The following is a 247,013-nucleotide window of genomic DNA, read 5'->3' on the forward strand; positions in this document are numbered from 1 at the left end:
GGAAGCCTGGGAATATACAGTAGGAACACTGAGCACCACAGGCAAAAAGAACATTCAAAGGAAACTACTTGAATTGCTCACTACCCTCACAAGCAAGTGTGAGATGAATTAAATGAGGAAGTCTATATGGAAAAAATAGCGTAATTAAAGGAACAGAATGATTGACTGCTGCTGATTATAAAGTTACAAAAATCTGAATTTATATAAGGAGATCAGATTTTATTTCCTTTAAAGTGTGGGCAGGAGGCATTCGGTCCTCATGCTGATTAGAAGCTTTGCCTAGAGGACAGTAAGACTAATTTCACAGGCAAAAGTAGCTTCTCATCGGGCTTTTCCAAATCCGCAACTTCTGACATATGTCACTACCAATCTGTTCAGTGAAATCACTTCTTTCTGACATAACCTGTCAGTGCTGTATAGAAGGCTACTGAACACAGAAAGAGATCTGCATGGGTGCTACCCATGCCCTGCTAATTGGTGTTTCTACAATAACACCATCTGTTCTCGAAGAAGTCCGCAGTTCTCCAGAAAGACATTGTACCTACTGAAGAACATTAACCAGGAAACAAAGCAACTCTCCCAGCAGCAAAAATAGATTGCTGATGATATCTTCAGGGTAAAGTAGATATAAATCTTTGCTTGTCTTGACAAAATACTGTAAGGCAGAATTAAAAGTCACTTTAGACGTTCTGTTTCTGTAGTTGAAATGGGTTGTGGCAATTTTATTTGCATATATCCCATAATGCACCACTATACTGAGTACAGTTCTATGGTTCGTTTAATCATCTTATAAGTTTAAAACAATGTTAAATATTTTAATATGCTATCGAAATCCATTTGGACTTTGTTTCCGTTTAGATCTCGAGAAACAGCTTGGCTTAGAATGTCTTGTGTCATTTGCATTCAACAGTTATTAGCAAGAGAAAAACTATCCAGCAGTGTGGAGTAGCAGGCAGAGCTTGGCACTCTGGACAGAGGGTCTGGATGCTGAAATCCCAGGTGGAACAGTGCTGTTGGGGCCTTGAGTAAGATCTGCTTCCAAATCCTCTAGCAGCCTTCTGTATTAATGGATACTCTCCAGCTTATCACTATCAACAGGAATTTCATCTCAATTGCCCCATCTGGTTAACTAAAAGATTTAATAAATAAAATCATAATCATCCACTGAAAAAGCTACCTGCATGAAGGTATAAACAGAAAAGAAAACAGTCCTTAAAAGACAAACTAAAAGAGTCACTGACCAGTTATTTAAACCTTTATAAGGAGAACACACTACAGCGCGCAAGTGTATAGAAGCAATTACAGCAATGTGATTTCCACAGAAAACATATCAAGATTTTTTAAATGTAAGAATGTTTTCAAGATGTTTTTTACAAAACGTGTTTCATTTTGATGCAATACATTTCTCATTGAAAAGCCATACTATCTTATATAAACACAAAACGTTTCTTGTTTAAATGCATGAGATATTCTTTCTTTGTGGCACTAATAAGCTTCTACAGAAATTCAGCTATTGTGGTTTAAAAAAAGTATTGTGTGAAACTGCAGAATTTAAATGTACATTAAATACTCTATAGTGAAAACATTCTCAGGTATTAAGATATTAATTTTGAACAGCTTTTTTAGCTTTTTTAACATCGTCCTTTCTGTTTATTGAACAAACAATAGATTGTCTATATAAACTCTTTTTAACAGTAAATCTATGTTTAAGATTTGGCACTTTGCATATTGTAAATGTAATTTCTAGGAATATAAATTCTAGAAATAACTGCAAATGATGTGCTTCAAAACTAAACACCTTCATTTTGCAGGAAAATATGCAGACCCCCTACTTTTAGTTCATATCTCTATAATAAAAAAGTCGAAAGATTCGTTTTTCAAACTTTGCAGTATTTATAACATTATGCGTGTTGCAGTATTTGGAACTGACAATATGTTAAGATGTTATTGAGGCATTTGTTATACTACAGTAAACAGTTAACTCGTAGACAACAAGCCTGACGAAAATTTTGATTTTAACAAAAATAGTACAAACCTGCCCCCAACTGGATTAGAAGTGTAAGTACATGTTTTAGATTTTTCAGCATAGTTATTTTTGTTCAGGCAATTTACAGTATGCTTGCTTCTCAGTAATTCTTTGGTTTGCTTTGAGTATAAAGATTGCAATGTGTAACAGCTGTTATTATCAACTTTAAAAACACAATCTGGATTTTATAGTTTACTTCTATCTTTATTTGAATACAGTTTAATAATTGAAGTACAGTGTTAATGTACAGTATTTGATAAACACTTAAACATCATTTGCTTAATCACAGCTGGCAAGTGTAACATTATGTCTGAATATTTTATATTGCTGGAGGTTTGGTTGTACTGCTCATCGATTTGTATATAGCTACCTGAATGTAAATAAGTTCTATAAAATCTAATTGTGATCAATCTAATTGTAATAGAACTCATTTGTATTTCATAATTGTGGCTGCCAAACCAGGAGAGTCTGTACAGGAAAATGAAGAAAACTATGGATTCCTTTGGCTTTCCTTTATGAAAGATATAGTAGGCAATGAACATTTTAAATGTTCGTATTTTATTCTTCTGCGGACTGTTCACTGTGGTGTAAATGTGCAAGAAAAGGATTTTAGCCGCTGTAGAAGAAAAACTTGATTAGTGACTAGAATGTGCTGGGCATTCATGGATTTCAGCAACGAATCTTAAATATAACCCTTCTTAATCATCCCCTTTCACTCTAACCTCCCCAATGCATGGCAGAAATAGCAGCAAAGCTTTGGTGAGGTGAAATAGGGTGGAGTGGTGGCTCTGTGGCTCAGGATCTGCGCCTGTGCCTGGAAGGTTGCCGGTTCAAATCCCACAGCCGGCAGAGGAATCCTACTCCGTTGGGCCCCTGAGCAAGGCCCTTAACCCTTAACCCTTAACCAGGGGCACTGTAAAATGGCAGACCCTGAGCTCTGACCCCAGGCTTCTCTCCCTGTCTGTGTCTCCATGGAGAAAAAAAGCTGGGGTCTGTGAAAAGATGAATTCCTAATGCAAGAAATTGTAGAGGGCTAATAAAGAAACATTATCAAATAAGCCACACATCCATATTTCAATTCTGAATTAAGTCAATTTAGCTTAGTTGTATACTGTACTTCAGTCAGCGGCATGGTGGTGCAGGGGTTAGGGGTTGGAGTCCTTGGTTTAATTCGGTATTGGCTACAGAGTATATAGTGTACATAATAAATGAGGCTACACATGAAAGGAACCAAGGTATTTATACAGGTACCATTTCTTCATCATCAAAATGTAGGAAAACAATAAAAATGCAAACTGAATGCTGCAGTACATACTGAAGTGCAGAGTGTTCAATTTAAATCAAGAGATGCTTTGCTCAGTCTTTGTTGCGCATTGGTAAATAAGGAAGCTCGCTGCTTTCTATTTTGTGTCTAGAATGTATGTTTTTGTTATCTGCATGAAAAATTCTGCCCTTGTCTACAGTTAAACATAACCTGCCAGGTGTCTGCCCAGTTTTGAGGTCTAAAGGTTTTCTCATTTTCTTTGTAGCATCTATAGTATTTGCTCACCTTCCTATTTTAGTACTGTCTGCAAACTTTGCTAAAGTCCTGATATAAATTAGGAATAGGTGTAATTGTAATACAGATCCACATGGTGCTCTGCTAATAGCTTCGTCCTAATTTACCTTCCTATTTTAAATTCAATCAAGATAGTTAAAAATTAATCCATGTTGACTATTCCTTAGGATCCTATGTCCATATAGAAAATCCTCTAATTTATTTCTAATTATCATTTACTTACCCTAACATATAATAAAATTAAGGTTACTTGGCTGTAATTACCTGACTCAGCTTTCTCACAATTTTCTATTGATGGGCACTGCATAAGCAATTTTCCAGTTGCTCCTGCTTTGAGTGACTGTTGCAAAAGTTTCGTTAAAGTCCTATGAATAACATCTCTCTTCCATTAGTAGAACTGTTAGAATACCATCCAGCCCTGAATGCCGTATGTATTATAGATTCACTGTAGTTAACTGTAACACCCATGCCTAATGTTATAGCACTTTGTGCTTGCTCAGTTTAAGGCATGTTGTTCCTTTTGAATACCTGAATGAAATACTTCTTTTGTACCTCAGCAATTTTACTTTAATTGTCTAATAGCTTCCCACTATTATCCTGGGGACTGTTGTAGTAGTACTGAAAAATATTAGTTATAGTTGTTGTAGTACTGAAACGTTAATTATTTATTATAGTCTCCACTGCAATATTCTTTTCTTGGCTTCAAGTCCAAGATACTCCTTATTTCTAATTGGATCGTTTTTGTTAATTTTATAAAGTGCTCTCTTTCTCCTTAGATTTTCTTTTATTGATTTATTGATTTATTAAACCATTTGGACTATTGCTTTGTAGCTCGTGATACTCTACTGAACACCATATCGTAATTAACTTCATAAATATGTGGATGTGTTAAATCTATATGCTGAGACCAAACTTTTTTTCCAGTGGATGCCAAGTTACAGGAAAGTCAAGGTTAAATCAAAGAGACAATGAATACAAGACAAAACGTGGAAACAAAATAGAAAATCTGGCAACAACAGGCTTCCTAATGACTTCTCACAGCAGAAAATTTAATACATAGATCCATTCCCTTACAAAATAAATGTTGAAATTCAAAATTACATTACTCTAGCCGTTGACCATGAGGAGAGAGAGGAATCAAGCAACAAAAAAAAAAATAAAGCCAGGAAACACATTCATTTTTATTATAGAGATATGAACTTAAAGAGACTTGGGAAAATGAGTCCATCTGTTCAAGTCAGCATCTCATTGTTATTAAAGCTGTCTGCTACAATGGCATGTAAAGAATAGTAAATCTCAATACGAAGGTATCTGAAGTGTAAAACTTTGTGGCGACAATGCAAATTCATTGAAAAAAAAACATTTGGCAGTTGAGGTAGGGACTGGGACTCATTTTCTACTAATAAAAATAAACAAGTACTGTATCTTCTGCAGAGAGCTATGCACAATGTTGAATATTACTAACGGGCATAGAGATAGAAGTTGGAGGTTGATGAATGGTCTGAGCTAGAAGGTACGAAAGCAAGGCAAACACCAAAGGCGAGAGAAGGCAAGAACATTATTCTTGCTTAGGAAAACAGTAGCTATTTGTGAAGTACGTGAGGAAATAAAAACCAAACCTCCAGTCTATTCCATGCTGCTAAATACATTTGCGTTGGTTTACACTGGCAATCTGTTTCAGTAGAAAATTCCCCCCACCCTTTTTCCATGGAAGATTACCCATGATAATTAAAGGTTTTGGAATAAAATCAAGTTGCACAGAAGCAGATATGGCAGCTGGTGAAATTCATGCCTTTGAAATTAAAAAAAAGTGGCTGTAGATTCCCATTAATTACAGTAAACAAAATTTTTAGCCATTAACAAAACGCGGATGTACTACAAAAGGACAATTCGGTGCACTTTACACGCAAAACGTAAAATCCTAATTCCCTATGCTGAGTGACTTTAAAAATGCCGCTCTGGATTGCCAAAATTGATCATGTTTTATGTTGAAATACTGAATGTATTACGTTTGTTAGGTTAACGTGTCTGTAACTACTCGGAGGGACGCTTCGGTCATTAGAAAATAAGAAAACCCGTGCTTTAAGAAAAAAATATGTGGTGTAATACTTTAGTACCTTATGATTTAAATACAGTTACCTATTTTATTTATGCCTTTTTTATACTAATACTGTACTGATTCTTTAATTCGTCATTTTCTCACTGAGGTGTTGTCATTTCTTTCCTAAACCATCTTTGGTAGTTTTGGATCCCACTTTGCTGTGTTTGCATTTTAGACAAATTTACTGCGTTTAACAAATAAACGTGTAATGCCTCTTCCCTCTTTTTTTCCCTCCGCGTCCCGGAAGTAATTGACCGATACGTCACGGTCGTCATCACCTCAACTCCATGGAAACGGCGTGCAGGTCTATGATGTTCTGGGGAGGAAGGTGATAAATAATATACCAATATCGGTGTGCGAGTAAGAGAGGTCTTCATTATTCTGTGATGCTTTTGCATTGGTGCTCTGGTCAAAACAGCAAGAATCATGAGTCGCACTCCTGATGCAAGGGCCAGGTAAGCGTAAGATCTTTAACCGTCTCTTAAGAGTGCAGAGAAAGATTTTTTTCCGCTCCTAGCTGGAGTTAGTTGCTGAAGAAATGTCGAGGATGCAGAAGTAGGCCTTTTTTGCTGCAGTTATCATGGATGCCTGTAAAACAGATGTTGATGTGGAGTCACATTACGAAGTTTTGTGTAACGGGGGATGTTTTGGTCTTGACACGCCGAGATATTGCTGCAATCGAAGAAATTTCGATCAAAGCAGATACAGCAGATAGTTTAGTAGCTATATGCATCTATGTTTTAAACTTCAGTTTTCAGACCTCGATTAACATGTTATTACAGCATAAAGTTCTACGACTTCTGAAGATAAACATCTAAGCAGTACGGAGCGTGCTTTTTAAATCAAAGTCATGATATATATTTGAAGATCCGTGTAAACTTAGAATTGAAAAATTCTGGTGCTATTTTGAATTACGCAGTTTATGTATAGAATTTAATCTGTACAGCATAGAGGAAAAGGTGGAGAAAATCTAATCTATTTTAAAATGGAGTTGAGGATTGGCGTTACGACGCCTTTCGATATCAGTGCTAATGGTCAAACAACAGATTGTGTGTTACTCTCTGGAAGCTTCTGATACTATACGAAAAAAATCATTTCAGTCCTGATCACATATTACTGTTACCCAGGAAAATTGTTCAGTTAGCTTAAGCAGAATCTGATATAAAGTTTTTTATTCTGTGTCTGTTTGGAGTTGAGAATTGTTTAACATCGCAGTTCTCTCAGAGGAAGCCTCTGTTTGTTATTATAGACTGCTAACATTACTCTTAATGCCAAAATCCCATGTCATTTGGGTTTCCTAAACTGCCTCAATTGTCTAATAAAACGTTTTGACCAAGGTATTGATTGGATATGTAACCTACGTATTACAGGAAAAGCTCTCAAATGAAATGGACTGTACCTAATACAGGTTTGTGGTAGGTTTTCAAAATTATTTAACTTATTTTCAATAAAGTTGGCTAGAAGCAGGTTTCAAGAAGTGATTTCTGGAGAAAGAGAATAATTTTTGGGTTGAGGGTTTTTTTTTATTTAGTGTATTTTTCTACAGCAGCAAGCAGACCTTTCTCATGTAAAAAGAAGTGCAATCATTTGTGTTACTTTCTAAAATACTTTCCTAGTATGCAGCAGATCACACAGAGTTTTGCAGGCATGCAAAACAATGTTCACTTTTTTTACTAGCCAATTTTTCCTGTTGTATGATTGGTACACCAATCATGGCCTCCTAATAATCCCCCACGTAAGAACTGGCTTCATCACTCTGTTCACATCCCCACTGATAACTGGTGTGTGGTGAGCTGGTGCACTATGGCTGCTGTCGCATCATCCAGGTGGGGTCTTCACATTGGTGGTGGAGGGGAGTGTACATTACCTGTAAAGTGCTTTGAGTGGAGAGTCCAGAAAAGTGCTACAGTATATAAGTGTAAGGAACTGTAATATGTAAGGAATACACAAAAAAAGAGAAAAAATGTAGGTGTTGGTCAACATGTGGGAGGCTCTCCTGCCTCTGGACCATAATTCCAAACCATTGCCACAGCGTGGTAGCAGGGGACGTTGTGCTACAGGACATCCTGACTATCTGCTGATTAATGATCCCACCACGACTGTTTGAAAGAGTAAGGGGTGTCAACACTCTTCCGTTTACGCCCTAAGTAAATTCTAAGGTCATGTCTCCACCTGACGTGCTATGTAGTGAGACTGGGTTGTGTCATCCAGAAGGGTGGGGTGTTGCTGTGGTGGATTTCCTGTTAGGGGTCCTTCTTCATTCTGCTGGCAAAGAAAGTGTTCTACAAATGCAACCAATTCCTACTTTGTATGTATAAAGTATTGTGAAAATAAGACAAAATAGAAAGGATAATGTGCATCCTTGGTCCACAAAACTGTGAAATCAATAGCAGACTTCAGAGGTTAGAATTTTTCTGAATATTGCTCCAAAGAGTGTGGTTATTGGATTTAGTTCAGCGAGAACTAAAGCAGAAGTACTATATAATTTTTTTAAGGACCAGCTTTGCAATGGTTTTAGGAAGATGTGCGAGGATGCATTTTTTTGTGTGTTTGCATTTTCTGTAGACAGGTGTGCTGATGGCATTTGAATTTAGGAAGCATAACGGGTAGCAGAGAGACTGCACCAAACCCCTGGGAGACACTGTGCCTCTGTTTTGCAGGGATAATCAGACAAGGCAGATTCAGGAGAGTATCACAAATGTTGAGAAGCACTTTGGGGAGCTGTGCCAGCTGTTTGCTGCCTATGTACGCAAGACTGCTCGATTGCGGGACAAGGCAGACCTCCTAGTTAGAGAAGTGAGCCTTTATGCTGACACTGAGACTCCAAACCTAAAGAATGGTTTGAAAAATTTTGCTGACCAGCTTGCCAAAATTCAGGATTATCGTCAAGCAGAGGTATGGAGTTTAATGTGCTTTTAAATTGTGGTAATGAATGTGATGTACTGAAACTGTTTAAGTGAGGTGAGTTTACCTTGAAAAAATAATACAGAAATATCATGAAGTAGCATGGAAAAGACATTTAGCTGCTTCTCCTGATGAAAGTAATAGCAACGTTTGGAAATAACATGTGAGAAATTGAACCAGGGAATAAAAGTGCTAAAAAAATATCACCTGCATTTGTTTGTACTCGTATAACATGCAGTGAATAAAATGCATTTAAGTAATGCATTATGTGTCCTTCTGCAGACAAACAAGAAATTTGTCTTTTTTTGAAAGGTATTATTAAAACAAAATAAATAAAATTGCTAAGTCTTCTTATTTATTAAGAAATTCAACTTACTTTGCTCAGACTCCTTGTCCAAATGTTTCATTATTTTTCTTTTGCAGGTAGAAAGACTCGAAGCTAAAGTAATAGAGCCTTTGAAATGCTATGGAACGCTTGTAAAACTCAAAAGGGTAAGCAGAGAGGTCCAAAAAAGATACTTCAGAAATGGAAAAATCCCAGTAAAAATACAGCATGACCTCCTTCAGTTCCAAGTTGTGTTCAGTACAGTTTGCAGGTATTTACTGTATAGTGAACGTCAGCAAAATAGTGTCTTAGAATGCACTGAAAGCCCATATGAGGGAAATGTCACATTGCACTCTGGCTTTGCTCTTTTCTAGAGTCTGGTTAACGGACAGCAGGATATCAGCATGTCCTATATCATATCTTGTCTGTATTTCTCACTTGTGTTGCACAGGACGATCTCAAAACAACTCAGAGTGCCAGGAATCGAGAAGCCAAACAAATGCAACAGCTGGAAAGAATGAGACAGCGTAGTCCCTCAGATCGCCAGATTATTGTATCCTTCATTTTGTTCATCAAAGTTTCTAGTTATATCTCCTGCACACTGAATATACAGAATATCTAAACATTTGATTATTTGAGTTGTTTTACCTTAACTAAAGCTCAGTCTCAGGTTGGTGTTGGAAGAATCACGTCTTCAGTTGTCTGTATGGTGATGTGTGGTGATATCTATCATATGTGTTCATCTTAATAGAATGGCAATAAAACAATGCTAAAGGACATATAAAATAAAAAACAAACTTGACATGTGAAATGCCAGCCTCAGTACTAGTCCAGTTTCAGTAGGTGGTGCTTATTTTTCTTGATTTGCATTGTACATCGAATAAGATTAATCCATCCATTTTCTAAATTGTTTTTTCCAGTACAGGTCCGTGGGGGGAGCTGGGATAGTGGTTGGGGTGGGGGAGCAAGGTGGGCTACAACCTGGAAGGTTATAAATGGACACCTAATGAAATTAATAGTGGCAGTTCTATGTCTTTTAATACTTTTAGCTGAAAGTGAAAATTAGAAATGTATGAGTACTCTAAAACTCTTTGCATGGTGTCTTGGTGTAGGCAAATTTCTTAATGTAACCCCAGAGTAAAACAGATTTGATCAAGACAGATGTCTTTAGAGCAGTGTTTTTCAACCTTTTCCATGCCAAGGCACACCTACATAAGTAGAAGAATTTCAAGCACGTTATTATTAATATTATAAACAAAACCTACTTCAGAGAGGTCTTGTCCTGGCAGGAACTGATGACAGGTTAATTGTTCAACCTGCCTGAATAATTTTTTCTGTATGTGTAGTGAACTCGAAACCATCATTCGCACCCCCTGCAGTTCCCACAGGTACAGTCTTAGACTGTGGCCCCGGTCTCGTGTGTATGCCAAACATGCAACCTAACACTTTGGTTACTCCAAAAAGCAAGCGTACTGTATATAAACAATATTTACTTCATTTTTTAATGTTAAACAGGCTGAGAGTGAACTCCAGAGAGCAACGATGGATGCTACTCGCACAACACGACAGCTGGAGGAAACCATCGATGAATTTGAAAAGCAAAAAATAAGGGACATCAAGGTCTGCACGGCTCATATCTTGTGTCTGCTGCTTTTGGATTTCTGTAGTTGGTCGCTTTGCCTGATTGTATGTTAACATGAGGCAAAATAGAAAATATATGACAAAATAGCTTAGTTTCAGTTAGATAATTTTTTCCTGCTTCCAATTAAAAGAAAGTCAGGAGTCCGTCTCAGAAGTTAAAATACGTTTTTATTTCATGCGCATGGGAATGAAAACCCACAGAGATGCTCAGTGTATTTTTCTCAAAATAATTAAACTAGAACAGTCCAGAAATAAATCTCTGTTATCTGTCACACTTCCCTGTGCTGATCAGATTGAGTGTTCCAGGATCACACACATCTTCCTCTTCCCTGTTTGCCAAAGATCACTTCTTTTAACACAATTGGTTCTTAGTTTCGTAGCACAGCATTCCTATAGAACACAGTATAGAATTACATAGTGGCCCTTGTGTCCAGCGTTTTTCTGTTCCAGTTCCAGTTCAAGCCAGTTCTGTATGTGCTCCTTGTAAAATACTGCAGCTACAGCAGAAAAGGTGTGTACAAAGTGCACAGAGACCCTCTCGTCAGTTCTAAATGTAAATTAATGCATTTTAATTTGGTGAGGTTTTGGTTTGTACATTGCCTTGTGAAAGAATTCACCCCCTTCCAGTGAAGTGTCAAAATACAAAGGAAATCAGCTTTTTAAAGTAAATATTTTAAATCAAAACATGAATGCTCAAAGTGAACACCTGTTGTGGGTGAAATAAGTTAAATGTCAGCAGAAATTCAAAAACTAAAAAATGGTTGATTCCATGAGTATTCCTCATGTATCCCTTTAGTATGGCAAACCCAAATAAGTTTGAGAACACAAAATTGTTCAACTATTAGGAGACTGGCCACTGTGTGTTATAATAGTGGTTTACGCTGTATACACCCATCTCCTTAAAGTCCCTCAGTCAGTTATGATAAAACCACATACAAAGCAGGGTGACCGCACTATATATATATCAACATAGCAAAAACATTCTTTTAGGTTATGTGTGATGTCTTTTTTTGCAGAAAATATTTGGTGAATTTGTGACTATTGAAATGACATTCCATGCTAAGGCTTTGGAAGTTTACACTACTGCCTTCCAGCACATACAGAATGTGGATGAGGAAGAAGATCTCGAGGTGAGTTCTGACATATATGATAGAAATCTGGTGTCACTCAATGCTACCTACTGGGTGCTCTGGGACAGCTGGGTGACATAACCTGGTGCATTTAATTTCATAGTTACAGGTACGAGAAGGTGTAGGGTACCACTTACATGATTTGGGGGTGATTTCTGCTTTTGACACAATAGATTTAAAATATTACTTCTTGTTTGGCATCTTTTTCATATAACTCACAACAGATAATTTATCAACTCTAAATACTGATCTGTAGGATGCTGAAAAAGACTTTTATTATTTGAATTATATAAATATAATTATTTTTCATAATTGCAATATTTTTCTGTAGATAGTGGTTTTTCCGATGATTTGTGGTAGGAAGTTTTCTGAAGTAAAGGCAATGTAAAAATTGTAGTTTATTGTGATTAAAAATTCAGTTACCTTGTGAATTTATATTAATGTCAATGTACTTGTCACTATTCACAGTAGCAGACATTTCAGTTTTGTTTCTTTAAGAAAAGATTGAGTATGTCATCACATTTTCCAGTTACAGGATTTTTCTGATGAAACATTTGTGCATATCATTGTTTTTAAATAATTTACTATTATTTATTAAAGTATAATTCATGAATGGCTTGCATGTTTTAAGTTTTAATGAGTTTTATTCCCACATGAAGGTGGGGAATTGTAAATAAAATATAGTATTTCCCAGCTCAAGCTTAAATAATGCTGATGGCTCCAGCTGCATTTTGTGACATAGTTTCTGTCAAGATGTATCATTTGAATGAAAGGTCTTCAAAAATTGATTGTAGTTAGATAATGTGAAGAGATAAGCACATAAGAACTCCTTTAGAATATCTATTACAGTACACAAATGTGTGAAGCTGGTCTGTTGGGCACGCAAGGGAAGTGTCAATCCATTTATATCAGTAGAGCTTGTGACTTTTTTACAATAAACAGAAAACATAAGAACAGTTAAAAACTAGAGGATGCAATTTGGCCCGTCTGGCTTGTTAGCAGTAGTAATTAATCCAAGGGTCTCTCATCCAGTCATTTCTTAAGAAGAACCCAAGGTATTTGGCTCTACAACATGACCAAGTAGTTTGTTTCATACAATCTTCTAGGTAAAGAAGGGTTATGTGTTCACATATTTTTTTTAATTGATTCTTAAATTGTAACACAATGTGGACACAAAATATACTTAACGTTATTTCATGTACAATACAATCTGAAACCACTGTCATTGAATAAAAAAGTAAGGACAAGTGTTGTTCAAGGAACGAATGTACTCAAGTTAAATTTGTATTTCTTCCTGCTTCTTAGTTACCTAATTGGTAACCATAAATGATGAGACTTTTTTAAATTAAAAAAATAATAGGATTACTAATTATCCTTGATACCCAATTTCCCTTTACATCTCAGCTGAGATGCTTATCATTTGACCTGGTGCAAGCTCTCTTGACATACAGTAGGATAAGGGCCAATGTCTCTCACTGACATCACAACACTGTAGGAACTGTAGGCTAGCAATTCTCTGGCCCTGGTGTGACCGAGCCAGCTGTGCGTCACAGGAAGGGAGAGAGATCTATTTGGCTTAAAATGAGTTAAATCAACTGATTTGGAAGAATTCTCTAATTAAACATGATTCTTAAATTCCTAACACTGTGATTTTATTAGTAAGCACAGAATTTGACAGTGACTGGAACTTGTGTGTAATGAACTAATCTGCATGTATACTTTGCTGTAAATTGGTGGTGGTGTTTACCAGAGTTCACTGAGATAGAGAGTTAGTGAAATGAATACTTGGAAGTAATAGGATGTAGGTTTACGTTTAATTGTACTAAAAGGGGGAAGCCACAATGACTTCCTTTGGAATAATGTTTGCTTTGGTTTGGAAGGTATCAGTATAGCAATGTCTCTACAGAAAGATTATTTGACATTCATGCAGTGGATTATTTTTGACTAGAATAGGTCCACGTTATTTGCACTGGTATGCTATTTCATTACTCTCTTTCCTGCTCCATGCAAAGTAAACTTTATTTGCCCCAAAGCCTTTTTAGTTAAATGTTTCTAAAGAAAGCATTTATGCCTAAACCTTACACCTCTCTTCAGCTTAGATGTAGTCATGTTATTTTGCAAGAGTATAGTACCTCATACTTTTTTGTCAGGTTTTCAGGAGTTCTCTGCGCCCACCAGACTACCAGTCTCGCTTAGAAATAGTCCGTGCTAATTCCAAAACATCACTGAGCCGGACTGGGTCAACAAAGACTAAGTCAGGGACATTGCAGGTAAGAGCTTGCAGAGATGTTTAGCATTAAGTAAGCTTTTATCACGCTGTTAAAGTAGGCCAATTAATTTGGGTTTAAATGGTCCCAGTATGCCCTAAGGGGGGACATCATCGTAATAGCCAAACTGTAGTGAAAACAGAAACAATATACAATCTTCAAACCAATTCAGCTTAAGCCTTGGTCCAGTTTTAGTTTTAGCTAGTTAATACAGGCTTCTTATTTAGTGGGCTATGCAAATGTGAAAACACTCAATAAAAGGAAAAGCTGATCAAGTTAGTTGCTAGCTACAGTATGTTAATATAGATTCATAGCGCAGTATCTTAAGATTTAAATATCTAATTTGACTGAGTGTTGGAATCAGGTCTCTTTACAAAAAATGTACAATTACTTATCCATTTGTTAAATTTAGTAGTTATTGATTTAGGTAAACCAAGTTCTTTCTTTAGTGTATAATCTCTATAAAGTGAACAGGAAATTCTAGAACCTAGTAAATGAGCTTTGCATGACAGCAGAATTATTATAATCTATTGCCAGTTTGTCTTTGCTTAAAAGGACCTGCTAGTTGCCTTAAAAAACCTTGGAACATATATTTATAAAATGTTTTCTTGTAACTGTAAATATGCCTTAAATCAGCTTGAGTGACTTGTGGTTTATACTTTAACATTTAACATATACTTTAACATATATGGTAATTCTGGTATTTAAAAACACCTTTCACTCATATTTTCAATACTAATTTTGTTAATCTACTAATCTGTAGATATTTTAGGAAAAGATCAATTGGTATTGGTTTCCCAAATTGTGTTTGGAAAGTTGGGATAACATGGGATCTCATGCAATTTGAATTATCCTACATCAATGGACATTTCTGAGACATTTCGATGTACAAATTTTTTTTTTTAACTAGGGCAGTTTTTTTGTAAAAAAAAATTGTAATTAGTAAAAAGCCATCTTGACTGGCTTGTGTTTCTTGGACACATTAGCTAAATTATTATTCTTTCTTTCTAAACCAAATCATTAGATCCGTTTCCAGGTCTCTCTGCAACTGTGCCAGGCTTTTGATTGCAGGTTACATGCTCTGATAAACAGAATCATTCTTTCTTTGAATGTTTAATGAGCTGAAGAATGTTGTTTTGCCTTTAGAAGTCTGTGCTCTCACCTCTCATTTTGTTCACTGGTGCAACACTTTCTTGTAACATTACCAAAACAGTTTAACAGTTCTCCTTGCTTCAATACAAATTAGTCACGTGAACTTTCTTACCACCTATTCTTTGTTAGTTCTCCGTCATCTTGCATTTCTTTAATGTTTGCAATGCCAACTTGTATGCTCAGTCACATTTAGACTGGCCTTAAAATGAATAGTACACAGCAGAACTGTAAACAAGCGCTGTAGTAGCCCACCTCCTAATCCCCCCTGGACATGTTTTCTTATGATGCATTTCTTGCCCAAGATGTTTAAGGCATCTACTCAGAATTGTTTTGCAATGCTCATAGCAAATGAATATTATCTAAATTTAAACAAAACCAAACATAACTCTTGCTAGAGATTATTGCAAATAAGGGATCCATCTTATCAGAGGTCATTTATAAACTAGGGATTTGAGGTGTAGAAGTTCAAGGTGTGCCTACTGTCCTAAAGCTTACAAATTCTGGTTAGTGGCATTTTTACACTCCTGCTACCAATATCAGTTTATCCAGTTTTTTCATACAAAGGAAATCAAAATACTGTACCTGTTAAGTTTCTTCAGTGCCTTATCAGCATTGGCCTTGTACCTCTTTTAACTGCTTTCAGTAACAGCCATTATCTGGGTTCTGTATAAACATTAACCACTTGTCTGTTTTATTTGCAGACACCGACCCCAATTAGCCAGCGGAAAAGACTAGTAGAGGATGAGGAGGATGAAGAAGACGAGGATCTTGAAGATGTAACCGAGGATGAAAACTAACTAGCTCTGTCTAGCTCTAACTAGCTGTCTTGAAGCCTTAAATTTTGTATCGCTGTAATTTTTGTCAGTATTTTTTAAGTATTAAATACTACTATTTCACTTCTATTTCACTTTAATGTGAAATGAAAACATCAAATCACTGTCACACTTTTGAGTGATGAGAATCGTTATCTTGTGTAAATGTAATTTTTTACCTGTTTAAAAGTCAAATTTAGTTTGCTGCATTAAGAACATAAGAAAGGGCACGAGTGAGAGCCTTGGACCTATCTAGCTTGTTTGGTTGCCAGTAGCTAAGTTATTCAAGGATCTTATAAGGCACTTTCCTGAAAAAAAATCAGAATATCAGCTTCAGCATCACAGCAGGGGAGCTTGTTCCTCAGGCACTTCCTCTTTTATCAGCTTTTATCTTCAAATAGAAAAGGAATTTATTAACATTAATGGAATTCTGTTTAATGTTATTGTGAAAAAGACACTTGAATTGTGGAATCATGGCAATCATCATCAGAATTGTTTAGCCGTAGACTTTAACTACATTTATGGAACTGGCATTTCTGTTTTTCACATGGTTCGTAATCCCAGATTATGGAATTGAACATGACTGAAATGAATAAACTTGTTGAAAGAAAAAGAGTTACACCGACAGTACATAGACCTTGACTCACATCTGGATTCAAATAATCCATGTATAAAACTTAAACCTGGGTGTATGTGCATCTCAAATTACAACTGAGTTTTGTGAAGGGTTGGTGTAAGAATTAGTCTCTGGTACAATTCTGATTATTATACTGAAGTGGCAATTGACAGAATTACAGGACTGATTCTTTCCATGTTTTCAATGATGGAATTATTAAGTAACTGTCATTACTACCCTTGCAGAATATGACCCCTGACAAAATTCTTTAAACTACATTAATAAATTAAGCTCCTGAAAAATATGCTTTCTTTTTTATTCAAAGAAATATTACAAATTATTTAAGTGGGTAAGGAAGAAAACAATTTACTATGGTAACATTTACAATAACAGGATTGCTCACTCCACCCTAAAGAACTTTTCCAACACAGATGAGGAACTATACTATCAACCCCTTTTTAGAATGTCCTTGATCACAACTTGACTAGTTCCTGAATTCACACAGACATGGGTGTCTTCACAGGAGATACAATGGGTGGATGAACAGCGGATAGTGTCTGAATCTTACCTCTAATATAAATACATCAAGATATGCTTAGTGTTTCAACAAAGGCTACCATCAGATGAACTAGCAGTAAACTATAATCATTTCATGAGAGAAGTTAAACACAGGTTGTATGTCATTTAACATTCCTAAAAAGCACACTGAAATAATATAGATATAAATATACAATTTAAACAATCAACTCTGACAAAATATTAGGCACAGTTACCACTAGCGACCAATATCAATACTTCTGTACACGCTGCATCTCATCTCATGTTGACACAGAAACGTCCTTCCATGTAATCTGCTTTGTCTTGTCAGTTACAACATTTTTCTGGGTACCATTATGGTGTGTTGTATCTTAGTGTCACTCTGAAAGGTTTCCTTATTTCCTTATTCTGTGCATTCATTATTTTACCTTAATCCATCAATTTAAAGTTATGGAGAATCTGGAAAATGGAAGCAACAAAGCAGAAGCTGTGTACACTCTTATTCTCAAGATAAATCTTCCATACAGAAAAAAATGACATTAAACAAAACAAGGTTAAAACTTTTCCAATAATCCTACAAATGTTTATTTTTTGTTACAGAATTGTTGCAAAACAAGGATCTTACATTTGAAACACAAATCCCGTTCATGTCAACTTGTTACTTACGCCTGTTTTAAAAGTAGAATAAATATCAGTTATAGTTAAATCTGCCTAAACTGCTGGTTGGTGCAAACAGTATAATTCTTTTAAGAAGATCAGAAGTAGTAAGGTCTGAGTTAAAGATCAAACCCAATTTTTAGGATGTGGACTTTCGTTCCATTTGTCCAACTGGTCCCCGATTTCCAATGCTGTACAAAGGGCTGTAAGATTCTGTAGCCTGAACTGTCAGGGACACCTGATTTTTAGGCGCTCCAGTACATAGATCTACAAGTAAAATGTATTAGAAATAAAAACTAGCTTAACGCTGTCTTCTCACAGAGTAGCATGGTGTCGCAGTGGCTAGTACTGCTGTCTTGCAGGGCTTGGGGCCCTAGCTTCAATTCCTGGGGTAAAACCTGCATGGAGCTGCACATTCCCATCATGTTCATGTGGATCTCATTGTGAATCTGGTCATGTCTTGCCAAACAATTTTTGACATTAAATAGTACCTTCGAAAGCAGAATGTAAAAGATAAAAATGTTATTCTTTCTCATTAAAATACACACATTAACGGAGAATTTTCTTTTCCATTTCACGGAAGCATGTTTCTAAAAAGTTCAAACACTAAATTAACCCCAATTAACAAAACTTTCTGCTTTACCGATCTTACTATGATGACAGTATAAAATGGCTCAGATACAATCAATTTTTAGCTTTGAATAATTTCTAAATGCTACAGTGAGTATCCTGTAGTTACATACAGAAAATTATAATATATTTCTATCATAAAATGTTGGCTTTTCAGTCATTTGTTTCCAGTGAACATCCTCCTGAATATTTCATTTCTGAATACGGTCATTGCAATTTTGTTAAGTGTGACATGAATTGATTCTGAAACTTTACCATGTTTCTACTAAGTGTCTATTATATCTTTCCAAAGGAACAAAGCTTGGCAGGATTAACGTTATGGTTTGCATTAGACAAACCATTTTAAAAAAATATTTTAAAGCTCAAGCAAGAAAAAAAAGTAAGAAATGGTATCGTGAATTTGAGCTAGATTTTTAACCATATCAGATTGCAAGTCACCTTTTCCAATGTCAATTGGAAAAAAATATTAATCCTAAAGCACCCATTTAGATAATATGTTGGAACTGGAAGCAAAAGACTTCTTTTTCCATCACACTCAAATTATCCTTATGTACAGCATTAAAGAACCGTATAATACTGAAATGCCACAGCAACATGAAAAATACAATAGTTCTCTTGATCCAGGGAAAGAAACAAGTATCAGGCAACAAGCAATTTTAAAATGTTCACTTTCAATAATGAAATGCAAAAAAACATTAATTGGCACTGGAAGCTACCAAATGCCCATAACCAATTAGGGTAAAAACAACTGTAAATTAACTTGCAAATGTTAAAATCCTTGGCTTGAGCAATTAGCAACAAGCATTAAAAGATGTCCCTTACATTCATTATTTTATAGTTTTGAGGTTTCTGAAGTAGTTATTAAGAGCAATTTATGCCGAAAATGTTGGCAATTTCAGATGCAAAGAAATGAGAATATTTTTTTCCATCTGTCCATAGTCCAACCAAAGTATTGAAACCTCCCCAAATAGTTTGTAAATACCAACGTCTTTAAACAAAGGTTAACTGGATTTTCCGAGTTCCAATTGGTCTCCCATTTAATTCTTGAACCGCAGTTTGTGCTTCTCGCCAAGATTCAAAAACAACAGTCGCAGAGCCTTTGGGAAGTCCTCTCCTGTTGTACTGCAATGACACTGAACCTGGAATCACCTGGTACCCATAACAGAAGTCATAGATTTCATTGATGGTTATTTTCAACGGTAAATTGACCAGTTTAACACACGTAGGGCCATCATAGGTTCCAGGGTTACCAAATCCATCATGTCTGGGTCGATCTTCTCTCTCAAAACCAGAATTTATGTTGTTCACAGCTGGATCCAAAGCACGGTTGCTTCCCATAGAAATATTCAATTTTTCATCAAAAGGTGCTTTCATATCATTTTCACGAACGTTAAAATCCAAAAAGTCCAAGTTAGATTTGCGACTCCTCTCATTAAGGCCCGTGCACCCCAGAGGACTGTTCTGTCTTCGTCCACTCCGAGTTCCTCCAAAATCAAAGACACCAAATTCCAAGACCTGTGCTCTTGATATGCACTTGAGCATCACCTTGCATCCCAGAAATCTTTGGCCGTTCAAGTACTCCGCCTTTGAAGCCTCCTCCTCAGACTGAAACCTCACCAAGGCCTCCCCAAGCCCATTGCCTTTCTCATCATGCAGCAAATGAATGCAATCCTCGGATATCGCAAATCCTTGGAAAAAATCCATGACCTCCACCTTACGCACATCAAAAGGTAAGTTTCGCACATAAATACAAGTCCTTTCAGATGGATGCCTGCTTCTTTGAGTAGACTGAGGTTTTTCAAGTGATCGACTGGAACTTTCACGGGGTTCCTCGAGCTTCTCTTCTAACGTTTCCAACATTTTTACCATTTTCTCCTTGGAGATCGGGGACACATACGTCATACGGTGGACCATGACATCTTTGTGGCGTCCCAAACCTGCACAGTAATCTTTCAGACTCTTAAACAACACAAACGCTGCCCTTGTTTTTTTCCCATTCCGGTCATACAAATGCAAAATCTGGTCATCACTCAAGACCACAGGGTGAAAGAATCTCTGTATATCCCTCTTTTCAACAGTGTATGACAGGTTTTCCACCAAAACACAATACTCTTCATTAGAAGGTGAAGATGACCTAGACCTGTACATTACTGGTGACCTTGACCTTGTTCTACCTCTAGAATACCTTTCCACAGAAGCTGGAGATGACTCTCTATCATACACAACAGCATCACCAACATTCGGTCCTTCACGACCCCCTGCGTTAATCCACTCCTTCTCTGTGCAGCAGTTCACTTCCACAAATCTCGATCCAATGTACTCACGGTCCCGCTTAAGGCCCTCGCTTGCATCACGCAAAGTAGCGAACTTCACAATCCCTCGGCCATTTTTTTGCCCATGTTTGTTTTGGAACAGAAGGATACCCTCTACTTCTAGCCCTTGAAAAAACATTCGCACGTCCTTCTCCGTGACAGAAAATGGCATCCCATGCAAATGCAAATAGTAGCCATCACTATTGCATGGCAGAATCTTCCTTGGGTAGCGGATTTTTCTCTTGACAGAAACAATTGGATCTGAAGGACTACCAAGATGTAAAGGATCCTTACTTTGGACCTCTGAAAAACTCTCTGTAAAGGCTGAAGAGCCCGCCCTCGAGTCGGTCCTGCGCAATCCCAGTCTCTCATTGTAAATCCTACTTTTACTTGCTTCTTTCGTTCTTGTGCTGGCTTCAAGGACATTTTGCATCTCCGTCTTGCTGCTGAGCTGTAGATGTACCGGAGACCCTTTAATACATCCTCCAGAGCGAATCATAGCACGCCTTGCATCTTCATCTGAGACAAATATAATGAAAGCCTCTTCGAGCTCTCCACCAATAATGTGTACCCCACCATCAGGGATTTTCAGTCCAGTGAAGAAACTGCGTATATCCTCAGAACCAGCATCGATTCTAAGCCCCTGTAAGCGGATGACCACCGCCATGCTGAGCACAAACAACAGGACCTGTAGACAAAAAGGCACACAACAGCATTATTATAGCCAGAGCCCTGTCAGCGACCTCAGAGTGCACTGCACTGCACACTTATCACAGCAGCTAGACAGGAAGCTTCCGTTGGTTGTCCAGTGCCAGAACGGTCTAAAGTCAGGAAATGATCAGGTCTCCATTAAACTTAACCTAATATTCTGCATCCATGATGATAAAGACATTAACATGTCCAACATTACAGACTCAAAATACAATCTGGGCAAATGTATCAAGTATTTCGAAAGATGACCACAGCAGCAGCATGCAATTAGTCTAATACAGTATGTTACAATCTTTGAAGATTTAAGATACTGGAATGAAAACAGAATAGTGTTTTAAGAGAATGACATGGTTTGTGTCAACCTATACTGTTGACTGAATTAGGAACAGAGTTATCATGGAACATAAATGGATCCTTATTTCTCAAAAACTGCTATTAGCAATATCAGACGGACTCAGAAATTCACTACTCAATTTGCTTGGTTTATCTCACTCTGCATTCTATGACTAAATATCCATTAATGAAAGGCCCACAATCCAGTGCTATCTTTACAGGCAGTCCTACACAAGAGTTAATCCACATCTGGGGCTCACCTCTGGTTTGTATGCATTATGTTTTTTATTTTAACCAGAAGTCAATGCACATTGGCACACAATACATGATCATCGCTAAGGTAACCCAGTGATGCAACATCATTGGCCTATACTCAGAAGCACAGCGTTTCCAACATGTATAATTACAACACAATAATACCGCAGGTTTGTGTGCATACACACAAAACCATAAAATAATGTTGTGTTATACTTAAAACTAAATCAGAATACCAAATCCTGTTTAGAACAAATCCACACAATACTGCTCCTGTCCATCAACAATGTGGCCCATATTGTATACCACAATAGGCTTTGATACAATGAACAATCCTTCTTTTAGTTGTTTATCCTCACTTCATAAACTATTAAAACTACAGGAAAAAATCATAACTAGACACTAAGAAAGCAAGAACCAAGCTTTTATGAAAGTCTAGAGAAATCCTCCATCTTCTCTGTTCATAAAGAACACAGATCAGTCTTCTTGCTTCACTCCATTTTCTGGAACAAACATCAGTATTATCCACACCAAATACAAAAGCTCCTGATGTCCAATTTCCACTGGAAAGTGTTCTTGCTTTTGAATGTTTCTGTCACATCCAATGCAGTGGCAATGCTTGAGGAATGTACCAAGATGGATCTCTTGCTTAAGTGCAAATTGCACAAAGTGGGACCAAGCAATTCAGTAGAGTGAGGGCTCCCATGTTCCGTGTATCCACTCCATTCTCTTTATGCCAAACAGATATCAATCAATAATATTGAAAAAAATCATCTATATTATCCAGATGACAAGCTTGATTTAAACAGACATTTATTCATCTACACAGATTTCAATGTATCGTAAAAAAAAGCCCACCTCAATTTACTTCAGTACCGAAACAACAAGCTATTGAAGAGATTCACACCCTAAAACAAAACTATCCAAAGCCATCACGGACAGAAAGAACGAAGATGATAATGAAAAAAACATCACAGATGAATTTCACAAACAATGACTGAGATCAAGAAAACTTAGCCGAAGATCTCCCAGGCAGTAAAATCACACAACGTTAAGTGACCGTCATTGCTTTAAAAAAAACAGCTTTCATCCACAGACCTGTGGGTAGGATGAATTCATTTCCTGCAGAATTCAAGGTGCAGTTGTTGTTCACATCAAGGTGAACTAAGAAATATCAAAGTCTCTGATGGATCGACTCAAGGAAATTAACCAATTTGCTTTCCAGATAAAAAGCAAGCAACAGCAACAGCAAACTTCAGAACAAAAAATGAAACTGTTTCTACCACACTGTATACATCTTCCCTAGTCTTTAGATAGAGAAGTGAGCTGTTAAAAAAAATATTATTTTTAAAAATAATTTTTAATTAAAAAGCTTTTAACTGCAATATTATTTTAGAATAAAGATTCATTTTAATTTACTCTAAAACATGCATTTCATCTTTTACCAATTAAAAAAAACCCATGCCTGGAAAAACAAGGAAATTGTGTGGCAGAAAAGATTACGTACTTTCTCAACAGCAAGTGGAAATCCCATCCACACACTAAATTACAGCAAAAATCAGACTACAACATGCATAGAATAAATCCTTACTTTCTTATACAGCATTGCACTTTTCATTTTAAACCCCCCTATGAGCAGTCAGACCCCCCAGACTAGCTGCTAAGTGAAAGTTTCCAAATAAATGACGCAGCCCTATCCCTTGCAATTATACTGATTTTACAGATTATTCAGAGGAAAACAGACGGTTTTTCTTCCAGTGAACCCACAGAAGTTAAAAGTGCTGCATTGTTGTGACAACCATAATGTCAGAAGAAAGAAGAGCATACCAGGTTCCCGCAAACTTAATGGCTACATAGGCAACAAAAACCTGTTGGGAGGTTCTCAAACTGTGCTTAATTGCTGCCGGTGTTTTGGATTTGCACCTCTCCTGATTCGCATTTTAAGGCGTTGCTGCTGTTGTCTGTCGCATGTTCAGAGACTGTAACTGAGGGAAGGACCGGCTAGCAGGGGTCGTGTGGTGGGAGTCGACTGGACTGGGTGTCCACTGAGTGGAGCATCAAGACCGACCGACCAACCCCCCCTCCGGTCTCTGCAATGAAAAAAAAAAAGTGGCACGTCTCCTTCAACCTCCTAAATCACTGCGAGGACGTCAAAATGCAACTAGGTTAATCCAAACCAAGTTAATGAATGACTGTGATTTCTGCAAACAGAACACCGCGCCTGGCGGCCCACAAAACGAGTAATTGTTTCACAAATGTCTTCACGCATCCGTTAAATTAACCCCTATACTGTATTTTAAATTCTGCATGAAACCCTTATTGTATTTGCCGTCTTCCAAAGTGACTCGGTCGTTAAAGCCTAATTTAAGATGTACCGGATATCGTTCCAAGTTATATTACAGTACAAAACAGTAAATGGCATACACAGGCAACAAACAAAATAACTGAAAACAGGTCGCTTTTGTGGTAAAAGCAAACACCCTGCCTCACTCTGTTATGTACCTCTCATCACGTTATCTAATCTCATCGATGAACCTAAAGCAATTGGGAAAAAAAAACTGCTGCAAGTTATTTCATAATCCAGCAGCAGTTAATCAATCAAATACATTATTTTAACACCCGTTTAAGAAAACAGATGCACTAACGGTATCAACAAAAACACAAAACAACACTGGACAAAGTGCCAGGAAATTTAAAACTACAGTATAACGGGAAGGAAACGAATATCTGAGAACCGTTTCGTTAAATTAAGCAACTATTAAAAAATACAACACATTATATTTGAAATAGCCTATAGACACGTAACAAAACTGCGGGTTAACAACATGAACCGAAAGGTCCTGAGCACTCAGACAATAATTAGACGGTTTCATGAGAGTACACGGAAAAACCCAGAACCCACGCAATTGCCTTACGTACAACAAATATAGAATAAAAATGATTACTTGTCCAGGCCAACAGAAAATATAATCTCCAGATGTCCCGAATCACTCCCCAATACAGGTAAATTTCGATATTAGAAGAAAATGGCGTCCCCCCTCCAAACAACGAGGAAAACGTCAATTAAAAACAACGTCACCATCTACGGAAACTCAGAATAGCCAAAACGTGTTTCTTCTTTTCGAAAAAAAAAATCATAACACTTGGGTTAGCTATACTTTAGTTTATACTGTACCGTAGCCTTAGTACTGTATCTCTTATTGTGCTTTTTCGCATGTAAGCGCATATCTACTAGACACTTTCATTTTTCCATTGATGAGGATGAACGGGTTACTTTCTCTGTAATGCATTGATCTAAAACATATTGGACACTTCAAAGGTTTAAGATCTATGCCTTTTTGAGAATCTTCACTTGAATATTTTAGACTAAACTCTAAACCATCCCAAATTGAAATGCTTTGGATTCTATATCAGATTTGGAAAAGTGTTCATTCTAAAATAGCCTCTTTGTCTTTTGATATGTTGATGGTACACTGGAACATAAAAAAGGCTTTGTGTGAACTAATGTTGTAAAGTGCAGACACTATATAAGCTGTATTTAAGCCCAGTCACAGGCTCAGGTTCATACATCTTCTAATCTTTCTGACTAGTTAGCAGTTTATAATTTGTAACCGCTTTGAATTTAATAATTAAATGATTTAGATCAATTAATAATGATAACAGTTGAAATGAAGGAGCTCTAAAATCATCAATTAAAATACACTCCTTCTGAGTGTATGTTTATAAACTGATAATTTTTTCATGTAAATATAAATGTCACTGTCAAAAGACTACAGATTGACCAGATTTATAGGATTGAATTATTTAAGTCAATGCTTGCATCATACCTGGAATAATAAAGAAGCCATTTACTAAATGTTATGCAAACTGGGCTAGAGGATTTTTTAACTACTTCTCAACACTGAAGGCTCCATAAACGGCTGCTCAAAGCATATAAGAGACTTTCAAAAAAAGGATTTATAATCACACTTCCTTATTTACATTGGTTTTCATATGTAATTCCTGACACAAATCGTTTATGTGCTTTTGGTAAAACATTACTTCACTTCCACAAGGTATCTCTACGAGAAGCATCAATTTAAAAGCTAAAAGCTGGCAAAAAAAACGAAATTCCTTTCTAATCAAGATTTATTATCTCGTTCAAAAAACAATTCCTATCTTCATTACGAAAAAAATAAGCAAACATGCTTAATGCTATGACAAAAAATCTAACTGTGCTATGTACAGTGTATATAATGTGTTCGGTGGTAACCACATCGATCAGCAAACACACCTCCTTTCCTCTCAAACTCATGAAAACATTCCCACAAGCCTGACAGCAACAGCACAAGGCTCCGGGTTTTGGACGGTTGGATTCTGGGAAACAGGAAGCCTGTCTACCATGGCGACAGGGACGCTATGTGTCTTTATGTGCAGATCTATTTTATTTGTGTTGCTGAAATCAGGTATTTACAGTTGTCAGCAATTCTCCATTCCCTTTCAGCAACCCTCAGGGTGCAGCAGAGAACAATATTTTGACATTTCAAGTCTCTCCTGCGTGAAGTGCGGACCTAACCAAATCAAAAACGCAGATGGTAAGTATCAGTAGTATTTGATGCTAGTATATAAATCGGCTAGGCGCCCTTCTGATTTATCTTCTTCATCAATGGAGTCAACACAAGATGTCAAAATAGGTCTCCGCCAGAATGACTTTCCAAACAGCAATTTTGTCGTAAATTTGTATGTCATTTAGTTAATCACATTATTGTAAAATGCAAATGAAAAAAAACAACAAACTGAAGTTATCATAGTCTCATTAATTAATGTAAGATACAATTAAAATAGACGAGACGTAAAATTCTGGTTTACCTAAATGCTGCTGCATATTTCTTCAATCGATGTTAAGCAACGGGCTGAACTGGATCTGAAAAAATGGTTTTAGGTGATACATTGTGGTTGCAGGCAGATCGTGAAAACAAAGTATCTGTCAACTTTATACTTCCGTCATCATTCCTAATAATTGTGTCATTCTTCTGTGTTCCTAAGGATAAGAGAACAACTCAATATGTTTAGTGCTTTGTGTTACAGGGACTTCGTGTATATGCGAGACTGGATTCGTACTGGTATCTAACAACGGAGAACCTGCAACCTGCGAAAAATGTCCCGATACAAAAAAGGTATGATTCTTCTACTTCAGTGCAGTTCCTTCTTTCATTAAGAAGCTGAAAAATAACTTAAATGTAGGCTGTATAGGAAACAAAAGTTGGAGTTATTTTATTTCTCCCTGATACTCCTGACTTATGGTTTTTATTTTGATATCGCTTATGTTTTTAAGATTTCAACACACAATCACACATTCACAGATCACACAGCCAACATCTTTATCTTTTTACACTCTTTCTTTTTAAACCACGTCCATATACCCTTGGGGCCCTGACTAGCTCCATTGGTAGTGCATGAGACTCACAATCTCAGGGTAGTGGGTTTGTGTCCCAAGTCAGGTGCCAGGTCCTCCATGTTGGAGGTCGGGCACAAGGCTAACAACCCTGTTCTGTAAAATACTAAAAACAGGGTGTTTCTGCCCCTAAATGCCAGAAGGCGTAACAAGCAAACATCCCTCCATATACCCTTGAGGTTTAGTCAATGTGTGCTCTGAAAATTGCCCTTGTATCATCCTTCTTTTCTGTTCTGTTACTAATTTACCGTCCTCGGGAATAAGGGGATATTGCTAAGAGCCCATCTAGCCCATTTGGTTGCTAGTAGCTAAGTGATCCAAGGATCTCAGCCAGCCATTTCTTGCGAGAAACTAAGGTCCTGGCTTGTTCCATGCTCCCACAACACTTTGTGTAACGATGTCCACATGATTCTTTTGTGTTGTGGCGGGGCAGCGTGACAGGTATCGGTCTTTTTAAGTCAGGCTTAAAAAGCAACTGTTCACAGCACACCTTCCCAGGTATGACATCTCTGTTGTTTTTGTGTTTCTGGGTATATCTCCTGTCTGTCATAACAGGGAGTCACCAGGGATGGCTTTGGATGTATCAGATGCCCAGGAGGTTTGAATGACGATGGAACATGCCAGTGCTCAGCTGGAAGTATACTGGGTAAGATTGTTTTAAATCTACAATCTCCCTAGCGAGTTAAGGGAGAACTGGAACACTGTTTTTAAATTTCGGGTTTAGAAAGCATCAGCATTGATGAGTGCATTTCAAACCACAATAACAGTCAAATGTACACAGTAACTTGTAAAACCTCCAGTTTCCATCACATGCAGCGCCATGTTCTGCCATTCAGAACGAGGTAACAAAATTTCCAGTGACGTGAAGTGACTCTGTTACATTGTGTACCATCAGGTTTGTGAATACATCTCACTAATCCAATAGAAATATTACTTTCAACTTCCAAGACAGTTGTGCTGTTAAATGGACCTTGCTTGTTTAACTCTGCATGCATATCACATTGGAAACTTTCTGTGGTGCAATATCTGCTGCACAACCTGTTATTCACTCGGAACATCACATTACATCAGTCATAACAGTGACTAGTGAGCAGGAAGGGCCGCATCACATCACACTTCTGGGGAACTTGAATGTGAGTTGGAGACAACATGGCAACTTAACAGTACTTTCCCAAAGTTCACATGTTTGTGCTTGATTCAAAATTTGTCAAATTTGTCTAGACTGTCAATGAAGTCATATTGCTACCGAGATTTGATATCTGAGAAATTGGGACTGCAGTTTGCCCTTTAGCTCCATTTCATGGAAACAGATATTACTGTGGAAAAGAGATTGCTTCAGAATACTTCCTCTATTTTTCTTAATGTCTGCTTAATTGAAGGAATGCATGCTTGTATTGACTTAATTATAAATGCATATATTAACCATTTCTCCATGTGTGTATGTTATTTTTCTTACTGACCTCACATTTCCCCAACCAGTTGAAAGGGATGTCAACGGAAGGCAGCTGGAAGAAGGGAAATGTGAGCCCTGTATTGCTGAAAAACCTGTTTTTACGGTCCCAGATGTTCCTGGAGACAGGTAAATGACTCATTTTTAGTAAATCTTGGCTTAACAGGGAATGTTTCTAAAACCAACTTTTTACTGTCTTGTTTCATATGTTGCCTGGATCTCTGTATATTGTTTGTAAGTGGCCTGTCTTTCTGCCTCAGTGTTTTCTTTTCAGATATGTCTATCTATGCCTCTTGACTGAAGGCTTTTAAGTGTCAGAAATGAATGAGATGGTCTCTGAGGTCATGTAATGTTTAAGCAATACCACTGAGACATTACAGTAGGTTCTCCCTCAGACATAAAGTATTTCTAGTAATTGTTTATGTTCTGTTTACTCACAGGTGTGTCAGATGTCAAGAATCCTTTGTCAATACATCCCTCTCCTGTGTTTGTGGTCCATCTGGTACACCAGTACGTATTTTTAATGCCTCTTAAAAACATACCTATGTATACAAGTATACTTTGTTCAGCTCTGATTTGCCTTATTGAAGTAATACTTTTCTTACAGGACTCAGAGGAGCATATCACATTGTATACAGATTTTCCTGTTTTGTTGTTGAATTGTTGTGTATCTTATTCATGTTTTTTTAATGATTTTTTGTAGCTGTTGGTTTAAAGCTTTCATATGTGAGGAAGGGATATGAAGAAGTTTATCATTGTTTCACAGGATGCAATTTACGAATCTTATGTTATTGTCTGATGCTGAATTGCTTTGTGGGTAAATGCCTTTTGAGATGTATTTTTTAGTTGTATAATAGTGTGGTCTCACAGGGTAGGAAAAATATATGGAATGGGTTGTCCAACCTAATAGATGAACTGTGTAAAATAACTGTTTATAACACTCACTTTAAAGAATGGAGATTCTGAAGAACTGTGTTCATCTAGGACATATTTTGCCTTGATGTCTTCAATTTGTACATGTTAAAGTATTTATTTCATCTATGTTTTATTACTGTTTCACTTAGGAATTTCTCCCTTGTTATATATTTCTTCTGTTATTTTTAGGATTTTGTACCATAAATCAGGGTTTTTGATATTTAGGTATGAATGATTTACTTTTTCAGTCAGGAGGTTCATGCTTCCCATCAAATAATCTGCCAACAACAGTGACTTCCAGCATTAACTTTGCACAGCTGGTAAGTAGATGGTGATTTTTCCTATTCTGGAAATAGATGATGCATATAAATTCTCACCTTTTGTTTGGTCATGCCACTGAAAAATGTACAAATTGTTAGTCAGAGCAGATCCTCTTGTCATACCGGGATCTCTTTCTGAAACAGAAACAGACAAACGTCTTGAAGCAGTCATATTGTACATTAAATCACATTCCAGTGACATAAATAATTGAAGTAGTTTACATATACAACCTAAGTTAGGGGTGACATTGAGACGAGTAGTTTATTAAATGTGAAATGTGGTAGCAGCACAACAGTTCTTTTTGTATAATTTACTGTAGATTCATTAAAGTTGCTAATTTAAAACCTAATTTTCCCATGCAGGCCATTCCGGTTCAGTCAGTTTGGTTTGCTAAAAATCTTCTGTCTTCAGCAACTGCGTGTTTGGTAAGGATACACAGCTGCAATGTTTATCTTCTTTTGTATTTAAGCAAAACTTTTTTTTTCAATATTGAGATTGTTGTACGACGTATGTGTACTTTATATGAAGATATACATAGACTTCTGTGTCATTTTGTTCTGTTTCTGTTTTCTATTCATGGGAACAACATTTGTTTCCAAATGTTCTGGGAACATTTTTCTGTCCCCAGAGGACATACAAAAATGTACAAAAAGTAAAGGAAGTCACTGACCCAAGACTCCTTCCAGGCTTTTGAAATGAGAGGTGCTAGAGATCTTACTCCCAAAATATAGTTTGATAATTCATCTCAAATATCAATAATCCTAATATGTCGTAATTGTCAGCTCTGAGTCATTGTTTTGTATTTACTCCTGTGTTAAGGAAGGTCTTTTTGTCTGCTTCGGAATACCCAGATTCTGTTTAGTTCCAACCAGAAGAGATTATTCTGACACACATTTTCAAATTCAAACCCAAGGTGTGTAAAAGAAAATGTTTTGCAGCATATTTTCAGGTGTCCTTTGCCTTTTTGGATTGCATCTCCATGTAATCTGGATGCAGATGATGATTCTACAGTCAACAATAAACACTTAGAATCTTTCTGTGCTTTGACTTCCTATTCTGAATGTGCGTTTGTGTTGTGTGTAAAAGCACATTCTTATCGGAGACTAATGGACATTCATCTTCATCTGTCACCGTCTAGAAACCTAGACATGAATACCCATAATTACAGTTATGATGAGAAGGTCCCAGACCTTTCCCTGATGAAAACATTTGCACTGTCATGGCAAGTCTGCGACAGGATACTATGTAATTCAAAAACATCTCAATTGCATCCCATCAGGTTATGACCTGATGTTCTGTTCTGGTAGCCTATTCATTCTTATTTATTTTATACATGAATATGTCTAATTCCTTTGGCTTACAACAAATCTGTATTTCCAATGACTGATGAAGTTTGTTTAAGTTCAGTAACATATGATTATATACCGCAAAGACGAATTCCTAATGCAAGAAATTGTATAGGGCTTATAAAGAAACATTAATATTATTAACATTACCACTGTTTAATTGGATTTAATTTTGAACACATAAAAAGCCCAGTGTTGGAGTACTTTTTATACTTATTTAAGCTTTAAGACCAAAAGGGTGTTATTTAGTAGTCAGCAGCAAAAATATGCTTAGGCTTAATAAAAGGAACCTACAGTGCATGCATTGTTTTATTTTAGTAAATTGAATTTCTATAAAATATGAGTATTTTGTGCACCATACTGTGTATTTTATCAATTTTGGGTTTACATGAATTGCAGTAATTTTCCAGTGTTAGTCATTTCTTAAACATTCACCTCTGGTAATGATTATCTTGCAGACTCTTTCCAACTTAGCCTCCTGTCAGGCCCTTGGAAACATGTGCGTGATGACCATGAATTCCATCAGCAGTGTCAGTAACGATGCCTGTGGTCTCTTTAATATTATATTCAGAAGCACTGCAGCTTTGGGATCTGTACAGGTTATATCCTACTGGTGAGTCACATCTTTTATAATTGCATTGTCTTATAACTTGCTCTTTAACCAAGAGGAATGCCAACATTTTTATAGAAGAACTTGAATGTATGTTGCAGGACTATCATACAAAGAATGACCGGATGGATTTTTTTGGATGAATAGAAATGTTACTATAATTTTGTACAGGATAGGTCTATATTCCAGAGGTGTAGACAGCTGTTTCTAAGTGCTGTTTTAAAATTCATTCACTTTATAGCAACCCATTTGTGTCCCATGTGACAGTGGAAGAATATTTAGGTATATAATATGAGAAAGGAAACATTTAATAGCTTTGTTGAAGATTTATGGTCATGAAATTAGAGTATTTGTTGAAGTCGGGAAAACAAGTGTGTTTTGCACTTTTCTTTTTCTCTAAGAATGCAACCACAAACACGTCCACGTTTTTGTTCTGTTTCAGGAGGGCGAATCTCCCTTGGCTTTACTATGGTGATCAGCCAGGTTTGGCTTCTCGAGTCCTTTTCTCTGTGTCTTTCCCAGCGAGCTTTAGTTTTAAGGGTGCGGCTCAGGTAAAGCAATAGAATCCCTTTTTGCTCTGTAAGTCACATATATACTGTATGATATGAGGGCTATATATGCCAGTTTGTGCTGTGTCCATTTTATTGAAAAATAGGCTACTCATTTCGCACACTTCCTGCTGGGCCGGTCCAAACTGGCCATCTATAAAAACAGAAAAGGCCAAAGTGCTGGCAAAGGAAGTGTAGAGATGATGAGGATGTTTTAGGGGTTGGTAAACAAAACTGGATTTAACTGGAATTCCTATATTTCAGCGGGTGAAAATCCTATTGCTTTTTAAAGTCTCCAAGTATGTTGATGATTCTTCATGGGAAATAACTGGGGGAAGACTGGTTTCTAACCATGAGTGCAAGTACCACATCTTAATAAACAAAATGCTTAACATCGATGGAAAGGACTGTAGTAATAGTTATGTTTTGTAAATGTAATGCCTGTACTGGATATGTTTTCATTGCAGATCTCAAAAGAACAGCATGTATTTGCCTTTTGTTTTTGTTTTGTTTTTAAATAAATAAATGCTTTATTTCCTAAGGTCATGGGGTTTAAGCTGCAAGTTAAAGAAACAGATAAAATTTCAGATAAATTCTTTATTATTGTACAGTTTGTACCTTCCAAAAGTATTGGTACATAAAAGTCAAGTCTGCTATTTGTGCTTTATCCATGCTTGCTTAAAAGTGTTGCTTCAACAGCTTTGAATAGCTTTGTATTAACATGACAAATCAAATGATATTTTACTGACATCATTTCCAAAGCAGATTTTTCCTTGCATAAAGAATGCCTTTAGGACTAACCTTTTCAATTATGTTAAAACACCACATGACCTTCAAAATGAATTATCTCTGACATCTATAACCAAAAATCTGATTGAGCAAAATGATTTTGGTTTAATTGAATTTTGTTTCTATGTTACCACTTTTAGAACACAAAGATCAAATTTGTTGCTGCTGTCTACAATGCAAAAGGAAACTTCATTAAATGGGAGAACATTGGAGGGGGCAGTTTGCAGGTGAAGTACAGGAATATGGATTAAAACTGAGTATTATTTTAACCAACTTATGATATAAAATGAGTAGCGAATGTTGAAAAACCTAGGACATCACTGTTATGTTAGATTTCAGCCAGTCATTACAGACCGCAATTTAGTTTCAAAGCTCTTAAACAGGTTGAGTAACTTCCTTGTTTCTCACTTTAACATCATCTTGCGAAGAAATACAGTATAATATACCTTTCTCTTAATGTTCTATTATGTTGTTATGAACACAATAAATGAGGAACTCTAGTTTGACACTAAACTAGGAAAGGCAAAGAGGAAATCAAATTTGCTCACATCTTAATGATATGAAGTTTCTCTTCTTGCAGCTCTGTCCAGACACTGCTGTCAGACTGAATGCTGCATTTACCTTTGGGACAGCATACAAACAAAGTGTGAGTGTCCAATTTATTTTTTTCCAAAAGCTACTGTCATTTTTACAGTGAGTCCCAGATTATCTCACTTGGCTGAAAAGCTGACTCCGTACTAGGGTCTGAAAGCCCCAGCATTTTCCATTTCATTGAGCAGTGATTTCAGTGAAAGGGTATGGTTTAGAAAGAACACTGTCGCTAAGAAAGGTATTTGATTATGCATTTCCCGTAGCTCTGTGACTTTTGTTATCACAGGATCACAATATACTGCCCTGCAGTGGTGCGTGTAATAACAAAATCACAGTGAAACTACCATGATACAGTGTTGTTGGACATCAGAAAACAGTTTATTAACTCAGAAATGTTTCTGCCCAAAACTGCTGAGCAAATCGAATGTTGTGTTCAGGTGTTTGCCATTTATGTGAAGTATATTGTAATTTATATTTGCACTTCTCTAGGTGTCCAGATAAGTGAAGACAGCAGTAAATAAAAATGATAAGTGAGTAGTGCAAAAACACAGGTGTGAAGGTGTTGATCAAAACACTTTGATTGATAAACACTTGTGAATATAAACCATCATGAAACATTAAGGTTTCCCCTGTCTGTTTTCTTTTTTTCTTTTTTCCTCCTTCAAACAGTGTATCCTACCGGTCTCAAAGATCTTGGCTGATTTTTCTGAGCCACTGTTTTACGACATATACATGGATCTCAGTGATGGTACTGAAAAGAAGAAGCTTTGGGCTGTGCCTGTTCTTAATCTAAACCTACAGTTCAACGGACAATTCGTAAACCAAGGTCATTTTCTGCTAAATGTTTGCTATTTCATTTAATGCACTTCATGCTGAGAGAGAATTACTGGACACCATGTCTTTTATTTCTCTGAACACAGGAGACAATCGAAATAACTGGTATTTGACACGTCGGATTTTCTTGGTGGATACCTTGAGTGGACGTGAAAACACCTTGATAAATCAACCAAAAGTAATTCGTGTTGCAACAAAAATAAAAATAAGGTAGGAATCATTTTTTGTGTAGATGGAAATTAACTCCTCTATCCTTTCTGGCGATGTTACCTTTACATTGGATAACAAAGTTGACTATTATTAAAAAAATATTTTTAAAAAATTAAACTATAATGTACTCATAAAGCAAATGACACTATTTCTTCATACAGTAACTCTCTTGTTTTTTTCAAACATATCCAATGAAACTGTAGCACCGTTGTGCACTGACAATTTTAAAAAGAGAGTTTGCTGAAGGTCAGTGAGGTCAAAACTGTAGTTTGATAACAGTTTTTATTTAAAACCATTCAAAATCTAAATCCTCAGTGTTTAATAATTTTTTATCGACCGCTATATATATAATTTCAGAAACTAAAACAGAAGACAGTTTTATAAGATTTCTGCGTGCATTACATCATGTTATTATTAAACCATTTTATTTAAAATAAAATTAAATATGTTCTCAAAACATTGTTTAACTTGACCATAATATCTATGTTAAAGGGATGATGGATAGTAAATGATCCCTTGTTGAAGATATGGTCTCTTGTTTCAGTTTTCAGGTGGTATCCAGCACTAAGAAGGGAGAGGTCTATCCACCCTTGATCACCATCGCTTACACAGATGTTCTTATTACAGATCCTGCCACACAGACTGTTTCGGTAAATTAGCATTACCATCAGAAAGAGAAAAGAAAAAATTGTGCATGGTTTAAAAAAAGTACAATTTAAAATTAAATTCAAGACAATACAATGGTTTCATTAAGAATTTGTGAGACAGGTTTACACATAATTACACATAATTACAAGATGTTTATAACCTGGCACAGAGTTATATGAAAAATATTATTTGAGTTTTCCCAGATCGAGACTGCAGTTGAGCTGACATCAGATCTTAATCATTCCTGACACTTTTTTGTTTTGAAAAAGAAACTAAAAAATCAAATGAAGTTTGCATTCATTTCAGTGTGTTGAATAATATAACCAGAACTGTCGTCTGATCCCTTTCAAATATGTTTTGAATTTCATCTAGGAGAAGAGCTTCATTGAGGCATAGTAATTACTTCTATAATTATAAATTGCATAGGTTGGGACACCTGTGTTCACACAAGGTCCCTATAGGTAGTCTCTTTTTTTGTTCCACAGTCCAAAGACATTGTGTCCAAGTTATTGGTGTCTTGCCCATGGTGTGCATATGTTTTTGTCGAGAGCGTAGTGCTGCTTGCACTTAGGCCCGAGCTCACCAGTACTCTCTAAAAATAAAGAGGATAGCAAAACAGTATGGATGGATATATTTATAGAAATTTTATACAGAGAATTAATATAGTTAGTTTAGGTGGGGAGCTGCGTCAGCATGCGTAGGCTGCAAAGGAACAAGTAAAGGTTTCTTCCATGCTGAGGAGAGAAGAAAAGAAACACAATGTTTCAGTTGTGGAGCCTTCTTCAGGTGTCCACACCTGAACCCGAAACGTTTTGTTTTTTTTCTTCTCTTTTCAGCATGGAATAAACCTTTACTTGTTCATTATAATTATGCTTTTTTTCTTTTTATCTTTATAACAGCTGTCTTTTGAATTGGAATATAAAATGGATCAGAGTGAAGCTCAAGTCAAAAGTAATGTAAGTACTGAAATATAATGGTCACTCTGTAGTTTTAGAAAACTTTTCAAATGCTTTCCAGGGATAACCTTGTATGTAAGTAACGTTCTGTCTGCTTCTCCATGACAAACCTTGTAAGAAAGTTGCAATGTGTCTTTCAGATTGCTCTAGGAGTTCTTGGTGGTCTGGCTGTTTTGTATTCCCTCTTGAAAACAGCAAGTTGGAAAAGGAGAATAGCATCACCGTTAATTGACTTACTTGTGCGTACAATATTTTCACAAGTTTGTTATACTACAGTGAACTGTAGTATACATAGTGTTATTTTTAAACCACAGGGGAAACTGTTATGCAGGACTATGAAGTATGTATTAAACTAAGTAAAAAGATATCTACTGCTAGTTTAACACCTAAGATCAGTAAATCTAGGTATAGTAATATAAAATAATTACGGAAAAATTATATAATTATTAAAACCACATTCATGGCTGTTGTTAGCATGACATTATTCATAATTTACTATCACATACTAGCTACCTTTATGTTTATGCATAATCTTTGTTTTAGCAATTAAAGTCCATTCAGTTAAACTAATGCTAGGAAATTGTAGCTTTTAAGAATTAATTATCTATGAGCTGTGTTGAGAAAAATGAACGATGGGATTTGCAGTTGGGATGTCTGTCTTTGCATGAAAATTGAATTACTACTTTCTATTTTTTACAGACTCTGCTAAAATTTCTTCTCTTTTATGCTGGAGACCTGTCAAATGTTTTCTTTGTTGTCACAGTCGGCACTGGTCTGTATTGGCTTATTTTCTTTAAGGTAAGATCATTTTTGAAGTAATGTCATTACCTTAGTATGTTTTATTTAAATTTTAATTTAAATGCGTATAGTTTTCTAACTTCACTTACTTTCGTCTTATTTTCTTTCTGCTTTGTCTTTACTGTCCATGTCCAGACGGTGGAGGCAAGTCTCTTTCGTTCAACGTCTGTTTTATGCATATTTATTTGTTTTTTCTCTTACTTCACGGTGTGAAAATGTTATTCAGGCGTTCAAGAAAGTTCCTCCTATGCCTTTGTGTGTTTTCAGGCTCAGCAGTTTGTTTCAGTTGTGTTGCCTCTGCCAGAAGAGGAAGAGCGCTTTGTTACGTATGTCGGCTGTGCATTCGCACTGAAGGTAACGTCACAAAACAATTACTTGTATTTGATTTCAGGGAAGACCTTGACTTCAAAAACAAGGACATCGGTCTGATTGACTTTATCGTATAAAATCCTTGAGCAGGTTGAAAAAATGATGATTTTTATCGAACACTTCTGTGATCACTGATAAGCGTACCCAGCTAAATATAATGAGCATTGTAGTTGGATAGACCAAAGTTTATAACTTTATATTATATCACGTTTAATGTCTACAGGTTCACACTGAACATAAACATAAGTCTTGCAAAACCAAGAGATGCACCACTCTCTCACAGTTTTTGTGCTTAAAGTTTGAATTTGTTAAATAGCTGTTCCAATACAATTTCATCAGCCCAAGAGTGCTTATGATTAATTAACGAGTATTCTGTGAGCCAGCATTAACAACATACAGTACCTTAACAACCAGAAGACCTTGTCAGTACATTGAGCCCAACTACTAAGCTCAGGAAAGGGAGTTCACCTTCCTAACCTCCTAACCTGTTTTGGCACTGTTCAGTATGGGCTGTTATGGTACCCTTACAAGACTTACGAAATTTGTACGTTTGGAAGGGATGGTTATTTTACCACAGATACAAAATGATGTCACATGATGGGAATAATCAACAGCTATATCTTATTTAAAAATGCATTTCTTTAAATTGATTTTTTGTTGGTTTCATTTTTTTCAGGCAATCCAATTTCTGCACAAACTAATAAACCAGATATATGTAGATATCTTCTTCATTGACTGGGAAAGACCTAGAGGAAAAGTCCTAAAGGCTGCAGAAGGTAGCTTTTAGACTTGATATTCATTAACAAGTTATCTTTATCATTTTCTACATAATTTCTGAATTTCTTTATTATATGTAGAACATTGTATAGATTATCTAAAGTTATAAAAATGTGAATAAACTAGAAATACTATATTGTTGAGATATTACTACTAATATTTTATTATCTTTTTGGGTTTTCATTATTACTGTTTTTTAAGATGTGGGGGGATATATATCATAGAATTTGGTTTCTTTGCATTTTTGTTAGAAAAAAATCTTAATTTTAAATACATCACTTGTGATATTCATAACTCAAGCATGTATTCCAGAAAAGGATGACTAAAGGTGAAAATACTTTTAATAGGGGGTATTTTTCCATTTGCATTATGTAATTAAGGGGGCCTGTTCCAACAAGTTTTTTAAGTCATCTTTGCAAAGATTATCTGTTAATTCCATAATTATCTGTTATGGAATAAAGGTGTATTGGGATCCATGTTTTCATCATACAGTACATGCATAGTACCATTTGACTTGCTTTACAACCAAAATACTCATATGTACAGTAACACACATAAAACACTTAGAGTTAATAGACAATTTTCTGTTCTTTCTCCAAACCTTTGTCACATCACCCGCACCAACACAACACAAGCAGCTGCAAACAGTTGTAGTCAGTCCCTGCACTGTTCATAGAAATAAAGACCTAAGTTAAAACCAGATCAACAAATACTGAAACCTGCTCTTCAATAAAGGAGAGTCATATATGCAAAACAATGAAAAGTTAGACCAAGACGAAAGTCCACAGGACTTTCACAGGAACCAGAACGCTCCCCACACATCAGAACACAATGGCACAGTCCCCAACGATGAATAAGCAAAACATGTTAATCAGACAAGAAAACCATTCCTTAACAACTTGACAACGAATAAGCAGAACAACTAATGCTGATGAATGGACTTGTGATGAATGCATAGTGGTTTATCCCAGAGGTATTGGAGACTGGATTTAAAATTATTGAGATGCATTATGATGCAATACATGTTCATAATGTATTCATACCATATGATTCTGTTTAAGGTGAAGGCGAAGCTAAATCGACATCTGCTCCTGTGAGCATCTGGAGGACCTATTTTGTGGCTAATGAATGGAATGAAATTCAGACCATACGGAGAATCAATCCTGCTTTTCAGGTTTCTGCTGTGCTTTTCTTTCTTGAGGTGAGCTTTGTTCAGATCTGACCTTTATCAGTACTGTCAAGAAAAGCCATGTCATTAAATACCATCTAATTAAATAAAGTCATTGATAAGAGTTCTTTGTCAACACTTTACTTATCACTGTTTTAAAAACTTTAGAACAAACAATGGAGTATCTATGCTTTGTTTTGAGCTTGCATCTGTTTCATTCAATGAATAATTATACAATTTATTATTATTTGGCTTTTATACATGTTTATGATGTGTGAATGGCCTTCTTTTGTTTTGCAATGTTGCAATGCCTTTATAAAAAGTGCTCTTACAGCTTATAAAATAAATCACATTCTTACATAGGAAGGAGAGTTAGTGTTCAGAGTATTTTTCAGGTAATGTTCAATCTAATGCATTGTAATAATAAAACATTTCCACGTATTATTTGCATCAGGTTGTTGGCTTCTCCAATCTGGCTTTAAGAGATCCTTCGTCGAATTTCAGCAGAGATCCTCAAAACTACAGCCCCCCCTGGAGCCTCATCCTGAGATATGGTGTAGCTACAGCCATGTGGCTGGTGATTGGCTTTTTACAGGTAGGAACACTGATGACCTTGTGTTACTAACATGTAGCTCTGAGGATGTTATCTGAAAGCCAATTACTTCCTGGCCCCACTAATACCTCTTCCAGCAGCAACCTTAGGTTTTACCAGGAGGTCTCCTATCCAGGTACTGGCCAGGCTCACACCTGCTTAGCTTCAGTGGGTTGCCAGTTGTGAGATGCAGGGTGATATGGCTGCTGGCTATAATGTCAAACTAAATAAATAAACTAACTTGAAGTTTCTAACCTTTGAGTTAAAAAAAGGCTCTAGCCATGCAACTGGATTGTTCAACTAAGGATTTTTTGAAGTAAAGAGCTCAGCTACAATAAAAACCAACCAGCATTTGTGCAGGTTCCCAGGACCCCGACCGATACTGGGAACCCCTGGCATAGACTCGCACAGTGTCAACTGTTACAGTTTCATATTAGCTGAATGTCAAAGTGCCTTAAATAACAGTTCCAAGACTAAACTAAACTGAATAATTATTTTTACATGAATAAGACAGGAACATATCTGGCTGGTAATCCTTTGATCAGATGAGTCTATATTGAAGAATGTCATCAATAATAAGGTATTCAACTGAAGAACAAATCAAAGCAAGTTATTGTACAGTATTTGCCATCAGGAAAGAGATAAATTGAACTGTCATGTCAATAATTCATAGTGCAACACGTAACTGTGAAAAACGCAGGTATGTACTATAGGCACAACTCTGTGTATAGCTGTAAAATCAGGAAATGATCAGAAGAAAATCTGGCCCTCTGCGCAGATCTGGGGAGGGTCAGTTCCTCAGTCCCAGGTGTTCGCTGTAGTACTTAGTAAGAAACCTCTTGTTTCACATCCTGTAACTTTTTTCTCATGTCATTCACGGTAATAAATGTGTATTTTTGACAGTGCCGCAGTCAATTTTAATTGAATAGTTTCACATTGATCTGATAGGATTTTAGTATTAGTAAATGTGAACAAAATCATGTAAAATCATTATGGGTTATTTTCCTTACCATAAATATAATATTAATACCTAAGTATATGTTAATGTTTATATTTTTTGTTTATTTCTCAGATGGTGTTCTTCACAGTCTTTTATGAACGATTTGTAGAAGATAAAATAAGGCAATTTGTAGACCTATGTTCTATTAGCAACGTGAGTATGACCATTTTACTAATGTCTGGACTGTAGAGCATATTGGCTAAAATAGAGCTTACCATCGGAGAAATAGTGAAGTCTAAGCTGTCTTTTTTTTGGGTACTTATTCCTTTTTAATTTAGACCTCTGTCCTGCTGTTGTCGGACCGATGTTTTGGTTACTATATCCATGGGCGTTCAGTTCATGGCCATGCGGACACCAACATGGAGGAGATGAATGCCAATTTGAAAAGAGAAGCGGTATGAGGAATTTCCTAAATCATTTTTATAGGCAGTTCTTGCCCCTTTTTAATCTTTACTACTGTGCTGTATTACAGTATTGCACGCCTCTATATTATACTGCAGTTCAATGTGTTACAAAATACAAAATACCGTAGACTCACAGTAGTTAGATTCCTGACATAGCTCATATACTCACAATCTCATATAATCAGAACACCTCCCTTAGTCCCTCCTATTCCCCTCGCTTAAACAAGTCAAATCAGTTTTGACTGTATTAGTATTATGAAAACAGTAATACAGCAAATACAGTACTGTACAGTATACAAAGTAGATCAAATACAATTTAATAAGAATAAAATGAGAGGAACACAGCAGATGCGTATCTCTCAAAAATAGCCTTCTCGCTGTCTCCAACTACACAAATCAAAGATTCATTCATACTCGGCAAACAGGTCACCATCATCCCACCCCTTAACTTGTGGAGAATCATGATTTTTAACTCCGAATCAGGGCACTTTTCTTGACTTGCCTTTCTACTTCATACTTGTTTCCTCCCTCTTTGTGCTTGTGTTTGGTTTATGAGCCACACTGAGGGTGTTGTGGCACGATACAGAAAGCCCAGGCATGCTGTGGGCTCTGTAACTAGTTCCTAAAGCGTAGCTCTGGTGCGTGCTGCACCAGATTTGAATTTGTGAAATGCCCCACATTATTTGATTTTCAATATTTTTTGTCGCAAACCACATATACACAAATTCATCTAAAAATATTTTGCATAAAGCGTTAGTCTACTGTACCCTAACATTTTATAATACTGATCTATTTTACACAAATATTTTGATAACACCCATGTAGCATTTCATGCCAGTAAAGCTTGTGTGTGTTTGGATGTGTTTTTATACTTCCGCAGTGCTCTGGCTTTTGAGTGTGTATGAACATGGAAGTGCAGTAAGTGTGTGTATATCTTTCCCCTGCTACAGGAAAATCTTTGTGGTCAAAGAGGTCTGCTTCCAAACACCGACGTTCAGACCTTTCAGATTGCCATAACACATAAGCTGAGGCAGCAGTATGATCGGATTTTTGAACCCCTGAAAAGGGTTGGTACGCTTCACTGTTTTCAATAGTTTCATATTCAGTAACGCCTTTTATGAAGGGTTGAATGTTTGCATTATGATTGCTTTCAGAGAAATGGACCTTCTCGACTTTTAGATGCCTCTGCCAATCCATTTGAGCAGTGTACTAAGGCCTACCACACCATGAACCGGTTTCTGGCCTCCTTCATTGATCATGTAAGCACAAGTTCACACTATTATTAATATTCACCTCTGAAGTGCACTTATACCCATAGTGTAAGGTGCTTTGCAAGGTATCTTCTTTAAAAGATTGAAAATCAATTTATAAGTAAAACATTTATAAAATGTATATTTAAATGTGTGTTCCTTTATATTTTTGGTTATATCTTTTAAGGAAAAAGATATATGAAAACTGTCCCTTTTATGATATAGGCTTGCAATATGGGCTCCTCCCATGTTTTTTTTTTTTGGAATATGAAATTTGCAGGCAATGAAACAAAAGACATAAGAACATTTTCCCTAAATATCTAAATCTTCCGTGGTTCCTAAAAAGCTCCTGTTAATTTCTTTCAAATTAATTGAAAATGTATTTCAATCCAAATGCCCACAGGCTCATCGGGAAATGGACTACATTGTGAAGGACAAGTTGCTGCTTGAAAGAATGATTGGAATGGAATTTGTGGAGCCAGCAGAAAAAAACATATTTTACAATGGTAAGCACTTTGAGAAGCCACCTTTAAAGGCGCTATATAAAATAAAGTTTATTATTATTATTATTATTATTATTATTATTAATGATGTTTTATTCAATGTGTAATGGAAATCAAAAGATTTTGAATGTAAAAATATTTCTTGAATATTTCAGGGTTTGTTTGTTTTTTCCCTCAGATGATGCCCATTCGTTCAGCAGTGTCCTATACTATGGCAATGAAGCAACACTTTTGATCTTCGACACCTTGTTTTTCTGTGTTGTTGACCTGGGAACGCAAGATTTCGTCTTGGCAGCTGTCTTAACCTACATACAACAGCTAGTAAGTGTTTTCAGCTGAAAAGAGCCATTGTAGGCTTTGAATGATCCCTTTCTAAAGTAAGGGACAAATAGCACATTTCATCAGCAAAATAAATTGATGTTCTCACATTTTCTACTAACCTCAGATTTAATTGCCAGACCGGGAAAGATCCTAGAAAAGAGAGGTAAAAAAGGCACTATCGGGATAATGATAAGTAGACTGGTGTTTCCAATGTTCCAACACAGTTAGCAGAAGATTATTATAGTTATGTGAAAGTATCAAATATGTCAAACTATGTGATGAATCTGTTGTCATGGAAAATCAAATTTTCACGGATGTAATGCAGAATTAGTCTCGAAGGACTGTGTGAATATCTACCAGCAGGTGGCAGCATAGAGCTATGCCCTTTACACCTGGTCCCGGAGGGCCACAATCCACCCACTTACATAGGCATATTCTAATCCTCAATGAATAAAGACCTGGAACGCCGATAAATAATTCAGACAAATTGAGTGAAGTGATTCAAATGAGGCAATTGAGAGTTGATGGGGAACAGCACTCTTTGACACTCTTTCTAGTTTTCTTTTATAGTTTGGTTTTCATAATCAGTTAAAATATATACATACATTATTCTCTAGAGTCCAGATAAATCATGTATGTCGTCAGTTATAAGGTGACTTTTATTGTTTTGATATATATCTATTGCAATCTGCGTTTATATTTGTATATCAAAAAAGTTTCTCACACTCAGAACAGCACTTTGTGGTTTTGGGGTGTAGTGTTTATTTGTTGCGTACTGTATAGAGGAGACCACTTTCAAGTTGATTGAACGTGCATTTCCATGTACAATATTCAAATAGCAATACAGACCGTACCACTAAGGAAGGTAGCTAAATTGGGATTAACATGTTTCCTGTTTTTTTTGCAGGTGTTTCAGCTGATTCGCAATGCATTTGGCCGAAAAAATCTGGCTGCTAAGACTCTGATTGACAAAAGGTTCCTCATATAGCTAAGCTTCATGATATCTAAACTAGTCAGGAGTGATGAATCCTGAAATACAATTTAAAGTGTAGTGTGATGAAAGTCATCATTGTTTACTTTTTTATTTTTGATATTACAAAATATGACACTATTTTTGGATGTCAAATTCAATTTTGTATTAATGTGAATAGGCTGTTTTTGCAGTATTGACTTGCTAATACTTGCTTTTGACTCACAGTGTATTTCAAATGTACATTTTTAGTTTAACAGGATTTTTTATTTATATTAAAGTTTTTTTTATAATTTTGTTGACTGATTTTTATTTTATTTTTATACTATAGGAATGTACATATTTAACAGCACAGTTGCTCAAAAATATATATTTTGGAAAAATAATCTTAATTTAAAATATTTGCATTTTCATACATCACGTAATGGAGTAGATTGTTCTCCCTTAGCAAGATTTTTTTTGACAATGTCAGATATCTTGAAACTAATAGCAAGTTGGGTGATTATCATGAAGGCTATGGAATGATTCTTCTTTCTAAGATTCACATTTAGTGAGCAATACCAATAGGTTTCACTGTGTTGACAACCTTCACTGTCATTTTTTTATTTAATCCTTTATGTTACCAAATATGTTAATTAAGACATAATTATCATCTACATGATTTAATATATAGGCCAAAATTAGTCACTAATCAAAGATTCAAAGTGTTCTCTGCTCACCAGCATGTGAGTAGGTTGCATGTGTATATAAGGTCTAGCTCCTGGCTTCACAAAGTAAATTGTAGTGTTCTTTTGATGTCTTTTTGCTTGTGTTGTGTATTACACATGCTGTTGTGCTTTGAGTTTCTTCTAAATATGATTGTTTTATTTTATAACCATGTAGAAATTCCCCCTTGGTACGATGAGAAGTATTTGTGACTTTATTTGTGTCTCTAATGAAGATGCAGTCCCAGCAGTGGGTGTTGTTAAATACATCACTGTCGAAAACATGTTGTTGTTCTTCATCTGGAAGACACCCCTGTCCTGACACACCCCTGAAACAGGAGTGACAGAGTTCAAACATGTGAGAACTCTAGCTCTGAACGGGTTTTTCGCTAAACAAAGATCAAAGTTAAATTTTTGGAATTTGCTTATAAATAGTTTGACATTTTTTTCTAAAATGAACACATTTACATCCATTGTTTTTTTTTATTTGAAATGTCACCTGGTTTCAGGTTTCGTGTTGACTTCAATATCTTCATGCTCACCTTTAAGGCTCTGCATGGCTTGGCACCTCAGTACCTATCTGACTTATTATCTTCCTGTTCCCCACCTTGTGGCCTTCATTCGTTTGATTTTGGTCTGCTGTTTGTTCCCCAAAATGGATTATACTTTATGGGTAGCAGGGCCTTCTCTTGTTCTGCCCCAGAGCTCTGGAATTCTGTCCCCAAGGATATCGGAGGGTTATCTAGCTTGAGATCTTTTTCTAATTCAGGCTCAAAACCACCTTCAGAAAGGCTTTTATGTAAATTATTTCTGTTTCTGCTCCCGCATCTACTACTATATCTACTATACTGATTCTGTGTACTAATTTTGTTATCTCTTATCATTGCTGCTCTTTTTATTTGTTTTAATTGTTTTTTATTTTCCTATAAAGCAATTTGTAAAGTGCAATATAAAATCAAGTTTATTATTATTCCTCAAGATAGTTTTTTTTTTTGCATGAAGATAATTATATTTTACATTTGTATTGGTCTGTGCTTAATGGTCATAACCTTCAAAGAAATAGGCTTTGACAAGGTGATAGGTGCAGTCTTTTCCAGTAATTTACAGGGGACTGTATACTGCTTTAGTTCAAAAGGTCCAGAGCACACATTGCAGCACACCTGGGGGCCCATAACTAAAGAATGTGTTTCAACGGGAGTACACTTTACCCATAGGCTCACCTATTGTTTTCTACAGCGGAATAGCTTCTAGATAACATTGAGAGATAACATTGAAAGCTTTAACAACCTGCCTCAAACTATCCTGGTGGGGAGTGTCTGACCAAATCGTTGTAATACCTTCTTCCTTCTTAAAATATTCCTAGTGAGATAGGATGCATTTTCACATAATTGCAGTTTTCCCCCTTAAAATACATGGACGTTGTTATGATTTAAGATAAATATTTTGGAGGATTTCACAATCAATTTAAGATTCAATAATGTGATCTTTTTTATTTATATTCTGTTCAATACAGTAATAAATACAGTATAATTTTAATCACAGTAAATAAAGAGAACATTTGAAGCATGACTGCTCTCAAAAGGTCTTAATTCACCTTCATAGCAAGACCGAGGATTCTTCAGTCTTCTTTTAAAATGGTACAATTTGCAGCAGAGACGGTGATTTCAATTCGGACCCTGTGTGTTTCGACAGGCCATAAACTAGCTTTGGCCGGTAAAAGTCAGCTGCTCACAAAATCTTTACACCAACAAGAGATACAGTATTTCATGGTGTGTTTTGAAACTATGTGACCCACATAGGCTTGTTGCTTTGCAAAATAAGGAACCACCTTCAGGCTGCCTTTTATTGTGAATCTGCTGCAATATTCTTGTGAATCACGCAGGGGTGCAGAAGAGAGAATCACCGAGTTCATGTCTACAGTGTTGACCGATATGTGTAATAAAAATATACAAAGTGGTCTCACTGGCAAAAGACATGAGTCATGGGAGGCTGAATTGCAGCACATTTTTGACCAGCAGAAAGACAAGGAAAGTAGAAATAAGAGGAATGAAGATGGAATGGAGGATGGATAACAAGCAAGAAAACAGAAAAATACCGAAGGAAAAGGGATTAGAGGAAGGGTATTTTCAAGGAGACTGCTGGGTGGAAAAAATTGAAATATCCATGTGTTTTCTTACCACTTCTTCCAATTCAGGGTTTAGGGTTAGCCACAACCTATCCTGGCAAGCAACGGTCGCAAGGCAGAGTACCCACTGGACGAGATGGCAGTCCATCACTGAGCAGACACAGAGAAATACACACCGAGGGCCAATTTTCCCAGAAGAAAGTTAACCCACCAGTATGTTTTTTTTAACTGCGGAAGGAAGCCCACGCAAACATGGGGAGAACATACAAACTCCACACAGACAGCTAACCATGTCCAGCATTGAACCCAGAGCCCCAGTGCTGCAAGACACCAATGCTAACCGCTGTGCCACCATGCCCCCCAAAACAGAAATATAAAGGCGTTCAATAATTACAGCCGGGGAAAGAGTGTATGTGTATGAGCTGTGAACATAAGGCTGGAAACTACTCTAAGCACACATGTTCTGTGATGCTCTGTATTGAGGTGCTAACTGAAACTTGAACTCAAACTTAAATGAACTCTTTACCGAAGTTCTCGCAACCCTTCTTTGAGAGATCTATATAGTCCTTAGGGGAAGTGAATTTCCATTACACAACTCTTGCCAAATCAGGAGAAAAACACTTGTCATATCCACGAGGAAATGAAGAGGGAGGCTATATTAATATGATGCCAGGTACCTTAACATTTGCGAGAAAACTCTCTGCTTCACATTCCACACTTGTACCAGGATCTGGTACCTGTGAATGTTATGTTTCCTTTGTATTTTCTTCTGAAGAGGTTTGTAAAGACAAAAGTGATGTTTCAAATTTGAGATTTAAAAAAGAGAAAAGGCCCTTTCGAGCAGGTTTTATAGGCGGCTATAAAATCATTGATTTTGAAAGACCTGGGGCAATTAATTAACTATCATCAGGTAAATAAGAATCAGGTGTTTCAGGGTGATCTATAAGGCTACCTGGATTGGGGCTCTCTAGAAACAATCTCTAGATTGGATGCTCCTACCATAGAAAGTGTTCAAAGTCTGTCCTTGGGGAGCTATGTTATTTACCAAGGAAGGCAACTGAGAATAAACCAGAGCAGAGCACTACAGACTGAATTCAAACTGTCATTCAGAATGGGCAAGTGAGTTTAGCCTCACAGGAAAAGGTCACCATGAGCTACGGTACTTTGATAGCTGTAAGCTGAGCTGGGAAGGTAACTACAGGGCAAGTCTAGTAAGAGCCAGAAAGCTCTCATGTTTGATTCTGTTCTGCATTAGGTAACATACTGTATTATCTACTATCCTAAAAAAGGTTTCATAATGTTTAGGTATAAAGCCGTGGTTCTTAGAAGTACTTTGTGGTGAAAATAGAAATAAAATGCATTGATCAACAAGAATCTTTAAAAAACTATGCAGGCCTTTCAGGTATTCTGGATCCTGTAACCAAACCTCCCCTGCATTGTTTGTATTACAACTTCAATATTTGATATTGTAATATGCATGTACACAACAACATTCCTGCATAATATTTGGATGGGATTAGCATTAAACTCTGGGAATGCAGTCTATTCCTGACAGAAACTGGATGAGTGAATTCTGAAAAGTAGGTTTGTTAGAAAGCGGGGGTTATTCAAGGATATTCCACAGCTGCTTCCTGGTTTTTCCGACACTTCCAGCCCACAGAAGAATTCGGATTCTGCTTTGCACAATCTCTGGCATTAGGTGCCACTGGACGGTCTGTCAAAATCCCTCAGGAAGACCAGCTGCTTGTCTATCCCAATGGTCTTCTGTCATCAGTCACCATATACTGTGCGGTATTATCCCCATTGACAATGTATAGGTTGTCTTCCATAGACTCCTGAAAAAGCATTTCATTAGACTTTTTGTACTGTCTAACAGTGTTAAGAATGGGTGCCAACCCCACAGCCTTGGACCTTGTACATAACATGTAGATGCATTTCTCCCTCGTGTAAGGAAAGGGTGTCACCAGCCTATTGTACTATTTGAGCTTTGCCTGTATAATGTATAGTTGCAGAACAGCAGATGTTCCTCGAAATGTAAGTGTATGTACTGCTTAGAAATACACATGCATAAACAAGACTACAAACCTATTCAGTATAATAGAGATGGATTATGTTGCCTTGGGTCCTAAGATTTTTGTGTTTATATATTTTCTTACCCTAATTCACAATGTTTCTGGCTCTGAATGTATTCTTCAGCACAATCCAGACCCACCTAGTTACTAGGTTTCTGACTTATTTAGCTTAACTACTAAAACCTTCAGAAATAAAGCCCTAGGTTGTCTAAGTGTCAACATTGGGTTGCAAGCAGTAACAAGCTGATAAGATGAGCACATTTTATTAACTTATAAGTGTTTACATTAAATGAATTTTGGCCTTAGTCTTGGTCAGTGCTGCAGGCAGGGTAAAATGGAAACTGAACTCTTTACCAAGTTTCACCTTAGTGTACTTCAGACTATTAACAAATGTAAGAAAAGCCCTGTTACATACAGTACATCACATGACAATATCTCTGAAGCTAGAATTAAACATGACAGCTAATCAACAATCCTTCTGAAAGCACTGAATTTAACATTTTACTTCTTCAATACAGCATTAAGACTTGTGCTTCACAACAAGTCATTAGCATTCAAGTATAGTAATACCAATTAGACAAGCTACTTAGGGTTTTGATTTTGGATTATTTAAGAATTTTACACAGGGAAAGCTGGCGAAGATGTGAGCAGAAGTTAAAAAAGTTTGAATTAATCATTTCATTCCACACTAGAAGTCTGATACGTACATGTTTGCTTGTTCTGTTTTTTTTTGCTGATCATGGCTTATGGCAGAACATGACTACTCTGTAGACACAACAGTCCTTTGCAGGACAAACAGAAACACAAGGACAACTTATAGACACCAATTAACCTAGCTGGCAGATCTACTGGAAAGTGGGGAAAAAATCAAATTCTCTCAGAAAATTCACAGGCACATGGGGAAGAGCATGCAAACTGTGCAAAATGTTCCTTAGGCCAGAATCAAACCCAAGAGGCACGAGTCAGGAGTCTGCTAATCATCATGCGACTTAGAAACAAAAGCAATGAACAAGCTATGAAGAGGTCAAAGAGGGCAACATTCCTTTCTGCAGTTTATTTGCACACCTTATCACTTTTTGAATGGTCAAATAAGCCAAATACAGGTATATTAAGACTGTGTCTCTAATTATTTTGCCATTTTTAAATCCTCATTTTAACATAATATTAAGAAAAATCAGTTTAATGGCTTTTATTTTTTCCAGTCCATGACTCAGTTGCATTTCCCAATCATTTTTTTTTGTTTTTCTCATTATCAGCAGCATATCTTAAATATAATAAATAATTTACTTTTTACTTATTTTACTGCTTAATTGCACTATTAAAAGATAAGATACAAAACAGGAAAATACACTGTAATCCACGATAGATGATACAAAAAGTACACAATAAGTGATTATAAATTAATATACCCATATCAGTTGCTGTTAATTGAGATGGTTTCGGCAAAGTACATTGTCTTATAATTAATGGTAGTAACTGTAAACTAAAATGTACAATAAAAACGATAAACCTTCAACACAAGTTTGTTAAGTTGCCACTTCGCAAAAACGTTGTTTTAAGAGGAAGTCATCTCTCTGAAGTTAGCACTGATCTCTTTTCGGATAGTTTTCACACAACTACAGTTTGTGTCGTCCCGGTGGGTAAAAAAAAGGAACAAGTAATAGGTTTCTTCCATGCTGAAAAGAGAAGAAAGAAAACACAACGTTTCGGCCGTGGAGCCTTCAGTTTGTGTGCTGGCGACTGCAAACATTTATTGCGTGATTGCACAAGGATTTCTACGTGTTAAACAGCCGGACACCAGCATTTCAGAAGCTGAAGACTTTAAATTGAGAGACCGTACAGTACGTACCGTACACTACACTCCCGAACCCATCCGTCACACGTGTCGGGTTTACAGCCAATAGCTGCTCCGGTACGCAAGAGGTTAAGGCGTGCGATACACACCTCCCAGCCCCAGCAGCACACACCAATCAGGACTTTGACAGGGACCTACTACGCAGGGCCCGTCGCCCGAGATGCTTGCTCGGCTGCGTTGTCTTCTGTGGGCTGTGCGGCAAGTTGTATCATAAGCTCCATGCAACAGTTTAAAAGCACAGCAGGGAAGGTAGGTAGGATGTTAGTTCGTGATGTGCATGGTTCTTTAATTTGCACGTTATGTTGAACCTCAGACTCGGTTGTTCTGCATGGGTTGTGCCTCTCGTCTCTTTTTTTTTCTCGGTAGGAAAAAAAAAAGATGGTGGGGGTCTTGGGGCGGTTACAGACTGTACGTCAAGCTCCTGTCGCGTCGTTTTGCAGATCTCTTACTCCAGTCAGTCTGGTTGGAAATACGCTAAGGTTCTGCAGAATGGACACGTTTGTTGTATTTAATGCGCCGAGCAATATGGCAACTTTTATTTTTTGTTTACACTCATCGTGAGCTAATCTGCGTTAGATGTGTCTTGGACAAAACCGGTTCGGCTCTCGCGTTTTAGAGGGGCATTTTAAAGGTAACATCTTGATTCTCTTTAACCTGTCAATTTAAAAAATATTCGTGCCTTTATTTTTTTTTCCTTCGGCCCTGTTTCACGTACTGAACTGGTTTTGGTGGCGTGCATTTAGGTATTAATATTAATAACAATGCAATAAAGTAAAGCATGTGTAACCAAAATTATAGTTGCTACATGGCTATTACAGTATTATCATGTTATCACGTGTAGAGAACAGCCTTCTCGAATATTCAGGTATGATTTTATACCCTTAATGTGATTTTTTGTTCATCAGTCACCGTTTGACGAGTTTCTTTAATTTTGTTTTTACGAGGGGTCAGTTGTAAGCACTTTTCCAACCAGTACCGACATTCTTTTTCCATAATGACAAATAAAGTCAATTTTATTTACGTCTGTCTCTTAGTAAAGCAATGGGCGTTTTTTTTTTTACTAACCAGGGAACTGGTTGGAAGTACAGTGCATGGGGCCGGGAGGATTTTCAAAGATGCGTTTCAAGAGCAAATGTCAGGAGCAGCAGCGAGTTGCCAAAATATCTAGGCATTTACCCAGCGCTCTGGACGAAGCGCATTTATTTTTAAATCCTCACTAGGCGTCTGCAGGAGAGATAAAAACCGCTCTTCAACACAGGTTATTTTTTACAAAAATATCCTTTCGAGCTGATGTCACCATCGGTTGCTCAGGGAAATACTTAGCACTGATTTAATCTTAAAACGTTGATACAGTACATACAGGTAGAAGTAGAGAATTTACAAGTAAAACTTGGCTTTGCTTCATATAATGATGACTTCTGTAAACCATTGACCATTGTCTAAGATTATCTTGAAGGTTACACAGGCCATACGCAGAAACTGGACATCAATATATGGATGGGCAGAGCATGAAATATGCGTGTTTATTCTGTATCTACAGTGGCAAAAACATAAGAAAGTCTACAGGTAGACAGGATCTCATCTAACTGGCTGTCCAAAGAAACTGGAGCGTGTTCTGGGTAGCTTGTTCCAGACCCCTCTGTTAAAAATGCCTCCTGTTCTCAGTTTTAAATGCACTTCTGTTAAATTGCACATGAAAGCCTCCGATAGGTATATCTCAGTTGATTATGGAGGCTGTTGGACTGACTGTCCGTGCCCTTGAGAAATTGCAGTACTGTATTTGACTTTGACTCTGCCAGTCTTCTGTGTTCAAGACTGAAATTAGTAGTTTTGCTTATAAGCACTTAACAGTAGTTCCGTACAGTAGAACAATTTTCAAATATATTATTATTTACCAGTAATATAGAAGTAAAACTAGAAAAATAGATATGCCCCCCCAAAAATCCAAGAGTGATACATCTAAATTATAGATTAAGTGCACCCAAATTATACATTAAAGACCTCTGCTGTTACTTCAGCGTTTAAGTGAGTTTTAATAGTGTTGAGAGTCTTCGTGTCTCTAATGGATTTGGGCAACAAGATCTTCGTAGTGCTGCCCTTTACCTCCTGCTAATCAGTAGTGTGTTTATCCAGCCCATTTCTCCTGCAGAACCTCAGTGAGTGGTCATGTGTGTCACTGACTGCCGTAGGGCTGAGGGTAGCTGTATCATGCATGAAAGCTGCTTGATTCCTGCAGTCCCTGGACTCTGAAAGAACGAGTGCCCTTTATAAACTCAGTGTGCTCCTTGTGTCGTGTGTGCTGTGTCTATTTATATGCTTATATTCAGAGCACAGTGCTAAAGTGAGCAGCCTCAGTATACAGTTAACGTCAGTTCCCCAAGTGTACAAGCAAACACAGAGACATGTGTTTCTCACAGTGCTGCCACAGGCTGTCATGTTGAGAGCTGATATTTTTAGCGCAGGGTGTCGAATTCCTGTGAGGAAAAAGTTCCCGAACAGGTACAGTTTCTTGCTTATTTTTTTTTCCTTTGGAGTATTTAGATGTTAAACGTGTTAAAGCAGCTTGATTTGAATAATGTAAATCAATATTGTTAAAATGAAGTAACGGTTAACCTTCGTCTTGAACTCATCGTTCCTACTGGTAAAAAAACAACAACGTATCAACAACCTAATATGGGCTGTTCTGCTCGCTTTGTTGTTATAAATTGGTTTGTTTTGTATGATTTCGCTGTGATTATTTTGCTTACAAATACATGTGAATTTCAAAAATGTGTTTCAGCTCATCTTCACCAGGCGTGTATCTGATTGTGTATATTTTTGTTGTAGGTCAACTGAAAAGGTATTTTCACAACCTTGAAAGGTTTGCGGCCTGTTGCCATGCCTGTGATCTCCCAGCTGCTCACAGCCGCCCGCGCTGGAGAGATCAGGAGGATATGCAGCTCAGCCCTTCAGTGCCGTGCTCGACACCGATGCCTGCGGCCGCCTCAGCGCCCCCCCCACGCCGTGAAACCCGCACCGCAGAAAAACTCCAGCGCAGATGGATCACCTGCAGGGCGCTGCCAGTGGAGAATCCAGTCGCGCCCCTACAGAACGTCTTCTGAGCTGCGCTATAACCTGACCCCGCCTCAGGTCAACAGCATTTTAAAGGCCAACGAGTACAGCTTCAAAGTCCCCGAGTTCGATGGGAAGAACGTGAGCCCCGTCCTCGGCTTTGACAGCAACCAGCTGCCGGCCAACGCCCCCATCGAGGACAGGAGGAGTGCTGCCACCTGCCTGCAGACCAGGGGGATGCTTTTGGGGGTGTTCGATGGCCATGCGGGCTGCGCCTGTGCTCAGGCGCTGAGTGAGAGGCTGTTTTATTACATTGCCGTCTCCTTGCTGCCTCAGGAGACGTTACTTGAAATAGAAAATGCTGTGGAGAGCGGGAGGGCTGTGTTGCCCATTTTGCAGTGGCATAAGCACCCTAATGATTATTTTAGCAAGGAGGCTTCTCGGTTGTATTTCAACAGCCTGAGAACATATTGGCAGGAGCTCATTGACCTCAACAGCGGAGAGACGCCGGACATTAAAGAGGCTCTGATTAACGCGTTTAAGCGGCTGGATAATGATCTGTCCCTAGAAGCTCAAGTTGGCGATCCTAACTCCTTCCTCAACTACTGGGTGCTCCGCGTGGCGTTCTCCGGGGCCACGGCCTGCGTCGCGCACATCGACGGCGTAGATCTGCACGTGGCCAACACCGGCGACGGGCGGGCCGTGCTCGGCGTGCAGGAGGAGGACGGGTCGTGGTCCGCGCTGACCTTGTCGAACGACCACAACGCGCAGAACGAGGAAGAGATCAGGCGTGTCCAGTCGGAGCATCCCAAGAACGAGGAAAAGACGGTCGTCAAGCAGGACCGGCTGCTCGGCCTGCTGATGCCCTTCAGGGCCTTCGGAGACGTGAAATTCAAGTGGAGCATTGAGCTGCAGAAGCGGGTCCTGGAGTCTGGGCCTGACCAGCTCAATGAAAACGAGCACACAAAGTTCATCCCACCGAACTATCACACTCCCCCCTACCTCACCGCCGAGCCTGAGGTCATTCACCACAGATTAAGACCCCAGGACCGTTTCCTGGTCCTGGGTACTGACGGCTTATGGGAGACGATGCACAGACAGGAAGTGGTGAGGATTGTGGGCGAATATCTTACGGGGGTTCACCTTCAGCAGCCAATCACAGTGGGAGGCTACAAGGTGACCCTCGGGCAGATGCAGGGGTTGCTGATGGAGCGAAGGGCTCTGGTGTCGTCTGTCTTCGAGGATCAGAACGCAGCCACTCATCTTATAAGGCACGCGGTGGGGAACAATGAGTTTGGAACGGTAGACCACGAGCGTCTTTCAAAAATGTTGAGCCTACCAGAAGAGCTGGCCCGCATGTACAGGGATGACATCACCATTATCGTTGTCCAGTTCAACTCCCATGTCATTAGTGCGCATAATAAGCCCGGTGGAGGAGACTCGCCTTAAGGATTGAATTTTCCTAATGGCAGAGATGAATTTCAAACATCTTGTGCGTTATTTGCACAGTTAGCTTGGAGGTCATATTCTATGTAATGTTACTCATTCAGTCCCATTTTACCCAGCAATAACATGCAGAAGAGAATGAGTGGCTATAGATCATGTTGTAGGAACTCCCAAAATTAGAAAATTGTGTGGAATGTAGCCACTCCTTCTTCAGAGCAGCAGAGACAAGGAGATGTCAGTTACCTGCTGCTCGTTGGCCATACGTTATTTGAGAGTAATGTAGTTATGTATTGAGAAACACTTCTGAACCTATAATGTTATTTATTTGGTTTCTCTGTGGCTATTGCTAGAATCCTGTCGCTGAATAATCATGCAAAAAATGTTACATCTAAAAGGGCAGGCTATTTTTCACAGCTCGTATTTTATCTGTCTTCCATTATCATTATATGTACGAACGAGTGCATTATTCATATCTTCTGAAGACGTTTCTGTGAAAATTGCAAAAGTTCTTTCCCAGAATATGCCCTTTCGCTTCTCATTTCAGCTGTCATTGACCGCCTTTTTTTTTCCTGTAAAAGAGGGATGAAACAAGTTCATCATTTATTTTATCAACACATTGCTTTTTAAGATGAATTTTAAGGTGTTTGTTTTGCTGGTGTTCAGCACAATAAGGATGCCCTAAAAAATAATGCTATGTGAATTTGTCTATGCAATACTTGACTTACACATCAATCATATTTGTCACCAAAGCAGATGCAGCCTTATTGAAAGCAAGGTGTGCCTTTGTGCCTGGAGCAAGTCTGTCGCAACTTTCTGACAATTAGACATTCTTAGCAGGTGTAAAGCGTAAATTCCTATCCTTGTTCGATACCTCTGATTATGAATGAGACATTTTTAATGCATACATTTTCCTTGTCATTGTGCAGTAGACTAAACAACCCAGATGGTTGGTGCATTTCTGTGGTGGATGAATTAAGTAAAAAATACAATGGACTTGCGCAGAAGGAAGATGGCCCAGAGTGAAGACTATACTTTGCTTGGTGAAGTGACAGGTGTTACACCAGGGCATCGAAGTGTTCTTAAAGAGCATTTGAAATAGCACTATCCTTGAGGGTTGTCGTTGAGTCCAGTTGAGCCCTAAAATTTCTTCAGTGCTTTATCCAAATTCTTTCATTGGTCAGGACTCTCCAGTTTGTTAAATAGACGGCCTTGGTAGCAGGCAGTATTTTGTTGGTTTGAGGAGTATGGGACTGTTTTCTGTTCCCTTCCCCGGACAAAGCGATCCCCGGATCCCCGGATCCCCAGATCCGAATCCTGTTTAAAACGGTCAGAAGGTGGAGCTCAAGCCCACACAACTGTACCCTCGTCAAAGGTTTGTGGAATACACTCCCCATTCAACACATGTGAACACTCCACATTCTGTCTGGGCCGTGCGTGTTGCTTGCAGGTGCCCACCACTTCAAGGCCAATGCTATCTTCACCTTTTTGGGAGTCCTGGTGCCCGGTGTTATCCTGGTCTCCTCAATCTGCTATCCAGTGGGGAGTACAAAATTGCTTTCTGGAGAATGGAGGAAATCATTTAGAGGGGCTGTAGGGATGAGTCCTTTTTCTCGACAGCTTGGCGTGCGGGCAGGTGCATCCATTGCACACCTGCTGGTGGTAGCATCAGCTACACAACATCGTAATATGCTGTATTTGTCTGCTGAATGTACATTATGCTACAGTATGTCTCCTCATACAGACTACAGAGCCTAAAACAGACTGTTGGTGAAATTCAGAGTGAGCAAATTTGTCTCAACAATGACAGCGTCAGAAATATTAAACTCCTCGCATGTTTTGCGCACAAGACTTAGATTCAGAATTCTGTATATATTTTGAACATAAATACATATGCCTTTATTCAAGCAGAATGTTGTTCTAGCATGGTCTTAATTCTTTTAGACCATGATCGAAGAGTAACCTCTCTGAAGATCTAGAACATTTTGCTGGCGTGCTGTCAGGTTGAAATGTTTCGCTGGGATGAGGCTGCGTTTTTCATATGATGTTTTCAGCACTTCAGGGCTACACTCCTAATACAGTGATTTGAGCAGAACCAGCACTTTATCGTCAGTGTAGTAAAAATGATAGTCATTTGATTTGGGGTTTAAATAATAAAAATAAGTATGTTTTGTAAATAAAAATGAAATTTTTGTTTAACTTGTTATACCTCCTAGGTTGTATTAGCTAAATATGATGCAACCTTACTTAGCACTCCAACCCAGAGATGGGGACAATCCATGTGTTGTCTGTGTTGGACTCTGTGATTGTCAAGAACAAGTGACGAGATTGTGAATCAATGGAGTGTGATACATGTTGTAGTACACGTCCAATTGCATTTTACTATCAATTGCAATTGTCTATGGCTTTCATATACTGTAAGTAAGAGTTTTTGTTAGCCTTTAAAAAAAGCTTCAGGATTTATGTATTCAATTGGTCAAAGTTATTGTAGAAATGGTTGTACCGAGACTAGTAGGATAACTGCGTTGCATGGAGGCAAGTGTATTATTAACATATTAATGTATGTTAACGGTGACAGTTACAGACTGTTTTAGAATTGTTCTTCTGGTACAAAAATATTGCTTATATATTCCTCCTTCTTGAATGCTGTAGGTCTGTTGCGCATACCTGGGACTTTAATGAGGTGACCTTGCCTTTCTGTCCTAAGTGTTCATTTCTGTAATGTTTTAATGTCCCATAATTATTTTGTCAAATAATAATTGAACTCAACTTGCTAATGATTTTGGTAAATATATTTTGTTTTTATTTTCATTGTTTCAGAAAACATATATTTTTTAAAATATTTTTCCTGAATATATTGCTGGAAAAAATGTAAATATATTCTCTGTTGCTATTATGAAGATGAAAACATGAAGATAATTAATTGTTTGGTCATTTTGATGGTTTTAACAGAATTGAATAGCCTTTTTTAAAGATGCATGGAGATTTGATTGTGACATTCCTTAGTCCCTGTTTCGTTACTTTTCTGAATGTTGATCAGGGTGTGACCTTGCAGTATTTACTGTTCATCTATGATCATGGATTGGAAAGGATGAATTTTAAAATCCACTACTTAGTTTCACTTGGTGAGATTTGAAAAGAAACATAAAACATTGACTGTAAAGACATTCAAGGATGTGTACAGTAACTTCAATTTTTTGATTGGACAGTCTGCTAAAAGTTATATTTTAACCTGGTTGGCAGAACTAGTTTAAATGTGGATATTTGTCAACAGGACTCTTGCAGTTACTGAAATATGAATGTAAATTATCAAGCCTACAGCAAGTTGTTTATGGAGTGTTTACACACTAGCATACATTATTATCAAAATATATGACAGAAACTAGAATGTTTGACAAAGGTGACAACTTGCAACTGCTCATTGTTTGAAGCGTAAGACAAATGTCAGTTATACCTGTAAAATGTTATATTACAATAAACTGTAAGAAAACTAACAAAGTACCTTTTATTTTCAAAATACAGTGTTTGAAATTTATCAAGAGGAGAGTTTTTAAAAAGGGTTGTACCAAAATTGTACGTATATTGCCTCGCAAAACTATTGACCCCATACTTTTAATTCAAAATAAAATACGGCGTTTTTCAAATGAAATTCATTCCAAACCATAACGGTGTTGTATGTGAAGGAGTTTGAATGTCTGCAGAAAGTACAAAATGATATTTTCGAGTTTGATATTTTTAGTTTGGTAATTGCTGGAGTGTTCTGCCCCTAAATCAATCAAACACCTTTGATGGCAGTTGGTGCCAGTACTTTTGTATAGTTCTATGCCAGTTTTGCACAGTGAGGTGGTGTGATAATGTTTATTGTTACTGGCACCTTTGTCCCTCTTCAGACAGGTTTGCCGGGGGTAGTTGATGGATTGTAAACCTCACCATGCAGTACATTTCCTATTGGACTAAAGTCAGAGCCCTGAGAGAGGACATTCACTCTGTTTTTGTCAGCCCACTCCAATGTGGTTTTTGCATTGGCCTTTGGATATTTGTCTTGCAGAAATGTGAGTTTTTTTTTTACACCGTTTTAGATTTTGGGTGACCCCTGTGATGTGCCCCTGATTTGCACCATCTGTTTTCCCCCACGTTTTTTGGCAAGCTACCCCAGTCCCTGCTGATGAAAAGTATTTCGGCAGCCTGATGGTCATACAATAAACATTGATCATAAAACCTTCTGCCACGTGTCTGAGGATGACCTCACTTGAGATTCAGTCTGACTGGTTTTCACACCGGTCTTGTGTTGGGACTGGGATATTGTCAATGTATGAGCAGTGACTCCCATTTAAGACAGAAGTTTGCAGCTCTTTCACATTTGGCTTCACATTTGCATTCCTAACCAGTTAGTTTGAAAGTGTGGGCTTACAGTATCTAGTAGTCTGGGTAGGATGATGCACAATCCAGACGTTAATGTTGGACGTCACTGTACTTACACAGATAGGTAACCTTCTTCTACGATGTGACTCTCTTCCACTTTTTCACTGATATTTTTTTCAAACGTTCCTTGGTCTTCAGGATCGATGTATTGTGTCACTGCGAGTTGTGATTAGAAATCCATGATCTGAGGGAATTTACAGAGACACCCAGTTACTCCAATGCAAAGTTAAACCACATTGCGTACAGACAAATCCATTAGTTTTGTGACTTTTCGAATGAACCTTTTTAGCTGAACTGATTTATGATTGCTGTAGTAAATGAGTTTAATACTTACACCATTGAAAATCTTCTAATACTCTTGAGAAACATTATTGACATATCGGCATTTTTATCATTATCAGTTTGGATGCTGATTTTGTAGTTTCTAAATATAAAGTCCTGTATGAAAATGTGGGAATTCTAGATGTCAAAGAAGTGTGGAGCCATTACAGGGGGTGAATATTTTTGCACGGTACTGTACTGTACAACAATTATCATTGATTTTTCTCATACAAAATCTGACGTCTTCTAATTAGTAGTTTATATTCAAACTCATTTTCTTTGCTTACAAAGCTGGATAGGAAGAGGACAACTTTTAAATAAAATGTTTCATTTAAACATGCTGGATTTTATTTTAAATGTACAAGTGAACACATTGAGGTGATCATTTTTTAGACGTAGGCGCTTAACAGTCATCACCTGCCTTAGCAAGTTCTTGCGGTTCCACAAGAGAGACAAGATGTTGACTAACGAGTTATTTTGAGAAACCAATATCGCAGAAGATCTGATAAGCTGAAAGTTTGACCTATCTGCTGAGGTGGGACTTTTAACTAGGGGTGAGGCAATATGACCAGAAAAGTAAAGTAACAGTCTATTCTGGTAAAGGTTTCTTAGGACAAATGTATGCTTACTTCTTTAAGGTTATTTACACTTCTTTTAAATGGAGCTGTTACATTTGTTTTATGGGGGAAAAAATAGTTATGTAACTATTGTGTATGTAAGCGAAAAGTGTGCTTTTACTGCGTGTTATTATTTTGTATTCATATGTTTTAATAAAATACAGAACAAAGACTTTGTGTCGTGTAGTGGAATTTCTCCAGGGCCTGTGAAACCCTAACTGGTCACTTAAGGTCAGTCCTTTAGAGCCTCGCTGTGATTTTTTTTTCTTTGATTCTCTAAACCCATAAACAAGAGGCACTACATGAACTCGAGATGGAATGGCTCTCTAAAAGGGGAATGGTATATTGCTTCCTTGATCCACTCCAGCGTTCCAAATCAAAGGCATGAAAAGATCCCGAAGCTGCTTGTTGTTACTGTCAAGAAGTTACGGCATAAACCTTATCTGTTCTAATGCAAGTGTTTTGGATATGCAATGCTTTTTTTTTCTGTAATACCTGAAGAGTTGGAGAAACAAGAAAAATCCAAGTGCCGCATTGTTAAGGGAAAATGAGAAACATCTGCTCCTGGTATCTTTTTTTTTTTTTAGGCACAGTGTTTGATTAATTGCATACCATGTGGTTTTATTGAGTGTGACCAATTGACTTTATGGTTTAGTTCAGCCGAGTCAGATGTCAGTTTTGTTTTAACAGCATTTCGGCATTAAATGTAAAGCCAGGTGGTAGTTCAGTGACATCAAATCATGTCCTTAATTTTCCTATCTAGTTTTTAATTGTTTGGTATGAAATGCATTCCAGGATCTGGTATTTGCTTTGATATTACTAAAGTATCTATTTGATATAGTAATATTTGTAATAGCAGGAATACAAAAAAAATACTTGGGATAGTTAAATTAAGTTAATATGACACACTTCCTTTATATTGGGAATGTACTGCCCCGCCTTTATCTGTTATTTTTTCTGAGTCCGAAAACAATGTGGAATATTACACGGCAGTGAGATGAAAGGGTTCCCGGATGTAAACCCTTTCTGATGGCGGTTCTGAATTACAGTTTGGTTCCTTTGCGCCCCCTTCCGGTTGCAAGAAACATCTTGAGGGCCGCCGATTCCAGATTTGTATTTAGCAATAGACTCTGAAATGAATACGGATGATGTTCTGTATTTCTAGTATTTCTAAAATCTGCTCTGTTTTGCTATCACTCTGATGCACCAAAATTTAATGGGTATTATTTGAAATTGCTTGCAAATTAAAATATTACTAAAATTATTTAAAAATGCACACCTACCTGTTCGCAATTTCACCTGTCTTCCATCCCCTTAGTGTAAATAGGATGATGTAAATTGGAAATGCTGAAGGAAAATTATTGTTTTTTTAACCGGGGTGACCTGCATTGTCAGTTCTCGAATCACTGCTTTTAGTTTTTGCATATTTAATTATTGTTTATTACATCGATGCCCATTCCTTATAGAAAACAACCATTGTAAGGCGGATATGCAGCAAAACTGTATTTCATTAGGGTTTCATTCTGGTTTCCTACTAGAAGCAATTAATCTGGTATTTCAGTATCAGTTTTTTAATTGTATTACTTTGTGTTCTGTACCCCCAAAATGAGTATATTAGCGTTCTTGTTGATTAGTGTTCATGTGTACAGTTATAAAACATGACCAATGACAATTTTGAAAAGGTCAGACTTTGTCTGAAAGGATTGCTTGCCTTTAAGATCTTGCACGCGAGATTCTTGACAGCTTTACTTGCCATATTCATGAAGAGGTCAGACGCAGGCTGCTGTCAGCAAAACTACATATACAGTTTCACAGAAAGATTATCCTGCAAGATTTGCATTGCAGGATTAATTTAACTTCTTCTACACATCTTGGATTTCGGTATGCAACTCATTGCCAGGAGGTGTAAGGGTTCAGCCAGGCAAGCCTTTTCCATGTGCAAATAAATCTTGTATGGCTGGAGACATGAAACATATTCAGATACATCAGTTCTTGGCATAGTTACAAAATAAATAACTGAAGACAATTATTTTGTCTTTGGAAATAAAATGTAATTATTGATGAAAATCCTATTCCATTATTACTATTTTAGGAAAAGATTAAAGACGGGGAGGAGACGAAATTTAGAGATTGGGTTACAGTTTAAGTGGACTTCTTCAGAATAAACTTTTAAACACAAAGCAGAGCACACAAGTGGAAACTGCTGCATCAAAACAGGAGGATTAAGCAAATAGTGTAGATTCAGGCAATTTAAATTCAAAACATTGGAGCCGAAACACAAAACTGGGCTAACACCTGACATTTAATGTTGGCAATAATGCATGTATTGTAAGTAGCAAAAATAAACTATTAATACAAACACTCTGAAAATAAGGACGAATTACAGTAAGTAGATGTTACAGTATGTGGGCATTTACATAATATAGAAATGGAGAGAGGCAAGAAAAAACACAAACAAATGTGATCTATAGTTAAAAGATAAGGAGTTTAACACAAGCAGAAGTCATCCGGAAATGCTTTTAAAACTGAGAATACAGGTGGTGTGAAAGTGGCCTTCTTCACCAAGGTGAAGGTCAGATAAGACTAAATATGTTATACCATAAAATCTTAAGAGGCTGTACTTTTTCACCAAGGAATGTCATAAATGTTAGAATTGTCTATTGGGCCTAATCTTTGCAATTAAAAAACTTTTTAATCCAAGTTTAATTTGTGGGATTTTAAATGATGATAAAGGGATACATTTTCATCTTTATATGGATAAACAAATTGAATGTCATAGACATAAATTATGTTCTCAAGCATGTTATTTTTAGTATTGTAACACTAAGATGTTATAGAATTCTGTAACAAGAGTATGTCCTTTTGAAATTAAAATATAATTATAACAGAAGGCAATGATTATTTCTTAATTACTTATGAAACCTTTTCATAGATTTCATAGATTAAAGATTAGATAAAAAGGTGGTGAACAAGTTTTCTGAATTGAACAATAGAAGTTTAAAGAAAGCAAACAGAATTTAGCATTTTTCTTGGGGAAAAAAATGTTCTTCATTTGATCATTTTTGATGCACTAACTGGGGACTTATGTGTTTCCTGTTCTTCTTGTGACTAATTCTTTAGTGCTACAAATACCAGCACATTTTAAAGCCAGGTTTATTTCTCTTAAGCTCTTGCAACAATTGTTAAATTGACTGTATTAATAACTAAAATCACTAGGTGGCAGCCAAAAGCTTAAATTCAGCCAAATTGGGCTTCAAATCTCAAATGGAATATACGGCTTTATGATAATGGATAGAATCTAAAATAATTCCTTACACTTATATAGCGCTTTTCTTGACACTCCACTCAAAGCACTTTACAGATAATGGGGACTCCCCTCCACCACCACCAATGTGCAGCACCACCTCAGCTATCAGTGGGGAGGAGTGATGGAGCCAATTCATAGATGTGGATTATTAAGAGGCCATGATTGGTAAAGGCCACTGGGAAATTTGTCCAGGAAGCTGGGATAACACCCCTACTCTTTTCAAGAAACACCCTGGGATTTTTAATTAGCACAGAGAGTCAGGACCTCGGTTTTACGTCTCATCCGAAGGACAGTGCCTTTTTACAGTATAGTGTCCCCATCACTATATGGGGGCATTAGCCAGCAGCCATATCACTCTGCAACTCACAACTGGCAACACACTGAAGCTAAGCAGGTGTGAACCTGGTCAGTACCTGGATGGGAGACCTCCTGGGAAAAACTAAGGCTGCTGCCGGAAGAGGTGTTAGTGGAGCCAGCAGGGGGCGCTCACCCTGCGGCTCATGTGGGTCCTAATGCCCCAGTGTAGTGACGGGGACACTATACTGTAAACAGGCACCATCCTTCGGATGAGACGTAAAACCGAGGTCCTGACTCTCTGTGGTCATTAAAAATCCCAGGGCGTTTCTCGAAAAGAGTAGGGGTGTAACCCTGGCGTCCTGGCCAAATTTCCCATTGGCCCTAACCAGTCATGGCCTCCTAATAATCCCCATCTATGAACGGGCTTCATCACTCTGTTGTCCCCCCCCACTGAGAGCTGATGTGTGGGGAGCGTTCTGGCGCACTATGGCTGCTGGCGCATCATCAGGTAAAGATTATCGGCCTGTAATTGTTTTTATTTCCAGAAAACCCTCATCTCAGCACATATAGAAATACATTGATCTAGTCTTTCTCTTCATCAATCGCAGTTCAGTAATGAGGACAGAAAGTCAACCATGGGACTGCATTAAAACCAAACCTGAGAACAGGAGGCACTTCTCAGTGCAAAGGGTTGTAGGAGTGTGGAATGAGCTGCCCAGCCACGTTGTAGAAGCAATGTGGATGAGATCCATGGCTCAATAGATTACTAACAACCAAATAGGCTTGATGGGCCAAATAGCCTCCTCTCCTTTATAAACCTTCTTTATAAACCTTTCTTTTCTTTTCCCGTTTACAACCGTTTTTTGTGCAATATATTCCAGGGACCTGTGCAATACATTTATATCTATATCTATATTTACATCTATATTTATATTCATATGTGTGATACGATTTTTCTGTGTACTGTTCTGTTCTAGTTTGTTCTTTGCGTGTCCGGACTGTGAGTAACTCTTTTAGTGCACCCCTCACTGTACTGATTGTATTGTATGTATTGTACTATTATTATTATTATTGTATAATTCGTTACACTGTGGCTGTGTTGTCTGTGTTAAGCTGCTGTTGCACTGCAATTTCCCTCACGGGATCAATAAAGTATCTATCTATCTTATGTTCTTATGATTCCTCACTGGATTGACTTTAACCATGTCCAACCAAACCAACTTAGAGTGCCTACTGTCTGTCTTGTAGAGTATTAAAAGATGATTGATTGAGAGGCAAGTTTGAGGAACCTGTATGAAATTCACTGTGGAATACCCACAAAAGTAAAAAACGGTCCTGGTGACTAAATAGTGACTAATGCTCCTCCTCCCTTTTACAACTTGATATATCGAAAAAAAAATGCTTTTCTCATCTTTAACAAACATTTGCCATTTGCCATCTGTCTCCAAGGCCTGGGAACCCTCCAGTTCCAAGCAAGAAAAAAAATCATTATTTATAGAAAATGAACCCTCTTTAAATGTGGACAAACAACTTCTTCTCCTTTAATCTATACATAATCTATAGAAGTAAACATAATAATATCCATGCATCAACATCATACAGCACAAATAAGACAAGAAGTTTCTGTACTTTTTCACAAACCAAATTAGATGAAGCAACACAACAAATATACTTTCAGTGAACAAGGGGGAAGTGTTATTATTAAAGAGATCAGCTCAATCACTCTTCATACCTAAGTATTTTGGCTCTTTTCCTTGTTGTTCGGCCTTAAAGAAGCCCGTGTTGGAGACTGCAGAGCCTGAAATTCCCCAGGCCTGCTGCTGGGACCCATCAACCACTCTGTCCTGCTCCAGCTGGGCTGACAGAATTTGGACTCCACGAGGACCTAAAGAGGGCACAGTCCAACAATAGAGAACCAACTGCATGTGCAAAGTCAGCTAGACCCCGCAAGTGGGGACTAGTCTTATTAACTCTTAATTAATAAACTTCAGATAGGTTTACAGATTCGTCTTCATTTCTGACACCCTAAAAAAAAGGCACCCTGGTTCGAGCTTCCAGACAGAGCTGCCTTTGGGAGCAAAGCATCATAACACAGAAGGAGCCTATTCGGCTAAACCCAAAAGCTGGTGCTCTGCAGGGCTGATTCTGTACACTTACTGTGCCAGTCCACACAGGGAAGCTGTAGTATAGCAAATTAAATACATTTTGTAACATTTACACTCCTCCATCAATTAGTATGCAGTTCTGCTTAATTGACTGCTTAATTTTTGAAGATCCCTGTCCCAGGGTATAAAGTATATCGCTGATGGAACAGACACAGAAAATATGGAAATAATTAAATCTTGCTACACTGGATAGGGAGGGAAATTACAATCCTTTACAGATTGTAGAGGTTATACTTTTACTCTGCTTCAGGCAGAGATTATTTCTGGAGGAAGCACCAGGGACTTACAGTAGCATTTCCTAGCATGCATCTCAGCCTCCATCCCAAACTATATGATTTGTCAGTGAGCCCAAATGGTGCTGAGATAAATGTAATTTAACTTTCCCTGAACAAACCTCATTAGGATCACCTCAGTGGTAAGGCCTTCAGTAGTCTTCTTAAAGATATTCTTTCACTGTGTGAATTATTAAGATGCTCTAAACTGCTTCATTAAAGGTAAATCTTTTAGTCTTATCATTAACTGGGCTTGGAATATTTTGTGAATATATTTACCATTACCATGTTCTGCTGCATTTATTTGTAAATGTTAACCTTGAAAAGTGAGTCTACTGTACATTGTAATACATTTAAAGCCCTGTTTCATAATGAAAACTTTGGTGAATTGAATTTCAGTTAGACATGCAGAAATTATTCTTCAATAAATTTAAATAAAGTTCAGTAAACCATGGAACAATAAAATCTATCGTACTTTCACACAGTACAATAACAATGTAGAGTATACAGAACCTCATTGGTCTTTGGTCTGTCTCCAAAGTGCTCAATCTTTTCTATGGCTGGTTTACACTTTTCCAGTGACCTCATGGAACATTTTGGTGATGTTTGTGCCAGAATTAGGTCATCTTCATCTTAGCTGTTTTCTCCATGACTTAGAAGAGAGGCCATACTAAAAAGGCTCAGAAATGTTAGTTTTCATCAAGTGTAATAACATTATATTATTATAAATGGTACAAGTCCATCTTCTGCAATAATATATATATATATTTATTTGTATTGGACAGTTACATTGGACGTTTGTGTGAATTCAAATAATGTAGCAGCTTAGAATGTCCGAAGTTTACAACCTCTTTGTGATTTAAGTACTTGTTGCTAAAAGCATTAATCGACCATTCATCATTGCATAAATTTACACTGCACCTACAGACTCCGGAATAATCCTGCCATCAAGTACGATACTCGCAATAAATAGCCTGTCCTACAGTTATAATCAATTGCCAACGCAGTCTCAGATCTTACGAAGTGCTGATTTAAGTTCCCAAATACTTTGTTTTGGACACATTTACATATTTTTAAAACAGCACAGGGATGAACGATTTGCGTAGGTTTCCTGATCCCTTCTTCTGAAAGAGGAACTTTCTCGCATGTGCCATGTGGCCAATCATCTTACAAGATGAAAGGGAAAGGAAAAAGACGTGACGATTAGGCTGTGGAGCCTTCTTCTCTTTTTTTTTCTTCCTTTCAGCCTGGCATAAACCTTTACCTGTTCCTTTGCAGCCTACACACGCTGACGCAGCTCCCTACCTGATCTTACAAAAGGGCTGAAGAACGTCTTCGCCCATAATGCCAGCATACACAGATCTAACTTCAAGGTCCAGGCAAAACTCTGGCGTATGTAAACATGTTGGGCTGGTAATAAAATCAAAACGAATGACTTAAAACAGAAAGACACAAAAGGAGATTTAGCTTGTAGGCAGGAGCTCTACCTGTTTATACAAAGTACCTAACCTCTGTGACAGATGCACTGTCTACCCAGTAGACACTGCTGTAAACAAAAGATATTTTCAACAAGCACCTCAAGCTCAATGTTACACTTCCAATCACACCTATTCCTTACCATAAAATTATAATTATTTGACTAGAAATCTTAAGGCAGATTTGAAGGCTTTTAAGCTGTGAGTTAACTAAGGGGAAACAGGAATGAGGCCTACCAAGTATGGAGTTCACCGGCCAACTTTTTAGGAGAGCCATTGGCGGTATGGGTCATAGTGATCTGCTGTGGGTGTAAAAATAGTCAGTGCAGCATGTTACATGCACATCTGATGCAGGTTTAGATCTTCTAAGTTTCAATTCAATCAATGGAGTGGATCCAAAGACAGCCAGAGAACAAAGTGGTGGTCATGCGGCCATCTTGATATATTGTATACAGGAAGATTTGTGCCATGGTATTTGGATGATTATTAGAATTCATTCTACTCATCATGTTGGTTGATTGGTTAAATGAGTTTTATACTGAAGGATAGTGTTACGGGCTGTGTATGAAGGCGGATCCATGTAAAACTCAGCATCTATCACAGGACTCCTCCTAATTTCTAAATTTGTTCTACTGTTTAAGAACTGCAACTGTTTTAAATCTGCAAAACAATAGTTCAATTCAAGAGCTTGAAGATGCAGACTATCAGGTTTCAGTTGAAATGTTAACCAGAAGACATGAGGATATTCCCGGACTAGAATATTTAGCTGCTACGATTATTAAACAGCAGTTAGTCAACAAATGTACAAATATAAAGCAAGAGAAAAATGCTATCAAAGCCCCCTGTACTTTTTTAAGTGGGTCATTATTCAAAAGAGATCAGATGTGCAAAGGTTTTCTTCAGTTTCTTGAAGAACTACTATCAGTTCCTATGCCTATCATTGCCTGTGTTTACTACTAACATTATCGTGGCTGTCTTAGACTTCACTCTCTAAAACAACCCTACTTTCTCTGCAGCTCCCCTGAGAAAACTGCAGGGAAGAACATGTTTTTAGAATATCTACCTCGCAGTGTTAAAATAAGGCAACGAGTAAGGAGTTATTTAGGGCATATGGCAATTTTTGTAATCTCCACATTTCTGACTAAACCTCCTGCTGTTATTTATCCATTTAAAAATCACATTTGCCATCTGTATGTAATTAAAATTGACCATCATAGTAAACACAGTGAATTAAAGTGGCTTGGCCATCAAAACACCAGATGGAGTGATCAGGCCTTGAAATTATTAAACACTATCAGTCTTCTGTCTCCACTTGGGTATTTACAAAGGTGTTTTTTTGTTCATTCGGTCTCAAAGGGAAAAGGGAGTATCAATACAGCCAGCATTTAGCCTGGCACATTGCTGCTGCTGTGACAGTACTGCCTATGAGAGGAATGACTAAACCTCTTTATCTAACAGCCCTGGTGCAGCACACAGAAGACAGATGTACAATTCCATGTCAAACAGGTGGTTGCACTCATTAATAAGAGCATTCTGTAAGTTCTCTGGAGGCGCTCAGAAATCATGATGCTGCTCAGGCCACTGTGAGACCTCAACAGACAACAGGGGCTTTTTATAGGAATTACAGTAAACAGATTTAAAGGCATCTATCAGTCAAGCTTTCATTCAGAAGTGATTATACTTTTAATTGTTCAGATGTTTTTAACATGGTCATCTGTATTTTATTTTCCGTGATCATATTGTCTCAAAATATTCTACTGCAAACTGGAAAGATGTCTGAAAATAAAAGAAGACAAATCACACTAAATAGTTACATTTCCATTAGATGCCTGTGAAGTAGAAAAAATTGATAATAAATGGATGCTGTATGTAATAATGAGAAATGCATACATTCTCATCTTGAAATGAGAAATGCATACATTCTCATCTTGAAATACCAACTCAAACAGAGCTGTGACAAAACAGACCTTGTGATATACAGTATGTAATGCTCTCAGACTCTGAATGTTCTTATCACATAATCGCAAACAAATGTTTCTCAGCCATACTCATTTAGATCACACATTTTCCAGAGTAGTTAAAGAATTCTGTGTTTCCCATGTTAGGAAAAAATAACTGTACATTTTGTTCAGAAAGATCATGGTTTTGTAGCCATAGAAATGCAGCACAAGGTACAAAGACAGACAGTTCCTTAAGGTACACTGGAGCTTGTTTTTTCACAGTGCTGGTGAAACCTTTTTTAATACATTAAAATGAGTTATAGAATTGACTTAATGCATCACCTAGAAGAAAAAGGAGATTTGTCAGAGTAGTACCGTTCTAACACAACCCTTTCTGCACATCAGATGGAAAGGAGACAGAAGCAATTTATGATTGTCTTTTGGATGGTAAACAAATTGACTGCAAATCCAAATCAAATAAGATCCAAATGTTCCACAAATTGTCTGATAATGTCCCACAATGGAATGAAGCTTTTGTTGTTGCAATTAAGCTTTCACATTGTACTATAGCAGATTAAAGTGTTAAGAATTATCTCTGTCCAGGATCATTTATGAGCATTAAAAAATGAAAATATTAGTTTTCCATTTGTCAGAAGTAAAAAGATCACTGATAACAGTAGCATGTAAGTATATTAATAGTATATAGGTACATAAGCAAATGTACAACAAAATGTGATCTTGGCATAACAATTTAGCTCAGGAGATGCAGCAAAAGTGTTCATTCAAAAGTGACTGAACAGTGTTCACAGTGTAAATCTCACAGCCAGCTGACAGCATGAAGTGATATTTGTGTTGTGTGCTGACTGCAGGATCAGCCTGTGTGGATGCATTTCTTTCTTGTGTTTCACACTGGCTTCATATAATGGGCAGTTGGCAAGCATCTCCAATTATTCTGCTTTTCATCTTCGGACATGACCAGACTCAAAAAGGTAAACATTCAACCCAGGTATTAAATAAAACAATAAATCAAGTGAAACATTTTGCAAATTCTAGCAGGCTGTTCCCAACTGTTTATTACAATTAACACATATGAATATTGAAATATACTGTAAACTTCTCTCCTTTTAAGTGTGGTATTATGCACTCTCAGCTGCCTAACATGGTCATACCGACTGGTCTGAGCTCTGAGGTCTTGATAAACAAGGGAGAGCAGAGGAGGAAAACATATTTCAAAGCTGTCCATCCTTCTGCATTTTCACACGTCTGGGATGGCTGTGTGGACCCATTGTTTTGGAATCTGTTGCTTAGATACCAATGAGCTGAGCAATGAGTCTTAAACAAAATACCAGGCTTTTATTTCTGAAGAGGCCAGACCCCCAGTGTAAAACCTGAAGAGGTTTATGGGCAGGATTGTGTGGCTCAGGGGATTTTTATGATTCAGTTTTGGGTATTCTGGCCACGGAGTATGGGTTTTATTAATTCCCGTTATTAGAAAGCAAGGTTTTGTTTCTTTTCATGTTACACTCTGAAAAAACAAAGTTTTAAACCCTGATTCAGTTTACCTCAGAAAACTGAGATGCTCATTTTAGTGTGACCTTTAAAGACCATAATAAAACATTAAAATTAAATAAAATTATTTCTTGTACTCACACAGACATTATCAAGAGCATCTAACTACAGTATATATATTATAAACCTTTGAATTTTTTTTCTGGTACATCAGTTTACCTTTTGTTTCTGAGACATGCTGTTAAGGGAATCTGTATTTTAATTAAAGAGTGAAGTATTTGAGATGTTAGCAGTTTTTGCATCTTCATGAATGGCTGGCTAACATGAGTTGTTTTTGTAGTAGTTCATCAAGGCGGGCTGTCAGGCTGAGCAAAAGCAAGGTGTTTTGTGGAAACTGAATAGAGATTAAGCCTTGCGCTGCCCAAGAATGAAAGTGTGTGTTAGCAATTTCCATTCAATTCCATGTTAAACAGCTCATTTGAATGCCTATTTTCTTTTAGTATCGATGGCGGCTTCTAAGAAAAGGCATACTTTGTCTTAGTGCGTGTTTTAGTTTCTCATTAGCTGTAGTTAACATTGTCCGCAATCTGCTCTTCAACATTCAATGCAGAATGGCGTCAATATTGGCTCGACTGGGTGTAGACGGGAATCAACACCATTGAGTAAGCCAGTCTACTGGAGTTCTTTCATATATACATGTGTGGGTGGTAGCAGTTTTCGTGATCACACGAAGGCTTGATGTGAAGTGTACTTGAGACTCCCCTCCCATCTGAAACAGTACTCACAGTTTCCTCTCTGGTCCACTGGGCCCTTCATTTCCTGTGTTACAATTTTGATACACCGTTTCATGCCTAAGGTCTAAGGTTATATCTTAGAGCTACAACAATCTCCCTGCTGTTGTTTGTTTTCCACGGCTTTCTGTATTCTATAGCCTATCGTGACGAATCATTATTATTTGTTCTCATAAGGAAGCTTTTCTCTTGTAATTCAGATAAGAAGTTTTTTTGTTGTAAATTTTAAGGCTTCCTATAAAAGATTGAGATTTAAAAAAAAACTTTGCATTGAGTGTTCTTTCTGCGCTACGATAGCATCGTGCTGTTTAACTAGGATCTTATTTACGCAATTGAGCTTTCTATCTAATCTCTAAATCTTCCACTGCAACTCCGCTGTCACGAAATTGCTCATTGTAAGCCTAAGACAGTGTTCATCATGGAGACATTTTCTCATTAAAAAAAACTCTCTGACTCCTGGGTTTCTGCTAGGGGATGCTAAGTTCAAACTTGTCTTATCAGTTCTCTGGTCAAGTTCTGGTCATTTTCGAATCACTTCCTTTATCTCAGGTTTAAGCTCTTTTCTTTGGCAGCTCCCAAAAAAACAAACAGTCATTGTAACCAAAACACTCTAGTCCTTTATGAGTGTTTAGTCAGGGTAGTACATATGGAAAATTGCTCCCTGATTTATCACAGGCTTCATCATTTTTAGATAAAATCTCAGTTTATTTCCATTTTAAATGTGATGTCATATAGACTTATATTAGCAGTTTAGTGGTACCACGTTTTGTAAGTCATGTATAAATCTTTATTCAACCAGATAGGTGTACGGAGAACATACTCTCATTTGCAGTGATGACCCGGCCAAGAAGCTTATTCCAGTTTTGTGCAGAAAACAGAACAGTTGCAAGGAAAGTTGGGATGGGTAGATATTTGAACTAGTATACACCCAGAGAAGCAAAGACACTTGTTGAGATAAAGGAAACCATGTCTTTAATTGACTTTAGCTGGAAGTTAAAAATCCATCCTTCCACTTTCTAATCTCTTCTTCACATTCTGGGGGAGCTGGAGTCTATCCTGGGAAGCAACACCCACAAGGAGGACACCGGGCCAGGTCAGGTAAATTATTAATATAAGTTTGAAATTTTAAAGAAATACAAAATTCTGCTTAAATATTTATAAATCATGGTGTAGGTTTATCGGTTATTGTCGGTCCTGACACCAGGTAGGGTACAATCTATTTAATATATCCACAATACTGTCCATACTGAACAAGGTGATGTGGCTTCTTTAATTTTCTGTGAACAACTGTGAATCCACTTGTTTTCAAAAAATAAATACAATGTATGTTGTCTCCACTCATTTAAGTTTACTATCCAATTGTATTAATTCAGCCATGTAAGCACACATCTGTGCCCAGATATCCTCCACTAGGTTCCAAGTTTAGAAACAACAGAATGATCAATACCATTATAGCAGATACCGCGGTGCATGTTATGTTCTTTAAAGCATGGTAAAAAATGTGTGATCATTATCAAGGGAGCACTTTGACTTGTTTTAATTGACTGGCATAAATCTTGTTTCATTAGGGTGTAGCAGAAGATGCACTTTCCAGAACACTTGCTGAATTTGTTTCAAAATTAAGATGAAAACCAGTAATTTCCTATGTACCGTGTCCTGTGGAGTAGTATGGGAGAGAGAGAATTGGATTTGAGAGTTAACAACTGCTAAGGAAATTTGATTAATATTCAAATTATTGTTAATATACAATATACAATATTAACATAATACAGTAGTGCCTAGAACAGAACCTGGTGAAATTACATTTTTGTGCTAATCCCCACTTCTGATTGCTGTTACTACTGTCCACTGTTTTAATTATAGAAAAAACACTTTATACTCCTTACAACTCTCAGCATGTACTGTACATCAAGAAAGACTGATAACCGCTAGAAAAACAGTATTCACAATACATTGCACAACCTGACGTTTTTGCTAGTAAGTTTTACCCAATTTTGGAAGGGCATCTAAAAAAGAGACCAGGCAAAAGTTCTCATTTCAATGTTTTCCTGCAGTGAAACCCAGGAAACGAGCCCAAGACAGCAGAAAAACACAGTGTTCACTCAAATTGGATGAATTGCCAGAGACCAGTGCCAAGTACCCAGATGATCCATTTTTGGCTGTACACTATTTTGCTTTCTTTTTATCCGCCACTAGTCGATTGCAATAGAAACAATTCGGTTTCTATTTCCAGTCATTTCATAAGATAAGTCTCTTATTAACAATGGATTTTGTTTTCACAGCGACACAGATGGTAGAAGAGAATTAGCGCTGGCCCTGGGGGTAAGTAGAGCAAACGGGTGGTTGCTGAAGAGCAGAAAAAACATCAATCTGTTGCTCATATTTTTAGAAAATACAAATATACTGTATCATACATTATCTCTCAGGAGGAAAATATTATAATCTTTAATGCTGCAATTGCTCCCATGTCAGAGTCCTTATGGTGTTTGTCCCCAGTGCAGCTCATATTTATATTTTTTCCAATTGACAAAGATCAGTGCATGTCAGACGTGCTTCGAGAAATGGCAGAATGGCTCACCGCTGACTTTGAATATAAGAAACAGAGAAGGCCCTTTTGCTCAGTCGCAGTTGACAAGATTTGTGTTGATCTAGAATGTTAAAATGCCCTTTAATAGTTTTGTTCTGAACGTCATGGCAGTTAAAATGATTTAACTGTGTGCTTACCATCTACATTTTTGATTTTCCAGTCTTTGGATACCTTGGAGTTCTAAGATTTCCAAAGACTGGGAGGTATCCAAAGAACGGGAGATGGTAAGGGATGAAGTTGAATCTGGAACGTTTTCTACCATCAGCAAAGGTTTCTGGGATTCTCCCACACAAAAGTAGTTCATTGCTGAAAGGTACTCCTTTGACAGTATTTGGGTATTGTCATTGTCTCTTAATAGAATGAACAGAAACCTGTTCTTCTGACACTTGATTAAGTATGTTCACTCCTTTAGAAAAGAAGATTCATCAGCTTTTCTAATTCCTCTTCTTTCACCCAAAGGTGCTGGTTCTGCACTGAAAGTCGATTATCTTAGCGTTTTGCATTTTTCTCAAAGGGTAATAATCATGCCCATGTTTTTAGACAATTTTCTTCTGTTTGTGCAAACCACAGTTTTCACACCGCAAATCCTGACGTTCCATTCGGGATTGAAGCATTAGCATTGAATGTGACTGTTGCAGACAGCACTGCAAACACACGTGGTTGACACCAGTCTAAATAATAAATTCAGGAGAGTTTTAATTAAAACTGTCACATTGCTCTCCTTGCCTCCTGCTCAACACTTTCAAAAGAGGGAGTATTCGATGGCTGGTAGATAGCAGCACACAACATGTGCATGAAGTACATGAAGTTATAGCAATTGCTACCATGGTATGAAGGGCTTTCTCAAGTCTCACCCAGCAGAGTGGACATCCAATTCTTCAGCTTCCAGAAAAAATAATAATTTAATAATAATAATTGCTTACACTTATATAGCGCTTTTCTGGACACTCCACCCAAAGCGCTTTACAGGTAATGGGGACTCCCTTCTACTACCACCAATGTGCAGCATCCACCTGGATGATGCGACGGCAGCCATAGTGCGCCAGAACGTTCACCACACATCAGATATCAGTGGGGAGGAGAGCAGAGTAATGTAGACAATTCATAGAGGGGGATTATTAGATGGCCATGATTGGTAAGGGCCAATGGGAAATTTGGCCAGGACGCCGGGGTTACACCCCTACTCTTTTCGAGAAACGCCCTGGGATTTTTAATGACCACAGAGGGTCAGGACCTCGGTTTTACGTCTCATCTGAAGGACGGAGCCTGTTTACAGTTTAGTGTCCCCGTCACTATTCTGGGGCATTAGGACCCACATGGACTGCAGGGTGAGCGCCCCCTGCTGGCCCCACTAACACCTCTTCCAGCAGCAACCTTAGTTTTTCCCAGGAGATCTCCCATCCAGGTACTGACCAGGCTCACACCTGCTGAGCTTCAGTGGGCTGCCAGTTGTGAGTTGCAGGGTGATATGGCTGCTATACACGGCTCTAATATTATTTTTATAATATTGTAGTTTATTGTAGTTTTGCCTTGTATTTTTTTGGAAGTGTAACAAACACAAAAAACAAACATGATACCGTACAAGTGCTGTAGGTTAATCTCTACAGATGACACTGAGATTTTCATTTACAGTGTCACCGCAGCTTCTCGATCTGTGTATCTGACAATGAAAAAGGCTTCTTTTTTCTGCTTTTTATAATAATCTGCCAGAGAAAATGCATTTTGGATCCTCTCTTTTTAACTAGTCCACAACTTTCTATCTAAATTTATGAGCATTATACTTACAAGCTGGCTTAATTCAGTAGTGGCAGTGCCAGAGAAGGACTGAAGTTAATTTTGAGGGGGCTTAACCATCATTAATGGATCACACTTGTTTTATGATCCAGCTGTGGTGACCTCAGAGGTATAAATAATCACATTGGGTTCAGCCAGAGGACCAGCAAAGCAAACCCTTATCCCTTAGCTTAGCAGCAAACCATAATATTGTTCCAGCTGTTGCTCTTACAGTATATCTTTACTGTTACCTGAGCGAAATACAAACAATAGCAGTCTGTTAATTAATAACCATTCTGTTTCTATCCGTAAATGTTAAACTTTTCTCATCACTTCACGACTCTCTGGATTTTGTGAGTAGCTGTGATTAATTAACAGAGTGTATAATCTCACAACTCCCCAGTTTTACATTCTCGATGTTCTGTACCCGGGTTAGATCATACTGAATGAGAGAGAGAAACTGATATTTCCAGTATGAAGTACTTTGGAAAGGCTCACCTAGCTAAAAGAATGGCAACTTATCCCAGAGGATCGGCTGCCCGAACACCTCCTCACTATTGCGAGGAATGAACTGGGGAGCTGCTGCAAGGGTGTAGATGGGGAGACAGGGGGATTGGGAAGGGAAACTTGGGTGCAAGACTTATATCCGTAGGCAATAAGGAAGTGCATGAGATTAGGATCTAACCTTCCCCCCGAATTTCTGTTATAACTTCTGTAATAACTCCACTTTAACTAGGAATAACAACACCCAAGAATTAAGCGGAGGATTATGGAGTGTTTCGCTCAAATTTGGCTTAACCCGCTTGGCTGAGGGCTGACCTCCTGGCCACAGGAGAAGGAGGAGGCTGGGACCCCCTGCAGAGTGAGGAGTGACCTGGGGGCAGCTGCAGAGGGGGAGACACACTCCTCACACGATCTTGGGCAAAAGGCCGAGAAGGCTGTAGAAGTGGAGATGGGGTGGAGGTGTGATGCAAAAAGATGTGTGTGAGGGAGAGAAGGCATCACCTACAGTATTTATAGTGTTTAGGAGAGAAAATGACGTCAGGAGTGTGAATTACTGACGACAGAGTCCGATTGAATTTGACTGTTATCACCCCACCAGCACATCTGTTACAAACTCATTTCATGCAGTGCAACATAAAGCTTATAACAGAGATAAATGTATACACACAGACTCTATATTTAAAGTGTTTTCTGGTTTGAGAGAAATGTACTTCATTGTATAAAGAAAAACAAAAGAGAAGACACAATCGTGTCCCACTAAATTGTATCTTTATTGAACAGGGATATGATTAATATAAAACCATCATAATGACACGATTGCAACAAAACCTGTCTGATTAACACTGTCGGCACAGCAACTGCAAGGAGATCATAATTAATAAGCACAGGATTTTTTCCAACTTGGCTTGAAGGAGTTTCATTTGGAATTTTATTTGGAAAAGTACTACACATGAAAATTAGAACTGATCTTTCTTTTCTCCCTGTGTCAGTTTGGGTTTTTGCCAGGTGCTCCATTTTCCTGTCACCTACTGAAGACAAGGTGCTAGGTTAGTCTCTAAATTGTCCCTTTGTGGGTGTGGCTGTGTCCCCAGTGGAATCATGGCCCTCCTTGCTCCCTTTGCTTTCTGGGATAGGCTCTTGGCTGTCAAGAGCCTCAGCAGAAATAGGAGGCTTTCTGACAATGGGAGACTGAAAATGTTATCTTGCATCAGGATGGAAAAATATTTGTCCATGGTCTGGTTAACACAGGACATCACAAACTGGACAACTACCTCCTGGTCATTGTGCAAAACCTCGTTTGGAGAAGTTTTTTTGTTGAGTATAGCTGAGAAAGCTGTCAATAAAGTCCACTTATGGAGATCACCTAGGCCTCAGAATGAGTTGTAATGCATGCTTATTTAGCATAGACTGTAATCCTAAAGGTTTTTCTAGCTTCTGTTTGATATGAATCTCCATTTCATTTGATTTGAAATTTGTTTTATTAATCGAAATAGGCCTTTCGTTTTTTAGCACATGTGCCTTTATTTTTTAAACGTTTACAGCATTTGAAACCTAGAAAGACTTTAGCAAGTCGGTGGGCCAAATGTGTAGCACAGCCATAAATAAGTGATTCTCACAACCTTGGTCAAGTCACACAAAAACACCCGCAATAATGAAAACAACCATTAATTACTGACACCAAAGGAAGGCAGTATTTATCTTGACCTACTGTACGTATTTTAAAATCATTTTAGAATTGAATAGGAATGTTGGGAAATGGAGGAAAATACAGGATGTGCTCTGAAGCCATGTTTAAGATCGGTATTTAAGACAGAAAAATATTTGTACAAACTTACATTTTAAACTGTTTTTGAAAGTTTAAATTCACGCATTAGCTTTTGATAGTAACTCAGTTTCTGCTGGCCCATTAGCATTTTGTGACTTCTTCTTGGGGTTCTTCTTTTTTATCCGGTAAAATACAACAGCCAGAATGACAGCTGGGAGCAAAAACAGGATATTGTATGTCAAGCACAACATTGTGTTGAAGGAAAATAGAAAATATTTCACTGAGGCACATTTTAAATCATCATCGCCAGATTTTTTAACCAACACATTCTTTACAAGAATCTGGTGGGCAACACCAGACCTTTTCTGCAAATGTTGCAAATATTTAAAAAATGCAATTATTTGCACTTTCAAACAGCTGTTTGAAACATTGAGAGTTTAAAATCCGGACCGTTCTTCTTTATTTTCTTTAATACGAAACGACACTCAGCACTGATCATCCTATTTACTCAATTAACAAATTCCAGCACGATTTAGTTTTTCATGCCACATTAACAGTAAACCAAGCAGAAGATGTCAGAGATTAAAAAACACTTACCTATAAATCCGAGCACTCCTACCAACAAAGCAACTGCTGTCCCTGCATATGCCTTTTCTTTGTGCGCTCCTGGCTCAATGAAGCAATTTCCAAAGTCTGTGCATTTACAAATGTGCACTGGCGCATAAAGAAATGACAGACATTTCCATTAGAGAGAATGGAATTCAGTGAAGTACACAGTAAATTCAGTGACATACACAAATTATGCATCTGCAAATTAGTAGTGAGTATGCAGTCATTGCCAGTGGAGCTCCAGGTTTTATCAATAAGGCAGTATTTAGCTTACACATCATACACAAGATGAACAAAAAGGCACCACAGATGGCATTTGCCAAGACACCTGCAGACGGCACAGCAGACAAAACGTTGTCTTTTTTCTTTTCAGCATGGAATTAACCTTTGCTCCTTTCTCATTCTCCAATATATTTTTACCCTGTTCTAGAGCACAGTATCCTATAAAACAGATCCAGGATGGCAGACCGAGGAAACCTTAGCTGCTTGACTCGGATAACCTTGACAGCAGACCCACAGGGGACAGTTTACTTTTAGAATTTATAGAAACTGTTCAAAGTCTCTTAGATGAATGTACCACAGAGTCATTGCCCGGAGGAGGGGAACCACTAGGCCTGGGACATCTAGAGGTATATTTTCTCTGACCTGCAAGTTGTATTTCCCCTTCCTCTTTGTCCACATAGCTCACTGTTGCTGTACAGCTCTCTGTGGCAAACTGTTGTGAATGGACACTGAAGCAAATTTAAGAACTGGTTGGACGGTGTAACAGAGCTGCAGTGTCTCAGCTGTTGCTGTAGGTGTGCACTATGGTTGCGCAACTTAGAGACCAGTCAGAGAGGGAACATGTGCAGGAATTCGCACATCGTGGAGAGAGAACTGTAAGATGGGCTACAGCTGTGTTTGATCATTCTCTCTCTCTAAAGGTTCGGCACAGATAATACTGTGTAATAGTGCACACTTATCTGAATAATGCCCTCCACCATTGGTGGGTTTGACGGCTTACATTCTCTTTCATTTCTTTTCATTCCAGCATATATTTAAATTTACGAAAACGTACCTGTAAATGTTTGTGTGTTTTCCCTATCCCCCGCATCTTTGATTCTTATGGGAACCTTATAGTCTTGTTGATGAACATTTCTGTGATTTATTATCAGCTCTGCAGAAGTTTCTGAAATGAAAACATAAGAAAAACACATTATAATTGTTCCTCCTATGCACTGTATATACAGTTACTGAAATTGTATAATTGTTATATTGCAATTAACTGTAAGGTTTTGTGTGAGTATTTTTTGTGCTTTGTCATTTTATTTCCATGTTGTTCCACTTGGCAATCTTACAAAACACAAAACAGTGCAGCGTTTTAAATGTGAATGCAGACCTACTGTATCATTCATGGATAAAATCCTGAAGTCCACCTGTTTGCAAATTTGCTGTTGGGAATTTTAAAACTCAATAACTTGAAATTAAAAGAAGTTGGGAGGAAAAAAAAAACATGCTGAGGCCGTGAAAATGTCGTTTAAAGTTTTTTGTTCTCAATTTAATTTCATCGCATGCTTACCGTTAAAGGCTTTGATTTTCCAGTCATTGGATACAGTGGCGTTCCCGCCAAGGGAGAAGGTAAGGGGTGATCCATAAGGAGGCAGATCGGGATCTTCTGCCACCAGCATCAGAGGCTTCTGGGATTGTTCCACGGGATAGCAGATGATTGCTGAATGTGACTCCTTCGACAGTGTTGGGACATTGTCATTGACATCTTTCAATTTAATGAAAACCTGCTGTTCTGACATTTGTTTAGGTTCTCCTGCAAAGCAATTTAAAAAAGCATTCTCAGGACATTCATTGACACAAAATATTTTTTTATGAGTGGTTTTTGATGATATATTAAGGAATATATCTGCATAAAGAGATAAACAAGATAATGAACGTTTGTGTCGTGTTTTGTTATGGACAAAGAAATGGAGGACACTCTATGCCTATATGACACAAAGGCATGTTTTTCTTTCTGCATTTTCACCTGTATCTGCAGACCTCAGATGGCATCACTTACTTTGCCTAAAACTGTACGGAATTGATAAACCTTTCAATTCCCATCTTAACAAATATTAATGGATTCGAAAATACCAGTTATTAAAACAATATTTCAAATTGCTTTAAATGCTGAAAAAGATAAGTTGTTCCTCAATTCTGATGAGAATCTATACAATGAGGCAACACCAGTGTCCTTACCTGCCTCAGCTCTAACGCGCACTACATACTCCTGCATCTTCTCAAAGTCCAGGCTTGCTGCTGTAATAATATCTCCAGTTTTCTCATTAATTCGTAACCACTTCAGGGAGTCATCTAAGAGTGTATATCTAAATTGTTTAAAAAAACATGTAGTAGAACTCAATAAATTTAAAGGCATTGTGTTTCAGATTATGCTCAGTTGTTTAGTGAGCAAGCTGTACCAAGGGGGTACTATTCTTGAAAGGTTCTACAACTGGGAAGGATGGGTGTGTGGCCTAACCAATCATATCAGGGTTCATATTTGAGCTCATGCTCAAAGTTTGGATAGATTAAGCTTTTAAAGCCTTTATAATAATTAGAAATCAATGTCGTTTGGGGAAAAATGTTTAATATGTACCAAGCAACAATACTAAGCAACAAGGGATCACTATGAATTATGTGAAATCATGGAAATAAACATGAAATAGCTCTCTTCATTTCAGAGGGGCCCCATTAACTAATTTCATTAGCTGTCCACAGCTGCTTAATTTGACTACACACAAAAGCTGAATTAAAAGTCAGTGATACTCTCCAAGCATTTTGAAAAATGTGAGCGCTACTTATTATTTATATATGTCTAATACTTACGTGATAGCATCATCCTCTGGGTCTTTGGCCTGTACTTGCAGAATGGTTGTTCCATTGGCAATGTCTTCTAAGATGATTGTTTGGTAGATACCGGTCTTGTTAAACTCTGGAGCTTCATTGACGTCAGTAACTTCAATAATGACCAAAGCTGAAGAACTGGAGTTGTAATCTATTCCAGAAACCAGGGGCTCCGGATTCCGGGCATTAATTTGAAGATGGTATTGAGACTGCTTTTCAAAGTCAAGTGGCTGCAAAAACAAAACGTCTGACATTAATCAAGAGTCTCATCATTACAGAAAGAAACTCATGATTCATTTTGGTATTTTTTACTCAAGGAGCAAAGTGTTTATGTATGCAGGTAGTGTGAGAGATGTTTGATTTAAATTGCTTACTGACTGACTCATTATGAATAGCATATGAATGTCCAAATTCTTTTATTTGGACAGATAAGAAATGAGAAAACATTTAGTGGAAAGGCACGGGAACCAGTTAATTCTATTTCTTTCCTTCTCACCTTGATAATATATAGATATCCATTATTTGTTGTCCCATTTGTTTCGATGGCAAAGTGTTTACCGGGGTCCCCATTTGCAATACTGTACTCAACCTTCGAACTGCCAGTTCCTGGTTCATCAGCATCATTGGCCAGGATAGAGAGCAGTGTGGTTCCTGAAGGTGTGTCCTCTGGTGTGGACACAGGTTCATACTGAAAAGAAAAGACCATACGAGCCATAAGACTCTTCCATTAATCAATTAATAACCATGTTTTGGTAATGTTACAATGTAGAGAGGACTGGAAATCCAAGCTATAGATATGGTTAAGTCTATATATATAAATTCAGGAAGCCCACATACTCTACTGAAGAAAAAAGATGAATCATGAGCACTCTGTTTAATTTTCTGGATGGACAGTCAAGTAATAAGCAATGGTCTCCTTTGAGCTGAGTATACATTACCAGTGACATTGTAATATAATGCATATAAATATAATGAAAATAAATAGAAAGAAAGATGCCATAATGACTCATTTGAGGGGCAACAGTAACAAGATTGACTCATTGCAGCCTGAATCATTGCTTGACTACAGCTCATGAGAGAAGCTATTTGCAGAATGAGACACCCTGACAATCCTCAGATTTATCTAAATTTATAAAACCAAGAAGCAGAGTGTGTTCTGGAATGCAGAGAGTGACCACAATTGTGCGGGACAATTCAATTTGTTTCCTACATCTCTAGGGCCATTTCCTGAGTGAAATCACAACAGCAAACCCCAGGAAGAGACAATCTTCAAATCGGATACCTGACTATAGCACGTTATTTGTATGAAAATCATTTCCATGCTTTTCAGATGGCTGAGGGAAATCCCATGATGAAAGTATATTCTTTAACCCCCAAAACAGAGTTGTTCATGCCAAGCAGGATGAAACTGTGTAGTTACCTGACTTTTTTCAAATATGGGGATCTGGTTGTTTATATCAATGACCTTGATAACCAACTTGCACTCAGTACTAAATCCTGCAAAAACAAAATTTGCAACAGACTGAATTAACATTTTCAAAAAATGAAATGGAGATTTCAAATAGATGTTGAAATCTATGTATTATGTGATTGCAGAATTGCCCACTGAATTTAAAATCCCTTTTGCTGCCTATAAAATTATAATTTAACAATGCAATTTGTTTGCTGCTGCTTCTAAAATAAAGTTCACTTTGAACTTTTAAACTTTAATTTCCCCCAAAATTTAGTTACCCGTAACTCCGATAAGGATCTTCTGAAAATGACACCAAGGGCTCTTTATTTGTATTACATTACGGCATTATTTTCTAAACTAACCTAAGAAAGATGGGTGATTATTCTTTTCCTCCTGACCATTGGATAGTGTACTGTGTGATAAAATCCAGGGAAACTGTCTAAATTTCTATCTCAGACTGAAAGAGGTTTGGTAAACAGGTACTGAACTACTTAACATGAGGTGCCCGTCTGTTTTCCATAAGAAAGGTTACAAAAGAGGGGGGGCTATTTGTCCCATCCAGCCCAATTGGAAGTCAGTAGCTAATTGATCCAAGAGTCTAATCCAGCCACTTCTTAAAAGAAGTCCTGGTATAGGCTTCAAGAACATGACTGGGTATCTCATTCCATTCGGAACAAGTTCCTGATTCGGGTTTCGCTTCCAGTGTCCTAAATCACATCCACGTAGTTCTTATGTCTTAACTTTATTCCGTAGAAAAAGAATTGTTTCTAAATACAGCCATACTTAGCCAAAGGAACATACCTGCGGGACGTCCTCCATTGTCTGAAACCTTCACTCTGAGTCTGTACTCTGGGACCTTCTTCTTTTCAAACTGCCCATGTGCAATCTGAATGTTTCCACTGTATTCATCGATGGTGAACATGGTTCTGGAAGGAAGCTCTGGCTCCTGGTTCAATATCTCATAGTGCAGAAGAGAGTTCTCTGTGCCCTCTTCATCCAGGTCTGTGACTTGCAGAACTCCGATCTGATTTCCTTAAGAAATACAATGCATGGCTGTTACAAGGATACACTCACCTTGAGCAAAATCAAAGTATTTTAATAATGAATAATATTAGCAGTTTTTTTTAGAAATATTTACAATATTCTTGCCTTCAAGAGCAGGTGATCATCTAGGGACATTATGTTAGTCTCCAACTAGAGATATTTGCTAAGCTTTTCTGAAAAAGTCTGCTCCTTTGTTAAAATTGCAAGAGAATCCCTTACTGACTCTCAATGAGCATCCTGAAATATTCATGTATCACTTTAAAACTTTATCATGTTGTAAGGAGAAAATAGGTGTGAGCTTAAACATATTATGAAGAAAATATTCTGTATTTTATGGTGTAACTGTAAACAAACAGCATTTTCAATGATTGCTTAAACTAACAACTGAGAGTAGTTTTCTAAAAAATAATTGAATTGTCTTGTAATAATTTAAAAAATAATTTAAAATCACAGAAGTAATTAGAGGTCTTTACCTATATTCTCATTTTCCTGGACTTCAAACAGGCTCTCACTGTGCACACACACGGGAGGATTGTCGTTAATGTCTTCTACAATCACATGGATCTCCAGCGGCCTGTCCAGTTCTTTCATGTTTTCATCTCTCACAAACACCACCAGCCCGTACTGAAACAACAAAGGGACTCAACACAGGCTGATGCACAGCAAGACTATGCCCTGATCTTTTTCAAGAAAATGCATGGATAAGCACACTTATTAAGCTCCATTACTGTAGACAGCAGAAAACTACCATCTTCTGACTTGCCACATGTAATTTCAACTGGATATTGTTTTTAGAAAGTTGTATTCACATATTTTTCCTATTTCCTCCAAGTCGAGTCTTTTATTCCCCAGTACATTATAGCATGATGTATAAATTCCAAAGCTTTAGCAGTGAGGACTTAGATGCTTTTTTCTAATCAGAACTCATAGGATTTTACACAAGCTACTGAGTTTCAATTAAAAAAAGAAGTCTTACACTGTAAAAACTGCTTTAGCCAGAATTTAACACCAATGTACTTTAATAAACCCACCTATTAACAGATGTTATGAATGAGAATGAAAATGTTAGTTTCCAAAGAAAGCAAATTATTTGGCCCTCATTAATAAATTAATCTGGCAACATTATACAGTGGAGAAAATCACTAGCATTAGCTTCTGGTTATTTGTTTAATAATTTATGTTCTTCGGTCTTCTGTATCCAAAAACAAAAAGTATTTCCTTGTCTGTTCTCTATGTAGTGGGGGTGATAATGTTAATCCATAGGCATTTGCTATTAAGAAGATGTACATTCATCTATTCATCAGTTTACAAACACCTACTGTATCAACTAATTATTTTTAGTTTTTCTCAAAACTTCAGCAGTTACGGGACCACCGAAATTGCAGAGTCTGATGATAAGAGCTTCATGAGAATATGACCTGTTGAAATAGCTCTTTAAAAATCCTATGGATTGGTCTTCATATTGGCTCTTCAGTTTGGTCATTTGTCCTTGTTTCTTGACTTTTTTACTCTTTGTCCTAAAACGTGGAGGAGATGTTACCCTGCTCTTTTCCTCCCAGTCCAGGGGCTCAGTAACGTAGATTCTGCCAGCTGGGTCTATTGAGAATGGAAACCGTGGAAACTTCTCCTTCTGTGCAAGTGTATATATGGCTCCTGGTTCGTTCCACTGCACCTGTGGAATACAAGAAGCAGAAAGGCCTAGTAAATGAAGTCAGGTTGAAAACTTGAAATAAGAGGATGAGCTTCCTTTTGCAGCAGCATACCTGTGTGATTTGGACTGGGTGCTGCTCGGTGGAATTCTCTTTGATCGTAATTGGACTGGGAGCCACCCACAGGTTTTCCTTCACTACAATGTTCACCCTTGTGCTCCCACTCAGAGCGCTTTCTGACAAGCCTTCCAAATCTCTAACGGTAATTATGAGGGTGTAGTCTGCTGCAATTTGTGGATCCAGTCTCGCGGCTCCTGAGAACACCAACAAATGCAAAACATGAGAAAATCTTGTTAGAACGGAGCTGGGAAAGAGTTTGAACATTTTTCTGCAACAGGTGAGAGAATGTCATTTTATGTTCTGACAGTCATTTTTACAAGCATTCTTTTGTTCATTTATTACAATCTTAACACTCCTAAGAGTCACACAGTAAGAAGCTACAAACACAAACACCCCATCATCTAAATCAAATAGCATAGTCACAAATTTGATCTGGATGATTTCCAGATGTTTTATACATGTAGATTCTTACAAATATTTGTATTGCTTCAAGGGCTGATCAAATAAAACTGTAGATCATCAGTTTTGAAGTAGTACTAATCACTTAGTTACAACTGTCTTTTCAATCCTATAGCTGAATGTCAAATAGATGACCATCACAATTAAATAGAAGAAAGCATATAATACAGAATACAATATGTTAAGTTCTTCATAGCTTGTTGTTTGACTCTGAAGCAAGTTGTGTTTTAAAACAGTGCATCTTTAAAAACTATTTTCATAGTTAAATTTGGATGCTGTTCTTTTTTATCCTTTATGGCAATTAAATAATAAACACATAAAATAATTCATAGGGCATAGTTCTTCCCACATTGTCATTGCTCTGATAAGATAATGACCTATCCTTTCTTCCTGGTTTTAAATCAAACTTCTGAGCAATGTTGTTTGATGTCTTCTGTGAGAGTAGAGCTTGTTCTCTTGAGAGTCGAGATTGTCCCTTTAAATTAGTTAAAGAAGTTTCTGAACTGAGCACACTGTCACAGAGCGACCAAAAATAGTCGTGGGCAGGGGCAAGGGAGCTATATTGACTTTAAGCATGCACACGCATATAAAGCCAATGTTTTCGTCAGATGTGCCCCTTTCTCTTTGCCTGTCTGCTTCCCTTCTCTTACAATCAAGGTCTGCAAGCCATCCTGGTGCAAACAGAAGGACAGGTGGCAACTAACAAAGATTAAGCATCACACCGTTTGCCTAGACGGCCATTAATTACCCCACAGTCATGTTGAGGACCTGCGGGACAGAAACAGAAGGAACAAAGGAGGATGGGATGACACACATTGTTACAGCTTGTCAACTGCATAGCCAGTTTGTTAATTAGCCCCCCTGGTTGGGTCTAGCTACCACACCCCCCCCCCCCACTGTGATCACCAGAACACTCCTGCCCTCCTGCCCCTCAGAGTCCAGTCAAGGAGCTCTGTCCTGGAAGGCACATTGTATCTGGCACTGCATTGTATTAAAAATATCTTGTGACGTTTGTGTGCATCATTGTAGGGCAGTTTGAGAGCTTTTCAATGAGCTGTACCATCTATCTCTCCATTAAATCTGAGCCAGGAAAGTTCTTCTGATGCTTTTCATTATGACCTACTGTACATAACCTTCCTTAATCTGAAAAATTCCCTTACCCTTTCTACCACAAATGTCTCTTTTTCCACAAAGAGATTTCCAGATAGTTGTGTTCCTCTTCCTTCAATATCTGACATCCCACCATTATGACATCTACTCATTGTGGGTTTATTTTCAGAATTACTAATCAACCTGCAGTTCTTTTTTTGCAGGAAATGACTTAATATCACATTATCCACCTATGCTTCGACTCTCTTTTTAAGTGCCCCTCAGTTTCACCATTAGCTACAGTATAGCCGTAAGTGCTGAAGATTAAATTGTTAATATCGACAACCTGGTGTGCTTTCTGAAAAGGTTTCCAACACTTCTTTCAGCAGCAAATCAGTGAAATCCGAAGTTAGTGCATCACTTCATCAGCACATCTATGTCACGACTGTAGTCCCTCCCCCTTAAGGGCGCTCCAGCTCGTACACCTTTTAGTTGATTTTGTGCACCTGCTCCCTGTTCCGGCCTCCCTACAAAAGCCAGACGCTCACTCTGTTCCCGGCTCTGCAGTGGATCACGGACGTCACGAGGCTCGCCTATCACCGAGTCGCCCTACGTCCACGGCTCGGGTGGCATTCGCCTCCTAGGTGTCCTGAACCAGCCGAACCCGGGACCTGGAGCGCCTGGTCCCGTTCTCCCTTTCTTCCCCGCGACCCTTCGCCGGATCACGCTCTGGTTTTTAACTTTGTCGTGTCTGTCTACAACCCCTCGCTGGATTCCGCTCCGGCTTTTAACTTTGTCTTGTTCGTCTTGGATTTATCACCCGGCTCTGGACCTTCGCCTGCTCTGGACTTCCCTTTGGACTGTTTGTCTGGACCACGCCCCCCTGGAGCACCTTTGTCACGCCCCCCCACCCAGTTCCTCTACCAGCCCAGTTCCTCATCTCCCCCCTGTGTGTGTCCACTCCCTTCCGGATTGTGTCATCTGCACAGGGTCCTGAAAGACGCTTCGTAACAATTAAAGCAGGTGCATCTTAAGGAAGACATTTACAGCCTAACTCTACAGCATCACCTTGTGTTTTTGCTCCTTTTCAGCAACTATCAGGTCTTCACAATAATGAAGATTAAGGGCGGGGTTTTTGTTTTAACTAATTTTTAATGAAAATCCTCAGTTTACTTTCTAGTAGAGCTCCGGTTATGTGGTCAAACTATAGTGTGTGGTATTCATCTTCATCTGCTAGTTGCAAAGTGTGTTTATTACATATTCTATCCTGCTTGTCTTTAGAACACTGGGCGTGATTCCAATACATCTTTGTACTTTTCAATTCCTTTCCAAATCTTTATTACTGCAGATGAATATTAGATCCAATAATAAATCGGATATCTTTCAAATCTTACCAATCCTTGCGATAACAAATGTACAAATTATTGAAAAGATAAGAGCTGTTATAAAAGAAAGGAAAATTATGAGAAACCAAAGTTAATTATATGGACATTTTAAAGGTTACAATGAAATACAACTCAAATTTCATTTAGAAAATTTTTGATGAACAGTTTTTTAATGACAGTTGTATCTGTTGTTTCTGTGTCTTCGTGACAAAACATTTTGAAATAAATAGCAAAACCATGTACTAGACATACAAAAAAACTCTGAAAGTGAATTGAATGAACCTTGTTTGTTGAATTGTAATTTGATTCATGACATTCCTGAACACAGAGAGAATTTCCAAATTCATTTTTATAGGTAAAATTTGCCTTCTTCATACAAGATAAAAGTATAAGTAAAACTGGGCTACAAATAACCAGCCACATATACTTTTTGAAAACCTATTGCTGCCTATACTATGAAATTCCTTTGAAGCTTTTTTCTCACTGTGGGTTCTCTCTCTTTTCGTACTTTAATATGTCTAGTTTAGTTCGTCTTTAGTCTCATTTGGTTTTTAATTTTGTGACCTGTTGTTTTGTCCCTGGCCTTGTTGAAATCAATAACCACTAGTTCCATTCACACTGAAACAATTTTGCCAACAAACAGTAGTTCTGTGGGATCTCACCTCTTTGTTGAACGCAAGTGAAGAATGGATTCCTTTCATAGGGAATATTCTCTTTGGGAATGCAATATTCATCAAATTTTTTCCTCAAATGATCCACCTTGTCCACATCTTCTTCTTTATCAAACATGAATACCTTGCTGGCCTTCAAAGCTGCTGCTCCTACAATGTGCAGAAGAAGCTTTTTCTTAAGCTTTTCTAGTTTATTTTTGGAATCCTTGGAGATTTAGGTTGTTGATACAACTTCACAGATTTCCTCACGTTTTCCACTAGGAAGCTTTTCCAGGAATAAGGCCTAGAAACTGTCCATTATTCTGAGCTTTCCTCCAGTCTCAGATCGTGGGTTGAAGAGACCACATACATGGTAGAATTAAAAATTATATTTACTTTTTTACATATCAGAACTGTTACTTTAGTGGAAGCATTGCTGGTCATTTCTAGGAAGCTTAATTTACCACACAACCTATGTTTGCAATTTCCTCTTTCTTAATTATTCCAAGAATACCTTAGTTATATGGTTTGACATGGAAAACGTTTTTGAAAATAGTGATTTTCCTGTACAAAATTGTGTTGACTTTGTTTTACATAACAATACACGATGTATATATTGTTCTATCAATATGTATGCAGGCAACACTGATCGGTCATAGAGATGAGCAGACATTATGAGCCCAACATACAGTACCTTCAGGAGTGGTGGAGATCTCCCCAGTGGCGGCGTTAATCTGAAACAGGGGTGTCTTGAGATGATCCGGGATTTGGTTTGAAATAGTGAAGTTCAACCTGGCATTGGGGGTGTTGGGATCGTCCATATCTGTGGCAAAAACCTGCAAGAATGGGTCACCTGAAACCAGAACATACAAATGCGACAGAATGAGCCAGTACCACTGGAGGACATTCACTTCTCAACAATGAACTGGTTTTCCCACTTCCATTATATCATGCGCAGTATGTTCATTCCTGTTTGCAAAAGATAACAACAACAACAAAAAGTTGGCAAAGGGAATTTCTTTGAACAGACCAGGTACTGAGTGCTCCCTCACAACTCCAGCATATTCAGACTGACTGAAGACGGGACGATTGTCGTTGATGTCTTTCACGATTATTGTCACTGTGACGGGTCCCTCCACTGTCTGTGAAGACTCATCGAGAGCTTCAATCTACCACCAAATATGAGAGGAAAAAACCCTGAGTAAAGCAGGATAATAGTGTAAATAAAATGCTTTTCTGTGTCACAATATATTTCTGACCTGAAAATAATGTAAAGTATGAATCGAAGGAAATGAATTGAATCTTGATGATAATAATGCAATAATACCGCATTTTGATGTAAAGCAAAAAACAAATCTTGAATTATTGATCTTATTTGTCAAGTATTAACATAGTCTCTCATGATCACAAATGTCTCTTAGCTTGATATACAGTATGTGCTGAGGAATTAACAATGTCCGGAAGACAAAGTGAAAAGAGACACCACAGAAGTAAAAGCAGAAATACGTGGACACATTTATATAATAATGTTTGTGAGTACATAATATTAAAAATATACTGCAGATACAATACGTTTTGAAAGTGTTCACTGCCTTCCCGTGATGTCCTAATTGGTTGAATTAGAAATCAATTAACTGTGCAGTGAAAGATTAGAACCTTTAATTTTGTGGTTGCAGGCACAGATGCAGCTGAATTCCCGTACCTGTATGCTATGGCTCTGCTTCAGTTCTCTGTCCAGGGCCTTTTCTAAGTACAGCCAGCCGTCATTGCTGATCTTGATTTTATCCTCCGTTTCGCCGGTAACTTTGAATGATGTCACCTCAGGCTGGGACGCTTTAAACTTTAACCAAAGACACACACGGTTCAGACCAAGAAGTTGATATGGAGCACAGAAGTTTTCCATCTCACATTGCCACTTAAAAGTGTAATCATGCTCCTCTCTGTTTTTCGCCCAGCTTTTCTTTGCAACAGCCATACTACAACAACACTGAACAGCTAACAACATGCTGAAGCTGAAACTTCACTCAACAAGCAGTATTTTATAAGAGCTTTCTAGTAGTAGATACAATAGTTCATCTTTTTAAACTATTATTGCTGATCTGTACAGTTTCTGTTTATTACTTTATAATAAATCAATATCCGATTGATTTAAAAAGTACTTAATATACTGCTGGACAGCCCAGCTCTGGTCCTTAGACAAATCTGTTCTGCTGTCCAGCAGATTTTATTGGCCACTTTCAATCACTACCTCATTCAAGACTTCTTCTTGTCCAGTTTAGCAAATAAGTTCAGTTAGGTATTAAGGGCTCAGGGAGGAAAACCAGAAAACTTTTCACCCTCAAGGATTTGGTGTTGTGCTCCTCTGTTCTACAACGTGTTCTGTTGTGTTTATAGCTTATGTGAACCAATATTAGTATTGTATTATTTACCTATTTCCAACTATTCTTAAGAAAGCTATTTAGAAATGTTTAAAAAGGACTTTAAATTAATCAATAAAAGAGTCCCACTGAAACTGATACTCGTGGATTTGTCATTACGGAAATATGAATGAGCGCACATTTTAAAATGTTAATTATATAAGTACTGTAACTCTATCTTTCCTTTACATTTTTGACCTACTATAATTTTTTTAAATGCTCCCTTCAACTCATCTGAAATGTTTTGTGTTTCTGAGGAAGCAAGAGATCTGTGGCATTCATGTCAATGCAGGGTTACCATGGCCTCAGTGGGGATCTAATGACAAAATAATCAGAGAGCAAAGATTACCTGGAAAACTGCAAATGGCACTACGGTCGCTTCTGGAACTTCTAATATCTTTTCCTCCAGGGGTCCGTTTTTGTTCTCCCAGGTTAAACCTTTCAAAAGGGTCTGAGAAACATTTAAAGTACAGTAAAATGTAAGGGCTGTATCCCGACTTGACTTCAGTCATCAGATCATCTAAAGTACAGTGTTTCTGAAGTATTCAAAGTTTTTCTGTAAATCTGATAAGAACATAATACTATCATACATACTCAGTAATTTAGTAGCTAAGGGAATATAAGATTTTGTCCAGTCATTTCTTAAAAGAGCCCAAATTCAGAGCCTGGCTGGGAAACCTCTTTTAGACATTCACAACTGTAATGAAGTGTTTCCTTTTCTGTATCCTGATTGAATGCTCTTTTCATTGCAAATTGTTACCCTATGTATACTGATTAAGCAGAGTCCCTGCCTTCATTTAAAAAAAAACGGACTGGACTGGCATCAATTAACTGTTAATTACCTAATGAACTAGCCTCATATAGCCTGATCGCGAATAGCCTAATCTCCTTCGTAACCTTTCTCGTGTTCTTATGCTCTCGTTCAATATCATTTAACCGCGCAGTCAGCTGCTATTTTTAATTTTGCCTCAGAACTTTCATTCCAGCCGCTCTGCAGTTTTATAGCAGGTTATCACAGAATATGTTAAATGTTAACAAATGGACTGTTTATGGTTGCTAAGGACTTTACCACTTTACAACATTACTGTTGGTGTAAATCAAATATTTAGAGTCCTTTGTTAGATTTGTCTTAGTCTTATAACCTAATTGGCTTCGTTTAGAATTATAGCAGCAAAAACATAATATCTTTTAATCTCTTAGTTATATACAGTACATATAAACTAAAGAGAGGGAATCAGGAGTCTTTTTAATCTGGAAGCACAACCATACTTAAAGAGTGCAAAGGGACGATTCTACTGTTTTTCATTATCTACCTGCACAGTATATAGTCATCAATTGAAAACACTCAAAATGTATCCACCATCCAGTGGGATTTGCTGTGAGTTGCCAGTGTCCAGTGTACAAGAAACACCTCTTCATAATCTCATACACAGCTACACTCTCTCCTCTTAGTCAACAAACTCATTTCATGCTTTTGTACTCTGGCAGCTCTACAGGCAGTCAAATAAACGTTTTTTTTTTACTTTAAAATCAACAAAGCATCTTTAAATACAGTTTCTATTCTGTGATAAAAACTTTAAAGAAAGAAATCTTTGTGTATAGTAATGAGACACATATAGTACAATACTTACCGCAGTGCCCAAAAGAATGATTAATGATACTGCATTGTGATTGGGAATCATTCTGAAGTATTGAAGAGTACCTGTTGAGAAATAAAAGGCTTCATAACTCAGTGCCTCAGTTTTAACTCCCTTTAGCTTTATTTCATTTCAGGGCTTGTTTCAGCACAAATTTACAATCAATTTCAATTTTTAATAATATGTTAAGATGAAAAAAATCAAATGTTAAGATTTTTAGATAATCATATTGGGTAACTTAATAAAAAATCAAATGCCATTTGTGTTCTTAAATAGTTCAAACTCAAGCACAAACTGTGCAAACACAAGAAATGTGTTCAAAAGAATTAAATGAAAGGTGGTGATTAAAAATTTGTAAAGGCTGATACAGATTTGAAATTTAAGTAAACTAATATCAAATGAGCAGAAGTGGAAAAATACTCTTTAAAAATCAATTTGATAGCACTGACCCTTTTAACAAAGATAGACTAAGTGATGGAAAATTCAGAAGACATGTTTTTCCATGCTGTGTTGCAGAACTGGTCTTCCAAGCTAGTCTTTTACAATATGTACAAGCAATCAGTCTACTTTCAAAGAGAAGACTGTGCCTTCCGCCATCTCATTCCCTTTCTAAGTTTAGATCTTTACAAGCTCTATTATTTCAAAAGAAAAAAAATCCGGTATCACTATTCTACTATGCAGGCAGGATATATAACAATTAATAAACATTAACAGGGTACTATTAGGGCTTAAAAGAAAAGCTACGCTGAAAAACAAAGCTGGTTAAAAAATAATAGAGGAGGTGAAATCTGATTTATTTGTGCAATTTTTGGGGAGTACTTTCAGTAAACACCTCTAAGTTAGGTGAGGTGTTATTTCATTTTTGGATGACACACTAGCATTTAACAAATTATAGATAACGATTTGTTTAACAAAGGCTGCTTAGTTAACAATTACTTTTTGTCACAAATAAATAACTTGTACAATCCCTACATATGTCAATAATAAGGCATGTATTAGACATCAATAACTCCTTCACTATAACTCAGTAGGCTGTATTTCATTAAACAAATACTAGCAATGCATAGTTTATATACTGTATAATCCTTAAAAATAAACTGTTACCACGGTTTTTGCTTTTGGCACACACAAGATATTTTGGAAGTATCCATTTTCCAGATGTGATTTGTAATACACTGTAATACACTTTTTGGATCAATATTAGATTGCACCTTGCTTTCCAGTACTAACAAACACAAAAAAATAAAGAACACAGTCAATAAAGTACAAGAAGAGATTCAAGCAGCCTCACTGCTCACGAGAATCCTTATAGTAAGTAAGGGCACTCAGAGCACAGACTTTAACACCAGCTCACGTGTTTCACAACTCACTTTCACAATCTTCATTATCTTATCAGGTTATTTCCTCTCTTGATGTGGTGCACCTTTTACATTTTTAAAATTCATTTGATAAATCTTACTATGACTTAAATCTTTGCTAGGGCTGCATTCAGACACCCTGTCTGTGAATATAACAACGTACTATAACTGCTCTCAGCATCAATATCTCTTTCTGAAGCAAGGTTCCACGAACTTAAAGGTTCCATCTCAATGACCTTGAGCTTAGAGGACAGCGATACAATGGGTGCCATGTGACTCTGTGAAAATGGTCACATACAGAATTTGCTCTACTTAGTTCTTTTTAAGTCTTGTTGCTGTTGAAGTCCGGCTTTAATTGCAGATATACTGTAGCTGTTGATGTCACTGGATTTGTTCAGTATAATTGCTATGGCATACACTCATTAAAACCCCACTCCACACCTTGCACGACTGTGATATGTTCCAGGATGTAACCATTTAAACACACTGTTTGGACAGTCACTCATCTGATTACTCAGATGTTTAATCTATCACGCTGTCATGTGACTCATTGTCCACTTTCTGCTAAACTCGGCAGTGGGCTTCTTATGCTGTTTCTTATCACTGTGGCATGGTACTATAGACATTTTTCAGCACAAGTTCAAATCTTTGCTCTATAAAGTAACTGAAGCACAAAATGGTGGAGTTGTCCATTTGTTCTAAAAGGGCTTCAGCACTAATGTAACTATACAAATTTGCACGAACGTCTGCCTAATGCAAAGACCAAACTACACGGTACAGACATATGAGCCCTTTGTATTTTCTCTATGAAAAAAGCTCATTTAATTATGAGAGGATTACGTTTTCAAATAGGTAACAACTCCAAAGTCACAGAACTGTCATTTCAAGCCTCAATTGAAGTCATTTACCGGTATTTAGATAGCAGTTAGATAAAAAAATAAAAAGGGAACTAATAATGATGGCATAATTTTGTGCTGAGAAAGAAAGCTATTGGAAATATATTACAGGTAACAACATTACAGGAAGGCCTTAGTAAGATGTGCTGAAGTTAGAAAAGGACTGGTTAAGGAGTAAATGTCTCTGTATGCAATTAATGTGAAAATCACTTTCTCTTTCTGTTTTTTTAAGCTACCGTGACAAAATCCAGGGATAGTTCATGAATTAATACATTAACATGTGCCAAAGTGTCAATATATTGGTCACTATGTAAAAGGAAGGACATTGTTTTCCTGGAAACAATTCAAATGAGAGTCTGGACCAGATATTATTCTAGTCTGGAGTGAATGGTTTACCAGTTCAAAGGAACTGAACGTGTTTAGTCTCATACAGGGGATTACCAGAGAGCCAAATACACATATCTAAGATAGTAGATTATCACATGATCCAGAAAGAGACACCAGTTTAGAGAAGCAAGAGAAAACCAAGACAAATGAATTTAGGACGGAAAATATTAGCTACTTCTTCGACAAAAAGTGTTGTTTGTTGTAGCGTATGAGGAATTTAACCTCGATGGATCCGGTCTATAGTGTTCAGAGCCTGCTTCTTTGTCTCATAGCATCTAACGAGCTTAATTAAATCTCGTCTTTAGCATTGGATTGATTTAAACTGTATTACTGCTGTCAGGGTACAACATGGAAACGCCATGAAAAACAAGTTGCATATACATTTTTAAACAGAAAGTTCGTACCCACCTTGGAACAGAAACTGACAGACAACACCCTTTCTTTCTAGTCACTGCTTGAGTTTCCACAGTTATTCATTTCCTTTTCCCGCTCCAGACATCAGACCCTTTTAATATTAAGCTGCAGCTGAAACCCGCTACCTCGACGACAACAACATTGATCAACAACAAAAAACGGTAATTAAAATATATATATAAAGGAACTGAGGTGAAGGACATACCGGCTGGGAGACGTGGGTCTTCACTCCCGGGACTGCTGTGTGCACAAGGCAGCTGAAACTCTCCCTAGTGAATTGTTAACCTGCAAAAGATTTTATAGACCCTAATGATTTGCCAATAGTTATCACACATAACCATACCAGGAAACAAATATAGACACCATGAAGAGCAACAGTCTCTATAATGTAAGGCTCACAATTTCACATTCATTCCGTTGAGTAGTGATTGTACAAGTGTAGGGGTCAAAAGAATTACACTTAAAGGTGAGAGTAATTTCCTCTCTTCGTAAAGAGTCACAAAAGAGGAAAAGTTATCTTCTTTATATTAATATCCTCATTGATATCTAAAGTAAAGTAGTCTTTGTATAGCTATCGTAGACCGCTTATATGAGAGATTATGTACTTAAAATGATGCAGAATCTGTAACAGGTTACAAGTTTTACATGTTTCTTGAATGAAGCAAGTGTATCATCTTCAACATCATGGCCCCGGAGCTTGGTCCATACTCGGTCAGATTTAAACGCACTTTAGTATAGTTTCCACTTTTGTCCTGTGGGTCATTGTGCTGGCTGTTGATCCTGAGGAAGTCCACAGGGTTGACTTTGTCAGTACTTTTGAAGATTTTGAATATCTGAGTCAGATCCCCTGATCTGACTCACATACGCGTTAGAAATGTTTTTTTTTCTTTATATTCCAAGAAATACAAACACAAAAACATTTGTGAATGTTGTGAGACGCAAATTGAGGGGATTACCGGGGAAAAAGCCAGTTGACCTGATCTGCCAGAAAACTGCTTCTGTATTTAAAAGCAACAACGTGGGATGACATTATCCAGCAGTACAGGGAACTCAATGGAAAAAAAATTCACCTCAGGGTGCATAAACTATGCAGAAGAGTAAAACCAACCAGGTCCTGAGCCCACTGCAAAAGTTTTTATCTCTCTACCATTCCTTAAACAATAAATTTTTATGTTAAAAACTGTAGGATTATTTTAAATGTCCTCAGATGTCCTTACCACTTCTCTACAAATTAGCAAAGACAAACATTTTTGAAACAAAGATAAAGATAAACAACGTATGCACCGGTCTTTATCAGAACACCTACTATTGTGCATCACCTCGAACACGTGAACACTGCAGGACAAATAGTTTTAAGTACACCAAAACTGAATATGAGTTTTACTTACAATTATATAACACAAGGTGAAAGGAAAAAAAACGGCTCTTATTATATTTAAATCCAAAAGTCATGTTAAAGCTTTACATTTAGAATTTTACTTTCATTCTAGGTCACCATGTCAAAAAAGGTTATTATTGCTTTAGTAAGTGTCCCAAAAGAGAAGCAAGAATGATTCCTAGTCTCAGGGGATTGTCATATATGGACATACAGTACATGAAGAGTTGAATCTCTTCAGAGTGGAAGGATAGAGGTTGAGGGGAAATTGAATCCTAATGGTTAAAACTAATGCCAAACCAGGGAAGTATTTCACACTCAGTAGCAGAATGAAGACGTGGGGAAACAATTAGAAACTGGATGGAAATTAATTGTGGATAGGAAAGTAAGAAACACTTTAGCATTTTATTGGACAACCACGACATGACTACAGTACTTTCATTATGATGATTAACATTTGTCACCCACAGAGGGTGGGCTATAGGACATAGAACAAGCTGTACATCTCTGATCTGACAGATGCTTAGCACCAGATTGCAGATTCTCTCTTGTGGGATTCTGTCTCGATCCTCTCAACATGCCTTCCCAAACACAGGTCTGCTCTGAGGCCTCTGAAACAGTTCATAAAATGGAGACACCTTAATTGTTCAACAGAAAATTCGATATAATAATTGCTTACACTTATATAGCGCTTTTCTGGACACTCCACTCAAAGCGCTTTACAGGTAATGGGGACTCCCCTCCACCACCACCAATGTGCAGCATCTACCTACTGTATATATATTGTAAAAGGACTCTGTTGAGTCTTGACTTAACTAGTAATTAGGGAAGGAAACCCCAACAACTCCTACCATATCCAGTCCCTTAAAGAGTGAAGGAAGATGAAGACATCCTTTTTTATGCATTTCAAAGGCATGGCAACAACAATAAACTCTTATAAGATGAAGAAGGCATTGTCAACAAATATGCCTATCATTTCAAAGACTGATACTAAAGATTATGTAGTACTTGATCCTGATTATTGTCTATGTCTTCTATGTGTACGTCTATGTCTCCTGACATGCTGGATGTCTGATTTGATAGCATTTGCTGAGTTTTTAAGCATAGCTGTTTTTGTTCTAATGTTTTTGCCCACCGGGCAGTACTTGAAGAATGTATTTCACCGTGTATTAAATGCTATTTAAATCAAAACTACATTTATGGAACTCTATAGTCACCGGACTGTGAATCAGACCATAAGGCAGAAAAAGGGGTGCTCTGTTTAACATCTCAGTAGAAATCCCAACCCACAGACACCATTCGATGAATTAAAAGGTATAAGACACAACACTCCCTAAGAGCTCTGTGTGGTGCTTCTTGTTTGTGTGAAGCAGTGACAGTGAGGTGTCAGTGACAGTGACCATGAGGCAAATCACAGACAATGTCAGAACAACAAGGAAAAGGACAGTCAGAGGCCAGAGACTGGAAAAGAACCAGATTGTCTTGTGCAACGCACACGGCTTCATTACGACTTTAGACTTTGGACTTCGAGCTCTACTGCTTACTGCCAAAAACCCAGTTATTATAAGCGATGCTGATAGGCCTCTTTGCATCTCAGAGAATGGTAATTTTGAAGGGTGTTTTTATTTGAGCTTTAAATCCACCAGTTCTGTCCCCTGGTTATAGATGAATAAGAATCAATTACTATTCATTTTTACCCCCCACCAATAAAAGATAAGGCTTACCCCTGCTTGAGAGAAGCCTGGGACACTGCGTAACAGATCTTAGCTAATTATTATTGAATATTACTTTTCTTTGTTATGCCACTATGAGAATTGTCAGTTACAGTATGTTTAGCATCTCCTGGGGAGTATAAGCATGTTCTAGGAAACAATTACTGAAGGTAAGAAAGCAGCTCATTAAATTAATTTAAAAAACGATAATAATGTTTTGTCCTTAGAGCACAAAATGCATTTTTAGTTCTGTTTGTTAATGTACGTGTATGTCCTTTATTAAGTATAATATCCAGTAATGGGCTAGGATCTAAACTGCCATAAACATGTTCATTTAATCCTGGCTATAACCTCAGAAAACAATGTGTAACATTGTACTCCTGGATAACTCATTAGAGACTTATCCTAGCTAAACTAAGCTGTATCTGCCAGGCCAATCAATGTAGTATAACCAAGTTAAGTCTCCATTATAAATATAATACTATAATGATAACTATTTTCATAGTTTGGAATTTCAAGGGTTTTTTTGCTAATTCTAATTTACTAGAAAGAGAACTAAGACGTATATTGGGGAATCTTTGATGATAGATGATGTACTGTATTTTACAAAACACAACATTCATTGTCACAGTATGGTGAAGGGGTTGGCAGGAAAAATAATTTCACAGAGCTATTGTCCTTGGCTACTGCGTAGGCAAAAGTAAAAATATATTTTTCATTGCTCTGAAAACATTTGTATCATAAAAAGTCACATATCTTGAGAAATATAATTTCATGTTGGTCTAGAAAATAATCTTTTGAAGTGAGACAAAAGCTTTTGGTAAAAAATAACTCATATCACCTGAGTTCACCGGGAGTTTAGCCTGGACATTTCTGTTTAGGCATTTCTTTCAGCAATAATTTATCTTGTTTTATACAGCAGAATAGGGGAAATGAGTGCCCCATCCTGCAAAATGCATGAAAGGAAGATTTTATTCATGGATATTTGGTAGCACACAAAAAACTTTTTTATTTTAAGAAATCAGACTATACAAATCAGATTTAATATGATTTTTAAAAGTGCATTTCCTGTATTGATGCACACTGCTTTGTTGCAGATTCGTGAAAGCCCATTCTTCAGATGGGAGTGTATTGGCACATTGACATCATGACATCAGCATGATAGACATCGATGCTGGAACACTTTTGCAGTAGTAAGTATATAAAGAAAGAACATTTCAAAGAAAATTTGAAAACGTAACAACTTGGACTTGAATGAATAGCCTTCAAATAAAAAGATTGCCTTCTTTTTTAATGATTTATGAATATTTATAATACTTTTTCCTTATCTATTTAATCTGGGCTTTTTTCCAATGTATTTTCTTGCATGTGTCTGGAACATATTGTGCAAGACTTATAATGTAACGGCTTTGCACCCCATCAGGAATAAGAAAGTCAAACACCTCATTTTTCTGAATGTTCTCTTCTGAATTAAGATGGGTTTCTCTTTGAAATGTATAAACTAGTAGAGGCTTATATTTTAGATAATATACATCTGAAAGTTTAAATCTTAATCTTCTTAAGCTTTGTAAACAGCAGCAAATCACTGCTGGTTTAAGAACTGAAGTTTTTAGCACTTGGTGGTCAGATTCAAATAACATTAAGCAGGACAAGAAAGCTTATTAAAGTTAATTTAGAGAACCCATTATTACCTTAAGCCTCATTTTTTTCCTTCTATTTTTTCTAGGCTATGTTATTATTGTTGTAGCAAACCAGTACACAAAACAACAAAAATTCTGTTTTAAACTGTATGTAGCATGATGTCTGAGGGACTGCAAAAAGGCAACAAACTTTTGTCTATCATCACACATGCATTGCTGTGCTAAAGTCATAGAAACCCTAGAGACAATACGGATTAATAGTTTATATATGTTATGTCCAATTCACGGATGTTATTAACATCACCAATTGCCATCACAGACTGAATGAGGAGAAACTAGGCTTATTACTGTACAATCTGTCATTCTCATTGCTTAAAATCTTCAAAACCCACTTCACAGTGACTTCAGGTCATCTATACATGAGCAGGCAATATGAATTGTTGTAGCAACTAATCCCCAACTTTTACTATTCTCATATTCTCTCTATACATCTTTTAATGTTGAAAAGCTAATGTTATACTGCAAGGTACTGATCTATTAGGATTAACCGTTAGTTTAAAACATAAAAGGCTAAATTATTTCAGAGAGCTGCTATAGAATTGTGATTCTGTGTCAACAAGGAAAGACATTGAGGAAAAACAGCACAGCAAAGCAAAATGTCTTAAGACTTTTGCAACACAGTGCACATATACAGTATATGGAGTTGCTTAAGCTAGCAAAAGTTAAAATTCAATATTAATAGTTTGTAATGATTTACAGGAAGGAGGTTGTGTTCTTCTGAACTGCACAAAAGCTGCATGTCTCACATTTATGAAATACAGGAAAAACACACATTTCAGAGTCCTATCTGAAGTTGAACTGCAGAATGTTTTGCAAAATGAGCACACAGTATGATCTGTAATTTTAGACAATGACTGATATGGAAGCATCAACCCATGAATTTCTAAGGTGTATGAAAATATTTATTTTTTTTACAAAGCAGATTTTTGGAAGACCACATTATAAAAAATATAAGATATAAATTTATAAAACTTGAAAAATAAGATCAAACACACTCTGAGGTTCTCAGATTATGTTTTGGCTACTGTTATGTGTAGAAAAAAATCTATTTAATAAGAGATCTACCTATTACAGGTCTTTAAGGTTTTCATTGTGTATTGAAAATTGGCAGTCTTTACTAAAGCTGTTTCTGGAAGCAGGAATCAATCATGCTAACTGCCCTTAGTTCAATAATGCAGGAAAGTGGTTGGAAATATTGTCAGACATTTACAGCAGTAAAATCATTATATCCACTTTTTCCAAACAATTTACTGAGTTTTTGTTTCTTATTTCCTCATGGGGTTTTGAAGAGGGGAAAGAAGAGATGAGATAAGACGTTATTGATCCCGAAGGGAAATCGAGCCATTACAGCAGCCCAGCCCCCCAAAAAACAAGGCAGACATCAGAACAGAAAATTAAAATAACTACAGCATTAGAGTAATTAAAATGTATATAGAATACAAAAATAAAATAGAGTCAGGAAAAAAAATTGGTGTGTGCAAAATATGCTAATAGTCACTGTAATACAATAAAAGATGTGCAAAATGCACATAGGTTTTACAGTGACTATTAGCATATTTTGCACACACCTATTTTTTCCTGTTTTATTTTTGTATCCCATATACTTTTTAATTACTCTAATGCTGTAGTTATTTTCATTTTAATTTTAATAAAGAAAACAGACCAGGAGGACTCTCTGCAGCCCTCTAGAGTCAGTCTCTCTGTTACCTGTTACTCAATACCCTCTTGTACGTGAACGAATATCTCCAAGCAATTCTTCCATCTGTTACAGACAGAGGAACAGGAGCGGTAGATCAGAGCTGATCTGTCACACCCTCTGTTCTGGAGTTTTGTAACGCAATCTAATGTAGATTGACTTGTGACTTATAAAGTCCTTGAGATGGAAAGCCCGCCAGTGGGGGTTTATAACACTGAAAGATCGTGGCAAGACTTGGATTTCAGCCTGTAAGCCATGTTCTTATTGTTCTTAGCCACCATTCTGTCCAGGAATCTCTTGGCTTTCCTGGGAAGACTCTCCCTCCTCTTATTGCGAGCCATCCGCCTCTCGTTGGCCTCCTTACTGTCCCTCCTAAGCCGAACCTGTCGCACGATCCCTTCGAACATCTCTCGGACATTGTGCTGCACTGCCGCCGAAGTCTCGATGAACTTACAGTCGAATACTACTGCGCAGGCTCTGCCCTCTGCAAAAAAATATCCAAGTAAATGTAAGTGTCACCTTCAACAAGAATAAAACAGAACCAAACACTTTCAACTCCTGATATAACTATTAGGTATGAGATGCAGGTTATGATTTATGTACAGCTTTAGGTACAGTAATTATACTGTCTTAATCATTCATTATCAGTTCTCTGCAGCACAGAACCAAATTACCTATTGCTTAGTGTTCTGTTGAATAATTACATTTCAAAGTTATCTTCTTATTTAGCCAGATTTTAATTATTAAAACGTGTATGCAGGCATATGGCACCAGTATGTGACATTTCCATACAGAGAATACATAGAGATTTCAGTTTTTACTCTTATGGGACTCCTAAAGACTATTATTGATCTGTTTTTTTTTTTGCAAAAGCTAGTTTGGGTGCAAATCTCATTTCTCCTCTCCGCCACAAGCGCTCACCGTCGAAAACAAAATAAAACCTCTGCGTTAAGTTTGGGTCTCGTTCTGTCATATTGCTCCATAAATTTATCGTATGACGTTATTTTATCATCTTACGGCATCAGAGGTATTTATTAAAGTTCACAGGGTCTTGCTGTGATTACACGCTCCTTCTAAAAAAACATCAACCCCCTTTAGGGGATTTCAAAATGTTACAGGGAGAGACCTTACCTGCCACTGAGACCTCTCTGCACCGCACAAGGTCGCTCTTGTTGCCCACTAAAATGATGGGGATGTCTTCCGTCTGCCTCGCTCTGCGCAGCTGGATTCGCAGCTCAGAAGCTCTCTCGAAGCTGGAGCGGTCGGTAATTGAGTACACGATGAGGTACGCGTCTCCCACCTGCATGCACTGTTCCTGACTCCAGCTGCCCCTGTCCTGCAGAAGCACAGCACAGACGTTCAGAAACAGCAAGACTCCGAGCGATCCGGCACAGAAAACATGGATTTAATGGTTTGTTTTTAAAGCTTTAAAATGGCCAAAACTGAAGCTTTCGCTTTCGCATACTACTCTTGTAAAAACGATACAAAGGAAAATAACTCATTTATGCATGATAAAATAGACGGTATATTAAATGGGCAAGATGCAAATAACAATGCTTAAAAAAAACACCTGCACATCACACAGTGAAAATAGCATGGGTAGGATATATCGTATTTTATGTTATATGCTATGCTTTATTATCTTACCTGAGTGTCCCAGGTGTCCAATAAAATGATTGTCGCACATTCGCCGTCCACTGTCAGCGTTTGTTCATATGTGTCTTCTATAAATAACAAAAAGACGTTAAGACGGTTTACGCGGGTCCGTGCATTCAAGTTATACGAATAAAGTTGTAAAATATTTAATCTCCTTCACACACAAAAAATATGTCAAAAATAAAATAATAGGGTGTTGTTCACATATAAGATCGACTGGCTTGTTTAAAACGAACGTGAATAATTTAATAACCCCGCACCCGTTTAAAGATACAAGCCCCATAGCACGGGAAAACAACGCTGATAAAAACAATGACCTCCGCTCAGGTCGCAGTCGCTGTCCATGCTGTCCTGGGCGCCCGTGAAAATGCCGGCGAGCGCCGACTTCCCGACTCCGTCCTCGCCGATGAGCACCACTCTGAACAGGCTGGCGCAGGAGTCGGTGGAGATGACCGAGTCCGAGGAGTCCGACGACCAACTGCCCCTGCACGACTCGCCGGCGCTGGTGTAGGACTTGGAGCGGCAGACGCCGGATTGAAGCGCCGAGCTCTTGCTGAGGAGATGCTTGCCGTCGGTGGAGATACTCCAGCGGTGCTGCTGGGGCTGCAGACAGCCACTGCTGTGTCTCATGGTTACGTGAAGGGTCATCTTTCTGAAGCACGGGGGGAAAGCAACGGAATTACAAAAATATGGAAGAAAAGAGTTTCTTAATGCATTTTTTTCCCGTAAAAAATAGATGTAATGTCTTTGAAAAAATAACACTCCACATTGTTGATCACTGAATTTACCTTCTACAGCCATGTCATCTCTTTGCAACTTTAAATCTTAAAAACAAGGAGACGTGCACGCACCCCTCAGAAGCCTTGATTTTTATTAATTAAAAATGTATCAAAATTACTCACTGTTAGAGAATAACAATAAGAATGTCTATAAAACAAAAAATAACCATGATCGCTGCAATAAAAACGTATAATTAAAACTGTGTCTAAGCTGTAAGATTTCCCAAATACAAAGTTCTTTAAGCATCTAAACCCGGTTATTAACTCGAAGATGCAATACAAAATACTGGAACAAAACATGCAGAATAGAATAATAATTGCATTGTAGTTTCCTTTACTTTTTTCCCCCAAAATAAAAACATATCTTACATTATCCAGTTAGGAGCAGCGCAAACTCCAGAACCACTTGATTGTTCGACGGTGTTTCTGCCTGGGTTTCGTGATCTGTGCGCTGGGCTGTAAATCCCAGTAGATTCTCTGCTTCCCACTAATATGCTTTCAGCTCTTTGGGTTTATATATAGTAGTAGGGGTCAAAGACGAGGGCTTTTCCGTGACGTCATTCTCCCTTCGCTAACCAGCCAGACAACAGTGAAACAAAGACGGAGAGGGTTTCCTCTAGTCTTGTGGATGAACTTGGAATTTCGCCTAGAACATACTGTTGCTGTTACTTGAAAGGGTGGCTACGATACGACAAACGTCTATCGCTCGAAAGCACGACGACACTCCATTATCTATAGCTTTTTTTTTAGATTCACATTCGGATTGGCCCACTTATAAATATCCATTCCCAGTGCTTGTCGCTGTAGGCCATACATAAATTCGAGCTAGAATACCACTGACAAAACACTCATTTTCATGCAGAAATAGAAGTAGCTTTAGTGCTAATAAGCTGTAAGACAATCTTATAGAGTTGTCACATATGTGTCACAGGATGAAGAACAGGACAATATTTCCTAACACTGAGCCATAATATCACATCACCAGATTTATTTACTCAACTCCAGTACCTGGAAACAGGGCAGTTAGGATTTGGAAGTTCAAGGCAAAAGATCCCAGGATAAAGTATGAGATGCAATTTACGACTATATAACCGCATGTGTTATTGACAGGTTTAGGCAATTATACGGTCCTAACCATTCAACCATCCATCTGTTTCTACCTCTTCAATCCAGAGTCACTAGAAAATGTATTAACTGCTGGACTATTCGTTTCTAACGTGTAATTCCACAGCCCCTAAACTAAAGTGTGACCAAATTAATTATATACTGACTTAACTTCTCTTAAGTTATGCACGCCATGTTAATGTAGCACTCTCGGGGTTAACGTGGGTATGCGCCCTCGCCACTGCCGCCTCGGGTCAGCCCCCCACCGCTGGGGACTCGAACCCGGGCCACCGGCATGACTCAACAGGGACCCAGGCAGTTGAGGCAAAGGGAAAACTCCCCTCAGCCCGACAGCTGCGGTCCCTGCTTTTCACAGGGAAGGGTGGTAACGTCACCGCGCTGGTAAGCCGGTCTCGCACGACCTGCAATGTCGGCCGTATGCGTTACACTAACTTAACTACCACCCAGCCATCCATCCTACTTCGGATCGCTTTATCCAAGACAGGGTTGTAGGGGGAGTCAGCGCCTATCCCAGAAGCATCCGGGAAAGCACAAGGCAAACAGTGGTGGTCGTGGGAGATTCTATTCTCCTACAGTGCAGAAACACTGCAAGAGAGATACGTACCTTACATGTACAGGAGCTGGGGACTCTGAAGGAGCAAGGGACTATACCCTGTGATTATCTTCGTCCAACGAGCAGACAGAACGAGCAGGTGCAGACCCAGTGACTGCAGCTCCTGGGGAGGATGTTGAAAAATGTACCTATCAAAGTAAACGTAAGCATTTAGGTTGACACATTGCTTTCCATTAGCCAGTGTGCGGAAGCAATACAAAGGACGTACAGAAGACACATAGGGTATATAGTTCAATCAAGGAATGCCATGTTAAAATGGAACAATTAGCAAGACCTTGTACGAAGATCTTGTACAAGTTTGGCCACCGTGTTTTAAAAAAGCCATTGCTTATGTGGAATCAGTCTGAAGTACAGATCTACAGTATCTTACACTCACAAGCTGAAAGAACTGAATATATTTTGTGTCAAATTTATTTTGTGAGAGAAGTCCATCAGGCTTTATTTCTATTTATACGAACATTTCTTGTATTGTTGGTAGAGACAAATAATAGTTGTATGTAAGGTTTTGTCAATGCATTTTTTTGGTAAAATGTGATCATGTTTATCATATTGGTTTTATTTTTAGTTTGCCTTTTTTAAATATAACTTGGTAAAGGTGTGACTAAAGGTTACCCCGAGTCTCTTTTTTCAAACACAAGGATGGCAAGAGAAAAATGTCTTCGTCTTTATCATTTTTAAAAATACACAATGTGCCTGAAATTACATTTTAAAAATGACTAAATGATTTAGAATATATTTCTTTTGATATATTTTACTTTTGTTGTCCCATAATGACATAATGTTTTAAGATTTTGCATTTAGCCAGTGTGCCAATTACTTAATCACAAATACCTCACTGCAAAGGGGTTGGTCATCTTTGGCTATTTCTGTCTGGAACCATAATCAAGAGATCACTCTTGAGTAAGCTGGTTATATTAAGGTCCTTAAATGTTAATTAAGGTGATTAGTTTGAGATTGAGTTGAATAAGACATGTATTATAAGACTTTCTAAATAGATGATACATTAAGCTATTTCCACTAGCGGGTAGGTCACTTTGGGTTATGCTGAATCTGGTCCAAAAAACATCTTAACCTGGAGGTCAATTCATTATTTTGTTAACAGTTGCATGCTGTCAAACAGGGAGAAATGTTTAGATTAAGAACAATGAATTGTGTTTCAACAGTATTCATGACAGTTCTCTTTTAAATTATCTAGTATGTTTTGAAACAACAGATCTAGTGTTTTTTACCTCCATCTTGCTGAAAAGCAGTTTTTGAAATTATTTTTTTGGAATTTGTCAGCTGTCACTGTAAATTTTGGGGTTGAAGGTACTGTACAAGGATAAACTCTGAAGTGTCTGCATGGCTGAAACTATACTCGTGACAAAACATACAGATGTCACCCAGAAATGGAAGACTTTTCTGAATAATGTGCATTAAAATAAAAACAAATATGAAAGGAAATATGAAAGGAATGAAAGTAAAATTAACAACTCACCACTGGCTACTACATAGACTGACAGATCATCGTTTACGTTGCTTTATTAACATTCATTTAAGCTGCTAGTGTAAGTGGCTTTTCATTGGAAAACATGACCAGCAATGAATTATTGAAAATGGAATATGGGATATCATAGATTAAATGAGAGTAATACCCAGCCGAATCATTTATTATATCCTAACAAACAGCCACACCCAGGGGAGAGCTCATCGATTGCTGTGGACAATGAACTGCAATTATCACTTGCCTCTCCTTGAAGCTTCTTAGCGAAAGGTGATACAAGTTAAAAAAGCGAATGCATTTTTCAAACGCTGTCAAGAGAAAATAAAATCCACGCATGCTGTCCGAACGCATTCAGCACCTCGTGTGGCACAAGCTTCAGCCTATTTCCTGGCACTGATAAATCAGATTAAACCGGCGGAGACTTTTAAAATAGGCCATGGCTGGAGGCCACAGCTGAAATAAGAGACAATTCGAATATGAGGAAACCTATAAGCTACCGTAGCACCAAGGTGGAGGTATGGAAAAGGTGCTGTGCTTCAGAAAGGAAATTGTAACCAGTGCTTCCATTAAAAGAAAAAAAAAATACAGGTTTAGTTTAACTACAAAAACCAATGCAAAATTATAAAAAAACACCTTTTTTTCCTAGTGGGGAACAAGACAGTGAAAAAATTCACATAATTTCAAGCTCATCTCAGTTATTCCCCACCTTAAATTTGAATTTTGTGTAGCATGCGAGCCTTAGCCAAGTGTCTGCCCAGCGTGGATCGTATCCCCAGAATCAACACTACAGTCTCTGAATGAAATACACCATGTACTGCATACATACTGTACACTACACCAACTGCTGCCAACCAGCTGTTATGATACTAGATTTTATAATAAATATTTTCCTGTACTTAATCGGTTTTTGAAATTGCAGCCCTAAAACTACTACAGTATGTTCCTGGAGCACAGTGAAAGGAGATCTGTGAAATGACAGGTGATGTCTCAACTCCGCAGACTATCGATTTGCGGTTATCTTATTTCAGTCACTTTTACAGTGGTGCTCTCCCCCAGAGAAAATATATCAAGGTTTCCATTAGGCTACCATTCTCCACAATGGACAGTAAATTCAGGTGCAGTCAGAGAAGTTGAAGACCTTGGCAATTAAATAGGATTGTGTCAGTAGGACCACGATGGGAATCTATGAGTCTTTAAGTAGGTCTAAGGATGGGGGTTGTGTAGGTTTTCTTCCTTACTGTTAAGTGGATTGTTATTGTTAATTGTGGAAATTGAAACTGAAGAATCACTTTTGGCATCTTCGGTACTATTTTATATGCATAAACGTGTTATATACTACAACAACCGGGACCTGAACTGTTATAGCGTGTTAGCCCTGTAACATCGTATTTTAACAAAAAAGACAAATGAACCCAAATGTTTATTTGCCATTGAAATATCTGTGAAAAAACATATTTAAATGGTTTTAACAAGTCTCTGGAGAGCCATATTTGAAAGATATTACAGATGGCTGCTTTCTATTAGATAATATTCTATCATATTTTTTACCCGTTAGAGATACAGTAGGCACTCACAGAGGTGACCCATCCTGAGGCTCAGTCTTTTAGACGAATGTGTTAAGCATTTGATTCATTTGTTTAGAAGTGGTATTTTAATAGACAGGCCAGCCCTTTTTGTTATGTACCAAAACCAATATCACAATGTGTTGCTAGCGAAAGTCTGAAAGAAGAACTTCAATTGAAAAATCACACTTTTGTTCCACCAATGGTCTCAGTTGTGAGCATTACTGTAGAGCTTTTTCTACGATTTGGATGAGCAATTATTATAGTACCAGTTTATTTCCCTTCAAATGGGAAATAAAGTCTTGCTTCATTACAGTGTTTTTCCCACTACACAACAAACATGACAAACAGACATGCTTTCAGTTAACAAAACAAACAAAACAAAACAAAAATAATTTTCCCCTTCTATGTGAGGACCCGAGCAGTCTGCTAAAGTGGTATTGCAGAACATGAGACACAGAGTAGTTCTAGATATAGAGTAATGCATTTGGCTGGTTTATGTTTTCTGTGTGGCCTTTAAGCTTTATTTTGCTTTCAAGATGGCTTAGCTAGAGACAAAGAGATCTAAATATCATTTTATCCAAAGCTCTGAATAATTCTTTTTAAGCTTAGTTCATACTGACTTAATGCAAAAGAACTATATAAATCCATCAGTGTAATGGATAGGTTTTGCCACTTTACTGGAATCCAGAGAAACAATTGAAATCTGCACTTTGCCTTGTAGCCGTGTGATGTACTAAACTGCACACTGCACAAAGGATGAGTTCATAATTTCAGTAGTGGCTTGTTTGTTATTCTTTGGGGATGCTTTTACTTTACCACCCGAGAGACGTTTTTGAAAACAGCAATGAAGGAATAGTGCCACTTACTTCAGGCTCTACACATTTTGCAAGAACCATGAACCAGAGGACAGAAATGGAAACGAAGGGGAACTGATCTAAAACTGTGAGCAGGAGGCACTTCTTCATGCAAGGGGTTGGTAGGAGTTGATAGAAGCTGATACCCTGACTTCTTTTAAGTAGCAGGATGGGACTTTATGATCACTTAGCTATTAGTTAAGTGACTAATAGCTAGTTAGTTAAGTATCCAAACTAAAGAGGCTGAATTGGCCTCTTCTCATTTGCACACTTACTGTGCTTTCTTATGTTCAATGTTTTTTTCATCTGAAATGAATTAAAATAACAGATATTGGTCCCAATGTATACTGAAATAAGTTACTTGAACTACAGCCATATATACCATGGTTATAAGATACATATTTAGCATGATCAGCTCAGTTCCGGGTCCTAAAGGAAAAAAGATCCGCCTCTAACTTAAGTGAGGATGTAATTGGGCACAGTCCCCCCCATGCTAGCCCTTAAACCCCTTCCTTAACTCATTTCACCCTGACTTGACCATATGGTGTTTTTTGTTAAGGTTTGCCAAAAGTCCTACAATGTGTGCATTTGACGATATGAAAGAAAGAAAATAACATTTGCCTAAATGAAACATTAATTTGGGCTGGATTAAAAGTTTGTTTTCTCTCCTCTCTCAGCTCTGAGCTGCTTTAGGAGGCCTGTCAGTGAATATTTCTTCTCCCAGAGTATTACTGAGGGGCCAGATGGGAATATAGTGCACCTCCCAAGAGGACGCTCTCCAAATCCTCTCTGTGGAAATCCTTTACAATGGCACCACCAAACCATTCACACTTTTTAATGCTGCAGTATCTCCTTCCCAGCCTGTGCAGCTAATGTAGTACGATCATCTGCCTTGGGACTATCATCTAATCTGCCAGAACATGAGGTACCATGTGATGATTGCCTTCATGATCCTACACAGATAATACATTGAGCAATTAGGGTCACAGAAAGCCATGGCAGTCTACTGCAAAAATACATCTTTATCATGCGATGATAAGTTTACCCGGATTTGCTTTATGATAAATATGTATAAGGATTAATATTTTTAAGGAGATACAGAGTGATGATACTCAGCACACAGGTGGCAGCATCCACCCAGCTCTTGCAGTGCACTGCCCCCTACTGTTCTCCATATCACACTCTCTCCACAGGCCCTTTACGAGCTGACCACCCCCTGGACTCACGCTGTGCCACTCTTCCCCTGTCTGCAGCAGTGCAATAAACTTCAACGTTCCTGTCAGATCCCGTTTTAAAGCCTTAAAATAAGACTTACCGATCCATCTTTGCCTGAAGGAAACTTTCTGTGAACCAGACCTGAAAATGATGCCATCTGTTATGAAACACTAGAATGCCTTATGCATTCTGTAACTGTTGGCCTCATGTTCCCTTTCCTTAAAAGTGCAAGAATAGACAGTAGTTTCCTCTGGAATGATAAAAACAGTTTTACAAGAAAATTAATTCAGGAACAAGTGGCCCCATTTACTAAACGTCCATAAGCAAAGTTGATTAAAGTACATGTTATTACCCCAACCCATCAACTCTGAGTTACATAAAAACACCTTACCTTAAAACTATGATATATAGGATAGGATCACTTTATTGGCCATATACAATTTCTTGTATTAGGAATTTATCTTTACACATACCCCAACTTACTCTCCATAAGACACACAGATGGGGAGAGAAGCTTAAGGTCAGAGCGCACGGTCAGTCATTTATATGGTGCCCCTGGAGCAGCTGGGGTTAAGGGCCTTGCTCAGGGGCCCAACGAAGTAGGATTCCTCTGCCAGTCACGGGATACGAACCAGCAACCTTCCAGCCACAGGTGCAGATCCTTAGCCACAGAGCCACCGCATGATTTATATATATATATATTACATTAAAAAAAACTTTAAATGTATGCAAAATCTTTAAGAGCATAGCTCTCTGAATTTCAGACTTCAACAATCAAAACGAGTTTCCTCTTTCAGCTTTTCAGCATGGAATTAATCCACTTGTTCCTTCCTATTAACATTCCTTTCCTTGTTCCTGTGCCTAAGTGTCTCCTGGCTCTTGATCGGGTGAGCCAATCTCATTGTCTTGGATCTCAGCTTGACCTGGAGAATGTAAACCAAGTGGCTAATCCTCTGAAAGTCAGCAGTGATGTAGTCAGTGTCATTTAAGGCTGCCACATTTTCAGCATGAACTGTGTGAGATGACAGCACTGTTACTGTACCACGTTGCAGCCTGATTTAATCAGATCTCAGAAGCTAAGAAAGCTTTGTCCTGGGAGTGATGGAAAAACCAGGTTGCTTCTGCACTGTTCCTCCAGGACCAGAATGTCCAAACAAAAGGGCAGTATAGTTGCAAGGGACACTATGCTGTAGGAGGTATTGTTTTTTAGATAGTCATTAAAAATCCTTAGCACCAATTGCAAGAGTAGAGGTGTTAATCCTGGTACCCAGGCTAAATTCCACCTTTGGTCTTCACAATCTGGCCTCAGTAAACTAATTAAGTTTATGAATGACATCGTCTAATGACGATGAAACCATGTACAGCAGGGAGGGGAGTATGTTGGTGTCATGGTTTGCTTAGAAATTGGAAATGGTGGTTAATTTCAGGAAACATTCTTCAACATCTCTCTCCCTGGTAATCCAGTTACAGCCAGTGATGTGGCTGAGAGTGTGGTGGAGCCCTTTAGGTTTTGGGGAATTATGATTTCTAATACCCTTAAAGTTCTTCATAACAGATTAATTCTCAAATTGCAGGCACTTTGTATGCAGGGAAATGTGTGCATTTGGATTGAGAAATGGATAATAAATAGGAAATGGAAAGGACAGATAAAGGGAAAATGTTTAAGGTGTTGAGGTAATTAGTGGAGTACCACAGGGACCAGTACTGGGACCACCACTCTCTTTAATTTATATCAATGATCTAGATTCTAATGCAAGTAGTAAACTAGTCAAGTTTGTAAATGATACCAGATCAGGAGGATTAGATAACACTGTAGAAGCAGCAGATGAAATTTAAAAAAAAATAAATTTATGGCATAAATCTAGCAGATTATGTTTTTAATTACATTAACTACATTAATTATTTAATGTAGACCAGTGCAGGATCTTGCAAGCAGGTAGTAAAAACATAACTGTTAGCCAGCAGCAATATTACCCTGCAGTTCAAAACTGGCAACCCACTGAAGCCCAGCACCCATGAGACTGGTCAGTACCTGGATAGGGGACCTCATGGGGAAAAAATGGTTGTTGCTGCAAGAGGTGTTAGTTGGGCCAGTAGGGGGCGCTCTCCATGCAGTCTGTGTGAGTCCTTATATCCCTGTATAGTGACAGGGACATTATGCTGTAAAACGGAGCTGTCCTTTGGATGAGATGTAAAACTGAGGTCCTGACTCTCTGTGGTCATTAAAAATGACCCAGGGTGTCTCTTGAAAAGAGTAGGGGTGTTACCCCAGTATCTTGGCCAAAGTTCCTGCTGGCCGTTACCAATCACGACTTCCTAATAATCCCCATCTATGAACTGGCTTCATCACTCTGTTCTCCTCCCCACTTACAGCTGATGGGTGGTGACTGTACTGGCGCACTATGACTGCCATCATAGTGCAGGTGGGGCTGCACATTGGTGGATGTGGAGGGGAGTCCCCTTTACCTGTACAGCACTTTAAGTGGAGAGTCCATAAAAGTGCTATATAAGTATTATTATTTTTATATTATTAAAGCATTATTATTATTAATATTATTAAACGTGTTATATAAAGTATTATTAATATTACAACAACAACACTACTACTACTACTACTACTAATAATAATAATTCTTATCAATATAAAATGAGTAACACAGAGTCTGCCTGTGAAAAGACCGGTGTCTTGTGGCATGTTCCAGTGATGAGAAGTGCTAAAAATACAACAAATGAGCATTAGAACCAATAGCTTCTGTTGTAATTTGAAAGCCTCTCAGCGTATAAGCAATCTACTGCGTATGAAAGAGCATCACTTAAAAGACCAAAGTATTTTCTAAAAAAGCTTCAGAATCAGACAGTTTTTCTTGGCGTTCTTCACTTCTTAATCTCAACACTAAAGAAACCCTTTGATGAAAAGATGCCATATACAGTATAGAACCTACCACATTTAGAGACACATCTGACCTACTGAGCAGAGAGATCCCTTTCCTAGTTCATACCCATCTTAGTCTCAATGATCAGCTGCAGACTTAAAAAAATACTGGCATTTGGAAAAGAGTGACTGGCTTAAGAAGTTGGAGTGACTGAGCTAGACGTATTTTCAAATCTTGGCCCATCACTTATACACTTATACTCATACAAGAAAGTAACAGCATGCAAAACCTGTAACATGAAAAAGGCTTGGGACACTACACTCTAAGAGTCTAGAAACTTGAGATTCCCTGCCCAGCAGCAAAGTTAAAGCATTGCAGCTCTGTTCAGACTAATCAGAGCTGAGACAGCGACAGTTCTTCAATGCCTACATTTTCCACTACTCCACACGTTTGATCCCTGGATCAACTCCAGCTCCAAGGAACACTGTATTCACTCTCATCTGTAATGGCGCCCCATCATTAGAAATCTATCAGGCGTCTTCTGGCAACGAATGCTCTGCACCTGGTTTAAATCTTTAAAAAAAGGGACGCAGCTTACAGAGTAGCGATTCATTTATCACAAATTACTTTCATTCCAAATAAGGGTAATAGAAAGCCAAAAAATATATGTTTTGGTGCTTAATGAAATGCAATGGCAATACATTAGTTCATTTTACATTTTAAAATTCCACCGCATTTCCAGTTAATAAAAGTATTTAATCATTAAATTTGTCAGATTTTAGAGGACTTCTTGTCAGGCCAGGAAAGGCCTTTTTTAGATATGTCTGTTCTGTGATAATGAATTAACTGGAATATCACCAGACATTGATTGTCATCCTTGGATGTAAAGAAAGTTACGGCCATCTGGGGAATCATATCCCAATAAATGACAGAAATAGACAAGTATGGTGAAAACAGTCAAACTTGAATAGGTGAAAATATTTAATATTTAAAATATCTAGGTTTTACTTGAATATTTTGTCTGGGCCATATTTCAGCAAATCGTTAAAAATATTTAACAGCAATCCAATAACTTACCATTTAGGCATTTCATACGGTGTGAGATAAAGGTCAGCCAAAGTGTTTAGGAAACTATGACTAACATTAAAAGATTTTAAATCAAAGAGCTCTTCACAAATTTACTGCCATAAACAATTATACCAAATATGTTAGCAACATGTGAGACAGCCTCACTGAAGTGTACAAATTTATTATTCATAAAGGAAACAAAAAGATTATTATAGGCCTTGGCATTATTAAACATTTTAATGCAAGTACTGTCAGAAATAGATAATACATGAAAGACTGGGAGTATTCAAAAATAAGTCATTTGTCACAAGCTCTTTATGATGGTGTTATCATGAAAGTCCTTAGGTTCAGATATACACCATATTTGTTTTCTCAAAAGATTGATTCTAGTTCCTGCTGTATGGAAAAACCTAATACAAATCCTTAGCTAAATGCCAAAAATAAGGACGGCAACATTCAAGAAGGATTGGAAGGAATCCTCTCTTCTTCATACCGAAGATACTGCTTCATACTAAATCTCTTGTGTGGCCTTAATAAATCACAATTAATAAATGCACAATTGAATTGCATTAGTTGTCTATGAATTCCAGTGCGTAACTGCTGAACAGTATCAATGCCTGGTCTAGTTTTTGACTTGATATTTAGCATGCAAGCATTTGGCTTAACTGAAATTATACAGGGCTCCTTTGAGACTTCACTTACAGTATTCTTAATAAGGGCATATCATGATAAAACTTAGATTTGAACCTAGTCTTCATCTGTGAAATCCATAAACTGGAGCATTGCGATTAGTAAGTATATACAGGTATTTATAATTGTAACTATTAGCTAAAATGTAAAAAATGCACAAATTTTAGTCAAAGAAAAATGTATTTTATGAACTGGAAAAAAACACATTTTAACATCATCTTCATGTCGCTTTTTTTGGACTACCTATTATTTGTTGTTCAAATCATACATTCAGTTATGAAAAGGTAAATCAGAAGTGAAAAATAACTCTTAGAGGAAAAGGAAAAGAACTGTAAATGACTCCATGTACTGACAGAATCAAGCTGAAAACACTTTTAGAGGGTGCTACACCTTTCAAAGGTGTTCAGTAAGGAACCCAATGGACTGAAATTCAAATGACGCCGATTCCTCACAGTACAGAAGCTGTCAAATAAATTTTTGACAGTTGGCAGAGAACGTGCTTTCAGCTGTGCTGTTCCCAGCATAACCACCTCACTGCGGTCTCTGGGCAATTTGCATACAGTATTCTCCTCGCATTTGTACGGGTTTGCTCCAACTGACAATCTTCCTCGCAAAGACCAAATTTGGTTGGCTACTTCACATTGTCCTCCCCTGGGTTTGATGCCTGGCCCCAATGAGGAAAAGAAGCTGGGCACCCTAACTCATTACTCTGTCCTATCACAAGCTGCTCTGGAGCCCTGGGCATGCCCAGCACTTAAAACAGAGTACAGGCCGGGTGGGTGAATGTAACACCTTTTGTCCACAACAAGATCACAACAAAGCTAAATATGCCTTATTCTCAAAACAGGCCTAATATGCCCATATAATATGTCCTTAATCTAAACGAACCACCTTGAAATTAGTTAATAAATAAAATCCTTTGAAATAAAAGTTTTCTTTTAATTAATTAAACACAATCCAGTTAATAAAAAAACAGATACATACACGTAAACACATGACAATTCACTCTGTTGGAAACTGATAAACAATATCTTACAATCACAAATTCAACTTTCTAAAAACAGAATCTGATGCTTTAGCTGCATGAAATGTTTTGCTGTAGTACAACTGTCATACAGTGGCAGAAAAAAAACATTCTAGGGTAACGGGACAAACTTGTCTCTTTTCTTAAAATTTCAAGAAAACATGACAGTTTACTACAGTAGGCCTTGTTTCTGACACTAGACACTTCAGGAGTTGGTAATGATGTCTGCACTAGAAACCAAACATTTCTTCTGTCCTTTGTGCATAAATGCATTTTTCCTCCGAGTTAGTATTTCCACTGTATCAGTCAACAGTTAAAATTTTGACTCTGGACTTCCTGTGATAATTAAAAGACATTAAAGAGTTTGTAATATTTTCAGAGACTAATCCTTCACAAAAATGTTCATTTTCTTGCTCAATTAATTGTAATCTGAAATTCTTAAAAAATTAAACTTGGATTCATCTCCTTTCTTTTTTGCCGGAAGAAATGGTGGTGAATGTGTCGTGTCTCACAAATACAAGTAGGTCCTTAATGAAAAGAAAACGGTATTATGCAGCTCAAAACAAAAATGAAAGACGTTTCACTTGTTGCACTTTATCGTTGTTTACATTGGATGATTTTACAATGAGATGTGGAAATTCCTGAGTAACGTAACAATCTGGCAATCAGTTGGCAACGCTATATCAGTCAGGTGGCATGCAGACTGCATCAATGCTGATTGATTAACATGTAGAAGGAACAAGTCTTTGCTGTCTCAAAATCCTGTCATGACACAGCAGTGGAGGAGCCTTTTTCTGTCATGTTACTCGCAAGGGGAATTGGCGATAGGAGACATCTGAGATTCAGAGGTACTTTGGAAAGCAAAAGTAATATGTTCTCTGGCTCTGTCTAGAAAAGGATCAGAAAAGGTAGGGTTGCTTCCAGAATAGTGTTTCCACTGCATCAGCTCGGAGATTGACAGATGCTTTTGTGTGCTGGGCTTCTCACTTTTTCGACCCAGCTGACAACTTCTCTCCATCAGGGGTTTTACTTCTGCAGCCAGACCTAGACACAGGGAAACGAGAAAAACACTGGCTGATCGTGACGGTCATTAAAATTCAGTCTGTGGCTGACAAACTGCACAGCTTTCGGAAGGCTGCTAGCTGAAAAAGTTCAGATTTAAAATGGAAAATCGTGCAAAAAGCAAAATGCTAAATCACATCCAAGTCCAGATCAGAAACTATTATGACCATCATGTGGTGCACAGCATTTTCATGATGCAACGCTACCCATCACAAAAAGTCCTCTTAAGGCAGTCCCAGGTGCCACAAGATGCCTTCCTTTCGTTCAAGAAGCAGAGGTTTTTGAGGTATTTGTACTGACACATTCTGACACATTATGTCCAAATCACTGTCTGTGAAAGCACCAAAAACATCCACATAATCAAACTTCGGGCCGCAACAACAGTGATTTCGTATGCAAGTGGCAATATTCTGCCTTCAGTACAAGGAAGTAAAAAGAAAGAATAGCAAATTGACCTAGTATAACCTAAAACTAAATTATTCACAGCTGAGCCTCTAACACATCTGGGCAGTGGAGTTGGACAGATGTTGTGTTCGGGAATCTACATTAAGAACTCCATACTCATGAGCAGTGAAACCTTAATTTCGCTCTAAATTTCACAGTGAGCCAGTTATATTTACGGAAGACAGATGTTACTATACAGTATGTGTTAATGGAGAACACTTTTATTTGGCACAAGGTATTCTGTACCTACTGAAGCCTATTTAGCACTTTAGAAGATGCCCCTATTAGTAAAGTGTTATATTCCTCTAAGATTGGAGTATTAAAGACATACTGCAATTATTTGAGAATCAAATAGACAAAGCAAGGATTTTAACCATGTTAAAACCTTGCAGACTGCAAAAAGACAGCCTTGCAGCGTACCAAACATTCCTACACATGACAGCACAGGGTCATAATAACACCCAGGTTTTGAAACTCCATCACGGGTTTGATTTGAGGCTTGCCGGCAACAACACCAAAGTCACTGTGTGATGCATAGCCTGTGTCAGTCGATTCTGTCTTGTTACAGCTCAGCTTAAGAATGATATTTTGCTTCTATATCTTGATGGCATCTATAAATAATGATATTGACAACAGTATCACAGATAATGTAACAATTCATACCAGTGAAAGGTGATGACAGACTGAGATATGTCAGTTGTTTTTTTAAAAGGAAAAACTGCAAGGGTGCCTACTTACATTTTTAAGTCCTATTTTAATTGATAAATGTGTACCCACAAACCATTTTCTCCACTTTATACCACCAACTGAAATGGTGGAACAATACTCAGCCCATGTTGGTTTCAAGTGGGGGGCTGGGGGGGCTGACTTTTTTTACAAAATGCACCATGTGAGATGGACGCCTGCAACAACCTGAGATGCAGATGAAGACTTTCCTGCCTTCATCTGAACCGCAGTGATTTCAGTCATCTGGAGCCGACGCGGGCTCACTCCGGCGGAGCTACGAGCATCGGCGCGTCAAGTCACCCGCCACGAGCCTCCGGGAGAAGCTCCCACTGGATCGGCAGCTCGAAGGCTCGGTTTTCGCGGGCGGGAAAGCGTACGAGGTGAGGGGATACCTCCCGCGGAGTCGCCGGATCCGCAGAGGCAGCCGAGCAGGTCGTGAGTGACGCACTCCGAGTCCTCGTGGAGAGTGAAGAGGTTCCGCAGCTCCTCCGAGGAGAAGCTGATGTGAGCGGCCCTCTTGGACAGGTCGACCACGGCTCCGGACAGCCCCTGCTTGCTGATCTGCCTCTGGTAGATCTTCTCTTCGATAGTGCCTGACGGCAAAGCAGGAACGAGAGAGGAGTCACCGCTGGTGGGCCTGGGAAGTGTAAGCTCTCAATGCGCGCTACTCCAAACGTCCAAAATTATTTTCATCTCAACTAAGATGGCTGTGATCCAGTGTTAAAACTCACCGCACAGGTACAGAAGCTGCAAGAACTTCTGCTTTAATAAAACGACCTCAAGGGTCCATCAATATAATCCTGCAATGTGAGAAACACTGTCTTAACCATCCGTGTATTAATCTCAAAGCCTAGTTTCAACACAACTCAGATATGGGAAATTGTACAAATTGCCCAAAACAGCCTATATGTAGATTTTCATAACTAAATGTTCTGAAGAGCAGCACTAAGTTAATAAAGCTGAATGTGATTCCAACAGTCATACTGTGAATAGGAAAACAGCAAGCTTTGGAACAATTTCAAATTACGGAGAAGTGCAATAAACAGGAATCAGCCCCAACAAGCAAATTTCACACAGTCAACACTTTGCAGTCTGGAGAAGAATGAACACCGCAAATCTCCTGATTCTCTTTTAGGATGCCAATGATTTAATGCAACATGTGACATTCTGAAGCCACTTGACACATCCTGCCATCCATTACAAAAAACAGGTGATGTCAATATTCACAGAAGGCTGCAGCAGAAAAATTAAAGCTATTTTAAATACACAGAGAATATTATTGCTAATTATGTTCCTTAGCAACAATTCACATACAATTTAGCTTGTTTATTGCTAATGATACGCACTCACGTACACTCAAGATCACACACTTTGGTGATTAAGCCAGTTTACTGCTATAAGTGTATGAACAACTCCCAGCAAGAAATGAATGCTTTGGCAACGAATGCTTTGGCAATTGTACTGTATACATCTGAACTCCCACTGCTGACTCAGTCAATTCTTGAGTGGGAGAAAGTGAAATAAGGTCACCATTTCTTGTGGGCCTCCGAAATAAATGTAAGCTCTCAATGTGCACTACAATAAACATTCAATTTTTTTTCCCATATAAGAAAAAAACTTTTTATGCTTTCATATAAATCATGAAACTGGATTTTTTAATGGTATACACTACACTTTGTTGACATCTTAAACCATTTACATTTTCAGATAAAATGCAGCGAATCAGTTCAGATGGTTTGAAAAGGAGAAAATATTTTTCCTTTTAATCCATTATTCTGAACATACTTAATCATACTAACAATGTTCCTTTTGGTGAATCTGATATTTCAATGGTTCCTACAAGCCAAATCAAATGATTAATTTCCAATATATGATATGAATCACTGGAAATAATTTCAAAAGAGAGGTACATAATCCAGGAGCAGAACCAATTATGATTCTGTTTTCTCGAAAATACACAACAGTGTAATGGTTGCAATCCAGCATCAAAACAGGTAAAGAAGTTGCAAGAACTTCTGCTTTAAGAAAATGACATCAAAGGGCGATCAATATAATCCTGCAAGGTAAGAAACACTGCTTTAAACATCCGTGTATTAATCTCAAAGTGTAGTTTTCAACTCAACACTCAGATACTGAAGTGCAGTTCATTTACTTTGTGTCTGAAAATGGAAAATGTACAATTACTTGATTTTGGCATTTGTGAACTTTCATTTCATTTACAATGAAAGTCCTTACGCAGGACTGTGCATAACACATTATGGTGAAAGGTGTTGCTTTGCAGCAGGCAAAGGGCAGGTGAGACTAACCTGTGGTGAGGAAACGGTAGATGTGAACAGTTCTCTTCTGACCATCTCTCCACACCCTGGCCATGGCCTAGGGACACAGAGCACACACATATCACCCAACAGCCTAGCGAAGCATGTGACTGGAATCCCACCTGTAGCGTCGGGGAGGTGTCAGGATGGGAGAGCAAAATAATCTAGTCAGGGCGTAGGCTGAAAGGCTGCTTACCACTTAGAGTTTGACCAGCAAACTGTAAGGTGAGTTCACTGAGATACTCAGCGACTAACATCACAATGTCCTTTGAGGCCACTGTTAATCATACCAAGTTGTAAGAACCTTCATTCGTAAATGGAAAAAAAAAACATATTATTGAAAATACACACTTCTACTTCACATCTACAGATATTTACCTATCTTAAAAAATATGATATATATTTGTACGTCCAAACACAAGAACTAAAGCACTTCACAATGACTCCTAGCCTTTAGAATGGATTGTAGAAGAGTAAGGTAGCAAATTATATGTAAGCTAAGTTTTCACTTTGTGTATTAACCTCTTCCAGTAACAACATAGATACACTGAAAAGCAGGAATGTGATGACGACCAAATGAACATTCAAAATACTTCTACAGGGGGAACTTAGTCTTTTTGTATTTTTGAAGCAAGCAGATACTAGATGATTTTTAACTCGAAATATGCAGAACCTGCTTGGCTCACACTGCAGCACTGCAGCAAATCAACCCAATACCGCCACCTGCTGTTCAGTTTTTTCAATACAGCTTTCATGCCTGAACTTTGGAGAAACCTGGGGAAAAGATACTGTTATTTCCTAGGTATGAATACCTACAAAAATACATTTTTCCACGTGCCCTAATTATGGCTTTACTTTGTGCAAAAGTGCTGCACCGTCTCATCTCCTTGTTGCCAAGGTAACACCTTCTTGCAGATCTCACAAGGAAACATTTGTTTCTTGGTGCTAAGAAACTAACTCACCGTCACTCTCAGTCCTGCACAGTATAAATCATGACCAAACACACATTCCTACTGTATGCATCCTACCCTCAAATCCAGCTAACGGGAGTAATTCAAATAAAAATGTGTGCTAAAAGCTCCCAGTTAAACACGGGCCATGTAGGATATCAATATTTTTCACCTGCGTTCTGGCACCAGATATCAAGAAAGAACAAAACCTAATTCAGTACTGAATGAATCCCCCCAGAAACACCTAACATGACTCAGGAGGAAAAGAAGAATGTCCTTATTAACCACTCCTGACTATAGCGTTTCTCACAATGCTCAACAAACTACTACCTTTAGTGAGGCGGTTTAAAATGCTTATGCCCAAGAACAATGCGTACAAGAAATCGTGCTCTGTGCACTTGGTGCATTAAACACAGCCAAGTGACTGTTTCCCATATGAAGCTATCGGATTAGTGCAATGATACTGTAATATGGTCAGGGCAAGGTGTGTGAATATGTATTGTTGCACAGCTGGGACTATTTATTGTTTTTAACTTGAATCTATTTTATGTTGAATGTGGTGTGCTTTTGGAGTTTTATGATGGTCATGTCCAAGACCATTTTCTAACCCCTCTGGATGGACATTAAAGTTACACACAGTAATATACTTTATTGATCCCGTGAGGGAAACTGCAGAGCAAGAAGAAGTATCTCAGCTCCCTAGAATTCCACCGTGTTGTGATCGCAAATCTAATCGCCGCCAAAGACAAGAAGAAAAACACTTAACTCACTAACCCTAACTAACTGAACAGAAAACGAAAGACAACAAAAAGACACAGAGCTGCTGTAACAGGCTGCCACTAGCAAGGCGCCATCTTGAATGAGCTCCTTTGCTTCCTGCAGTGGCTGTACCTGGATGTCGTTGGCTGGGTTCCAGTCAACGTCGTAGAGAACGAGGTGCGAGGCTCCCACTAAGTTCAGCCCCACTCCCCCTGCCTTGGAGCTCAGCAGGAACACAAAGTCGGAGGAGTATCCGCTGTTGAAGACGTCCACGATCTTCTGCCGCTGCGAGACCGGGGTCTGCCCGTCCAGCCGCGTGGATCTGTACCCACAGCGCCGGCACAGGTCCTGCAGCATGTCCAGAGTCTGGGTGTAATTGGACACGAGCACAACTCTGGAAGCAGGTGCGAGAAAAATCGATCAGCTTCACCTGCAGACGACCAGCGCACCCCGATCTGACTGCTTGTGTGGAAGGAGAAGCAAATAAAATCCTATCCTGTTTCTATCCTATAAAAAGAAAATCCGATTTCTAAAAGGAAGAGGATTTCTGCGTTCAAAGGTCAGACACTAAGGGTACAGCACATCTTCGGAATCTCTGCAACTTATGCTGGCTGCTTTAATTGTGTTTGCTTCTTTCATTTTACAAAGCATCAATTTTCTGTCGCAGGCTAATCTAAGCAGAGGACTGAAAGCTAAACAATGGAATAAAACAGAAACTGTTTTGAAAGAGTTCTGTCACTTTGAGGAACGAGGGTTCTGTTTCTCAGAGCGTGCGTGTTTATCTGGATTCCCTTGATGTCCATGAAACCGATTCCATCTAACTCCTCACTTTATCATGAACTCACACGCAGTGAGTGTGGTTCTCTACCAGCCTGTCTCCTCTGTAATCCACGCAGACTTGTTCAGCCTGCTAGACGGCTCGCGGAGGATGATTTAAAGGACCACCGGCCTGCGCTAACGAGTATGAGCTGTAATTACTGCTAGAGACTCGGTCACAGTAAGCACCTGTCGGCGGGACTCAGCTGGCGGATCGCTGCAAGCAGGTCTGTGAGCACCATCAGCTTTCCTGAATCCGACGCGTCAAGCCCCTCTGAAGAGTACCCCTCAGGGAAGAGCCCAGACAAGCCTTCGTACAGAGAGCTCTCGGCTGCATCAGCGCAGTCACTCCTGGCCCTGTCTTCTCTTTCCTGTTAAAACACAGCCACGTCATTCAGCACCCCACCTGACAAAGGGGGACCAACGCAAGACAAACGTACTGTACATCTATAGCTCGGCTTACAGGTCAAAGGAAAAAACATTTTTATTAAATTGCAGCAAACAAGGGACAAAATGATTATCCTGCATTTTTACCCTGTACTAAAGGTATACAACGTATTTTGTTGCATTAAGCAAATGATATTGTTTTCTCTGAGTTCAGTTAAAAGAGGCAGGAGAAATACGATCAAGGCACCTAATATGGCATTAAAAAGAAGGCATAATCACTTAATTCATATTCTAAAACAATGACTCAATTCTACCAAAAATAATAATCATGACAACATTACAAGATTATGGATCAAGAAATGCACATGGCTGACAGTTCATCTGCTAAAAGGTGTTTCACGAAAGCAGAATGATGAGCATTCTTGCACATGATAAATAGAGTGTGACAAAACGTTACAGAAAACAGAATAACCATGTGTACTCCCTTTATAAGAAGGGTAAATGATGTGTTGTTTGATTTACATGAACAATTTTCTTTAATTTCTGATTAATTGTTTGATGTTATTATTTCTGTTTTGCATGAACTGTTGTCTACAAATACCACCTCTATAAAATCTGCATTTGTCCACGGACTGGCAAAAACAGCTCCCAGATGAAGGGGCGTGTATTTACAAAGCTCATAAAGTAATGCATACGCTTTTCAGGATGCCAAGAAATCATGTCAGCGTGTAAATGGAAGATCTCTTTACTTCATGTGCGCATGAAAAAAATAACAAGAAGCCTATGTCTTTGCGACCAAGACAGAACCAAGAAATTGGAAATCACACATGGGGACATGCTTTTTTTGCACAGCCACGTCTCTGGCTGGCTCACCCTGATGGTGGCGTACAGGAGGCCCGGGTGGTTGCAGAGTTTCTTCAGTGCTCCAATGCAGACCAAGTGAGGGCTGTTCTCCAGCGCCCCCTGCAGGCAGGACCTGACCAGGCGGCAGCTGAGGATGTTGCGGTAGACCTCGAGCTGGAGGGGTGTGGGCTGGCAGAACACTATCCACTCCAGTTTGGGGGGCAGGTAGCTGTTGATGATCTCCTGGGTCCTGCGCAGGATGAAAAGCCCAGTCAGGCGAGCCAGCTCTGCCGCCCTCTCTGCACCCAGGCGCTTCTCCTCCTGCCGATTGGAAACACCATCATGCAGTCGCCCAGGGCCCTGGGGGTTCATGTCACGAGTCCCGACAAGCTGTTTCACGTCTGATTTATTGTGCGTCCTATCGAGCATGCTCGTAAGCAGTGGTACAGTATGCCGACATTCCTGGATGGGCTGCAATCCGCATCGTGTCTGCTCCAGGACAAAAAGAACTGGAAACACTTCTCACAGCTGACATCTCACAGCAGTGAGTTTGAGGGATGAGAACGTGAGGGTAAGACACCTCAGGAAGACATTCCTCGTCATTTTAACAGAATTTAAAATTGAACAAAATGTGGTAGACAGAAAAAGGACCTGATTATAATAAGAATCCTTACACTTGTATAGTGCTTTTCTGGCCACTCCACTCAAAGCGCTTCATAGGTAACGGGGATCCCCTCCAACACCACCAGTGTGCAGCCCCCACCTGGATGATGTGCCAGCAGCCATAGTGCACAACAACGCTCCCCACACATCAGCTCTCAGTGGGGAGGACAACAGTGATGAAGCCAGTTCATAGATGGGGATTATTAGGAGGCCATGATTGGTAAAGGCCCATGGGGGAAATTTGGCCAGGACACAGAGGTAACACCTCTACACATTGAGAAACGCCCTGGGATTTTTAATAACCATGGAGAGTCAGGATCCAGTATTACATCTTATTTGATATATAATATATATTATATGATATATATATAAGGCCGGCACTTTTCTCACAGTATAGTGTTCCCATCTCTGTATTGGGGAATAAGGATCCACATGGACTGCAGGGTGAGCACACCCTACTGGCCACACCAACACCTCTTCCAGCAGCAAACTTAGCTTTCCCAGGAGGTCTCCCATCCAAGTACTAACCAGGCTCACACTGGCTGAGCTTCAGATATACAGTAGTATATACAGAGTGATATACAGTAGCCGCTGACATATAAACCTCACAACCATAATTCCCTGCTGCACGTCACAGTTTTTACAGAATGTACAGTAGCATTCATTGCTTCGATATTTCACCTCCAACCACCTAGTTAATGTCTCTAATTGCTGTTTAAAAGAATTGCCAAGAATGGTATGCACATTTTTAGCTATATCTAATGTCTTATATCTTATATTATAGATAATGTCTATATCTATCTTAGGACAGATCACTTTTCCGGTCTGGAAGAGCAAGAACAGGAGGAAACCCATACCCCTGTAGAAGATGGCTGCCGGGACTTGACAATGGGCTCCTCGTACACCTTCCTGTATGCGGAGGAAGAGCCCAGGATTCCAGGATTCACAAACTCTATGATTGCGTGGAATTCCTGGAGGTCATTCTGCACAGGAGTGCCTGTGGGTGGAGGGAGAGACGTTTCTCTCAGACTGGTTTCATTTTTCAGGTCAAAGGTTCACAGCTGCCACAGCCGGCAGAGGAGCAGACAACTTGACAATTCAAAACTTGGAAAACAAAGAACATCACGACGTTAAATAGTAGGTCACTGTTACCACGGATTCCTCTAAATAGGTGGTCTTGTCTCAGGGATGTATTTCATATTGTTATTGAGACAGGGCATAAATAAAGTTTCGACTACATTATTTTACTTTTAATAAAACACATAAAAATAGACAGACAGATCTGTTTAAACCATGTGGCCAGGAAAGTAGACACAGGAGGGCAACAGAGATACCAGACATGAGCATGCCATCACTGTCGATAACATTCTAATACGGTAACTTACACAACAATTTTTTAGTAATACACTATAATGTCATGTCATTAGGTCTACTCTATCTTTTTAAACATTTCTGATGGAAGGGTTTCAGAATCTGTTTGATCTGCCAAGTGTAACCATACTGACAAAATGTTTTGTGCCGATCTCATTAAGTTGAGTAGCCAACGGAATAAAACCGTGACCTCGTTTAAAATGATTATTTTTTTTTAATTGCAAACACGCGTGTTTAATTTTTCAATTCACAAGGAGGTGTCAGGAGCTGGGCCTCAGCACCAAATAAGCACAAGATACAGTACACCAAAAGTACTGTAGACCAGGAGTAACATATCTTTATACACCATGACTGGAATATTTTACGAGCAACTTAGTAAAAAGTAAAGTAAGGTAAAATACTGTGATTTACTTATCTGTCATTATTTGCTCAAGCTGTCTAAGAATCTTTAGCCCCTGCAGGAGATCCTTCTCAACAGCTCTCTTCTAACGACAGACTGTTACCTGTGAGAATGATCCTTCTTTCACAGGACAGGCTGCTGAGTGCCGAGGAGGTCTTGATGCTGCTGTTTTTCAGGCGGTGCCCCTCATCACAGATGATGAGGCCGAACTCCACCCTCTGAATCTGCTCCACGGAGCGAAGCAGCATCTCATAGCTGATAATGAGCACAGCGTAGATCTGAGAGTTGACAAACTCTTCGACTTTGTGATCCTTTCAATGACACACACAGACACATGGAACAATGTCACATTTCTATACTGTACCACTTCAAAACACCACAGCTTTAATCATTCCATCTCAAAACTGCAGATTGCTATATGTTTTATGCAAGTATAACAAAAATTAAAATACTTTTTAAGCTCTCTGTGCTACAAGACTGTATTACTACATATCTGGACAACTTTAACTGAGGCTACAGCAGGTGTCCAGGCAGTCATGCAGGCCTTAACACGACAGGAATAAGAAAAAAAAAGACACCTTCTGAGTTAGTGTAGTTACTGCACCTACTGTCTAAGTATTAATCAGGATGTCCTGCAGGTAAACAAAGTTAAATTAATGAACTGATCGATGAAATAACATATAAGGATTTGAATTCAGTATCTTCATCTGTCGTGAAAACACTAACAAATGGGCTAACTTTTACCCTCCCAGGGATATCAACCGGAAAATTAGGCAAACGCTCTGAAGCTGAGGGGTTTTAACAGGGAAAAAAAAGAAAATCTAGTTTTTCAGGCCTCTCGCCTCACATGTACTCTGGATACAGAACAAACTCCGCAATTTCTGGTCGGACCCTGACAGATGCCTTTCTTTCCCTCTCCCCTTCCCCCTCCGTCGTCGGAGCGCCAGCCACCTGGTCCACGGCGAACACGCCGATCCGCTGCCCGCCCAGCCACTTCTGGAATTCCGCGCCCCAGTTGCGCACCAGGCTGCCGGGAGTGACCACCAGCGCCCGCCGGAGGACGGCTCTGCCGCCGTAGGGCCCCTGGCGCAGCAGGGTCCACAACAGGGCGACGCACTGCAGGGTCTTCCCCAGGCCCATCTCGTCGGCCAGGATGGCGCCGTGCCGGCCGGCCGCCCTGGAAACGCCAGTGGGAACAGCGCGGGCGTGCGTTTAAGACCGCGAACAGGCGGCGCTGCTTTACCCTGAGGGCTGTGAAATAAACGGCTGAGCCATGCGGTGGAAGGCGAGACCCCGGCTACCCTCAGGAAACAGCTGGATGAAATTCTTTGACCAACTAGCTACTGAACGGGCTAGATGGGCTGACTGCCCAACACCACCAGAACGGGCTCTCCAAAGGAATATTGGGCAAATAAGCTCTTGATGATATTAACGGTTTCAATGGCTTTCCTGCGGTTGTAGGTACATAAGCTCTAGCGTAGATTTTCTTTTAATAACAATGACTTAAGGCAGCTACCAAAAGTGACTGGCGGTTGTACATGATTAGAACATATTATCTAGTAGTAATGTTATAGATACTCATTAATACATTAATACATTGACAGTGACCTGTTTCTGGACTGAACGCATCTACACATCTACTGCTACATCTGTTCTCTTTCTTTTTCTTTTCCCGTTTACAACCGTACTTTGTGCAATATATGCCAGGGACCTGTGCAATACATTTACATCTCTATCTATATTGACATCTATATTTATATTCATATGTGTGATACGATTTTTCTGTGTACTGTTCTGTTCTAGTCTGTTCTTTGTGTGTCCGGACTGTGAGTAACTCTTATATTGTATTGTATGTATTGTACTATTATTATATAATTTGTTACACTGTGGCTGTGTTGTCTGTGTTAAGCTGCTGTTGCACTGCAATTTCCCTCACGGGATCAATAAAGTATCTATCTAATTACCAGCTCTAAAAAGTATTTTAATTTCATTTACTTCTTTTGCAGTCAACAAGACTGCGACTCCTACATTTGTACCAAAGTAGATTTCATGAAAAGGACAGTAAGCCATACAGCAACAGCAGGCTAATGCAAAACACAGGATTCTGGTAACTTGCCCTGTTCGAGATCTACATCTGCCAGGGCTATGCTGCACCAGTAACAGATATGCATAAACCAGTCAGCTCCAGTGTATACTGTCTCTTCGGACGCAGTGCATACCTCATTCCCATGACACACTCGTACAGGAAGACGACGCCCTCTCTCTGATGAGGCCTGAGGTGGGCAGTGAGGTAAGGATCCACAACAACGTCCACCACCTGTAGACCAGCCTTGTTGAACAGCCACTGGTGGTTCAGAGTGGGCCGAGGCATGACCAGAGCTCCTGAGCACGGACACAAAGGGCACTGGGCAGTCCAAGCTGGAAAGTCAGCGGCCGTTTCTGCACTGTGGCACACGTGTCAGGGACAGACCAGTATCTGCGGCTAGTTTGTGGTTTAACAGTCGTTCCACACACCCCTTGTCTCCTTCCACCTGCTCGTCATGGCCTGTCACCGGTGAAGGATCCTGTCCTTCCCCTCCTCACCCTCTCTCCCATTCACACCCCAGTACAGTCTCCTGGGAGCTCAAACAATGCAGTGATTACCATGACGGAAAGCAAAAATGTAGCAAAAGCATAAAAGCCCCCCGAAAAAAACACATGCTGACTCAGTCCTGCACGTGTGTCTTGATTTCACGTTGTTAGGCCACAAAATATGTTACTTTGGTAGGGGTGTGTAGACCTTCTATAGGCACTGTATGCATCTACATACAGATCAAGACAAGTGGCAGCTGCTTGCTGTATACCAAGTGTAAAAAAACGTGAATAACCCAGTGTGCACTGATACAATCTGCTAAGAGATTTCATTGCAGAGGTACATATCCATGCTGCATTCCAGTGGAACAAAATGGAGGGATTTAGTTACTGCAGCAGCAGGGTCTTAATAACATCAGGGTGCCTGAAGGTATATTTGAGAAAATTAAGACTGAAGCAAGATGTAGTAAGAAGGCGTCTGTACTGCTTCCAGCATCCTAGAAATTTGAGTAGGTTTTTTATTTAGGAGCAAAAAGTTATCCCGTTGACGGCACTGTCTGTTGGGAGGTGTTTGGGCGCTGATGACGGTAGGGGCTTGGGGTACCTGGGGCGAGAGGGTCGTGGCGGGGCCTGCACCCTGTTTCAGTCTCCGGGGCTCGCTGGAGCGCCCCCGAGCCGCTCTTCCGCGCGGGCCCGGCGAAGGGCTTCTGGGCCGGCCTGCGCGCAGGGACAGGGGGCGCGGCGGCGGCTTCCGCAGGGCCCTCGTGGAAGCAGCGGCCGCTGCTGAAGTCCTCCGCGGAGACGGCGCCCATCACTTCGATCTCTTTCCCGCCGACCATCAGCGACTGCCCTTCGGCCAGGCTCTCCAGTTCGGAGGACTTGTAGCCAGTGCCTGCCGAGGACAGCAGCCCGTTACACCTTCCCAAACTGATCCCGATCCCAGGGGAGAGCCAGCTGGCGTAATACAGTTAATGCACTAGTGTTGCATCCTGAACTGTAGATTATTAGGAATTTATCGGGTTGGCATTTTTATCCAAAAGAACTTCTACGGCAGGGGATTTTCCTGGGGCGGTTCAGGTGGCGGACCTGGATCAAGGGTACAACAGCAGTGTCCCACCTGGGAATGATCCCACAACCTTCCAGTTACACTTCCAGAGCTCTCCTCACTGCTGCCCAGAAAGGATAACCTACTGCTCTCAATACACAAAGAAGCCTCCTTCCCGAGTCACAGTGTCCCTTAAAAAACTCGTTGTCATTGTCCAACAAACACTTTAAAGTACTAGCCTCTTTCCCATTCTAATAGAATAAAGATTCTTTCAGCGGGAAGTATTGTAAGCAAAATTGTTTCATTGTGCAGTCCCTCCAGACAGACGCAGGTGTACAATATGTCCTGAGTTGCAATGAAGGTGATTAAAGGAAGAATAATAAATACATTTATCTACAACTGTTTTCATGAGTAACTCATGTTAAAATAAAAAAGAAACTATAAAAAGTGCAAATACCCACAGAAGCTTTATCTGGGCTTCCCGAACCTTTTCAGCTTGTGGTACACTTTCACCTCAACTGTTCATGATTCCACGAATTATTTTAACATGTCAGACAGTAAAATAAATATTAATACACCCATCCCTCAATTTAAAATCTGTTCTTGAAAACTGGTCGTCAAAGAAAGAATATTGCTGCTTATTTATGATAATTACCCTGTTTACCCAAGTATAGCAGTTAACAAGATAAACAGATAATGTAAACATTTTGTACAAGTTCTAAGATGGCAGGTGCACAGAGGAATGGGGCTGTGGGAGGTCAGCGAGGCATTTTCGTTTTGTCGATGAAGGGTACAGCCTCCACTGTAGCTAAACTTTCTCAGAACTGCGAGACACCGGTAGGAAAACGCACACTTCCTTACGGAGAAACATTCTGAAACCGGGCGTTTGTACACTGAGGCACAGGAGTATGTGTCATCACATTTTTGACCGGAATGTGAAATCCGAGTGCAGAGCCAGGGCTTTCCTCCGGGGGGCGCCATTGAGCCAGGGCGGCTCGGTGGGGGTGGGCTGACCCTCACCTCTCCCGATGTCTTTGCCTTCCAGGTCCTTCAGCACCACGCTCCTCCCTCTGGCCACCAGCACGGCGTCCCCCTCCCACCTCTTGTGTTTCTTCTTGGACGCTTTACACCACACCACGCTGAAGTACCTGGCGGCACTGTCCGGGCTACCCTGCCCTCCCGGGGACGGGTCTGGCTTTGCCCGGCGAGGGGCCGGCGTCGGCTGAATCGACACCGACAGGGGGGGCCGGGAATCTGCCAAACAGAAAGAACTCAACCCGTCACTTTTCCTCGAAGCATCTCAGCATGGGACACTTCAGCCTGTCACCTGTGAGAGAATGACCGTCCTGAGGGGTTTCTGCTAGGTACATAACCACAAAAATAAGGGAAAATTTATCTTTTTAAAACTCCATCTTTAGGTCTGCTGTCACTTGTCGAGGAAGTAAGTGGCTTGAGTGCTGAGTGACATAAAGGCAAATCTCGGCAGCACGTTAATACAACTTGAAAGATCATCATTTGCTAGAACATGGATTCCTCCGAGTATGCTGAATATTCAGACAGTGTATCGGTGCAACCGCAAGCCAACTAAGTCCTGAAAGCTTTAGGATAGAAACCAGGTGACTCCGTCTGTGACTGTGAACAAGAGCCACATTTTGAGGCAGCAGCAGTCATGGGAGATGTGGTCAGTCAAACCAGAGGAGTGGGAAAGGAATACAGAGGAGTTGAAGTATTCTGCTTAAAAACCACTAGATTTTTGTACTTCTGTTGAGTGTGTAGTGTAGGATCTTTTTACCCAAAGTGTTGTGGGTGTGTGGAACCATTAAACATTAACCATTAACATTAACCTTCAACAGGCAGCTGGATGAGGTCCTCCAGTCAGGGCAGAGCATTTCTTATCAGAAGGGTTGTGGGTCTATGGAGCAATCTACTCAGTCATGTTGTTGAAGCCGATAACATTTTAAAAATAAACCTTCTTAGGTTCACTCTTCATTAAATCTGCTGCCTATAGTGCTTAGAAGATTGTGGCACAGAAATGAAAGCACATTAATACTCTGATTAAAAACAAAACCTCAGCCATCCCTCTAACCAAGAATTCCTATCCAAAAGAAATCCATTATCCGTACAGTAATCTATGATCTAGGTTTGATGATGACATTTAATCCGAGCCTATTTTGTTCCCAAAACAAGTTGTCACGGAAATGCACTGGGATTGCCTTATTTAAACTCGCCAAGTGTATAAAGTACTACAGTATGTGAATATCATGAAGCCTTTTACCTAGACGATTCACATTTAGTCAGAGCCCTACAACAGTATTAGATTGAAAATAAGATCAATCAACTATGTTCATTTGTAATTAGAACTGACTGATGGATAGCAGAAAGGAAAGACTGCTAATAAAAATACACTTTTCTTTTTGTTTTCAATGACAACAAAATACATTTCAATATAAATCATTAACAATGACCAGAATGGTCATATCAGAATCCTACCTATGCTTATAAAAGACATAAAGTATACTGAAAAGGGGTGTAATTGATGTTACAAACAGTCCTAATGCTTTTGGATAAATTCATAACATAGATAAAAAGATCAAAACTTTACTCTCTTATTCCTAGACATTAGACTGAGTTGGGAACACAATTTTCACTTTCTGTTCATACAGTACATAACATTTTTCATAGAATCCTGTAATTTCGAAAATGAAATAGTGGTTCACCTCTTGTGTATCGATGCTGTTCTAGTGATCGGCCACTAGAGGTAGTTTGAAAGAAAAAAAATTAGGCAAACAATTTTCTGCAGCCTGATACTTTTCTTTAGCAACTTGGTGAATATAGCTTATTTCCATACTGCTAAATTAATACTTTCAGAAATGTACTACTGTATATGGCTTGTCCCAGTTACTAGAAATGAATTGTTGGCATGCTGAAAATGTATACAGTACATTAACTAATATCAGAGGAAACAAATGATCCTCATCTGTTCAACATACTGAGGTTGCAAAACAGTAGGGTATGACATTTTCCTGAAAACTGGGGAATGGGGAAAAGTTGCACAGTAATTGCATTTTATTTTGCCATCTTTTGCTCCAGCACGTTAAAGATGAAACGGGGAACCTTTGTGCCTTATTTCAGTCGACATCAGGTTTAAAACTGTCAAAGGCCTAACCAAACAAGCTCTTTTGACATCTCCCACAAGCAAATAAACCTATTAACCGTTTATGCCAATACCCGAGGAGGCAGATGACAGTCCTGATATCATTATCCTGGGACATCTGCAGAGTGAAGACATTCGCAATCATGGTAGGAAGGTTCTACAGCTTTCACAAAGGCTGCTTTTTTGGCGATTACTAAATCAATCAACGAATCTACCCCGCTCCATCTTTAATTGCGATTCTAAAAGCACACAGCATTGACTGAATTGATGGGAGTCAAACCACGGCGCACCCAAAAACTTATATATCCACATATTTGTGCTGTTTTATCCATTGATTAGAATGCACATCCTTGTAAATATTATCTGTCACCACATGTTCAGTCACACCACATGGAAAACAAAGCTCAGGATTTCCTATTGTGAAATGTAACCATTCTGAATTTTCGATCATCTACTCGAATCTATTGCTTCACTGCAGTTAAGAAATCCATCTCTATTAAAACAACTCGCGCAAATACTAAAATGGCTTGAAAGAGTGAAATACTGCCAATTCTACAATGGTATGTACATTTTTAATTTTTATAAATATCTAATTAGTCCATATATGTATGAACCTCTTTATCCAATACGATATCAAGGGGGAGCCGAAGCCTGTCCAGGAAAGCAACGAACACAAGGCCCATCACAGGGCAGACACACAGACACAAACACACACACCAGGGCCAGTCTTCCCAGAAGCCATCTGACCTACCAGTACATCTTTCTGTAACAAAGGTTACAATTTTATTTAACACACATGACATAGGTAAACTCATTACGTTGATTAACGCTGGTCACTAATCAACAGGGTGGAAAGTGTGGCAGTAGTGAGCAGGGAAGTCAAACAAGCTGTGCACCTGCAGTGTGTACTTCACGCCAGATTGCAGGCGACGTCTTGTTGGGCTTCATCCCCACCTCGTAGAACCATGGCAGGCACGAGCATGTTCACTGGTCTCGGAGCCCTCCAAGACACACACCAGCTCAGCTCATTGGGAAAATAATTAAGGGGCTCAATTCTGACCTCTAGGTCTCCAATTTCACGTTCTTATCACGCAGGAGTTGCATGAGCAGCTCAAGGATGTGTGCTGTCCTGCTGCAATGGGGTCAACTTCAGGAAGAGCAGAAAGTGTCCTACTATGTAGCACTTGACTAATGGAGCACATCAGTCCATTTACCAGAAATACAAGAGCAGTTCTGTACAGACCTGTCACTCCAATCCAGACCTCAACATTCATCCCGGCCAGCTGTTGACTGATGATCTCCTAGACTGTGGCCTATCATCAATCAACTGTTTGGCCACAACATCTTGCCAGGTTAGAAATCGCTGACTGAACAACCCCAGATGGCAATCAACAACGTGCTGTCTTAGTCCAACTTCCAAAGCAACAATGGCACCAATGTGTGGCATTCTTGATAAAAGGAGCATACCTTTTTTTTTTCTCAATTTGCACCATCTTGACAATCTACAGGTCGAATCACCTCATCACCTGTGCACAATTAACACCCTCACTAACTAGGTGAACTAGTACTTCTGTAACAATCAAAGTCAAAGTATTTGGGTCAGTAAAGAATGATCAATTAAAAAAAACAACACCACCAAAAACATTTAATCAAGATCCAAAATCCACCCGAGTTTTCTAAAAACAAAAATGCAGTGGATTTCTTTTGATGCCTGATATGATTGTAACAGGTAGAAATATTTCCTTCCTTCCAAAAAGGATTGCAAAGCTTTTATTTAGTATGTAAAAGCTCAATGGTAAATCCAAGGACTGCCAAGTACAGCAGCAGTGAAAAGCCGAACGCCAAGTTTAATCCAGTGATCCCAGAGCAATCCCTATGGAAATACAGCAGAACCATCATGTAACAGGCCTTCCTAAGATGTAATTTGAGTAGGGCAGTCATTACTCTATTTAAAAACAAGCTGGCTGTCCGAGTCACTTCCCAAATATGAACTGAAACCACAATTTAAAAATGCATTTCTAAAAAATTCAATCCCCTCTTTATTTTTGTTTTATTCGTTTTAAAATGCATACCGTATTTGCACAGTTTTATAAAAAAGTACTACAGACAAAGGTCTTGCTGTTTCTCCCACAGATGATGGGTACTCTCGTATGGAAGTCTCTGGTTCACATCATTTAACTGACGATCTTTTAAGTCTTCCAATTCAAAGTATGTTTCTTAATTAACTTAAAAGATAACGGGGCTTTCTGGGATGCATTTCTAATTTAACAACCCAAATACTGAGGCTGTTGTCTGTCCAAAACATAACATAGCATTCATCCATGCAGTTTTTGTGTGAGTGAGGGATTGTGCTTGTCTTGAAAAGGCATTCTACAAAATAAAAACTGAGCCACCAGTTCTTTTATTAGCCCAGGCTAAGAAAATAAGGACTGAAGCTTTTTTATTCTGGAACACATTGCACATGCAACTTAAGATCAAAATCTTTTTCTAATAGTTTAATTCAGTCTCCTAGTTATGAAACCAAAACAACTATAACTAGCCATATATACTGCATATATACACACTTTGGCCTAAATCCTTTGTGAACTACACCATGCCTGTAGCTTGGCCAAAGTAACCATATGTATAGACAGCGATCAGTCACAAAATGGCGGAGATGCTAATCCAGATCTTTGGACTGTCCGGTACTTATAACACTAATGGAACCATTTTCACAGTCTTCTAAGCCACTGTCCTTGGACAATCATTTCTAGAAGGGTTCGTCGGGCCACGTGGCGTCTTCCTTCCAGACAGCGTTCCCGAACAAAAGGTGAATTCCCGAGGCCGATCCGGAGACAAGGAAGGCTCACACATGTGGGATGGGGAGGCCGTGCCTCAGTCTTGCCGCCTTCAGCTTCTCCACCTTGATTTTCGCCCGGAGCAGCTCTTCCTCCAGCTGCTGTTTCCTCTTCAGTCCCTCTCGCTTCTCCTCCATGTACAGGCCCATCTTCCTCTGGTTGTCCATGACAAGCTCGTGCTCCTCCTTGGACAGCTGCAGCGTCTCCTGCTCGTACCCTGCCAGGTGCCTCAGGCTCTCGGGCCTGGAGTAGATGTCCCTTCGAATGGGGATGGGGGAGGGGGACATGGGCAGGTTAACGGAAGAAGGGCAAGAGGAAATGGAGCCGTCGAACCCCCGGACGGACACGATGTCCTCGTCCTCCTGGTCGCCCTCGATCCTGGTGGAGAGGATGGTCAGGTCCGGAGGAGGCTTGATGTCGACTTCGTGGTCCAGCTTCACTGTGACGGAGGCCGGCTGGTAGTCGGAGAGAGCTGGCAAGGAACAGCTGCTGCTGCCCGGCTGCTCAATGGGGGACCCGTGTTTGTACATCGCCCTGATAGGAGGCAAACAAATAGATAGAATTGTGTTTAGAAACAGATCGAGTAACTAGTCAACTCCTCTGTGTCTTCTTAGCTTAGAACTTCCACGATCGGATACCATGGCCTCCTGCTACTGATGAAAATTCAGGAATGACTATTTATAGAAAATGAAAGGGGTGGCAATATGGCTGATTTTTAGATTACTTTCTTCAAAAATCTCTTTCTTCTTGCAAGTACAAAAAAAAGCTAACAGATAAAAATAAATGTCCCATTTTAACTGATCTTAATTCAAGCAACGCTGCCGATTTGTTTGTTAAATTGTATTACATTCCTCTTAAAAATCTCTAAGAAATGAACTGATCTGTAAAACAGGCGATGTAAGGGCTGACAACTGGTGAGAATGGCAAAAACTTGTTTAATAGATCTATTTCGTTAAAGAAAATCAACAAAAGATCCTGGATTTAACTTTAGCTCTTAATTATGAAAGGTCTAAGAAGAAAGTTTGAAACATGCCGACATCTTGGGAATAGAGTATGGAATCCCACATGGAGCGACACCCCAAACATGCAACACACTGGACTGTCAGCTCAGCTGTTGAAAGGCTGAAGGCTGATCTAATGACGCAGGCAGTGTGACAAGGGAACAAGGAAGCCTGTTGTCCATCCACCGAAGAACCACCCAGGAAAGGAAACAGCACCAGGCTGCAAGGATAACCAAAGTAAAGGCCAGGGGGAAATTTGGCCAGGACACCGGTGTAACACCTGAATTCTTTTCGAGAAATGCCCTGGGATTTGTAATGACCAGGAAGAGTCAGGACCTCAGTTTTACATCTCATCTGAAGGAAGGCACCTTTTTACATCAGTGTCAATAATGCCCCGTCACTATACTGAGGCATTAAGACTCACACAGACTGCAGGGTGAGCGCCCCCTACTGGCCCCACTAACACCTCTTCCAGCAGCAACCTTAGTTTTTCCCAGGAGGTCTCCCATCCAGGTACTGACCAGGCTCACACCTGCTTAGCTTCAGTGGGTTGCAGGTTGCGAGTGGCAGATTGATATGGCTGCTGGCGACAACTGATTACACAGGATGTCCCTATAAATCGCCCCAGAGTCTGGCTAATTGTAGGACAATTATGCAGTTAATTAAATAATAAGACCCTCTATGCATCTGTGAACTAAGGTGGAACCAAAATCAAAAGACAAGGCCCTGCAGAAACCAGGTTTGACATTCCTAGTCTAGAAAGATAAATGTGGAGTTTATCCTTGAGTATAACAAGTAACTCCCATAGATGCGGTTTTTACAGACTCCAGGATCCAGGAGTCTAACCTAGTGGTGACTGGGACAGATTATGACCAGACATATGATCTTATGCCCACGTTACTCCTGAAGAGTCTTGTAAAGAACCTCTCCAAAGAGAAAAGATGCAGAAGTCAAATCAGAGAAGAGACAAGAAGGTACGCAAACTCTCAGAAGACAAACCAATGTTAAGAGAAATGCAATGTGAGCCCAGAGAATAAGATTTAGTAATCAGTTATCCAATGTTTGCCAACTGGGAATCCCTGCAGCCTTTCAAGGTAAGCTGCTTTTTGCGAGGTGACTGGCTCCTTGCTAACTTCGCTTGGGGGATGGGGCACCTACAGAACTCTGAGAGGCCAAGGAAACTCAACCTGCTTTGGGATCAAGTGCCACTGAGGATGAGAGAGAAAACAGGCAATGTCAGATCTAGCAAAGGAACACTCTGCAAGAGAACACGAAGCTGAAAACAGTGTCTCTTATAAAAACGTCTGAATTAGAGAATCCCAACTGGGAGACAAGGTTGCAGTATTGAGTCCATACAGATCCTCACAAGTTTCTAGCAAAGCTTGCACGCTGCTCTCGAGGTTGTGGAAACAATGGACTTAGTTACACAGAGTCAAAGCACACGGGACACAAAAGGAATTTCCAATTTGTCACATGAACCTTTTGGAAACGATGGAATGAACTTACGGACAACATAAACCATAAATAATCCCCTGTCCCACCCATCAAAACCACGTAACGCGAAGCAATTCGTCAAGACTTAAGCACTTCTCAGAAAGAAGACAACAACCATGAGGTTCTGAGGAAACATTCCACAGTTCTGTCAGCAGCACCAGGATGAACTCCTCTCAGTCAACAATGTATTGTTACAGAACAATGTGAAAGCAGAACAAATCCCCTACAGAACTACAGAGGAACAATGGGAAAAAGTGCAGTCTGAAGTAATAGTGCATTGCTGCGGTATATTATTGTGTGCTTAACCAGATGGCTGCATTAGGTTTTGTGTTGACAACAAAAGGTTGAATGAAAGTTCAAGGTTTGAAGCTTGCCCAATGCAAAGGGTAGCTGGATTACAGAATTTAGGACAAGCCATGAATATTACACTTCAGATCTAGCTAGGAAATATCAGCAGGCTCCCACTGGTGTGACTTCGGGCTTTAACGGTTGTGCCACAGAATTTGGTTGTGCCACGTCTGAGAAAAGACATGATTAAATACTGTTTATATATATAGAGGTGTAACCAGTGTCATGTGTCATGTTGCGTGTTCAGTATAAATACGTGGGACGGAGGCCAACCTCCGAGACTGTACCTGTGACTGTGCCAGGAGCAGTTCCCACATGATGGACATAAAAAAAAAATCACGCCTGAGAGTAGCTGAATGAAAGTGCCGTGGTTCAGTCATCCGCTCCTGCCAGTATAAGGTGACTGTGTACTTCAAGACACACTCAGATTGAATATTTGTGGAGGTTTTGTTTCCCACATTAAAAGTAATGTGGGCCTGTGATGATGTGTTCTGTGTGTGTGTGGGGGGGGATGTTGTGATGTGCCACAAACTTTCTTTTACTAAAAAAAAGTAAGAAAAAACATTCTGTTACTAAAAAGAACAAAGAATACAAACGAGAGGAGCTACTAGGCACAGTTAATAGATCCAAGGATCTTGCCCTGCTGTGTCTTGGAAGGAGCCAGAGAGTCAGCATCAACAACATGGCTGGTTGGTCTGTTTCAGACTCCCTCAGCCCTTTGGGAAAAAGTGCCTCTCTCTCTCAATGTTCAATGTACTAATTAATGCACTACTTCCTGATGTGTTCTATATTTGGCTTTGCACAGTGGCAGCATTGTAGCCTATGAGGTTTATCCCTGGAGCAGTCCGTGTTAGTTAAATTTCCTAAAGCAACTAAATGTATGGTATTTGGGAGTATGGTTATTTTGATAGCACTATTTTTTTTTTTTGAATCTCGGGGGAAAAAAAGAAATAATTGCTACTTTACTAAAAGTTATCAAAGCTAACTTTTTTTCTGCATCAGTTACCCTTATGGCTTGGACAACAGGCACCGTCCAAAACAGAGAACACTGTTCTATCTTTAAATAGCGCACAGTACTTAACAGAATAACATTTTGCCTAACAAAACAATATTTTCTTTTTCCATCTTGAACCCAGATTAAATATTCTCGATAGGTTTGTATCTGATATTAAGAATATTGTGGGTCTGTGATGTGTCCTGTGTGGGGAGGGTTGTGGCGTGCCACAGAATTTGTGCCGTGTTGCGACCTACTGTAGTGTGTTAATTAGTACACTGTACACAGAGAACATGAGACTTTTTCCCCCCACAAAGGTCTGCTCTTAAAAGTTAATACAGAAAGTCTACATTTACCAATTTACAACAATCTGCTGGAGACTTTATGACAACCTTTGAAATTAATAAGGCCTACACTCGTGTAAAGCACGGAATATTACTAGTAGAGAAAGTCACAAACCTTCAGTTAACCTCAGGATGCCTTACGTATTTTTGATTATATTTCAATAGTTCTTATTTACGAATATCAAAAATAAAAAGAAAATATTACAAAAGTGTTTCAGAAGTTATTAACTTTTTAGAATCGTTTAAAAGTTTTAAGAGCACAGCTGGAATGAAGGCCTAAAAGACAACACTTCCCACATACTAACATCTTATTACCTATCATGTGTGCATTGCATTTTTAATTCCACCATCTGGAGGTTTGCCAGACTGGCTAATTTATTTGTTTTATTTGAAAAGGCTATGCAGATATCAGGTGGGTATAAAAATTAAATGAGTTAATGATACTCCATTTTAAAATTTTGAGTTTAGCATTTAAAGGCTTCTCAAGCTTGAAAAATAAAAGTAATAAAAACAGACCTTTATAAAAGCAGGAAGCTGCTCTTTCAGCTACAGTATATTCAATTAAGACGTTTACTTTTGCCTTCAATTAAACGCAAAGGCGGTGCTGTTTGAAAGGAGGTTTCATGTCTCGTTTAACTAACAGCGCAAACTAACCAAACCCCTTCTTCTCTGGCCTAGGAGAAGAGATTTTTTTTAACCCAGATTTGAAACGTACAATTGAACGGAGGCGATTGTATCGAGGGCTCAATGTGATAAAAGCAAAACAAAAAAAGCGCAGTGGCAGAACCTGCCAGGAAAATGACGTCAAAAGAATCCCCAGCAACAGGCCAGAACCACTATAAAGAGACTCCAAATGGTTTCCACATCCCTCAAGTACCAGGTGAGCTGCCACTGGCTCGTTTCTTGGGTGTAACAGCAGTCAGACAGCAGAGACAAGGGTTTGCCCCACTTCCCTCAGGCGCAGAGCAGCTAGGTGAGGTGGGGGGGGAGGGTGGAGAAGACTACACCAGCTGCAGGATGGAGTCACTGTACTCTGCTTGTCTCTTCCATCTGCTGCTGTGGCGGCCAGAAACGGGGCGGGATTACACGACCACACCGAAATCTAGCGCCTTACACCACACTGGACTGCACAGCCGCCTGGGAGGGGGACTACAGTATCCTGCACTCCTGCTCAGGCAGCAGCAGCAGATCAAGAAACCAAGAATGTTACAGGCAAAGCTGGGCCTGCTTGCCTGACGCTGCTCTGCCCACCTTTCAGTCAAAATAAAGAGAGAGAGAGAGACGGGTAAACAAGACAGGGGAGGAGGGGGGGTGTGGCTAGGTTACAGTTCACCAGGGAATTCCAGTCAGTCACCGGCACTGGCAATGAGGCTGCAGAATAAAGGGTGGGCACAGTGGGCGACCCCGAGCAGCCGTGTGCGAGTGGGGGGGGCGCGGACTCACCTCTGCAGGCCGCCGGGGTCCTTGTCCTGGAGGGGCTGGAAGAGGTGAGGGATCATCTCCATCACTCTCTTGGTGGGCTCGGAGATGCTGCCGCGGTACTCGGGCTGGGCGTGCTTGCGCTGCACCATCTCCTGCTTGGCACTCTCCTTCAGCCGCTTGTAGAGGGTGCGGAGCCCCTGGGCGGTGCGGGGCGGCCGGTCGCCCCCCAGGGCGTTGTACTGCTCGGCGATGCTGTCCCAGCACTTGTTTTTGTCCACGATGACCGCGTGCTTGTTGGTGTGCTCCTCCAGAATCCTAATGTGGGGCTTCACCAGCTTCAGCAAATCCAGCTTCTCAGACAGAGTGAAATTGGAGGACCTGGCTTTTCCCACCATGTTTGTTGCCATGAATACAGCAGCCATTCTTGCTCATGCTGCGTGTTGGTCTGTGTGACTTGTGCTGTTCTGCTCCAGTCTGCCTTGGTATCCCTTTCTTCCCCTCTTTCCTTCTCCCTTTGTCACAAAATACACACACACACATACGCCAAACTCTCCCTCTCCCTTCTGTAACACACAACACACACACACAAAAAGAAATCAGGCTTAACTAGGCCAGCCTCATTTAGGCCCACGCCTACCAGGGAGGGTTTTATTGAAATTCCTTTCAGCTTAAGCTGACGCAGATTCAGGAAAGCTGCTTAAACCCAGCCTGACCTACTTAAAGACCTAGACTATATTAGATAGTAAGCCAAGCAAGCACATTTGGTTTTGTGTTAATGTGGAAAATAAGAGCTGTATCAAATCTGTGTGCTTTTAGAAAAAGGGTTAAGGGTTTTTTCCCTTTTATCTTTAAGTGTGATGTAAACAGCCACCTTCTCGCCTCAAACACAGACGTGCATCTTTTTTAGGCATTTCCTCCCGCAGTCAAACGTCTGGAGCTGCTTCAACTGCACCCAACAGACAGAATCGGGAGAGAGAGAAAATAAAACAAAACTGACGGACCCATACTGATGGCAAACTAGCGGTAACGCCGATGTGAACGGACCACGAGGGAAGATTAACCCGTGCGTCGGCTCGTTAGACCAAAGCGAAAGCACAAGCAGGCAGGCGAAACACTAGTTGCTTTTAATTTGAAGTGCGAGCGGCAGAGAGGCAGAGCGTGTGTGCTCACTGATCCCGAACGCAGCCCTAATCTTCCCCGCGCCTCTGCAGCGCCAGCACCCCCAGCGGCATTTGCATAATGCCGGACCTGCTGTCAATCAGGCGCCGCGTCGCGCTGCCGGTTAGGTTTCACCCACAGCTCAAGTTTCAGAATAAAGTTAATCTACAACTGCGCTGTTGATGTAGATAGAGGTTTGTCTCTCTTTCTCACTCTCTTTTTTTTTTTTTGGTCACAGCCCCGTGGAAGGAAAAAAAAAGAGAGAGAGAATCCGAAGGCCGGCCTCTGCTCTACGTACGTGTTTTTTTTTTCTCCCCCGCCACCTCGGAGCAATGCTGTGTAATGTTACCACAGTGTTACGGCCCGGGCACGTCTATCGGTTAAAATACAGCCAAGACGTATCCACAAGGTCGTGAATTTTCGCTGCTTTCGCGTTATTCGGTCTACCGGAGCTGCCCCGTCCCCATTTTGTGTAGCCGTCTCAAGACGGACCCCTTTTCGTTTTTAGGGGCAAAATAAAACGGAATGGGGTTCGCCTTGAGACGGCTACATGTCAGACCATTTGCCAATAATGACCCTTAAACGAGACTGAAACTTAAAAAGAAAACGTGTCATTATTATCCCGCTGTTTACCATGATGTTATTTGATTTGGGGGGAAAAAAAACCCCAATGATGACGCTTTCACCAACACGACTCTCCGAGTTACCTGTAAAACCCATCAAGGTTTAACTCTTGAAGGAGCTGGTAATCCGGAGAGTTTAACAGCAACGTGAATATCACAGGTTTTCTCTTTAGGCTCGAGTTGGTTTCGATCACTTCTGACTTAATATAGGACCGACATTTTATTCTTGTATATAATACATTTACGACGTAAAATAAAGCTGCCGGTTTTAAGGAGAGAAGTATCTTCGGGGGTTTGCGTGTAAATGTGAAAAAAAAAATCCTTGTAGATATAACTTGTACACGGCCGTCAAGTGTTACGTTTTGTTGCTTTTGTAAACATTTGAATCGGAGATAAAAAAAGCAGAGCCACCGATGAGAATAAAAATGACTTGGGAGACGTTTTTGAGTCTCCATTAAATGAATTCAGAGGTTCTCTCTTTTTTAATGGACAGCATTGTTGCAAACTGTAAAAAGATGGTGGGATCAAAACACACTTTGTGCGTCACTGAACAAAACACCTTGAAAAGATTTTCAGCACTGAAACTCAAATTAGAGTCGAAAATAAAAACGATCACTCCTGTTTTTTGCAGGACATAACGCACGGCAGACTGCAACATCTGCGACTTACCGCTTTCTCATTTCAGCTAAAGATCACAGTTCCACCCCCCCAAATAAGAGAGAGCACAAATATCAAAGCTATTCACACATTTAAACTGTTTGATTCACTGTCACTCCTTGCCCGCACCCCTCCAGTGAAGCCAGGATGAAGACCGATTGTAATCCTATTTCCTCCTGACCAACCCAATTAATGAATGACCCCAGAAACTCCCACGCCTGGACCGTATGCACACTCACACCGTGTGCCCCCGATCCCACAACACACTCACTCAATCCCAACCTTGACTTCCAGGCCCATCGGGACATAGAGGCTAAAGGTCTGCTTCCCCGATCTCACGTCTACAATTTAATACAGCCTTGCAAAAATAAAGCGCCTTTTTTTTCTTTAAGGATGTGATACACTGCGTGCTCTTTGTGCCTTTTATGCCGGACAGTCGTGTTCGAGTATTAAAACGATAAACCCCAAAATGAGCACGGTTTTGGTAAAATCCTCGGGAGCTAGATATATCTGAAACCCATATTTCCCCCAACACTGATTTAGAGGGAAAAACAATACAGGTCCTGAACACACCACAAATCACATTTATGCACCTGGAAATTGATTATTGATCCATTTTACTGCAGACTTTCTTCACTACATGAGAGAAATAATTTAAGTTTAAGGTATTTCTGTCAGTCAGTGATCACAGTCTGGACAATAATGTCAATATTTTCATTATTCTACCCTTCTTACTTAAAGTATCTGGTTATTTGTAGAATAACGACCTTAGAATTCTACCTAATTCTTAAACGAGTCCACAGAGACCGTCTGTGGAAATCTCATGTTTTGGTCTGAAAAGGCCCTAAATTTAAATTAGACTTATCTGTCTGTGGTTTCATGTTGCTGTGGATCTTGAAGAGCTGTCCCTGTCAATTTCTGGTATTTGAATAAAGCTCCTACAGTATGCAATCCTCTCAGCTCCAGGCTCCAAAGTTTGAGACAGACCTTGAGTGTGTCTTCAGACCAGGAATAGTTTTGGTTGCTCTCCACTGTACCACCTTCAAAGCAGTAAAATCTTTCTTGTAGGGTATTGACCAAAACTAACCCCAATATTCCACATAAAGTATAACTAATAACTGTACTATATTGTCCAATTTTAATGACTTCCCTTGACTTAAATACTACACTCTTAACACTTTCATGAACTGTACTTGTGTGTGTTTCTCCTATTTCTCCTAGCAGTTAGATGCATCTATTCTTTTATTGCTCTATCAGCCAAGTCTGTGTACAGTAACTATTTAATTTGCTAAATTCTATTTAATGGCTAGTGTTTCATGTCCCACATAATTTCATGCATGTAACGAGTTAGAAGACCAGAGTTTTGTAGCTTTTCTGAAACAGACCTCTTCCAGTATGCCCCCAAATCCCACAGATATCCCCAATAACTCACAACTTTCTATCACTCCTTCAGGATGCCCGTCTGTCAAATGATATCTGATTAGACAGCGGACAACAGGACTGCAATTAACTGTTCCACGTGAGAAGATCTGTTAAGATCCAATTTATTGTGGAAATTCCTGTTATTTGGATCTATGAACTGACTTAAGGATCTCAGATTTCCAGTAGATACACAAGCGAGCCACTGTCCAATACAAACTGCACAGTCTCATTCCATTAAAGTAAAGCACTCTGTGATCCTTTAAGACGATGCACTTCTACACAGCAGACCAGGTAGAGAGGCAAGAAACTGTTTCACCGATGAATTAGAGGAAATCCGAGGAGACCAAACAGTTCAAGCCAAAACATAGGGGCAGAGCGCTGGGTCTGTGGCTAAGGATCTGTGCCTATGGCTGGAAGGTTGCCGGTTCAAATCCTACTCCCTTGGGCCCCTAAGCAAAGGCCTTAACCCCAGCTGCTCCAGGTGCGCTGTACAATGGCTGACCCCGTGCTCTGCCCCCAAGCTTTTCTCCTTGTCTGTGTGTCTCATGGAGAGCAAGCTGGGGTATGTGAAAAGATGAATTCCTAATGCAAGAAATTGTGTAGGGCCAATAAAGTGATCTTATCTTATCTAAAATGGAACTTAGCTAGAACATGGGGGCTAACAGCCCCAGTCCTTTTAGGATCTTTAAAGTCAGGACCTTAGTTTAATGTGTCCATCTGAAGGACAGCACCTCCAACGGAACAGTGTCACCTGTCGCTATAATAGGGCCCTGGGGAACTGCAAGACCACTTCGAGAAGCATCCCGATTGTTTTGGAGGTCTCTCACTGAGGCCCAGCTCCGCTTAGCTTCAGAGATCCAACTACAATGGCCTACAAGAAGACAATGCAGCTTTCTGTGATACTAAAGCATACAGTGGCCAAAATCATCTTTTTTTTTAAATGTTTAAGTAACCATGAAAAAAAAAACAACAAGTTCCTGTTCAAAAAGTCAGTCACCTGCCGTTGATGATCAGGCCAACTCTTATACAGCTAAATTCTGAAACACGAGCTCTGTGTACACATAGCTACTGGTGCCATCTAGGAAGGCCAAAATAAGGACAAGAGTATTCCAATGGAGGTAAAAAACAATGAGATTCAGTATTGCAACAACAAAAAAGCAGTAGAGGATAAAGAAAAACGTCCTTCGTATGACTTCGTATGAATAATGTATGACTTTTAGACAAAGATAGCAGAATGGCTGGTACTGTATATTAATTACTACAGTAATACAGTATTTCACTCAGATGTCAACTAAGACAGAAATCAACACTGCCTCAGACTGAGGAAAAAGTCCGTATTAACTAGTGTAGGATGAGCACAGAAGAGGCAGCCGTTTTGAGCTATCAATGCATTCTTCCAATTGGACCTCATGAAATACGAGACATGAAACACAGCGCTCATCCATAAAATTTGTGTCAAAGCAGTCCAAGTAGTTGTAGATCAATAAAACATTTACCATGTCTACAGTTAAAGGAATGAGCCGTCTAATTAAACTTGTATTTAACACTGAGAGCAGGAGACACTTTTTAAACTGACAGCGTGATGGGAGTGTGGAAGGAAACCACACAGCCGTGCTGACGAAGCACGGCTTCTTTCAAGAGACAGCCGGATGAGATCGGATGAGATCGGATGAGATTCTCTGCTGGGCGCTCCGAAGGGGCCCCCTCCCACTGGGAGCGGCTCCGTTTTCCCGTCCCCCTCAGCAGCAGTTCAGCTCCGGCAGGCCGCGCTTGAGTCTGGCGGCCCTGAGCTTTTCCACTTTGATCCGCGCCCAGAGAAGCTCTTCCTCCAGCTGCTGCCTCTTCCTCAGCCCCTCCCTCTTCAGCCGGATGTAGAGCCCCAGGCGCCGCTGGTTCTCCAGCTTCGCCTCCAGCTCCTCTCTGGTCAGCCGCAGGCTCTTCTGGAGGGGCCGTCCCGGCACCCCCTGGAGGGGGCCGTCTGCCGTGGGCGAGCTCGACAGGACCTCCGTCGGGGGAGAAAGGGCAGGGGAGGACGGCGACGATGCCAGCGTCACGCTGGCAGAAGATGGGCAGTGCATTGCTGGGCTCTCCCGAACCGCGTCCGCTCCTGCGTGGGCCGACTCTTCCGAGGAGCCGGCGCCTCGCGTGGCTGGGCGAGGCCCTTCTTCACTGTGTGCGCCTGTGCTCCCGGGGCCCAGCAGGGAGGCTGTGTGGAAGTGAGGCCATGTTCGGGATCTCGGAATCTCATGCCGCTCTGGATCCCCTGACTGTCCTGCTGAAAATCTGGAATGCAAACACAACGGAAGATTAAGACTTGAATACAAAGAAACTCTTTTCTCCACAATCACATGGAGAAAACCCCCAAAAAGCTGTGCCATACCACAAAGAATGTCATTCGGTGTATTTATAACTACATATAGTTCAAGTTCAAGTTTATTGTCATTATACTCATACACAGGTATATGGTATAACGAAATGCTCTTTAGCTAGCTCTCAGACGGTAAGAAGTACAAAGAAAAAACAAAACAACAACAATACAATTGTGTAAGAAAAGAAAGACGGAGACAACAGGCAATGTGCAAAACAACATCAGATGTGCAAAATCATACATCAATAGAATGAAATAAAGGATAGAAATTTATGAGGAGTGAGCTTCTTGACGTGTGTGGTAGGGGTCGATTTCAATGTGTGTTTGAGTTTTGGTAAGAGAGAAGGCACTGTGAGGTTCAGATCTAGAGTTTGATAGTGCGGGGGTAAAAACTGTCTCTGGGTCTGGTAGTCCGGGGCCAAATGCTTCTGGATGGTTTTCCGGATGGTAGAGGGTCAAACAGTCTGTAGCTGGGGCGTGTGGGGTCTTTGATGATGCTTAGAGCTTTCTTCAAGCACCGTCTGTCATGAATGTCCTGGATGGATGGGAGAGCAACCCCAGTGACGGACTGGGCAGTTCTCACCACCCGCTGTAGGGCTTTGCGGTCAGCAGCACTGCAGTTGCCATACCACACTGTGATGCAACCCGTCAGTGTGCATCTATAAAAGTCAGTGAGGATCTGGGGACACATCTTAGCCTTCTTCAATATTAATGCATGTTGACTGTATGTTCACTGAAGACCTCACGGACGCATTTACAGTACATGTTTCAGCTGCTAAGCAGCAGGCGAGAGTTTAAACGATTTCTCACACTTGAGCCCCTCTAAAGAAAATCGCGTTCAGCTTGCCGTCTCCGACGCTGCCCCGTCTGTACGGTGTTATCTTGTGCAGCTCTTTAAACTGAAAACTAAAACCGCCGATTGAAGCGCCAAAATCGAGGCCATCCTCGGAGGCCTCCGCGGTAAGCGGTCGATGAAACGCGCAGGGGGATTCTGGGTAAAGACGCTGTGCCGGTCCCGGCCGTGTGGAGGCTAAAACCGCCGATTGAAGCACCAAAATCGAGGCCATCCTCGGAGGCCTCCGCGGTAAGCGGCGAGTGCGGTCGATGAAACGCGCAGGGGGATTCTGGGTAAAGACGCTGTGCCGGTCCCGGCCGCGTGGAGGCTGGCGGACGTACCTGTTCAGGCAGGCGGTGCCCGCGCCCTGGAAGCCCTGGAAGAAGCTGGGCACCAGGAGGAGGAGCGAGGCGGTGGTCTCGGACAGCTGCCGCCGGTACGCGGGCTGGGCCCGCCGCTGCTGCACCAGCTCCTGCTTGGCGTTCTCCTTCAGCCTCTTGTAGAGGGTGCGCAGGCCCTGCGCGGTGCGGGCCGGCCGGGAGCCGCCCACCAGGGCGTTGTAGCTCTCCGCGATGCGCTCCCAGCGCCGGTTCTTCTCCAGGATGGTGGCGTGCCGGTGCTTGTTCTCCTCGATCACCTTCACGTGGGGCTGCAGCAGCCGCAGCAGGTCCAGTTTTTCCGCCTGGGTGAAGTTGGAGGATCGGGCTTTCCCCACCATCCCTGCCGCCACCCCCGCCGCGGCCCGCGCCCACGGCCCGCCGTCTCAAGAGCCCATGCTCGTCGGCGCCGTCTCGAACCTCCGATTTGATCGGGGCCCCCCCCAAAAAATACCCCACACCCGTTTTTATTGCTTGGTGGGCCGTACGCCAACCACACTCCAGTTTCTTTCAGTATGGCAAGTCGTTTCCAGTTCCCGCCTCCTCCATCCCCCCAGTTGAACCGAGCCGTGTTTCGGAGCGCTCCTGCTCCTTGCAGGTGCTGCAGATGTCTTTGACTGCTGTGCCACGCACAGGCTGGGAGGCAGGCAGAAAGCACCAGCAGCCTCTGATGAGGAGAGTCAGGACTCTACATACCGGCTCGGCCTTCTCCAGCCTCACTCACGCACAGACTTGACCTGCTCTCGTTCGAGGCTCCAGGCCTCCGGGGACAGGGATGCTGATAGAATCTGTGCCCGAGACGTGCTCATTGATGTATATGCTGCGGTTCCGATCTGACAATACCCTAACCACAAGCCTTTCCTGCTTACATTCTCTTGTTTCCAGCTTAAGCTCAGTGTGTGTGTCCGTATGTGTGTGTGTGAGAGAGAGAGAGAATGAGTGAGTGTGTATATTTTTCCGACTTTCAAACCAGCCCCCTAGAGGCAATCTTATTTCTTCTTGCTCGCAGATTAGGTTGAATTTAAGTCAGAGTTTCAGAAGCATGTCAGGCTGCTCTGGTATTGCACAATGCTGACACACAAGATTTACAAAGAGCTCCTGCTGCCAGACTAAATTGGCCTCTTCTGCAGGCCTTGGACATGTAACCTAGGAACAGCCCAGTACTAGTCTGTTCTATTTACAGAAATCTTTTTTTACCCTCTTTGTGAATTTTGATGTGAAATTAAAACAAAAAAACTCTTCAGAGTAAGATTCCCCATTTACTTTACTTAACCTAATACGTATTACATCTGGTTTTAAGTTACACGAAATAATCGATGCAGTCCTAATCTTTCTAAAACACATTTCTACACCTCAGAATGGAAAAAACATCTGCTAGTGTATTCCAACAATTAAGAAAGGAACGTATTAAAGTAGCATCAAAAGACCTATCAACACTTAAATTACAATAGTGAATATTATTCCTTCTAGTTCAGTCATAAAACCATTCTTTACATCTGTTCAGCAGGTCTTTGACATTTCACGGTACACAAAAAATGCTCTTACTGTATATGTTTTCTCTCTCTACAGGAACATCCGAAACAAGGACAAAAGGGAGACTCCAGGATAAATTACAAGAATATAAAACAAAAAGAGCAAAGAGTAACATTGTGAATTGGCATGAAAGACATTTTCTGCATGAGCACGACAACTCTTCAGTACACCCCAATCAAAGCAGAATAGCCAAGGCAGAGTCAGTACAGCACTGCCCAGGCCTCTACTGTACAAAGCACATGCAGCTCCTCCAGTACACCAGCTTACTGAAGCTTCTGCTCACTTCACAAACAGTGGTAAAACATTTAATATTGAGCAAATAACACTATTCTGTCTGCCTGCTTGTTTTGCGTAGCCTACCTTTCTCCCAGAAACACAGATCATCTAACGACCCCCCCGGAAGAAATGCAAAGAACACATTAGAAGCATTTTTCAAAGTGTATCTTCTGCTTAATGATAGCAGTTCAGGCTGTCCCATGAAAGTACTGTATGCTGCTTCATCTATAAGGCTTAAATTTAAATTCACACCTTTACCAGTGAAATGGAACTACCTACCAATGACATCATCCCTTAAAAGCATTTAGCAAAAACAGTCACAAATGTAATTCTTTTAAGAAATGCAATATGAAAACACAGCCACATTTGCATTTTCTCATTAGTTGCAAGGCATAGTACACGTATGTTATAAAGGGCTTCTGAAATCTCTCATTTTATATCCTTAATGGTCAGCAAGCATTACAGTAGAAACATACTGTAGATCACATCAGAATAATTCACTAGGGCCTCCGCAGCCTCATATCTAAGAACCTAAAATTACATCCTACTCCATTCACCAATCACTTCCTACCTTTGCAGCAATTAGTTGTTCCTGGCCCAAAATCATATCCTAAAATCCGTTTTCACCTTGTTCATGAACTACCAGATTTAAAGGTTTAATTCTGCACACCGCTATTCAGACTATGGTGTACAGAACGTTACCACCATAACTGGACAGACATGACATTAACAGAGAACAGATAAAGATCAGATAAAAAAGGTCAAAACCATTGAAACAATGCTCAGAATCTCCAGTGCCTTCCTGAAAGAAGGAATGCTTCTAAGGTGTATGCAAGATTCTAAAAAGCTAAAAGTGTCTATTTTGTTTTTCTCGAATTTGTCACCTTTCAACCACAGTTTGTCACTTATCTATCACCTTCCTGGACCAGGCAGGAAAAAACGAAACCATCCTTCTATACTGTATATGTAGCATCACACTGGACCAAAATCATAATGCTGCATTGTTCTATACTGACAAAGCCATCTCCTCAAGGGCAATGCACCAAGTTCAGCTTTCACTTTTAATTGATGAAGGTTTAAGTTTTACTAAAGACACTTGCAATTCCTGTACAGCAGGCAACTACCACTTTTTTTTCCAATAGCAGATTTTCGATCTCAAGTGTGAGGTTCAAAACATCACGTTGTCAAAAAGCTCAAGCCTATGAAGACACAGCCAAGAGGAGTTTTAGTAGATATGATGCTCAACTCACCATCTGGAGTCCTGTGGTCTGACTCTTCTTCTCTCACAGTAAGACTATCGGAGAGTCCCTGCAGCGTTGAGCTGTTCTCCTCGGTGTCACCCAGGGGAACAGCATTAAGGATTCTTGCCAAGGCTTTGGATAAGACAGGGGCCTCCGATTTATTTTCCTGGGGAGCTGGCACCTGCAAGAAGCAGTTAAGACAAGATCAGGGATCAATACAATGCAGATGATACCACAGCAAAGAAAACACTCTACAAGACCTTGGCTGTTTAAATGTATGGAAAGTTCTATTGCACACACCGTGCACGAAACACTGGACTGCTGGACATTTCCCCTGACAGGGAGGTTTGATTAAATGTGTGTTTGACTGCAAAATGCAAAAAGGCTTCTCACATGTTACATTTGAAAATACCAAGACATCACTGCCAGCATACTAGGACGTTCATTATCTGGAAGAAACAAATCAGGACACTGCTCACGTCAGCAAAGGCACCGGTTCTTTTTCAGCTTTTATTTAGTGATGAAACAGTCTCCCTGTAAAACCTATACATAAAACGTCAGAATGCTCAGGTTCTGATCAAAATATTCACTTTAAAAACATGTGTATACTTCATTTGTAATTCACTCAAATGGGACATTATTGGAAAGTAAGAGCTGGAATAAGACACTGTATATTTTATTTTTAGGTAATCCCATGCATACATATGATCATTTTAGAATAAAAAAAACAATCTGGGTTAGGGTTAGGGTATTGGGACACCTTCACTTTCAGCAAACTTGATAGGGTAAAAGCCAGCATTTGGTTGCTGATCCCTTTGGGACAATAACAGAACAAAGTCTGCGATCCACACCAAACCCTAAGTCTAATTATTTAAGATACTTTTAGCTGCAGCTACTTTGGGTTCTTTGGATGTTGCGAGTTCAGTTTCTCTTCATCATACTGTATGAAATGCATGCTCAACTGGGGAATGACGTAGTCACCTTTTTTTTTTTTTTACCTCCACTTCATCCTGCAGAAGCCCCAGTCTCAAGGAATCTGAACCTTCTCAGTCAGTCAGTTAGTCAGTCTGATTTATGAATCACATATCTAGAGCGTAGTAATTTACGGCCCATAAACCTAAATATCAAATTCCATTTCACAACATCTGCACAGTACAGGGGGGTTTAAAATGTAAGTTTTAAGCAGCCAGGGGCTACTGAGCGAACGCCTTACCTACCTTGTTCAGCGCATTGCACAGCGGAGGGCTGGGGCGTTTCGGGTCGGGCACAGAAGCAGCTCTCATGTGCATCGATGCCGGGGGCACAAACCTGGGCTTCTTGGCCACATTGCCACACAGCTGACTTGGAGCCCCTGACCTGCGCATACTGAGATACCAGCCCACCTGCAGGAGTTCAGAAACAGAATAGTTCTATTGAGGCATTGCGTGGGCAGGCTTGCTGGCCCCTGGGTCTTACGATAGCAATGAAAGGCCATGATTGCGATGGACAGGTAATTGGACAACACTATCCTCACACTGGTGCTCACTAACCTCGGGGAGAATTTTATGAGAGTAGGGTTAAATCTAGCAACCTAATTACGTTTAGGATGAAATCGAGGGTATTGTTGATCTCTTGAAAAGGGATCCTTCAGGCAAATAAGATTTAAACAGCCCAGTACAATGGATATGTTTCCCAAAATATGATGAGTAACATTTCTCTACTTCAAAATGCAGATTACATACAACAAAGCAGCAATTAAAAAAATGATCATCCGAATAAATTACAGATTACAGGTAATCTCATTGGGAGATTTATTACAAATGCATTTTTAAAAAATCATGCCATTTCTCGTTAGCCTTCAAACTGACACGTCAGTGGACATAACAGCACAAACTGTTCCATATGTAGCTACATATCGTACTGAAACTTAACGATTCTTTTAGCATCTCCGAAAAAGACCTTATATAGACTTACTATATAAAACAGAGCACATAAGCAGAACTGCCAGTTAAACGACCGTCCGATTACCTTTATGTTGTGTCTATTACCTGAAAGCTAGACCCGTTTTTAAATGATGTGCTTATATGTCCGATCTAGGTAGTTGTGGGAATGAGAACCGTCGATAATAACGATCCAACAGCCTTCCGTTTTATTAACTGTGGCATAAAAAACAAAACAAAATAGTCAACCTTATACACGATATACAGCACCGCATTATTACTTACATTAGAAACTTGCAACCAAGCGGGCTAGACGGGCCAAATGACGCCCTTTCTTATGTTTTTATGTTCTAGGTAGACAGAACCCCTCTATACCACAATAAAGTTTATTTTTTTTCCCTACAAATCCTCTTCTTATTTCCTCCCGGCGGCGGCCACCTCCGTAGACTCAAGTCTCCCGCGTAACCAGGATCCGCCCTCCGATAGGCCGCGGTCATGGGGCGGAGATACGAGTGCTCCCACCTTCATTTCGCAAAATGAATAGCCTTGCTATTATTAACCTTATAATTATAAGCTCAAATAACGTGAACACAAGAGATTAATGTTCAGACGTGGATAAAAAAGCATCTTATCAGTAAATAAAAAACCTTTTTTGTGCTTTACCGTCACTTTTTGCCACACCGATTATGGTCGCCGTAACACTCCATCTCATGGCGGATGTAAATGTATTTTTAATAGGACGCAGGAATCTGGTCCATAACGTATCATTAGTCTTTTTCATTTTCTATATAAAATACAGAACCACCCGTATTGAAAGCTCGGGTTTAGAAATTAAAGAGAATAATCCTTAAAAACGCTCCTGCCACACTGCCGAATCACCCCTCGCCTTTTTTTTGCCGAGTGAATGTCAATATATCGCCACAGTTTGCGACAGTTGGTTCTTGTCACCTGAAAACAGCAGGTAAATAAAATACATTGAAGTAGAGGAATCGAGGGTAAGATACGCGGTGCGTTTTAATTATTCGTATTTGCCTTCCAGTTAATTACAAAAAATATTTTTATACGACATTCTGATGCAAAAATACTGAATACTGAAATGACTGGTTTAACTGCCATTGTGCAGAAAGCTTTTCAAATACTATAAGAAACGTAACAATTAAGTCTATATTAAATGGTAAGTTGATTTATGTTTTTCATATGCATATAGTGCTGTGCATTGTGAATTCTGCCAACTTCTCTCCTGCACTGGCTTTCTGTAAATTGTAAAGAACTGTAAATATTTTAAAAACTAAACTTTAAAACAACAGTTCGTACGTACAGTAGTAGCAGTGTAGTGGTGATGTACAAGCATTGCATAAGATTGTCCGGTTATCAAAACAATCAATAACTTTAGGTACTGTAGGTGTACAAACCACGAAGTAAGAAGATAAGATAATAAACGATAATAAATATTTATTATTTTCCCTTTTGAGCTCAGCATCCATGAGCTTCAGTATAACAAGGGTTTCTGTTTGATCCGGTAAAGATACCTTGCATTGTTACTAATACGATATTAACATGTGGGAAGTTGTTAAAGTAGTAGTCTGAAATGGCATAGACGTTCTCTTCTGTCATGAAGCTGAACAGTGTTCGGTAAGTATAGCATCTCAGTTTAACATTGCGCTTTCGAAACGATACAACACAGAAGCTTAGTTGTAGAATTTACCAGTTGTAATTTCTTACAGCTTGTAAGAAATTTACGATTACCAGCACAGAGCAAGGGAAAAGGGTTGTGTGTCTGATGAAGCATGCTGGAGAATCAAGGCTTACAAACTGCAGCAGTGCCAGTCTGTAACTTACAGTGTAAGGGGTTACAGTACATGCAGATAGTGGAAACATAAACTGTGATTAGAAGATAGGGGGAAAACACTGATCTGAACACTGAAAATGCTGCTTATGAAAAGGTTGATGTCGGTCCATCATTTACATCTTCCGAGACCAGTAGCAATGTGTGGGAAAACAATGAAAAGGCAAACAACCTAGTCTTTGGATTGTGGGAGGAAAACGGAGCACCCGCAGGAAAGTTAGATATACAGGCTTAAAGGAGTGTGCTACACTGGCAGGCTAAAGGAATTGAACCTTTTTAGCCCTGTACAGAGAGGACTTTGAGGAGACCTGATCCAGGTATTCAAAATCCTCAGAGATATAGGCAATCCAACTAATGTCTTCAAAATCAACCCAGAAACACACATTTAGAAGACTCGAGTGGAAACTCCAGAGAAGCACACATAAAACTGAAAATAGGACATATATTTTTACAAAAAGGGTTATCAGAATATGGAACAGCTGCACAAACGTACTTATTTTTTAAATTTAAGTTTTGAGAAATTAACTCAAATCAGCTACCTTAGAAAAATGTTGTAATAACAATATTATTTCTTCAGTAAGTGCAATAGGTATGAGTTCCTTCTTTTTTGTATAAGCCAAATGTTTGGAGCAAGCACTTTTCACATAGCCAGGAGCAGCGTAAAGTATTGCTCCGCTTTGTTCTTGTGATAGAAAGAGTCTCTATGCTACAGAAGGCAGAAGGAATGTTGTTTTCACAGAGCCTAGTAACGGTAAAGGCATTTGTGCAGTAGTAAAGATTGCGCATCTGCAAACTGCCTCGCAGAGCTTGGCAGATTTCACTCTGTGACTGCTATCTTTATTAAAAAGAAAAACATGTGTTGCGTTTGTATTTGGGTTAAATAATTTCGTACATTCAGTTCCAAAAGGAGGTTCTAAATGCACAGGTATGAGCTTGTGCAGTTCTGAGTCTTGGATAAACTTGCTCCATGTATCGCACCAGTCCAGGGGAGTGTGATCCGGATGGCAGGGTGGGTGGGGATACACCACGAGCCCTGTCCCTTGCTGGTGGTGGGCTGTGATGCACCCTCCAGTCCCTCTCTCACGTCTCTATCTGTTTTACCCGGTGGAGAAGGTCTGAGTCACAGTGGTTCAGGGACCCATCAGCCACTTTAGGGCACCCTAGGCCCTCTGACGCAGTGGCAGAAGTGTGCGGATGTGTGAGGGAGCTGGGTGGAGCTAAATAAAACCAGTCTTTCCCTGAACTACATCTAGTGGATAGTGCGCACATCTACTTTACCTGTTGGCCTTCCCTCATAAATTTCTGTGTTGACATCCGTCCATCGATTTTCTAACCACGCCAATGCATCCCATTCACAGGAGGAGCCTGGCACAAGGGGCACGAGGCGGGGTACACACTGAAAGGGGCACCAGCACACACAGTCGTACACACACCAAGGCCAGTTTTCCCTGAAGCCAGTTAACCTACCCGTATGTCCTGGGATTATAGGAGAAAACCTATGTGAACATGGGGAGAACCTGCAAACTCCACACAGACAGCAGCCCAGGTCCGGCATGGAAAACAAGGACCCATCGACGCTAACCCTTGTGCCACCATGCCATGCCACCCTCTGTGTTGACAGTGTTTTGTAATGGCTTGTTGTTTTTCGGATGACTCTACCATAAAGTAGTGTGTTATATTCAGGGTATCGTCACCTACAGCGGAGTTGTAAGAATAATCTTTGACATGGCGGTTACTTAAATGCTGAAGTATGTACCATGTGCCTTGAGGTACTTTAGCTGATGGTGCTAATTTATCTTTTTTTTCCAGAGTGACAGCCTTCCATAACAGCATTTGTGTGTAATATTTGTTTTCTTGATATTGGTGTAGACAGATTGAGCATATGTTGCAAATGTCAGGCAGTTGTAAAATGTCCCTTATGCAAAAAGGTTTCTAAAAAAGAGAAGAAATTCAGTCAGTGAAGGAGGGGTTTTGAACTGAACGCCTTTGCAGTCAGAATACATTTTGGTCTTTGTTTTTTAGACTGCTTGATATAAACTACAAAGACACCTCTCTACTAACAGTGGAAGGTGAAATTGTGGATTTTGTTCTACACTGCTGAAATGTCATTAAGCTAATACCATTAACTTGTAGGGAGATTCTAAGTGCATTCAAGGTCATGGTAGCTTAAGTGCTGGTTGATTGAGGTTATCTTATTCGAAAAGGAATCCATTTCACTCCAGACACGATATCACGTCAGCTGAGGGTCACATGAGCGCTGGGCCTCCATTTTTGCACCTAATATAGTGAGAATTGATTTGAACAATCAGTACGTTTAGTAAAATGGAGGTGTAAGACTAGCGAATCCTAACATCCATCCAGTATCAGAAAGCTGCTTATCCTGGTAAGAGTCAGAGCAAGCCAGAGGCACCAGGCAGGGCTGGGAGCGCATTTGCTTGCTCTCCCTCTGGATGGGAAGCCAGTCCTTTGAGGGGAGCTGCACTAACGCATCTATTGAAAGTGCTGCAACAAAAGGAGTGTTTAATGAGAAGGGGCGGCTTCTATCACCAGTGAGTCCGAGGAAAACTAAACCCCTGAACTAACTTGGATTCATTGCACTTGCTGCAATTAAGTGAGTGACCTTCAAAGCCAAAAAAGAGGACATTTGCTTCCTTGTAAATTGATCGTGTCAGAGAATTGTGTGCACAACTTTTACATGATGATGAAGTGCTCAGAATGTTTGATTTTATTTTTGCAAGGTTGATACTTACGTCCTTTTTTCTGCTTTGATATGCAATAGAGAGACTTTCAGTAGCAAGTTTAAGGTTAAGGTGTCTTTGTCTGGAAATGTAATGTATACTCGTAATGCAATTATTGATTTTCTATCAAAATTGATTTTTGTGCCAGTTTGGATTTGGACTAATAAAAAGCAGAGCAGGTTTATCACAATCATTCATTTCTGTCTTTTAAACTGCATTTTTAACCATTTTATTGGAGTACTTTGTGGGGACTATAATCACAATTGATAATTATGTATCAATCATTTAGCCTTTCTGTAAACAGTGTCTAGTATAACTCCTAAGTGTCTATAATTTCTGTACTTTTCAACATATTCTTATTGGCTCAGACCTTGTGGTATTGACATCTAAACATCAAAGCAGTAAATTTACTTTTTCAAATAGGGCACATCCGTACAAATGGACTGAAAATGCATAGATGTTTGTAATAAGCAATTCCCTTCCCTTGAAATTTGCCTGACACTTTGCATTTAACTCTGTGATGGGCCTCAGACTCAGATTTCAGGCATAAAATGAAACAAGGGCGTAGTGTACAATCTATCAGACATGTACAGAAATGTTAGGTTATGTAATTAAATCTGGTCAGAAATGGGAAAATCCCAGCTTTTCAGCCTTACATTTTACATTGCAAGAATTGAAGGGAAATATTTACAGTAGAAGATGGGCCTACTTGCAAGTTTTCAAATGAAATCATGACCCTTCTACATCAATTATACAATACGTTATGACCATGTTAAGTACAGTAGGTGAGGGGTCGCCTTTAGTGAGCTATATCTCATGAAGGGGATGTCATGTATGGCTAATATTTACACTGTAGCCATTTCTCACAAAGTTTTTTTTTTAATCAACATTAAAGGTAAAGCCAACAATCACTTTTTATTGGTATGTCCCAGCTAATATAAATAGTTTTTTTAGCTTTCGCTCAACCCTGATATGTTTGTTCTCTAACCGATGCTCCTGTTTTGTCATTTAAAATTTTAGAAAGGTCACCAAAAGTGAAATTAACCAGACGTTATCTCTTAACCCCTTGGTAGAAGAGCAGTGAGAAAGAATTTCAATTAGGAATATTTCCGGACCCGGCAGCAGAGCATCACCACTACAGAGTAAGAAACGCACAAGACAGAATGTGTCGTAAATTACGGTGAAATAATCCATTAGGCAAACCCCATCTTGAGTGTGAAGTGAACTACCCGGTGAAGTCCTTTCACCTTTAGGAAGGTTTGCACTGAGCCCCAGCAGTGAGAAGCTAAAAGACAGGCCAGTGGCTGCCTCGTATTTCTAATTTTTCTTCATATCAGACATCAGAGCACATTTAAAAAGATATGGCTATACACCATAAGAAATTCAAAAAATTATTTTTTTTTTACATATTTTTGTTTCCAATTCTGAATTCTGGGTATTTTTTTTTGCACTAATTTAGCAGGCGAAATTGGAAGCCGTGAAGAAGGAGGCTCTTTATTCGGATGGCTAAGGCGGGCACTGTGTCCGGTATCTCAGCAGAGGGCTGGGGGTGGCTGACATGCTACACCTCTGTGGGAATGCTCTCTAGGGGAAAGGCTGAAGCTCTGCCCATGTGAACGCGGGGTTATTGTTTGCTTTGTTCAACAACTGGCTGTTTGGGCTCCAAGTATCTGTTTCTTAGGAAACTCAACAGCTCATACCACGTTTCTGTCTCCCCCCCCCATACAGGCAGTGTCAGGGGCAGGAGTGAAGGATTACAGGGAGCCTTAAAAGGTGAGAAGGAGAGTGAAGTGAACTAGACAATTGAAGATGAACAAACAGAGCATCGGGAGAGGTGTTTTTCTGTTACTATCTTTTATCTTCACACGTCGGTGCGTGCTCACCTGTCCTGTATTCTGCCGTTTGTTGTCGTGATGTCTGCAGTGTGATTCTCGAGGTCTGTGTCCACAGCAGAATGTAATTAAAGATGTATGCTGTGCCTTGAAACTCAATAGGCGACGTGCAGTACAACTGCAGTCTGTAGCTGCTCGCCAGCTATTACCTCTTGCTCTTTAAGCCTTAATGCTGATGTTTGTAACTGGCTTTTTGAAATGAGAATTATGGGCCTTAAAGCAATCTCAGTTCAATTTTAATCCTGCAGGTTTGATGGTGCAAGTCATGGAGTCTTGAGACTTCGCATTCTTGTTTTCCCTGTGATGCATGCTTATTATCCTTATATACTCTACAGCCAGGTATCTTTTATGTTTCCTCGTTGATGTGGTAATAGTTATGTTTTGACTCCAATTTGCGGTTTGTTGGCCAGTAGTAAATTGATTAATCTGCATCAGGGAGCCTGTTTTTCTGACGATAATGCTACCAGCCACCCCTGAGGTCAATGAAAAAGAAATAACACCCATGAGAGTTTGTTTTTTGAAGAAGATCGTCTACCTGATGAGGGGGATTTCTTTCCCCGTGTGTCCGTGTCTCAGTGGGCGTGCCAGATGGGTTATGACCTCGAGCGGTTTGTGGGCTACGTGAACGAGGGCCTGCTGTGCTGCGTGTGCCGCGATGTGCTGGAGGACCCCCTGCAGGCGCCCTGCGAGCACGCCTTCTGCAGCTCCTGCATTCACGGCTGGCTGGTCCACCACCACACCTGCCCCGAAGACAGGCAGGCCCTCGATGCCTCCCTGCTGCGGCCCTTGTTCAGGTAACCGCACAGACATTATTCATCTGGATATGATATGATATCATCATAACATATCATATTATATCTGATATGATATGATATTATGTTATTTGATATTATATTATCATATATCATATCTGATATGATATTATTTTATTTGATATTATACTATATTTATCTGTCTAGATATTATTATATTAATAGTATAGTATTATTCGTCATAGCAGTAGCATCAGTGTATCCCATAATAATAATAGTACAGTAGTAATAAAGAAGATGGATTGACATTGCATTTAGTTGTGATTGCATTCCAAAAGAAAAAAAAAAACAACCACAAGGGGGAGGAAGGGGAAAAATAGGCGAGGCGGAGACCAGTGGACTCCTGTCCCAGCGCTGTCTCCTCCGCAGGTACATGCGCAACGACCTGAGCCGGCTGCAGATCCGCTGCCGGAACAGGGAGCACGGCTGCGAGATGGTGTGCTCTCTGGAGTCCGTCGACAGGCACGAGAGAGAGTGCGAGTACAGCCAGGTTGCCTGTACAAACACGGGTAAGCGCTGTGCTTTCAGAAACGGCATCCGCCCTTAATACTCTTCAAAATCAGTGTACCGACGAGCCCGCTTTAGGTATTAAGTTAATCCCATGGGAACTTGCGTTTTGTTTACCTGCTAAACCATAATGCACGTGGAAACAAAGAAGGAAATGTTATGACGTGCTTTTAAAAACAGTTATTTAAGATGCTCAGTGTAATGCTGTACAAAATAATAAATCCTGTGCTGTACATTAGAGAACCCATTCGGTGGAGATCAGAGGCAGATCTCATTCAATAGGAGACCAAAGCACTGTACAAAAAGTGCATGCAGTGTGCAGTACAGAGAGGTAAAGTGTGAAAAACGTCATCAAATTGACTCAATAAAGCCTAGAGTAAAACAAAAAAGTCATTTTGTCTTTTCTCCGTGTGAATCAAAGCAATCATCACTTAACGGTATTTAGCTCATCACTACAGGCCTATTTATCACTGAATGTTTTTTTCTTTCATCTGACAGATGTTAGTAAGACTACGAGGGAAAAGACAAAAAGTATAAGCAAACCAAGTAATCCACACAGTAATGATGGAGTCTAAATTTAGCCAGGATGATGTTATTTTAGTCCGCTGGTGAAGTATAACTGCTGAATCCTGTTCTTTCCACTTTATCTGTATTGTGGTCAGGTTCAGATGACTCGGAATCAATGAGCTTAAGAGACGAGTTAAATTTCCTGCTTTTAGATGCTTTAGAATTGTACCTCACTGGTGGGAATTAATTGCACCAGGGGGTTATGATTGGTCCCTTGTTCCCCCAGAGCTGAACACCTGGCAAGCATGATAAGAGCTGCAGGCAAGAGCATTGATCTCCTGTGTCTAATCCCTCAATGCCGGGATACTGACTACAAACAGGGTACCATGAAAAATGATCCCTGCTTCAACTCGAAAGCCTGTTGGAAGCAGTATGGACAACTTAAATGAATAATTGCATCTAGCAAAAATGTTTTTATGCCTTTGAATGTAATAGTATCCCTGACGTTGTTAATTCAGCATTTTTAGTTAGCCAGTTTTATTTTGTTGTTTAATTCTGAAAACAAAACAATATAGTGAACAATATAAACCAATTAATGTCTTCTGTGAACTGTTCTTGCCAGGTGGAGTGTACTTGTGTTACCGATGTGGTATGTATTTAATGGCGATTTGCAGATAAGGTCTTATTTCTTTGGTATTTGGACCAATTAGAGGCGATGTGTGAAATGCAGTGTGCTGTGTGGTGCTTGTGTTTTTGTGAGTGTCTCACTGTAGAGATGAAACGGTACTAGTTCAAGGCCTCCAGGAGGGGTCGCTGTTCATCAGTTTTTGCTCATTAGTACCTTGCATTTGTGCAGTACCTTCTTCTGTGTATCAGTTATGACCCTTCTTTGTTCCAGCCTGCACATTGCTTTTGAAAAAAGTCAGAGCTAATACAAACACCATCAAAAGGAAACTATATTTGCTTTAATTGTCCCATTTTCTCTTTTTTTAAAACAAACCGGAGCTGAGCTCACTGGTATAACAGTAGAACAGCTCTTTGCAGTACCCCTTCTGAAATTCCTTCTCTTCTTTTATATCAGATTTAAGCTGAGGAAAATCAGGTTGCAAGTTATCACAAAAGTAAAAACAAAAAGGCACAGCTTCTGGGGAGAGTTACTGACTTTGTTTTTCTCAGAAGCCAGCTAATAAAGCATGCAAACGGTGCGGTGAAAGCGAGGCGAGGAACGAGCACGGATTTGGGGAATTTGTGTGGTGGATGTCCCAGTCTCTCCCCCCCCTGCTCTGCGAGCAGGTTGTCCGATGCAGGTGGAGAGGCGGAGCCTGGAGGCCCACCTGTCTGTGTGCGAGTACCGGAGCAGGGAGTGCCCCAACGGCTGCGGCTACACCGTCCTCACTTCCGACGACGCGCCGCACAGCTGCGTGGCCGAGCTGCGCACAGAGCTGGAGCTGCTCAGGTGCGGGACGCCGAGGGGCGGCGCGGGCGCGGGCGCGGGCGCGGGCTGCGGGGTGAATCCGCTGCGCGTGTCGCTCGAACCCGAATCTGAATCCCCCCCGTCTGTCTTATAGGAGAAAGTGTTCAAAATATTTTGGAGTAAAGTACTTCATCTCCTCTTATTCACGCCTGAATAATGCTGGAACTGAACAAACGACTCAGTTACAATAATAAATCAGACAACCGTTATACGGCTATTTGTTTTTTTAACTCTGTTGGCGTACAGTTAGTTTAGGCGTACAGTTAATTGTAATGAAAAATGAATTGTCACATTCCACTTCTACTGTATATATTCCTACTGAGTACCAGTTACTAAAGGCTGTACCAGTAGGTTGAAGTGACAGTGTACTGAAGCTCTGCAGGTACACTACAATCAGCAAACCCGTCTGTGTAGTACACTTAACAGCTTGTAGGCGCAGACACGCCGCTGTCATCTGAGATACCTTACCGATGCCTTGAAACGAACACCAAAATCTTTTAAAACAAGCCCTGCAAATTCTACAAATCAAGCCATTTTTGTGTTAAGTTTGGAGATGACTTGTTTGAGGGTTGAAAAGATGTTTAGGCACAGCGCTACCACATCTGTAGATGCACTGTGGTTATAGAGAGAAACCGAACACTACCAAATACACCGGGCACCCTGTTGGGACTCCTACTCCAGAAACCAGTCTGCGTAGGGTACCCTCTGTTTATTCAGTTCTTTCTTACATTTCTTAGTACAGACGTGTAGCTACATGCAGCTGGTCTTCAATCTCTAAAGCTTTGACAAAGACATTTAAAAAGTCATTGTTTTGTGATTGCTAACATGATCAAGTATAGCAATCTTGAAAGCTTAAGAGAACAGACCACATTTTTAAAATGTAACTATATTTTGCAAACAGTTTCTCTTTATTCATAGAATTATACTTTCGCTGGTGGTGAGTGTTCGTACCGTTCTATTATATGAATGAATATTTTTAATGTGAAATGTAATTGACAGATTTAAAAACACAATGATATTAAATAGTTTTGTACACTGTTGAGGTTTCCCATTTGTTCTGTAAATGTAGCCTTGTAATTAATCTTTTTCAATTTCTTAATATTTGTAAATCTTTTTGCTGATCACTCTGTTTTGTTGTTTCTTCTCTTCTGTGATGAGGGCCCCACTTTCACATCACTCTGTTCCCCGAAGTCCGTTGTCAAATATGCTGCTCTGATATCTAGTTAGCAGACACCTGATTTCTGTTCTGTCACAGTGTTTTCAGGGTTTGTTTTAATAGCTGAAAGACAGCGTTGGATTGGAATAAACACGTCTAACGGCTCTGACTGAACATCACCAAACATTTTGATCCGTTAATGGTGTTAATCGTTGCCGCAGTACGTAAGGTAAACATGGCAGAGTGGTAATCGGGCAGTCTGCCTGGTTTCTTCTAGGTCTGAGATGATTTGTAAAGTCGAGGAGGTGAGACATGAGATGGAATCTAGGCTGGACTCCCAGAGGAGACACATGGTGCAGAAAGAGAGCCTGCTGAAAAACGAAATTGAAGAGCTGAAGGTAGGCAGACATGGAACAGCTGCCAGACCTGGCTTCGTGTTCCGCACTTCAGTTTTCTGGTTGGAAACAGTGTCAGAGTGGTGGCAACATACAGTATAGAGACGTGAACATTTTGCATCTGTTGCTTGGAGTTAAGTGATAAAAGCAATGGCAAAAAGGTGCTTTTAGGACACAATATATTATTAGCCTTAGGAAATAGAGAGGGCAAGATCTTTATAAGTAACCATTACAGGTTGTCGACAATAGGGGGATTACACAACTTACTTGAAACAAATAAATGGTGTGCTTGTCTATACTGATATATACTTGTCTTAGTAGTTTGTTCCATGTTGGGAATTGTAATAGGCTACAGTCATTCCCTCATGTTTAAATAATTACATTAGAATATAAACATGACCTGATGTGGCACATAGAGGTGTATGTTTGAAATTTGTGCTGTTTGAAAGTGTGTGTCTGTCTGTTTTCAGTAGAGTCAGCTGTGGTGGGTGATGTCAGACCTGTGTGTGTCTGTCTGTGTGAGGTTGTGAGGGTGTCTGTCTGTGTGCAGTAGAGTCAGCTGTCCTGAGTGATGTCAGACCTGTGTGTGTCTGTCTGTGGGGGGAGGGGTGACGGTGTCCCTCTCTGTGCGACAGAGCCAGCTGTCCCGGGTGATGTCCGACGTCCGGACGCTCATGGGGGCAGAGCGTCTGCACAGACAGGAGCTGGAGCAGGCTGAGCTGGAGAAGAGGGAGCTGATGGAGCTGCTGAAGAGCCTGCAGAGAGAGGGACATGCCTCCGGCGGCCCCAGCTCCATGGGGGCCCTCCGCAAAGCCACCGCCTCCCGCACACTTGCACGCCTCGACAGTGTGAAGAGGAAGTCCAGGGAGGTCACCGTCATCTGAGCTGGGTAACCTCAGAGCATCTTTCCCTCTCTTCTTCATTCCCACAGTTAGAGGATCAGTCCCCAACTGGCAGTAGTCCTAGATCTGCGTTACATAACTGAAGATTATATAGTCCAGGATGAGTGGTTATGAATCAGGTTCTGAATGTAGACAGTTACAGGGTTAATGGCATTTGACTGCTTTTTTGCCACAAAAGAAGAGCTGTACATGAAGTGAAATGAAGGTTGAGAGTATTTAGAGTGTGATTTTGTATTATCAAATTGTTCTTGGTGTGATTATAGTTCATAGTAATTTAGGAATTCGTGGCCAACTGGATTAGTACCCGTCATTCTTTCTTTCCCCCATCTTCACAGTGTTTCAGTGGACTCCACCAGGACTGCCTGGGGTCACCTGGGGGTTTGACAAGTAGAGGCTGGGATAATGAGCAGCATTTCAGATAGCGTGTCGTCTATGCAACTCTACGCCCTCAGGTCCTCGATCAGCTGTTAAAACTGCCATTTCCACTTCTGAAACCCGTGTGTATTTTAAGCCTTGCTATCACTGCCGTTTGAATCCCAAGAAAGGCTTTGAAAAGCTTATCGACGATGGATGACCACTCTTACTGTAACCAGCTAAGGAACATTTCAAATGCAAAGATGCCACCTGCGTCATTCCACTAATACTTTATTTCAGAGGCCTTTAGAAAAAATATCTTTTCTGAAGTTAATATAACTAAATGTAGTTTTAAAATGAATATTTAGCATTTTATAATGAAATTGTGCTGGTGTGAAAATACCTGCAAATGCATGTCAGTCATATCGCTTTTTGTCTCCATAAGCTACCATATGGCCTATTATTTTGTTTTTTATTAGTTTTGTGTTTGTGTGGTTATTACTAGATGTCGTTCTGATTTTTTCCTTATTTTCTTTTCCTAATCACAAGGTGAGATTTGTTCCACAGGTTTATCTGTGGTGATTAAGAATGGAAAGCAAAGGAAAACTGTCATTTGCTGCAAATTTACCACTGAAGCATATTATGTATAAAAAAAGAGGAAACATAGTCACTTTTATTCAGCATGTCAGTCTGGAGCCATTTCATCTCTGTTCCTGTTACAGTGTTTCGTGTCTTATGGTTGTTGCAACCATTGCTGTTTCAGTTTAATCCTGGCACTCCAACATGTTAAAACTTAGCTTTTAAAAGGGTATTCATTTAATGCACAAGCGACCAATATGTCTCACGTTTTGAATTCAGTCTGGTGATGCCAAAAGCCTTTGGACTGGAAAAAACCAACCTGCTGTTAACTTTCCAGATGCTGTGTGAGAGTACACACCTGGAATATTTGGTGCTGTTTTTGAGGTTACTTTTCTCTCAAATATTATAAAGTTTAATGTTATGTAAAACATTTTTAAACTTACATAATGTAGCTTTTCTAACCCAGAAGTTTTCATTAATACTGATATTACTGTTATTAGAAAATGTTTGTGTACCATATATAAACATTTCTTTCAGTGTGTGGTTGTGCTAAGACTTCTGTTATCTGAATCTAATGTCATGAATTAATTACACAGGACATGAAATCTGTATTTCTATAAATGGTTTCTTTCACATTTCACTTAATAATTTCCAATTCAAAGATTGAGCACAACAGTACATTGGTTTATCTGATAACTCAAGAGGTTGAGAATTTTCAAATTCTATATACATTATTTTGAAATCTGATGCCCAGAGGACTTTAGCTATTGATTACGGAACTGGTCAGTTGACACCCCAGCTAGGGTTAGGGTTAGCATTCACACACTACTTGACACTTTTTAAGCTCAGCACTTGATTTTGGGGCCCAAGTCAGCTTTAGGACAAGAGATTTCTTGCTCCTATCTGAATTTGTTTTTTCAGAAACTGTCTGGGTGGATGTCACCTTGATGTCATGGCGCACTGCAAGGTAATTGTATCCCAAAACAGAGTCACTCGGATCAAAAGTTGTAACCAAACATTAGAATAGAATCTCAGTTACTTGCAAGAGCTTTGATCAATGGTTTTATTTTTTTCCACACTCATACCTTTTGGGTTGGAGGACATGTCAAAATCCGATGCACAAAGAGGATGAGATATTGCTCACGGAAATGCTCACTTGACACCCCATGTCACTTAGGGTTCGCATTCACACAAGACAATTTTTATGCTCAGCGCTAGATTTTGGGGCCCAACTCGGGTTTAGGACGAGTGATTTTTTGCTCCTATCTGAATTTTTTTTGGTTGGAAACTCAGGGGTCTGGATGGCGCGATGCACCGCACGGTAACTGTATCCCCAAACAGAGTCGGTCGGATAAAAAGTTACAACCAAGCACTTTAGAATCTAATGCCATTGTAAGAGCTTTCATCGATGCTTTTGATCGTTTCACATTCAAACTGTTTGGTTGGGGGAACACGTCAAAATCCGATACCTGGTGGAAGGACGTGAAGACGCAAACTTCCCTGTAAGACAGCCGATCCTCTCTGTGACAACACTGAAAACTGCCGCACCCCAGATGTTGCTTTTCTGGAAAGCCCAGTTGACCCTGGCAGCATTCAGTTAAGTGTGCAGCTTGCACCGCTTGTAAACGACAGCCCAGCTTCTCTCGTTGGGAGCCAGTGTACAGGTTTCAGCAGACTGGTCAAGACTGACTCGGACACTGATCTTTCACTTCCAATCCCTCACCACTCGTATTTTCTCAAAGTGAGGTCATGTACCGCATCCCGAAAAAACGGGGGGGGGAAAAAAAGAACCACTCTTTAGTTTCATTATTTTATTTGAAATTACAACGCATCTTTAAAAAAAAAAGGAAAGCACAAACGTCACTGGAATTTAAGTCTGCAAGTAAGAGTTTCATGTCTCCGGACACCGCAGAGAAATCGGCCTGGGTCCTTCAGTGGCACAAGTCCCCACAGGAGGCCTCGCCGTTCCCCGCAGTGAGCAGTCCTCCCTTGTCCGAGTCTACCTGGTGAAGGAGCGCACGTGCCTCCCGCGGCCGCCCCCGCCGCCCCCGCTGCTGAACTTCCCCCGGGAGCTGCCGCCGCCCCCTCCTCCGCCGCTCACCCACGACAGGCCTGTCCCACGGCCGCGAGGGGCCCGGTCCCGCGGAGCCAGCCGGTAGGCACCTGTCGGGCGACACGGGTAGCCACTGAGAACTACCGGGCACAGCCAGAAGTCCTCAGCATGGTTAGAGCTCTTTCAGCACACGTGCACAACTGAACAACACTTCAAAACCTACAGATTCTAATTTTAAATGTCGACTTTTACATTTTTTTAAATAAATTAAGAGTAAATCATGGGGCTCAATATATTGTAAAAAAGACGCATTCCTTTTGGAATTAAAACAGAGGTGCTAACTATCCGTGGTCATTAAAATCCCAGGGTGTTTCTCGAAAAGAGTAGGGGTGTTACCCCGGTGTACTGGCCAAATTTCACCCACTGGCCTTTACCAATCATGGCCTCCTAATAATCCCCCTCTCTGAACTGGCTTGGTCTATTGTTCTCCTCCCCACTGAGAGCTGGTGTGTGGGGAGCGTACTGGCGCATCACCCAGCTGGGGGCTGCACACTGGTGGTGGTGGAGGGGAGACCCCATTAACTGTAAAGCGCTTTGAGTGGAGTGTCCAGAGAAGCGATATATAAGTGTAAGGAATTAATATTAAAATGTGCGAAGCTAGGAAAAACAATAAAATTCAGAGCAAAGCCTTCAATACATGTTGAGATTATTTCTACAGTTAAGCACAACATTGCCCATTGGGTGTCACTCTTCATCCAAGAGACTGTTCTTGCTGAACGGTGTCATATTACAGAAAAGAGAGATCTAGTCTTTGAGTTCTCTTGCTACTCCTGGGTAAGACCCATTTGGGAGCTTTTGATCTGTGCAAATTTGAGGAAATAAAATAATTTAAAAAGTGTTTTAACCCACAACATCTGGCTATCAAATACAAAATTTCAAGCTTTCTGTGACTTCAGCTGTCATTCTGTCCAATTAAAATAAATTTGTGTCACCAAATTGCTGCATTGGCTGGACTAGGTGTTTTTCCCAAGGGCCAGCAAGCTTTTCAAATTGGAAATACAGAAACACTGTCCCAGCCTTGCAGATAAGAAGGGCCAGGACACTGCTTGCACTGTGGGAGCAGGGAGGCTGCCCCTCCCTCCGAGTGCTGGAATACACCTCCCAGTCCGGTTCCTCCGGTCTCAGCTGTGCAGGGTGCACCTGATGGCCTCGAGTGCTCCAAGATTGTAAGAAACGAAAGGAACTGCGGGACTAAGCTAACGTTGGACAGGAAACAGCAACCAAACCACTTCTGACAAAAGAAACTATCCCAGCAGCAGTTCAGTAGGTCACAGCTTTATCGACTTTATTGACAAGCTGTAGAGTGAACTTGAAAATCTTCAGGAAGTGGCTTCACAACAAGGAGCGCCTGTCATGAAGCACTACTCAAAAGACAGAAATGAACTTGGTTTTTCTAAGAAGACTTATATTGAAGATGTCAGAACAGTTGAAGGTCTAATATTTTGAAGCAGGACCTACATGGCTACTTTAATCAAGGTCACGAGGAAAAAAAGCCTACAAGATTCTCCAAGATAATGATTCAATGTCTTCTTTTTACATAACGTGCACAATTTATTTACCTCTGCTCCCAAAGGGTGCAGAGAGACTCCTGTGAATTTAAATATTCCCACGAAGGACAAAGAGAATTGGTTTAAAGCTTAGCTTCTATTAATGTTGTCGACCATGGTGGCTGTATATTTTCAACTGCAAGGGAGTTTCCTTTCCAAATTCCAGTTTAACCTTTCAGTCTTTTACGTGAAAAATCTAAAATGCTGCTAATGAAATGATGTACAGTTATAAAGGCATGTTACAGGGATCAAGGAGATGATCACAGAGCTGTAAGATGGGATCGGACCACAGAAGGAAAATATTCCTATACTTTGGTGCAACACAGAAGTCTGCAGGCACATTTCCCAGACTTAAAGGGCAGCAGCCTCGCACAGCCTAGCCAGCTACATCAAGATTAACAGAGATGTTAAGAAAAACCTCTTCAGATATTCATATGCCCATGTTGTGCTTGGAAATGCGCAGAGACCGTCTATCTCTAAAGCAGGCGAAACACTGATCCCGAGATACCAGAAGGACTCCCAGCCTTTCCGAAAAGGACGAAACAGACAGTGTGCATACCTGCTGAGGGTTGCCTAGATGGAAGAGGTCCTCTAGCGAAGTTGCTCTGGCCACCCCTGGCCTCACTGTACGTCCCTCTGTGCGTCACAGGCGCCACCTGGGCACTCCAGCTGGACCCTCGGCCTCCTTCCCTGCGGTTATAATTGCCTGGAACACAGAGGCCTATAGGGCTAAATCAATCAGCCAAGGAGAACCAGCTGCCACAGCAGCAATCACATACTGCACTCGATAAGGTGCCGTGGCTGGCAACTAGATGAACCGGCCCAGCGGTTCTCAGAGTTGGCAGAGGCTACTTTTGCCAAGAAAGACATGTAAAACAAAGCTGGGTCAGGAGGTCTAGAGTCATTAGGAATGTGTTAGGAATTACCCATCCACATTTCTCAGACAAGTATGCAACACATATAGACCTTTTAGTCATTTAATGGAGAAAAACGGGTCAGGCTTAGTAGAGAGAAAAGAGAGAGAGAGAAAGCCATGTGTACACGTCTTAGCCCCACTCCTCTGCACGTCTGTTTCGACGCTGTCCCGTTCCGAGGTGGGGGACGGCGCAGAGGCGGGGCAGGAACTCACCTTTGGGAGCCGGAGGGGTGAAGAAGCGGGTCTGGCTGTGGAAGGCCCCCCGGCCACCTCTGCTCCCGGCGAACAGCCCCCGCGCCGGCACCTTCGGGGAGCCCTTGGGCGTCCTCTTGGCCTGCAGCAGGCCCGTGAGCGGCCCGATGTCCTTGATCTCCGCGGCCACAAAGTCGTCCACGTGCATGGAGGGAGGCCGGCTGGTGTTCTGCTTCCTCTGCCGGAAGATGTCGTGCGGCCGGCACAGCTGCCCGAAGACCCCCCTGCCTCGGCCCCTCGGGAGGGCCATGATGTGGGCCCTCTTGGCGGGTTCAATGTACTCGGACTTCCCGCTGGGGGGAGAGGGGAGAGGTGTGAGGAAAGAGAGCCTCGCCAAAGATCAGACTTTTACAGGGGGGGGACGAATCATATTCATGGAGAGTGCACGATATTGAAAGCGTACTCCCACTGATCGGTGTTAAGATATTCTTCTATGCATCTTCTAACCAACACATTTTTACCCAATAAAGGGTTGCCGGGCAGCCAGAGCCTATCACAGCAAGCAAAAGGCACAAGGCAGGGTACACCCTGGATGGGATGCCAGTCCATCGCAGGGCACACACAAACTCACACACTACAGGGCCAATTTTCCCAAAAGCCAATTAACCCACCAGCATCTCTTTGGACTGTGGGAGGAAACCAGAGATCCAGGAGGAAACGCATGCAAACATACAATCCCACGTCTGGAATTGAACCCAGGACCACAGTGCTGCAAGGCAGCAATGCTAACTACTGCAACACCTTTGCTGCCCCAGAGCAAGATATCTTTGAGCTAAATGTGCCAACATTCAGTGCACACCAATAACAGGACTTGCTTAACTTTTTATTAATGAAAGAAGAATTGAACAGTTAAAAGAGTCACTAATAATCTCCTGTTACAGTTATCTGTAACAGGATTTCATGAAATCCAAATGAATGATCAATTTTAAGCAGATTAAGTGGGAATGTCGTTCCAGTCTTAGCTTTTCCTCACACCCTGAAAGCAATGGGTGTCCACATTGCAAGTCTATTTCTAGTCACATACAGTACCCTCTGGAATTGATTTGGACACATCCTGACGGTGTAAGAACATAAAACATCACGAAGCAGAGCAATTTACAGATTGGACAGTCTTGCGGAAGATCACATATCAATTTCGAAAGCAGAAAGCGACACTCCGTTAGCAGCGTCTCTCGCGGGGTCATACCTGGAGGTGATGAAGGTCTCGTGTTTGTGCTTGCCGAGCTTGAAGCCCTTGGGGGGCTTCGTCCGCCCGGGGGAGGAGGGCTCCATCAGGAAGGACTTCTCCAGCTCCGCCTTCAGGTCGAAATCGGGGCAGCACTCTTCGGAAAGGCCCACCAAGTCCACCTTCACCTGCGCCATTGCGAGAGCAAGCAGTCAGGAGCAGACCCTCCTGCAGCAGGGGGCTCACTTCGGGCCACACCTCCTGACGCGAAGGCACCCAAGACTCACCGCTGAAGGAGCCCCGGTTCCTACTGCCTCTTTCACTCACCCAAGCTCAGCCAGGACGGCCCGGCACACTTGAGCTCACCGACACTGAACAAGCTAGCCAAGCGTCTTGAATTGCATGCAAGGGAGAAAGGGCCCCAGCTAGCTAAACTCTCGGCTTTGGATTGGTCATCTCTCGAGCCTCCTGAATGATCTTCGCTTCTTCTCCATGGGTTATACGCGTTTTCTCACCTACAATAATCCTGCATCTTCGCATGTACCCAGGGATTATTATCATCTGCCTTTTAAAGAAGTCATCGGTATGATCATTAAATATTTCTGATCAGCAAAAGTAGATGAATTAATCAAATCTCTCACTCTTACATAACCAGCCTTGGTCTAGATTTCATTTGTTACAGTAGATTATCAAAGCTGCAGGATGAAATACATTTCCCACTTGTTTGCCCTCAAATCCAAACTTGAATACTGAACCAAGTAATCAAAATCCTCCAAGGCAGCAGCAAAGTCAGTCCCTTTGGGCTTCTTCAGTGAAACACAACACAGAGGGCAAAGGTGGCGCCAACATGTACAGTCAGTGCACACTGCAGGAAGCACCCCAGCTACCAGCTACCCAGTCATATTGTTGAAGCCAATTTCCTGGCTTCTTCCGAGATCGGAATGGAGGAGGTCTTTCGATCAAATTAGCTCACTGTCAGACTGCTAAATGGGCTGAACAGCTCCCTCCTGCCCTGAAGTGAAGATTTGCATTAAACAAGACACATTTCTGTGTATCAGTAAACATTCACAATGAATAAAAGTTACTGAACTGAAACTAACTTGGGACTGATTTTTTCTTCACGTTCAGAATCTTATAAAGAGGTGTAGCAAATCCGAAACTGAAGAAGAAATCTCAGGTGTTTTCAGTATTTTTATGCCTAAGATTCCACCTTTTCACCTAATTAAACTCTCCAATGGCTTCCCCGCACTGTGAAAGTACTATATAACTACACAGTAATATTGTAAATGAAATAATAATAATGAAACCAATTCTGTTTGGATTATCCTACAAATAGCATCTAACAGTAGTGACAGCAATAGTAAACTGTAATAATTTAACATAATGGCAGAAATAATGTGGTTCTGGTTGCAATTTATAAAGAATCTCTAATTTTTCAGGACGTGTTGATCGATTAAAAAAATGCCCGTTTCTTTATACTGCGCCATTCAAGAGGAGAATCTGCCATCCTTCTCCTCCTGAGCGGCTGGTGCCTGTGACTGACACCTGCAGGACAGGAGACTGAGAGCCACGCCCACCGCCGGCTTCACTCCCAGCAAGGCTCAGATATACTGCACACAGGTGAGGGGGAGCAGAGTCCCCATTACCCGCCATCACCCTGTCTACATGCAGGAAAACTATTATGATGATGATGATGATGTTATGTGGCTAGAATGTTAAGGCTGTATTCTGGGTGGACCCGGGTATTTCATTGCAAAACCAGGGCCTTTGTGGCACTGGTGAACTGATGAACAAAGGCATAAAATATACAGGGGAAAAGCATACGTATTGGGACAGTGAAGTGAAATTGGTCACTTTTGCACTGGATGAATTAAAAAAAGGTCAGCTTTTGTTTCGGGCTATTATATTGTACACATATTTAGCTACATCAGAATAATGTCATTTTGTTGTGTTGTATCTTCCACTTTCAGGTGAGCACAAGCAGTGTAAATTCAACTAGCGTGAAGTTAATATTTGGTCACATACACCACACATGCAATGACTGCTTCAAGTCTTTGACCCATCAACATCCCTAGACTCCTGATATGTTCCTTTGAGATGCACATATTCTGATGTTTGTTCGGACGTCAGTAGGCTGTGAGTGGCTGATTGTGACTTACCATGTCGAGGTCAGTGTCAATATCTTCTGTCTGGAAGGGGGAGAACCACAGTGCCTTCAGCTGATCATCAAACACATCAGACAGGACATATACCGTCCTAGAAATGAAACAGAGGTCAGTTTAACCCCTCAGACTTACCCCTTTCTCTGTCTTTGACTTCAGATCCCATCAGCATGCATGCCTGACTGTGTACTGGATTACTGAAACCAGGCCAAGATTCCACTAACCCACCACACTCTGGTGTTCTTAGCTAACGAGCCGTGCAGAATGCAAAAGACAAAACTGATTATGTGTGACAAGCCACAACTTAAAACAAATAAGAGGAACAGATAGAAGCACCAAATAAATGTGCCAAAAATGAAAAGATAAGGTACCATATCATACCAGACTAAAAGCATGCTGTTGCTGTATATTTCTTAAGCTCTTATTTATTTACCTTGGATTACAGAAAACTTTCAAATAAGAAAGGCTTTTTTGGGCCCTGTCGATGTTATCATTAAACCAATTTAAGGACAACCCACTATAAAAAATGTACTTTTAGCTTTTGCAAATCTATTAAAAAAAATTGGGAAATGAGGGAATGACTGAAACATTTTTCTAAGGAGCATGATGACCATTGCATGTTACACAATTAGGCGATACTGATGACATTTTGACTGCTGTTTGTGCTTTTCCTGCTGAGATACGCTTTAGTTTTTTAAGGGAAATACTATTGAAATATTCCTCTAAACAAAGCAGCGAGACCCTTTGTCATTACCTATTATTGAACTGAACGGGCAGGCTCTCTGGAGCAGGCAGGTTGGGCTCAGTCTCTTGCTCGTTTGAAGAGGTAGATTCGACAGCGCTTTCCAGTGTCTGCCTAAGTCCAACCACATTCTCCAGTAAAGTCTCAAGGTTGTCGTCGTCTTTAGAATATTCCTGTTTTTTACCAAAAAAATATACGTAAGGACTACTGGAGAAAGCCTCAGTTTAAGATCAAAATGCAAATGACAAAAACTTTGAATTTCAAGTATTATCATCAGCAATGAAAGGGGTGTGACAAGAAGATAAATGGAGGAAAAAAAGTGTGTAGTGACTTTAAAGAACATACTCAGCAGCATGCGACCCCTTGGTTAAGTTTTTGGTTAGGTTTTTGTTCTCCCTGTGTTCGTGTGGGTGTATTCCTACAATCCAAAGACATGCTGGAAGGCTAATTGGCTTCCAGGAAAACTGGCCCTGGTGTGAGTGTGTGCGTGTCTGCCCTGTGATGCACTGGCTTCCCATCCAGGGTGTACCCTGCCTTGCACCTGTTGCAATGTACCCAGCAGAAGCATATGTAGACAGGCAGCAGGTAATCAAAAAGGTCTTCTAATAAGTGTCATACTAGTCATTATGTACTGCTCATGTTTTCACATATTAGTTTTAAAGGAACAATAATTTTTAATCAGAACAGACTGAAATCAGTGCAGGTTTTGATACATCTTCAAAAGAAATTAAAAGCGGATGTTACAGCACAGCTTTATTTTTAAATGCAATTGCAGGAAAGAAATGCAGAACAGGTTCTAATAAACTTGAATTTTACTTGACTGATCACATATTCTTAACTTAAAAAAGTGTGGAAGTGTTTCAAAACTTGAAACACGGAAACGAATGTGGAACTTATAAAATCAAGGATGTTTATTTAGGAAATTATATTTGAATAATGTTTCACCTCTATATATTGGGATTTGCTGCAGTTGTTATTTTTGTGGTTGAGTGATCAGAACTGAACGAGGAAACGTTTAATCTTAACTTCAATAAAAAGCATAAAAAATAACTATCGTCAAAAAAAAATGGATTCCACCATTACAGAAGAAAAAAAAAAATAGAAAGGTCTTTAAATGTCTTCATGCAAGGATTGAAGTATAGGACTAAATACAGAATAATGTTTTCTGTCTACCTGCTAGATTGTTCAGAATCTGTTGTTAGTTTTTAGTTTGCAGTCCTTGACGTTTCCTTCAAATTGCCAAGCAGAAAAGACCATGAACAATCATGCTGATGTTACCAAATGCGTGTTATGAATTAGGCCTAAACCAATGGCACAAATGCTTTGAAGGGACTCTGGTTACCGTGATTTCTTTCTCCAGCTCATGCAGCAGGTGATCCTGTGAATCTTCCTTCCACTGCAGGAGCTGCTTCATCTCAGCAGCACTGAGAGCCAGCGAGCGGGGTGGGCTGTTCCCATCAACATCCATGGGGGTTGGGCCTTCATCCCCGCAGCAGCCCTGCACAATACGCACAGCACAGCAGTCACTACACCAGGAGCTCCACCACTCTCGCCTGGCGCCTCATCCCCCAGCTGGAGCTCCACCCCTTACCTGGCTCTCAACAAATCACTAGGAACTCCACCCCTCACAAGAAGCCGCACCCCTTGACTGGCAACTAGGAACTCCACCCCTCACCAGAATCTCCACCCGTCTCCTTATGCTCCACCCCTTGCCTGGTTTCCCACCCCCCACCAGGAGCTCCACCCCTTACCTGGCTCTCAACAAATCACTAGGAACTCCATCACTCACCAGGAGCTCCACCCCTTACCTGGCTCTCAACAAATCACTAGGAACTCCACCCCTCACAAGAAGCCCCACCCCTTGCCTGGCACTCAACAACTTGGAACTCCACCCCTCACCAGGAGCTCTACTTCTATTCTAAATCAATGAAGCAGTTTTTTTTTTTTTACAAGGCGCCCAAGAACACAAATTTAAACTTCAAAGACACAGTGTCACAACAGCTGCTGTTAAACTACATGCATACATACATGACAACGCAGGGGGACGCTTTCTGAAAATAATGACTTCTAATCCTCTGCTTAACTATAAAATGGCACTGACCAGAAAATAAGGGTCATTAAACAAATCCATCACACTTTGATTTGAGAAAGATAATTTTGTTTGCCATCTAGATCCTAAAATATACACATTTCCGAAATTGTCTGAAAATCTTGAGAAGAACCCTACACCGCTGAAACAATGTTATTTCCACAGTAAATTACCAGCGAGTCAGTGTTTAAGATCTGTCTGAGGAAGTCCAGCAGAACGGACACCAGCTCAGCAGACTCCTTGTTGAAGGCGAAGATCACCCTTTTGATCAGTCCGCACAGGGCAGTGCTGTGTTTCTTAAGAGCGCTGGATCAGTGAAGAAAAAGCAGAGTCAGCTCAATCCAGCATCAAACAATGTGTCATCAAAACAGAACTGAGGTAAAACTCTTATAAATGGGCTCCCCATACAAAATAATTTAAATCAGACCATGAATTTTGTTTTGTTTAATTTGATCAACTGTCTGGACCACAAATGAAAGGTTTCTGAATCTTGCCACAGGAAACAAAATACTAAATTTAATTAAAAATATAAATAAAAATTAACTGAAAAGGAAGACAATATTGAAGAGAGGAGGAAATATTAATTATTACAGGCAATTTACTCTCTTTTACTAAAAACAAGTCTATCTTGACTGCACATACCATTCATCCACACCACCCCAGGGGCAAAACAGAGGCTGTGGGAGCTTGTCTAAAGCTCAGTTGCGAGGATTAGACATTACAAAAACAGTAAATTACTGAACTCTGATCTTAAAACTTTTGGCATCCTTATGTTAGCTTCTTAGCAGTGAAAAGGAGGGGAGCAACTTCCAGTGCTGCCCCTAAATCACCAGTGCACAGTGATGGTGTTACTGATGTTACCAATCACTGAAATAATCTTCAGAAGAACCATTCAGGCAAAATATTCAGCTCCAACCACATTATCATGTATATTAATACAGCGTTGCTACAAGCCCTCATCAGAATTGGCACAGAAACTGCTAAATAACTGCTAGTACATGCAAACATGTAGGAAGAAAATACTTTTACACGCCTATAAGTCTCCTGAATATCAATTTATTTAGTCACAGCACAAACAATCTTACACAACTAACCTCACTACTGAGTTTGTTGATGAATTCCTAATAAGCAAAAATGTCTCAACTGTTAATATACAAGGGATCTTTGTGTAAGGACCACAAAACTATATTTATCTCCACTGTTTTTCAGGGATAGAAATATATCGCATTCTAAAACATAACACAAGCTTGCTTTAAAAAATGTTTTTGGGCAGGAACAATTTAGTTAAGTGGAAGCTTGCATGTTTTCATAGCATTGAAACAATATCTCTGCAGGCCGTAATTCATTGAATTTCAGGTAAAGCTACTTTTGTTGAATATTATGCAGAGAATTGGAGGTTACAGCCTACCAGAATACAAATACACTATTGTCATTTCCAGCTCTTTTACATGAATTTCAGTCAAGGTGCCTTCAAGAATAAAGGAGTTCCCTGATGCTGTCATTCATCGCATGCTTAATAAATCCACATTAAAGAAAAAAAGCATTACTTCTATTCAAGATACAGGTAAAGGTTTATTCCATGCTGAAAGGAAAAGACGCAATGTATCGGCTGTGGAGCCTTCTTCAGGAGTCCCAAACGTTGCGTCTCTTTTCCTTACCCTTCAGCGAGGAATGAACCTTTTCCTGTTCCTTTGTAGCCTACTTCCTCAAGTACTTCAAGTACTTCCTCAAACCTCTTCTATAACAAAATCCAATAGCCATTAGGAACATATTCCTTCTTCTACAACAAATGAGAGATTTAACAACAAAACACACTCGTTTTTAAACATTCCTGCCAATAATATTTGCTCCTACAAATAACACCTTGCGTTGCAAAGGATCCCTAAGGTTTTGCCAGCCATAATGTAAAATAAAACACGGCGATGGGACAGCAGTTCCGCCTGTTTGGAAAAATACTACAATCACTAGGTTCTGTGCAAGGCTAAAAATAAAAATCACATCCGGACTGAAAATCCGGTCTTACTTTTTTAAGTGGAAGAAGCCGTAGTCGTGCTCTGTTAAGAACATCATGGTCCTGATGCAGGTGAGGACCACAGTGTAGCTGCTGTCCGTGTTGCCCAGAGCTTCCAGCATCGCGTCACACATGGCAGAGAGCAGCTCCTTGGAGGGCAGGGCATTGGCCAGCTGCTCTGCTTCAGAGACAGAGCCTTCTGAAGAGGTGTTCACTATCAGTGCGATGTCCTGAAGCCCAACAGGAACAGGGGAAGAGGAAAATCAGAAAGGTTACAAGAGGAAGAAGGCCATTCGGCCCAACCGGCCTGTTTGTAGAAGAATGTAGCTAACTGATCTCATACAGCCATTTTATCAAAGAAGCTATGGTATCAACTTCAACAACAGAGCTAAGATGCCTGTTCCATGCTCCCACAACCCTTTGGGTAAAGTGCCCCCTTTTCTCAGTTTTAAATGCGTATACTGTAAAAAGGCACTGTTCTTAGGCTAAAATATAAAACCGAGGTCCTGAGTCTCCGTGGTTATTAAAAATCCAAGGGTGTTTCTCAAAAAGAGTAGGCGTGTTACCCCAGTGTCCTGGCCAAACTTCCCCCTGGCCTTTACCAATCACGGCCTCCTAATAATCCCCATCTATGAATTGGCTTCATCACTCTGCTCCCCTCCACACAGATAGCTGGTGTCTGGGGAGCGTACTGGTGCACTATGGCTGCCAATACATCATCCAGGTAGGGGCTGCACATTGGTGGTGGTGGAGGGGATCCCCATTACCTGTAAAGCGCTTTGAATGGAGTTTCCAGGAAAGCACTATATAAGCGTACAAATTATTATTAATATTGCCAATTTCTACTGTAGATTAACTACATTCCAGAGACAAAACCCTAACCCTGACCATTCACCTAACTCTAGTGTAATTTTCAGAAGATAGGTTGTTCAAAACGCTATAAAAAGTATAGCTGGCACATCCATTTCTAAATTGTAATTCTGCAGCCGCTATACAAATTATCAATGCACCTACTTAAATTTCTCTGAAGTTAGGCATCCCAGGTTAACATTAACTCCCATTCATCCATCTTCTAACTGCTTCAATCCAGCAGAGGGACGCAGGAGAGCCGGGGCCTATCCTGGCAAGCAACGGGCACAAGCAAAGGGCTGCCAGGCCATCGCAGGGCACACAGGGACACAAACACACTCACACCCCCACCAGTGCAAATTTTCCCAGAAGCTAATTAACCTCCTGGTATGTTCTTTGACTGTGGGAGGAAACCAGAGCGCCTGGAGGAAAGCAACACAAACACAGGGAGGACATCCTCCTCTCCACTCAGACAGCACCTCAGGTCGGGAACTGAACTCGGGGCCCCAGCACGGAGAAGGAGCAATGCTGACACCTGCGCCACCATGCCGCCCGTTAGTTATAACATGAATTTGAAATATAAAAATGTTTTTTAAAAAATCTAGAAGCCATATTTATGTGTATTGTAACTTAGGTACATGAGCAAATGCCCTGTCAATGCAAAACCCAGAAGAGATTATGTAACCCGAGACTGCTTGGCAAAAAAAAAAACTTCATACTAAATATCCCCCACCTCCTGCCCGTTTTGAACTCTGAGCTCCCCTAATATTAGTTGATCCCAGCTTTTACTTAACAAAAGGACTGTCGGTGGTGCAAGTCCAGACAAGCAAGCAGATAAGACAGGGATTCACAGCAGAGTGACAGACCTAGAATAAAGCTGTACACCTCAGGTCTCCAGAAGAATGAATGCAGAAGGCTTCAGGAGTCAAATGAACTAATCAACGGATACATTTAAATGTCTGAAAGGGGCATTACATTTGTCAAATCCTACTTATCTTTAGTTAATACTGTTATTTAAGTGTTCAGACAAAATAAGACATTTAACACTATATTAAAAAGACTGCTACCCTTGAGGCATGGCTTGAACTTCTCAGCCCTCCCCAATCCCTTTCATTTCTCTTTATCATCAAGGAAAATTACTCAGAAATGCATAACTGGCTGGTCCTGTCAGAATTAACCACAATAGACAAGAGCGTCAGTGAACCACATCCCTGGATTTCATTTAGGAACAGCTCCTGAAGACAGGTCATAAAATTCCCTTTATAATAGAAATCTGGAAACAAAACACATTTTATAAACCTTGAAGACAGTAGTTTTAAAATGAAGAAATAGAACAGAAAGTGCCCATTTACTTTGGTGGCAATGCTCTTGCACAGAGTTCATCCCTGCTGTGTACCTCAAAACACAGATCAGTCTTTTAAATATCTCCAAGAAAATAAAGAAACAAAGGAAATGTGACTATTAGCCACACAGAAGAATAAAGAAATGGATAAACATCAGGTGCAATGTCTCACTGCTAGGCTCTCCAAACAATCTCCACCTGGACATTTTCTTTTCTGTTGGGTTTAAATGGACTGTCTAGACTAAGCAATGGTAGAAAAGAAGTCCTGCACACAACGCAAGCCTGTTCAAAACAGATTAATGCATTCTCCTTCGGGAACTCCTTAGAAGGCAGCCGAAGTGGAACCAGCTGCACAGTCATGGTGCCTTTTAAACCACCGAACTGAAAACTAGCATGCGCCATGCACACTGATCTACATTCGTTCCGATTCATTCTGTTCCGACATACAGTATCAGGAAAAAAGATCTTCCGAGCGGAATACAGAAGGTCTAAACTTCTAGGAAGATAAGGCAGCTTCTTCATTTATTCCAATGCAATTTTAATTGACTTCAAATTTAGTGAGAGGATGTTCACAAACTGTGTTTCTTCTTTTTATCTACTGAAGAGCACATTACTCTTAGATCCAACACGTGCAGTGCCGTGCAGTGAACGGCAGGTAAGAACCCAGTCTGTGTCGGGCTGCAAGCTGGAGTACCTGGTCACAGAGGGACTGGATGAAAGATGCGATCAGCTCCGCGCAGTGCTGCTGGTGGATATTGCCGTCTCCAGTGGGCTGCAGCAGGCCCAGAATGCTGGGGAACAGCTCGGGAGATTTCTCGTCCCCTTTACTGGCTCCGCTCAGGAGGTGAAGAACGGTGACTTTGCAGGCACGGTGAGAGGCCAAAGACTCCAGGAAGGCGAAGAGACGAGTGGTCTGAGCTGTACAGGGCTTCTCCTTCCCTTCAGGGGGGCTGCAGGAACACCACAAACATCCCTCGTGTGGAATAAATAATAATAATAATAATAATAATAATAAACTTTATTTTATATAGCGCCTTTAAAGGTGGCTTCTCAAAGCGCTTTACAGGATGACAATAACAATAAATAAGAAGACTACAACAATAAATAAGAAGATTTCACAAGATAGGACACAATTATAATGACAACAATACAACAATAACAATAGAGGAGACCGTGGAAGGTGGTATTAAGAAGAGCAGAGGGGTGAAGAATGGAACCAGTTCAGTAAAGGCTTTTCTGAAGAAGAAGGTTTTGAGTCTGGGTTTGAAGGAGTTTAGAGAAGGTGACTCTCTGATATCCTTGGGCAAAGAGTTCCAGAGCTTGGGGGCATAGCAGGAGAAGGCCCTGTCGCCCATACAATGTAGACGGGCTTGGGGGACAGTAAGGAGGGCAGAATTTGAAGAGCGGAGGTTGCGAGGTGGGGAGTAGGGCGCTAAAAGTTCAGACAGGTATTGAGGTGCCAAGCCATGTAAAGCCTTATAGGTGAGCATGAGGATTTTAAAGTTTACGCGGAATTTGACCGGAAGCCAGTGCAAGGACTCCAGGATAGGAGTAATGTGAACACTTGCACTAGACCTGGTCAGGATTCTGGCTGCTGAATTTTGGACATACTGCAGCTTGTTCAGAGTAGATTTAGATACCCCTGGGAGTAGAGCATTGCAGCAGTCAATTTGAGAGAATACAAATATGTTGATCAGCTTTTCAGCCACAGTTAATGATAGCATAGGGCGTAGTCTTGCGATATTTCTAAGGTGAAAAAAAGATGTTTTGACAGTATGCTGTACATGTGGGTTAAATGTAAAGCCAGAATCGAATATAACCTACTCGATCCACTACAATGGTAAAAAAATAGCTGCAGCTGCTCGTTTGTCAATTGATGGGATCGTAGCTCACACACAAAAGCCTTCCTACACTTCCAAATCTCTGCCCAAACTTTTGATTAAAGATGTGCAACTGCAAGCAAGGCTGTACAGTTGAACCACAAACTCCTAAAATGCACAACGAACAAACATTAGCAAAAATGTTGCACAGTTAACTGGCTATTCTGTTTTCTAAAGGAACACATGAATACAATATCAGAGTATGTGAAACTAAGCTATACAAAGGGGTGTTGGAGCAGTTAAATATGTTTCAGCATCTGAATCACGCCCACTAGCCTTCTTTGAATAAAATGTGCATTTTTTAGCAGTGTAGAACATATTGGTCTATAATTACATGGCTGCCTTTTGTTGTCCTTTTAATGGACAGATACTATATTAGCAATATTCTCGTCAATGGCTCTTATACCCGTCTTGAGGGCCTGCTGAAAAAGTTTTGTTAGCAGCCCAAGAATAATATCTTGTTTCCTTACGTACAATTAATAGAATACTTGTAGCACCTCTGCCTCCTACGATAACAGTATACAATGTAGAACTTTCTTTCCTCAGGCAGGGGCATTTTGTCAATTTCGTCCTTGGTAAAAACCTTAGTGAAATATTCATTTAACATAACAGCAAAGTCATTGTCTAAAAGCTTCCCATTGTCACGCTTGACATAATACTGCATCCTTCACTATTCTTTTGCTGTTGCAGTTCTCAAGACGATGTATTATAGATTTCGCTGCAGTACTCTTTTTTCTTTTTTTATTTCTGCCTTCGGAATAGCCTTTTCTTACCAGAGCTTACAAATAACTTTTTTAACAAGTTTGCTGTCATTCAATATTTTTAGAAAATGACTTATCTCCCTTATATTTGTAAGCGATTTATTAAACCATTTGAGCTGCTCCTTTGATTTTTTTAAATTGATTTGTGGGATAAATCCCTTCTGTACTGAAAGCAAGAAAAACATGAAACTGTTGTCATCTGTTCTCTGCTGATTTCACAACGACCTTACCCTACTCTGCTTCTCTTAAACCTTCATAGCCTGCTTTCCTGAAATTGCAAGACACGGTTTTTGGGCTCTACCTGTACAGCTGCAAAATAAACTGCTAAGCATCACATATTCTGATCACAGCCTAATGATAACGATAATGTAATGATAATGTTGCTTTATTAGCCCTATACAATTTCTTACATTAGGAATTCATCTTTTCGCATACCCCGGCTTGCTCTCTATGAGACACAGACACACAGACAGGGAGAGAAGCTGGGGGTCAGAGCGCAGGGTCAGCCATTGTACAGCGCCCCTGGAGCAGCTGGGGTTAAGCCTTGCTCAGGGGCCCAACAGAGTAGGATTCCTCTGCCGGCTGCGGGATTTGAACCGGCAACCTTCTAGTCACAGGCACAGATCCTCCTTATCTCCATACTCCTCACTCCAGTTAGGTTGTTTGACAAGACCAGAAGTTTGACAAGCCCCTCTAGTAGGTCCTCTGGCAAACTAAGTAAGTGGTCATTAGTCAGGTGTCGTGTTTTACTTTCAGATGCCGGGTTAACCCACTCTACGTGCGGAAAATCAAAGTCCCCCACAGGGGCGCACTCTTACGCTTGAGTTTCCTCCAGGACGAGGTCGAGCACGGTGCGCATGATGAGCAGGGCGGTGGGGGCGGCCAGGTCGCACAGCTGCACGCAGACGCGGCGGAGCATGTGCAGCAGGGGCTGGCAGGTGGTCCCGCTGACGGAGCGCACGATCTCCTGCAGGAGCTTGGCGTGGACGTGGAGGTGCATGCTCCACAGCTTCCGGGTGTTGAGCGCCACGGCGACGTCCTGCGCCGCAATCGCCTGGGCCGCAAAAGAATGGCGGAGGTCACCGGGCGACCCGCATCGACGGCCGGGGGGCACACGCGGGAAATCGGCAAGGTCCCTCAAGAGCTTCAATCCGCGCAAACTGCACTGCGGACGCAGCTCTCAGAAATCCTTTAATAGCGAGTTTCCGCACCATCCCGGTAATTTTAACGACACTGTATGGGGGGGGGCGGGAAGCCTGTCTAACTAAAGTAATGAACATCATCCTCAACAGCCTGTATATTCTATGACACAAGTAAGTTGGATTTTTTGCCCTCTCTCTGTCACAGATAAATTCTAATCAAATGTTTAAAAAAAACAGATATAGGCATGAAGACGGTCAGGTAGAACAGCTCCTGCAAGAGAAATATTTGAGCGCATGAAATCAAAAGGAGGACTACAGGACGTACTCTGCTCGTGTCGTGACTGCACATTCCAACACCCCACACGTATTTATGATGTTGCCAAACCCGATCTGCTCTTCCTTTCGCAAAACACGAGTCCGCGGCGCCTAGGCGAGACAAGCCGGGCGAGGACGACCTAGAGGAGCGGGCGTTACCTGTGTGGTCTGCATGGGCAGCGGCAGGGGCAGCAGCTCCGACAGCAGAGCCAGACCCGAGAAGAACCCCTCGGGAGCCTTCAGGACAGAAGAGAGCACCTCCTTCAGCATCAGCGACCAGGTGTTGTTGGCCAGCGTCTCCTCCGTGTCCGTGGCCTGCTCATTGACCCCCTGCGTGAAGGTGAGCAGGATGGCGATGATGTCGCTCTGTATTTTCTGCTCCTCGGGGTCCAGGCGGCCCGAGACGGGCACGGAGCAGAGGATCATGTGCAGCGCGACCAGCGTGGAGGGCACGCGCGTGTCCTTGAACTCGAAGGAGCCGCCCCGCAGCAGCTCCGTCAGCATGCACTTGAGCAGCCGGAGGGTGCTGCAGGCCACCGAGACGATCATGACGCGCTGCAGGCTGGTGCCCATGTTGCCATGGAGACGCCAGGGCTGCAGCAGGATGCAGCTCAGCTTCTGCAGGACCTTGATGAAGGTGTCCATCCCCTCGGCAGAGAACAGCTGAATGACCGCGAGGTTCCACTTCAGGTCCTTCTGTTGACCTTCGAAACAGGCAAGAGAGGCAAAGTGGTGCTGACTGACAAACCTTGTTTTATGTCAGGTGTCATTTTGATGCTACCATCATTTCCCTTAAAAAACACATATACATATCAATTTAAGTTGGCCAATTCATTTTCACACTCTCTGTCGAATTTTGAAAACCACTGTGTAGACCGGGACTTCATCTCGAGTGCTGATACACAGGGTTTCACAAGGTTCGTCATAATTCACAAAGTTCTCAAAGGCGTACGTGAAGAGGACTTTAATACACAATCTCTACTGCATCTTTCTCCCACCACAGTTTGTTTCTCAACTGTTAGTTAGCAGGGGTGCCGTTGTGTGTATCACTGTGACGGGGATTTGTATCGACAAGTTCACAAGTGCACAACTGCGCACTGTACTTGAATTTAATTTCAAGCAAAGAAGCAAAGCCGTGAACCCCCCAAGAGCTCTGGTGTCTCACCTTCAACGGCAGGGGGAGGGCAGGCAATATGACACAGAATGCGGAGAGCTGTCATGACCCCGGCCCCTTCCTGAGTTATCAGGTTCTCCAGGTTCTAGGAGAGAAGAAAATCAACTTTAACTTCTCATTGTACGACTGTGGATATTCTTCCGCATGAAAAAAAGGACAGTTAGAACAAATCGAGGTAACCTCTCAGCTGCAAAGAATGCTAATAAATAACTGTTCCTCTACAAAACACATTAAAAGTGCTTATGTTGAAACTGCTCTTATTTTGTTTTCCCGTGACTAGAGTCTCAGTGAGGGGGAGAAAATGTTTTTATGTTTTACTTAAGATATTTTTTTTCTTTTGCTTCAAAATTCTGAATTTGTAGAAAAATATTTCAAAACCATATTTCATTCCCCGCTCATGTGTTTCTGAGCCTGATATGGTGTTGCCTAAAACATTTACTGAGTTTGTATCAAACTTATCAGCGGAGATGAGAACACTAAAATAAAGAATTCAGCCCTTCAAAAAAAGCAGCTGGCGTATTCTATACTATTTTACATCCAATACATAAAAATGATTAGTGTCCGTGAAAATATGCACATCTTGAGGGTTTGCTGCCAGAGGCCGTTGTCTCATGTGAAACGATGAAATTTGGATCATGATACCTGCGCCAGGATTTCCACTCTTACCTGCAGCAACATGCATCTAGCTTGCTGACTGCAGGGCACAATGAGATATTTCTTTTGTGTATTTACCTCAATCAGACCAGTGTAGAGATATACTACACTGTGTAGTAGTGAAAGACCCAACACATCATGCTCTGAGTGAGCTGAGCTAAGAAAAGATTTCCATTATCACAGTCATTCCTTCATCGAAGGAACTGATTAAGACAATGAAACAGGTCAAAATCAAAAAACTTTCACTGACCTGTTTAATATATTCAATTAGACTCGGAATGCAGTTTATTTCAAATCGCAGTTTCTCCAAAGGTTCAAGCCATTTGCTGAGTTCTGAAAAGCAAAATAACCACGGAAAAAATTCAGAAATAAAATTCAGCACTACCCTAGTAGTGCCTCATTTATCTAAGTCTTATTTAGATTTCTCCCTTTTTATCTGTTTTATTTTGTTCTAGACAGGTGTTTATTTTACGTTTTAAATAGCTCGACCTCTGTTTTGAAAATGTTCACTGAAGACATCACAATACTTTCATTTTCACAGCCTGCTCATCATAATTGCCTCTTCCCAATCTATCCCATACAATCCTGAGAGAAGACAGTTGCGGACCATACCCTGCAGTTTGGCGTTATTCTCGTCAGCCTTGCACACTTTGAGCAGCGATGCAGCGTAGTGCTCCAGCATTCGCACATCACTGGACGACTGCACGACCAGCAAAACCAGCATACAGGCGTAGTTGTAGGTCACAGTCTTCCTTGCTTTCGAATCCCTAACATTTCAATGGAAAAAAAAACAGGTGATGCCACATTGAGGAGCTCCTGTTAACCCCTGAGGCGATTTTAAAGATCATGATGACCAAGATGAGAGGAGCAGGAGCCATGAAGCACTATTATCAAGTAATAAAACTCTGCCACTCGCTGAGACTACACCTGGAAGGTTAATTAACCTCAAACCAGCGTGTAATCTCCGATGATCCTCAAAATGTGAATAACTTTGCCGTAAAAAGCTTCTGAAAAAGCACGAACATTTGCTAAGCACAAAGAAAGAGAACTGACAATGCAATTCCAGGGAAAGAACAGCACACTGCCTTTTAGTGAGCTGATTAACAGCACAGACTACTAGTAATACAGTACTGTGCCTTGGTACTGGCTTTTTCCGTGCCACTGTAACAGGATTTGCCTTCTTCTCCTGAACGCATTCAATATCCCAGATGAGTAGAAACCAAAGATTTTGTACTTTTGCTTTTCTGAGGCACGAAGATGCCACCTATCAGCAGTGTGGCTAAGGAAAAGACCGAATGTGTTCCAACTGCCACCTGATTCCTCACTGCTAATAGAAACAAAGGAGCTGTACCCTAAGCCTTCTTTGGAATAGTGTTCCATCAGCGTCACAAGGCAGGAGAAGTTCTGGTCCAGGCTAAAGATGTGGGACACAGCGGAGCGGCCCGTGGAGCTGAAGGAGATGAGGTAGAGGCTGTGCAGGGTCCCAAGGACCCCTGGGATGTCCCCTTCCTCCAGGCCCCCCTCCCCAGCGAAGTGGTTGAACAGCTCCGCCACGCACTGCAGAGCGTGCAGGGCGTGCATCAGCCAGAGAGCGAAGCTGTCCTCGGCAGGGCCGTCTGCGGGGGCGCCCTCCTCGGGCTCCTGCTCCAGGATCTGAGTCAGGACCCTTGCCAGCAGGTTGGTGGCATCGTGTTCGGCCATGAGGAAGAGCAGGCCTCTCTGAGTCTGTGCCAGGAAGCGCAGCAGGTCCTTCACAGCCTGCAGCACTCCGGGGTGGGCGCTGGCCGCTGGGTTGGACAGGACCACTGTAAGAGACTCCAGGAAGTGTCGGCTGTGCATGTACCTGCGGGAGGGATCAGAGCACGTGAAGACCCTGCATTCAGAGCACATGCACTCGGCCAAGAGCAGATTCAAAATTTAAATACTGCTGGTGTTACACCTTTTCCCCTTTTCATTATTTGTAGTGTGATTCACAAAACATCTAATTTAAAATAATAATAATTGCTTACACTTATGTACCACTTGCCTGGACACTCCACTCAAAGCACCTTACAGGTAACTGGGACTCTCCTCCACCACCACTTTGCAGCCCCACCTGGATGATGTGCCAGCAACCAAATTGCACCAGTACACTCCTCACACACCAGCTATCAGTGGGTAGGATGAAGTCAATTCATAGATGAGTATAATTAGGAGGCCATGAGTGGTAAAGGCCATGAGTGGGAAATTTGGCCAGGATGCTGGGGTAACACCCCTACTCTTTTTGAACAACATCCTGGGATTTTTAATCACCACAGAGAGTCAGGACTACAGTTTTACATATCATCCGAAGGACGGCACCTTTTACAGTATAGTGTCCCCATCACTATCCTGGGGCATTAGGACCCACACAAACTGCAGGGTGAGCACCCCCTACTGGTCCCACTAACACCTCTTCCAGCAGCAACCTTAGTTTTTCCCAGGAGGTCTCTCCTATCTAGGTCCTGGCCAGGCTCACACCTGCTGAGCTGCTATTTGTGAGTTGTAGGGTGATATGGCTGCTGGCGACATCTATATATTCAATATATATCCTGCTGATGAAAAGAAGAAGAGCACAAATCATGCATGCAAGCTCTCACCTAAAGAGAACAGGATAGGGATCATCTCTCTCAAGAGGCCCTGTTATGCGTGCTGTGGTGGGGAAAGACTTGATAGGGGGCTGGATCATAGTGTGGGGCGCTGTTTCCAAGAGATGCAACAGCTCATCAAGCATGCTGATGAGCTTTTCCAAGTCTCCTTCAGTAATGTTAGAAGAAGCCAGGAGGTGATCCATGTCCATGGGGCTCTCGGGTTCACCCTCCTCCTCCTTGGTGGACTTCTCTTGCCCAGAGTCCGGGTCGGGCTCGCATTCACTAGGGCCTGGTGCAGAGGGAAGTTTTTCCGCCCACGCACTTGCAGTCTTCTGCAGATCCAACAGAATCTCATAGAAGTGGGCCTTCTGGATGATGGCAGTGCCAGCTGTCACCACTCGGACGGTCTGGTCTAACAGGATCAGCTCCACCAGCTTCGGATAGCCGCTCTTGTCCTGGCCTTCCAGCGTGCTGCTCAAGAACGCTTCCATCCCTTCAGAGACACTGATGAGGCTGTCCAAGGACTTCAACGTGTTGAGCTTCAAGGAGGAGGACACGTGCTCCGCAAACAAAAGCTCAAAGAGTCTGCTGATGATTTTGCCTTCGAGGAGAGCCAGCACAGCTTGGGTCCCACATTCCACAAGAGAAGAGGCCAGTTTGCTTCCTGCCTTCAGCTGCCTGACATTAAAAGCTATCGGCTGCGCAAGAGCGGACTGCAGACACAAGGCGTGCCCCGTCCACTCTACCAGCTGCTTAAGGTGGTTGTGCTCTGAGTCTTTCACATGCAGGTAACTCAGGCCCTTCACCAACAGACCTGGCACTTCCTCCAAAGCCATAACCCACTTGGAACTTCTGTCTTCCCTGTACGTTTCCAGAAGCTCAACGAGTTTGGCCGAAGACTCTGCGGCCACCAGCAGATCTTCCTGCAAATCAGAGTCCTTCATTTTGCTCACTTCTGTCTCAAACTTAGTCCTGTAAGGAGGGCTGAAAAACAGCAGGGGGCGGATCTCCCTCTCATAGAGGTCATACTGCATACTGGGCACTGCAGCCAGGTCCTCATCTGTATAGTTGATGTCAAAGCTTGGGAGCTTGAAAGTCCCATTCTCCAGGTCTTCCTCATCACTAGAAATCTGCTCATAGCCATCATCGCCTATTAAAGGTTCAAACAAGACAACACAGAAGAGAGAAGCAATGGGTTTCAAGAACACAATCTTTTTACTGGAGCATACTTTCAAACTTAAAAAACTCCTGATGTAAAAAAAGTCCTCACTGTATCAAATCTTCACATAAATAGTTATACGATTTTGTGACCATTTACAAACTGTTTTGTAAGAGTTTCTGTTTGACTCATTTCACAGTGCTTGTTAACCTACCGCTGGAGGTTACTAAATGTATTGCGTCGTGCACCAATTCGGAGAAATAAAAATGCAAAGGTCGGTTCTTTTTAATGTCTACGGTTATACAGCTGGTTCGCAACATCTGCAAATTTAGATTCTTGATTCGGTCTGGCCAACGGGGTCTTGTATGGGAGAAGAGCAGAGAGGAACGAAACCAAGTTAAGAGCAACTTTCAAATTAGGGGCGCAATGACAAATCTAGCTGGTGAGTGAGCCCCAGTATCCGCATCTCAGCGTTGGCTTGTTTTATACCATGATGCTCGGCTCATGATATGGCAGTGAGGGGAATGATGGGCTGGAGAGGACTTTACGGGCTCGATGATCAGTTTTATTGCCTGTTTCGTGACAGTGGGGTATGCCAGCCAAGGAGGCAGAGCGAGAAAGTCAAAGCTGGATGTAGCAGAGGAATTTGATCTCTTTATTTTAAACGATTACAATAAGTTTGTGATTACTGTTGTTTCTTTTTAAGTCAATCAACATTATTTAACTTAAAGCCAATAATCATGACAGTTCTCGGCACTGAACCCTCATGAATACTAAGACTCGGCTGTCATTCAAACACGTTCCTGCAGGGGTTCCTGAGAACAGTGAGGTGCAGTCTGCCACTGGCTCGCCTACCTTCTCCTTCGTCCTCCTCCTCCTCTTCCTCCTCCTCCTCCTCCTCGTCCTCGGCTGCGCTGCCCTCGGTCCTCACGTCATCGTCTTCCTCCTCTTCCTCGGCCCCCTCCTCCTCCTCACCCTCCTCCTCGGCCTCACCCTCGTCCGAGTACTGCTCCTCGGGGGGCAGAGACCCCCGCTCGGGGGAGATAGGCTCCAGGTAGTCGTCGCGGCCCTCCTCACCCCCGTCCTTGTCCACGCCCACTGAAACCACAGGAGGGCACTGTCTCTTAACAACTGGTTCTACAGGTTCCTCTCCTTGTTCTGAGGCGTCACTAAAGTACGGGTTCGGCACCAGAGTGTCACACTTGAATGCCAACCTCAGTCACCATAGATCTTTGATATAACTTCGAAGAAATATAATTACAATGAAAATATATTTATATAGCACATGGAGATATAATATTATATATTATATATATTTAACATGAATATGTATAATACATTGTATATTACATAGATAAATAATATCTAATAAATATATACATAAAATATTTATAATTCAATAAGAAATATATTTAATATAATATAAATAGGATATATTCAAAGAAAGATTCGGGCAAAGAAAAAAAAATAAACAGAAGCCCTGGTAACTGGTCTTTGGGAAATCAATTATGTATAAAACACGACTAGTGTGTGGAGCTTCGCCTCCATCGTTGCACCGCCATGGGTGCGGATCAGCTGGAGCGCCGCGCGCGAGGAGCCCTACCTGACTCTGGGACGGCTTCCTCTTCGTCATCATCGGGTGGGGGGGGGCCCGGGGGCGTCCTGGGCCCTCTGGGCTGGGGTCTGGGTGGGCTGCCGTTGTACTGGTCTTCTTTATCCCAGTCTGCTCAACGAGAACCACACGCATCACTCGAACCACACGCATCACTCGGTAGCTCTCGTGTGTCGGGCAAGTCACGCCTGAACAGTACACTGCTGGTCACTGCATATTAGAAACCCAGGTCTCCCTGGAGGCCGAAGCAGTCGCCGCGTGCTTCAGCGCTAGGACCTTTGCTGTAAGGAACACCTGGTGTGGCACGGGTCTATGAAGCGCTGGGGCTCATGGGAAGGCTTGTAACGTCATTTAGCACAGTATATGACAATGGGCGATTTCACGACTCGCGGTAGTGAAGAGCTGCGCAGCACTCCATCACATACCATGCTTGGCGCTCCTCTTCAGGCCCGCCTGCTGCTGGGGCGGAGGCGGAGGGGGCGGGGGCGGCGGCGGGGAGTCCCGCTCGTGACCCAGGGCTCTCTCTGCGGTGCCATACACTGCCAGCGTCAGGCTGGTGTACCAGCCTCTCAGCACCAGCCCATCCGTGTTCACCTGGCAACCAGAAAGCCCGGGTCAGCAAGCGCCCGGAGAGACGCCACGCCACACCACTGGAAACGCTGCAACTACACAGAGACTCTCTGGGCAGATTAAAGCACCTGCTTCACTGCTTCATGCCAGCTCACTGCACAACAAACATGCCCGGATTGAAATCTGGATTAATAATGCAGGCTAGTGCCTTATTAAACATGTACAGCAATGCAGATGGCAAAATACAAGATCACGTAGGTGCTAGATAACCTGTCTTTGTGAGTAAAGGACAAAGCCAGGACTGAGGATGTTAATCTGTGTGCTGCAAACGTTGTTGGGTATGAAAATATATTTAAAAAAATAATCAAACTGCTTATTCAGCAGAGGAACACTTTCCATGGAAAAGTGAATGCCGTTGATCTGATGATAGCAGCTAATCACTTTTGTTTTCTGAATGTACTGTCGCACAGTTCTGGTTAACATTGATATTTTTATAATAGACTTTAAATGTACATTTCTAGATGATCTACTCAATAATAATATTTATGTCCAGAGAACTAGCTTTAGCAATGACTAATTTTAGTTTTTTTTTTAAATAAGGATTGCATACTACAATTATTATGGGTTCAAATTGTATGCGCTTCATTTCAAAAAGGGCAACAATAGTGAAAAAACTAAAACATTGCAAAGGTTTCTAGCCAAATGCAGCTAGGCAAACCTGTTATCAATCATCTAACGTTTAGTTGTTAATAATCAAAGCCAATTAATTAACTTCTGTAGAGAGCAGATAGATCAAGCCAGGCCAGACAGAAGCCTGCAGTGATGATCCAAGCTCTGTGAATAAGGGAGAACCCAGGACAACCCAAACACAGCCAGTACTGAGAACTTTCTATCAACAATTGATCATGATATAGAAAAGTAAATCAATCAACACTTTAATCCGCTCTTTCTCTTGCAATAATAAGTACTTATTTAACATTGTACACAGAATGGATTTTTCTTCCATGATTATTCAGTCTTTAAGAAGTCTCATCTTGTGTTACTTACAAGTTCCCACAAGTTCTTAGTCTTGAACATTTATCTGTTTCTTTTCAGCTTGCAAACCCAGGTAAAAAGTGTTTAGGATGCATTTCAGAGCTTCTCTACAGTGTAAATTGGAAGCAATAAAATTCAACATTTAAATAACTTATTTCAAAGCAAAACTATTATGACACAACATCTAAAGAAGTATCTAAATACCATTAATGTCTACTAGAAACAACACTTTGGCTTTAAGTGCAAACAAACTGCTGAAAATCTTTTTTATAATCTTACTCTTGTGATAAGAGATAAGCTTTAAGTACAGGTATTTATTTAGATTAATGTTGTCATATTATTTGAGTGAGTAAATACATGTACACATTTGACAAAAGCAACATGGAATGCAAACTGCTGGAAGACCATTAAAACTACATACGGTTGAACAAAAAATAAGAGTAACAAGCCTATTACTCTTACCCTAGGCAAACGTGAAAGTGAAACCGCATGTTTGTGGAATAAAAAAACAAGAACCACTAATATAAGCAAAGTAAACCGAATTTCTATTTTTATAATACATCATAACCATATTAGCACCTGATCCATTCATACATGTGACTGAAAAGCTGGCCTAAATTTCCTTATGCTCATTTTTAGAAATATATACATGAGGTAACCAATACTGAATGGTGACGTGAAATGACAGGGAGGGGTGACAGCATCTCTGTCACATTAGCAAGACAGATATTTAACTCCTTGTAACACTGTAGGTCCTAAACTTTATAAAGTACAAATACAAATCACACAAAAAATATTTAAATGCTTTGACAGAGCTCAAAATAAACTCTGGTTTGCTCCCTACATTGCATTTATGTCCAAAGTTCTTTCTTAAATAAAAGTTTGATACTGACAAGAGTAGCTTAAAACAAATGCAGAGCTACAGACATCTTTGTAAGTACCAGATAAAAACTGTTTCATCATATCTACAACAGTTTTACACTATTTCTCTGTGCACTACTCAAAGAAGAGCAAACAGCAGGCTAAATATTTTACTACAGGCTCCTGACTACAGAAGAGCAGCTCTTTTTTCATTCAAACAAAGCAAAGCCCTGCAGACTGTGCACCTTGAATATGGCTGAGATTTAATTTTATTTAGTGGAACACGTCTGTCTCTGACTAGCAGCCTCCTTGATCCTGCAGTCTTCAAATTACTTGAAGTATAAGACTTCAAAGTCCCACCAGCCCATAAAGGCATTAAAACGTCATTTTTATTATGATGTAAACGCAGGCTAGTCAGTCCAGGTTCATGTTAAAACTATACAATTTAATCAATTAGATACTAAGCACCAAACAAGACAGACAAACCACAAGGTCCCCACTTGTTATTAAACACCCATATATTAGCCCATTTATTCTACAGTCCAATCCATCAGAGCAACAGATAAAACACATTAAATGTTTACTTTTACGAAGAACGGAGTGACCATCCACAAACACCTCCAGGCCGAAATAATGTTGAATTCAGCTCTTTCACAACAGATTAATTTAATTTCCCAATGAACCTCTAACAGCATTACGCAACTAACATCCGCTGATGCGAACACAGTGGTTGAATAAAAAGATTTTTACGAGAATTGTCCTCTGTGGAATGTGTGTGGATTTTACTGGAGGCACACTGGGTGTGGTGCTCACCAGGCACCTCCGAGTCCCTTAGCTTCACCCACCAAGAGCCCTGCAGGCAGACAGCCCGCGAAGAGGGAGCAGCCTCTTGCAGGACACAGACTGCAGACTGACAGATCACAGCTCTGACAAGAGCACATCCAGCTCAGAGCTCAAGAATGTAAATGAGTCATCCCTGCCAGAGCCTTTTTTGCATGGACTCAAACAAACACGCCGGTGTTTCGCCGTCCTAAAAATTACTGTCAAGTGGTTTCAAAACTAACCTGATATGCAGAAAATGTGCATTTAGTACTGGGCGCAAAAAAGATGATTTCCTCATTCCATATCAGTAAATACTGCTGACTGAGTATCTAATGCTTAAAAGTCTAGGGATCACCGTAAGCAGGCTTTCATTCCCTACAGGGAGAGTACTGTTTACACAAGGTCAAACAGTATTAAAATCTATGTAAAGTGTCTAAAATTGCAAAACAATCTCAAAAAGTATCACGATTTGCATATGATAGTGTAGTACATTACCTGACCTCTTTTACTTTGAGCATCTTTCAGTTTTTCAGCCTTATACACAAACTTCCCACCTCACGTGAAAACAATTCATTCAGGACACTGATTTGTGAAAATGTCATTACACATTACACATATATAAAAGCTACACATCCCTAGAATTAGAGGTAGAGATCAAACCCACACTGAAAAGTAAAGCAGAGAAATGAAAAAGTACACTGTTATAGCTGCAGAGCTGTGACTAGACAAGAGTAGGATCAAAACACTGCGTCTTCCTTTTACATTTCAGTGCGAAATTAATCTAGAGCCAATTCCTTTGGATCTCACACTCTCCTGCAGCTCCCCATTTGATTCGAGATTCTGGGGCATTTGTACTAAACGTTGGACAGCACTGCTTTAATACAGAAAAGGACTGAAACAGAAAAGCTCATACGTGGTTATCAGAAGAAAAGTGAATGTGCCTTTTCACCAGATATACAAAGCAAAAAGCTCTTGACATAAGAAAAAAAATGGAGGGGACAAGGACTAGACGGAGTCTACAGAAGACAGAAGACTTTCAAAAATCAATTACAGACCGTCCTCATGCAATAGACACAAGTCATTTTCTTACCTTGCCACTGGGTCTGAAAACAATGGACTTATTTTCGTCGTACTCAAGGCTGGAGAAGGGAGCAAAAAGGGGGAAATACATTGTACTATTAAAAACATCTCATTTTAGCACAAAAAAACTTCAAACTTCAAAAACCAGTTATCCTCTGTACACAATCTACGTCTAACTGAACAGTTCTGACTATAATGTGATTAATAATAATAATAATAATAACTTTATTTTATATAGCGCCTTTAAAGGTGGCTTCTCAAAGCGCTTTACAGGATGACAATAACAATAAATAAGAAGACTACAACAATAAATAAGAAAATTTCACAAGACAGGACACAATTATAATTACAGCAATACAACAATAACAATAGAGGAGACCGTGGAAGATGGTATTAAGAAGAGCAGAGGGGTGAAGAATGGAACCAGTTAAGTAAAGGCTTTTCTGAAAAGGAGGGTTTTGAGTCTGGATTTGAAGGAGTTTAGAGAAGGTGACTCTCTAATATCCTTGGGCAAGGAGTTCCAGAGCTTGGGGGCATAGCAGGAGAAGGCCCTGTCGCCCATACAATGTAGACGGGCTTGGGGGACAGTAAGGAGGGCAGAATTTGAAGAGCGGAGGTTGCGAGGTGGGGAGTAGGGCGATAAAAGTTCAGACAGGTATTGAGGTGCCAAGCCATGTAAAGCCTTGTAGGTGAGCATGAGGATTTTAAAGTCTACGCGGAATTTGACCGGAAGCCAGTGCAAGGACTCCAGGATAGGAGTAATGTGAACACTTGCACTAGATCTGGTCAGGATTCTGGCTGCTGAATTTTGGACATACTGCAGCTTGTTCAGAGTAGATTTAGATACCCCAGGGAGCAGAGCATTGCAGTAGTCAATTCGAGAGAATACAAATATGTTGATCAGCTTTTCAGCCACAGTTAATGATAGCATAGGGCGTAGTCTTGCGATATTTCTGAGGTGAAAAAAAGATGTTTTGACAGTATGCTGTACATGTGGGTCGAATGTTAAGCCAGAATCGAATATAACCCCAAGGTTTTTCAATTTTGATTGGAGCTCAAGTACAGAGCCATCTACAGACAGGGTTACAGGACTGGCTTTGCGAAGTTGATGGGGGGTACCAATAAGCATGACTTCAGTCTTGTCACAGTTAAGATGAAGGAAGTTTTGAGTCATCCAAATTTTTATGTCAGAGATGCAATTAGATAGAATAGAGACAGCCACATCAGTGTCGGGTTTGGTATGGATGTATATTTGAGTATCGTCAGCGTAAAAATGAAAGCTGAGGCCATGTGATCTTAAAAGCTGACCAAGTGGGAACATGTAAATGCTGAAGAGCAAGGGGCCCAGTATTGAGCCCTGAGGGACACCAGACTTGACAAGACCAATTTCAGACCTGTACCCATTGAGAGAGACAAAGTGACAGCGATCAGTGAGGTAAGACTAAAATACACAATTTCACAAATCTCATGCATTGCCTCAGACTTGATACAAATCAATATTTGAATTAAAGTTAAAGTAATTATATAAATTTTCAACTTTTAAAAAATATTATTTATATAGCCTCTTACAAAACTTTTCACCTCTCTGTAAATGTTTACACACCTTTTTTTCCCCATCTGAGCTTGCAGTCAAGATACTTTTAAATACTACTCCTAACCAATAAATTCCAAAAATATAATATGTACAAAACACAGATTTTAAAAAAACAGAAGGTAATCAACTTCATAATTATTCACGCCCCTTCCTATATAAAGACTTACATTCAGGTGCAAAAGATTAATTTAAAAGGTCATTATATTAGTGCAATGGTCTCCCTGAGTAAAGAAATTGGTTTATCCTGACTATAGAGTAAATGCAGCTGTATCGATATTAAACTTTAAGCCACAACACTTGAACCACATGAAAACGAAGGAGCTTTTGTCAGGGACATTGTGGTAAAGAAATACAGATCATGAAAAGGTTGTAAGAAAATTGAATGTCACCAAGTAATAAGAGGGAAGACAATAACACCCATGTCAGGTTTGCAAAGTTCCATATTGGGCATGGAAGTCAGTGCTCATACATTGATAATATTCCAAATTTCTTACACAAATGGTGGCCTAGATGTGTCTGTGGCAAGAAAGAAGCTGTTACTGAAAAAGACTCTATGACAATGCATGTATATGACACTGCTGACATGTTCAACTTAAGGTTTTGGTCTAAAAGCAAAGCATGACATCAGTCAACACCATCCTAACTGTCAAGCATGGTGATTGAAAACTCATGGTGTAGGAATGCTGCCCATCAGCAGGGACTGGGAAGCTTGCCAGGGCTGTGAGGTGAGTGGATGGAGCAATGATCTGAAGCACAAGACTAGTGGTCTGGCAAGGCAGGAGCGAAATGTCCTTGAGTGACCCAGTCAACGTCCCGGCCTCAGTCCAATAGGAAATGTAGGGTGAAGCTCGATGACTCCAGGCCATCAGCGAACACCAACAAATTGGTCAAAACTGGAGACGTTTTGCCAGGAAGCACAAGTTAAATGTATACCATCCCAGTGCACACAGCTCAGTAGAGACCTGTCCAAACCTAAGAAGCAACTGCTGCCAAAGGTGTTTCCACCACCTACGGACTTAAGCGGCTTATGCAATCAGTAAATTTAACTTGGATATACTTTTCAACAAGCAGGTTTGCTGACATTCTACCTCTTACTCATATGATACTATTCCATTTAATAATGACACTTTTGAATTCGTGTGTATTTATTTGGAATTCCTTACAATGTGACATTATTGGCAGCGGGTGAAAACTTTTGCAAGGCACTCCATCCTAATACAATTACATAATGTCATAATAAAAATGAAATGCAAAAGTAGTGTGAGCTATGCCAAAACTGAATCAGTTCAGTTTTCTTCCAGCACATCCAGTAAAGAGTGGCAGCCTTCTTACCCGACTTAGTTTCAGTCAAGGAAAACATACTCACTCAGCACTTATTGCCCAAGACTGTTACAAAAGGTGATCACTTGATTCCTACCATACAGCTAGTTTTAAACTTATAAAAAAATGTCCGTCCTCAAGTGTGTAGTTTGTCCTTTACGAGTTACATTTGGCCCAGATAACAGAAGGGTGACACAAACCTCTCACATTTATGAGGAACTTCAAGTAATATCTTCCTGAAGGACTGACAACAGAAACACGTTTACTCTCCTTTCAGTATTCGATCACTTCATGGAAAACGTAGGACATTGTGAAGATATTAACAGAAAAAACAGAAGTAAACAAGGAGTAAATATTCCTTTCCAATCCACAGAACAGAAAATGAGGCATGCCAAGTGCCAAGACAGTTGGAAATTGTCTGTGTGTTTACCAGCTTTGAGTTAATGCAAATATAATTACAGGGAGTTAACCTTTATTAGGAACTCATAACCATCAGTGTCAGAAAGTCTCAGGGTAAAAGTAAAATAAATCTGAAGGCCTCAGAGTCAGAGCCGAGTTGAATTACTGTACACATCATGAGCTAGTGCACCTTTGCTAAAGCAGTGGGTTTTCATGTCACATATCTTGAATTCTATCACTGAACATCGACTCTAGGGTCCTTGTTTTGGTACTGTGGTGAACTGCCATCAGCTCACTACATTAAATTAGTATTAAATGTACCGCAAGAGGGCAGCATGGGGAGACAAGGTGGCAGTTCTGTGGCAGTACACCGCAGACCCCAGAGGGCAGAGCAGAATGAGCTGACTCTCTCGGTTGCCCGACCAAGTGGTGGGATACAATTGGTCAGTTGACAGTTACAAACCAGGAAGTGGACGTTTTTATTGGCTGACACTCTGCTCTACAGGGCTAATGTATAAAGATAGGATCATTTCCGAAACCTCCAGCATATTTTTTTTCTTTCTAACTGTAAAGCGCTTTGAAAAGCCACTTTTAAAGGTGCTATCTAAAACAAAGTTTATTTATTATTAAGTGTATTGAGAGTTCACAGAGCGAGGGGGTTTCGTTTTGTATTTAGTGATTACCATGTAATTAAACAGCACAGTTTATTTATTATGGCTGTGTTTGTGTAATCATCAGTCACGAGAGGCAATGTCATTCCTGGTAAGGGCTGTGGCGACACAAATGCTATCCAAGAAGCACATAACGCAAGACGGGACTTGCCTGGATAAGATGCCAATCCATCGTATGAAGGCATAATTACACTAAAATGAATTTAAAAAAAAACTTTTAAACACGTTTCTTAATGGGCAGCCCGGTGACGCAGTGGGTTCTGTTCTTTTGGTGCTGTATGTGTGTACGTTCGCCTCACAATCATGTGGGTTTCCTCCAGGTGCTCTGGTTTCCTCCCACAGTCCAAAAAAATAGTGGCAGGAGAATTGGTGTCTGGGAGAATTAGCCCTGGTGCGAGTGTGTGCTACGTCTGTGCTCGTGTCTGTGTATGCCCAGTGATAGACTGGTGTCCCATCCAGGGTATCCTGCCTTACCCCCGCTGCATGCTGGGATAGGCTACGGCTTCCCCACAACCCTGTATTGGATAAAGAGGTTAGAAAACGAACAGACATTTTCTACAATATCTCAAGGTTTACAGAAAACATTTTGTACATTTTTCCCTCTTGACTTAGGTCACGTTTTAGTCCAGAATTAACAGTTAACAGCCTTTATGATGGGAAAGAGAACCTACAATGCCCAGATGACAAAAATGGACACTAACATGTTTTTCAGCCCTGGCCATGATCAATGCAATCCAGCAGGTATGAAACGCCCTGCTGAAGCCAAGCTACTCACCTCCCCAGCCTGTCAAACACTGGAGCGCTGGGCTTGGCCACATTGTTGAAGAACAGGTCCAGCTGAAATGCATGAGGCGACGTCTCCCTGAGGAAAGAGCAAGGGTTCAAAGGCGCCCAGAGATCACACTGAAAAAGCCTTGACTGTCGCTGCTAGGAAAAAAGCCTGACAACTAAAAAATAGCCGAGAGGCAAAAAAAAGTAGAGCGCACTAAAATCCCACTGACAAGCCATCATCTCTTAAGTTAATGATGATGTCGTGAGCATTAGAACAAATTTGGGAAGGGTCATTAGATTCTCATCTTTTTATTTCCAGAATTAAAGAAGATATGTACCATAAGAGCAAACAGTCTTTTTGAGATCAGTTCAATTCTATTCTAATCACAATAATCCACTGGTCTAATTTTTTGTTATCATTTAAATACATTATTTTTCATTAAAACATTTCAAGCACCAAGGATTGAGTTGAGAAATATCTAAGCGCCACAGAAAAGGGAGATAAATGTCTGTATGAGAGCCACAGGCTCTTCGGGACAGAACTGATCAAACGTCCACAGCAATAAACATTTCATATTACTAATTTTTGAATAACTGTGTCAAATACAAAAAAGTTTTTTTTAATAACAAATGTTTTTCCGTCCAACATAATGCAAGACCAATTTGCAATAGGTAAATAGCTAAGGTTTATATCTTAAATATCTATGAAATCTGGTTTAGACTTGATAGTTTCAATAGTCTTGGTGAAAGGCTAAGGTTTCAAAGGTCACTGTAGCCAAAGTAAAAAAACACAAGTCTCAGCAGGGGTGGCTCTCTGAAAAAGCAGCCTACTTTCTTTAAAGAGTATTAAAAAGGAAAGCCAGTTCTAAAATCAACACATTCAAATTGGTAAACCACAGGTTAGGAGAATAAGGAGTGTTTTAATGTGTGCCTTTCTTAAATATCAAGATCCTGGTTGAAGCAGGAATGAGTGTTGTACACAATACCTGGATTTAAGAACAACTGAGATAAGATAATCACACCTGGAACAGAGAATTGCAGCTGGTTTAAAAAAGTAGATGCCCCTGTGGGGGTACTGATGCAATCTGCAGAGGTAAATGTTATTATTATTATCATCATTATCATCATCATCATCAACCAGGTGGAGAACTGAATCGTTATTAGCACTCCCACTATTACATTCGATGCCATGGGATCTTTCATGACCAAGAACACAGGAGCTCAGTTTAACATCTTGTCATGAGAACAGCACAGTGCCTCCTGTTCCCATACTTCAGGGGTTATTTCGAAATTCAGTCCCAGAAAGAGAAGCGTTAACCACTGGTCAGACAACACCACCTGCAGCAGCACCTTGGATCCCTCTCTCTTATGGCTTTTCTTCCAGGACGTCTTTCTTAATTAGGTTTCCTGAACATTTAATTGAACTATTTGTGGGGTTTTTTAAATTGTTTTAGGTACTCAATAGTAGGGTAGGGTTAGACATTAGCATGAACCCTGAGCCAGAAACTGGGTTGTGAAACTTCACAGAGATTTATTTTAAAACACCAGGTGGAGTCTATATATCACAGTGAGAGATTATTATGGGACGGTGTGACACACCGACATTCGCCCCTGTTTTTGTATATCATTAAGGGATTGCCAATTAAGAGCTGAGATCTATTCTGACATAGACAATTACGGGAAAAGATCATTTCTGTGTGTAGAAAACATACCAAAACACAAGGGACTCAATAATTTAAACCCCTGAGAAGCTCATGGCGAACAATCAGAAGATACAGGTAATGTCTCCTACCCCAGCCCTGCTGTGCTTCTGGACTGGCAGGAAATGAAGCTGCAAGGTGGTGATGCTGCTGCTGTTCTGTGGCCCAGGACTACATTGACACAGGAGTTTTAGGTCAGCCCCATGTTACCTCAGGACTACCTGTTCTCAGGTGTGAATGCTGTCTACTGATGAGATATGACTGTTTTCAGGCTACCTTTTTGATGCACCCTAAGGTGGGGAATTGCAGGACCACAGACAATGGGAAAAGGTGGAACTGGTGCTCTTGGAATGCAAAAAAAGCTCCAGAGCTTGGAGTTGACAAGTTCAACTCTTGTGTATGAATATTGCTAATTTGACATGGTCTCAAAGTGTTTAATTTAAAAATGTCTTAAGCAAGGACATCACTGATGGCTAAAAACAATTCAGCCCATCACAGTCTGTTTCTACTGCGCCGCTGTCCCATTTGCCTCTGCTGAGAGCACAGCCCCACAAGCATGAAATCCTTTTAACCCTCCCCGCCCCAGTCCCATCAAAGCTGCCTGTCTTTGGGAGATGGGAAGAAAATAGTCCTGGAACAAAAACACGCAAACTCCCCAAAAAATTGGGAATCCAACCCAGGATCATGGAGCTAGGAGACCACAGTGCTAACTGACATATCCTAAACCTCAGTGACAGGTCAACCTACCTTTCAGTACCTTTACTGGTGTAACTTTGTTACAGACGTGTTCTATCATCACCTATCCTGCCCATTCAGCCAGCAGCTATCTCACTCTGCAGCTCACACCTGGCAGCCCACTGAAGCTCAGCAGGTGTGAGCCTGGCCAGTACCTGGATGGGAGACCTACTAAGCTTGCTACCGGAAGAGGTTAGTGGGGCCAGTAGGGGGAGCTCACCCTGCTGTCTGAGTGCGTCCTAATGCCCTGTATAGTGATGAGGACAATGTGCTGTAAAAAAGACACCATCCTTCAGATGAAACATAAAAGCAAGGTCTTGGCTCTCTATTGTCATTAAAAATCCCAGGAGTGTAACAAGGACGTCCTGGCCAAATTCTTCCCTGGCCTTTACCAATCATATAATCCCCATCTATGAACTGGCTTCATCACTGTTTTCTCCTCCCCACTGAGAGCTGGTGTGTGGGGAGCATACTGGCGCACTATGGCTGCCGTCACATCATCAAGGTGGGGCTGCACACTGGTGGTGGTGGTGGAGGGGAGTCCCCATTACCTGTAAAAGGCTTTGAGTAGAATGTCCAGAAAACACTCTTCACTATGGAGAGAGAATGTGTCAACTAGGCACATTCGAGCTCTTCCCAGCAAGCAAAAAATCTTAATTGGTTTGTCTAAGTGATACTTGTTATCTAATATTAGCTAGCAGCTAATATTAGAAAGTATAAACCACAGTCTGGACACAGTCAGAGAATGTAAATAATAAAGTACCAAAGCAGTGCATGTATGGGGATACCAACATAGCAACAATGAAATATCTACCTGTCTGGTTCACTCGCACCACTTCCTGTCATATAACTCGACCATGTGGTCTTTTCATGTTGACATCACAGGTTTACATCGAAATTCAGGCGTTGTCACTCACAGGTATGAACACACTAGGGAGCCTTAAAACCCAAGAGTCCGTCTGGGGGAGGGGTGAAACTTGAGGCCACTGAGAACCAGCAAGAGCCAATGGGGTCTGGGTGAGCTTTAGCTGATTGAACGGGCACTGAAATATCCTGGCATCATCAACAGAGAATCTAGCCAGGCAAAATCTCAGTAACAGCACTTCAAACACAATGAAATTATTTCAAACAATACCAAAGTGGCAAGTCATAACAGTAGGAGGGAGGAAACAGACGACTTACCCAAACAGTCTGCTGTCCGGCAAGGTGCTGTGGGCCTTGATGCCAGGAGGAATCACACGCACTTCTGTGATAAGGACTCCGTATGGAAAGCGGACCACATCCACATTCGTGAACTGTGGAGAAACAGGGGAAAAAAAGGCTCATTTGTTTCCAAGTAAGAATGCAATTCAGACTCATAATGATCTTTTTTTTCCGCTTCAGGCACTTACTGTATATAAGCCAAAGCAGGTTGAAGATATTTTAAGCTCGTTTGAGTACATTTGCATACACAAACAGATAGGCTGACATGAAGTTACAAAAATACATAATACTGTATAGTGTTTGACCTACCTCTGCAGCACAATTTGCGCAAGTAAACACTCTGAAATGGATCACATGGCAGCCGCAGGATGTAGCTGAATTTGTTTTTCTGCAGCAATGCTAGTACAGCTTGGGCACTACACAAATGTTACGTTAACAAAGATCAGATATTATACGGGTAGTCAATATGAGAGGCGATACAACATAAAGAGCAGTGTGGCGCAGAGGGCAGGGCCCTGGACTTGTAACTGGAAGGCTGACAGTTTAAATCCCAGATAAGACACTGTTGTTATACCCTCGAACAAAGAATTTCAATTCAATTTCAATTTCATTACCCAGCTGTATAATATAAAGAAAGAGCTTTGCATAAAATCATCAGCCAAATAAATTAGCAAAATAGGAATAGTATTCACACTGCCGTTCAATGCTTTAGCGTTGTCTTAGTAGGGGGTACACTTGCATGAAATAACAGAGAACCATTTAGCACACCTCTGAAACACACACCATTCCCTAGTATGGGATTTGAATAGATCTTCACAAAAGACACTTAAATGAAGGAAAACACAATGCAATTACAAAAACAAACGTGCGGACAATTTCAGAATTGACCTGAGAAAAAGAAACATTGTCACTCTAAATACAAGAAATGATGGCTGAGATATACCAGTCTCATCTGACGTCCACAACACTCACTCCAAACCCACGGTGGGTCTGCTTTGGGCAGATGTAAGATGGCCTTGGCAAACAGCGAGCTGGCATCAAGCCACACATTTGCCACTTGTGACTGGCAGGGTGTCAAAGTTCCTATTTAATTCCTGCCTTTTGTGTTAGCTTAGCTAGATACTGGACTCTTCTAACACGAACACCGCACTCTTGCCTCTGTGACTTTACAAGCACGGAAACTGAGAATAATCAAAACTTAGAGGGAGGCCTTTCACCTCAGCTTGTTTGATTGCTAAGTGGCTGGCTGATGCCAAAACCCCACTTCTGAAGGATTCCAATGCACTGTTAGGTCATATTTCAATTTGCTCAATACACCCACATCTCTTCCAGTAAACAAGTTATCACTGTTTTCATCTGTAATGATTGGGGTTCAAGCCCCTCAAGAAAAATAAATGGTGTAAGTAATTCTCATGATGAGCAGAAATATTTATTTAATAAAGGGGAGATGAAAAGCTGTCTGTAGCACTCCGCAAATATGATTGCCTCTTCAGTGCTCTGAATTTTCAAGGAAATTTGAAATTAATTAAAATCAAAGTATTATGATGCTAATCCCTTACCAAGAAGCATCAAATATATACATATGTCACTAACTATATTTCCTTAGTTGAAAATGTTCAGGATGATAATTAAAAATTAGCTAATTGGATGTAAGCCTGGTCATAAAGCACTGGGGTGTAAGCCAAGCTCTCTTCAAACCATTTACAGCTAAAACCGAAGTGATGCATCAGTCTATTTATATCAATGCTTGACCTATCAGTAGTCAATGCTCACTGATAGTCTTCTACATAAAGGTTTTATCAAGATTTCTGTCTAAGCAACTGACATGCTATCTTCCTTTTAAGTTAACAATTTGTACCGATAGAATATTATGTGAGAAGCCGTCAGTATAACCCGGTATAATTTAGTCAACATGTAATCGACTGTATTACATCGGTCCTCTTCAAACTTATAGGATATAGATTAACTGAAGTCAAAGTTAAAACATGAGTCAAAAATCAAATCAGAAATTGTTGGAGGCCACTTTAAAGTAATACATAACCCCAGATATGGCCTGTCAGTGTAACCCTTTTCACACTGGTACACACTCATGTATACCACCTGTCAAAAGTCACCCAGTTGTTGCATGAAAAACAGGCAGTGGTGGGTCGTGCTTGTTCAAATGGGGGTGTGGATTCTAACGTGGTTTTCTTGCCAAGAAACAAGCCTGTTTGTTGACTTAGCACAAGCACTTGAAAGGACGGACTAACCACAAGAATCTCCTACAAACCTGTTTTGTCCAGTTTTCCTGTTCTAGGCTACAAAATAGCCTTGAATAACATATAAAAAGATCTGATTTACAGACAACTGCTTCTATTAGTTCAAAGTACACAAGACGTGGTGTGAGAGAAAGGTTTATGTCTGAGCAGACATGAGTACCAGCTATTGAGAAAGAAAAACAAATATATATTACATATGTATTTTATGGGTTGTTCTTCTGTCAAGCTAATTTAAAAATCTTCTTTGCTTTTTAAATATCTGTAGAACTTTTACTTATGTTATTACATTCATTAGATTTAGTAAATCTGCTCCTGTACTTTCCAACAAGCTGAATTCCTGGCATCAAAATATATCTCCATCAAAGCTCGCAGTAAGTGACTGTCCTGTGTTTGAAACATCAAAGGCAGAAGAAACACATCTTTTCAGGGCTTCAGGGATTCCAGGCTACTTCTCGCATTTTTCAACTGAATTCAGATTTTAAAATGAATCTGAAAAAAGGAGCCCCAGCTCTCTGCTTCACTTCATTTCTATTGAACACTTTTCTTTGTACGGCCTGCATGGAGATGGACTGTTATCAGATCTTATCAGATCACCTCTCTTGGAAGAAGATAATTTACCAACGTCCTATTCATGCAAAAGTATCGAAGATAATGGTGGAATTTCTTAGGTAAAAGAGGAAGCAAGGGCACTGAATGAATATTTCCCCCACAAGTCAGAAACTGTGTTGAGTTAAAACACCCACATTCCAGCTAAATGGAACAGTTCTGTTCAGAGAGACGTGTCTGGGGCTCTGGACTCCACGCAGGAAGTTTGTAAGCTCAGATTCCAGATGAGTGGGAGAAGAGTACACTGCTGTTGAACCCTTCAGCCTGGTACTTCAGCTGAAGTACTCCAGTAAAATACCCAGCTGTATAAATAGGTGCAAATGTAAATTGCTTTGGATAAAGGTGTGAGACAAATAAATTAGTCTTATTTTCCCAAATCTAAATGCGAATGAGGGTCTACTTAAATAAAAAACAACTAACGTGACCAAACTTCTCCAGCTAATTTTTTTTGTTTAAACTAAATAAAAATACCATTTTAAATGTCTACAGAATGAAGACCGTAACAAAAACAAAGTAATAAAACGTTCGCAATTCACTAAAATAAAGTACAGCCGTTTAACATATAGTAAATGAATTGTAATAGGAGGCACACGGTTGAAAGTTAAATACCTGTATTAACGGTCAAATATTAACTCGGTTAATCAGGCATAACCGGTTCTAAATTGTTTCTTGGGTCTGCTCAGATTTCCCTTAAGCACTCAACCAGAAATAACTGCAATGGAGGCTCCATCAGTTCGGAGTGCTGACCTTCACTGAACAAAATCTAGAGAATAGCTCAAACAGCATATCACCATGCTGCAAATGCTTGAATCTGCCTGGTACGTTCATGGCTATTTATTGAAGCTGCATCTGATTTAAGAAGGAAAATAGCATTCTCTTAGCTGCGAAAACAGTTTTTTTTCCCAGATTTCCACAAAGTTATATATATATACACGTTTCTAAAACCAGGCAGTACAAGCTGGTTCTTTTCTATGCTGCTTTTTAGGAGAAATGTGATCATATGATGATAGTATGATAACACTGATTTAATTGCCTATACAGAATTCAAAAACATCACGGTCTTATCTAAGATTGAGACGAAAGGTGCACAGTTCTCGAAAGGAGCAGTTCTCTCAAATGTTTAATTAAAGCAGGAATTGAAGCACTGGATCCAAGATATTTTTGCATTTATTTCAAAACTGCAAAATCAAATCTAGAACCACTGACTCATGCAAACACATCCTGGTCCACAATTAACAGAAATTTAGATGCTCCTACTCTCCATTCAGAGTTTGAAAATAAGTTCAGACAGCTGTCCTCCAGTTAGCTGAAGCCCTGTGTTACATCATCTCCAGTCTCGTGCTCCCAGGAAGCACAGAAGGGATGAAGTTCCTGCGGTCCATTACACAATTCCATTTTAAGGTAAACTGATGGTATTCAATGACTGTAACAAATCTTTAAAATTTGTACATTCTTTATAGAGCATACCGGCCATTGGTTTCCCTAAAACTCTAAGATTCCAGATGGGCATGGCCTTGCCTGTAAAGACCTAGAGAACTTTTGAAATGAAAGCTGCTTATATATTGCATCTCCTTTTTCTGTGTAAAAAAACAAAACTTGGGAAACATGCCTCAGGCATATATGCTTACAGTTTTAAATCCATACATTAACATTAAATGAGAAAATTATTTCAACAGCTTAACTGCACAGACGGACATACTGAATCTTCGCATGACTAAAGATGAGTAAAGATAAACAGCTATAAAAATCAATTGAATTAAAACTAAGTGCTTGATTAAAAACTCTGCAGACTTACAACTGTGCAGAAACATTGCACTCCACACCCAGGTCTCATGCTCCATTGATATGGATCAATAATAGATCATAGTGATGTTCTTTGGCTGAGACAATTTTAGACTCAGAGCAAATAAAGACTCCCTGAAGCAAATCACTTCATTTAGGCACTAAGGTCCTACTTGACTTTTTTTAATCAATAAAATATATTAAAAAAACCTTATAAAAACTGTCTTTGTAATACATAGAATTTAATGAATGTTAAAAAATCAACAGTCATTCTTCCCAATGTTGCTCTTGAAGCACTAGCAGTCTAATCACAAAACTGCTGGATCACCTGTAGAACATCACTCCTTAATGCAAATCTTATTATATACAGTAATTGGAATGTATTTAGAACAAACAGAAATAAATACAGCTGGCATGATGCACACCCATCATCAGTAATTCCTATTGAAAGGATGGATGCACTAGCATTCTCCAGTCCAGTGAATGCATATTGACATGGCATTTTTCAGTCCTGCATTCCAGTCAAAACAGACTAGATGGGTCAAATGACCCCTACTCATTCATAACCCTTCCTGTGTCCTTGCCTTACAGACGCTCAAGTACTATCTGACAGGCAGACCACAGTCTGTGAGACTGCAGAACTGTGTGTCTGAACAGGTAGTAAGTAACACAGGAGCTCCTTAGGGGATGGTTCTTTTTCTGTTCCTCTTCACCCTCTATACTTCGGGCTTTAAATACAACTCAAAGTCATGCCACCTGCAGAAGTCCTCAGACGACTCTGTAATTGTGGGATGTATCAAGGGTGGACAGGAGGAAGAGTACAGAAGACTGGTCAGCAGCTCTGTGGAGTGGTGTGGGGAGAATGTAACAAAGACGAAGGAACTGGTGGTAGGTTTCAGGAGGAAAAGGGTCAAACCTACTCCTGTCTACATCCATGGGAGAGGCGTGGAGATAGTGGACTCATGCAAGTACCTGGGAGTGCACATCGACGATAGACTGGAATGGTCTAAGAACACGAGGCCATCTACAAGATGGGTCAGAGCTGACTTTACCTCTTGAGGAGGCTCAGGTCCTTCAATGTACAGTATGAAGTAAGATGCTACATATGTTCTATCAGTCGGTGGTAGCGAGCACCATTTTCTACGCGGTGGTATGCTGGGGCTCTGGGATTAGAGCAGGGGATTCTAACAGGCTGAACAAGCTCATCAGAAGAGCAAGCTCAGTCATTGGGTCTGGCCTGGACCCACTGGAGGTAGTGGCTGAGAGGAGAATGGTGTCCAAACTAGAGGCCATCATGGACAACGTCTCCCAACCCCTCTATGACAGGCTTGTAGAAATGAAGAGCACGTTCAGCAATAGGCTGATCCATCCACGGTGCAACAGGGAGCGCTACAGGAGGTCATTCTTGCCTTCTGCCATAAGACTGTACAACTCATCCACCTTGTGTCTGGGCAGAGGCAACATTGACAGTGACCTGTGTCTGGACTGAACAGTAAACTGATACATGTGTTCTTTTTCTTTTTCCCATTTATAACCGTTTTTGGGCAATATATGCCAGGGACCTGTGCAATACATTTATATTTATATTGTGCAATACGACTTTTTTGTGTAGTTCTGTTCTGGTCTGTGAGTAACTCTTCTTAGTGCACTTCTCACTGTACTGATTGTATTGTACGTATTGTATTATTATTATTGTATCATTCATTACACTGTTGCTGTGTTGTCTGTGTTAAGCTGCTGTTGCACTGCAATTTCCCTCACAGGATCAATAAAGTATCTATCTACTTACTTTATGGTCCCAGATGGGAAATTTGCTTTGCAGGAAGCTAAATGACATAACACAACATAAAAAAAATAACTTAGTTCTATTTCACTTGAACCTAGCTAGTCTTAATTCACATCTTAACGGGAAGAGCTCAAATTTTGCTGGCTACCTTCACAATCGTGTTCATATTGAATGTATTAAGGTTACCAAACCTGGGTTACCCACTGAATGTTAGGAGAGATTCAATACTCAAGGGTTTCAAACATGATCTTAAGAAGAGAAGTATCATCACAACTATTAAGGAGCTAGTACATTTATAATATTTATAATGTTGCTTAAAGCTTCATTTAAAAAAACAAACACCCTGGTTACTGTCACGGTGGTAATGGACTTATAATTTTGTAATAATTTGTTCATTTATTTCCATCGAAGGCCCTCAGGAAGCCCTGTAGTTATGCAGGACAGATGACAGGGCTGATTAAACGACATTTTCAGCTAGGATGGGACTTGCACCATTCTTATGAGTTAAAACCCATCAGCAAGTCGAAATGTAATGGATTGCTAAACTGAATACCCTGCTAAATTATTAATTTTTAAATAAGCATTACAATAAGTCCATAGTATTGTTACAGTACATAAACAATCGTGATTTTTTTTGCACAGCGTTGTTTATTGCTCTCCATCAGTATTTACCCATTTTTTGTTCATTTGGTTTTGGCCTCTCTTAATTCATAGATCTTTCCAATTCTCACAAATTCGTTGCAGGAAGTCAGTAAGGCTGATCGGCGGTGGAGACTATCTGATCAGGGGAAATAAACACATCGATTTGTTTGAATTTTGAGGAAACATGAGCCAATACCCGTCTCGAAGTGTCCGGGGCCTTCTGCCTAGAGTACGAAAGTCCCTGTGTTAGTTCCACTGACAGTGGGAAGCCGACGCGCTCGGTTCTTCAGAAATCTGACCTTAAATGATTCGTTTGAGACGCCATGATTTTATTTGCCGATTAAGGATTGTTAATTATTCATAAAGCCTGTGCAAAACAAACATTTGCATGCTAAAGCATTCCAAGCTCAGAGGAAGGTAAAGCTAAACCTATACCTTCCAGTTTTAATCTAGGTAGCATGCCATACGGAAATATAATAAAAAAGCACCCTATGTCAGTCAAGGCAGTATCATTTGCAACAATGGCTTCTAAAAAACTAACACAGTGTTGCAGTGACAAAAGTTATGTGCAAACTACTTTCCCGGCATGTCTATAGTGTCATATTGCAGAACAAAAGCAATCAAATATTTTGCATGTTTTTTTTTAACAACAAGGAACTCGATGCAAACACGGTCTTGCTGAAACTAGAGCTCAATGTGCTACTCATCGTTGTTTTAAAAACGATTATCACTAATGGACACGCAGCCTGAAGAGACACCCACATTTCAAGAGACAAACATCAATATCAACGATAAAAAATCTTACCTCTGCACTCTGATGTTTAAAAGTATCCAAAAAAAGAAGCTCCATTGAAGAGTCCGCAGCCATGTTTCCTGAATACAACAGGATATACTTCCGGGTAAAAGGAACAATAACATCCGGCTGTTAAAACTCGACGTCAATAGTGTATGTGCGATCGGTTATTTTTACAGTTCTGTGTGCTCACTCAGCTTTCTAAAGACTGTTTTCAATAACATTCTAATTTAGCAATTTTATCAGTTAATATGTTTTTCTGTCATGAATATATTGTTTTAATACAACACAGGTAATCAAATAAACTGCTGAAAAGTAAATAAAGGTCCAAATACAGCTGTTTTGACTGGAGAAATAACGTGACTTTCATTTAATTCTGATTTAGAATTCTAAAGGATATGAATAGGATGAGTTTCTCACAGGAGAACAAGAGCCAGTGATATTAATGTCTGTCTAACAGCAAATGCAAATCTAAAAATGTCAAATTCTGGTGTAGATTATGAAGAAGGAAAAGCAAGTTGTTCTTTATGGAGTGACTAGGACTGGTCCTAGAAAACTGCAATCCTTAGAAGTTAAACCTCTCATTTCTAAAGAACTGAATTTTTGTTTTTGACCACTTAGACGCGTGATTTGAAGTGAAAATACCAACACCCCCTGGATCTGAAGGATGACAGCTGGCCACTCTTTGTTTAAATTAACTAACTAAATTGATCAAAACTCACATGTAGGCTTTGGTCTTTAGAAACTGATGATTTAAGAGTGACCTATAAGACCTGTTAGACCATGGTTCAGAAAGACAAGGTTGGCCTCCCTTAGTGTATGTAAATCCACTATCAAAAAGCCACTTCTCTTTTTGGAGAGTCATAATTTACCAGAGCCTATCTCAGAAGCTGAATACAAGGCAGATAATGGAGAAAGAGACCATTAAGAAGAGCCAGTCAAATCCTGGTCGGTTTGTCAGTGGGCGGGTGGCCATGCCACACTTCTTCCAAGGAAGATTGTCCTGTCTCACAGTAGGATTTATGTACTGTACTTTGGTCATATGACAAAAGGCTTTAATTCTGACTTCAATCTTTAATCCTAAACCCGACACCTTACTCACATGGGTGTTTGATCCTATTTGTTTGCTGTACACTGCAGACCAAGCTGTTTTTTTTTAAATGGAAGTAAATTTATCTACAAAGTGGTACATGTGTTAATTTACATTGGTTTGGCTGATCAATTTTACAAGCATGTCTGATCAGCACCGTCATTTTCTGATTGTAGGTGCTCTAAAATTGTTTGCATAGTATTTTTAGTAAAGCAAATGACACTCTTTCACTTCTCTTTAGTAAATGTAATTTTTCACAAAATGTTGTCAGTTTTACTGTCTTCATTTAAAAGGGACACTACTTGCCTCCTGTTTAGTGCCTGTATTTTTCAGCAATAATGAACCACTGAAATAAATGCTTTACACTAAGGTCAAGCTCAGCTTCCAATATTTGCCTCACATTCAGTGGGAGTAAAATATTGTGATTTGCCTCAAACTATGGATGATTTAATTTTTTCTGATAAAATCAGGGATGCTGTGCATTAAGCAATACCATTAAAAAATAAGTAATAAATAAGTTCTAAATTCTAAATTTATATGATTTTTTTCAGCAATTAAACAATAACGTATTGCTTCAAGAGTTTGTCATTTATGTATAGTGTACTTATGTCTTTAATATATAATGTTTTCTGCATTTTTTCGTATTTCATGATACGGAGCTATTTGTGCATGGGGCTATAGTTTAGAAGAGGGTTTAAAATCGAGACGTTTCTTAGAAAACATATAAGAATGAAATGCATACGTCACATAACCTAAGTAAATTAACATTTATAGTAGTAGCAAGTAGTAGCTTTTATCATTAGGTCTGCAACATGTAGTAGACCGATGGCTGCTTCTGTCATGCAAGGACACACCCGGTAAACACAAAACGTTATTCAATTTCCATATCTCTGTCTTCAGATATATCTGCCTCGTAATCTCACTGCACGTGGACTAAAAGCTACACTTTTAATTTCTGGAATTTACTTTAAGAGAAATTCTCATTTGATATTCTTATAGACCGATACTGGATTAATAATTGTGACGCCTTGACGAGTACCCGGAGTTTGTAGTTGTTGTTTTTTTTATTTTTGTAATTGCGTATTTTACATATAACCCTCAAAGCATTCATACTGTATACACATATGCAGTACTTATATAACTAGATACATTGTCAGATTTAAACTGTAATTCCCTTTCAAAGGCATTTAAGGTCTAATCTTGTTTAGGTATAGTATATCATGTTTATTTGAAAGTAAATTAATTTGACATAAATACTGTTTATTAAATCATACGTTATTTGAATTTTACCAACTGCCTGCTGTTAATTTTGTAAGACCTTATTTCTTCAAAAACTATCCTTTGATTCTGAGCTTCTCTTCTTTAAAATCGTATTAATTAATATGAAATCCCCTAGCATGAAAGGAAAGAGTAACTTTTTTAGGATTGTTTCGTTAAAAAAAAACAAGTACCGAGCTTAATAGGTCATTAAAAACTCATTTTAAAATTGTTATTCGGACAGAATGGGTTATAAGTTACGAGGTAAGAGTTATTAAATATCAAAGCAGTTAGATACCCGTACGAAATAATTTGTAATGATACACTGAAGTTAATTTATTTTATCATCATATATTACAATGCATTTTATTATTATAATTTTATAAAATAATAAAACATACACTATTATTTCTCTGTTCTTCTGTATACAAAACTTCTGTCGCTCCAAGTCCTGAGGCGAAAGATGCTTGTCTTTCTCTGTGCTAGCCACGTCCCTGTTTAAAAGCACCAATAGAATAGAGCCCAGCACAAGGCAGGTATCCATTACCTGAGTCACGTGGGTCTCAGACAGGTAAGTGCACAAAAAATAGTGAACGTTCAGCCATTACGAGGCTATGAGGGGGGTGCTGCCTGTTTTACATAGGTTCTCACGCAATCGCCAAAGCCACTAAATACCTGAAGCCAGTCAAACACACCTAGCTCTGGACACATAAGGTGTCTGTAGGTGTAGGGTTGTTTCCTCTGGTTCGTTTTGGGGGTGTTGTTTTTCTTCTTCAGTAGGGTTTTCTTTCTTTTAGGTGCGTTTTGTTTACTTTTTTTTCTTTTGTTATTTTTTCTTGTGAACAACATGACGGCAACTTTTGATTATTTGGTGATTTTCTTTACTACGACGTCTGGTGCCAATGGGGATAAACTGGGATCTGATGAAAAGGAGTTAATTCATTTGGTGTGGCAAACTGTGGATCTGGCGAACAAGAAGGTATCTAGGAGTTTGTCCTCTTTTGCCATCCTTTTTTTTTCAGATGGTGTGCTTTTTACTATCCAGGTGAACCCGAACGACTGTTTTCAAGGGCGTTCTGTGAAGACGGTGCCTGTAAAAAGTGATTTCTTAAATTCCACTCAACTTTAGGCCAGGAATCTACTATATACATTAATTTTGCAGTTATATTGCCAGAGTGAAATGAAAACATAAAACGCGACGATGAAAGCCATTTTAGTGCCTAATTGTCCTGTTTGAGTAACGTGATTTTTGTCTAGGGGTGAAAACGCGATGATATAATTTTGTACATCATAGTATATGATTATTAATGTATCCATTCATATTTTAAATTTCTTCAGACGGGAAAAATTCACGAAATTCTCGTTAAACCCGAAAATTTGGAACTGACCGATGAATGTAAAGAAGAAAGTGGAATTGGAGAGGAGTCGGTTTCCACTGCACAGCCCTTAGAGCACGCCTTGAACCAGGTGAGCAGTTCCCCGAATTTCAGGCCCCTCGAAATTCAATTAATTAATTGTTTATTGTTTTAAACTATTGTGGGTGTAGTGGATGGCCTTGTCAGGTCTCTCTTTTTTTTTAATCGGGAAGCTATATCACTTTCTTGCAAACTTAGTTTAAAAATGATGTAACCCCATTTGTGTTGTATTGCCGATAATTTGTTTTGGGAATTGGAATATTTTTGGAATTTAGTTAAGAAAATGCTTATGTGATAGTTTTCGGAAGAGATGTCGGTAATAGAGGAGCATTCCACCAGCAGTGTTAGTATCTGCTATTTTTTAAAGCTCATACAGTCATGTGAAGGACAGGATTATAATCTTAATGCAAATATTTGGATTTGAATAATGTGGGAATAGGCGGCCATTATGTGCTGTAGTATAAAGTGCTTTTTACTGCGAGTCTTTGTCCGAGTAAACATACATCGACTTCTGAATTTAACTCTTGTAGTGTCTGTCGAGTTTTTGACACAACGTGGAATTCTTAGCCTGAAACTGAGCTGATAATTAAACTCGGATGAAACGGTGTCATCTCACCTTGGCCTGCAGTCATTGACATGTTACTGACTGAGTGCTTAGGTGGCATAAAGTAACAATAGCGAAAATACTTTTACTTCCAGTGTATTACATTCGTTAATAGTTTAATGAAAGAAGCAAACAGAGCCTTATTTCTAAAGCGGTATTGCATGTTCTGTGTTATTTTGGTTTTACAGAGGTCATCTCCGGCAGTGCTCTTCAATTTCCTTATAAACGTTTTTTACAGGCAATGTTAGAGTACTAAAGAAAATAGTTTGGGGTTCTTCGGATATAATTTACAGGATTAAGGAAACGTTAACCCTTGCAATTTTTCAGCAGTTCTTTTTTTATGAACGGTCTTATTAAGAGATATTGAAATATTTGGCCATGGATTGACATTTTTATTGCTTTGCCTTGGGAAATGTATGCCTACCAGAGCACATACTGTATATTTACATGCCCACAGTTAATGGAACTGAATGTTCCTTTTCTGTTCAGGTTAATCAGCATCTGTGTAATGAAGTAAATATTGGTGTGAAGACATTCTGTTTATGCACTGATGGCCAACTTCACATCAGACAAGTCATCCACCCAGAAGCATCCAATAAGGTAAAGGTCTCTCCAGCACACAGAAATGCTGGGTTTGGGAACATTGTAATAAAGGTATTTTTTATTAATCTGACCATTGCACATGAGTCTAGAAAGATACCCAAAATTCTTAATAAACTTTTATTCTAAAGGCATTCAATGTCTCCATCTCTAAAGCTGGAAACATGCTTCAGTTTTACAGTCAAATACTGAAATGGAAAGAATTTGCCGGAAATCCTCAGAGGTGGGTGGAATAATTTAGTCTGAAGTACCGGATATTTCAGATGTCTCCACAGGAAAAAAAAACACTTGGAGATAGACCAGTTAAGACGGTCAGCCAAGCCAGTCCTTATTAACGGACGTTGGAGAGCCTGTCCTAAAGAACTCCAGGGAGTGTTCAGCTTTCAAGAACTGAAAAATTGCTTCTTAAGTTGAAATAAGGGGGAACATCAGACTTTGCAGATCCAGAGTGGAATTAAATCAGGATATAGGGGTCAAAACAGCTACTCTTTTGAATAAGAATCTTCAATGACCAATAACTGCGGCTCTTCCAACAGGTTGTCTGCCTAATACGAACCTCAATCTCTATGAAAGTTGCAATGGTGCAGTTAAGAAATTTCATAATTTACTCTTTTTTTTACAATGTTTGTTTTAAAAAACATTCTGTAGGATCTCCTCTTCCAGTCCAAGTCCTTCTGCAGCTCAAATAATATGATGTTGTAAAGTTCAGAGCTTGTAATGGACAGATTTAAAAATCACCTTGCATAATTATTCATCCATTTAAGTCAATAGGGTTAAAATTCGGTAAACTGGGTTATCTTTAAGATTCTGAAAGTTCATGTACACTGTGGTTCAGAATGTAGCCTTTCAAATTCACCTGTTAACTTGGCTCAAACTTCTTAAAGTGTATTTAAGCTACTCTTGAAGGGCATGTTTTATTAAGATAATAGTTAGCAACACAAGACAAGCTTTGCAGTTCTAATTGTAAAATGAGCCATCCAAACATTTCTAAAACAAAACGTTCATTATCCTTTAGAAAAATGAATATCCTTAATACACTGATGTATAGAATCTATTAATGTAATGCGACTATTGATAGATTTTTAAAAAATAAATTGCAGATGCGAATATAACTTTTGTTTTGGTGCTAATAGCCATGTGTTTATGAGTAAAACTTGTACATATACCCTGTGAATGTATTTAAGTTTAATTTGTACTTTTAACAGATAATGTAAAAAATCTCTTTTATACAGAATATCTTGCTGCCTGAATATTTCTATTCCTTTTTTGACCTTCGGAAAGAATTCAAGAAAAAATTCCCCACCTCGCCGGATCTGAAGGATTTAAACATTCAAGTTATGGCTGACTGTATCCTTCCTTGCATCTGAACCTGAAATTCCAGGTGCAAAATGTTTGAAATGAAAATTAAACAATAGACATCTAATTTCATAATTTCTTTTTGCAGCTTGTATGTGCATTAATTGAAGGTACACCACTAATTGTAGGTCGGTTCCAGTTATTTATATTTGTGTAGAGCAAAAAAGCAGATATACTTTGTTTTTTATATATGTATACAATGTAAGGATGAAAAGTCCGTAGCTTTGCTTTGGTGTTTACGAGGTAAAAAAAGACTCCTACTGCAAATTCTTTTTACATCATGGTGTATGATACATTACCTGATTTCATTTCCCCCAGCAATAAACCTTCTATAAACTGGATGATGTTTTTTCGATCTTAGACCCTTTTCTAATTTGTCATCCCTTAAGTACTGGTTTGAAGTGGGTTTGGACGATGTAACCTGGGAGTCGGCTTTTGAAGCCCTGGGTTTTGAAATGCAAATTAAAAATACAATGCTAGTGGGTCACTGAAGATCATGAAGAAAAGCCCATTCTGTTTAGACAACAAAACACACCTTCACACCCTTCACACTGTTATTGTAAGTTGAGTCACACCATAGACCAAAACACAGTCCCAATCGTAGTATGTTGTAAGACCCAGAGAGCTCTGTAGATGCATATACTGTAGGTAATGTAGCTGCATCCACATGCAAAGGAACAAGTAAAGGTGTATTCCATGCTGAAAAGAGAAGAAAAATGCAACTTTTCGGCTGTGGAGCCTTTTTCGGGTGTGATATCTAATGTAGCTGTATAATACAGTATATAGAAAGTTGTCTGTAAAACCCCACCAATTCTCTTACCTTGAGATAATGGAATTAATTAAGCGTCCAAAGACACATTACAAGTAACTAATTTAAATTTGTAAGAATGCTATTTTGTATTCTTTTGCTGTAACGGAACCATGTCATAAAAATGCCTTCCGCTTGTATGGATGCCCTCCGTTGTTCTCCAGGAATATTGAAAAGTTGTTCAGCCATCCTTGACGGGAAACTTTGCAGATTTAAATGCAGAAGCCGATTCGTCATCTTACAGCCACACAGCTCACAGAGTTCAGACCATGGCCAACGTTGTCCTGGCATTAATATCGGATCCGAAAAGTAAGTGATTATCTCTACTGTTGTTTGGTTGTGCAGAAATACCCTCGAGGTCCTTGAAATCCGTTTTACTCAATGGAAGTAAGGCAGGATTTTTTCATGGCTTCACCGTGTCTTCCACAGATCACAAATTCTCAGACCCAGAAAGAGTAAATCAGAAATTTGAAACCGGCACGTGGTAAGCAAAAATCCTTTTTTTTTTTTTTTTTTGTTCTTTGCACAGCTGTAATGGACTGGGGGGAAAAAAGACAAATATCAGATGTCTTTTGGGCAAAGTGGAGAGTGTCTGCAAAGTGACAGTGTCTCGTTAAGTAGGAGCTCCAGTTTTGGAGTTAACCAGCATTTGAACGTGAACGTTTGACCCCTGCAGCAGCAAGATGGAGAGGGTGGATGACAACACGGTGATCCGAGCCCGTGGTCTGCCCTGGCAGTCGTCCGACCAGGACATCGCCCGCTTCTTCCGGGGCCTCAACATTGCCAAGTCAGTCCTGCCGGCACGCCGTCCTGCGGCGATCCCGCCACCCCGGGCCCTGCGGCCCCACCAAGGGCCCCGGTCCTGAGCGCTGTTGTGTGCTTTCTCTGCCTCTGCCAGGGGGGGAGCCGCGCTCTGTCTGAACGCCCAAGGCAGGAGGAACGGGGAGGCCCTGGTGCGGTTCGTGAACGAGGAGCACCGCGATCTGGCCCTGCAGCGACACAAGCACCACATGGGGAGCCGATACATTGAGGTCCGTCTGCGCGTGCCGGTTGGGGCGTCGCTGTGCGGTTTGGAGCTTGCGGCATTTTCACAGGATTTGCCGTGATTTTCACCTGCACTTTCTCGTCATTAAATTAATGTCGCATTTTTGGTGGAATTTTTAGAATGGTTGTACCAATAACATCTTGCGTAAAGCTTTGGTCACAGTCACTAGATGCGCGATTCAGAATCTCTTAAGGAAACGTGGACTTTTCCCACATGAAAGTGACCACAAAAGTCCTTAGGATTTGTATGTTTTGTTTTACTCTGTTTTAATGCAAGGCCATGGCTGCACCTTCTAGCAAATGCTTCTTTTTATTTTTTCAGGTATATAAAGCAACAGGTGAAGATTTCCTTAAAATCGCTGGAGGTAAAAGAAATTTCCTTTGATTGGGGTACTTTTAGTGTGCGTTGTGTAAGACAAGTGCTCAAGTGAAGTTGGCAGGTGCAGTATTTGTGAACTGAGTAGTTTAATTAAACCAGCTCTGGAAGTTACAATCTAGAACCGAAAAAAAAACGGATTCTGCATGTCTCTGATTGCGCCCTCCTGCTGCCTCATCCGTGGCTGCTTATACAGGATGATTTTGGGACTGCAGTTCCCCTTTAATCTCAGACTGGTTACTAAATCTTGGTAACGAAATAAATTCATTGGCGGTTTCGAAAGATTGTGAACTGGATGATGGTACCGTAAGTTGTGGCACACCCCTGTTCTCGCCACGGGCAAGAGTGAGAGTTTGCACGAATTGCAATATGATGCAGCCCTTCCTGCTCGTTAGTCCCTATAATGATTAATGTAATGTGCAGCAAAAATGCTCCAACGTGATCTGCATGGAGACTTAACAAATAAGTAGTATTTGTCGACAAAACAGTCTTGAAGTCGAGAGCAATAATTTATTTGGATTTAAAGCGATTTATTCACAAGCCTGCCTGTTTACAATGTCATAGGGCCACTTCAGTTTTGTTGCCTTGTCAGAGTACGGCTCTGCACATACCAGCGAATTTAGACTTCTGTGTAAATTAGGGATTTTTAATTAGAGGTTATTGTGTACGTTTTACTTTCCCTGTGGTTTGAAATGCACTCATCGATTCTTTCTAACCCCAAAATTTAAAAATACCATTGCAGTTCCCCTTTTATATAACAATGTTTTAATGTAATGATGTTTAACAATATTAAAAGACATTTAGATATGCTGTAGATATTTTCCCCCCTCAATGCTCAAAACAAAATCTGTTTTCCGCTCATTAAAGAATTTCCGTGCAAAGGCAAAGCGTGGGGTTGGTAAGTGAGTTGGAGCGGATTTCACCTTCTCCTAAAAGCTCGGAAGTTTTAAGGACTTGCCTTGCGCTAGCGTTCACACTGCTGCGGTTCCACAAAGTCACCTCTTCCTGTCTTCGTCAGGGACCTCCAACGAAGTGGCCCAGTTTCTGTCCAGAGAGAGCCAAATCATCATTCGCATGCGCGGCCTGCCCTTCACCGCCACGGCCGAGGACGTCCTGCTGTTCTTTGGGCCGAACTGCCCAGTCACCGGGGGGAAAGAAGGGATACTTTTTGTCAAATACCCTGATGGCCGGCCCACGGGGGATGCTTTTGTGCTTTTTGCCTGTGAGGAATACGCTCTGAACGCCCTGAGGAAACACAAGGACATTCTGGGGAAACGTTACATCGAGCTCTTCAAGAGCACAGCTGCTGAGGTGCAGCAGGTGAGCCACCTGATTTTTTTGTTTCTTGATGTTGCCCAGCAGAATTAGTTTATTGTTCAGTCCTGGGAAATTTCTGTCCAGGTCTTCCTTCTTTTTTTCCACCCATTGAGCCCATTAAGCCGGGAGCTCATCTCTGTGAGGAATGTAACAAGGTGTGGAAGAATGAAATAATGGTTAAAGGGTGTTGAGAAATCAAGCTCGGCTCAGGGAGTGCACCTAACAAGCCTGTTTTGTGATAAATGGAGACAAAATGAGTTAATAGAAATAAGACGAAGTGACATTTAGTACATGGCTTTCAAACTGGTGCAATCATATATCATTACAATCATATCCTACTAGATCATCTTGAATCACCTTATTTGTCAAACCAGGTGCAATTTATTGCTGTTAATCTACCCTAATAATTCTAAACACTTCTTCCAAATCAGAATGGTGGGGGCCATTAATTTTATATACAAAATTGTCCCCCTCTCCGTAAGTGTCCCCCAAGACTGTATCCTAGAGCCTGTTCTGTTTTTAATCTGTTTATTCCCATTAGGCAGTCATATTGGCAAACAGGGTGTCCACTTTAATTTTCGTACTGATGACATTCAGCTTTATATCTCTATCTCGCCTGATCGTTTGTGTGACATCTTGATTGTGACAAACCGTGTGAGCGAAGTTGGGCCTTGGCTGAGTTCAAATTTTCTCTGTTTAATATGACAGAAACTGAAGTGATGTGCAGAAATCCCAGGGAAGATGCTTGTTAAATTCTTGTTAAGTTCTTTACAACTTGGAAACGGCCCCCTCAGGTTTTCCTCTGCTGTGAGAAATCTGGAGGTCTTTTGATGCACTAATAGAAACCACCTGCAAAGTCTCCTACTTTTCCCTCAGAAACATTGCCCGCATTCGGTCTTTTCTTGACTATACTGCTCTAGAAAACCCCGGTTCCTGCCTTTACCACATCTTGATGGGATTATTGCGATATAGCCTTTGCAGTGGTCTCCCTGCCTGCTCCCTGAACAAACTCCAAAACCCGTCTGCAGGACTTCCACACCCGTGAACACGCCACCCCGATTTTGACATGCCTTTGTGAGCTCCCCATTACCCTCTGCATTCAGTTAAAAATTTTAAAGCCCTACTCTCCTAATCCCTGCAGTACTTCCCATTGTTAATTAGCCACTATGTACCAGTCAGGGCTTTGCTCTGCTGAGGCTCCTCTTTTAGTGGGTCTTTTCAGCATCCTTCTTCCACAGTTCCAGAACTGTCTTCCCAACACTCTGGGGAATGCAAACTCTTTCACAGTTTTTAAATCTAGATTTGGGACATATCTGTTTCGTTAGGCTTTTAATTAGCATCTGACTTTCCTCCTTTTTGTCATGCTTTTTCTTTTTCTCTTTTTTGTTTGTTTAATGTTATTTTTATTTTATTTTTTCCCCTCTTTTTGGCTCTTTGAAGCGCCCCAAGCAGTGTTGGTGTACATGGGCATGAAATAAAAAAATCCTATAGTCAACAGCTTGCATTTAGTGGCCACAACATAGAGATATTGCAGGTCCTAAATGCTGGCTTTGACTTGAACTTGAACTTGAACCTTTTCCTTTAAAGACCAGGCCATAAAGTGACTTGACCATCTTGATAACATGTGTAAACATTTCCACAATCAACAGTAGTAAAAGATTACTCTTCACTTCAGGCTTGTGATAAATTGACTTGAACGACCCATTTTACATAGCGATTGCTTCCTAATCTCCAGGTTTAAGGAAGCTTTGGAAAGGTATCACTTCATGTTTGCCTTTGACAAAACTCCAAACTGTAGGTAGTGACAAATTCTGTTAACTTGATTTTAAGAAATCCTATTGGAATTGATTTTTCTCAGTTAAAGGTCTCTGGAAGTGTTTGCCTTTTTTCTGTAGGGCTTTAAACATTTTCTGCCACAAGGAATTGAATCTGAAATTTGTGGCAATTGCTAATTCGTTTTGCTTTATAAGATGTACCCGAAAACCATATTATTTTGGGTATCTCGTGGGTTCTTCTGCCAGAGGGTTGTGATTTATAACTGGTATGTGATACAATCTCTACATTTTAAGAACTTGGGTATATTGCAGATGAATACAGTGCTAATCATGGTACTGGATAGTGTCTTTTCACCCAAAAATCTAATTGCAGAACTGTGCACGTCTTTACAGATTTGAGATGGTTAAACATGATGTCCCCCCCCCATAGTGCACTGCAGAGCATTGTTAGGAATAAAGAATGCAACTCCTTCACAAACCTGTACTCAATTCAGCCACAAATAATTAAGCATCTAGATCGTTTTTTTAAAAATACGCGTACAGTAGGATAGTTTTGCTATTCAAAATAAAAGCTGTGAATTGGAATAACGAGCCAAGGCGGTGAGTTTTCAGTTTGGTTAAATGGACCTCTTGATGCGGAACTCCGTTTCCAGAAGACAAAAATAACAAAAGTGGGGAAACGAGAATACAAGGAAAGGGGCTCCTAGGGAGCCAGCAGTGTTTCCCTGCTTCTCTGTCTGAGTAGCTGGCTCGCAATGCCGGTTTTCAAAACGCACATCTGTTGTTGTGTTTCCAGGTGTTGAACAGGTACACATCTGCGCCCCTCATTCCCATAGCCCCCGCCCCCATCATTCCAGTCCTACCTCAGCCTCCGTTCGTCCCGCCCCCTGGCCTGCGGGACTGCGTGCGCCTCAGGGGGCTCCCTTACATTGCCAGCATCGAAGACATCCTGGAGTTCCTGGGCGAGTTCACCGCCGACATCAGGCCCCACGGCATCCACATGGTTTTAAACCAGCAGGTACGGATAGCCCTCCCCGTCCAGACCGCCCACTCGACTTCGGGCTCTGACGGTCTGCAACCTCTGCAGTTTTAGTGCATTCCACATGACCAGTGTCCTGTGGTTCTCTGTAATGTGCAACCAGTGCAGCATCCCTTGTTCAGTTCATTAGAAGGTGACGGTTATTTCGGGGTTTTCCCTCATGGTCAACTGCGTTGAAAGAATGGGAGAGAATGGGTCTTGAATGCTCCTGTAATGCAAAATGTACTGCAAGGTCTTTTCTCCATCAAGTATGGTGTTGAGAATTTGACGGCTGATGAAAGCAAATATCAAAAAGTTAATGCATACTTCACATAGTTTGCTCCAGGTTACATGAAACAGGTTACCACTATTCAAGTTACTCCGCTTAATGCAGAGAGGGAAATTTCTCAGCTAGAATGTTACAAGAGGGTGGTACCTAGAATGATTGACTGGTTCCTTTAAAATACATGTTTTCATGATGGTGGGCAGTACAGTGTGCAAGATGTTGACATTTTCTTAATCTAACATAATATTTTACTTGGTTTCTTCAAACACCATTTCCAAAAGGCAAGACAAATCTCGCCCTGAAGAGAATAAATGAGATGATCTTGGCAAGACTGTTAATAATCTTTATAATATGTGTCTAGCTAAAGGTTCCTAATTTTAATTTGTAAAAGTAAAACCACTTTTTTGATGTAATGTAATATGACACAATATAGTCTCAGTTATTGATGTATTATTATTTCTGTATTCCAGAACAGATGTTTAGCTAATGTCATGACTGAAACTGCCCAAATTAAGACTTGAAAGATTTCTGCATTTGCTTACCTGAGTGAAATGTCATGTAAGCGTTACAGAGGACTGAAAGAAAAAAGGAAAGCTAGGCTGTTCAAGGGTATGATTCTGAATTGGCACACATACAAAGGCACTGGTGTTGTTCCAAAATCGGGTGAAAGGCCCATGTGTTCAAAGCAACGAGATGGTCTTCCAATCAGCAGCTGGTCCTCCTGTTTAAAAACAGAGCTGAACCTGGAAGACTTTTTAAGAAATTAAAATCCAAGCATGTTTGAAATGATGATGAGTCGTGTGGTGGAGGGGAGGAGCGAATTAATCCCGGTTGCGTTTCTGATGTCCTCTCGAAGGGCCGGCCGTCTGGAGACTCCTTCATACAGATGAAGTCGCCGGAGAGGGCTTTCCTGGCAGCACAGAAGTGTCATAAGAAAACCATGAAGGACCGCTATGTGGAAGTGTTTCAGTGTTCTGCGGAGGAGATGAATATTGTATTAATGGGGGGCACGTTGAATCGGAATGGCCTGTCCCCGCCGCCATGTAAGTTACGACGTAAGTTTTGCTTGGGTCTTGGCGCTTCTCTACGCTAAGTGCTGGTAGGTGCTGGAGCTCTTTTTGAAACCTTCGTTTTTCTGGGTTCTTTGTGATTTCAGAATTGACTGATGAAACATCTTGTCATCAAAGATCAGTAGTTACCTAGGGCACTTCTTGTGTTTCCTTTGGTTGTGGAAAACTGAAGTTACTCTGTTGTTGCTTTCATTTAACGCAGAATAAGTGCCAGTATGATAACATGGTAGAAGTAATACAGAGGTACAGGTTTCATTACTTCTAAAAATCTTTTTTTTGTGTGTGGAATTACACATTTGAAAGCACGCTACACATCCTGTACCTGATGTATGTGTTTATTTAAAAAAAAATCTATAGAATAATTCATGTAGTTCATAATGGAACGTTTGAAAGCACGATTTGAGTAACTTTTTTGGTTTTAGGTGTACTCTCATTCAATTCCTTTAGTGATTAGGCACTGGACTGCTCACCTTTTAAATTACCATTGTAAATCACAAGTCCCTTTTATTGTAAATGAAGAGTTTATGCATGGATAGAAGGCAACAGGAATTGGGGCAAAATATCCATTAAAAAAAAAGTAAAAAAATCCTGTGATATTTAATCTGGACTTGCAGTGCTAGATCTGCTCTGTTACCCCTGTAGCTGGAAAAGGTGTGCAGACCTGTGCCCAGTCCTTTGTAGCTGAATCCTGGTGACATTGGTCTGGAAATTGTGGCCCGTATGGGGATTACTGGCCAGCAGTGGTGAAGGTTAGGCTGTGCGGCAGAGTCCTGGGGTGGGGAGTGAAGAATTTGTGTGCCTGTCTCTCCTCTTGGGGTTCCTCTTTCACACGCAGAGTCTAGAAGACTCTGACACAGTTTCTAATATAGAGATGGCTGATTAGAAGGAAAAGCCTAGTTTCATCTTGTAAATAGATTGCGCAACGAAAACTCATTTTGACATTTGTGGAACCTCACATGGCAGCGTCTTAAATTATGCTGGCGTCGCACTACGTGACTTTTTCCTAGGATTTTCAGTGGTAGCCTCATTTACATAATTGTGAGAAAATCGCAGCGAGTCGCAGTGCGCCCTTTACCTTCAGTTGTGTAGTGGGACATCCCCAGCGACTTGGTCATAACGCTCTTAACGCATCTACGTCTCTCTGCAACTCTCCAACGTCTCTCTGCAACTTACTACGACAAAATCGAATGGGTTTGACTTTCTCATAGCGAGTCGCAAGTCGTAGGGTGGGGCAGTGAGCCAGATGTGTACTTGTGAGATAATGTGCCCATCATATTACACAAATTTGTTTACAATATTTATTTTAAACTGTTTTATTTTTTTAATTTTCTTTATATTTATAAAGAAGAATTATAGTATTTGAAGATGTTTATTTGTGGAAAACCATGCCTGTGTTACATATTTCGAGATGTTTGTTTTCTCTCGTGCGGTGCTCCTCCTCTTACTCTGGGTGTGCTCCACGTTGATTGGCTGCCAAAATGAGGCGACCTCGTGGTACTTTCGCGGCGCAATGCGAGATTTGGAACCGTGATGAAAGGTCGTGAGGGAGTCACGGAATTAGTCACCCCCTGCAATTCCTAGTCGTATGAGACGCATCTAGGATTGAAAAGGCAGCGAGATTCAACAACTGCAGTCGGTCAATTTGACGTGCTCTCCGACTAGAAGTCGTGTCGAGTCATGTAGTGCGACGCCGGCTTCTGGTATCTTCTATATTTGTTTTACTTCTAAGCTGCCCTTTCAGAATCCCGTGCGATTCATTACTTTCAGTTGGCAGAGTAGGTTTCGTCGTGGTCTTTTGGAGGGTTTGCTGCCCTTTGTAATTTGAAGTTAAAGTGTGCGCCCAGGCTGCGCTCTCAGCGGGAGAACCTGTCTGATTCATGTGCGGCCCAGGCGGGGGTGAGGGTGGTGCTGGGGTTTTTCGGGTTTGGTGCTGCCGTTGTTAGGTCGCGCGGGATGGCCGTGTGAAGAGAGGACGGGGACTGCGGTGTTGGTTCTCCTAGCTCAGGCGTGCGGTCCTCATCGATGCTGCTCTCGTCTTCCCCAGGCCTGTCTCCTCCTGCCTACGCTTTTCCTGCCCCGCCCCCGGCAGTCATCCCCGCGGAAGCCGCCACCCTCTATCAGCCGCAGGTGGTCCTCAGTCCCCGAGCCCTGCAGCCCTCCACTGCTTTCTACCCCCCCAGCACTCAGCTCTTCCTGAACTACACCGCCTACTACCCCAGGTAGGCACCCGAGCAGAGCCCCCGGGCACGTCTGCCAAACTACAAACGCCTTGGAATTTGAATTGAACTCCCCCACCCCAGGGAAACTTCACACAAAGACCCCCCCCCCCCCCCCACTAAGAATGATGATGACAGCGCTTGCTGCTTTGAAAAACAAAGTATGAAAAGAAGAAATTAGAATAGGCTTCTGCTAATGTCGCAACATTTAGAAGAGACTCAACTTCAGACGGGGCAGCTTTCTGTTTAAGGTTGTAGCTGTAAAACGTTTCGCTGCGTTTATATGACGAGTGTGCCGTCCTAAAGAATTCCTGTAGAGGGGCGCCTTGTTTCAAATCCCCTTCTTTGGGGGGGAAGGGAGAGCGGGGAAAAAGGGGGTGCTAGTTCCTGGAAGTTGAAGGACCCTGTCTGATTTGGCCTAGATGACTGCTGACAGAATCATTTGAAAACCTCTCAGATTAAAATCTTGTGAGACGACAAACACTGCATTAAATATCACACAAATATTTCAAATATGTCCCACGCAATTAATTTCTAACAACTGAGATTTATATTGAGAAGTCGGCTAATGAGCCATATTTGGTTATACAGTCTGTATTATATTCAGAAATAAAAGCTCAATATTTTGGATTTTTCCTTTTTCATAACTTTTATGTACCATGTAAAAAGCATAACAATGGACAAACAAGATACAGCTCTTTACCGGTGTCAGGCTGGCCTGCACTGTCCAACTTGTTTGACTTGTTCTGTAACTCCTATCCTTTCTGAGGTAATTCAGGGTTGTCAGGTGTTACTAGTAAAACCGCAGAGGTAACACCCAAGATATTATCTTGCAGGAACAACAGACAACAGGTTGGTTTAGGTAGTTAAAGAAGAGAGCTAGGCATTACGAAATCACTCCACCCCCACTGAGAGGAAGAAACAATCCCTTTTAAAAACCTTTAGTGAAAACTGCTTGCATTTAAAAAATGTCTTGGGTGTGAAGCTCACAGGTGGAGCACCATAGTAATGACTGTTAAATTGAAATGATTTATTCAGTTTCATAGCCTGGCTTCTAGTCTTAAACACATTACATTACATTTTTACATTTCCAGAGGTGGTTGTTTATGGTTGTGCATGGTCAAAACTGAAAAGCTGTTCCTTAAATATTCTGTTTTCTCTTGCATACCCTCTCAAAATGTTTAGTGGAAAAACAGCAGACATCTTTTATTATAAGAGTTTTTTTTCTTTGTCTCTTCACTTGGACTGGGACACGTTTTAAGTCAATTACATGTAATTCTAGTTGAGGTTGTTTTTCCAGAGGTGGACGCCTATCACTGGGATTAACATGTTGAAATGCTTGTCCTTTTGAACAAAGTTAAATTAGGTTATTGTTGTATCTGGTTCTGTTTTGTCAAAAACTCATGGCGTAATAAAGTTCGGGAGCTTTGAAAGGCCACTGGGAGAGAGGGTAATTAATGACTGAGCTGCAGCAGTGTCTAGGCTGGGCTGTGTGACTTCTTGTGCTTTGTTTGGTGAAGGTCAGCTTCACCTACTAGCAGACCTAGCTGACTGAGAAGTAAATGAGCAGTTCTCATTTGGGTTTCAAAAGGTAAATGTAGCATAGCAAAATGTGTGAGAGGTGAATAAATTGAGTGAAAGTTTTAAACCACGACTTAAACTCTCCTTTCAAGCTACATAGAGAAGTGTTTTTTGGTTTGAACTCTAACATGATGTATTTTAATGTAAAGTAAATCGGACGTTATTTTCTAGTGAATTGTTATTTAATGATTACATTTTATCTGATTTGTATACTTGAATTAGTTCAGATGAGTTGTGTTTGAAAAGGTGTTTTTATTTTCTTGGAATTAATGGCAAAATTTCTTATTGATTGTGTTACGCTTGGCACAGAGTAAGTGTAGTGGGTTTTTATGAAACAAAATCCAGAACAAGGAGGTGAAATGAGGGGAAAAATAAATTGCTTGTGTGTGTATCTTTGCACGAGGCCGTCTATTGTAAATGTGACAGTTGACAGCACAGGCTTTAAATCGGGTTGCCCAGGTTACCGAGTGATGTTGCTTTCTCTTGCCCCCTTGGTTTCAGCCCCCCTGGGTCTCCCACAAGCCTCAACTTCTTCCCCCCCCCAGCCGCGGGGCCTGCAGTGGCAGCTCAGCCTGGGGCCATGGTGAGGATGCAGGGCCTCGCCTACAACACCGGTGTCAAGGAGATCCTCAACTTCTTCCAGGGTTATCAGGTTTGTCTCAATTTTGTTTTTCACGCAATGCTGTTGGAATGAAAAACCAGTTGGAAACGCATGGCCTAAGCAGTCCACTGAAATGGAAGTAAAAGTCTGAGCCGAAAGATGGCATTTTCAGTGTTGTGCCTGACTGTGGCTGTATGGGATACTCCAGTCAGCTTAGTCCCAGCCTGCCATGCAGATGTTGATGCCGTAGTGTCCTATTCCCTCCTGAAAAAGTCCAACAAGGCTGGAGGGAAAATGTATGGGACCCTGGGCATTGAGTTATTGGACATTGTCCTCCATTAGTGGTCTTTTTGTTTTTAAGTGGCACACCCGAAAGCAGCTGTCCCGTGGGTGTGGTCAGCTGACGCAGGCAGACGGAAACATGCTGTGGATTGGTTTTGAGTGAAAGAGGACACCCAGATCCTGTTTTATGTCTTATGCAGGCATTGCTGAATGCAAACAAAAAGCCAGCAGACCACTGCATCTGAAAAGAGAAATGTAGACAATGCTTAGTGTGGCTTTAAAATGACCTTAACTAACACTGTCTCCTAATTTAATTGGGGTTTTCAGTAATGTGTGGTAAACCAGATTGGACAATGTTTCAGTTCTGGCAAGCGTCCAATATGGTTTGATGCATTATAATACGGTATTTGTTGTTAATTATTATCTCGGAAGTGGTAGATTTATACAGTTGTTTTTTCTTCCCATTGATTGCTCTGAATTCTAGTATATTAAGTCACATTCAGCTCTGTCTGCCTGAAGTGTTATTTACATTAAGTGGCTGATTTGCAGTAAAGCTAACCATAATACTTCATTTTTGGATTTGAACAAATCTATAGACCTTCCCTATATTTTGTTACTTTTTTTGTGTTTTAGGACATCATATGTTTTCTACATTGTGTTTCAGGAAGTCTCTTACTTGCAAGAAACGCAGTGTTCAAAACTTATATACTAAGGTTCTTTAATTATCAAAGTTTTTCAGAGATCAGTCACTCACACACATGGCAAAAAAATACAGTATGTTCATAATTGCACATTAACACTGACAAGCAGTATAGACTTTTGACTTCTTGCACAGTCTTAAAACTGAAGTCCCATTCTTGTCACAAGTGGTGGTTTGTCCATAGCCCTGAATTCATTAAAGTTAAATGAAAGGAAAAATGCTGAATTGCAACATGACTTATGGACTGAAACAACAGCCAAGTTTTGGTTCTCATAATCACAATTGTGTGGGCAACAGATCATGAGCAAGTGCACAATAAATTCTTACCTACTTACTGTGGATGCATTACATTTTCTTGGGTGACTTTAAAGATTGTGTATAGCACTGTAAAAAAAAAAAAAAACAGTTATTTCTGTTTCTGTGAAGGCCCTGTCTGCTCTGTACATTTTTCAGCTGATGATTATACAGTATTTTCAGCTCAAAGTTCTTGTCACACTCCTCTTGACAGATTAACTCATTAACCCCAGTCCGACTCGGCCCTGAGCCACCACCAGCTAGGTGCTACTTGATATAATCACCCGTGCGAACTGAGCCACGCAGCGGGGGCTCGACTCGGGCGTGCCAGTGAGGGCCGTTGGGCTGGCTCGGTGGCACAAGGAACTGGCTCTGTGGTGGGCACAAAATAATTCATCCTCTGCTGACTTTACTAGCTTGTAAGATCACTTTATCGGCCCTATACAATTTCTTGCATTAGGAATTTTTCGCAGACCCCAGCTTTTCTCCATGGAGACACAGACACACAGACAGGGAGAGAAGCCTGGGGTCAGAGCGCAGAGTCAGGCATTGTACAGAGATCACGAAGTACATGTTCCTTTGTCTTTTAAAGACTAACAATGTAATGGTTATGTATTAAACCTGCTAGATCTCCAGAAACAGGGTAGGGGTTTCCTGGTCTGTGTACTGTGGCGTTCCCAAGAGTTAGTTGTAGACTGGGGCTATAATAGGTGACTGGGTTTGTTTTCCATGTACGACTAGAAAGGACGCAGGAAAGAGTCCATTTTTTGCTGTTCACCAGTGACTATAGTCACTGTCATAGTACTTTACATTAAATCTTTACCTGGTGCTGAATTCTAATCAATTATTTGGTTAGTGCATCCTGCGCTGTTCACATTATTTTCAAGGTGGGGAGGGAGGTGGGAGCCAAAGCAAATTATGCATTTACTGTAACCATAAAATAGCTTATAATTCCTTTCCAAGTGAACTGACATGCAAGCTGTGCTCTTGTGCAAATATACCAAAAGGTATATCATGATCTCAAAATGGGGGGGGGAAAGTCAATTTTTTTCTTGAGGCACATGTGCTCATTTTCATTTTTGTTAATGAAAAAATTGTTCTTTTTAAGATGCTAAATAAAGAAAACATGTATCATTAGGTGTGTGATGAACAAATGTACATTAAAATGCACAAGGCCATGACAGAACATTGGAAATTGTTCCCTTGTTCTTTTCCATTTACCTTTGTACTTTTCCAAATTATGAAATATAAAGAGTGATTTTAATGCTAATGGATGTTTCATCAACTCAGCCCTTCTTTGTTTACCCCAAAAAACATCTCCTTGATTACATTTTTGTTTCTTTCCACTTTGCCAGCTATTAGCTTGGGTGGAGCTCAGATTTTGCAAACTTTCCTGCATAGACATGAGCTTGCTTGTATTTTGCATGAAACCTTGTACTGCTGTGACTCTTCTGAAATTCAGTTTTAGTTAAAATAGCACCTCTTACAAGCTGATATTTTACTCTTGAAATTCAAATGAAATGATGTGGAATGCATTAAACTAACACATGCTTATAAGACCATGAAACATTACGATGGAAGGGGTACTTTTTTGTAGATCTATTTATCAGATAAAAGAAATAGATAAAAATATTTGCGTAAATAAACATTTTCAATACTTAGATTCACAACTAAAATGCTGGGGAAAAGAAAGGTAGTTTTAATTATTGAGCAGATTGCCCTGAAGCACTTATTCCCTAGGGGTAGTCTATTCTAGCCTGGCAAACTCTCTTCCAGCATCTTGTTTCTCAATCTAGCTTGGGAAATGAGACCTCTGTATTTGGTAAATCGGATGTTGTGGATACTTGCAATTTGTGCAGTTCTGTCATGTGCCCAGAAGCTGATGCTTGTGTTCAAACTTACACCATAGTATGCTTCAGAAGATGGACTTGTACATTCACATGACCAAGCCAGGACACTACTCACACATCCGAAAGAGTGGGTCTGTATTTAAGGGACCCTGTCTGATACACATCTTTGGAAGAAATGGAAGGTAAGGTTTTGCTGTGGTCATGTCCCTGGGGTGAAGGGTATCTGTTTCACCATCCGCCTCCAGACTCCAGTGGTGTGGGTTAACTGTGGTTGAGGTGAAACCACTGGTGCCTCAGAAGAGCAAGTCTCCGAATTTTCTAATGGTGTTGATGTGCAGCTACAATTTGCTTACCACTTCCTGTTCAAGTTTGCTGTAGTTAATGTTGGGGAGAGGGAGGAAGAACATCACTTCACTTCTATTATCAAAAACCCATGATATGAGACCAGCGCAAGAAGAACTTTCCATCAGTACTCGGCTTCTTAATTTTGCCAATTTAAAATTAAATGGCGTGAAGCAAGTCGGAGTTCGTCCTTCTCGACAGACCACACACACAGCCGAGAAGAAAATCCGTTCCTTTTAACGAACAGCCATTAAACTGATTAAAGTGGGGTTTGATTTAACATCACCTGCAATTGTCCTTCGAAGAAATGGACGCGTCTGATTTTTCAGAGGCACAGCTCCCTTGAACAGAAGTGACTCTGGTTGCTGGATGGTGATGTCGCTGGCTGCGCTCTTAGCGGCCATCTGTCAGGGTGATGGGTAGAGGACTTGTAAATCTCGTTCTGTGGTGTTGGGATACAGTCTCACCCAAGTACCCTTTCGAACCTACCGCTTCCTGATCGCTGCATCTCTCCCCTCTCTCACCTCTCTCTCTCTCTCCATGCAGATTCGTCCCGAGTCTGTGATGATCGCGAATAATTTGTATGGACAGCCCAGCACTGATGCCCTTGTGACATTCCCATCTCTACAGTCAGCCAAGCAAGCTGTGCAAGACAGGAACCACTGTCACTTTGTGGATCTTCAGCTGCTGTAGAGAGAAGATGGGACAGCATTTGAAAATCCAGCTGTCTAAATAAGCTGGCATTCAGTTCCATTCCCACAATTGACAGGCAACTGGAATAAAAGGGAAGACTGTCCTTGGACATCCACAATAACCCCTAAAATTTTACCTGTAAGTTGGGGCATCCCCCATTCTCGCAGCTTTGTGATGTTTGTATATATGTTCAAATTTCTACAGATTTATGCCATATGAGCTTCATAGTAGCTTTGTTATGAATTGCACAGTGTGTTATTTTAAAAAAAGCATTAGAAGAAAGTGGCCTGCTATTAGTTGTTTTCGCAAATGCAAGGAATGTGTTTGTTTTTGTTATTATAAATCTTTTGGTTCCTCTTTTTTTTTGTTTTATACACACCTTACACAAGTGCTCAGGAGAGGATGGTCAGGGAATGTGGTTATGACAGATTTTCGCACGCTGTGAGCACCCAAGGGAGGAGATCGTGCATGCCACTGCTTACAGAACTCAAAAGCTGACAAACTGACTACTCCGGACGCACTGATCTGTTTCTAATGTTAAGTCTATACTTCACAACAAGCTGTTCTGAAGTGATTTCACGTCTTAAAATTATGTTGTGACCAGAAAAACTAGCTCTCAGGAAAAACAAATTCCCTTCGTATATATACTTGTATCATCATGGACCTCACTCGCTACAATGTTAACTTTTTCCTTATTCAGAAATGTGCTTTAGCCAATTGTGTGCCAGCCAAATACATTGGACAATCTGATTGCTGAAAATGGTACACACTGGAATTGGTGCCACACTAGTACACACATTTTTTTTTAAAGAAAATGATGCCACATAGACTGGTGTCTCCTGAATAGTTCAGCAGGCTGTCGTATAAATTTAACTGCATATCTTTTTCTAAAGATTTTATAGTATTCGAGTGCTATACGCACATCTGATCTGTTTCGTGAACAATTTTATAAGGAAAAAAATTGTATTGCATGAAGTTAAAACGTAGGTTTGTTGTTTTAGAATGTTTTAAAATGTTTACATTGACTGTCCAGCCTTCGGAGTCCCTGCTTCCCTTCCCCCTCCAGAAAAAAACTCCACTGGCTACAAACTCTTATAATACACTGAATTTTTATAGCATGTTACTGATTCTACTTTTTGCAACACGAACGAGAGAGGTGCTAAATCTTTAAATTGAGGTGAAAAGACCAAATTTATTTTTTAGTGATCTTTTTATTCCTCACATTCCTTTTGAATGGACATGGAGGCTGTGGAATAGGGTGCAATATTGTTCAGAAATCGTACCCTGTGGTCTCTGGGCCAGACATCTGGACTTAATGCTCGAGTGGCTTTTGACTCTCTAAACAGCACAGTGTGTTGCATGTATTACAGTCTTCATCTGTTCTATGCGATACTGTATGCATGTTAAAAGGCTGTTGCCATCCAGATATTCAGGGCTGGAAAGAGATGTATCTTTAGATAGATTCTTTTGTACATTGAAATAGCCATATCTATGTGCATGACTAGCTTTTTATTATATATGTTAATGTTTTTTTAATGTATCACAAGTCACCAGTTAATGGAATGTATAGTGATGCTGCAGTCAGTGTATTTGATAGCGGCTCATTCATGTTGAAGTAGCAAGAACTGTTACTCCTAGAAATGTATATCTTTAAGCACTAATAATGCATAGAAGTTTATCACATGCAACTTGAGCCTCCCTACTGGGAGAAGTCTGCAGAGATTAGAAGCAAAAAAAGCAGCCAATATAAAGTAAACCTTTAACTGAAATTTGTACAAATGTATTTTTGAGATGTGTATTGGATTTATTGCTTGAATAAACTATTGTAAGTGCTCAGTCTGTGCATTCATGCAATAGTCTTACAGATTTTTTTTGCAGCTGAATTGATCATTTCGTTTCCCTCTATAATTATAATAAGACTTTGCATTATACAGGAATTAATTATGAACTTCATCAAAACCAAAATCTTGTATTGTGAACTTGAAATGTCCCTCTCCTTTGTGCTTGTTTTTTTTGGTGGAAAAGAGTTGTGTATACTGCATTTTCTTATTCTGCTATTGATAGATTTAACAGAGGCAAATGTTAATATAAAAACGCTCTTAAATTCAGGTCATGAAGTACAGATCACCCCTTTTCCTGAGGGGGGTGGGCCTGTGTCTTGGAAGAACCAGCTGAATACCAGCTGTTCAGATCTCTGAACGTGGGGAGACCAACATCCATCTTTTATATTTTGAATTTAATAATCAAGCAAATGGCTACTTGCCCTGGTAGCCCATAGCAAAGAAAGCACCTTATGGGGTAAAGAATAGAATGTTGATGTACTGTATTTGAGTTTCTCATTTCCCTGGAAGCACATTACTTCATTACATTACATACTCACATTACAATAGAAGTGACCTACTGTACTTCATCCACCACTGAAGGGCATCCCTCACCTGGGTGAGGCGCAGCAGGTCAGTATCCCCACTCCACAGTAGAGCAGGGAGGGGGGGGGTCAGGAGGGAGGCCAGATTGAATAAGCCCAGAGTGGTATCGAGTCAGGACACCAGGGTTAAAACCACCTCTCTTTAGTCATGGCACCTTTAATGGCCCATGTAGTCCGGACCTTAGCATCTGATTGGACAGCTGGCAGCTCCAGGGACAGCAGCAAGACCTTGGTCATCAGACAGGAGTGCTGAGTTGGAAATTGAGGTCCAGAATGAAGAGTACCAGCTATTGGTCCACAAATACAACTTGCTGAAGGAGTTTACAGTAGAGGACTCCCATCCCAGCACAGACAGGAGTACTGCGCCTTCCATTTGCCTTCTGTCAGGTGAGATCAGGGTACAAGGCAGTATACATTTGCATACGTTTTACCAAAAAGACGGTCCGTTTTATCATTTTCTCGTTTGAGGTTAAAATACAATGTGTTGCAGAAAACATTCCATGTGTGCCTACAAGTCTATTTTTGCTAATTTATGGAACTATAGTAAATAGGTGTGTGTTAAACCAAACTGTTGGTTGTGACTGTTGAATCGCAGGATCACCTACCTCAAGTGGATGTTTGCTCTCCTGAAATGCATTAGTGCTCTGATAACACCCATGTTTAATCTCTGCCAGTGGTAATGCCAAGATAACATTCAGCTGATTGAAGAGCACTTGGAAGGCTAAACTACTGCTCCTTGAGCACTTACAATTTCCACATAATACATGTCAGAAGCTTTAGAGCATTCATTTTAATGCTATTTTTCAAAGAGAGAAATGGTTAGAAATAAAGTCTGAACTTGTCCCAGTTCCTTTGGCAAACTAATAGCAAGCTCACTACAGGTGAGGCCCTCAAACTGGGGTTCCAGGTTCTTCTACTGGTTTTTGTTCAGTCTGAGCTCTCAAATCATTCGTTTTTGCCCTTAATAGACCAAAGTATAGATTTAATTTAAACTCTGGTTTCAGTTACTAAATACAGGAGGTTGCCTTTTTTTTTTACTATTGTTTCACAATAGTGAAAAATCTCCAATGTTTAAGAGCAGTTTTAGTTGGAAATGGGTGAGGGAATTCTTAATTAGCAACTCGAGGAGTGATTGCATAAAGTTCCCCGTCCTAAAGGTGTTGGAAATAATGAACCTTTCACTGGGGTGGTTTTGAAATCAAGAACTGAGTGCAGCAAAAAAAGGTAAACCAGCTAGCAGATCAGTCAGAGGCACCAATTAGCACGGGAGATTAAGGGCTCAGCTGGAACTGTTGATGAGTAAGATCTGTATTATAATGGGCATGGGAACGGCGCGGTTAATCCACTTTCCATTTGATTTCTGTGGAAGAGAAAAGCCCAGCCCGCTGTTTGTGAGTGGGCGTCTTCAATGTGGAGCCGCCCTGCCTCTCCCAGAGCTGGAGAGAGGAGCAGACAGCACAGAGCTGGTCCCACATTGCACTGCAAGGACGGTGTGCTGACAGCCCTGAACTTGGTTTGCAAACCTGGAGGGCAGCGAGAGCTCATCACCCGGCTGGACTCTCTCTCTCTCCCGCTGCTGTAAAACAACAGCATCAATTCATAACCCTTGCCGTGTCTGTGAACGCAGAAGCTGAGCCATCTACTGTACATCTTGAATGGCCTGGACTCAAATTCCAAATTCAGTTTTTCGTAAACGTCTTTAGGTTTAATTGATTTCTGTTTTAAACTTTGTTTTAAAATTCAAAAACATCCCCTATTTGTTCCAATTTTTAGATCCTATAAACATAGATAACATAAAGTGTTCCATTTAGAGCTCTTGTCTAGTTTTACCTCTGTGGAGTTTTGCCTTTATTTTGATTTTTCAAACAACAAAATAAGTGTTATTTTTTAATCGATATCAGATTCTAATATTTGTGTTCTGATATACTTTGATATGGTAATAAACTGTTCCAGTACAAACAGCTACTCCAATGGCTCCTGAAAAAAGTAAGGAATTACTGAAGTATTGCACAACATAGAGAAACAGTTTTTACCTCTGACAGACTTAGAGGTCTTAAAATAAATAATTTCTGCTCCAGTTTTTACAATTTGACAAATAACATGTGATCTGGCCAACACAGACAACAAGGATGTGCAGTATTCAACAAATAAGAAATGGTCTAAAAACTTCAAACACAACCCAGCTCTGCAGTTTGTAACAAAAGCTTTGATCCATGAAAGTCTGTTTTAATTTTCTAACTACCACCCAAGCCAGGTGTTGTGGTGGAGGGTCATGTTAAAGGTTGAATGCATTTAGCCAAAGGGCTTGTGTCAGAAACAGTGTTCTTTTACACAAGGATCAAATTGAGACTATTGTTTCCAGCAAACACTCTAGACTAGCATAAGATATCTGCAGTGGGTTTAGTGTTGATGAACAACACTGTCAGGAAAAGATGACACATAAGGACATTATTAGTACCCAACATAAGGCTATGACTGCTAATAACTCAGCAAGGAAAACCAAAATACAGATGTCACTTTGATACAAATCTTCAATTAGTGTTGTGTTTGTTTGCTTCTTCGTTCGCAGTAAAAGCCCCCTGCAAAGACACTTTCATTGTGCTAACCGCCCCAAATCCCCCAGCGCGCACCACCACCACAATCCACGATGACCAGGTACTTACTGTACGCTTCCAACTGCGAGAGCAACAGTACAATTATTACGGACTTGATTAAAGCCATTTAGTATGCCTGCCCAAGAAAACTGACCATCTTTTTGTGTTTGTATGAAACAGCTCTCAAGGCAGGGATTTCTAAGGACAAGAGCAGCGAAATGCAAACGTCAGAGAACAGGCTAACAGACTTAATCCATGTTTGTAGAACGAGATGGGCAAATCTATCTGATTTGTGTTTTAAACCAAGCTCTTCATGTTATAGTTATTCTAGAGAATGAAGACTTATTTTTTAGTGGCGTTTGTTGTACGAGTGCAGGCTCGTAAATGACTCACTCCAGTCAAGCCAGAAGCTGCTGGTCCTAGCTCTTTATTTGCTTTTCTCTTGGGTTATGTGAGGTGTGTCTGCATATTTTTATTGCTCTTTTTAATTGATACGCAAGGGCATGAGGTAGTCGTTCAACGAGTCATTTATTTTTCATTTAATTTATTTAAATTTGTCTTTAATCTGAGATTTCTACGTTATTTATTTACATTATAAGCATGCTTAATTTCTGCATAAACCACGGTTAGGTTTATATCGTGCTTTGATGTAGTTCCCTGATTTTCTAAAAAAAAAAAATTTAAAAAGTCTCTCATGTCTATTTCCGTTGCTTTGAAACCCCTCAATTAATCATTTAGTAAAATTATTATGCTTTATCCTGCTGATTTAAACTTAAAACATATTACATATTACATATAAGGGATATATATGTGTGTATCGTTTATGAAAGAAACTATTGTGGTACAATTTAGTAATAAATAGTGCACACTTTTAATTCAATTTTAAAAGATAAAAAGTATTTAAGTACACAATTTACGTAATTGTAACATGAAAAATTTCTAGTCGTTCATGAGTGTCTGCTGGGAAAACACAACCGAAGAGATAGTGAGATTGCTGTTGAAAATTCAAAAGCCCTTTAGTGACACCTGCTGTGAAGTGTTAGTTTAGTTTTTTTTTTCTCGCATCCACAGAACTCGGGCAGCCTCTTTTCAGACCAGTGTGCTAACTTCACAACTTCGAGGCAGCGGGTTAGCAAGCGATCGTTGAT

The 247,013-nt window shown here is 40.2% G+C and overlaps 12 protein-coding genes and 2 long non-coding RNA genes across 39 annotated transcripts; 7 read left to right on the forward strand and 7 right to left on the reverse strand.

The window, feature by feature from the left end:
• Positions 1–5,945: 5,945 nt before the first annotated feature.
• On the forward strand, positions 5,946–16,834 carry cibar1 (CBY1 interacting BAR domain containing 1). Its single transcript, XM_088600687.1, has 9 exons — positions 5,946–6,140; positions 8,346–8,580; positions 9,013–9,081; positions 9,366–9,467; positions 9,579–9,623; positions 10,430–10,534; positions 11,572–11,685; positions 13,836–13,955; positions 15,806–16,834. The coding sequence occupies exons 1-9, from the start codon at positions 6,112–6,114 to the stop codon at positions 15,899–15,901; spliced, it is 915 nt and encodes a 304-aa protein (XP_088456813.1). The 5' UTR covers positions 5,946–6,111; the 3' UTR covers positions 15,902–16,834.
• Positions 16,835–17,618: 784 nt separating this feature from the next.
• On the reverse strand, positions 17,619–25,031 carry rbm12bb (RNA binding motif protein 12Bb). 7 transcript variants are annotated; one of them, XM_088600682.1, is made up of 3 exons: positions 24,913–25,010; positions 23,066–24,057; positions 17,619–21,356 (listed from the first exon to the last, which is right to left on the reverse strand). In XM_088600682.1, the coding sequence occupies exons 2-3, from the start codon at positions 23,084–23,086 to the stop codon at positions 19,347–19,349; spliced, it is 2,031 nt and encodes a 676-aa protein (XP_088456808.1). In that variant the 5' UTR covers positions 23,087–24,057; positions 24,913–25,010; the 3' UTR covers positions 17,619–19,346. The 7 variants fall into 7 exon arrangements, with proteins under 7 accessions (XP_088456808.1, XP_088456807.1, XP_088456809.1 ...); XM_088600681.1 differs by having other exon boundaries at positions 23,066–24,001; positions 24,036–25,010; XM_088600683.1 differs by having other exon boundaries at positions 24,887–24,991.
• A 1,289-nt stretch (positions 25,032–26,320) lies between these two features.
• On the forward strand, positions 26,321–45,064 carry tmem67 (transmembrane protein 67). 2 transcript variants are annotated; one of them, XR_015925623.1, is made up of 28 exons: positions 26,321–26,541; positions 27,035–27,123; positions 27,957–28,047; positions 28,881–28,980; positions 29,292–29,361; positions 30,015–30,086; positions 30,450–30,512; positions 31,892–32,046; positions 32,486–32,594; positions 33,521–33,607; positions 33,961–34,026; positions 34,641–34,797; positions 34,892–35,015; positions 35,560–35,665; positions 36,563–36,619; positions 36,760–36,858; positions 37,319–37,417; positions 37,685–37,771; positions 38,463–38,562; positions 39,625–39,764; positions 40,186–40,326; positions 41,396–41,476; positions 41,602–41,718; positions 42,678–42,794; positions 42,882–42,986; positions 43,381–43,483; positions 43,636–43,801; positions 44,709–45,064. XR_015925623.1 is itself a non-coding variant. In XM_088600688.1 (28 exons), the coding sequence occupies exons 1-28, from the start codon at positions 26,349–26,351 to the stop codon at positions 44,787–44,789; spliced, it is 2,952 nt and encodes a 983-aa protein (XP_088456814.1). In that variant the 5' UTR covers positions 26,321–26,348; the 3' UTR covers positions 44,790–45,064. The 2 variants fall into 2 exon arrangements, 1 of the variants encoding a protein (XP_088456814.1); XM_088600688.1 differs by having other exon boundaries at positions 43,659–43,801.
• A 6,565-nt stretch (positions 45,065–51,629) lies between these two features.
• On the forward strand, positions 51,630–61,553 carry pdp1 (pyruvate dehydrogenase phosphatase catalytic subunit 1). 3 transcript variants are annotated; one of them, XM_088600690.1, is made up of 2 exons: positions 51,630–51,776; positions 54,354–61,553. In XM_088600690.1, the coding sequence occupies exon 2, from the start codon at positions 54,405–54,407 to the stop codon at positions 56,025–56,027; it is 1,623 nt and encodes a 540-aa protein (XP_088456816.1). In that variant the 5' UTR covers positions 51,630–51,776; positions 54,354–54,404; the 3' UTR covers positions 56,028–61,553. The 3 variants fall into 3 exon arrangements, with proteins under 3 accessions (XP_088456816.1, XP_088456817.1, XP_088456818.1); XM_088600691.1 differs by lacking the exon at positions 51,630–51,776 and adding an exon at positions 52,013–52,158; XM_088600692.1 differs by lacking the exon at positions 51,630–51,776 and adding an exon at positions 52,285–54,026.
• Positions 61,554–78,752: 17,199 nt separating this feature from the next.
• cdh17 (cadherin 17, LI cadherin (liver-intestine)) lies at positions 78,753–98,519 on the reverse strand. The gene is made up of 19 exons (XM_088600693.1): positions 98,410–98,519; positions 95,144–95,214; positions 93,862–93,963; positions 92,798–92,935; positions 92,126–92,264; positions 91,790–91,948; positions 91,108–91,266; positions 87,507–87,706; positions 87,284–87,415; positions 86,217–86,367; positions 85,501–85,731; positions 84,667–84,743; positions 83,743–83,934; positions 83,229–83,476; positions 82,602–82,729; positions 81,934–82,176; positions 81,433–81,543; positions 80,364–80,480; positions 78,753–79,977 (listed from the first exon to the last, which is right to left on the reverse strand). The coding sequence occupies exons 2-19, from the start codon at positions 95,192–95,194 to the stop codon at positions 79,865–79,867; spliced, it is 2,691 nt and encodes an 896-aa protein (XP_088456819.1). The 5' UTR covers positions 95,195–95,214; positions 98,410–98,519; the 3' UTR covers positions 78,753–79,864.
• A 2,807-nt stretch (positions 98,520–101,326) lies between these two features.
• LOC148650979 (uncharacterized) lies at positions 101,327–102,585 on the forward strand. Its single transcript, XR_015925624.1, has 2 exons — positions 101,327–101,461; positions 102,389–102,585. It is a non-coding gene; the product is annotated as an uncharacterized LOC148650979 (long non-coding RNA).
• On the reverse strand, positions 102,276–107,639 carry gem (GTP binding protein overexpressed in skeletal muscle). The gene is made up of 5 exons (XM_088600694.1): positions 107,492–107,639; positions 106,661–106,995; positions 106,335–106,411; positions 105,819–106,023; positions 102,276–105,171 (listed from the first exon to the last, which is right to left on the reverse strand). Exons 2-5 carry the CDS (start codon positions 106,989–106,991, stop codon positions 104,894–104,896), a joined length of 891 nt encoding a protein of 296 aa, XP_088456820.1. The 5' UTR covers positions 106,992–106,995; positions 107,492–107,639; the 3' UTR covers positions 102,276–104,893.
• Positions 105,064–106,375, forward strand: LOC148650981 (uncharacterized). Its single transcript, XR_015925625.1, has 2 exons — positions 105,064–105,195; positions 105,786–106,375. It is a non-coding gene; the product is annotated as an uncharacterized LOC148650981 (long non-coding RNA).
• An 11,887-nt stretch (positions 107,640–119,526) lies between the features above and the next one.
• rad54b (RAD54 homolog B) lies at positions 119,527–158,737 on the reverse strand. Of its 2 annotated transcripts, none has more exons than XM_088600701.1 (15): positions 158,651–158,737; positions 157,286–157,450; positions 156,078–156,249; positions 135,005–135,238; positions 133,544–133,831; positions 132,588–132,750; positions 131,320–131,545; positions 130,472–130,679; positions 129,455–129,594; positions 127,965–128,255; positions 126,894–127,075; positions 126,021–126,282; positions 124,171–124,237; positions 122,257–122,457; positions 119,527–120,676 (listed from the first exon to the last, which is right to left on the reverse strand). In XM_088600701.1, exons 2-15 carry the CDS (start codon positions 157,430–157,432, stop codon positions 120,435–120,437), a joined length of 2,823 nt encoding a protein of 940 aa, XP_088456827.1. In that variant the 5' UTR covers positions 157,433–157,450; positions 158,651–158,737; the 3' UTR covers positions 119,527–120,434. The 2 variants fall into 2 exon arrangements, with proteins under 2 accessions (XP_088456827.1, XP_088456826.1); XM_088600700.1 differs by lacking the exon at positions 158,651–158,737 and adding an exon at positions 158,273–158,639.
• On the reverse strand, positions 139,535–146,953 carry fsbp (fibrinogen silencer binding protein). The gene is made up of 2 exons (XM_088600715.1): positions 145,600–146,953; positions 139,535–140,509 (listed from the first exon to the last, which is right to left on the reverse strand). The coding sequence occupies exons 1-2, from the start codon at positions 145,998–146,000 to the stop codon at positions 139,984–139,986; spliced, it is 927 nt and encodes a 308-aa protein (XP_088456841.1). The 5' UTR covers positions 146,001–146,953; the 3' UTR covers positions 139,535–139,983.
• Positions 149,567–156,071, reverse strand: LOC148650984 (fibrinogen silencer-binding protein-like). Its single transcript, XM_088600716.1, has 2 exons — positions 152,983–156,071; positions 149,567–151,721 (listed from the first exon to the last, which is right to left on the reverse strand). The coding sequence occupies exons 1-2, from the start codon at positions 153,357–153,359 to the stop codon at positions 151,178–151,180; spliced, it is 921 nt and encodes a 306-aa protein (XP_088456842.1). The 5' UTR covers positions 153,360–156,071; the 3' UTR covers positions 149,567–151,177.
• A 73-nt stretch (positions 158,738–158,810) lies between the features above and the next one.
• On the forward strand, positions 158,811–171,690 carry rnf41l (ring finger protein 41, like). 12 transcript variants are annotated; one of them, XM_088600712.1, is made up of 10 exons: positions 158,816–158,948; positions 163,592–163,713; positions 164,300–164,405; positions 165,040–165,257; positions 165,645–165,784; positions 166,281–166,328; positions 167,583–167,745; positions 169,197–169,317; positions 169,950–170,203; positions 170,552–171,690. In XM_088600712.1, exons 4-9 carry the CDS (start codon positions 165,052–165,054, stop codon positions 170,196–170,198), a joined length of 927 nt encoding a protein of 308 aa, XP_088456838.1. In that variant the 5' UTR covers positions 158,816–158,948; positions 163,592–163,713; positions 164,300–164,405; positions 165,040–165,051; the 3' UTR covers positions 170,199–170,203; positions 170,552–171,690. The 12 variants fall into 12 exon arrangements, with proteins under 12 accessions (XP_088456829.1, XP_088456839.1, XP_088456838.1 ...); XM_088600702.1 differs by having other exon boundaries at positions 164,300–164,344; XM_088600704.1 differs by having other exon boundaries at positions 158,886–158,994; positions 164,300–164,344.
• Positions 171,691–172,945: 1,255 nt separating this feature from the next.
• virma (vir like m6A methyltransferase associated) lies at positions 172,946–218,371 on the reverse strand. 4 transcript variants are annotated; one of them, XM_088600699.1, is made up of 24 exons: positions 218,284–218,371; positions 210,384–210,496; positions 206,771–206,857; positions 202,022–202,070; positions 198,069–198,237; positions 197,635–197,754; positions 196,887–197,129; positions 194,882–196,022; positions 193,615–194,106; positions 192,876–193,030; positions 192,514–192,596; positions 191,601–191,694; positions 190,595–191,139; positions 189,797–190,032; positions 187,032–187,287; positions 184,159–184,376; positions 182,309–182,441; positions 181,389–181,544; positions 180,059–180,219; positions 179,302–179,398; positions 177,164–177,330; positions 175,939–176,270; positions 175,369–175,515; positions 172,946–173,312 (listed from the first exon to the last, which is right to left on the reverse strand). In XM_088600699.1, exons 1-24 carry the CDS (start codon positions 218,344–218,346, stop codon positions 173,149–173,151), a joined length of 5,421 nt encoding a protein of 1,806 aa, XP_088456825.1. In that variant the 5' UTR covers positions 218,347–218,371; the 3' UTR covers positions 172,946–173,148. The 4 variants fall into 4 exon arrangements, with proteins under 4 accessions (XP_088456825.1, XP_088456823.1, XP_088456824.1 ...); XM_088600697.1 differs by having other exon boundaries at positions 172,946–173,342; XM_088600698.1 differs by having other exon boundaries at positions 175,369–175,530.
• Positions 218,372–221,222: 2,851 nt separating this feature from the next.
• Positions 221,223–240,829, forward strand: esrp1 (epithelial splicing regulatory protein 1). 2 transcript variants are annotated; one of them, XM_088600738.1, is made up of 16 exons: positions 221,223–221,597; positions 221,957–222,085; positions 223,127–223,237; positions 224,470–224,584; positions 225,612–225,710; positions 225,831–225,885; positions 226,078–226,188; positions 226,300–226,432; positions 226,768–226,810; positions 227,840–228,141; positions 230,710–230,931; positions 232,074–232,272; positions 234,332–234,506; positions 236,586–236,736; positions 239,871–239,993; positions 240,700–240,829. In XM_088600738.1, the coding sequence occupies exons 1-15, from the start codon at positions 221,466–221,468 to the stop codon at positions 239,952–239,954; spliced, it is 2,061 nt and encodes a 686-aa protein (XP_088456864.1). In that variant the 5' UTR covers positions 221,223–221,465; the 3' UTR covers positions 239,955–239,993; positions 240,700–240,829. The 2 variants fall into 2 exon arrangements, with proteins under 2 accessions (XP_088456864.1, XP_088456867.1); XM_088600741.1 differs by having other exon boundaries at positions 221,224–221,597; positions 232,074–232,260.
• The last annotated feature ends 6,184 nt before the right edge of the window (positions 240,830–247,013 follow it).

This window comes from Lepisosteus platostomus, chromosome 12 (genome assembly GCF_059453375.1).
Source record: "Lepisosteus platostomus isolate fLepPlt1 chromosome 12, fLepPlt1.hap1, whole genome shotgun sequence".
In the NCBI taxonomy this organism is placed as follows: Eukaryota; Metazoa; Chordata; class Actinopteri; order Semionotiformes; family Lepisosteidae; genus Lepisosteus; species Lepisosteus platostomus.

Bases quoted from the DNA above. Each gene is read 5' to 3' on its own strand.
- cibar1 (XM_088600687.1), top strand. From the start codon at position 6,112: ATGAGTCGCACTCCTGATGCAAGGGCCAG. The intron at 8,581-9,012 runs GTATGGAGTTTA...TTTCTTTTGCAG, and splicing joins AGGATTATCGTCAAGCAGAG to GTAGAAAGACTCGAAGCTAA. The intron at 10,535-11,571 runs GTCTGCACGGCT...CTTTTTTTGCAG, and splicing joins AAAAAATAAGGGACATCAAG to AAAATATTTGGTGAATTTGT.
- rbm12bb (XM_088600682.1), bottom strand. From the start codon at position 23,086: ATGAATTCATCCTACCCACAG. The intron at 21,357-23,065 runs GTCTGTGGATGA...TTTTGTCTACAG, and splicing joins TGAATTCATCCTACCCACAG to GTCCTGTTGTTTGTGCTCAG.
- tmem67 (XM_088600688.1), top strand. From the start codon at position 26,349: ATGGCGACAGGGACGCTATGTGTCTTTATGTGCAGATCTATTTTATTT. The intron at 42,795-42,881 runs GTTGGTACGCTT...GATTGCTTTCAG, and splicing joins TTTTTGAACCCCTGAAAAGG to AGAAATGGACCTTCTCGACT. The intron at 43,484-43,658 runs GTAAGCACTTTG...TTTTTCCCTCAG, and splicing joins AAAAAACATATTTTACAATG to ATGATGCCCATTCGTTCAGC.
- pdp1 (XM_088600690.1), top strand. From the start codon at position 54,405: ATGCCTGTGATCTCCCAGCTGCTCACAGCCGCCCGCGCTGGAGAGATC.
- cdh17 (XM_088600693.1), bottom strand. From the start codon at position 95,194: ATGATTCCCAATCACAATGCAGTATCATTAATCATTCTTTTGGGCACT. The intron at 82,177-82,601 runs GTAAGGACACTG...ATTGCTTTGCAG, and splicing joins GCGCGTTAGAGCTGAGGCAG to GAGAACCTAAACAAATGTCA. The intron at 80,481-81,432 runs GTACGTTTTCGT...TTTATGCGCCAG, and splicing joins AAACACACAAACATTTACAG to TGCACATTTGTAAATGCACA.
- gem (XM_088600694.1), bottom strand. From the start codon at position 106,991: ATGACCCTTCACGTAACCATGAGACACAGCAGTGGCTGTCTGCAGCCC. The intron at 106,412-106,660 runs GTCATTGTTTTT...TGTTATTTATAG, and splicing joins CGACTGCGACCTGAGCGGAG to AAGACACATATGAACAAACG. The intron at 106,024-106,334 runs GTAAGATAATAA...GTGCTTCTGCAG, and splicing joins TGGACACCTGGGACACTCAG to GACAGGGGCAGCTGGAGTCA.
- fsbp (XM_088600715.1), bottom strand. From the start codon at position 146,000: ATGGCTGCTGTATTCATGGCAACAAACATGGTGGGAAAAGCCAGGTCC. The intron at 140,510-145,599 runs GTGAGTCCGCGC...GCCTCCTATCAG, and splicing joins GACCCCGGCGGCCTGCAGAG to GGCGATGTACAAACACGGGT.
- LOC148650984 (XM_088600716.1), bottom strand. From the start codon at position 153,359: ATGGTGGGGAAAGCCCGATCCTCCAACTTCACCCAGGCGGAAAAACTG. The intron at 151,722-152,982 runs GTACGTCCGCCA...TTTGCATTCCAG, and splicing joins GGCACCGCCTGCCTGAACAG to ATTTTCAGCAGGACAGTCAG.
- rad54b (XM_088600701.1), bottom strand. From the start codon at position 157,432: ATGCGCAGGTCAGGGGCTCCAAGTCAGCTGTGTGGCAATGTGGCCAAG. The intron at 156,250-157,285 runs GTAGGTAAGGCG...TGCTTCTTGCAG, and splicing joins TGTGCAATGCGCTGAACAAG to GTGCCAGCTCCCCAGGAAAA. The intron at 129,595-130,471 runs GTAACAGTCTGT...CTCCACCCACAG, and splicing joins AAGAAGGATCATTCTCACAG to GCACTCCTGTGCAGAATGAC.
- rnf41l (XM_088600703.1), top strand. From the start codon at position 165,052: ATGGGTTATGACCTCGAGCGGTTTGTGGGCTACGTGAACGAGGGCCTG. The intron at 165,258-165,644 runs GTAACCGCACAG...TCTCCTCCGCAG, and splicing joins CTGCTGCGGCCCTTGTTCAG to GTACATGCGCAACGACCTGA. The intron at 165,785-166,280 runs GTAAGCGCTGTG...TTCATCTGACAG, and splicing joins GGTTGCCTGTACAAACACGG to ATGTTAGTAAGACTACGAGG.
- virma (XM_088600695.1), bottom strand. From the start codon at position 218,346: ATGGCTGCGGACTCTTCAATGGAGCTTCTTTTTTTGGATACTTTTAAA. The intron at 184,377-187,031 runs GTACTCCAGCTT...GTTGGGCTTCAG, and splicing joins TCCAGTCCCTCTGTGACCAG to GACATCGCACTGATAGTGAA. The intron at 179,399-180,058 runs GTAATGACAAAG...TTTCATTTCTAG, and splicing joins CCCGTTCAGTTCAATAATAG to GACGGTATATGTCCTGTCTG.
- esrp1 (XM_088600738.1), top strand. From the start codon at position 221,466: ATGACGGCAACTTTTGATTATTTGGTGATTTTCTTTACTACGACGTCT. The intron at 223,238-224,469 runs GTAAAGGTCTCT...TCTTTTATACAG, and splicing joins ACCCAGAAGCATCCAATAAG to AATATCTTGCTGCCTGAATA. The intron at 226,433-226,767 runs GTCCGTCTGCGC...TTATTTTTTCAG, and splicing joins TGGGGAGCCGATACATTGAG to GTATATAAAGCAACAGGTGA.